At 39.6% G+C, this 202,970-nt stretch overlaps 3 protein-coding genes and 1 non-coding gene across 7 annotated transcripts; 2 read left to right on the top strand and 2 right to left on the bottom strand.

The window, feature by feature from the left end:
• Positions 1–34,281: 34,281 nt before the first annotated feature.
• Positions 34,282–102,325, bottom strand: msrb3 (methionine sulfoxide reductase B3). 4 transcript variants are annotated; one of them, XM_007904944.2, is made up of 7 exons: positions 102,196–102,325; positions 85,120–85,298; positions 70,902–71,010; positions 69,262–69,339; positions 62,943–62,971; positions 37,200–37,297; positions 34,282–35,020 (listed from the first exon to the last, which is right to left on the bottom strand). In XM_007904944.2, the coding sequence occupies exons 2-7, from the start codon at positions 85,229–85,231 to the stop codon at positions 34,865–34,867; spliced, it is 582 nt and encodes a 193-aa protein (XP_007903135.1). In that variant the 5' UTR covers positions 85,232–85,298; positions 102,196–102,325; the 3' UTR covers positions 34,282–34,864. The 4 variants fall into 4 exon arrangements, with proteins under 4 accessions (XP_007903135.1, XP_007903136.1, XP_007903138.1 ...); XM_007904945.2 differs by having other exon boundaries at positions 85,120–85,262; XM_007904947.2 differs by lacking the exon at positions 85,120–85,298 and adding an exon at positions 84,191–84,317.
• trnaa-agc lies at positions 76,247–76,318 on the top strand. Its single transcript has one exon. It is a non-coding gene; the product is annotated as a tRNA-Ala (tRNA).
• Positions 102,326–117,669: 15,344 nt separating the features above from the next.
• Positions 117,670–144,014, bottom strand: lemd3 (LEM domain containing 3). The gene is made up of 13 exons (XM_007904943.2): positions 142,676–144,014; positions 128,779–128,810; positions 128,479–128,542; positions 125,846–125,922; positions 123,928–124,007; positions 123,660–123,805; positions 122,682–122,783; positions 122,416–122,518; positions 122,130–122,308; positions 121,852–121,933; positions 120,371–120,476; positions 120,135–120,213; positions 117,670–119,442 (listed from the first exon to the last, which is right to left on the bottom strand). The coding sequence occupies exons 1-13, from the start codon at positions 143,991–143,993 to the stop codon at positions 119,279–119,281; spliced, it is 2,532 nt and encodes an 843-aa protein (XP_007903134.1). The 5' UTR covers positions 143,994–144,014; the 3' UTR covers positions 117,670–119,278.
• An 18,195-nt stretch (positions 144,015–162,209) lies between these two features.
• On the top strand, positions 162,210–180,056 carry wif1 (wnt inhibitory factor 1). Its single transcript, XM_042335835.1, has 10 exons — positions 162,210–162,405; positions 163,377–163,516; positions 169,444–169,552; positions 171,827–171,967; positions 173,098–173,193; positions 175,008–175,103; positions 176,052–176,147; positions 176,977–177,072; positions 177,864–177,959; positions 178,454–180,056. Exons 1-10 carry the CDS (start codon positions 162,267–162,269, stop codon positions 178,573–178,575), a joined length of 1,131 nt encoding a protein of 376 aa, XP_042191769.1. The 5' UTR covers positions 162,210–162,266; the 3' UTR covers positions 178,576–180,056.
• The last annotated feature ends 22,914 nt before the right edge of the window (positions 180,057–202,970 follow it).

The raw sequence follows: 202,970 nt of genomic DNA, 5'->3' as shown, positions 1-202,970 counted from the left end.
ATTAGCTTGAGCGACATTTTAGGGCAATGTACCAGAGACACTACATTAATAATCCTTGTATTTTATATAGCCGCTTATCATATTCCTGTAGCGTTCCTCCATATTCCTGTGGAGTCCTGTAACTCAGTGGTTAGAGCGCTCGCCTTGCAAGCGAGAGACCTGGGTTCAATTCCCGGCAGGGCAAAACCTTGGGCAAGTTTCCTTACTCCACATGCCTGATAATAATCCCTCAAAAAAATATAATAAATTGGTCACTTCAATCCACGACTGTTTGTGGGACACTGCTGTGCGCAATTGGCTGCCGCGTTTCGCCCACGAATATACAGTCAATTCACTTTACTGTGTATTCTGTGAAGTGCTTTGAGACGTCGAGAAGATGTGAAAAGCGCTAAACTCCTTCGGTTCAACATCTCATCCAAAGGCCAGCACCTCCAACAATGTAGTCCCCTCCCCCCCACCACCACCACCACCACATTACATTGCATTTGAGCGACAGCTTAGACTGTGAGTTCAAAGTCCCAATGAAAGGCTTGAAAGGTCTGGCTGTGCAATACCTGACCTACAAGCATTAATTGTTTTCACTGAATGTAAAGTTGACCAGCATGGACTTGTGCCAGATATTAGGGAGTTCTGTTAAACTGATGATATAACAATAGGCCATTCTTCATTTTAAGCTAATAATGTCACAATTTAAATTACTTATTTTGGTAAATAAGTGGAAGCCAATATAAATAAATGATGCTGCATTTGATGTATTTTGACTGTCACCACATTAGGAATTCTACGAAGATTTGGATGTATATATTACTCATTTGTCTATCAAATCACTTGCATATAAATAACCTTGTATTTCTGTGGCACCTTATGTTGAAACATCTTGAAAGTGTGTTACAGAAACCGTTACAAAGTGTTATGACTGTTTTTGTAGCCTCACGTGCGCAAACAAGCAATCACCCACAAAGATAGACGGAAAAAGAACAATGCACACACATACACAGCAATACTGTAGTACAAATTCCTTCTCAGCTTCTTTAAAATGTTCTGTTGCCCAGCACTGTGCTCATACCCTTTGACAAGCCAAGTAAGAAGATAAACTAAACTAATTTTAGTGTCACATCTTTAAAACACTCAGATGTATAAAGGCAAACTATTGTCAGCTGTAAGAACCAACTAAATCTAAATGCAGAGTGAGAATACTTACATTTCTAATAATCCATGCACAGGGTACTGAATTTACAGCAATATGCCAGATAGTAAATCTATTGTACAGATTCTGTGTGTTATTAGATTTATGATTGAGTGGGTACCAAGTACTGAATGACCCACTATCACTCTGACAATATAACCTTGTAATACTCTACTATTAATAATGTGATTTATTTCACTAAATAAAGCTTGTATGTGCATTCCCCAGTGCCACTCCAGACTGATCTGAGGTAGATCTGAAGGTCAGGAATTTACAACTTCCATAAAAAAAGCCAATAAGTACAATCCCGGGGTTCAGATAACATAAACTGCTTTGATCTCCTACTTTATGATATCATCACGCTCACCAATTGGGCTATAGCCTTGTAACACCCCTACCTATGTATTGTTCTCTACATAAACCTTCTTTTATGAACTGAACAGAGAAAAGTTGAAGTGCATAAGCCTCAACAAAGTGCATTCCTTCAACACGCTCTGCTTAGTGCAGGCTAGGGAGCCAAGTTACTTCTAATCAATTCAATCCAAACTGAATTGAATCCACATACCCTTTGTATATGCATTTGAAGCAGAACGTGTAATGGATGCTGTTTAATGACGGACCAAATCATGCACTGTTGTGTGCTAAAGACCAAGTAATAAGGTGGGGCCAGTTTACGTGTACCGTGCTGCTTCTAACCTCACCAACTCCAGACCTACTTGTGATCTTTTCTGAGAATTATTCTCCGCACCATTTAAAACGTTGCATTGCGACCACATCACTCCCACCCTCGCTCGCCTCCGCTGGCTTCCCATCCCCCAGAGGATCGAATTCAAGATCCTCATCCTCACCTACAAGGCCATTCACGGCCTCGCTCCCTCTTACCTCTCCGACCTACTATCCCCCTACTTACCTGCCCGTACCCTCCGTTCCTCTGGCTCCGGTCTGCTCCACCTCCCCCGCCCCAACCGCCCTACCATCGGTGGCCGGGCCTTCAGCCTCTCAGCCCCTAGGCTCTGGAACTCCATCCCCCAGTGCCTTCGCCTTGCCTCCTCCCTCTCCTCCTTCAAGGCCGGTCTCAAAACCTTTCTCTTTGACCGTGCCTTCAGCTCCCCTCTCGACTCTCTACCCCCTCCTCGCTCCCTCCCTTCCCTCCCCTCACCCTGACCATTTCCCCCCTGCTCGGGTCCTGACCCAACTGTCCAGCGCCTTGGGACGTCCTCCCGACGTGAAAGGCGCTCTATAAATGGAATCTTGTTGTTGTTGTTGATTGCACATTGGAACAATGTTAATTTGAAGTAGATGCCGATTTATGGATAATTAACTTCTAACGTTAGACCAACACTGTATAGATATTAGTTTAATTGTCTTATCTGAACAGATCTTTTCATTAGCTACCCCACTCTATGTACTACTGTCTCTTTTAAATGCTGCATTAATGAGTCAAACAGTAGAAGTAAATGAGGCTAGTTTATATCGCTGCATTCATGTTGAGGTAATGCTTGTTCTGTCCGACCAAATGCCATAGTATATACCACTACATACACTGTTGTACACACTTTAAGGAGATGAGAGTTTTAGGGAAAGAGGTTATCAGGAATGCCTGTTGTAAACTGTGCATGTGTGGATATTAAATAATCACCAATAAAATTGGTTATTTACTTTATGGCTGTTTATGGGTTATTGCTGTGCGAAAAGTGGCTGTTTCCAAATACAGTCACTTCACAATAAAATCCTGTGAAGTCTCAATAATGTATTGAGGCTCTATAAGGCTTTATACCAAATGCAATGAATATGGAAAGATTATTATAATTCTTTAAATTATTAAATCCCAATGCACCCTCTGGGATTTCCAAGCCTTGGATCTTGCCAGCCTAATGCTTTCCAGAGTTGGGTGAGCAGGGCGTGTGCCTCCGGAAGTTACTCCTTATTGCAGGAAACTCTGGAAAAATCGTCACTCCAAAGGAGTGGAGTCCAAGGGAGTGGAGTCCTGTAGCTCAGTGATTAGAGCACTCACCTTGCAAGCGAGACACCCGGGTTCAATTCGAGGCAGCACGAAACCTTGGGCAAGTTTCCTTACTCCACACATCTAATAATAATCCCTCCAATATAAAACAATAATAAATTAGTCATTTTCAATCCACGACTGTTTGTGAGACATTGCTGTGCGCAATTGGCTGTCGCGATTCACCCACAAATATACAGTCAATTCACTTTACAGCATATTCTGTGAAACGCTTTGAGACGTCTAGAAGACGTGAAAAGCATTATATCAAATGCAAGATTATTATTATTAAAAAGGTTCAGCAACAAGTTATCCAGAGTGGCGAGTTAGGCATATGTCCTCCCAGAGCGCTGTGACATGTGCGCCCAACCTCCATCAAGCGTCCACACTAGTCACAGGATATGGTGATGCAAGACATCATCTTATAGGATGGGTTATCCAATGAATTTTACATTGTAAATACTTACAAAAATTTCTAGAATGTGTCTAGTTACCTGTTAAGCGGAATGACAAGTAAAGCAGAGTCCCTTGTTAGTATTTTGCATGGGAAGTGGTCGAGATATTGACAGTGTGGTGACTTAACTGGTAGTGATACGTTAAGCAACGGTTGAGTTATCCGGAGTTTACTGTATAATAATAATTATTGCATTTGATGTTGTGTCTTTCATATTGAGAAGACATTTCAAAGTGCTTCATAGGATTTACGGTAAAGTGTTTTGAAGGTGAACGTGGCAGTCAGTGTGCACGCATAATGTCTCACACAATGTCTGGAAGTTCCTTCCAGAACTTCCGTCTCTTTTTGAATAGTGCCATGAGATCGTTAATGTCCACCTGAACAGGCAGATGGAATCTCAGTTTAAAGGCTCACACACGAAGAATAGGGGCTTAGGCAAAGCTACTCGAGGGTTGTTGGTGTTTGTTAACTACGTTTCACTAAAAGGAAATAAAGTTACACAACAACTACAACAAGATTACATTTGTATAGCGCCTTTCACGTCGGGAGGACGTCCCAAGGCGCTGGACAGATACATACACAACAACAACCTGCATTTATATAGCGCTCCTCATGGAGGGTAGCGTCCCAGAGCGCTTGAAGGAAGGAAGGGCAAAATTGATGCAGTAAGTTAGCTAAAAAAAAATTAAGAATCCAAAAATAAATATAACATTTTATATCTAGTCAGATGCACATACTTCAACATTACTGATCGAAGAGCAAACATTAATTGAAAGGTCAGTTTTTGTTTCTATAAATAAATAAATATCGCTAATAAAGTCCTTTGGGCTGAAAGGTCAAATATTTGCTATTAAATGATATATAGTTACTCTGCAAACACCATACCATGTTTGAAACGAATTCCAACTCGGGCAACACAAGGAATTGTTGTTGCAACACATATTGTTTTAATTATCAGATTCTGTCTGATTAGAATTTAAAATAAATGTTGCCATTTGGACAGCTTTTAAAGGGCCAGCATAGAGGCAACTGGAGGAGCATGCTTGGATCAATTCCCTTTGGATATTCAAAAGACCCATTTAACAGGCATAGAGGATGAAGTCTGGACTGATGTGATTATAATTAGCTTGAACCAGTTCCAACGTTTGTAGTCATTTCCATATTAGCTTGCTACCGTTCATTCAAGACACACACTACAGAAGGTGACTATTGTAGTACATTTAGTGCTCTTCGGTGATGTGCGTTTGGAATACGAAATCCCATTAACTGTGTATCGTGCAAACTGCGTTCAACCACATAGCTCTCTGAGCATCATTCCCCCAGTAACACATTTATGATATGTGACAGAACCATGGGGTATGGGAATTCATTTGGGTTTCATTTACCATTCTATTGGACGTCTCTCATGTTTATAAAAGGGGAAACCCTTTCAGGAAAGAGAGACTTGTTAAGATTCCAAACCTTTGAAAGAAAACTGTACAATCTTAGTCAAATGTTGTGCGTGTATACTCATTAATGTGCAATTAGGATTAAAACAGTTTCAAACAGAGCCAGATGTAGTCATGCTTGTGATTATCCAGCTATCGGAGAAATATGTGAACTCAGAGCAAAGAAATAGTATAATTCTCAGAACAACAGAATTTAGAAACATTAAAAAAATGTGGAAAAGAATCCTGTAAAATATTTGGAGACATGTCTTAGGTGAGAAACCAATATAATACATATTTTTACAAGTAAGGCTGACTATAATCCACTCCTGATCTATCTGGCTAGCCTCACAATGATCATAACCCTGTATTTATCATATCACACTATTGCCTATGACATTCCATTTATAACAATTATGGTATGTTTTCACCTTTAAAAAATGTAAGAAACTAGCTGAGTCATGCAGATCAGAACAGTCTCAGGTTTGTACTTTTGCCTACATGAATTAAATGATCTCAGTTTGGGTGGCATTTGTTTGTCTAGGTGCAGTTACCTATATTAATGGACGTTTGTGTAGTGACAAACAATAATAACTTGCATTTATAGAGTACCCTTCACGGAGGGTGGTGTCTCAGAAGGTTTGATGGCTGATAATGTGTGCATTATAGATCCAGGCCAATTCTCTGTGATCTGTTCCAGAATATTGGTAAAATTGGTCTTACCGGTCTGATTTTCCAGTCAATAATATATTTATTATGTATCCCATGGCAACGCACAGGTTTTTTTTTCTCTCTCTCGGTGGATAGTATTTTTATCTCACATCAGCCCAACACTTGATGCATTTGAATCAGATGAAGCAATGAAAGTTTTAAAGGCAGATTTGCAGCTGGTGACAGTGAGAAACTGATGCATTGAATTTATGACTGGAATAGAGTTTAAATCATCTTTGCTCTGTTGTTCTTCAGTTAAACACACCATTATTTATCAATTTATTAATTAATCCAAACGATGAAAACCATTGAAATGAAAAGTATCAGCAATCGTTGGTATTATTGTATTCATTCCAGCTCACTTGTGCATAGTGTTTAATCAGCTAAAACCACATAGCTTGCCATTGAGAACCCTGTCAGTCAAGCCTCCCACTGCTTGTCCAGCTAAGACCATATTACCATTAGAGCTTTGGCTTGCAGGGTTAGCAAGAGCTGAGTGAGAAGACTGCTCCAGGTGAGTGATCTGCCACTCCATGTCTTGTCGATGAGCAAGCATAACTGGTCTGCCATCAGTACTGCCAACCTGCCTGGCTCAGATGATTGACTTGATTCCCACGTTCCGTTGTCAAGTGCCTCACCTTGGAGCCAGTTCAGATCAAAAGAGATTTTGCTTACCTCCACTCCCCCTCCCATTTAGGAGGATAGGCAGAGATACTTTTGGGGAGGGATGAGGAATGCGAAAAGTGTTTGGGGTTTGCACTTCATGATAACTAATCTGGTGCTGCAATCGGAATCGTCCCTGATCACCCTGAATAAATGGAGTATAAGAATGCTATTATTCTTCTGAGGGGCAATGGTTCTGTTTTACATTACATCGGCTGGCACGTGGTCTCAGTTGCTTCTAAAACCAAATAAATGATTCATTTATTTTTCTTCCAAGTATTGCATTCAGTTAGATAGCTACAAGCCAACTTGCTGAGCAATTGGATGACTTAACATGTGTCATCACTTTGGGTGCTAAGCCAGCAGCAATCCTTTCGCTAAAACAATCACTCTGCTTCTACTCCTCTTCCAACCACCACTCTGTCTCCTCTCATTACTCTAGTTTGGTTATTGACAACTGATGTCTGCACTATCTGAACAAAACATACACATCCTTCACTGATGACACTAGTCATACTGTATTTCCAGCACTTAATAATAACAAGCTCTTAGCTGGGATAATGCTTGAGAGCAACAGATTGCTGACTTTGGGACTTGCATAGGCTCTTGAAATGGGGTGGGGGTGGGGGGGTGGGGGAGGTGTTAGGGGTGAGGTAAGTGGGGTCTCCAGCTAGGGAATGACCAAATAGTGACTAGTCGCCTTGGGATGGGGGGTGGGGGAGGGTGGCGAAGGTAAGCGGGGTCTTCTTGGAGCTGAACTGACTCCGAGGTGACCTGCCTGGCAACGGAATGTCAGAATCGAGCCAGCCCTCTGTGGCGGTCTCGGAAGACCAGTTCCTGATGACAGCACAGCCAACTGGCTCGTTGGCAAGATCTGGAAGGGCAGACCAGTCACTGGGGGCAGGGAATCATCCCACTCAGCTACTGTTAAGCCTGCAAGCCAAAGCCCAAATAGGTAGGGTGGTCCTTGCTGGACAAGCAGTGGTAATACTTGCCTGACAGCAATATCAATGGCAAGCTATTCGGTTTTAGATGGTTAGACTCCAGCAGTACTCCAACACACACTCTAGAGTCTCCAAGCCTTGGCTCTTGCGGACCTGTGCCTAATACTTTCCGGAATTAGGTAAGCAGGATGTGTTCCTCTAGGGAGAGAGTGTGCATTCCATTCCAACAATATCTCTAGGATTTCCATGTGTAAGTGGGATACATGGAATCTCAGTTTGATTTGGATACTCTTAAGCAAGGTGATGGGTTTCTGCATGTGCCAGACACCCGGCTGACCCCCAAAAAAACTTCTTGAAGGAATGTGAATTTTCTGCACTGTTTCCCATATTTATTTTGAAATAAAGCCAAAATAGTGTCAGCCACAGACTGATGGCAGGGGAATGGAGGTGTTAAAACAAATTGCAGTGACATCCCCAGACCTGCTACTACCAGTGGATTTCAGAGTATGACTGTTTGTGGCACACAGCTGTGCGCAATTGGCAGCCACCTTTCGCCCACAAAATATACAGTCAGTTCACTTTATAGTATATTCTATGAAGCGCTTTGAGATGTCTTGAAGACATGATAAGGTGCTTCATCAAATGAAAGATTATTATTATTGTTACTTCAATAATAAGGCAGACAGTATAATAATAATAATAATTCTTGCTTTTGTTAGAGTGCCTTATCATGTCATTGAAGCATCTCAAAGGGCTACACAGGATATATTGTAAAGTGGATTGACTGTATTTTTGGGGTAAAACACAGCAGTTAATTTGCACATAACAATGTCCCACAAAAGTCATGGAGTGAGTGACCAATTTTATTTGGAGGATTTGTTGGCCACGACACCAGAGAAACTCCCTTCTCTTTTCAAATAATGCCATGGGATCAGGACTGAATTTAAAAATCTTCTACAGTTCTTCACAATCTTACATTTTAAGACAAAATAGTAGGGCAGGCTGAGATTAGATGGAATTTCAGGACTCTGATTCTTTTGAGATGCTGATTCTTCCCAGCATTAAAACTAATCCATTACTGGATAAACAGATGAAAGTGAGAATAAGTATCGGAGTTTAACCATGTGCTGGGATGCTTTGTCAGAGAGCTGATTAGATTTTCCATGATCAGATAAAGCAGAGCTAAAATGATTATTCAGTAGGTTTTGCGTGTTCCTTTTGTTGTATGGGCAGCTCTAGAGAGAGCCCACTGGGACAATTTTAGACCATCTTATCACCTAATGCAAAGCTGTTGTTAGCAACAGGCTAACAACTTTAGATGCTGAACACTGATACCCATACTCTGTTCTGCTGCAAATTCACTTTTCTCACTAATTTGCAGCAAATCACAGCAACTGTTGAAGCATAAACAAGTGGAACATTATTTACTCAGATTGGATTTCAAAGTTTTAAAAAAAAGCTCCCAGGTCTCTCATTCCTCCGTTTTGTTTGGGGCTGCCAGGAATACGAGATTCACAACAGGCTAATATAAATGTTTGATGTAAATCTCCTGTGGTTTTAAATGAGAAATTAAAAGTCAGCACATGGATTGGGCAGGTAATTTAATTTAATTGAATACCTCCCAGAATATGAACTGACTATAGCAGCTCTCGCAATAAACCACAGGGAATCACGTTGAGTTTGGGTCATCATGGTTTCATTGTGATCTTAAGGGCATTTGAAGCATGAACAGGGCTTTGCAGGATATGTCAATACCAAATGAGACTCGCACTGAGGTTTAATGCTGGGTTTAGGATTAGGCCATGCCTCCTGTGGCACAAAGAATAATGCTCAGGTGCAGCAGCCAGTTAAGTTCTTAAAAACCTTTGAGTTTGGGTCCACCTGTGTGCAGAATCAGACATGTCAACATTGTTGGTTAAGTGATAGTAGACGCACGTACAAACGTTATTGTGTATATGCAACACAATATGATGTCTACTGTTTTTGTTTACAGGGAAATTTGAAGGATTTTTTACCTGATCTAACGTTACCCTTACCCTATTAACAACAGTGAGAGCTATGCTTGAGTGTCAGGCTGTGAATTTGTCCCAGCCTTTTTTTCACCAGCTTCCGTTAACATCATTATTTAGATAATAGGCCAATTGACTCTTTCAAATTTTTGTGCAAGGATACATGCAGCGAGTACAAGGGTATTGAACATGGGATCTCACATCATTAAACACACATTAGTTATGTTTTAGTGCTCGATAAATTGATTTGAATTACAAAATAGTGTCGACCGACTGCCTTATTTTTGCATGATCCAAGTTCCCTGTTGAAGTTAATAACAATAATAAAAATCCTTCCATTTGGTATAGCGCCTTCCACGTTGAGAGGGCATTTCAAAGAGCTTCACAGGATATACTGTAAAGTAAAGTAACTGTGTTTTGGAGAAAACGTTGTGCTGTACCTAACTCCTTCAGTAGATTTTAACAGAGCAAATACCATGAAGAAGATGATGTTCTTTCTTGCTCACTTTAAAAAATCTGCACACATCTGTGAAAACAGGACAGCAAGAGAGTTACTGTAGGTTCATGGCACCTTGCAGTGTGTCATTATGTTCAATGTGTTGAAGGAAAAAGCCGGTTGTATGAAACAAACCAAATGAAGGATATGCATTAGGCTGCAAACCTAAACAAGGATGTCAAATAGCAGTTTCACGTCTACAAACATATCCATTTAAAAATCGGGATCAATTGTCGAGTTCTCTGAAAGATCTGCGCAACAAGACCCTCTGGAATCTATCTCCCTGTGTGGAGTGACTGCCTAGAGTTTGGAGACTGCCCAGATGCACGCAGTAGGATGCCTGGTTAAGGGCTTGACAAGACAAATTGATGCAATTTTCACAATTGACATGAATATTTTTAGCCCTATTTTGCTGTCGGAGGGATATGGAAGGAGAGGAGGGGGAAGCTGCCTTTACTTAGTGCAATCTCCAGAAATTCCTCCTTTTTTCCACACCTTTATGGGATGTCATTAACATTGAGAACTTGAGGAGTTTCTTGCCTTTGATTCTTAAATAGAAATAAATTTATATAAAATATGAAAGAATCTTTACCCACTTAAGCTTGTATTCCAAATATTGAAAGTCTTTTGAAAGTCAATGATGTGCAGTGATGTTAATGAAAGTTAATCCTTGGATTTTATATAATGCCTGTTAATATCCATAAATCTGATACAGCTTCACAAGCAATTGCTGTCAGGTATGGTGACTGTTTTTTTNGCTGAAAATATGGTAGACCTCATATACAGAAGACAACAACTTGTATTTATATAGCATCCTTCATATGGGATAGCATCTTGGAGACAAAAGGGTATAGAAGCATGTGGGAGAAAGTGAGAAAAAGGTAGAGACTAAGGTGGAGTATATACATCAGCACAGACTGGTTGCTCCAAATGACTTGTTTTGTGCTGTACAGTCTAGGTAAATCTATGTAAATCAAATGAAGTATTAGTAAATTGCACTGCAAATTAGCAAGCGAGAGGACCTGGGTTTGATTCCCGGGCTGCGCAAAATGTTGGGTAAGTTTCCTTACTTCGCAATCCTCTGTTTACTTAGCAGTGAGTAGGAACCCGGTTATCAGTCGTTGGGGATTACTTTTCCGGGGGTAATAATCTCTTTAAAAAAATTTGGTCACTCAATGCACGACTATTTGTGGGACACTGCTGTGCACAATTGGCTACTACGTATCCCCCACAAAATATACAGTCAATATATAGTCCCACGACTGAACCATGATCCATGCTGTTAGCTTACCATAATTACAGAGGTAGAGACACTATAGTTGGACTCAGTAGTTATGGGCTTGGGAAGTAAAAAAAACTAATTCAAGTTTCCTTCTCCTGGACACACAGAGTGACCCCTGTTACCTCCTTTTATAGTTTCTACTGTGTCTGTCAGGAACCCTGGCTGATTTTTCCACTTGTAAACCATTAATGCCAATTTTAACTTCTTTGCTGGTGCTTGATCAGCGTTCACAGCCCCATCTAGGAATTGAACCCGCGACCTTCTTACTCTGTAATGGTTGAATTACACACTGGGCGGTGTACTAAATAATTGAGCCATCGGTTCAGGCCCAAAGGTATAATTGTTTTTAATTTCAAATATTCTACATGAGTGTTTCCAAAAAAAGTTTACAAAACTTTAAGCCTGAAAAAAAGTTAATTCACTCACAGTGGGCTTTTAAAAGGCACAGAATAAGTGGACGTTGAACCTTAATTCTGAAAAATGTTGATCCATTCTGTAGCACCCACTTCATTTTGGATTGGATAATTTATGATGTATGGGGTCTGGGTGATGCAATGAGATACAATGGCTTCCTTTTACTGCTGAGAGTGGAGTTCAAATTCAGCCCAAACAGATGGAACAAAAGGCTTCTCTCTCTGGTGGCTGTTAGGAGTCCTAAGTGAAATGAGCTTGGGCAGTCTCAATCCATTTCGTAGTGGTCGACTCAGCAGCACCAAACTACCCATAATTTGGCACAAATTGACACTAATTTGGCAATCTCATTCAAAGAGGCCGTAAAGATAGATGGTGTTGGAAATAGAAATGTCACACTGGTGCAATATTTTGAGGTCCAGGATCATTGTCAGGCTAATGTAGGAAACACTCTAGATTGTATCTCCTTCATGCTACAAATGACATGGCAGAAATAGGTTGTATCACAAGATAGAAAAAAAACATGTTCAGTTGTATCAATGTCATGTCTTAACTTCTTAAAGAAACCAGTGATAAATAGTGGATAAAGAGTGACTTATATTGCAGCTGATATATTTTACAAAATGAATTGATATGATAATTGATATGATGCTCTATAATGTTAAAAAATAAATGTGATATTTAATATAAAATAATAATCCTTGCATTTGATATAGTGCATTATCATGTCTTCGAGACGTCTCAAAGAGCTTGCCAGTTTATACTGTAAAGTGAATTGACTGTACATTTTGAAGGTCAAACTGTATTTGACAGTTGGTAAAGATCATTCAGGTTTCTTAGATGGTAATAAAGCTTTAAGGACTTTAGAAAGGCTACTTTCATTGAAAGTGGGGCTGCCATCATGCCAAATTAATTACCAAAAGAACAAAAGGGAAGATTCAGAGAATTATTTTTAACACAGAGAGTTGCTAGGACATGGAATGCATTACCTGGAGCCTTGACGGAGACAGAATCCATATTAGTTTTTAAGAGGGAACTAGATAAATATCTGAAAGAAGAAACATTAAAAGGGAGTGGAGAAAAGGCAGGAGAAGTGGACTAAATGGCTCTCTCTTTTAGTGAATCAGCACAGGCACAATGGGCTGAATGAATGGCTCGTGCTGTGGATTACTATTGTGCTACAGTTTTGTGTTGATGAAGGTAGTGAGATAAACAATAACTGTATTTTAAAACTGACTAAGATCATGGCAATACCATATTACTCTGAGCCTCAGACAATCCTTAGGTAATAAAATATTGGCTTTTAAATAGTCAAAAGTCGGCATTTCAATATAAAATTTGTAACTTTTAAACTTAAATAGTAGTGCAATTGAAAACATGATAGCAGATCTGCAGTCCATCCATCATCTTTAGATACTGTTAGTTCAGTGCTTAGATCACTTACCTTGCAACCGAGAGACACGGGTTCAATTCCCGGCAGGGCGAAATTTTGGGCAAATTTTCTTACTCCACACTCTTCTGCTTACCCAGCAGTAAGCAGGAACCCAGTTGTTAGTCAATTGGCCAATCGCTTTTCCAGGGGTAATAATTCCTTAAAGAAAAATGGTCACTCAATCCATGACTGTTTGTGGGACACTGCTGTGCACAATTGGCTGCCGCGTTCGCCCACAAATATACAGTCAATTCACTTTACAGTATATTCTGTGAAGCACTTTGGGACATCTAGAAGACGTGAAAAGCGCTATATCAAATGCAAGGATTATTATTATTATTATTACATTCTGTGAAGCGCTTTGGATGTATCGAAGACGTGATAAGGCGCTGTGTCAAATTCCATGATTATTCTTATTATTTCTGGCTTTCAAAGCAATAATTGCTGACAAACTCTTGCTCCTTTCAAACAAAATGAAAAGACAGTAAGAAATGTTAAGAATGATAGTTATATGGTACAAACAGAATATCAGCAACTATGAAAACTACTGGATCTAATTTCAAGCGTTTTCATGATAAGGAAAACCTTATATAAATCTGGGAAATTCTCGACTTGACAGAATGTTTACTAGCATTAAAGTCTAAGCTGCTCTTAGACAGTGTCCTTGAGGAAACATCAGTTATGCAGCATGAAGGGTTGTAAATTGTTTTCTTGGTGCTACAGAGTAGCCATTTTCAACGGCTGATTGTACAGATAGCACAAGTACTGAATTACCTTGAGTAGGAATCTGCAGGACTGGAAAATACCATTTCAATCTATCAGGAAGATCCCTAAATAAAACACTGTACTCTATCAACACTCAATTAATTTATAATTAATTAATATTTTAATTTCCTTTTAAAAAAATTCAGCCGCTATTTGCCTTGACTACTTTCCTGGATAATCCATTCCACATATCCACCATTCTCTGTTTACGGTCATTCAAAATTGTATGCATCGTTCTCTCTTCTGAACTTGAGTCTGTGCCTCCTTGTGGCAGAGCTTTTTGACCGTGTTATTATAAGATATATTGATGTCTACCCTCCAGGGTACTGGGAGAAACTCCCTTCTCTTTTTGAACAGGGTGATGGGATTTTTATGACAACTTGGATAGGTAGATGGGAATTGATAGAAACATAGGAACAGGAGCAGGCCATTCAGCCCCTCGAGCCGGTTCTGCCATTCTATAAGATTATAGCTGATCTGTACCTCAACTCCAATTACCTGCCCTTGCCCCATATCCCTTAACACCCTTAACTAACAAATATCTGTTGACATCAGTCTTGAAAATGTGAATGGATCCAGCATCCACAGCCTTTTGGGGAGAGCGTTCCAGATTTCCACTACCCTTTAAATGTAAAACTACCTCCTAATTTCACTCCTAAAGGGCCGAGCTCTAATTTTAAGATTATGCCCCCCTTGTTCTGGATTCATTCACCAGAGGAAATAGTTTATCTATATCTACCCTCTCAAATCTCTTTATTATTTTAAAAACCTCAATTAGATCACCCCTCAACCTTCTAAACTCAAGGGAATACAGACCAAGTTTAGGCAGCCTGTCCTCATCATTTAACTCTTCAAGCCCTGGTATCATTCTGGTGAATCTGCACTGCACCCCCTCCAGAGCTGATATATCCTTCTTGAGGTGCAGTGCCCAAAACTGAGCACAGTACTCCAGATGGGGGTCTGACCAAGGCTGTTAACATCTGATCTGGAAATTGGCACATTTGACATTGCAGCAGTCACCCAGCACTGCGTGAGCCTGGATTATAAAATAACGTCATGACATCAGGCTTGAACCCGCAACCTTCTGATCCAGAAGCGAGAGTGTCACCAACTGAGCCAAGCTGACATACTACATTTCTAATCTCATTCAAGTCACAAGAAAGCTGGTGTGAAAAATTGAAATGTCACACTAGTGACGTAGCATGTGTGCTCTTCTGAGGTCAATAACTAAGCCACATTTTTGGGGCAGAGCAATGGGAGATTTACTCTGTATTTGACTGTGTTACACCTAACCCTGGAAATGTTGGATTCTGATGTTGAAAATTGAAAAAAAGTTTCTATTATGCCTATAATGCAGCATTCGCTATTGTTGATAATCCATGCAATAAAAATTGAAATGATTTATGTCTAAAATTGTAAAGACTAGAGAATAGTCATACAGGTAGGTAGAGTACTGTATTTAATCTAAAATTGTATACCTGTTGCATATATAAAAGCCTGTCTATCTGCAGACAACCATAGTAACCAAGTCAAACTATGACTATTTTCACATGTTTATCTTTAATGATTAAAGTTTGCGAAAAAAGATGTAGGACGTGATGAACAGGCAACTGTTTTTGTCATTACAGCTTTAAACATGATGAAATGCCTGATGTGAATGATGTACATAGACTTTGAATTATCTCTGTCTAGAGATATAGTGTTAACAGAACTGAAAGCAACTATAACAGTTTATATTTTTTGGCCACAAGGCAGACTTTACTGGAAGCAGGCATTCAGCACGTATACACAAAATCAAAGTCATTTTCATTATAATTAAAGAAACACAATAAATGTCACGCAAAGATAAAAATGTTTCCAGTTGTTTTCTGGTGAGCTTATGGTATTGAGATGAGCCTAAATATATTTTTATTTCAGCACCATAAGATTTTAACATCACCTGAACCATCAGAACAGGCAGAAGGACCTTGATTTAACAACTTATCTAAAGGCTTTTATAAAACAATTAGGAATTATTTCAAACTAAAGGGTTTAGTGTGAATGTTTTTAAGGTAGAATAATCACATTTTGTTTGCCTTCAATCTATTTTGGGTCGTCTTGGTATTCTGATATGCTCATCCAATCGTCCGTACATCCTAAATAAAATTCTTGAACAAGTTCTGTTTTATTTTGTTACATTTTGTTACCTGCTGATATAAGACAATCTCATCGGCTTTCTTCTCTACTAAGCTGATGCTCCAATGCAATACTGAGGGAATACTGCAATGTATGAGGTGCCATCTTACAGGTAAATCATTACACTAAGTTCTTGTCTGCCTGTTCTTTAAGTGGACTTTAAATATCGTATGGTATCATTTGAAAAGCGAAAGAAGTTCCAACAATCATCTTGATAAATTTGGTCATTCACCTCAAGGCCGTTTGAGGGGATACATTGTATGCAAAATAGCTGTCGCATATGCCCACAAAAACAGTCACTACAATAATTAGTGTAAAACTCATTGAGACATTTCAACTTGATAAGACAAAATAAAAATGAAAGGTCTTTCTCTTGCTCTCATCCTCACTACTTCATCCAATACTTATTAAAATACTTTCAATATGATATTGGTGCTGGGACATGCCAGTGACCATCTTGTGCAGGTTTGTCAAAGACTGCTATTTAATTTCAATTAATCTTAAATCCTCTTCACATCCCACTCACAAAAATATCCAGGACATAACTAGGAAGCAATCATCTCTGTAATAATCCTCACTTCACGAACGTGTTTGAAAACGTTGCTTCCAATCAGCATGAGGCATTATGTATAATAATATCTAGTGAATGGCGGTAAGATTCCTTAGGCTGCATTTGACAAGTACATTTTCAAGATATGACTTGTGGTTTTCAGGATACAAGATATTCCACGATTGCTGTCAGGAGATTACTGTCTCTAGAAAAATGGTAAACATTCAGATAGCCAAACCACATTAAAGGGACAAATAGCTATTTGGCCCGTTCCCAATACTGTAACTCAAACTTACCAAAAATCGAAATTGTAAGATGCAAAGCATGTCTTGTGGTATACTTTGACTTTTAGCAAGAACTAATGAGGTTCTTTGGAACACAATTAAATAAATATTGGGACTGTAATTCAACTATCTCCATGTTTGTTTTCCCTCTTCTCTCAATAAGTGGCTGACTTGTGCTGGTGTATGGTTCAGACACTATATTAAACTCCCTTCAGTCCCCATCCCCCCAATTGGCTATTTTTCACACGTGAACCTTAATGGAGTCTGTGGATTGTGAAAGGTATCACAGCTGAGTCCAATCCTGCCCTTACATGTAGTTTTCTAGCAGGAGTTACCTGGTAGCATTTGGGAGTGAGGACCCTTTACTCGGGCAGAAACATGGAGTATTGTAGTATTGCTACACCTGCCCCCCCCACCCCCACAACCCCCCCACCCCCCCCCCACCCCCGATCCACCCCTATCCGTCCCTTTTGCTGACTGATTTACCCCTTCTTTGCCTTGGGATGTTCCTCAGACCAATTATAATGTGCTTACTCCTTCCCTGGCTGAAATCAGCGAAGTGAACAACAGTGAATGTATGGCTTAGTATCATGCCGGGCTGTGTACTTACTCGCTGAGCTATCAGAAGCTGTGTAACTTTTAAAACATATTTGTCAAATAGGTAACTGAATACTGTACGGTATATGATTATTCGATTATCCACGAGCTAGTTTGAAACCACGTAAATTATGCTTTGTACAATTAAGAATGCTGATGTATCAAAGCTTTCATAAGACCATCTGTAAGCTGTGGGATGTTTAAGTCGGGTAAATGCTTCAAATAGAGTGGAATCGAGCTAGATAGACCAGGAATTTCCCAGATTTTATGCTGGTGAGTTAGTAATTCTCAGCCAGGTGGCATTGAGTGGTACAATTGAGCTCCCCATTCCTTGGTTTGAGGATGGGAAAACAAAGCAGGCAAGGTTCCTGCTCTGAGTTGCCAGCCACTGGCAACATGCTGGGAATCACTAGCAGGTAGATAGATATTAGATTAAAGTCTGCTGTTATGCATTTCCGTCATTCTTTCCTCTGTGATTAGATATTCCCCTGACACTGGACTGACATAGTGAACACTTGAGCAAAGTACAGGAAGAATGCCGGCAGCTATAGAAAAGCACCTTTGCACGTATCGGTGCCTTAAGGAAAAGAGAGGGGAAAGGGGAAAAATAGACATGCACTGGGAATTAGCCATCAATCAGGTGGCAACATTTACCCCAGAAGGAGGCGAGGAAATTAAACGGACCAACATATATTTCAATAGTATCAACTGGTACCGTGATTAGGTGACTATTCTTCAATGTGTGAGCTTCCACAATGAGTTCCAGCAGACAAATTGACTGTGAACACAAGAACATAAGAAATGCGAGACGAAAAAAGACCAAGGTCCATCTAGTTCGCCTTCCACCATCCTGGCGGTCGCATGCACATATGTCCCAAAGGACATCATAGCCGAGCTTGATGAAAGGCATTGTAAGGAGTATGCTATGCTAGGGTACAATCCATGTCCTTCAAAAAAAAACATTTTAATATAGCAGTAATTAATAACCCCGTGCCTGATGTACCTTTCCAGCTGAAGAGTGACCTTGTTTAAGGTACCTTCATTTAGGGTTTGACAAGCCTCTGACATGATATAAAGAATAGCCCAAGTACCAGAGGTCATCGGGTGGATGATAAAGATCCAATGGCACGATTTGAAAAGAGAAGGGAGTTTCTCCCGGTGTTCTGGCCAATATTCCCCCAGATAAAATTGACCATTCACTTTGTGGTTGTTTGTGGGACATTGCTGTGTGCAAATTACCTGCTGCATTCACCTACAAAATACTCAATTATTGCACTTATAGTAAATCCTACGAAGTGCTTTGAGTTATCTTAATGACAAGGTGCTTTATCAAATGCAAAGATTATTATTATTTATTATTATAAATCTATGTAAATTCAACAGCCCAAAGCTTACCAGCAGCCTCTAGTGACAGAGATTAATTACTGCCATGTTAAAATGATTTTCTTTGAAGGACATGGAACGTGTAGGTTCACAGTGCAAATTTAAATTAAATGGAACTCATTGGTCTTTCCTTTCTACTTAGTTGCCGAGCAATAAATGTGGATTATTTAAAACCATTTTGCATCCCAGCAAATGACACTGCACAGAGCCATTTGTTTGAGCCAGTTGCCAGTCAGAGGAAAACAAGTTTATTTTTGTACTTCAATGGCTTTAACTTCACTAATAATAAATAAATGACAAACTCCTTATTTAATGGAACTAATTTCGAGTTTGTTTTGATATGGCAGTGAATAAAAATCATTCATTAAACAAGCCCGTTAATCAATAAGGTTCCATACGAATTAAAGTACAGCTGTACTGTTTCAATGAAATTCCTAAAGCATGTCATCCTGCTTAGACATGACAAAACATACTGTTCTCTGGCCAAGCTTAACAACTTGCCGAGAATAAGTTCCCAGCACCATTTCAAAACCAACATCTTTGCAATTAAAATAAATCAACTTTATTGCAACAGTGCTATTTAAATTAAAAAAATCCCAACATTTCCAAATGCCTTCGTTTCATGTTGACTTCATTTTTTTCTCTTCAGTTATTATTACAAAGAGGGCTGTTCTGTGAATAGGCTAGATGCCCCGGGCAAGATGGCATTAACTGTGACCTCTGCTCTTGCACTGAATTCCTTCCCAGCTGGAAAGCAATGCTTCAGGAAAGGGTTAGTTCACTGATGGCCAGAACCTGCTGGGCCTAGGCCTGTTAACCTGCCAAGGAAGTAAGCAGCTTGAAGGGCCTTTTGCCTTCTGAATTATCTTGGAGTAGCCGGCAGCCCTGGTAAGTTTTACCATCACTTGTGAAGACATGGATTTGATTAATCTTTATGCAGCCTTTGTAGAATAATGTTTGGGATAACTTAGAAAACATAAGGACAGGTCCATTGCTAATTCCTTTTTTTTTCGCGCGTGTTTTTTTTGCAGAGAGGAAGGAGAAGATTAAGAGAAACACCAAAAAAAAGGATGAGGCTGAGCCGTATAGGAAACAAAAATGTTAAGACCCCATATAAATAATTCCTAAGGTTTTTTTTGGACATTTATTTCCTAAGAATATATATTTGTCAGTATGCAATATATTATATTAATAACAGATCTCTGTCCGAAAGGAAACACATAAGTGTTGAAGCCAGAAGCTTTGCATTTGCAGTGACAACTGAATTTTAACTAGTTTGGTTGAAATTTCAGTATAAAGAAAAGATAAACTCTGTGATTCGTGGCTTGCTCTAATAGGTGTAGAGGTAGCTCTCTGCTGATTTCTGTTAGTAGAGGTTGCGAAGATTTACTTTGAAGACTTCTAAGATGAGTATTCAGTAAATTCTCGAAAAGCTGCTTTTCTACAATTATTTATAATTATGCCCAATTGTCGGTGCCCTGAAAACTGCTGCGTGCTGAGTTTCTTCTGCATGTTAACTAAGAGCAGATTCCTTACTTGTGCGATCACTGAGTTTATTTATTCTCACATTAAGGGTTTTATAACCTTCTATTCACATGTCTCTCTTTGCTCCAGATTTGAAAAGTACCTTAATGGCAGAGCTGATTTGATTCTGAAGCCCACACCACAAATGAATGTTGAATCTGAAAGATTATGTGTTTGCTGTATCTTTGGTGTTACATAGAAACTTTGGCATAGGAGGCCATTCAAGCCCATTGTGTTTGTGCCATCATGATTGGTGTCTAGTCATATTCTGCTGTTGAGAATATGGAGGTAAGAAGGATACCACTGAACGTGACAGCTAGGATATTGCTGTGGAGATGTCCTTGCTTTAGAGTGACCTAATTTCTATCCTGTAAACAGAGGACTAGCTTCCTCAGGAAACACCATTCACAAGTGACTGTAATGTGACATCAGACTCACTATTTTGAGGATTTGTGTCTTGAAGATGGAGGAAATAATTGAAAATTGTAAACCTCAAAGACTAGAGACGAACTTTTGAACACTGATTCTTAATCTCGAATGGTAAAACACAGATTGGCAAAGAGGAAATATACAGCATAAATAAATATCATATTCAGTATTGTCCAGCTGAATTTAGATTCAGTCATATAACTAACATGGCAGGACCATTTTCATAAATAGGATAGGGTAATGCTTACCAGAGAATTTGCAACTGCTGGAGTCTTTGTCCCGTGAATGGTTTTGGAACAAATATATAATGAATTCAAAGGAAAGTAAGCTCATACAAATAAAAAATTCCACAGTTTCACTAGGAACCTTGACAATATGGAAAGAAAAGTCAATATTGCATCTTTCATGCCAAATTATCTGGTAGATGCCGCCAAAATGCCATGATTGCTTTTTCAGCTATTTCTCATGTGGACCACAGTACAAATACTGTATGACACCAATGTTTGTGCAGCAAAAATTAGGTCTCGGAGGTTTGAGTGCATTTTCTTTTCCTTCAGAGTTATTCACTTAAATACTAGCCATAAGAGAAATAGAGGAGGTTACATACCCACTCCTTCAGTTTGCTCAGAAAATTGACCTCTGTACAAAATGTTTGTTATCTGAACAAAGCTTCCCAAGGTCCCACTGCATCATGGAGGTGCAGGTTTGTTCTTTCATAGAGGGATTGGTCTATATGGAGTTTCCTTTCAACGAAAAACGAGCTTTATCAGTAGGAATTCATGCGGATAAAGAGACTGTATTAGAACTGCACAGTAAGTCATCACCACTTTAGACCTTTCATGAGGTTAATAAAATATCCCAAGATCTTAAGTGAAGAGCTTGTTTTGCCAACTACTGGTTTGAGAATATGAACCAGGAAATGGCATAGGCTGGGGAACCAATGGAAATAACTTTAAAGTCTTAAAGGAATATATCTGGAAGTCCAATGGACTCACAAAGAGGTATTGGATGTCTAGGTTTACACACTCTGTGAGCATTTAGTTCTCTGTATAGGTGGCCTTACTGCTGTTTATCATTTGAGGCAGTGTACTTGGTAGGATCCTGAGAAATGCTTGCAATATATCTGAGTGCAGGCCAAGATATCCGAAACCACTGCACAGTCTGCTGTGCCTATGACTACTATTGCTCCGACAGAGCTTTTTGAAGCACTGTAAAAATTATTTCATTTATTTGAAGATTTTCTTCTTTAATAATCTTACTAAACAGGAAATCTTGCCTTTAGGAGCGAGTTGACAACTTTGTTTTTCTTTCAGTAAATCTGCTTCTGGATCAGATAACAAGGACACTCGTCTGCCAGAATGATGTGTGCAGAGGGAATCTACCTAGAGTAATGGCAACATCTGATCCTTTGCAGAGTAGTGATTCCTCATCTGTTGAATGTTTTCCATTGGCTGTGGCTGCATGGAAGTAGCCACAGGATGGAAACTATTATGGAATGCAATCCCTCTGGAAATGAGAAATAATGGAATCTGAAAACTAAATGACCCAGTGGCATTTTGTTACATCTTTGGTCTCTGAATTGCTATCCATTTTTAGACAGTACCAATGGGAAATCTAAACAAAATGTTTGGTTAATGTATTCACAAACAACACTGGGGTAGAATACAGTTACACTAAAAACACAGCATCAGTAAGTGTGTGTAATGACCCTTCACATCTCACTTTGAGGGAGGTGATGAGATATTGCATTCTTGTCCATGAAAGGGAGGGAACAGCAGATAACCACATACATGTGAAGCAAAATCAGACAAACAACCTTCAGGTCTGCAGTGGTTCTGGTCAGTGGGTTAAGATGTTGTGGAAGCGCAGGGGAAAAAAAACACTTTAATCACTAAACAAATTGAAAGATCGTCCACAAATTTACAAGTGCCGGTGTAACGTTTGTTAGAAGCAACTTTACCCACACATTAAAAAAAAGATTTTGAACATTACAGAAACAAATGTTTTTTAAGTGCATATTGAAACTCTTTGAACAATTTATTTTTTGAGATTTTATTACTTCCTGTTGTATTAGCATCCACAAGATTTTAGTGTTGCAACTCATTAGTTATGGTTGTAACTAAAGTTTTGTAATTAGTTTTTAGTGTATTTTTCAAATGTATTAATTAATCACATGTATTAATCAAATGTATTTATAATGCAACCAGGGAAATCCTTAGATCAAAGCAAAACATCTCTATTCACAATTCTGTTAACAAACAAAGCAATGGTAATTTGGTGCTCTTAAAATTGCTCTTAAACCTTATTTTACAAATGTAATTGATCAAATTAATTAATGGGCTTTTTATTGAAATGCAAAGAAAGAGGGAGAGATTACACTGAATGTGCTGCTCCGTTAAGATGTAGTGAAGGAGTAAATAACTTGTCGGACTTCATTGACACAAGGAATGCTGTAGCCTTGGTCTCTGTGAGAACACCAGCTGATAGCCACTTGCTCTGGAGACGTGTTTATGCAGAGAGGAGATGTTTGGTGTCAGACAGAGAGCAAGGAGATAAAGCTACAAATAACAGTCTGTCATGGCAGCCTTGTCTACTTCTTGGTTATGGCTGAGTGTTGAGCTTTAAATAAATATTGATGGAAAATATGGCTTTCCCTTTGCAGAGCAGATTGTTTGGAATGCTGTAGTATACAAAGAAGGAATTTTAACGCCTCAGACTCAGGGGCTCTGATATACTGGTAGCAGTGAGGCTTGATAGCCCCCTGCTGAACCCCCATGTTAATTTTGAGCCACCCACAGTGAATGCATTCAAATCCACAAAATAAAAAGCAGCCTACTTGTCACTAAATACTTTTGTTAGTTGTAAAAGCAGTCCGATTATGACAGTGCCCTTTTGGAAACATTCCATGGCACTCTTCATGGGAACTACAACATGACAGAAATTTCTTTTGGCTTTGCAAATGCCTCTCAATGCTCATTAGTTTCTCCTTATCTATCTTGTCACTTGATTGTCGTCGTGTTTATTTTCGCATAAAATAATGAAATCTAACTTCTTTGTAAATGTGTACCGTCGGACACAATGTAGGCACTTGTCAAATGGGTTCAGATTCTCAATACTGAACAACAGTTATCCTTCACTGATTCAGACAGAGGATAATGGGGGAGGGGATCTAATTTGCAGTGTTTCTTGACAAGATTCCTTAATGGAATCCCATTAGAATTCCCGTCGAACCGCACGATTTCTGCTCTGGAAGTACAATGCATTGGAGCATTATATCAGTGTGAATGTACCATCAGTTGCCTTAAGAAACCTCCTTTGCACATTTGGATTATTAGATGCACATTAGATTGAATCCCAGTGTATGAGTTCTGATGCCCGTATGATGCTTTCCCAATGAGTGAACCCAGCCAGATAAAAAGAGAACACCAGTGCAAGTGTCTGATCAGAACCATGACTTGTATTCCCTTATTTTGGCAGCATTCAAATCTCACTAGGGAAGGTGTCCAGGACTATTCAATGTATTAACATTGAACTTGGGTCAACTCAATCTCCTGAACTTGAAATGTGGAAATGTATCATTCTCAGTTTATTTTGAATTTTTGGGTCCTGTGTAAATAATGGCAAAAAAGTACCTGTGAATTTTAAGCAGCATCTCATCCTCACTCAGTGTTCACGCACATGCACTTTCCAGCACGAGTCATTGGTTAGTGATCTGAGCCAGATCTAATTTTCCACCTCTATAACACCGGGATGTTGAGGTGCTGTAGAGTGTTAATTCCTGTCTTGGCTGCGATCAGCTAACTCAGGGCAGACCAAGAATCAAATCTGCAACTTTCTGCAGCATAACAATAAAAATAATCCTTGCACTTGATATAGCACCTTATCACATCTTCGAGACGTCTCAAAGTGCTTCACAGAATATACTGTAAAGTGAATTGACTGTATATTTTGTGGGCGAAAGTATACACCCATAGTTTACAGCTCCTTGGGTAGTAAAACTTTAAGAGCTTTTTCTAAGAAAGGAAAAGGAATTAAATTTCTATTCAGAGAAGTTCTTACTGCAGAGAAATGGAAAGTGATCATGGCACTGACTTATCATGCATCTCAAAGCACTTCACAGGATTTACTGTGAAGTGTAGCGACTGTGTATTTGTAGGTGAAATTGACAGCCAATTTGCACATGGCAGTGTCCACAAACAGCCCTGAAGAGAATGACTGATTTTATCTAGGAGATTATTGGCTAGATTTAATGTGTTCATCACTAAAAAAAAGAAAGATCTTCTGCATAGTTACAAATGTCAGTACACAACTATAAAAGTTGTTGGATGCAACTCTATCCCACATAACTTGCTTCTGCAGATCTGCATTTCTTAATTATTTTGACCACATTTTGAATCAGCAGCAATGGGCAGAATCTTTGCCCCAGTATCCCTTGATAACTTTGCTTTGTACCTCCCGGTGATTTGTCTTTTATTTGGTACCAAGTGATGAATGAAAGGGTAAAAATATCCTAATTACAAAATCCACCGAATAATAGACAAACTACAAGTCAATGATCAATAAGTAAAAGAATGTGGAAGTTTAAGGATTTATCTACATAGCACAAGCTCAGATTTTTAATGGTTGTGCTGTTTCTGCCTGCAGTCTGGCCACCACAGTGTGAGTTTTATGCCTCGGTTGTTTTTATACAAAACTTCACAACCTTTGAAGATCTAACCTCTAAAGTACTATAAATAAAATAAAATTAACGGGCAGTGGGTTTCATTTGTGAATGTTAGTATAATTCCCTTGAACACAAAACAAAAAGCTCCAATATGCATGCACGGAGTTGATGACAAAACCTGGCTTATTTATGATTCTCCTCTCAAGGAGATTATTTGCATTCAGTGGTCCCTGTGCCTAATGCCCTTGAACACTTTTCCATGCATACACACACAATGTTTTACTGCTGCAAACTGCTGTTTCAATGGTTTTCATAAGAGCTGTCAATTCGCAATTATATGTTTTAATGTTCCTTTTTTTGCCTTACTTTATAAAAGAGTCAGGAAATGTTCTCTCAGAGAAAAAGTGCATATGAAATACTTACAAATCAATTTATGAAGTTGTTTTTCGCACATTATGAACTAGACTTACAGAAAACTCATAAAAGGGCTCCTCTGATGGCTCAGTTAATAAAAGCTACTGTCCAGGGTGAAACTGAGTTATGCAAACAGTAAGGTTGATTCCTGGACTGTGCTGACTTAGCAGCAGAGCTCCTATGTTTTCATGGTCCCAGAGTTGGGGAGTTGGGGGGTATGAAAATCACTCGTGGTCTTTTCTTTTGATCACTATCCAGATGAAAATGCACATTGTGCGAAGATAGGATTGGGCTCAGCTTTGGCTTTGAGACTCTCTGGAATCTAATTGCCTTTTATACTTATTGTCCAGTCTCACACAGGAAGAATAACCATTCAGGTGAAGTACCTATAAAGCACTTGAAACCTGTGGACCTGTGCCCAAGATTACATCTGTCAAATTACAATTACAGTGAAACAATAAAAGTTACATTAATATAGAGTAGTTCGTTTCACGTCACGCAGACATCTCAAAGCGCTCGACACTGCTGGCTGGGCACCTGAGCTGGGGTGGGGGAGCCTAAGGGGATGGGAAAGGAAAGATGACTGAAAGCATGGTTTTGACATTGGCTTTGAATGAGGAGAGGGAAGGAACGAGAAGGAGAGACTCTAAGATGGAGTTCCAGAATGAGAGGGCAGAACAGCTGAAAGCTCACCTGCTGCATGTTGGGGCAGATAGACCAAGAGCCAAATTAATCTTCAAGGCAAGATAGCAGAAAATTGGAAGGAGCAAAAGAAGTGTGCGTGTACACATCCACTTCGTGCAAACCAATTTCCAAGTTAGGACTGAATTTAAGAATTTTCCATAATTCTGCATGATTTTGAATTTTAAGACAAAATGATCTTGCGGCCGTGACGAGGCAGAAATTTGAGCTGTGACGTCCACTGCGGTTATGTAGCTTGCTTGCATACTCATTAATAATGGCCAATGGGAAAGATGACCAATAGATGGAAAAAAGAGTCAAAGATCTTCAGAAGAGGAAGTTGCAAAACGAGTAGAAATCAATTATTACTTTATACATGTATTTTAAACACCATTGTTTGTAACTGAGAAATACAACGTATAATTTTGTACAGATTTAAAGATGTTTTACGGCCGTCAGCGTAATGTTATTTACACCGCAGCAGAATGATGATAGATTGGTCTGGGTTCTGTGGCTTTTAAAACCACATAATCAATAATCCATTAGCAACAGAGAGAGGGTAGCCTGGTGGTTTCAGCAGTCAAGTATGGGACTTCTAGGCTGAAAAACCTATGTTTAAATCTCAACTTAACAGATAGTTGAACTTGACAGCCCTCAGTGAGTGATTCCAATGTGTTTGGATGTTTGATCGTCGAAATGCTCCATCTTAGAGGGAAGGAAAATTAGTGTCACCACTGCCTCGCCTCACAGAAGAGCCTCTTTTTCCAGCCAGGGATGCACTACGATTGATTGCAGCCGTGCAGACATCTGCAGTCCCGACCGTCTCAGTCAATGTGGCGGGAGGCGTTTTGTGAGGCAGACAGGCTGGGGTAGAGGAACTCAACGTCTAATTAAATTATACACGGTTAGAAAAATAGATCAGCATCGGTTAAAAAACAGAAAGACTTTCTATATTTGATACGCGTCTAAGCTGGGTTTACGGCAACCATTTTCTACAGTTTATCCTACAGAAATATTTTGAAAGCGAGAAGTTAAGAAGCTCCGGTTACATTATGAATGTGAATATTGTATTAGCAATTTACATTTTGCCATGAGTTTCTTACTGAGGAAGCTGTTCCGTTGACACTGGCAGAATCTGACTTGGTAGCAAAGCAAGATTGTGGAGGCACTCGAATCAGACAAAGGGAATTCTTGAGCCAGCAACCAAGGACATCTAATACAGTGCATGTGTTTCATAGCACATTTTGACTCTAGTTTTGTTTGCAGGGCTAGAAGTTTGGTCAAAAGAACGGCTGATATAGAACAACAATAGGGAGCTGTGGCTTACTTAAAAATCAATGTTGAGAACTAAAAGAACTTAGCCCACAAGTGTGAAGGATTTGTAGGTTACTTAGCTTCCCATGTCACAAGTTTGTTTATTTTTTTTGGAAAACCCACAGCTCATGAACCACATATCTGGTTTGTATCACAGGTTTGTGTGGTTTAAGAACAAAAGTACTGAAAATTATTAAGTTTAAAGTGGCGGCGATACCTCTAGCCCCAAGTGACCTGAGGTCGGGTGATGTCACAGAAATCATTTCCAGGTGGAAAACAAACAACCACAAATAAACTACTGGTACAAAGACCACACAAGGGGTTTAGCATGTACTTTGTTACCAGCCTCCTGTTTTTTTTATCAATGGTTAAACACTCACATTCTCCAAAGAGACATCAATACTGATTACTGACAAATAAATTGCTTATCCAAAACAGGGCAGCAAATGTTAACCTTTTGAAGAACTTGGTTTGTGTCTTAGTTAAGGGGGGGCGGGGGGGGGGGAAGTGTCAAATGTTTTAATTTCCTGGTTCATGCTGCTTTTGTTGATCGAAGCCGGGGAGAAAGTAGAGGCATTGCAGGTAGTTTTAGAAACCCTGTGATGGAGTGGGAGAGGAAATCAGTCAGGGTTTACATTCCTAACCATTAACTAGTGACCCCTACTGGAATATGTCTGCGTGTGCACATGCAAATGACGGGCAAATACAGGATCAGACTCAGTTCTCATAGTCCCACATTCAGCCAATATTTAGTTCCAGGCTTGTATATTAGCAAAAGACTGGGACGGGAGGTAATTTCCTTCAAAACAATTGCACTTGTCACAAGGATTTCAGCATAGATAGGTTGAAAAATGGAAGAGGAAATTGGTTTTAAGTTAAGAAGCTGTCAAATATCTTGCATTTCTGCATGTCCCTCTTTTAAATGTACAATTTTCATTGCTAGAAACACAAAGAAATTAGACGTTGAAAATGCTACATGAAATGCATTGTAGAATTTCAACACTTGCAAGGTTATTCATTCCTGTTTATGCTTTAGATGCGAGTAGTAAAGCTGTAAATTTGTTTAATGTCAGACTCCAGAAGAGGCTTGACGTTAAGCAATACTTAAAAAAACCTCTGTCATTTTCGACACAATATAAGTAACTGGATCTTTAAATAGATTGTTTAGTTACATACTCCTTTGATCTAGAAACCCAGTCACTGTTAACGGCATGACTTTGAAATCTATGTAATCTATCAGTGAAAAGCTTGCTGGACAAGCTATGTAATTTTAGCTGGTTAAACTCCAGCAGTACCCCCAAAACACACTCTGGAATCCCTAAACCTTGCTTCTTTGCAACCTGCGCCTAATACTCTCTGAAATTAGGTAAGCAGGGTGCATCCCTCCTGGGAGAGAGTGCACATTCCATTCCAGCCACAGGGAAATTTCCATGAAGCGATGGCATATATATGTGGAATTTTCAGTTGGATTTGGATACTCTTAAGCATGGTGATAAACTTCCGTGTGTGTCAGATACCACTGTATCAGATAAAAGAATATTTTTACATCATAAAACTTCTTGAAGTTCTTGAAGCGCTTTGCAAAATGTAATTGATTAGAAATGAAATGAAGATTATAATATATAACACTCTTTCAAAGAGCCGGCACAGTCATGATGGACTGAATAGCCTCCTTCTGCGGTGTATAATTCTATGTAGGTAAGGCAGATGGAACCTAAAATTAATAATAATTTGAAAATCTTGACCATCTTGAAATTAAATAGTACGATTGCATGTAACATAGAATGCTGTAATGTAGGCAAACACAGCTTTCGCTGTGAATATTCACTGACCTCAGGAGGTTGAGTATTGAGAAAGGCCAATAACAGTGTATTATCACAGCCAAAGAGCTTTTTCTCAGTTCATATGTTACGTTTTAGATTATGCAGGGAGAGCATATTGCAATTTGAATTAATACAGGTCCTAAAAATGGGATGGAAATGTCCTGAAGTAATTATGCAGCAGCACTGAAGACAAGAAACATTTCAAACTCATGGAAAATACTCTCTTTTGATACTTGAACATAAATATTTTCAGGAGGGCTGGAAGAGGGCATATTTAAACAATTAACAGATTAGCATTTTTTTAAGGGGCCATAAATGGGTTCGACTATGCACTAAATGTATGGATTAGAAATGTATTCACTATTATCAATATCAGGTCAAATTTGCTTCAGTTTAACAAAGCCAGTTTCTACAGATCTTGAAGAAAGGACATTTGGCTCAAGGGAAAACATTCCCTTCACATGGTGAATAGTGGAGGAATAAGCATTTAAGATAAACAGGCAAAATTTGTTTTTGTAGGTAACCTCTTGTTACCATTGAGCATTTTGGCTTTATCAGATGAAGTATTCCACATTTATTTCAAACAAATTGTTTGACAACTGTTATAATGTAAATAGCATTCTTTAGACATTTAAGGTTGTAGGTTCGACCCCCACGTCGACAATAATGTCTAGGTTAACACTCCAATGCAGTACTGGAGGAGCATTGGTTGGTCTGCCTGAATGTTCAGGTGGATGTTAAGATATCCCATAACATTATTTGAAAAGATTAGGGAGTTTCACATGTGTGCTGATCAAGTGATACACAGTCCCTACACTTTACACTAAAATCCTGTGAAGCTCTTTGAGACGTCCTCAAACTCAAACCTCAGTCATCCCCCTTGGTGACATCATTCGCAGACATGGGGTCAACTTCCATACGTATGCGGATGACACCCAATGTATCTTTCTGCCTCCACCCTCAAACTCAAACGCAAACTCAAACCCACCACCTGCTCTCTCGATCCCATCCCACCTCTCTCCTCATCTCCCAGCTCCACCTTCTGGCCACACTCCTATCCGACGTCATCACCGGTTCAGTTCCCACCCCCTAAAAACAGCCGTCATCACCCCCATCGTGAAAATACAGTCCCTGGACCCATCCCTCCTCTCCAGCTACCACTCCACCTCAAACCTCCCATTCCTCTCCAAGGTCCTGGAACGAGTCGTCGCGACCCAGCTCTGCTCCTTTCTCTCTCGCCATTCTCTCTTTTGAACCCCTCCAATCCGGCTTCCGCGCTGCCCACAGCACAGAAACAGCCCTGAGCAAAGTTACTAATGACATTCTGAACATCTGTGATCAGGGCTCCCTCTGCCTCCTTGTCCTCCTCGACCTCTCTGCCGCCTTCGACACTGTCGACCATTCCATCCTCATACACCACCTCTCCGCTTTACTCAATCTTCATGGATCTGCCCTTGCCTGGTTCAATTCCTATCTCTCTCACCATCTCCACTTTGTTGCCTCTAACAGTTTCTCCTCCAGCCCCCACACTGTCACATCTGGCGTCCCCCAGGCCTTTGTCCTTGGCCCTCTCCTCTTTAGTATCTACATGCTCCCCCTTGGTGACATCATCCGCAGACATGGGGTCTACTTCCATATGTATACGGATGACACCCAACTCTATCTTTCTGCAGATGATGTCAGCAAGGGAGAGCATGTAGATACTAAAGAGGAGAGGGCCAAGGACAGAGCCCTGGATGAGGGCATATTTCCTACAGTTGAATGTGAACAAGACTGAGGCCCTCCTGATTGGCTCGTGCCAGCGCCTCTGCACTTCAGGCTCTGGCAGCATCAACCTCCATGGTTGCTCACTACAACTCACCAAGTCAGTCAGGAACCCAGGTGTCTTGTTCGACCCTCAACTGTCTTTTCTTCTTCACATCCAAGCCATGACCCGCTCTGCCTTCCCTCATCTCACTAACATCGCCTGAATCAGCCACTACCTCACCCCTCAGGCCGCTGAGACTCTTGTTCATGCCTTCATTACCTCCAGGCTCGACTATGCAAATGCCCTGCTTGTCGGCCTTCCCAACTCCTCCCTCCACAGGCTGCAGATAATCCAAAACTCTGCAGCCTGTGTCCTCTCCCGCACCAAACTCCGTGACCCCATCTCCCCCATTCTTGCCCAACTCCATTGGCTCACTATCCTTCAGAGGATCCAGTTCAAGATCCTGGTCCTCACCTATAAAGCCCTCCATGGCCTAACTCCACCCTACCTCGGCTACCTCCTAACCCCACCCTACCTCTGCTACCTCCTAACCCCCTACCAACCTGCCGGCTCCGTCCCTTCAGCCGGCTCCAGCCTGCTCCACGTCCCCGACCCACTCACCCTACCATTGGAGGGAGAGCCTTCAGCAACTCTGCCCCCAACCTCTGGAATTCCATCCCCCAGTCACTCCGCTCGCCCCTTCCCTAGCCTCCTTCAAGTCCTGCCTCAAAACCCTCCTCTTCGACCATACTATCGGTCACCCCCCTTCCCCTCCCCTCCCTTCTCCCTCCCTGACCCCAGCTCGGGTCTAAACTGCTGTACACTGTCCAGAGCCTTGGGAAGTCCTTGTTGTTGTTGTCATCGTCCTTCCAACACGAAACGCGCTACATCAAATCCAATGAATATTATTATTCGATATGATACATGCACGTAAAGCAGTGTTATAATATCAACCACATTTTGCCAGATCAATCGGTCATTCGCTGTATGTGTGGGACCTGGCTGTGTGTGAAATGGCTGCCAAAAATGGTCAGTACTACACGTGACTGTAATTACCATAAATCACTTTGAGACTTTCGACATATAAGACACTATAAAAATGCAAGATCTTTTTCTTTCTAATAAAAACAGATGTCTGCACTCTTTCATTCACTTGCTCGGGGCCTATTCATCATTAAAGATAACGAATGGTTATTCCGAATAGCTTCTATGTTTTTTTCTGAATTTATATATACTTTTGATACCCTGGAAGGTTCTTGGGAAATTGGTAGAGAGTATAATGTAAAGATTTGGAAATTACTAACTGTTTGTTTGCTTCTTCAAGTTGTTCAACTTGTTTGTTTGCTTCTTCAAGTGTTAGCAAGACATTCAAAGTCGGTGAAAATCAACCAAATTCTGCTTTCATTGGACAACACAGACATATTCACATATATTCATTCGCCGACAAAATACACAGTTGCTACACTTTACAGTAAAATCCCATGAAGTGTTTTAAGACATCTTTGACAGAACACGGTATATCAAACGCAAGGATTATTATTATTTATTATTATTTGATATGATTCATGCATGTATAGCAGTGGTATAATTTCAACTACAAAATGTAGAAAAAGTTAAACAGGAACAGGAGGAGGCCATTGAACCCATTGAGCCTGTTCAAGCAGTTTATTAAATCTTGGCAGATCTTCTAAACTCAATGCTTTACCCTTTCACCATATCCTTTAATACTACCCGAGTATCTGTCTTTCTTGTTTTTAACATTCCAATTTATTCCACCTCTCTAGCTTTCTGGGACAGAGCATTCCACATCTTCATTACCTTCTCTGTGAAGAAATGCTTCCTGACCTAGTTTTAACCATCTCAGTTCTGAATTTAAGGCTATGTCACTTTGCAGTGGATTAAGTAAGATTTTCATCCACCATGTGTTAAGATCAGGTCTCTTAGAAGACAAAACAGTTTATCATAAATCAGAAGTGATGGATTAAGGGTTGAATGATTCAGGTATTTGCCTAACAAAAATAAATGTGTTTCTTTTCGCTTATCACACTACAAGATACACTCGTGTTGGGAACCAAAGACGTTGGAACATAGAAAGTCTAGGTATGAAAGAGCCATTTCATTCAGTCTCATTACCGGTCTTTTCCTCCATATCCCTTCAAATTACGCCTTTTGATATATCTATCTAGTTGTTTCTTGAAAGCCACTGTATGGATGCTGCCTCAACCACTGCACTAGAAGAGCATTCCACACAAAACCAGCTCTCTATTTAAACATATTCCTCTTAATCTCCCTTTTGCTCCTTTGGTATATTTTCACCATCATCAGCAACAATTCTCCAAGGCCAGGGATATACGATGGCCAAGAGTCATTAATCCTAGTTTGTTACTCACCACCCACCCCACCCTCCAATTTCGATATATTAGGTTTCCTTTTACCCTCATATATACTATTCAAAAGGGGGAGGGTGAATACATGAGAGGTTCTTAAGCATTTGTCCACTGTACATACTCCATCTCCCACATAAATGTACACACAGAAAAATACATTATGTGTATGCATATATATTATACATATTAACATGTATTTAAAGATTGAATATTTTAAAGAGGTGAATGTTGAATCCTCAGTAAATGTTTGCCTCCTCTCGATTAGATTTGGATCCTCTGAGCTATTTTCCCAGGAACTTGTGTATGCAGGGAATCTGAGCATGCTCCACTGCTCTGACCCCCTGCTTCAGGAGACTGCTTGAGATAAAGGCTGAAAGTACTACATACAAAATGCAGACCATCAGCAATGGAAGCAGGTATACTGAGCTGCTCTTGACATACACCAGCTGTGAACCAACTGACCTGTGGTCAGCAAGTGAGATTCACAACAAAGACCTCAGACCCACAAATTAAGCTCGTAGCAGTGAATACTTTCGCATTTTTTTTATTAAAGCAATAATATCTTTTACAAACAAATTGTGAATAAAAGATAAGGGAAAAATATATTTATATAGATCCACTTCAGTAGTTATAATATGATATACAATGCATAGAATTATTTATAACATCCTGCAGCTTTGCAGATTTTCTCTGCTCAGGACACAGTGACCTAAGCTTGAACTTTTCTTTCTCTTGCCACTGCATTTCATGGTCAGACATTCCTGGCAGTCTCCAAATTACATTATGAGGAAACTGCTAATACCTTGCTTATCCTGCTTGCCCTGTGCCATGCTATGCTGCTTTTACAGAGTACAATGGATTTTCTATGCTGCATGGTAGAACTCCCACAGTTTACACACCCAACCACACTGATTCACTCTGTTGCAATCTTATATCCTGCAAGAAAAAAAAGTTTACAAGGATACGCTTTTAAGCAAGTTCAGTGTTTGTGCAGAAGAGTTTTACTTGTGTTTCAATAACTTGTTACTTTATTACTTTAAATACACAAAGATGTTTGTCCCTGGAGCCTGGGCTTGTGAAGTATTAACCCCATCCATCAGTCCTCTGTAGCCTAGAGTTCAGTCTTGCCAGATGGGGCAGGATTGTTGCCTTCATCAGTCGAGCTTTGGCCCGTGGGTATAAAGGATAATGAGGCAGAGTTTATACAATACCGTTTACCAGTTGGACGGGGCCCATCATCAAAGACATGTCCCAGATGTGCACCACACTGAAATAAAATAGCAAAAGTAATTGGTTTCTTGTAACATAAAGGATGTTTTAGATTGCTGTTATATACCCTACATCATTCATCACAAGGTAGTAAACTCCAGATAACATCTAAATATTCCTTCTGATCTAACCTTTCACCCTTTAAGAGTAGCTATTTCTGTACTATGATAAAAAAAAGTAGTCCTTTTAGCGACATGATAAAGGGTTGTAGTTTCAAAAGATATATATCACCTTTGCCACATTAAACTGACATGGCCTCAACCTGACTATTTCACATGATTTTAGCCTAATGAATATTGCACACCTGTGAACATATGCCAACTCTACGGGGATGCCGAGGACAAAAAAACACCCATCGAAATGACAGCATAAGTCTGTCAGTACAAATTAGAAATAATAAAGACTCTTTTTTAAGGCTTTCCACTTTTAACCGTTGCTATTGTACATACATGGATGCCTGTCAAGCTATAACACGAATGCTGCAGGCCGAGATTGGGCTGCATGCTGGTGACAGACAATGATGCTATGTTAAAGAGGAGGGAGCCTGCTTTATGCAACTATGGCCCTGTCACTTGTGTGAACCCTCAGCTGCTTGCCAGGATCGATCTTCCTTTTGCTGCCAGGCAGGCAAAAATAATCCTTATATCCCTCGACACTTTCCCCCCAGAATTTATATTCTGTCCTTGATCAGTTACAATTCAGATTGACGCATTCCAATGCATGTGCAGCTTTAATCAAGGCTTTTAATTGGTTCATTTAGGTTCAGTATTGAATGAATCATTCACTTTCTTGTAGATTTTAACTTATTTTCTTACTTATTGGGGAAGACAAGCTTGTGGGATATGCTCAATGGTTCTTTCACACTCAATTACTGGTGGAGTATATATTGTCCATGGTATGTTGCATTCTAACCACAAGTAATGCTCAGACTAGATTACATCGAACACTTCACAGTTTAAAAAAAAGCAGAATGAGATTTGCTGCTCTGAGTAAAGTAATATAATATTTGTAACAAAAACAGAGATCACTGGAAACACTCAGCAGGTCAGGCAGTATCTATGGAGAAAGTAAAGTGAGTCAATGTTTCAGGATGCTCCGACGAAGAGTTGTGGACTCGAAACGTTGACTCACTTCCATTTCTCCATAGATGCTGCCTGACCTGCTGAGTGTTCCCGGCGACTTCTGTTTTTGTTTCAGATTTCCAGCATCTGCAGTATTTTGCGTTTTGAATATAATATTTGTGCTGCAAAGCTAAGGAATGTTTTCTCTATGTGAAAATTCAGGAAGATTTCAAGCAGAACGAAACCTTTCCTGAAAAAAACAAACTTGTAGCATTCAGATTTTTTTGAAGGGTGTGTGTGGGGGGGGGGGGTGGGGGGGCAACAAAACTCAAGGTAGGAATTTCATCAAAATAATCCTAATGTTAAAGACACTTCAAAGGTCTGTAGCTTTGGGAGGAAAGGGAGTTTATTGCTGATAAACTATTTTAATGAATTATCATTCAAGTAATATTAATCAATATCTAATAGTTACGATCATTTCCATCATTGGAATATTTTTCCGAGGAATGTGGTTTGAAAATAGGGATTCTTCCCAGAAGATTTCTAACAGGCAAAAATCTCTTTTTTCTTAAGAAATCCCTAAACTCCTCCTTTCCTCCCTCCCCCATTTGCTCAATAAGTGGTAGCCCATCTGAGTACGTTTGTGCAAACATAGTAATAGTGCAGCAGGCAAACCCCAATTTAAATTCACATACTCGCCTGCTCCCCGCCCATTCACAGAAGTAGGCTGCATTCTGAGCAATAGCTCTCTGTGAATGCAATGTAGAACTGGGAAATCTGCCAGAATCAGATGGGCTAGGTGGCTTTGCTGTCTGGGATGAAGACTGGTAAGGCAGGAGGAGTGTAAAGGGTGTAAAGAGGACCCGGTTGGCAAAAGAAGAGGGGCATAGCAAGTGTGAGCTCCTCAGGGGGGACAGAGCGACAATGACAAAAGGTAGGTGACTGCCCCTTGCATTGCTCCATTTCACTGGCTCTACCCACTTGGATATCTTTTTAAAAAATCTGTGATTATTGATGGGCTCTTGGAAAGTAGGATGGAATGAAGATTTTCTTGGATTCTCCACGCCCAGGAATATAAACATCGTCCAACAAGATTGTCAGTAAGTGGACACTTACATTGCTGCAGCTAATCTCAATCCTGTGCATGCCATGGGAGAAGTCATCGATGCCGGTTATTGCTTCATGATCTACTATGTCAAAGAAAGATGGCCAACCTGCAGAATAATAAAATAAAAGATTAATGGACAGATTCTTATATCCCAGTTGATTCAATACTTGATAAAGGCTCAATTTATTCAATAATAATAAATAATAATAATTGATTCAATACTTGATAAAGGTTCAATTTATGCTCAACTGTTGTAGCTGAACAATTACATCACAAAGTACTCTATCTAGTAATAATCACGAAGATAGGTTTTACCAAAGAAAGCAACAGTCTGTCTTTTATTTTACTCCTATTTCTCCCCTCCTATCTTCTCTCTTGAAATCAGTCACTCATCCTGGGCTATAGGTGTACTCGCAGTAGCCACTCTCTCACTTTGCCATTGTTCATGCCTGTTCTTTCAAGCAAGTATTGCCATTTGACTAATGAGGTGTATCGCAGCGGAGGCTGATCTTGCCTAACAACCAACAGTGGGACCTATGGCCCATTTCCCTCCTCCTTTGCTTAAGACGTTGAGACCAACTATCCTGTGTGAAGGATACTAATATAAATGCAAATTTGTTGTTGCTGTAATAATAATGCCAAGGAAGCACATGCAACAAATATTCATATTAACAACATAGGTTTCTAAGATTCTTATAAATGAATATACCCACAAAATAAATTAGTGCCCAAGAATATGCATATATGCATATATGATCATTATATAAATAAAATTATATAAATAAAACAATAATAAATTTGAGATGTCTAGAAGACGTGAAAAGTGTTATATCAAATGCAAAGATTATTATTATTATTATCATCATCATCATCAGACTCTTTCACTCCCCAACCTCACCAGTTACAGGGCTGCACAAGCAATGACTGTATAATATACGTATAGAACATCATAAAACTGAAGGAAGAAAATAAGCAGAGAATTTATTTAAAATAAATTTAAAATATTTTTGCATCTCGTTTAATGGGTTTTAAATTATTATAATAGCAAATGTTGATAAAATAATAATCCTTAAACCTTACATGTCACGGACAATGCGACAGACTGAGCAAGAGACAAGAAACGGCTGAGGTTCACTTCAGGTGGCAGTGCCTTTCACGTTAGGATGACGTCTCAAAGTGCTTCACAGCATATACAGTTAAGTGGAGTGACTGTATGTTTGCTGGATCAGTAACTTTATTACAGTAACAATGTATTGCTGTTTAGTGCATTAGAATATGGAGAGGATACTGTACACCAGTCTAAAGTTTGAGATTCACTTGGATGATCATGGCAGTGGAAAGCTTTGCTTGAAGGAGACATTTGGCGTGGGTGCAAGTTCTCTATATCTGGAGGTGGTAAAAAATAGATGGCTTTAAGGAGAGCCACTTGCAAAACCATAGATATAATTGGATCGATTGCACATTGCATAATGATTTAAAGGACTGTAATGCAATCGTTTCTTATTCACAACATTTTCTATAATAAAAATGACACAAATTCAAAATTATGCAAAAGGACATGATTGATTAAAATAAGTAAAAAGAGACTAAACATAACTGAATAATTCTTAGTATAAATGGGCAGGCACATCTGTACTCACAGCTCCCCTTCACAAGCTGCAGATCATCCAAAACTCTGCAGCTCGTGTACTCTCACGCACCAGGCTCCGTGACCTCATCACTCCCACCCTTGCCCGACTCCCCTGGCTCCCCATCCCCCAGAGGATCATATTTAAGATCCTCGTCCTCACCTTCAAGACCATCCATGGCCTTGCCCCCTCCTACCTCTCTGACCTACTGACTCCCTACCAACCTGCCCGCTCCCTCCCTTCATTGGGCTCCGGCCTGCTCCATGCCTCCCGCCTTACCCGCCCTATCATCGGTGGCCGGGCTTTCAGCCTCTCTGCCCCCACACTCTGGAACTCCATCCCACGGTCCCTTCACCTCGCTTCATCCCTTGCCTCCTTCAAGGCCGGTCTCAAGGCCCTTCTCTTCGACCGTGCCTTTGGTCTCCCTCCCACCTCTCTGCCTTCCCCCACCCCTACACCACCCCTCCCCCATGCTCGGGGACCGACACCTGACTGTTCAGCGCTTTGGGACGTCCTCCCGACGTGAAAGGCGCTCTATAAATGTAATTTTGTTGATGTTGTTGAAGGTTGTCTACAGTACTCAAAAATTACTCAACTAATAGCGACGCAATTCCACTCACAAAAACATTGGGCTGAAAGAAAAGCCTCTAAATCAATGAGACATTAGCACACAAGCGATGAACTCAGATGAGAAGTTATTGGATGAGAGATTATCTTAACCCTTACCCTGCTGAGTAAATAGAACATACAACAGCAACAATTTACATTTATATATAGTGCCTTTCATGTTGGGAGCATTTTTCAATGTTCTTCATCAGCTGACTTGGGAGAGGGCAGAAGACAGGTGATCAAAAGTGCAATTAAAAGATAGGTCTTAAGATTGGTTTTAAAAGTGGGGAGGGAAGAAATTAGGTAGAGGGACTCCAGGCTGGAGTTTCGGAGAGCGTGGGCAGGTTGGCTGAAAGCTCGCCCACGGATGGTGCGACAGACTGGGCAGGAGACAAGAAACGGCTGAGGTTCACTAGAGGTGGTAGATTGCAGGAGGTCACAGAGGTAGCTAACAAGACGAAAGCTGTGAGAGTGTTTGAAGGGTTGAACCAGATTTGCCGCAACTGGATCTGTATCTGAAATAAAAATAATCCTTCCATTTGATATAGCGCTTTTCACGTCAGGAGGACATCCCAAAGCGCTTCACAGAACACACTGTAAAGTGAATTGACTGTATATTTGTGGGCGAACGCGGCAGCCAATTGTGCACAGCAATGTCCCACAAACAGTAGATTGAATAAGTAGATTGAAGTAGATAAGTAGATTGAAAATGACCAATTTATTATTTTTTTGGGTTTTTGGAGGGATTATTTATTAGGCGTGTGGAGTAAGGAAACTTGCCTTGTTTAAAAAAAATACACATTATAAACTGTTTCTAAATGTTCTGGAATTGATTGAACTTGGTTGAAAAATTACAACAACAACTTGCATTTATAGAGCACCCTTCATGCTGGATGGCGTCTCGGAGCGCTTAAATTACTTTAATCTGTACTATGGAGATGCATAATTATCATTGTTGGGGGGGTCTCTCCCCCATCAACAGTTTATAGAAACATAGGAATAGGAGTAGGCCATTCAGCCCCTCAAGCCTGTTCCACCATTCAATTAAATCATGGCTAATCTGTATCTCAACTCCAATTATCCACCTTTGCCCCATATCTCTTGAGTCCTCTACAAGCGCGCTTCATGTCTCCTGCCTGATTCTTCGCACTGTCCTCAAATTTCATTGCCATCGCGTTGACTATCCTAGTTCTCGTTACAACAAATTGACATTTATATAGCACCTTTCATGTTAGGAGGACCTCTCAAATTATTATTATATTATTATTATCTCACCAAGGCAGCCAGCCCTTGTGCCTCGTTGGTCCATTTTATAGGACATCATCAGTCAAAATCCTAATGCAACATCAATAACTAGTTTGCCAATTATAATAGTTAGGTGATAACTGCTGTACATTATGATAAAATCTAAATTACAACCACTCATGCAGTCTGTACTACCCACTGAATAAATATAGGTTAACAGATAGCTGGCAGTGACTTACAAAGCTGCAATTGAAATAGAGTCATTCAAATGTTCACGAATGTCAGAGAAAGCCTAGATTGAATTACAGCCTTAAAATCACTACCAGTGATTTGTTATTGTAAAGTATATGTATAGGATTGACTGGATTAGATCAAAAAGAAATCCCTAAACATTGGGATTGGTCATTTTTTGAGATGTACCATAATTCGACACAAACGCATTTTCATAGATAATGAAGATAATTTTTATGAAGACGGAAGTGAAACATTGAGAAAGAAATGAATTAAATGCATCTGGAGTCTTGAAATGATATGTAATGGAGGGACGAGGAGGGAGTTCAAAGCCGAGGAAAAGGAGCCTAATAACGCACACTTGTTCTATGTCAATGTAAATTTGTACTGTATCAAAACCTACTTTTAACACAATCTCCGACCCATGATCAAAGTCTTCGCTGTTTAGCATGAAGTATTTAGTTAGTTAATTCGGTAACCGTGAGTTACTATGGTTACAAATTGTTGCATATTAAACCTCCATAAGGAAAAACAACTTTGAGCTGCTGGGTATTAAAAACTTGGAAATCATGGAAGTTTCTTACTTTCATATTTATGACCATGAAGTTTGCGTACAGTGAAGAATAGTCAGGGTTAATGAAGTAATGGTGCGGTTTATGATTCCATAAAGCTTAGATTTTTTTCCCTCTCTTAGAAGCAGGCAGTCTCCCTTTTAATTCAGTGTAGAACATTATTTATTCAATACACCAGACATAATGGTCACTTTAAGGTTACAGGAAGCAAGTCTGCAAAATATTTCCTCTGAAACATCCCCTGTCAAACCTCTAAGGCCTACCACAGCATTTCTGCACCACATCAATAAATATGACAGGCTTAATGTTTTCAAAGTTTATTCAAATACAGTTCTATTAAATGGTTTCTGAGTTCATATTCTTTATCTATGTCCATCTTTATTGCACTGCTGTTGCCAATTTCATAAAGCATTAGTATAGTTTCCTTAGGCATTTATTTACACTACACTGTTAGCTGCACACACAACGCTCAGCTAATTTACTGTGTTTTATCTCAGATAAGTTGGGCATTTATTACAGCCAGACCTGCAGAAAGTATTTTCTCGTATGAGGCATGTGGACCACTGCAGAAGAAACATGAAGCAATCTTTTTGTTCTTTCCTCTGTCGTCCATCCACCCCCCACCCCCAACACACCACCCTTGAGAAAAACAACAGTGCCAATGCAGTGCAGTTCCTCTTACCCCAGAGAATCTTGTAGACAAGTGTAAATAGAGCGTTTCTGTTTATTTCTCCCTGTTTTTATTTATAATTTTTTCAGTGTATATCTCATTGGATGCAGTTATGTAATTTGCCTCGGGTTTCAGGATGGATCACTAAGAAAGGAAGTCTCAAATTCTACTTGGCTAAAAACTCTTGGAAAGTTTCCACAGGATTCTACTTCTGGAACCCCGTTTATTTTTTTAAAAAGGTTTTCCCTTACAGGACTGCCCTGTTTTAAAGGCTGCCAAACCAGACCGCTTCTAGACTTAGGCTTGCATTACAATACTGTCAACTCCCTTCAGAAACGATGCTGTTTGCATGTATGTTGTGCAGAGGCAAGAGTTAGGCTACAAAGTTAGACTGCATGATAATGGCTAGGCAAAGCTGAACTCAGTGTCATTAAATCCACTCCATATGTTGTACCTGAATGCATGCGTTTGTGACCTGGGAATGCAATGTATGCATAGTGAAATACTAGCTTTTTGTAACACTGAAATTGAATGAAGGTAGCGACATCTCAGTGCAGTGGCCAAAAAGGATATGAATTCCAGATCGCGAGTGCAAATGCAACATGGGTGTGGTTCTAAAATAGGCGCTTTAAGAATGTAGTATAGCAAGCTAAGGTTGGTAAGCTGTTAAAGCAGAATGCAAAATCCACATTTGCACAATTCAACACCTCTTTCCATTCAGCTTAAGAAGCAAATGAAGATAGGACATAGTGGACGATTTCAATGGGGAGTTTGGGCATACAAGCTCTCCGACGATTACTCAATGCTGAAAACATTTCTGGAAAAGCGGCATATTGAAAAAATGAATAGAAAGCAGATTCTTGATGGCTTTGCAAATATGTCATCAGCATGCTTAAATCACATGCCATGTCACAGTTGCCCCACATCTCATCAGGTCAGTGTCTAACAAAGTGATACTTTCATCAAGTCCACAACTGTGGCAGACAAAGATGCTGCTTTTCTGCCTTTTAATTCCTCCAGGCTACTGGCAAAAAAAAATCAAACCTCCAATGGTTAAATATTAGCCTCTGCTGACTCCTCAACTCTGAAGCAATTACAGTACTTACATTAAACTACAACGACCCACATTAATCTAGATTTCTTTTAAATAAAAGATTCTTTTTCACTCATGATCTCATTTGATCCTCTAATTGTACACCATTTGCCTTGTAATATCCTCTAATTCCCCATTGTTCTACAGGTCTCTATTGTTATTTGTTATATGTCGGAGGGTTCTGAACGCATACCATGTAGTCCAGTTATCTAAACAATAATAGCCATAGAAATCCAAACCCTATTTAACTGAGCAACTGTCAAACAACGGAGCCAGCAGTCCCGGTAGTACTGTTGACTCGGACATGTCTTTTTTACATTATATTGGACAGGACACACGAGTTGCTTGTCTGCATACTTCACCTCAGTTTAACCCTTCCCCAAACAAAAAGAAAACAAATGAAATGCAACGCCAGCAAAAAAAAATGAAAGTGCATAAATCAGTTCGTGAAAAATCTGAGTTTACAATCGAGAACAAGTTGTCGATTCCCTGATAGGCAATGGAATTAGATGCCTGTGGCCAGGGTTCAAACCAGTCTTGGTGTACATTATTCAGTCATAATTCACGCACGATTTAATAAAGTCAAATTAACAGCGGAAATATTAATGTATTCTGTGTGCAGTAAAACTTACTTTGCTCGTTTTGCGAAATCCGATCTTGTATTATTGGTAGGTTGAAAACAATGCAACTAATTCAGTTTTTTAAAAAAAGAAATTCACATCACTACTTCCTTTACACCAACCATTGAGGACATCATTCCCTTGAATGTCTCTCATAAGCCAGTTATATCCCACACAGTTTACAAGTTCCACAAATGTTCCCTGCTGTTGCCAAGAAACCATTCTAAAACACTGCCTGTTGTATGAAAACCTCTCACTTTAGCGTAGACTGTACGATTGAATCAATCATATTAATATTGCTATTGCGCTAGAAATCTAATACCTTTCCAACTGAGCACAGTAAATGGAACTGAAGATTAGCTCCACACAAGTAGACCTGAAAAGTGTGCCCATTTTACAACTCATGTAAAATCTACAATGTCAATCCTAAATAATACAAACACAGGAAAGTTTAATTCCTAGATTTTTATCTGCAGAGGCGAAAACAGATTTATAATTCACTGGAATCCTGTCCTGGATTTCAGCGCCACAACCGCAATCAAAACAATCAATAAATCATTCAACGCAGTGACTAGGGATGGCACCAAAGCACAGTGATTTAAAAAGCACATGGTAGTTCATCAAACTCCCAACATATGGGTAAATGAGAATTCCCATCAAAGTGAACTGTGCCGCCCCTAAACCATTCCCTTTCTTGTAAGTGCTTTTCAGTGAGCTTCAGAAACTGCTATGGTGCAATAAGAAAAGAATAATTTAAAGCTACTCAGCAAAGTATCAGGATTTCCTACAAGCTGACATTGGGTTTTTTCGATGCACATTAGTTAACATTTAATAAAAAGAATGACTGAAGAAAATGTAAACTTTTAAGAAAAAATCTGCCAGGGTTCAATTTTAACAGGGATCAGAAAATCTCTGGCATTCCGTTGTAACCCAAATTTCACCCCCAAAAAGATATCCAATAGCATTTTCTTATTAATTGCTAAATGGTCCAATATACCAGTAACTCTATCTCCCTTTCCTCTTCTCTGAGTGAGTGATGAAAACCTGATGGCTTAGGCCTTCAAGCAAACCACCACTGCACTCACAAAGAATCAAAGAAAGAAACACAAACATATCGAGATGTAGACAAATATAGCTTCATTTGCAAATGTTTCACACATCAGGAAAGAGGACTGTAACAATAAAACGAAAAGTGGGAAGCATTCAAAAAAGTGGAATAAATTTACTGTAGTCGGCCCTGAAAGGGATCAATTTTCTTGAAAAACAGGAGTCAATAAGTGACCCAAGCTCCCCAGGCATTACGTGCAGACCACAAGAACATGGTCATTTAGAAGTAACTGCTTCAAGGAACCCAGCTAAAACTACAAAGACATGAAATTCCAGTCAGACACAGGAAATTCTTCGGGGAATAAAAGAATTCTATGACTCAGAAGATGAAAATCCTCATGAATATTTACTAAATTAATCTAATGAAGTATTGTCACCAGGAAAAGTGGTTTGGTGAATTTATGCTCTGTGTAGCAGGGCTTAAACAAAACAGGAAATTGAACGAATCTGAGCCACGTTACATTTTTAGCTGTTCGGGTGCAAACCTAAAGCTGGCTGCTGGGGAATTCTAATGCAAAATCTTCTTAAAATCGTTTTGCACCAACTGAAACCCAACAGTCGTAACTTATTACACACAGGTTTGCTGTACTTGGATGGAGAATCTTGAAAATTGCCCCCGTTACATTACTGGGTTATCAGGGAAGGCTACCTACAGCCAGAAAGTTATTTACTGCAGTACAGGAAAACAAATGCACAAGTACAAGCAAAGTGGGATGCAGCCCACAATTGAAATTTTGCTGAATTGATCATGGTGAGTGGAGAAATGAATGCCAGCACACAAGGAATAAAGCAAGCAAGTAGTTCAGTCGCTGTTGGAAAAATATATACATGGATATGCTGACCTGGTTATTTTGTGGGAAGTCGGACACAAGTAACCTTGCCTGCTGGGTGATCCCAGAAAGTGTATAAGCTGCATTTTATGAGATACAGTGCAGGGCACACAAAAAACGGAGTCTAACAGAACTGTGATTTAGTTTGCTGCAAGGTTTCGGTTTAGTAGGCTTTGTTTGTATCTTCCCCGTTTTGTCCAATTGTGAACTCCACTTAAAATAGTAAATGTTTACATTAAAATACAAGAGAACGTGTGATGTATCTGAACTGTCAAAGTACTGGGAATAGCAGCAGCTGGAAGAGAAGTGTCCAATCCATCCTACAATTATGCAGAGCTCAGGGATTACACTTCCTACAATCAATAACTGAAGCTTAACTTTTGTGTTCAGAAAATAAGCAGATAGTTAAAACATTATGATTAAGCTATCTGGAACAGAAATCAAAGATGGGGAAGCGGATTGGAATGTTCCTTTCACTCACTATCTTTTATGCCCCTACACTGCCCTACAGCGCTCGTCGAAACTTTGCAAGAACTAAAAACATCCATTTCAAATGGTATTCTGCTTACCTATACACTGTACTTACTCTCATCAAGTCCACGATGACAGATATTAATCTTCATAACTCAGTCTGAATGCCAGTATTCAACACGGATGTATATGAGGCAGTACAATATCACCTGTCTTCAAGCTAAACTTACTGCTTTCACTACATAATAATTCTGCGTCTGTACTTCATCCATGCTACTGTGTCAATGGACCACGACTGTCATATATTAAACCCCTTTCTCTTGTAAAATAACTTCAAGCTGTAGCAGTCCCTTTGATTTTAGTCTTCAAGGGCTGCAATTGAAACCATAATCACTGGCATTTTTACCGTTCTGCACTTGCAGCTCTTTGGAATGATGGTGAAGTATTCAAAAGTTTTAATTGTCATTTTCGTTGATTTTGAAAAATGATTAAAGAGGCCAAGGAAGCATTTAGTGCAGCTGGTTGGAGGCAACAAACTGAAGCCTAAACAATGTAAAGAGAGCCACTACACAGTGATCTCACAAACCAGCCTGAGCATTGAAAGAGCTGGGAAGAGACTATGTTAGAAACAAAGCAACTTTGAAACAGTTATTCAAATTCGCTGGAATTGTTATTTTCAGATCACTCGCCACAACATTTTCAACAAGGTTAAAACTAAAATATTGTTTTAGAATAATAAAGTATTTGATAGCATTATCTTTATTTTTTTTAAAAATTCATCAAGTCATTGAGCTGCAAGAGGGAAGCTAATTTAATGGCCAAAAATGTAAAGAATAATGTTTTTTTTCCTCCACAGAATATAGACATAACCTCAGTCATCATTAATAGCAGGAATGACCAATTACAATGAAAATAGATGCTTTTTTTGGAATCTAGACTCCAGTTTCAAATTCGCACAAGAAAACAAGATATTAAATAATGCCTTATGCTTGATGCATCATGCGTAGAATTACATAGAACATTACAGCACGGAAACAGGCCATTCGACCCAACTAGTCCATGCCAGTGTTTATACTCCACATGAGCCTCCACGTCTCCTATGGCTCTCTAATTCCTTCTCCCTCGTTTATGCTTCAAGTTTCTTCTTAAATACATTGAAGCTTTTTGCTACAACTGCAGCTTCTGGCAGAAAGTTCCACACTCTGTCCCTCCACCTTTTGGATCTTTCTAAACTCCATTTTAGGCCTTAGCATGAGCTTTTCCAAGCTCTTAAGGTTCCAGAAGTCTGAAGAGAGGGAGGAAAGAGAGAAAGAGAATCCGACAAACTAAGGCAAGCCAGCAGTCCTTTCTCTGTCTTGTTTTGCTTACAAATACTATGTACAAGATGTATGAGCTTAGTCAATGGAGGGTTCACACACATGAACGGTTTAAGCAGAAGTCATCTGACAGTCATCAAGAGTGGGAACTCTGGTTGATTTCTCTCCCCCCCCCCACCCCCCACCTCCATTTTACTGAAGGACACTGAAGCTTGTTATAGCAATGCTAGGGCTGTCTCAGTGGGACGGCAAGGATAGATTCTCCCGACGTAACCAACAATTTGACTTACTTGATACATAGACGGAGATATCATGATTTCCATATCCTATGCATAAATACCATAAAATGTGTACACACCAATTGCAGACATTTACAAAGGTAGCCAACACTTACAAAGGTAAAGGATCACGCTGGCAAATGGATGAATTTTATACTCGGATGCACAGTATAAAAATGGCTCAGTTCACCTTGTTGAGGATGTTACACATACTGCCATGGACAAAGTACTACTGGTCTCTATATACCACTCCATTAAATATTCGCCATAGATTGAGATCAACAAATGCTATAGAAGGAATACTGTAGTATAAGGAACGCAACGAATGCAATGATGTGTGTTGTAGGCAATGGACAAACAACGTGGTACAAGGAGTATGGGGCAGACATAACATGCTCTACAGGGAAATGTTTGAATGGTGGAATTGGGCTCTTCACAATATCTCTTACATAATGCTGTGTCAGAACTCACAGTGCCCAGTTTAGCCTATCCTACTGATGGTAATTTAATTCCTGTTCACTCCTTGTGGAGCAGAATTAAAATTCAGCCAAGGAAGAATTAAACAAGGTCTTCACTTACTGAGGAATGCAAAGGGTCACAGCTAAATTTGTGCAGTCTCAGCTTACTGAGCAGGGTCAGGATTGTGATTACGTTAAATGTGCTGTCGGCAATAGGAGTACTGGATTCTGTTCAAAACATACATGCGATAACATTCTATCATATTCAGCTAAACACAGTTTATTAAATGAAACTCCAGATACAGTAAATGATTTCTGTCAGTGAACAAACATGCACACGATTAATGTGTTCAGGATCATAGGCCAAAATTTCATGAAAAAAACCCTTCCACTTCCCTTAGTTTGAAGAGAACAGATGCAACAAACAACCTGTTCAGTAGTGTAGTGCACCTGATTTGCTTTTGACGCATGTTCCTGCATTCCGCCAGGCTATTTCACTGACCCTATTGACAGACAAACACGAATGCCCCAAGCCCTTCAGTCAGCTGCTGGGAACAACTCAAAGAGAAATGACGCGGTTTGTCTGAGGTTACTTGACACCCAGACACCTGATGTTTATCGCTGGATAAACATTCCAATGCAGACATGGGTGTATTTTGCTATTGAACAATGCAGCAGCCATTTTAATACAAATACACAAGACAGGCCAATACCTCCCACATCACCAGCAGGAGACTGGAAAAAATAAAACAGTAGCTTAGAAGTTGAGCGTAACCATCAACCTCAAGGTACTAGCAAGGGTGCACTAATTTCTGACTGACTGACTCTCTTCCTTCATCAGCCCACAATTCAGAACGTAAATCTCTCAGTGTCCGTTTAGTGATGCAAAAGTACCTAGAGTAATACTCACCAGACTGAGGGAGGAAGCAACACTGGAGCTGAGGAACTTGTGAACAGTCTTAAGGCTTCCAGTTACAGTCGCGGAAAAGGATTCCATCAGCAGTTCTGCAGCACTGAATTCTACGTTTGTACTCTCTGCTTTTAATGCTGCTTGCTTGGAGTTAACACCACGGCTGAGTAAATTGTACTACAATACTGTTCGGGAGGTGGGGTGGGGATGACACATACTTTTTTACTAAGATGATGGCTCATGATGCATATATACAAATAATGCATAATCACCATCAAAATAACAAAAAGGTCTGCCCCAGGTTTTCCTCTGAACTCAAGACGGTTAGCAATTCTTTCTCAACTCCCTTGCAACGGGGTTTTGAATTGAGGCAAACTAATTATTGCTAATTACTGTTTTAGAGCAAATGCAATGAAATATTTACATTTCCAGTTTTATCAACACACGCGGGGAAATTATATGACCGTGCCTTCAGCTCCTCTCTCGACCCTCTACCGCCTCCTCGCTCCCTCCCTTCCCTCCCCTCACCCTGACCATTACCCCCCAGCTCAGGTCCTAACCTAACTGACCAGCGCCTTGGGACGTTCTCCCGACGTGAAAGGCGCTCTATAAGTGAAATCTTGTTGTTGTTCTTGTATATGAATTCAGTGATATTTGGTCACTCATTCCACAAGAAAAATGAAAGTGTTTCTCTGGGTTTAGACATGGTATGCTACTGCGTTGAAATTAAACAAGTGCAATGAAGTGTGTTGCAGTGTTTTTTTGTTTCTATATCTGTCTTGCAAGAATGCTGCTTTCGTGGCATCTCCGCTTTGTGAAACCCTGCTTAACAAAAATGCTCATCTCCCTTTACAGAAATGTGCATTTTTAAAAGCTTCATGATTATTTATTAGAAATGACCTAACCACTATCTAAAAAGGGAAAGCGATCATGTTATGATCAAGAACATGATCCTTTTTTAGAACTAGGTTGCACCAAATTGATCATTAATTCCTGAGTAATTATGGTGGAAAAAAATGATTGCAGATGTGTTCAGAGCCTATCCCCAGATGTGAGTGAATGTTGTCTCAGTTTCTCCTGCAGTGGATGAGCCCAACTAATGACTTGCTGAGAACAGATAAACTTGAGCTCGCCTATGGCAAAATGAGTGGAGTGGCAGCTTTTCCTGACACTGCAACATTCAGTGACAGAACTATGGACTTCTTAAAGAGCTGGCATTGCAAGACTGCTAGAAATCCTGGTTTCTGGATCAGAAGGTTTGAAATATTCAAGATAACAAAAGAATGGAAGCCAATGTTATTTTTGAAAAAATATATACTATTTTTCACAGATCGGGAAGGTCTTACTCTCAATCTCTGATCTTCCCCCAGGTTATCTCATCTTGGTTAGATTGTTGCTCAGAACACTACAAATGGCCTCGGCATACCTGGCCTAGGGAGTCAGGGATGTTGCATGTTGCTTCCAAATCACTAACCAAACACCCTGCTGATATATATATATACTACATAGACACACACACACACATATGGCATAATAATAATCCTAGTGTTTGATATAACACCTTTGCACGTTATTGAGATGTCACAAAGCACTTCACAGAATATACTGAAGTGAATCAATTGTATATTTTGTGGGCGAAACGAGGCAGCCAATTGTGCACAACAGCATCCCACAAACAAATGTGGAATGAGTGACCAAATTATATTTTTATATGTGACTACTTGAGTGAGATACTGAGAGTTCTTGACACCCCTCCCAAACATGGAACCATATCACTTCAAGAGTCAGTGCCTTCAAGACAAAATCAACAATAAAGGCAGAACATTAGAAAAAATATTCCAGACATGGTTTATTAGTTTCCAATGTTCTTTTGAAGACCCAAACCCATCAATAGACACCAGATGTCTTCTAGGACATTGTCCAACCAGCTGATCAGCATCTCTGAGCCTGGACAGGGAATGTGATCACTGGTGGGTCCGATTCTGTCCATACCCGTAGCCTTGCACAGTGATAAACAGCAGAAACTATAGGCAATATGTTCTCCCGTTTCGTGCAGGGGCTGAGAGCATTTGTAGCATTAGTACTGCTGGAGATCAGCTAACTCAGCACAGGCTGGCAATTGAATCTAGGACCTCATGGGTCTATATAGCTGAGCTCCACATTGCCTTTACCAACTGAGCCCTTTGGGAACTTTTCCGATGAATCACAATGTATATTTCTTGTTTGGGCTTGGAGTATTGATACCTTCCCGGCACCTCCCTCCACAAGCTGCAGGCCATTCAGAACTCTGCAGCTCGTGTACTGTCCCGCACCAGGCTTCGTGACCACATCACTCCCACCCTCGCTCACCTCCACTGACTCCCCATCCCCCAGAGGATCGAATTCAAGATCCTCATCCTCACCTACAAGGCCATTCACGGTCTTGCTCCCTCCTACCTCTCTGACCTACTATCCCCCTACCTACCAGCCCGTACCCTCCATTCCTCTGGCTCCGGTCTGCTCCACTTACCCCGCCCCAACCGCCCTACCATCGGTGGCCGGGTTTCCAGCCTCTCAGCCCCTAGACTCTGGAACTCTATCCCCCAGTGCCTTCGCCTTGCCTCCTCCCTTTCCTCCTTCAAGGCCGGTCTCAAGACCTTTCTCTTTGACCGTGCCTTCAGCTCCCCTCTCGACTCTCTACCCCCTCCTCGCTCCCTCCCTTCCCTCCCCTCACCCTGACCATTTCCCCCCTGCTCGGGTCCTGACCCAACTGTCCAGCGCCTTGGGACGTCCTCCCGACGTGAAAGGCGCTCTATAAATGGAATCTTGTTGTTGTTTATAATCTTATACTCCTGTGCACAATTGGCTGCCGCATTTGCCCATACGGTACACAGACACTCTGCTTCACAGTATATTCTATGAAGTGTTTTGAGACATCCTCCTGACATGAAAGGTGCCGTATCAAATGTAAGGACTATTATTAACTGCAATTATCAATCACATGTTGCTATTTCTTCTGGGGAGGCTACAATACGATTTTGTATCCATACAACAAGGAAGTCTGAAGAATAAATTATGGGAATTTCAGACAGATCTTCAGTATTGTATAGTGTACAATATTGTACAGCTTGCAGTGGACTCACATTCTTCTATCATCAAGGTGATGCCATCACTGTAGTAAATGCATTTAAGGGAGAAAGAAGTTGCATTGTATTACAGCAACATCACTTCATAACAACTCAGGGATTCACATTCAAATACAAGGATTATTATTATCTCAAAGAACTTTGAAGTAGTCACTGTTTTCCGTTGTGAAAGGCCCTATACAAATGCAAATTGTTGTTGTTGTCAAGTGTAGTAACCGTTTTTCTAGGCAAACAGACTGATTATTATGGAACTTTGATCGTTGCACCTCTCAGATTTAGTGTGTATATTCTCTTTTATTAAAGGAGCCTATTTTGTACTTACTTTTTTCCTCTTATCTTAGCTTCATTCACCTGTCCTCCTTTTTCAACTTCCAACTCTACCACGTTCCACTAATCATTTTTTTTTGTACATAAAAAGAACACCCTCTTTCATTCCTCATTACCCATTCCTCGATTGCCCATCTCTTTGTTATTGTCTCACTTACTTCTCTGAATGCTTTTGAAATCCTTGCAATTATTATCCTATTCCTGCAGTCCCGAGAATCCATTAATTTTACAATAGTCTTATATAAATAAACTATAATGAAGAAAAATGTGATAACAGCGAGGGTTCTTTGTAAATACTGCTTATATTAGAGGCAGTTGGCTCCATAACACTGATAATCATATTTTGTGTAGTATATACAGGTTGGCTGGGAGGTCTTTCCTGCAACAATGATAATGATGGAGGAATTTCCTAAACATTCCAAATTCTGGCACATTTCCCTCCATTGACGTTTTAAAGAGCTTTTTTTTAAAACGAACTACAGAATTTGAAGAGAAGCATCAAAAAGATATTTAACAATTATTTTATAAATCAGAAGCTGAATAAGCTGTTATTTGAGATGACTGTGTTGTAATTTCACTCTATTAAAATTTGATGATCTAAAAATAAAATAAATCTCTTCCTAATACTAGCACGCTGGGGTCTTCTGCATCGTCGGCTTGAGAATAACTAATGGGTAGCTGAAGCGAGGGCACTGGACTCAATTAAGAAACAACTAGATGTTGTAGTGGGAGGACGGTAGGGTGGGTATCTGGAAGGGTGAAATCAGAAGAATCGAAGGGCTTTCTTCATCTTACTGTCTCTTGTAATCTTGTGATGTCAGGTGAGACCAGGGGCTGGATTAAAACAGAGATCACAGGCCTCTGTGTGCCAAGCCTGTCATTTTCATTGTTTAAAAAAAAGGTGTATTCAAAGACGAATGTTGGAGAAGACCATTGTTGGGACCTATCCTGTAATAGTCTTTTACCTGCTTGTCAAACAGATCAAATGAATCATCCTCACACCCTTTCTACAAAGCTATTTTAATTGCTACAAAGCAATTCTAATTATTTTTTTTGTAAAACGAGGATCGCAAATTTTAACATAAAGTCAGAATTTTGAAATGTATTAGTCAATTTATATTTTAAAAAAAGCTGAAGTTTAAAATTTCAAGGCAATTTGAGCAGAATCATGCCTTCCCTTCTTCAAATCATGCAACTATTTACTGCCGAGGGCAATTGAATCAATTCGAGTTGCATCATTATCTTATTTTTAGTGAAAACAGGAACAATGCAATTTAAAGGTTCATTCATTGGATTTTTTCCTAACTGTTCCCAATAAAATGTTACTACTGTACTCAGAACTTTCTTTCAGAAATGAATTACTTGGGAAGTTTTTAAATCTCACCGCATTTGGGTCTGTTCATTAAGCTATTGAGATAGGATTTTTACTGACCTATTTCCAGACTATATTGCTTCCCGCAATACAATGATCTTGCATACTGCTGCATTAAACTTCATTCACAGAACATTTCGCCTGGGTTTATTGCTTTGTTCTAACACTGCACTATTTGTTCCGATGAAGGGTCACATCCGAAACATTAACCTTTCCCTTTCAGATGCTGATCGGCCCGCTGTGCATTTCCAGCACTTTCGAGTTCTTTTTCATATTTTCGGCATTCACAACTTTTGTTTTCATTGAAGCTAATTTGTTCCTAGTTTTATTTATAACCATGGAACAAAGGAGAAAACATGTCAGGGACACAACCAAACACACTGTTCATTAAAAGGGAAAGCCAACGTCACAGCAAACTGTATGTACCCTTGTACTTTATTTGGTTAGGTCCGGTCTATTGAAAAATAAAATTTCATCTAAAAACTCTTTTTTTAATTAAATTCAGTTATTTTAAAATGAGAAAAAACTGTAAAATAAAGTTTTTTTTGTTTGGCTTCATTGAAACAAAACCCCCGCTCTGGCCTATTTTATTTGCTCCTTGGCAGTTTATTTTATACTTCCTTTTTATGTGTGATGAGGTCGTATGGTCATGTTATGTGACAATTTGTGCGTTGTGAGTGGGTAATTATCAACCAGAGTATATTTACTGCTGCATATGAGTGAATAGCCATCTGCCACATAAGCCCGTCACTGTGCAGGAATTGGTTTAGGATTACATCATATGGTATAAATCAGGATAAGAAATGTAAATCAGAACAAATGCTGAAATCAAAGCAATAATGAACTCAAATTTTTGCAATGCAAAAGTGATCCTCCTTTCAATCCCTAGTGTAATGTCAAATTTCAGAACTGCACACAGCTCATTTAACAATATATTAATACTGATAGAACACTATTCCTCTGATAAATCAGTAATTATGTCTGTACCAATATGGAATGAAACAAGGGAAGGGATGCACTGAGATTAAGAATAATGAGCAACGGCAGTAAAAGTCTACAATTGATAAACTTATCACAGGAATTTCAGATAATGTTCATTAAAACAATTCTTACCAAATATTTCAAGCCTCCAAAACACATCAATTTGTTCACATTTGCCAGACCTTTTTTTAAAAAACCCCATAATTTTCACAACGGGCAAAGTCCTTCCAAAGGGAGTTGCATTTTTAATTACAGCCACTGTGTCGTATGGGCAAACATGACAGCAACATCTCACATCAGCAATGAGATGAATGCCCATTTAATTAGTTTCAGGTAAAACTGAATTAAATCAATAACAGCAATTTAAGAGAATTGAACTTTAGATTTTCCCAACCGCGCTCCCCAATGCAAATTTTCTCAATTTTCCTTCCATCCCAATGGGAAGCTTGCAGAATGAGCTTACTTTCACAACCAAGTCAGTGTGCTACAAGCCAACAGGAGGCACACATACAGCAGGAGTCAGCTTTCTCCTTCTCTCACTGACCTGGAATGCTTGCTGCTACCAAGCAATTCATCCCACCAGCAAAAAAAAACTGACTAAAAAAAACTAAACCCATCCAAGCTGAAAATCCATCTGAGCTGCAATGACAGGCCTGCACAGACCTCAAACCCACAACCGTCTACAATAATTATAACAGCTTACATTTATACAGTGTCTTGAATGCAAAGGAATGTCTTGAAGCTCTTCACAAAACGAGAATAATTAGAAATGAAGTGAGCATTGTTATGTAGTCAAATGTGACAGCTAATTTGTGCTAGCAACGTACCACAAACAACAATAAGATAACTAGATAATTGATCTGCATTTTTGGGTACTGAATGTGGATGAGAGAGGGATACAAGTCAGGGCAACTGGAGGAAATTTCCCTCTTTTCTTTGACATAGCAGTGAAGTGACTTTTAAAATCCTCCTGAACTACAAAGGAAAACAAATCAGTTCAGAAAAGGATAATGATCTGGAATAAAGAGAGTTATATTTAACACAGTTTACCATGCTAAGTCGTCTTAAAATGTCAAGGTGACTGACAAAAGTTGCATTGAATTGCAAAGAACGTAGTTATATAGCTATATGCAATACAGTTATAAAGCGGTGGTCTGTCCAAAATCTCAGAAACCGTGCTTATAATTAAGTACAAAAAATGGCCAACTTCTGGGGTTGTAAGGTTGTAGGCTGATACCACTTCCTTCATGCTGCAAACATGCAAGCTACAGCCTAGAATGTGCTGCTGATGTTACTTCCTTTGCAAAGCGATATCAGCGATGCTTTCTCCAAGTAGTAATAATAATCCTTGCATTTGATATAGCGCTTTTCATATCTTCTAGACGCCCCAAAGCGCTTCACAGAATATACTGTAAAGTGAATTGACTGTATATTTGTGGGCAAACGCGGCAGCCAATTGCGCACAGCAGTGTCCCACAAACAGTCATGGATTGAAAATGACGAATTTTATTATTGTTTTTTGTTTCTTGGAGGGATTATTATTAGGGGTGTGGAGTAAGGAAACTTGCCCAAGGTTTCGCCCTGCCTGGAATTGAACTCAGGTCACAGTGAGCAGGAATTGATATCAGCAATGCTTCTGCTCATAGCATAAAAGAAATAATGTCACCGGTGACCTGAAGACTCAGACATTGGCCATTTTGTAGAAAGGGTGGTCAGCAGTGGAAGTACTGGGTTCACAATGGACCAAAGCTCTAAGCAAACTCAGGCACAGCTGGAATGCATTCTTATGGGCTTCCCCATATTATATAGCTAGTGTAGCTAGGACTATCATTCCTCATTGTTGAAGGAAATTATGTAGGAGCTATAGGAGGAAAAAAACATGCCGACAGATTGGGTGGCATAAAATCTCACTTAAAAAAGGTACCAACTCTTTTTCATAAATTGTTTTACTTCTCAGTTATGCATGCTATGCAATGCAGTTCTGAATAGTTTACTTCAAGGTCAGACTTGTTAGCGAAGAGATGCTATTGCCACGAGATCTGGTGAAGATCAACAGAACTTTAGACACAGACTGAATATCAATGAGTTCACCTGGGATAAAAAGCACCTTAGAATACATCCATAGTGTTTGTTTGTACCATTTCACAAGCAGACAACTGATGTCATACCTGACATCTGGTATTTATTTTTAGGGGGATTAGAGGCTGGGACTGTAGGAATTCTTCAACTACCATATGTTAAGACTTGCTCTTATCCGGAACTAATAGCAGATAGATTGAACATCATTAAAGTCCAACTTTGCTTGAAAGAAAAATGTGTTTTCTCCCAACACGTGCTGGTATACAGATCCACAACAACAACTTGCATTTACTTCCATCTATATAATGCCCTTCGGGCAGGATAACATTTCGCTATCAGTCCGGAACTGGATGCCTCGGTTATTGAACCCAAGTGACAATTCATGAGTCTGGCCGTGAGTGTTAGTCACAAGGTATGACAATACGGGGTGTTTCAATGCAATGCACAAATGGGCACTTTTCAGCAGGTTGGTTCTGAATAGTGAGCAGGAAACTTTGCTGATTTTTTTGTCTTCCGTAACTCAGGAGGGCAATTTTAGCATTTTATTCCTGCCACAACTGATACCAGCCTTTACACACCCCCAATTAAACCTTCAGCTCTTCTAGTCTCTATGGCTCAGTTACTCAGTGGATAATCTCTCCTGAGCTATCAATGAGTCAGCAATTAAAAAGCATGCACTATGATGACAAAGTTTGTTTTGACAGGTTGGTTAAGGCCCAGATTTTGCACTTTGCTGGCTTGCTGATTTCAGCCATATCTGATATGGTCTTAAATCAGCAAGAAAAAAACCTTGTTCATGTCTGAAACTGGTCTCGCAGCAAACCAAGGATGAATACCTAAAGATAGATTGTTCCCAAACTGCATATTTTTATGCTGAGAAACCCATAAAATCATAATGTAAGACAATAAAAAAATCTTCTAAAGGAAGTGTGCAAGACTTAGAAAGAAGCCGAAAGCCTTAATTTGACATTGTTGGTGGTAGAGTCTGCTAAAGTTACAGTTCTAACAAACTGAGAAATGATTGACATCATCAGGCATTGGGTGACATGATCGATCAGTCCTTAAATCAACAGATATCAGGCTGCCCAAAGTTGCTCTCAGAAGTGTTGGTGGCTTACCTTTTTTTAAAAAAAAATTTCCCTAAAGAATCCAACATGAAGTTCAGCATTAAGCAGAAACAATCAAAAGATTTTCTCACCCTGATCAAGAACAGTTGACCAATGTAACCACAACTGAAACCTCTTGACAAGCAATGGATGACACTCCAGGTATTTGGTACAAGACCTGCCAATCTTTGATCTTCAGATAAATTTTCGATGCCCTCCTGACTTCTCTCAAACATTTCACATTGGGAGAAGTGGTCAATTTCAGATGAAGCTGTTTATTCCTTGTAACTTTTACCAACTTCTCTCATTGTGGCAGTTTCAGTGGAGAGCTAATTAGCTGCTTTTGAATTCATAGACACTTTACCAGCTTGTTTTAATATGGCTGTTAAAGTTGTTTTGCTGGAGAGTTAATGAGTGATTTGATAGATTCATGGGTTGTCAGTCAGGTTTCGATGGTTTGGTTGTTTGTGGAGGATTTTGTAATTAGGAACATCATATGAGGGCATAACATTGCAGTTTGACTTACACATACAAAATAATCACAATGTAGAAATATAATTTTCTAACTGCTGTGGTAGCAAAAGCTTGTTACAAAATGATTTTTTTTGTGGGGGAGAAATCAGTTGAAGACATGGAAGTGTGACAGGGAAATACAGGAGGAAAAATATCTTTTGATCAAGTCTTTTGAGCTGTTCCACTTGTTTCCAACCACAGAGTTTCTGAATTGTTTACCTTGCTGGGATCTTGCCCGTCATCCAAGGAGGCTGGTGATGTAGTCTCCTCACCATGCCCCTTAATGTGAGGATGAGCTCTTGCCCATTAATTCTCTTTAGCCACTCAACTGAGAAGCAACATCATTGTCATCTGTCCTTTGGATGAGACATTAAACCAGAATCCTATCTGCTTGTTCTGGTTGATGTTAAAGATCCTGTGGCATAATTTCAAAGAAGATCGGGGCATTCTCAAGCTGTCATGGAAAATTTTCCACTCTCATCCAAATTCAACACAAAAAACTTAATTTGTCATTCATCATATTGTTACATGCAGGAAGGAGCTGGCACAGATCAGCTGCTGTATTTGCCTGCACGACAGCAGTTTATGGACCTTCATGTTAGGATGGTGGGGGTGGGGAAGACAGGAGATGCCATTGTAAACAATCTCATTAAACCCTGAATATTTCTGCCCTCATGAATAATTATTTTGCATACATTACCAACTTGCCCTATGGTATCCAAATAAGGCTCAATTCCTGCCCGTATGTTGAAGGCATATTTTGGGGGGGGGGGGGGTGGTAATAAGGTGGGGTGGTGGGATTAAGTTGATCTCTGTGACCTGGTGTCGATATGATGGGTGAAATGGTCTCCTTTTGTGATGTAGATTACTAGGTTTCTACTTACACTATTTTGCAGGGCGGGATGCCCTTTCCCCCTCCCCTTTGCTACTTTAATTTATGCATTGAGCATGGCCACAGTTTTGTGGTGAATTTGAGGTTGAGAGGATGTGGTGTCAGCAGCTGTCTGGAGTAGCTGAATGAAGCCCCTTGTGATGTATTTCAGAATTAAAGCAAAGGCTCTTGCCACACACCTCAATAAATTGATTCATATGGAGAAACAATGGTTGATCAGTGGGAGGTATTCCTTTTGTCATGGCCTGTTTGGCATCTGCTATACATTATTCATACTATGCAGGAGTGTGGTGCGACCCCCACAGTCCTTGCGCTAGATATTGAAAAAGTATAATTGTGCATGCTGCACTCATAGAATTCAAAAGAATGATCTACAACTTGCCATTCCTAATTTTAAGTTTGGCTGGAAAGTTAGATAATGTTTTCCAAATGGACGCCAATTACTACATGTCAAGTTGTGATATGCAAGGTCAGTGGAACGTCATCCTTGCAGAATTTGCGCTGTTCTACACAGTCAGCAGTTTTCCACAATTTACACTAATATCAATAAGAGTTAGGGTTTCAAATTAACCACAATTCTGCACCAAAAATTTGGCTCTGACGAGTGAGCACTGCATTCAGAGAAAAAGAGAACTTGCACCCATTTATAACACATATAACCTACAACATATAATAATCCTTGCATTTTGATGTAGCACTTTTCACATCTTCTAGACATTTCAAACCACTTCACACAATGTACTGTAAAGTGAATTGACTGTATATTTGTGGGCAAAATGCGGCAGACAATAGCGCACAGCAGTGTCCCACAAGAGTCTCGGGTTGAAGTGAGCAATTTATTATTGTTTTTTTTCTTGAGGGATTATTATCAGATGTGTGGAGTAAGGAAACTTGCTCAGTTTCACCCTGCCGGGAATCAAACCCAGGTCTCTTGGTTGCAAGGCGAGTGCTCTAACCACTGAGCTATAGGACTTCACCTTATCAAAACATATCAAAACACTTGACAATACAGTAATTAATGTCAAGTATAGCGACTGATTTTGTAGGCAGATGTGGCAAGTATTTTGCTCAAAGCAAAGTTCCACAAACAGCAACATGATGTAAATGACCAATTCATCTGGTGGATAAATGTATCTGATGGATCTGCCCAAGACAGACACCCTGTAAACTCCCTTCTTGTCACTGTACACAAAACACATGCAAAGACTTGTCAGTTCTCCGTGTTGATGTTTTACTGCAACCAGTGAACAGGGAGTTAAAACAGTTACACAAATGTTTGCTGTGCACAAACATTTTAATGTACTGCAGATGCAGTGTTTGCTGTACACATGTGCATATTTAACAGGTTGCAAGGCTCATTTTGTTGAGTCGACTTGAAGAAAACCTTTGTCAACACATTTTGTTGCTCACAACTTTAGAGTGAAAATTTCCCTTATGCTGTGAATGGATTGGATTCTCTCTAACAATCATACAGCTCTGAAATAGTACACGAGACGATGTGCTGAGAAACCTCTAGCCCAGGAGGAAGTGTAGTTGAATTCCATCGATGCGTGTTGATGTCATACAAAGGAGGAAATAATAAAACACAGGGGCCTGCAAGAGGTTGGTCTGTATCAAAAGAACAGTTTGTCTCTTGAAGGTAATGGGATACTGTTCCAGTTGTCTTGCAGCACTACACCCACTCAGGTGGTTTTCATGTTAGTAGCGAAGGCAATGAGCATTACCAGGCCATGCAACAAAGAAGGTGGGGGTGGGGAGAAGAAAAAGAAAAACATCATTGCTGAGCCCAACCCAGTCATCATTTAGAGCTCCACACATACACTTTTCAGCAGAATGCTCTGGGTAACCAGCAGCAAGAACTCTGGCTAAATCTCCCTCTTCCCCCCATCACTAGCTCAGGGAAGATGCAGGTTATATTGATATAGTGTCATTAATGCTGTCATTGGCAGAGACTTAAGGAAATGAAACCCAGGTACTCCTGGTGTGTGTGGCTCACTCTCACATTGGCTAAAGGCTTCATTCAACCAACTGGGCCATTGGCGCAGAGTAATATAAAACAAAAATATTCAACACTGAACATGTGGAATGGGAACGAGCATCTTTGAAATGACTCGACAAGTACTACTATGGGTGTTTGGCTGCACAGTAAGCTGGAATTGAGAAAAGACTGCTTCACTATCAAAGATCTCCCAGCACTGCATTCAAATAGTAGATTTGGAGCCAGCAAGTGGTAAAGATTGCCTCCCTGTACAATTTTAAAATTGGTCCCTTATTGTTTCACGTAAAGATATAAACACATTTTAAACGATTCTGGACATTGAGATAGAGCCCGAGGCACACAAAATACACAAAAATGTGTTTTTTTACAAATCATTTCAGTGTAGCTTCACTGAACAACAACTTTCATTTATACATTGCTTATATAGCACCCTATATGTAGGATGTCTGAGCGATTCACAATGACCATAGGTGTGTTTGAAGAGGAAGATTTTAAGGTGGGCTTAAAGATGGATTGAGAGGAGGCGAGGTGAGAGTTCCAGAGGTTAGGGGTATAGTGACTGAAGGCTCAGCCACTGATGAACCTTACAACAACTTGCATTTACATAGCATCCTTCATGAAGAGCAGCATCTTGGTGCATTTGAAACTTAACTATAAGTAAAGATTAAAATAGGTTGCTTTAAACAAACAGAGTTACTTTTTACAATACTAATACTATTTTTTAAAAAAACATAATACCAGCAGTTTTATTTACAAAGGTTATTGGGCTGTTTCAAACATGCTTGAATATACCAATTTCAAAAAAGGTTACAGCATCCAAAACACTTAAACACCATAAAAACTTATTGTTCATTGGAAAAATTCTGATAAACATCTCAAGTTCAGTAAAAATACACATTTCTTACATTTGTTTCAAAATGTAAATTTGGCTTTGAGTTAATAGACCAACAGAATTAATTAAGACAACAACAGCAAATTACATTTGTGTAGCACCTTTCACATCAGGAGGACTTCTCAAGGCGCTGAACAAACAGGAATTTGGACCTGAGTTGGGGGTTGGGATCAGGAGGGGTGGAGGATGGGAATGTGACCGAAGGCATGGTCGAAGGAGGGTCTTGAGATGGGCCTCGAAGAAGGCAAGAGAGGGAGCGATGCAAAGGAACTGTGGAATGGAGTTCCAAAGGATGGGGGCAGAGAGGCTGCAGGCCCTACCATGGATGGTGGGGCGAATTGTGCAGAGGACATGGAGCAGGCCGGAGCCTGCTGAAAACCTTCACGTTGGGAGGACATCCCAAGGTGCTTCAAAGAATGAAACCTACCTGATCCAGAGTCAAACTTCGATTCAGACCTATAAATACAAAAAAAATTCATTAATAAATCAAATATCTGACAAGTGCACAATAACAACCCTTGCATTTGATATAGCGCTTTTCACGTCTTCTAGACGTCTCAAAGAGCTTCACAGAATATGCTGTAAAGTGAATTGACTGTATATTTATGGGTAAAACATAGGTCTCAACAGGAAAATTTAAAGGAAAATATTTGCACTTTTAGAACAGTGCCTTTTAGAATTATAGAATTCCAGCACCTTGGGACATACTTCCGATGCGAAAGGCATGTAATTTGTTGTTGAATAATACAATGATAATGATCTTTGCATTTGATAGTGCCTTTCACATTAGGAGGACCTCTCAAAGCGCTTCACGGGCTTTATTGTATAGTATAGTGATTGTGTCCTTTGTACGCAACCAAAATCAATGCCCGTCCACTGGTGTTCAGATCTATGTCGTGGGTTCCAATCTGAACAGTTTATATTTGGTGTAATCTTAACATAATGCTCACAAGAGAAGTTCAGAGGCAGAAGGCTCTGCCACCCATTTGATCGCATCCTTCCAGAAAAGTTGTTCTACTAGGCCTCAATCATGCCTTCTGGTTATCTATTCCTGCTATTAGTTACCTTGGTGTTAATACTGTTTTTTGCCCTGCACAACAATAAATTTCATTTATTTAGTGCCTTTCACGTCAATAGGACAAGGCGCTGGACAAAGGGTTTGCACCCAAGCTGGGGGTAGGATTCAGGAGGGATGGCAACCAAGAGGGGTGGAGAGAGGAAGATGACCGAATGTGCAAGGTCTTGAGACGGACCTTGAAGTTGGTAAGGCAAGGGAGTTGTGAAGGAGGAGTTCCAGAGAGTGGAGGCTAAAAACAGTACCTGCGAACTTTGAAGAACTCAAGATTATTAATCATAGGGCATGTTTAGTTGTTTTACACAGGGCTTGGGCAACTTATGTCACTATGATCAAACCTGTACAGATATAGCTCAACTAGAGCATTGTACAGCTTGAGCAGATTTTTGAGGATCTGAACTCAATTGATTTAGCAATGTAGCCCAGCATCCCATTTGCTTCATTTATTGCTGCCTGACGACGGTTTGGATATACTATAACGCAAGTGTGAACCTCGTGTTGAGAATAGGATTGAGGTCATTATAATAACCACAATGCTCAAATAGCCCGCCTTTGATTATCTAAATTGAAAAATGATCACTAACGCAAAGTACTGGAAACTTCCCAGCCTCATACATACATTTGCAATCAGCAGAAGTCAACACTTTCAAGGGATGGGTGGTGGGGTGGGGGGGAGAAAATGTGAACTGGAGGGAACCCAAGCCCCAAGTTCCCTTATTGTTAAGCAGAAGACAGCAAAAAGTCAAGGCTTAAATATTAAACATTTTAAGGGATCTAAAGTTCAAGTACTCCCTTATAATAAAAGGCACTTTAATCAATGGATAGAATAGGCTTTTGAAAGCCATGATCACTGTGCAGAGGTTAGACAGCACACAGTTAGAGCAGCACCTCAGCAGAACAAAGAATAAAATACTTTTCTGAATGTTTTAAACTCTGTACCGTACCACAATCCCAGACACACACACCTTCGTCACCACTATGGTGTAATTACCTGACGAGCAATTTATAAGTTTTGAAAAAGGATAAAAAAAATTTGTCCTTGTGGGAACATTATGTTTCAGATATAGGTTAATACTAGCTGTAAATTCAGGAGCCTTTGAAGCTCTCCGTTCAGCTGTGGGAAAACTGCAGTTGGGTAATTACTCTCAAGATGCTGCTGATGTCCTGTCAAGCAGAATTAACCCTCAGACTAAGCCTATCCATGCAAGCTGCTACAAGACAGCATTGTCTGTATGGGGTTCTCGAACCAATTAGTGAGCATGCTCCGGTCAGATTTATATCACACATTAACGATCAGTTGTATATCTGTCCACAGCTGTCACAGCAAGATACAAGAGCTGGTCAGCAAGAGCCCAGTTAGAGGATGTTACATGTGCATAAAGACCTTTCAATAAAAAAAACATTTAACTACCTGAGAATCTGCTTAAATTTTTTCCCCCCTCTTCCCCTAAGCAACAGAGAACTAAAGTGCATTTGAGGTTACAGTATTTTATGTAATAGTATAAGGTTAACTAACCTGATTCTTAATCATGGCAGAGCATAAGAAATCAGCAGTGTAATTTCAAAGGTTTGTCAATCGGCCCAACATCCAATGTAAAATACACACGCGCTGTATTTTCAACGGTCTTGTAACAAATGTGTTATTCACCAGGATTGAGATAACTAAAATGCTATACAATAGCATGAGGGAACAGTTCTAGTGAGTCATATAGATACTGTATCTAACAGACTTGGACAATGAAGCATAGAACAAGAAAATGCCATTCAGTCCATTAAGTCTGTTCCTTGAGGAACAGCTCTATACTGCTGTTAGAGGTTGATGGGTTGTAGAGCACACTAATTAAACGCTGCCCAGCATTTGCAGGTCTCTTGTTTACAAAAGTGATATAGGTCCTGTTTACAAAAATGGTTATTCTGGAAGTCCAGCATTGGTGCTGTACAAAAGAGAACAAGCCACCAATTTCAAATGTGGAGCATAACTTGGAAGGAAGCCTTTTAATCATTTCATTTTTGAAGCTGCCCATTCACGTTTGGTCAGCTGGGTGTCTGACATATGCAGAAACCTATCACAAGGCTTAAGAGTTCCACAGTATGCACACCACCTACACATGGAAATTGTTGTGCATCTGGCATGGAATCTCCATGGAGGGATGCACCCTTTTTACCCAATTCCCCACTTTGAAAGCAGGTAAGTTCCAAATGGGTCTGTAGTTCTCTGGTAGCTCACCCAAATAGCTGTGTTTCATGTTTGGTGCTCACAACGGACAAAAAAAGCAGTTACCTTGTGGGCATTTTCTTAACAAAACAAACATTGATCTTTCTAGATCAACATATGTATTGGCAATTTTATGAGGAGCATAGGAAAATCAACTGAATGGTATTTTAGATAAACAGTTTTCACAAAATGGACATTGCTTTTCGTTTGTTTTAAAACAGAGTGGATTAATCAAACATTCAACTTAGATGAACAGCCATGGACATTTGAAGGGCTCACAATGACTTTGGTAATGGCATGAAACAATGAATATCTGGGGACAATTAAAAGTCAAGAATCTTATTTGAGGAATTCAGATGACACCATAAAGCATCCAAGTTAAATATGAGTGGTTTATAATAACAATCCTTGCATTTGATACAGTGCCTTATCACGTCTTCGAGATGTCTTACAGCGCTTTACAGAATATACTGTAAAGTGAATTGACTGTATATTTTGTGAGCGAAACACGGCAGCCAATTGCGCACAGCAGTGTCCCACAAACAGTCATGTATTGTAAACATCAATTGAATCTCAAGACAAGATGACTGCCTTCAAATCACATAGGACACTTTTTTTTATAGGATGGGGAGCACATCTTTGCTTCTACTGGCTTTTGGAAACTCCACGTCATTGATTTTAAAAATTGATATATGCAAGGAGGTGGCATTAAGCACTTCACGCAAGCTACTGTAAATGTAATGATTGTATCTGTAGGTGAACATGACAGTCAAATTGCATATAGCAACATCCCACAATAAACCATGGAGTGAGTCTCTAATTTTACCCAGGGGATTATTGGCCAGAACACTGGGAGTAATTCCTTCTCCTTTCAAGTAGTGCCATTGGATCTTTAGTGTTCACCTGAACAGGCAGATGGCACTTTGGTTCAAAGAGTGCTACCAAATGAGCCAGACTGACACTGGTAATATTTTCATTGAAAGATGAATAATTATGAAGAATCACTACAAGTTTACTGAACATTAACAATGTAAATTACTTATTTTTCTTACACCCACAAAATACAGTCATTCCAATTTAGAATACATAATTTGAAGCGCTTTAAGATGTCTCAATAACATGATAAGACGCTTTATCAAATGCAAGGATTATTATCACAGAATTAATAAAAAAGTTTAATTATTAAATTTATGACGCTGGATTTTTATGACAAAGGTTTCAAGAACATCAAAACTATCAATATCACTACACTGTAACTGTATCACTGCTGTAACAACTATTTGTTAGAAACTTCCCGAATACAAGCCTGAGCCCAGTCAGACAGTGTTGGCAGGTCATTTCACTATGGTGCTGGGGCTTCACAGCTAAGTCTTACTGTCAGCCAAGGTCCTCATAATTGCACTATGCAGAAGGTTAACTGTATAGCAACTAACTTCAATAAATGACATTTGTATAACAACAAATTCTATTTGTCCAGCGCCTTGGGATGTCCTCCCGACATGAAAGGTGCCTTTCACATCGGGAGGACATCCCAAGGAGCTGGACAGTTAAAGATTTGCATCTTCAGGCACAATCTAAATATGGGGAAGGAAGGGGGAAAGCGGAAGAGGAAGAGTGTTCCACGGTTTTGGACCGGAATGGCTGAAAGCGCGCCACTGTTGGTGGAATGGAGGGCACGAGGGATATGCAGGAAGGGTGGGCTGACCAAAGGCACGGATGGAGAGGAGGGTCTTGAGACGGGCCTTGAAGAAGTCAAGGGAGGGTCCAAGGTGAAGGGACTGTGGGATGGAGTTCCAAAGGGTGGGGGCAGAAAGCCCGACCATTGATGGTAGGGTTGGCGGGGACATAGAGCAGGCCAGAGTCCGCTGAGCAGAGGTTGCAGACAGGTTGGTACGGAGTGAGACCAGGAGTGGAAACCCTGAGATTTTAACTTCTCCAAGACTAGGGACAACATAGAAATAGAAAGCATTAGAACAAGGCATATTGCAGTGTCTGCACTGATACCTTAGCTGAGATCTGCTAACTCACCAGAATTAATCCTGCGACTTCTTGTATGGCTCAATTCTGTGCAAGCCTGATTTTGCCTTTGAGAGTAGTCTCAATCTAGTGGTCCAGAACACAGTCAAATGCATCTAAAATTGTGTCAGTTTAACTCAGTTATCACCAGTCTCACCCTGTGTCAGAAGGTTGTGGGATCTTGGGCTTATAGTCCAGACTGCCACTCCAGTGAGGTACTTTGGGAGACGTGCGGTGTCTGAGGTGTTGTCCTTCAGATGAGACATTAAACTGAGGCCCTCTGTCTGCATATTAAGATCCCAGGACACTATTCATTAAGAGAAGGGAGGTTTACTTTGGCCAACACTCCTCCAGATTCACGTCTTGGCTGTTTGTGGGACTTTGATCTGTGCAGAATGGCTACTGTGCTTGCCTACAGAAACATAGTTCTACATTTGGCAGCAATTACTTGTGAAATGCTTGACATTTTGATATGTAGGTGCTATCATGCAGGAATAATATTGTATATTAGACATAACAGATATTTCATTAGGCTCCATCTCTTCTCTCCTTAGCTCACCTGTGTCAGGGTCGCCCTGGACAATGTTTTATGTGGTCTAGGACTGTAAGGAGCTCAGCAGAAATAATCAGTTGTGCTGCAGAGAACACCCTGAGGAACTGGCGTGTCTGACTTTCCAATGTATGAAAAGATATTCGACAATAAGGATGCTGACCCTTCAATGTAACTTGCAAATAATAGGAAAATAAAATTATTGGACAGTGAATGTGCATCATTTATTTCAAGTTAGAAATAAATAAAACTACACATAAGGTATTATTTCATTAATGGATTTGGTCAGGAGAACTGCTAAATACTTGTTAAAAAAAAATACATTTAGTGCGGCTACATGCTAACAATAGCCAAGAGGCAACCATACCATAACTGAAAAACATTTAAGGTTTATTAAATCCAGATGACTGCTGCCATCATCAAGGTTGCTGCAGAACCTGAACGTTTACAGGGGTAACGCTGGTAATCTGGACACAGTTTTATGATCAATCCTCAACATTTCTTTCTAACTGCTCAATAAATTTGGTGAATAGAAGGAAGTTTACTATGGTAAACACTACATCCGGTCATCTGTTTTTATTTAGCTTTAAAGTTTTTACACAATTTGGGGGTGTTCTACATTTGGTACCTTCTGCTCCTCCCCCCACCCTGTCTCGTAGATGCCCCAATTATGGTATCCTAAATTGCACAAAGATTGCAGATACCAAAATGTAATGCTAACAATTGTGTGGAACGGAGGAGTGAGTTCAATAAAACTAGAGTTGAAACATTCCTGACAGTTTTTTTAAAAATATTTTCTGCTTAATCACTCAATTCATACTTGTTACAAGATTTTTCAATAACCAATCTGCCAATTAGAGGCATGTCTAGCCATCATTTATTACACTTACTTAAAAAGAGGGGTCTTGCAAACTACACATTGGTAGATCCCGTCATCTTTGTTAAATGTGTACTCTCCTGTAAAAGCACTGGGAGAGAAAATGTATAGAATCAGTACAAGCAAACTGTGAAGCCATATTATGTTAAACAAGTTCAATCAACTTTATATTTCAATAGTACAGATACAGAAGGAATAGGAGACTGTGTTTTTCAATCCTAATCCAAAGCACCAAGACAATCATACCTTCACCGTACCCTGGCTAAAATCAACTAATTTCATATAACTGCACATAGCCAAATGTATTGGATTGCCTTGATAAATAATAGTAATTTGGCTACTCAATCCACGACTGTTTGTGGGACACTGCTGGACGCAATTGTCTTCCTGTTTTGCCCACAAAATATACAGTCAATTCATTATACACTTCTACTACCTTATCACGTCGTTGAGATGTCTCAACGGCATGATAAGGCACTATCAAATGTAAGGATTATAATTTTTTACCCACTAACCCATCAGAACAGTTGACACAACCCATAAAAAATAATATTTGCATTTAATATTGCCCTTTTCATGCGAGAGAATACGTCTCAAAGCAAATTACAGGATTTATTGTAAAGTGTAGCAACTGTGTATTTTGTAGGCGGATGCGGCAAAATATTCTCCTGTCTCCCGTCCCAGAAAAACAATTTTTTTTACATAAATAGGATTGTAAGAATGACTTATAATCTCCAGACATTTGCACTCAGTGAATCATTCTGCTGGTTTTGTGCATCACATAATGTGTTTTGGCTGGAAGCTGAGGGTTAGCGGGTTCAAGTCTGCTGCCAACTCTTTTCTGGTGTTCCTGTGCCAATGACTCACGTTCAGTAAACTCAAACAGTACATTGTGACCGGAAGAAAGTAAAGCCTATTAGCAAAGACCCCATGTGCAAGCCATGAATGGAAGTAAGCAGTTGCATCATTAATAAATTTGGATAAGAGGTAGTCGAGTACTTGTGCCAGAGTCCACTGTATAAGCTCAACAAAATGGTTAGCCTTGGCACAGAAACTCTTGGCTGAAATCAGCTGAGTGACTCTTATTCACTAAATACAGCATTGGAAGCGGAGACTTTTTAAAAAAAAAATGAAACAGCACTGAGGGCCAGCTTCCAAGGACTACAACCATGCAAGGGCCGTTATTGAACATTTTTGGCATTCCAACCGCAAATGAGCCAATAAATACTTTCTCCACATGTGTTCCAAAAAATCCAGCTTAATTACGCTACCTTCTTTTGGCAGCCTAATGTCTGAGCACACAATGACCACCTTCAAACTCTGCTGACTGGCACTGGTCCATTTCCCTCAGTGTTTAGTTTACTCCAGCCTCTACAGAGAGACTCCTAAAGAAATACTCTTGTGCCCAGACTATTACTTTGTTGATTTATGTTATGTACTATAGTAAAATACAAAGAATTCCACAGGATTTTGTTATCAAGGGGATAAAGCAGAGTTATTCCAAGCAAAACATCTTGGGCACCACAGTGGAATAGGCTGTTTGGGTGGAAGGGAAGCAAAGGATTTAAACATACCAGATAGTGAAAGTAAAGGAGGAGGAAGAAGGGTTGCAGATTATACAGTGTACAGCCAAGCCACTTTATCTAGTCCTACCTCTCAGTCCCCTTTTCCTGAGTGACATGGTACTGCTGAGGTGACAACCGCTTCCTCAGTTCCGCCTGTGGAAAGGCCACCTTGCAGCTCTTTTTGTCCCTACATGAACCTGGAAAGAGAGGATATGGTAGAATGAGCCTTTTAAGTTAAATCCTGAATAATTGCTTTGGCTGACAGCCACAGCACAGCTTCTGTGCTCATTTGTCAATCGTCAAACTAGTCCCTAATGCAGTGCTGAGCTCAGCTGAACTGCAGCTGATTATTTCTTTTAATTCCAAGTTAAGAATGTGCAAAAGAGCCAGGTGACTCCATTGAAGCAATAACAACAAGTTGCAGGCAAAGCTTTGATTGTGCACATGTAATCACACTTAACACAGCATAGCCCCAAAAAGATGATTTTGCACTGTTAATTTGATACTGAAATCCAACTGTGGAGTTTACTTGGATTTAAGTTGGTTGTGTTGAAAGACAATGACATGAAACCACTAATACATAAGAGTCTCTTGATCCCTGCACTCATTGTGGTTTTGTGCCAGTCTCTTCAGAGTAGAAAAGATGAGGTGGTACGAAATTGATACAATTGCTATTCTCCCAGGTCTTTTGTAATATCAGTTAAAGTTAAGATGCAAATGCGTTCACATTAAATTCTGCATACCACCTGTTGGCTTCTGCCCATCTCTCCCACAAAGTGGATCAAAACTACATTCTCAGGGCTTTTCTCTGATCATTGCTAAGTTACCAACATGGATAGCTGCCCTGATATGATTATGCAGCTCAGATAATAGCACAGCTGTACCTGTATTTAAGAAAGCACTGAGGCACCTCTTGAGCAGAGGGTCAGGTTTCATCTATTTTTCTGTTCACAAAGAAAGTGATTTTAACTAATGTTTTTCAAATATGTTACTAATCTTGTAAACTCAACAGCTCAAGCATATTACATTTGTACATTCAAGTCAATGGGCAAATTAATCGCTAACAGGACAATGCAGATAGTGTCAGCGACAAATAATTTGAAACACTTCTCACAAAAAATGTAAGCATATCAAAATGCAATCAAAATATACACAGCATGTAAAATGGGGATGTTTTGATTTGTATATTGTGGTAATGTCTGAAAGTTTGCCTTCAACAAGAACTCTTCCCACAGTATAAATTGTCACAAATTGGTTGATATACAGCTTTAATTTATTTTTTTAACAAAAAAGGAATCTGCTACTTTACTCCACATCTCAAACTACATAGCAAGATTTGTATTTCTAATACACCAACAACTGTACCAAAAATCTCATTAACTGTGCTAATGAGCTAATGTACGTAACTTCTCTATGTGGCATAGGAAATGGATTCTTTGCTGCAGTACACACAATAAAATCCAATTCTTTCTAAGAATTAATTTGTCTTGATTATTTAGAACATAACTAGCCAAGCAAAGGGATCCTGCAACACAATGCAGAGCATATTAAAGGAAAACACTTAGCATACATTCACCATGTAGTTAGTTATTTGTTACCATTTTAGCACCGTGGTACTATACATTTAGCCATGTTTGTTCAACATTTTCAGCATTGCAATATTGGCAACTTCACTACTGCTTGTGGGTGGTTGCTGAAAGTTCAGTCATCTTTTAAGCAGACTTATACTTCTGACTTAATCTTCAGTACTACACCAATTAAATCCTGAAAACATCAGTGATATTTAGTTATACTATAGCAGGTAAGAACAGAGCAAAACAGAAGCTACCTAGAAAACATATAGAGGAGAAATTGGATAGACCAGTTCAAAGCGCACCAGGAATCAATTGGGGCTTGAGATTTGTTTATATTGCATCAGAAATGTGATTATCTCATATTTACACAGCATGGATTCAGGTATCCTAAATATACACTAGGGAGAAGCACATTCTCTCACTTTGTTTCCTTTTTGTCAATCACTTGCTTTATCCCACATAGTTTTTTCTGGTTTAGTTTCCAGCCCAATTAGGATATCCCTCCATTTTAACTTTTTAATAATTATCTTCTTTTTCTTCTCCTCCTTCTTGAAGACATCAACTCTTTGCTGGGATATCATTCCTAGGTTACCAGCCACCCTCCAGCTCCTCACCCAACTAACCCAGGCTGGTTCAACCTTTTGGCTGTTGATGGTCGAATGCCCTATTTGAGAAACATCTGCAGGCACATAAGCAATATTTTTGTGTTTGCCCTGCAGAAACATAGCGTTCCATTTACGGGTTATGGAGGGAGCAGGTGAGCCGGATGAAATGCAGGGCGGGTGGAGGTTGAGCCGGATGCAGCCCATGGACCACCAGTTGGACCACCCTGAATTAACTATTATTCATGTACGAGACAAGATGGTGAGTTTTGGCAGGCTATTTGAAGGAGTATCAGAGCCAAAGCCAAACTCACGGCTTGTGCAGTGTCCACACGTGGGCAAATTCCAACAAAGATAAGTAAGTAGGACTATTAACATTGGGTGATTTTTGCCCTCCGTGGCCTAGGGATCACTGAGCAAAACTTTTGTTGCCCAACTGTTGGCTTGAAATCAGCAACCTCAGCAAAGACCTGGAATCAAACATGTAACTTTCTAGTCTGTATAGTTAGACCAAACACTGGGGGATAACTTTTAATCAGTAGGTCAATGGGGTAAGTATCTCTTTACACAGAGGGAAGTCAACATCCAGAACGGGTTAAAGAGAAGTTGAGACCAGGATATTGAACTCATTCAAGAAAAAAATGAGATGTTGTAAAATAATAAATATTATGTTTATATTATAGACAGTTGATTTGATATAATAATCCTTGCATTTGATATAGAATCTTTCACGTAGAGGACATATTAGATGATGAGTTCAAAATGTGTCATTGCACCTTCTTCATTTAAACCTGACTTGTGATTTTGTGATCCTCAAATCATTTCTCCATACAATACACTCCTCTCTTATTTCATCATTTTACACCATCACTTAGTCCACTAAAAATTAATTGTCCAGCTGCTTTAATATTCACACTCTCTGCAGTTCCCAAATATGCCCGCACATATTATTGTTACAAATACTAATTCCTGTGCAGTTGCATCAACATAATCACCATGGGATTTCAAGTGCAATTCCTACAATATCACTACACTGAGATGGGATCAGTTAGTCCACTATCAGTGACACGGTGGTAGTCACCTCACTGTATCTCAGTCAATACTCAGTCAGGATGAAATTTCCCTCCCTTCCTGAGTGAAACTTTCTGCTTACTGATTTTCCATAGATGCCCAGCTGCTAGTGGGAATTCAGTATGCTTGATACAATCCTGTATCGCACTATTCTTTAGTGTAATACAACACTGTTAACATGTAACCTCAAAAAGTAGATATGGTTTAAATAAAGGTTGGGTTTCAACGCTGTGTTCTGGGGGTGGAGGTTGGAGAAAAAACAAAGGAGATTTTGAAGAAAGAATTTAGAAGAGTGAATTGTAATGTAGGTTTATGAATATTAATAATCCTGGTATATAACACCTTATCAAGTCATCGAGATGTCTCAAACACTTCACAAGATTTACTGTAAAGTGTAGGGACTGTGTATTTGTAGGCAAATGGAACAGCCAATTTACACATAACATTGATCTACAAACAGCCATGATGTGAATGATCAATTTTTTGGCTAGGATCTCAGGAGAAATTCCCTTCTCTTTTCAAATAGTGCCATGGGATTTTTAATGTCCTCTTGAACAGCTAGGTGAGACCTGGGTGTGATGACTCATATGAAGGACAGCGCATCTGACAATGTAGAGCTTCTCAAGCGCTGTATTGGAATGTCAACCTAGACTATGATCTCAGTCTTGATGTGGGGCTTTGAACCTACAACCTTCTGACTCAAAGGCAAGCATGCTACTTACTGAGCCAGGCCGACACAAATTACATTAATAAAATACTTGTTAGTTTCAATATGTTAGCATTATTTGGAAAATATTCATTCGAAACTCATGGACAGCAATCAAAGTTAACATTTAATTTTCCAAATGTTTTAACCAAAAAAAGGTTTCCTTTAGACTAGCATTCCTTTCATACTCTAACTTTAGAGCCAGGCACATGCTGTATAGTAGTATAGTTTTACGGTATTTAATTTATTCTTGCCAATTTATTTGTTTTAGGAGAGTATATAATGAAGACTTTGATATAGCTTTGTTCTGCTCCTAATGTGTTTGGAGGGGAGGGGGAGGTCGGTGGAGAGGTAAGCAAGTCTCCATGGAGCTGAACTTTAATCAACTCCACATATATGCAAATCAGATTTTTAAAAGAAACTCCCAGTGAAGCTTAGCTGTTGCCAATGTTTCTCCGTGGTTTCCTAGGTATTTGTTTAAGATAAGTGCAAATTTCAATCTTAAACAAACTAATCCAAAACATTGAAGGAGGCACATACAGTAGTGTGCTGAACACAGTTCAGGCTCTGTCTGGCTATCACTTTAAAATAAGGATTACTTCTGATGTGGGGGGCATCAGATGCAGCTATGATGGTTTTAAGATATGTACTGAATCAAATCCAAACCTCCGAGTGATAATTTGTATTAATTTCAAATGTTTTCCCGATTCCAAAATATAAATCCCGATAAAGATAGGCCTTCAATTGTTAAAACAAACTTAAAATAAAAGGGAACGGAAATGTTACTGGACTAGCAACCATAAGGTTGTGGGTCTGAATCTTGCTACAGCAATTGCATAATTTGAATTTAAAAAAAATGTTGGTAACTTGAGCTAACCAGAAAAATGGAGACAAAACTGCATTGAAACCAACTGGTTCACTAATGTTCTTCAGGGAAGGAAATCCTGGCCTGGACCACATAATAATAATACTTACATTTGGTATAGTGCCTTTCACATCAGGAGAACGTCCCAAAGTGCTACACAGGATATACTGTAAAGTGATGTGACTGTGTGTTTTGTGGGCAAAATTGGCAACCAATTTGCGAACTTAATTTGGTCATCACATAGGACTTCAGGCCCACACTATGTGGTTGTCCCTTAATGCCCTCTGAAATAGCTGAGCAAGCCATTCAGCTGTAAGAATAATACCACAGAAAAGTTCAAGAGAACTTCAGCAATTTAAATAGAAGGCCCATGACTACTTTCTCAGAGTAATCAGGGACGGACAATAAATGCTGGCCCAGCCTACAGTGTTGCCGACATCCTGTGATTTTTTTTAAGAAAGGCTAGAATATGTACATTTTCAGTCATCACAGAAAGTATTTTTTGTTTGGTCAGATGGGTACCTGACACATGCAGAAACCCAGTACCTCCCTTAAAAGTATTCAAACCAGACTGAGTTCCGTATATATGTATGCCATCTATAGTGGACTTAGTGGAGTCCTGTAGCTCAGTGGTTAGAGCATTCGCCTAGCAAGCGAGTCACCTGGGTTTGATTCCCGGCAGGGTGAAACCTTGACCAAGTTTCCTTGCTCCACACGCCGGATAATAATCCCTCAAGAAAAAACAATAATAAATTGGTCGCTTCAATCCATGACTGTTTGTGGGACACAGTTGTGCGCAATTTGCTGCCCCATTTCGCCCACAAATATAGTCAATTCACTTTACAGAATATTCTGTGAAGCACTTTGAGACGTCGAGAAGACATGAAAAGTGTTATATCAAATGCAAGGAATATTATTATTATCTACATATTGTAATTCAATCTGGAGAGTATTAGGCGCAGGTGAGGAGTCCTGTAGCTCAGTGGCTAGACCACTCGCTTTTCAAGCAAGAGACATGGGTTCTATTCCTGGCAGGATAAAATGTTGGTCAAGTTTCCTTACTCCACATGCCTCTGTTTACCTAGGCAGTAAGTAGGAACCTGGTTGTTAGTAGATCGGTGCATCGCTTTTCCAAGGATAATAATCCCTCAAGAAAAAAAGATAATAATTCCGTTACTCAATCCACGACTGTTTGTGGGACACTGCTGTGCGCAATTGGCTGCTGCGTTTCGTCCACAAATATACAGTCAATTCACTTTACAGTATACTCTGTGAAGTGCTTTGAGATGTCGAGAAGACATGAAAAGCACTATGTCAAATGCAAGGATTATTATACTATTATTATAGGTTGGCATTAGCCAAAGCTTGGGGATCCAGAGTGTGTGCTGGTTAGTTTAACGAACTAAAAATGTGTAGCTTGCCATTGAACATATTGCATGGCAAGCTTCCTGCTGCTGGTCCAGCTAGGACCACACAATATTTAGCACTTTAGCTTGCTGAGTTAACAGGAGCAGAGTGGGAAGAATCCGGACTCCCAGTCTGCCCTTTCAAATCCTGTTGATGTCACTTGTTATGGTGCCCTGGAATATTGCAGACCAGGAACTGAACTACCAAAGCTGCGACAGAGGATTGACTCATTTCCGACATTCCCTTGCCAAGCACGTCACCTTGGAGCCAGCAAAGCTCCAAGGAGACCCCACTTATCTTCTACTTGACCCCCCCACCCCCTCCCACACACACACCAGGAGGACAGACACAGAAGGGTGATGGGGAGAAGCTGTATATTGCTGAAGATAAAACAAAACATTCATTTTTTTTATCAGTTGACTCTCAAAGGTCCTGCAGATAAATGCATTGCTCGTTATGGTACCGAGTCAGGCCAGATCTCAGATCTTGTATTTTGCCTGTGCTGAATCAGGAGTAGGCAGTAGGGCTGCTACAATTGGTCTCAGCATCTCTGGACTAGGGAAGTGGCAAAATAAATCAACCAAGGATCCTGCTCAGAATGGCTATCCAGTGACCCCTGCTGAAAGTACACGTGTGTATGTACTTTGAAGATGAAGAGGCACATTTCTACAGTAGAGGGTTGGTATTACAGTAATAAATCTGCTTCTGACATTTGAATAGCTTCACAGCAGGTGAGCTGCAAAAACTGCATTTACAATTTCGGGGGGATTAGGTTGAATTTTAGGACTTTTTTTCTCATTATGTGATGCCCTTAAACGATGTATAATTCTCGACTGAGCACTGCTTGCTAATGAGATTCTTCTACAAGGAAATATATTCTACAGTGTGTAGTTCTCCTGGCATATCGCTGGGCGTATAAAACCAAGTGATGTGGTATTGAGCCACATGGAGCATAAATGTCCCAAGTTACATTGTGGGTTTCTGCTAAGTTTAGACAATATTGGACAGAAGTGAACTACAATATCTTGAGAGAGGTTAGAGAGGGAAGGGGGAGGGGGAAGAAAGCCAGGATTTCTGCTCCTGATTAGTGACCCCTGTTGGAAGTATGTATAAGTAGATGTCAAATGGAATTGGGCTCAGATGTGATGGCCCCTGCAGTTAAATAGCCTGGCAACACTCAATGATAAGGCTCACACATGACGAATAGCTGCCATCCCTGCCTATGGAAATATCCCATCAGCATGAGTCACCATCTTCAGGAGAGGAGGGAAAGTAGAGAAAAAACAGAGGGAAAACTGGAGGGAAGGAAAATGTATTGTATGTTAAGTTTTCCTTTCATTGTACTTTAGTGAATGTTTATACACAACTGCATTACACATAACTTAAACCTAATTAGCCTTTCAAAAAAATACTTGCACCAAAAAAGAATGAAAAATAAACACTTGTGGCAAATAATACTTTTGTTACTAAGAAACGTGTGTTTGTATAAAAAGGCCAATTGTGCACACATACTACAAGGAATGAAGTTGCCCATCTGTATGTCATTTACTGCAAGAGAAGCAACTGCAGGTTTAAATTACATGGTATTGGATTGCAATTTCCTAACATTGAATGCTTTTCTGCTTTTACCTTGAGACATTACTACAAAGTATTCATAAAAACAGCTCCAAACACAGATGCTGGCAACTCATTTAAGGAATGTTGTTTCTTATTAAAAAAAAGTGTTATTTAGCACTGACTAAGTATTTAAGTATTTTTGGGAGGGTACAAATGTTATTTCACTGAGCTTTAACTTTTGGAGTTGTAACTATTAAAACCACTCAAAACAACCCATTAGAAGATGTAAGGGTTTTAATGTATTTTAATTTTGCACAACTTCTTTTGATGTGAACATTCTGAAATACAGATTGTTTTCTTTTTACAGACCAGCTCATTAATTGTGTAGCAGACCTTCATTCTAATAGCAAGCTTTGAAAGAGTACTTCTGTATCCTTTTGTTAGCCTTGGTCTTATTCGGGAGGGGATAAAGATTGCGTTCCAGGTCTCTTTGTTTGTGTTACAAGAACCACTAAATCAATATTCACACAATTTTGCCGGAATGTGCCTCATGTCATACCCTACAAATTATTCTGTTTTGGTACATATAAAGGTCAGTTTCTAATTAGCAACATTTTTTTCCACATCCTGGCGATCCAGCCTTAAATCTAAATATCACTCTCCTTCTCCGTAAAACTGTTTGCAATTTGGACGGTGAAAGAATAAATTGGGCTGTGTAAATAAGCAGAGAGAGAAAAAAATTCCCAACTTGCCTTAAAAAGTGCACTTTTTACTACATCATGCATAATTTTTTAAAAATAAAACAACACAACATCCGAGCAAGCTCCGGCCCAGTCCATATAGAGCAATTGAGTATGGACCAAACATTCCAGAATTCTTGTATCAGTTTCTGGTATGGAATACCCAGCAGTTTCTATTCTGTTCATTTCCCAGTCTCACGGAGAAATTGAAAACCTGTTGGGGGCAGCAAGGGAGAGAGAGAGAGAGAGAGAATAAGAGAGAGAAAAGGAGAGAAAAAACAGGCCATTTGGGGTATATAAAGAAAAACAGACTCTGCCATTCTAACAACACTACTACTTTGGTCACAGTTAAAAGTTTAAAGTGGCCAGAGTTCGACTTAAATGCAACTTTCTGAAAAAAATCATTCTTAATACCACTGTTCAGTTAAGAGGTTCACAAATAGATAAAGGTGGACTGTACTTTTTTTTGCTGATGTTCAAGTATTTTTACATATTTTCATAAATAAGAAGCAGATTACCTTGTCAATCACCTAAAGCCCATTTCCTCTCTATTCATTCCTACAGTACTGGGTCAATAACAAGGTTAACCAAGGTCTTTTTCCCCCACCCTCCAATTTAGTGGCAAAATTTCAATTTATTTGAATACTAAAGTTTTGTTTTTTACAGCGGAATAATTATGTTAAACAATGTTCAACATATTACGGGAAAAGAGATTTTATAAGAACTGGTGAAAATGAGAAAATTAAAATGCATTTACTAATTTGTTAAGTAAATTGAATTCTCCCAATCGAACCTTGTTGTAAGGGAAAAAGTGGAAGGGTAACTTAATCGGTTAAGATTAACAGAGGTTTAGTTAACACTTAAACATAAAAATGAAAACACTGATGTTTTCCCAGTATTGCTACCAAAATACAAAGTTACTGTATTTCTGATGGAGAGTGTTAAACATTCAAATATTTGTTTGAAAGATATTGTTGATCACATCCTTAGTAAAATAAAGTGAGCAAATACCTAGAATTATCTTACATGTTTCCACAATGATTTGTAACTACATCTTGGGATCTGAACTCACTTTCCCTTTGTGGGTGCAACTTTCTGGTACCTGATCTTCTGTGTCAAATGGCTATTTGCAACACAAGTGATCAAAATCTCAAAAACAATAGTTGGTTCCTGAAGCTATCTGGAAAGATTTTCTGACTTGTTTGTTACCAGGCAACACACTTCAGGTTCAGACAAGTATAAACCTAATTTAAAATGTGCGGGTAGTTGTGTGGGTAAAAAAGGACTGTTTTTTTTCTACTTATATAAAAAAACAATCAAAAACCTAGTTGTCTAGGGGGTTGAGGCACTGTATTACTAGGCCATATATGCCTGAAAGTTGGAGTCTTGAATCCTGATCTGCTCCGAGTTAGTTGATTTATGATGGGAAAGCAATTGCAGTGATGCAATTGGACTCACTGTCCCTTGGCTAGAAAGGGCGAAAATCAGGTCAGGTACCTGCATCTAACTGTTGTTCAGGGACTCCTGTTGGAAGCTGCCCATGTGTGGACTTCAGATGAGAATAGGATCGAGCTAGGCTACAATGCCCCCCCCACAATTGAATACCCTGCTAACAGTCACTATCAAGGCTCACACATGAATAATGGCAATCTGACTGAGGCACCAAAGAGCAAACAGCACCCTTGGAACCATATATTTATGAAAGGAGAAACGAGTTAACTGCCTTCAGGAGAGGAGGAGATAAACATCAGGGGAGGAAGGGGGGGGAATGATAGCAGCACTCTTGTACAGAATGAGATAAATGATATTAAATAGACGATCACCGAGGGCGTTTTTGCTGAAAACAAAACTATATTAGAATTATAAATGCAACCAACATATTTAATTATATATGATTAAATAGTTGAAAAAGCACTCAGTGTCGATTCTAACACTTTTAAACATTTCCAAAGGTCATTAAACACTGACAACAACAAGAACAAGCAACAAAATTACATTTGCATAGCGCCTTTCATGTTGGGAGGACGTCCCAAGGCCCTGGACAATCAATGTTTCGGACCTGAGCTGACATACATGCAGCTCATTTCTTTACCATTTTGTTGTGCATTCGACCATTTGCCCATTGGCTTGGGTTTCTGCCCCAATGTTAAAATTGCTAGAACAATCTGAGTTCACAAGAAAATAGATGATTTTGGTAGAGCTCCTGGTCCAAATCTGAAGGATAAATTGATTTTACTCAGGGTTTTGTAAAAAAAGACAGCATTTCTAGTTACATCTCATTTACGTGCTGCAGCAATACAAAATCAATTCAGTGTTTACCCAGTAATACTGATAGCAATAATTGTGTCTGTGCTCTCATAAAGCCAAATCATTATTTATATATTTTGTTAACAATATTCCAAGTCTTTCCCCCCCCACCCACAAAAAAGAAATGATTATGTGATTATGTTAACCTTTTGTTGAACAGTTACATGCAGGAGAGTAAGTGGCTCAAGCAGTGGTGCACATTTCATTAACAAGACATGAATCAGGAACTACTTAAGCAAATAGCTGAAGAAGCAATTATAGTGCAAAACACAAACAAATAATAACTAATTCATGCAGCATTGACACAGGGCATCTGCTGTAGAAAAAACTACAGTAACAATGATCACATCCCTTCATTTAATTCTTTTTTGAGGATTGCATTTCACAATAGCAATGCCTTCCTTCTCTCCCACCCCCTCCTCACCAAACCATGGTCAGTATTTTACATTGACAAAGATTTTTTGTGGACATTTGTGGTTCTTCTTGTTCTGAATGAAGGATTCTTAACTATAATTCTATGTACGAATGTTGCAGTACCGTAGCTGGACTTCTCAAAATAAAATTGAAGGAGGCTTAATCCTTCTATATCATTGAGAGGATATTGAAAATTCTGCTAGCACACTATAAATCTTTTTCTTATGAAATATTCCTGGCAACGGGCTTGAGTTTTGCGCCAAAGTATTTTAGTTACAATGCTCATTCACCTCCCCAGCACGTGATGCGACCCTGAACAACATAACTTGGCACCACCACAAGTCCGATTGAATCTGACGATGGTGGTGAAAGCTACAAACTCATTCAGCAACACTTGAATGGAAAAGGAAGACCATATCAAATCAAGGCAGCCAAGAGTGCACTTTAAATTTATAATTCAATCTTTGCCTTCTCATGATTTTATCAACCATTCATAACTTCTTGCACCAACAGTTCATGATGTCGTTAGCAGTGACTGCCTCCCAGTCAATGTTTACAACTGAAACAGAGAAAAGTATGCAGTCATTAACTCTGTTGATGCATTTCAAAACTAAACTCATGCTTTAATTAGAATTTTAAGCATTACACTCTTCAGCAGTTTTCAATCAGTTGCTCACTTTACTTATTATGTAATATCACACTATTCTAAAATCACTCTGACTATTTAAATGTGCTTAGATATATGTTGTCATCTAAGTCACTCACAGACACCACCTACTGGATTATCTAAATCTGCATTTCAGCCAAACAAAAACTTCCGTGCAAAATTAAGACGAGGGATTTTCTACCAACAATAAAAAAAATTATTCAGTCCTGGCATATACTGATGTATAGTAGTTCATATTTGCTAAATTGGAAGCTCAGGTCATTTTCAATGAATGCAAATGATAACAAAATTAAAACGAATGTGAAACTAAAATTAATTTAATGTAATGTTCGTCATATGAACATCTACTGAACAAAGAACAGATTGAACAGGCAATCTATGTATTGTCATTGTCTGTGGTTGCATGGATGCCAATAAACCTCCCAGCTTTAAATTGTACAGTGTGGGCATGAACTTCAAATAATTAGTCATCAAGATTTCAAAATAGTAATAATTATCTGTGTGATTGGTATTATACAATTGAGCAATTGAAAGTTTTATTTTCACTGGTATAAACATCACATTTGTGGAATTAAACTGCACTATTGTCCACAAAACAAAGTGGTCTTCCAGTACTCTATTATTATTTAGATGCTCATTTCTCTCCTGACAATGTGATTTGCCAGGAGAGAAATGAGCATCTAAATAATAGTAATCCTTAGAATTTGGTATAGACAAAATTTGGCATAGTTTATAGCCTTTGAAATCAAAAGTGCTTCACGGGATATACTATAATGGGTAGTGACTACGTGTTTTATTTGTGGGCAAACTCCCTTCTCTTTTCGAATAGTGCATCGGTAAATTCCCAAAGATTTGGAACTATGAAACTATATTTTAAATCTTTCAGATCATGTATTTGAAAAAATGTATAAAGACAGAGGACTAAGATTGAAAGGACGTCTTGTACAGATAGCTGGCACAGGCACGATGGGTCGAATGGCCTCCATCTGTGCTGAAAGATCCTATAATTATACAAAGTAAAATACTATTATAGCTCTCTGAAAATTTTGTGTGAAATCAAATATCTTTCAGCGCTTCTCAAGCTGAAAATAATAACACTGTCAAGATGCTGTCAAGACACAGAACAGCATCTCAAGTTGCTAAGATGAAAACAGTATTTTTTTTCTACCGAATGCAGGGCTGTGCCTGTGTTTCAGAACAGGAAGATACCATCAAGAGTATGAAAAGTTTATATATAGACAAGGGAAGTTGATAAATGTTACTTCGGCTTTTTAAAATGGGAAAATGTGTACACTCAAAGCAATGATTTATCACTAACTTCCGGCTTCAAAGACAAATTCTGGTAAACTAAGACTAGGCTTAGCATCACTCAGACAATCTGTAGTTTTCCACAGCAGAGTCACCCTCTTTGTTTTGCTTACAACACTCAAAGCTTGCAGGACACACAGCATGCAGCACCCATTCAACCTGAGGGAAGCCCACAAGCACGCAGGGCTACTGGCTGTCTCTTTGTCACCAAATGTAGCAGGTTGAATGCAGACATCACTGGGGAACTTCCACCAAGAAATAAGAGGCAAGAAGCAGGGAACAACCGCTAAGTAGAGAAACAAAGAAAAAGTTACATTAAAATAAACATCATAAACATAATGACGGCATGCATGTTATTACAATTATTTCGGTCAATACTCTAAAAATCTACTGTTTTTTCAATGATATAAACAAATTCAAAGCCACAGAAAACGTCTGCAGCCTTGGATTCTTCGTGGTGATGCCAGTTAGGCATTTACAACTGAAAAAATCAATGTCTATTATTTACGCATGACTTTGACTTTGGAGTCAGCAGATAAAAACAAGTGGTAATACTGAACATGTGCATTCACTGGACGAATGAATCTTCAAAGCAACTTTGCCTCTTGTGTTTTCACAGAGAGCAAGGGCAAGTCTGGAGTCCCACTATCTTCTAAAGAGCAAAAAAAAACAATTATTTACAAAGACAAACATAGTCTGGAGTTGCTCTGAAGTGTCTCAAACAAACTTGCTTGTGCTGACGTGCCTTAACTCTGACACCTCAAAGCTGACTAACTACAAATCCAAAGCATTGTTGTCCTAGTTTTACAAGGAGAAAAAGAGGAAACAGAAAATTGTCACGAGTGTCACATTGAACAGCCCCGAAGAATCATTAAAGTAAACATGTCAACTTCAAAAATGACTGCTGCAAAAAAGAACGGCACTGAAGACACATTGTGCCATGGAGGAGATTATGTATTGCAAATGAACACAAAGTTCAATTAATGGAAATAAAAGTTAAGTAAAAGTACAGCCACAAAATAAAACAGTTCTAATGACTTTCGGAGATCCTGCGGTGAAAATGAAAGTGCTCAGTGATATGTAATTACCTAGAAGAGCTGTAGCCTTACTCAGTCCCCGCAGCTGATCATAAAAGGTCTTCCTATTCTGTATCATCAAATGCTGTACCAGGCAGCCTGTGTGCCTACCAATCGAAGCCATCTGGCTTGTGTCAAGCCTGTGGGTCAGGCAGCTACAGTGCAACAGGAAGAGAGGCGGTGATGTCACTCTGCAGGTCAGGCAAAGAACAAGGATGTATTCTGCAATTAACTGGCAGCGTGCCCCAGTACTGGGGTTCCATCATACTTGAACTGTGTGATTTATGGTTAATACAATCTGCCCACAGTGCTGGTAAAGTGGGTTCCATCTACTGGCGAAAGCATGCATTACAAAATATGATGACGACTGACGTTCAGCCTTGCCTTTGTACTGCAATGCTCCAGGTCACTTTATGAAAAAGCAAAGTGAATTTTTACTCGTTAGATGCTTACTTCCTAGATTATTGCCATTGTTTGCTGGTGTTACTTTGGGTGATAAAAGTGGACCCACGTGAGCAAAACATGTTCATGCAGTGATAAAACAGCCAAATGGGTGAATCAGATGAAGAGGTTCAGTCCCATTTAAAGCAAATTATACCCATCAAAGTGAACGTTGAAATGATGAGTGTTTCAGGAAAATTATGTTTCAAGAAAGAGGAAGGGAAAGTATTCAGTCAAAGAGTATTTTATCCCCACTCGATGTCAACATGCACTCCCTTTCCAGCAGAGGTCACTGGATTGTGATTAGGAGGGGAAACTATGATCGATTGCCCCCTCCCCCCCCAAACAGATCCACAAAGCTCGATCTAGTGCTCATATCATTACTTCAATTGAGGTCTGGTAACTTGGCATAGGCCAAAAATTAAACTGGTGACCTCGCTGGGATTGATTAATCATTTTCAGATGAAGCAGAGTCACCGGGGAATCCTGAAAGTCTCAACATCCCACTCACAACAGTTCTACTTCTACAGTCTAAAATGTTAGGCCTTTCTTTTCAATCCTCATCTTCGTACAGTCAGTAACCATACCTGGGCTACAGTCCATAGGCTAAGAGGGTAATTAACGACTGCAACAGGTTAGTCAGTGGTTGGGGCTAGGACTCTGGACTCATTTAAGGCGCAGCACAATGCTGTGACAGGAGAACGAGAGGGTGGGTGCTCTGGAGGAATGACAATAGCTTATGGAGGAAGTTCCCAATCTCAGCCGAGAGAGAACGAGGCTCGGCGTTTCCTCCCAGTCACAAAGACGACAGCAATAAAATCAAGAGAATAAGTTTAGAACAGTGAGGCCAGCGCAGAGCTTTCACTGTGGGACTAATTATCCAGGGTAATTTGGGGTAGTCATAATCAGACATTCCAGTAGGACTGCTCTGTTTAGCCTATGCAGTTATAGCCAGTTACAAAGCTAATCTCATGCAGAACTGAGTTTGCAATCGCAAGAACAAACATTTATTAAACGAGTCTCATATTCTTGTAAAAGACTTCAGATTGGTTACAGAAGACATCAACTGTGTAATAGAACCAGGCATTTTCTTCCAGCTTCAATCACAACAAAAACAACAAAGTACATTTGTATAGTGCTTTTCGGGAGGACGTCTCAAGGCGCTGGACAGTCAGGGATTTGGAGCTGAGCAGGAAGTTGGGATCAGGATGAGTGGAGGGCAGGGAGGGTAGGGGTAGGACGGTGGCCAACGGCACGGTCAAAGAGGAGGGTCTTGAGACGTACCTTGAAGGAGGCAAGGGAGTTAGCAAGGTGAAGGGATTGTGGGATGGAGTTCCAAAGGGTGGGGGCAGATAGGCTGAAGGCCAGGCAGGGGATGTGGAGCAGGCCAAAGCCTGCTGAGTGGAGGGAGTTGATGTGGGGTCAGCAAGTCACAGAGGTAGGAAGGACATGGACGGCTTGAATGCGAGGACAAGTATTTTGAACTTTATCCTCTGGGGAATGGGGAGTGAAGCCGGGTAAGGGGGGGTGATAGGGTCACGGAGCCTGGTGAGGGAGAGAACATGAGCTGCAGAGTTCTGGATGATCTGCAGTTTCTGGAGGGAAGAGTTGGGAAGGCCAACAAGCAGGGGAGTTGGCATAGTCGAGCCTAGATGTGATAAATGCGTTGATGAGGGTCTCGGCAGCCTGAGGGGAGTGGCAGTGGTGGAGCCGGGCGATGTTGCGGAGATGGGGGAAAGCAGAGCGGGTCATGGCACGGATGTGGGGTAGAAAGGACAGTTGAGGGTCAAACAAAACGCAAAGTTCACCCACTTCAGTAACAAACAGATCCTCAGTTTTAACACCAGTTACAACTCTTCAGTGTAGGTCCAGGAAATAAATTCAGGGATATTTTTCTATATCTGTTTATTTGCATATTTGCATAACTGTACTTTAAGGAGCAAAAACATATTTCAAATTTAAAGAGCCATATTTTTTCCCCAAATTTGTTGGAAAGTAACTAGGTGCATTTAAAAATAGAAACACTTCCAGACCACACACCTAACTGAAATTCAAGAGTCCCACTGGTATTGTAATTGGACAAGATTCCGGTAACGACCATTTTATCATGCTCATAAACTCGTACAAGTTTATATTTTGGGGGGGGGGGGGGAGTTAGCAAATCATCACAAGATATTTTCTCAGCAAGGACCTATACTAAGCTCTAAAAGAACGGTGATGGGTCAGCTCTGGTATGATCAAGGTATTGTTTGATTAGTTCTTTAAATCCAGGTACATTCTTGTTAAAACCTTTTTTTAAAGGTTTTAGGTATTTTGTTTCCCAAATCTGTTCTCCTCTTCAAAAAAATTGGACTCCTTTTTCCATTCACAGCTACTGCTCCATAGTCATTCTCTAATGCCAAGTTGCAATTCATTATTCACATTGAAGCATTGAGAGTGGGTGCAAGTTGGCTATTCAACTGTGGGAGGTATCACACATATATATATAGAAATATTTGTTAAAGCTAGTAAAGTTCAATCACTAAAATATAATCTGAATTATTTTTTGCTTACAAGAACAACAGCAACAAAAAATTACATTTGAGTATTGCCTATCACGTCAGGAGGACGTCCCAAGACTCTGGATAGTCAAGGATTTGCACCCGAGCTGGGGGCTGGGATTAGGAGGGTGGAGGTTAGGGAGGGTAGGAGTACGAGGGTGACCTAAGATGTGGTCGAAGAGGAGGGTCTTGAGATATGCCTTGAAGGCGACAAGAGAGGGGATGAGACAAAGGGACTGGGGTGGAATTTCAAACCATGTGGGGCTGAAGGCCTGAATGCTGATGGTGGGGCAGGCAGGTCGGGGGATATGGAGCAGCACCGAGCCTGCTGAGCGGAGGGACATGAACTTTGCAAACCTAAAAATAGTTCCAAGATATTCAAAACAACCTACGTGCAACTTGGCTCTTCATAGATTTTTTTTCAAAAAAGAATATCTGCAACCGATTCTGCTCTCCAGACCTTGAAGTATTTGGATAAAGAGTGAACTTTGCTATATCACGTTATTCCAATATAATAGAGTTTGGTTTCAAGCAGATATATTGTTCAATCTGCAATCTTTATAAGTCAATTTAAAATGCACACTGCCATGTATCCATGCCGTGAACATAATTAACATGCTAGGTTGCTATGTTCAATTCAACAACAACAACTTGCACTTATATAGCGCTTTTGAGGTGGGATAGCGTCCCAAATTCAGTGATAAAACAGAGTGGTGTACTGGGATTCTTCCTGTTCATTTTATATATTTTCCCCCACATATACATATGGTATATTCTGTGAAGCGCTTTGAGATGCTTCAAAGATGTGATAAGGTGCTATATCAAATGCAAGGATTATTATTATTAATGATCTGGACTCGCAGACCCAGTATAAGATAGTTAATTTTTCAGATGTCGCCAGTTTGGGGGAACTGCAGAATCAGAGGAGGCAGCAAAGACACGAAAAAGAGAGCATGATTGGGTCTCCACATTGACTTATAACTGGCAAATAACAGTTGATACACAAAATGCAAGGTATTATATATAGGAAGTAAGAATTGGAAAAAGCAAGTACTCCATGGAGGGGTTAGAACTTGCCAAGGGGGAAGGGATGTTAGACTCATCACTCACTATGTCAAAACGGTGTTAAGTAGCGATAAACAAAGCAAATAAGATGCTGGGTGATATTGCAAAATCAGCTGAGTTTAGATCTGTGATATCATATACAATCTGGTCAGATTGCACCCAGAGTACGGTATACAATTCTGGTCATAGCAATACAGGAGGTTTTCCCAAGTCCTAGAGGCAACACAGAGGTACAGACAATTCCCGGTTTTAGAGGAATCAGCTATGAGCAATGGTTGAACAAACTAGGCAGAGCTCTTCTGTCTTGAGAGGGGACCTCAGAGAGGTATATAATGTTAAATGGGAAAAGTAAACCTAGAACAATACTTTAGGATGCACGAGACCAATAATAACCAATAATAACCCTAACCCTAAGTATATTTAGAATTGCAAAAGGTAATTTCAAGACATATACCAGAACATTTTTCTTTACTCAGAGGGAAATTAATGACTGGAACTTGTTACCAAGAAGGGTGGTTGAAGCCAGGATACATTTAAAAAGCAGCTTGATGCTGTGATGAGAGCACAGAAGGATAGATCATTCTGGAGGGATGAAATCAGATGGGCTGAAGAGCCTTTTCATCCATTCCAACCTTTCTTCACCTCAATGTGCGCAAAACTGAGGCCCTCCTGATTGGCTCGCGTCAGCGCCTCCGCACCTCAGGCGCTGACAGCATCAGCATCCAAGGCTGCACTCTCCACCTCTCAAAGCCAGTCAGGAACCTCGGGGTTCTGTTCAAGCCTGAGCTGTCCTTTCTTCCTCATATCCGCGCCACAACTGGCACCGCCTTCCATCACCTCCGAAACATCGCCAGACTACGCACTACCTCACCCCTCACGCTGCTGAAACTCTGGTCCACGCCTTTATCACCTCAAGGCTGGACTATGGGAACTCTCTCCTCGCCGGCCTTCCCGGCACCTCCCTCCACAAGCTGCAGGTCATTCAGAACTCTGCAGCTCGTGTACTGTCCCGCACCAGGCTTCGGGACCACATCACTCCCACCCTCACTCACCTCCACTGGCTCCCCATCCCCCAGAGGATCGAATTCAAGATCCTCACCCTCACCTACAAGGCCATTCACGGCCTTGCTCCTTCCTACCTCTCCGACCTACTATTCCCCCACGTACCTGCCCATACCCTCCGTTCCTCTGGCTCCGGTCTGCTCCACATCCCCCGCCCCAACCGCCCTACCATCGGTGGTCGGGCTTTCAGCCTCTCAGCCCCTAGGCTCTGGAACTCCATCCCCCAGTGCCTTTGCCTTGCTTCCTCCTTTTCCTCCTTCAAGGCCGGTCTCAAGACTTTTCTCTTCAACCGTGCCTTCAGCTCCCCTCTCGACTCTCTACCCCCTCCTCGCTCCCTCTCTTCCCTCCCCTCACCCTGACCATTTCCCCCCTGCTCGGGTCCCGACCCAACTGTCCAGTGCCTTGGGATGTCCTCCCGATGTTAAAGGCGCTCTATAAATGCAATCTTGTTGTTGTTGTTGTTGTTGTGATCTTGTGATCATCACCTTGAAAAAAAGAAAATTAAGTGTAGCTTTAAACTGGAACTCTGGGCTACGGAATTGATTTCTGCCTCCCAGAAACACTGCTGACAAAGCCAAGCCAATTTGCGATAATCCAAGATGGAATTAGAGGTATGAACATGTCCTCAATTCTGTGAGACAAAACTCTGAAGGACAAGCCCATGCTGTGCAGTTACCAGGAGCTCAGTTGTCAGATAGACCCAAAATAATATCAAATTTTTCATTTCATCTATCCGAGAAACGATTTGAACCTGGGTCAGAAAATGAAGTGTTGCTGCTCATTTTCCCACCAGTCCTTCATCATTTTCACTTCAATAATTTGTTGCAAATGGTAACTACTCAACTATTTTACCCAGAGAAAGGACAAACGAGAGGTTAACTGCAGTTAAAGTTCCCAGGGAGGCAAAATATTCATATGACCTGAAGCACAGCACATCTTGCGAGTTCAACAAATGACCTCCTCTTCCTCATATGTAACAGAACATTTGCTGATGATACTAAGTGATGTGATAGGCGATTGGCATTAGGAAGTTAAATAGCGTTGAATTAGATTTGGAGCAATTAGGCAAATGGAAAATCAAAGCAGATAGATATTAATCTGGATAAATGAAAGATAACACATATTGAAAGAACAAAGAGCAAACATGTGTGCACAATGAAGCGCTGTCCATTAGCAGAAGGGAGAGAGAGTAGATTTGGCTGTGAACGTTGTTCAGTCACTGAATGATTTACAGTTGAGGTGAAACTGCTGTCCAACAATGCTGATCAAATACTAGGCATCCTGAGGGAACTTTACTATAAGTTTAATAATAACAACCCAATCCACAAATGTTTGTGTGACACTGCTATGCGCAATTAGCTGCCACGTATTACGCACAAAATATTCAGTCAATTCACTTTACAGTATATTCTGTAAAAATCTGAGATTTCTCAAAGATATGATAATGTGCTACATCAAATACAAGTATTATTATTATAAATAACATTAGTCTAACTTTGCTGGTGAGGCAATGTTTGAAATAGTAGGTGCAGCTTTGGGGATTCTGGCTTCAAAAGCGTCATTGAAACATGAAGAGAATTCAGAGAAGAGCAACAAGAGAGAGATTCCAAAAGCAAGAGTGCTACATTGTGAGAAAGGGTTTGATCCTGAATTTTTAAAACAATGGGAGTCACAGATGTGTAGATGTAAAGTGACTTGATTTTAGCCATGAGAGCAGAGGGCAGAGGGTTAAAATCAGAAAGCCTCAAGGAGGCCAATAGATGAAAATATTTTATTCCCCCATTGAGTAGATATGTGGGCAAAAGCAGTCAATTTAATTAGCTTCTTTAGAATGAAAATGCACACTTATCTCCTTCAGAACAATTTTGGAGGACATAGGGATGGCAAATACCAAATACTTTATTGGGACATCCTCCCAACATGAAAGGTGCTATATAAATGTAAATCTGTTCAAGGGATTCACAATTATTTCTGTGTTTCTTCATGGGGGTTGTTGGGGTGGTATGGAGTGGGGGGTGGGAACAAGAAGGTGAGAATATAAATGCTGTCCGTGTAGGCATTCAGGATTCAATACATATGAAATGGGGTGAATTTTATGGTGCTTTGTTGGATTAATTTTAGCATTCAGTAAAAAAAATCTTCTAAATAATCTTGTTTAAGGATTGCTAATCTTAAAATCTCTGACCTCTAGTTGTGCTCCCACATCTAAATCAAAACCCTTTATTATTCTGTAGTGTCTATGCCTCTCTGCATTCGAAAACCTGAACCATTGTGTCTTTCCTCAAACAAAAACAACTTCAGCTCTGTATTTCTCCTCAATCCTCCTCATCCATTTCATCTGATTCTCTCAAAGCACCAATATCCATTTGAAGATAAGATGCTTCAATGTGTACAAAATATTTGAAATACATCTTGAATAACATATTTTGGAACAGAATCAAACATCCTTGTGATGGACATCCTAAGATTTGATTGCATTTGCATTTAACACAGCTACTAGAGAAGTTCAAGGAGAAAACCAAAGAAAAAATGAAGTGCTTCTCATCGACATGATCTGGGCAAGCATTCTGGCAACGCAAAGTAACAGCTTGTGTGGTGCGATTGTTTGACATGCTGCTGACAGGATCCACTCAGGATCCCATTTTAGCTTCTGCCAGGCCAGGAAAAGACTCGCCAAATGGCAGATTGTGAAAGGTGAATTAGATAACGTCTGCTCATCTGAAACCTTTTTGCTGATGATTGCTGCTAAGCGGAGCTAAGGAGAAGAGCAGATTAAGTTAACAATTCTAAACTCCAGGTAGAGTCAAATACAGAAAATGTTACCTTTCTTTTATCTCCGCATTGTCTACGGAACAGGATAAATACAAGAGGGAATGAGGTGTCATGGTGCGCGTTTTCATTTATAATTCAAGACCTGTAAGTCCTAGTGTTACAAAACTTGGTGTAGGAAAAACTGCCGTTGACTTGCCGTTACAGCTATGCGCACTAAACTATAAAACATTCAGAATGGGGAAAAAATGTTCAGTCATGTACAAATCTCCCTTTTTGTAGGTCACTTTGACACAACAAAGAAATCTTGCTGATATACCTGGCAAATGGAGGGAGGGGGTTGGTTACAGAGAACAGCTCTCATTAGGTGAAGACGATGTTGGAAACTCAGGAATGTAGGGAATGTTTGTATACTTACAGGTATCTCTCAAATTTCCTTTGAGAAGTAAACCTGGGAGCAAATGTTTTGAATTCAATCATCTTCTGAATAACACTATGAACTCGGAGTGCTGCCACAGCCCTTGGCCACTAATCACAGTGCAATGGAAATTCATGTAGGTCAGTGAAGGAGTGACTTGACACAACATAACCAAATTCCTAATTTCAGACTTAATTTGAAAGTCAATTTGTTTTAAGAACGTGATAAACTAGCTTCCAAATTAACACTGAATTTTAGAAATTTCCTCAATTCAGTGCAACGTCAAATTTTAAAACAATATAGTCTTGCAAACTAGGAATTGGTGAAATTTCGAGCCATAAATCTGAGAGCCATATAATCCTCATATAGAGCCCATGGCAATGACTAATACATACAAATAATAACCAACCAACCCATGAAGGCCAAAACCGATATGTGATCACTTTACATCTGATTGATGTAAGGCTACATGTGTGCTGCATCAACAGAAACCTAGATGTCATGTACCTAATACAAAATTAGCTGTCCTTTTTAACTAAGAGCTCCATGGTACTTTTAAGTATGTATGAAAATATTTGGTAAAAGCTGCAGACAAGGTTCCAAAGCTTTCAAAGTGCATTCTTGTTGTTGAGCAATAAGCAGAGAACAAGCATTTCAGATCTACCATCTATCCAGGTGCATAACAAACTCTTGAGTTCTACAAAAATTTAGCCCATACTACAGAAAACAAAATATGTAGAATGTTACAACACAGAAACAGGCCATTCGGCCCAACTAGTCTGTGCCTGCATTTATATACCACTTGAGTCTCAACCCTTCCTAATCCATTCTCCTAACTCCCTCTATCCTCTTCCTCATGGATGCATCAAGTTTCCTCTTAAATATGTTGCACTTCTTGAAATTGCAAAAATCATTTATCTTTCTGGCTTGTTCTAGTGAACCACATCATTCCATCATAGTTTGGTTTTATAATAATAATCCTGACATTTGATGTAGCATTTTATCACACTGTCGAGACATCTCAAAGAGCTTCACAGGATAATAATAATAATAATCATCCTTGCATTTAATTGTCGTGCTTTTCACGTCTTCTAGACATCTCAAAGCGCTTCACGGGATATACTGTAAAGTGAATTGACTGTATATTTGTGGGCAAATCGCGGCAGCCAATTGCACACAGAAGGTCCCACAAACAGTTGTGGATTGAGTGACCAAATTATTATTTTTTTCAAGGATTATTATCCCCAGAAAAGCAATACACCAATCGACTAACAACCAGGTTCCTACTTACTGCTAGGTAAACAGAGGCGTGTGGAGTAAGAAAACTTGGCCAACATTTCGCCCTGCTGGGAATCAAACCCAGGTCTCTCACTTGTGAGCCGAGTACTCTAACCACTGAGCTGCAGGACTCCACGATGTACTGTAAAATGGATTGACTGTATTTTGTGGGCGAAAAGTGGCAGCCAATTATGCGCAGCAATGTCCCACAACCAGCTATCAAATGAGCGACCAATTTTATTTTGGGGATTATTGAATATTGGGAGAAACCCCAACTTGGCTTGAGCCCACAACCTTTTGATTCAGAGGCGAGATGCTACCACTGACACAGGCTAACATACGATGCAACTGAGAAACATCTGTAACCAGGTCAGATGAAAAAATTCTGATACCTAGAGAGCACCGACAGGCTTGGAGAAATTGGGATACTTAATTGACATAGGCTATTGCCATGTGTCAAGTGCTGTGCAAGTGATGCTTAATTCTGCATGTGAAACACTATTTCAAATGAGAGAATCTGTACAGTATATAGACAAGAAACATGTGCAAAATTCTAGGCTACGAAGAATTCTCTATTTAGTAATACATTTGCTCCTTATTTGAAAACAAGAATTATAACAAATTCAAAATTCAATTATGACAACTCAATACCTGCCAAAACTATGTTATGAGTAGGTCTCAAGAACAGAAGTTAGTAATGTTAAAATTCCAGCAATTCATTCATTCCACTGCACTAATGTCCACATAAAATAGCTTACAGAGAGGTATGGCACACAATAGGCCTTAATTGACACTGTTTGTGACCTCTAACTGATGTTGTAAGCAGAATTTAAGCACACACACTGTATTCCATTATTTATGCAAACAAATGTCAATATACCCAGGTAGGCTCTGCTAATACACGAATAGACTCAAACTGTGCATTTCCTCCCCCACCCCAACCCCCCTCATATTGCCAAGTGGAGTCAAAGTCAATACATTCTATTTTTAGCTTTTATAACACCAGACAGGTGAATGCTGGCTATACCACCTCTGGGGAAGTGGAACTGAGTCCAATCCTGTCAATTAATGTCCATACACGTAGCTTCTAGCAAGGGTCACTGGAAACTATGCAGGAACATGAGCTCTGGGATGTTTTTTCCTTATTTCATGATGTTCAGGCCAATTGTAACATTCCAATTGCCTCTCTGGTTTATTGGTTAATTCAGCCAAGATCAGGGATCACATCTTCACTCTTCACTCTTCCTGTTCTGAGGTACCGTAGCGAGTACCACTTACCCAATATTCTCAAATCAAAGCTGCTTTTATTTTATGCTCCCATTTTTGGTTTTTATTATATTAAGGCTGTTATCGATGTTATTTTCAAACTGGTAACAAGTTTGCAGCAATTAGGATGGTGAGATTATTAAGAGGATGCTGTCAATGGGGTCTAATATACAGTGGTTAGTAATAATAGTATTCCTTGCATTTGATATAGCGCTTTATCGTGTCTTTAAGATATCTCAAACTGTTTTACAGAATACACTGTAAAGTGAATTGACTGTATATTTTGTGGGCAAAATGCAGCAGCCAATTGCACACAGTGGTGTCCCACAAACAGTCATGGACTGAGTGCCCAAATTATTTTTCTTTATTTTCAAGGAATTATTACCCCCGGAAAAACGATCCGCTTATCAACTAACAACCAGGTTCCTTCTTACTGCTAAGTAAACAGAGGCATGTGGAGTAAAGAAACTTGCCCAACATTTCGCCCTGCTGGGAATCAAACCCAGGTCCTCTCACTTGCAAGGCGAGTGTTCTAACTACTGAGCTACAGGTCTCAACAGTAATGGGAGTAGTGGGAGCAACAATTCCTGCCAGTAACAGGAAGTACTTACATACAGCAAAAACTAGTTTATGAAGCAGCGAACCAATATATACTATTTAAATAGTGTAGTGTTACTTATCTTTTAACGATGGCACTGTCCTCAAGATAATTTATTGCTAATCTTGCAGTTAATAACCCCTTGGTCTGTTTATAATCCCTATAATTATTGCTATCTGTTGATTAATTTCACAAGAGCATAACCATAATACCGCACAAATAATGATGGCTACAAGCTAACTTAGAAAGAATGAAATTAAGGAGAAAAATTGAACAATAATAGTTGAAAAGTAGCTTGCATTTCAATATCATGAAAAAATAAGAGACACATTGATGAAATAGGAGACTACTTAATGAAGGCAATACTGCAAAGGTACATGAGAACAACTTCAAGGCACAGAAGGTAGTCTAGTGATTGAGGTGGAGCAGAAAACACCATCACAATAGGGGACTGAGGAAAGATAAAAGACTGATGGTAAGAGAGACAATATGATAACCACTGGTGATCTTGGGAGGGAAGAGTGGGAGTTATTGGACACACAGTTGAAAAGTTATAAACAAGTAGCATGTATTTCCTTCATTCAATGATTGTGGAGGAAAAAGGACAACACAAAGTGGAGTACTGTAAAAGGGGAACTTATTTCTAAAACAAAGTTTCAACTTCTGGGAAAGGAAGTATCCATGGAATAATGTTCTACATCTGAGAGCAGCAAAGGCAGAGGAAATTAGTAAAAGGCTTTGAGGTAAAAAAAAAGGTAATTTGTGGATTCTGCTGGAGCTGTGGTTCCCCTGGGCTGCCCCATTTTGAATGCTGACAAGAGACCAGCAGGTGTCCACTAGGTCGCAAATTGCAGGATGTCTAAGGCCCTGTAATATTTCTCCTGCACTCCAAATTAGCATGTTATTTGTGGCTCCTGGTCCCAGAAATAAATCAGACATAAGCTCAGTTTGATTCGTAATGATTTGTAAGTTCCTTAAAAGAACAAAAGACGAGTGAGGTAAAGGCTCAACAACATACTCATCAATCCTCTACCCTTTCGGTGTAATCCCATTTTTCGTTTTTTTACAGGAAACACCTATTCAAGTTAACTATTGATTTAAATGAAAGGTAAACACCGAGCATTGCAGTTATGATTAATTCACGAAAGTCTGATGTTTGCTTTTTAACATGACGTAAGTTTCGAAGGATAGGTAGTTCACTGTGGCTGATACATCTAGGAGTGTACTTACAGAGAGGGGATAAATATTTTGAGATGCTTTCTGGGGACCTTGCTGACAACAACTTATGTCATTTTGCTTAATCAAAGCATCATAACAGGAAGCCAGAATGGTCCTTCAAGGTAAAGGCATGTCAAGGGTACAATGAATGGTCAGGTGGTCTGCTCTATTCATAACACACTTAACATTCTTTCCCCTTTGCCCCTTGGAGGCCAGGCCAACTTTCTCTCATGATGCTGTGAACAGAGCAAATCAATGTCTCATAAGTAACTGCTTTCAAGTGCCCAACATCACACTGTGAAGGGACTTAATGCACTTCATTTTTTTTAACAAAATACCTAAGTGTATTTCCATCAACAATTTGGCTTGCAAACTAACATAGAACATTTCATTGCTTCTCTCCCAATGTAAGCAGCATAACATAAATAGGAAAACAGTGCTCCCAACATAGGTTCATACAAATTTACTGCAAAATATTGGCAGGGGTGATGTTACATAGCCAAATGAGATAAATCAGAAATAACGCTATTTATTATCTTACGATTTTAATTTAGTGTTTTTGGTGACCAATATTTTGATTCTACCATCAATATGCTATATATCTTTCATTATTTTTAATTTATAAGTGAAGTGCCATGTCTTTTATTTTGAAATAGGACAAAATAAGGAGGCTGCAGCTGTCCCCACCTTTTCTATTTCAGGCCCTAATGTATTTCATTCCATGTATGGAAGATCATATCGATGCAATGAATGTCTGCTTCTTTAACTACAATTTGTATCACCTGATTCCCGTGGGAAAGACTGCAAATGATGCTTTCCGACCATTACCTCCTGTCAGATGGTTGCCTAGGTTGTAAGATTACATACTATGGTTAAGGTTGTTCACTTCCAATGGTTGACATTGGTTACTTAGATCATGATTAGCTGAAATCCCACTATATAAATGTAAATTGTATCTCATGGTAGACATAGACCCCAAAGCATATCACTCAGTTGGTATTCACACTGAGCATGACCACAGGCCATGGCTGGAGGGTGGGAGAAATGAAAAAATTGGCAATGTTGCTCTTCAGACATTGGAGCTAAACCAAATTGCTGGGTTAAAGTTAATGGAATATTGCTCCACAGCTGGACACACTATATCTGACCTCTTGCTTGAGTAAGCACGGAAACATTTTGTATTTCTCAGCACTTAGTGCTTACACGAAAGAAAAAAATGCTAGCTATTTCACTAAACCACACTTACAAACTCTAATGCTGAGAGACTGTTGGGGAGGGTATAAGGGAGAAAAATCAACACTACCAATGATCTTCTAATTGACACTGACATAATTATCTGCCTTGCTGATTGCTGAAAAGGTACATAGAAGGAAGATATTTGGTGTGTGTATGTGTATGGGAGGTTCCTGTCCTATCTGGAGAGCACAGAGTCATCCTGGAGATAGGTTCCACAGGCACCGGCCATCTATTAGTGCCTCACCCGGATGACTAGTCTTGGGTGACCAAGAAAATCACAAGGTCGGTTTGGATGAAGAAGGCCCTTCAGCCCATCCAATCTCATTCGTCCAGAACACCCTTCTGACACCCTTCACAAAACCCACCCTACTGTACCCCCACCACAACATCAAGCTGGTTTTTAAATGGTAATTAACTATCTAGGCCTCAACCAACCTGAATGAAGGCAAGCTTGGTGTTCCTCCACAAGGATATTAGAGCCAAGCCCAATCTCCTCACCATTCAACAACAACAAGATTACATTTGTATAGTGCCTTTCACATCGGCAGAATATCCCAAGGCGCTGGACAGAGTACAGCATTTCATTTCATTCACGTACAAAATACACTGTCAGTCACCTGACAATATATTGTCTGAAGCTCTTTCAGATAGCATCCTGACATGAAGGGTGCTATACCAAATGTGAGGATTATTTATTTATATTAATATATAATAATAATTCTTGCATTTTGATATAGCGTTTCTAGACATCACAAAGCGCTTCACAGAACATATTGTAAATTGAATTGACTGTATATTTTGTGGACGAAATGCGGCAACCAATTACGCACAGCAGTGCCTCACAAACAGCCGTGGACTGAGTGACCAAATTATTATTTTTTTTCCTGAGGGATTAATATCAGGCTTGTAGAGTAAGGAAACTTGCCCAAGGTTTCGCCCTGCCAGGAATCTAACCCAGGTCTCTCGCTTGCGAGGCGAGTGCTCTAACCACTGAGCTACAAGATTCCTGAGTTACCCAATGTCCACACAAGTACACATTTCAGAAAGTGCCAAAGGCTGGCATTCAGTTGTAGGATTTTTGGCTGACTTTTACTTGCCATACAGCAAGCTTGCTGGGTTCAGCTGCAGTGCCCTCGATGAGTTCAACTACTTAATAATAATAATCCTTGCATTTGATATAGTGCCTTATCACGTCTTTGAGACATTTCAAAGTACTTAGCACTAAATAGGGATCAAAGTTGGAACCTTTTTAGGTCTTTAGGGCTCAGTTTCAATTAGGAAGCGACTTTATTAACTGAGCCATCGGAGGAGCTCTCTAAACAATACATTTTATAAAGTTTTAAGGAAACATACATTTCAAACTCCAAAATAAAATTATGAATTGACCTCAGTAACCTTGGGCTCGGGAGGTCAGGAGGAATTAAAAAAAAATCAGACTTCACAACCACCACAAAGATTTCTGTTCCTGATCATTCTGCAAATAAAAAAAAATCCTCAATAAAATTTGGATGTAGTGTCAATGCCTCTAGAAACAGATCCCTCCCATCACCACCAGGCTTAAAAAAGCTTCAATATAAAATGTCCCTACATATCTCCTTGGTTTCCAGATTCTGGGCAACAATAATTTGGACCTCGCCATGAAGCCCTCTCCCCCCTTAGTTAAACAATATGTTGACATCGAGTGATAAAAACACACATGAAGAAGTCGACATTTGGCCAAGTTACTGGAGGATAGTCAATGCCCAGGAATTTTTTGTGCTTTCCAGAATTCATGATGGTTTTCAGCTTCACCATAACCCCAAATTCACAGTGTCAGATGCAATTTCTTTTAAGATATGTTCTGTTGATGGGAATGCCCGTTTAATGGAGAAAAGTCAATGTATTATGAAAGGAGAAAAAGAGAGAGAAAAACTATTAGAAGTGCAACAATGCTTTTTGATGTCATGACCACTTAAGTCACACAGTGCCACAGTGCAGGCAATTTCATCCTGTGACACTATGCTGAAGTGGCAATCTAAACTGCTTCAGAGAATCACACATATAACATGTATTTATTATTTATATTAAGCTGTTCCAACTTTACAGCTGCGATCACGCGCCTTTAAATGCCATACAAGTCGGGCACTGGGCACGTTCGAGGGAGGAGACCCCACCGAAAGAAGCTGCTGGGACGTCCTCCTGACGTGAAAGGCGCTTTATAAATGGAATCTTGTTGTTGTTGTTGTTGTTGCTGAACGATTTGCTGCAGGAAACCTCGCGTAAGTCGTATCAGTTGGGACCCTACATTTAACACGACCTGTGCAGAGTATGAGTTATGTCAAACTTGCAACGGAACACACACACTCTTGAACGGGACTTGGGCAGATAGATGTACAGCTCAGGCGATTGGAACGATGTACACAGGTACTGTTACAACAAGAAGTCCATCAGCTCTGATCCCAAGTGATCCGTGCCCGGGGGGGGGGGGGGGGGGCTGCCAACTCGGGCAGGACCACCCGAGGGGATGGGGTGGGTTTTGCAAAGGAATTTTCTTTAGCATTTGTACGATTTAGGGCGATAGTCCCCATCCTCTGCAGAATTGTTGCGCTTAAGCCTTGTCCTCTGGGGAGGTCGCAGAGTGGCAGTAAAGCAAGAATATGCATATTTATACACTGTAAGTAAACTAATTCTCTCTCTCTCTCTCTCTCTGTGTGTGTGTGTGTGTGTGTGTGAGAGAGAGAGAGAGAGAGTGAGTGTGTGTGGGTGTCTGAGCCTAAGCGCCATCCCCAATCCCCAGCAAACGCCGGGGAGGGAGCGCAGCGCGAGGCCTGTCCACAGCTCCTCGCAACCCAACCACTCTCGGGTGCACGAACCCCACCCCAGAGAGAGAGAGAGAGAGAGAGAGAGAGAAAAACACACCACACACCCTCAGATGTGTACCGACCGAGTCGACTTCTATTTATTCTTTTTTTTATATAAAAAAAACACTCCCCCAGAAAAGATGGTGAAACTTCCCGTCACTCGGGGCTGCGTTCGCAGTTAAGAGACGACGCGCATTTTTTTTTTGTTGTCCCCCACACCCCTCAGCGTTAAGTGCGCACCTTCCTGCCCTCTCCCCTCACTCCCTCTCTCCCTCACTCCCTCCCACCACTGAGTCGCTTTGGCTTCTTGTTTTCCAAGTGGGGCTTTGACCTGGAGCGAGAGCCCTGTGTCCTTACCTGGCGCCTGCGGTGCAAAAACAAGGTCAAAAGGAGGCAAAACAACCGATAGTTGGGGGCAGGCGCTCGGCAGCGCTCCGGCTCACCAGGACTTGGCGGCTGTGGCCAACTGCTCAGACACCACAGCCACACAGCCACAGCCTCGGGCACTGTGGGAAATTCCTCTCCTTCCCCCAACACCAAATATGATCATTGCACAGAGCGAGAGAGAGAGAGAGAGAGGAGAGAGGAGAGAGAGAGGGATGAAGAGGGAGAGGGAGAGGGAGAAAAAGAGAGAGAGAAGAGGGAGAGGGAGGAAGAGGGAGAGAGAAGAGGGAGGGAGAAAGAGAGAGAGAAGATGGAGAGGGAGAAAGAGAGAGAAAAGAAGGAGAAAGAGAGAGAAGAGGGAGAAAGAGAGAGAGAAGATGGAGAGGGAGAAAGAGAGAGAGAAGAGGGAGAGAGAGAGAGAGAAGAGGGAGAAAGAGAAGAGGGAGAGAGAGAGAGAGAGAGAGAGATTCGCTGCCTTGCCCCTGTGCGTTTTTGCCAAAGTGTTTTGTGAAGCAAAAGGCTGCAGTGTGAGTGACTCTCTTTGCTCATCCCTCTAACTGCTCGATTTGCCTTGTGGCAAATTCAGAGGTTATACGATTCACTTCCCTCTCCCCCCCCACCACCATCCCCACCACCCACCCTCAGTGCAGCCCCAGAAATCCAGCTCAGCTGTGGCTGAAGGAAAAAGCATCCAGTGGATTTATTTTTTCTAAAAAAAAGAGGAAACTTAGATGCATACGTGAGAAAAAAAAGGGAATAGAGGGGATTAGGTTGGGTGGGAGTATAAATATTCCCCATGTGGAATATAAAGACGGGCAAAGATAAGATGGGCCAAATGGAGCGTTTCCCGTGCCTTCTCGGTCCATGTAATTCTATTGTAGAGTTCAAATTCATCATTCCCTCATTCACCAAGACTTGATTATTCCAACATCCCGCTCAACAGATACCCCCAGTTCCTCCCTACACGACCTGGACACCATCCAAAACTCTGCAACCCTTGTCCTCTCCAAACCAGGCTCTGTTAGCCCATCACCCCCATCATCACTGGGCTCCACTGGTTCCATGTTTCCCAGTGGATCAAGTTCCTCACATTCAAATCTTTCCACTGCCTCATCCCACCTGAATGACCCCCTGAAACTAGCAACCCAGACGCCAAACACCAGACTACTTCATATTTTCTATTTGACCGACCCCACCATCATCAGGAGGGCTTTCAGCCATTCTGTCTCCACTCTCTGTAACTCCATTTCAGAGTCCCTCTTTTTTGCCCCCTCCTTAAAACCTAGTTTAAGAGGTTTTGACTGCTCTTTCGGTCATCTTTTTCTCTGTACCCTACTCAGGCTTGAGTGACAGCCAGCTGTGTGAAGTGCTTTGAGTCACCATCCGGACATGGATGGTACTATGTGAATGTAAATTGCTTTGTATCATGCAATCTATCATCTCTGTTAATAATAATAATTTTTTTCAAATAACTGCACCTGAACATGTGGTCTTACAAAGTCAAAGAAGTGAATTAAGCAGATTTCTTCTCTTCCCCCACTCTTGTTTAAAGAAATGTTTTGGGCGGAGGGGTGGGGGAGCTATTTCAAGTGCAGTTTGTTACTTTCAAATATAGTATGCTCTGAGATTTAAATTTTTGGATGAAAGGTTCCATTTGCATGCTGGAAAAAATACAGTACAAATATAGTCAGTAGATGATATATTAGCTCTTGTGCAAAGGATTACAAATAGCTACAAAAGAATTTAGCAAGAGGAGAAGCTGATTTGGTGTATCAAACCCGCTTGATCACAGACCGTTCTTTGGTCCTATGCACTACTAAATCTCCTATTCCCATTTCCCATTTCCCTATCATCTTGCCATATCCTTCTAACAAATGGTTGGCAAAATTTTGCTGTGCGTTTTGTTACCCTTCACTCCGCACTTCACATCACCCATTCCATTTCAGTCAAACAGCCTGCCGATGCTCGCTCTGTCGGCTCACATGCAAAGATTGGCTATGAGGTACTGGAGAAGGGCTGTGGGGACCTCTGCCCCAGTAAGAGTCAGTGACTTCAGGACAGAAGAAAGAAAATTTGAGGGAAGGCAGGCAAAAATACACTTAGAAAAAAAAATTCTATATACGTTTTCTAACTCTCCCTTCTCCACCAACACCCAGATTCAACACTCACATGTTAACACATGGTGAATGCCTTTTCTCAGACAACAAAAAAAACTTTAAAGTATAAAACTTGGACAATGTTTTGTTTTCTTTGACCCGTAAAATACATATTAAAATAATTCCCCTGTGCACACAAATCTTTCTTTGCCTTGGCTCTTACAATGCACACTGTACACTGAAATGTAAGAACACATTGTAATACAGCAAACCCATTGAACTGCAGCAAAGAAATAAGAACTGGCTTCTACAGTTCTCTGTCTATAAAGGACATTAATTAGGTCACATGAACAGTATCAAATAGTACATATTGCTTTCTCTGCCTTATGACAGCTGCTGCTTAGGAACTAATAGGAGACTTGTCATCTGTTAAGACACTTTAGACCAGTGTAAGCACATGCTTACCACTGAACAGCATGAATGGTATTTTGCACATTCACTCACTGTCAACAATAAGTTAAATGAAATGTATAGAATTAGTCATTCTAACAAAGGTAAATTATCAGTCAACCTGTGTTGCTGAGTGTTGCTTTTGGGTAACATGTGGAAAATTGCATTCCAAGCAGGAATTCCATGAGATGAATAGGCACATGTTGGCCCAACATTTCAGTTGGAAAAAATAATTTCCTCTTGAAATAAATGAGCCTTTTCCTTAAGGCAATCATACTGTGTACAGAACCACGGGACCAGTCCCTTCAGTACCTTTGCCAAAGTGTTTATACTTTGTATGTGGGCCTAAACAGTGAGTGTTGTGCATGCTTTTCGAATGTGAAGAGAATCATAGTCAAACCCAACTCTGTTCTCATTCTATAATGACACATTCATTTTCCATGAATGCATTTGTATAGCGCTCTTTATGCGGGGTAGCATCTCAGAGCACTTAACAGCGGTGGAGCTTGAACCAAGCTGCGGAGACCGCTGCAAACTGGACCTCTAGTTATTTTGGACTCTCCCTGGGCTGGTGTAATGAGGCCTAATGTTGCTCATGAGCGCAGTTCTGGTTGAGATCAACTAACCCATCAATGACTAGAGATTGAACTTGGAACCTTCAGGTACCTTTGACTCATTTGGTACATTTACCCATTTCAGCCTTCAGATGAGGCCTAGTAATTTATATAAAAGAGATAAAATAGGATTCCCCCAGCAATATTCCAGCATCATGTGTGTGTTGAAAGACCTAGGATAAGATAAAGTAACCTAAAAGTAAACAAAGTGCTCTACATTACCATGGAAGCTGCAGAATCTAAAAAATGCCTGGCTGACCTTCCATGGGTGACAGTAAATGGGTATTTACAGTGTTTTTAAAGAGTAAATAGGCTTTAAAAGAAACCAAGATGTGTCACATGTTCCTCACCTCAGGCTTACAGTCTGGCAGGGTTAACTTATTCCCTTACAATATAACATTGTATCATCAACTGTATAGAAATATTAGCCTCATAAAAATATATGAAATAGTAAAACAGGGGGAGAGGAGTTGTGATTGGACCAGTTGGTTCAGGTGGTAATACTGTGGCCTCTGGGTCAGAAGGTTATGAATTCAGGTCCTTTGATTGGACTTTGAGCTCATGCTCTAGTCTAGTCTAGTTGCTGGTCCAAACCAGCACTCCAGTTTGGTTCACAAGCCTTCATAAGTCAATTTATTTACAGCATTTGCTCTGCCATTGAAGTCTGGGCTGCTAACAACTGAATCGCTGTAACCTAAAGACAACATTTCACAGCTTCCAGTTCAGAACCAGGAAACCACATCAATCACAACGGAAGCTACAAAAAAAAGGAACATTTTCTACTGAATCCAAGACTGGTGACCGGTAATACAGTGAAACCAGATGTAAAAGGTATGCATCTGAAATTAACACCTCATCACTCAGGAATGTTAATGCACAATGGGAGACTCTAAAATGGCAATATTGAACCGAATACTTTCTAAAAACCCAATCAAAAATTAGGGAAAACTCAAACCTGACTCAACCCTTCCTGGAAAATTTTCCATACGTCACTGAAGATAGGATTAGATGGAAGAACTAAAGGCATTCTATATAAAATAAATATATTTGTTATACCCTTAGACTTTAAGTGTTACAGATGGCTGGATGAAGAACCATCATATTTCACTGTTCCCACTAATACTGTCAGCTGGCTGTGAGCTTACAGTGAGCAATAGGCTGTGCTTCTCACAGAAGTCACAAAGCACAAACGTTCCTATTTGTTAAAGAAATATATCGCAGTGTAAAGATCAAAGTTGGTTATTTTCCTAACTGGCTGAGGTATAGATGGGAAAAGGTTAGAAATAGAAAGAAAGCCCTCAGTTAGACGGGAACAATAGGAGATCTTGTTGAATTATGGAATAGCAAATAATTAATAGTTCTTGTATTTGATTATAGCAACGTAATACATCAATTTTTCTGGGGGGTGGTGGGGGGGGGGGGTCAGCCGGGTGTCTGACAACACATGAAAACCCATCATTATGCTTAAGAGGATCCAAACCAAACTGAGAATACTATGCACCTCCACATGGAAGTTCTAGAGGTAGATTGTTGGAATGGAATGCACACTCTTCCCTCGAGGGATGCATCCTGCTTACCTAGTTTCAGAAAATATTAGGTGCAGGTTGGCTTGGGGACTCCAATGTGTGCGTCAGGGCACTACTGGAGTCCAACCAGCTAAAACCGCAAACTTGCCATTGATATCGCTGTGCGGCAAGCCTTCCTCCTGCTTGTCCAGCCAGGACAACCCTACTGGTTAGAGCTTTGGCTTGTAGGAACACAACAAAATGTTTCACAGTGTCCCACATAATGAGTTTATTTGATAAAAGTGGCAGCTAATCTTTTATTTGAGAAACTTGGCGGATAAACTCACCACTAAAGATCTTTAACAGTGGAGCTCTGTAGACTTTTATTAGGAAAATCTTCAATGGCATGCCAGCCTATGGAAATGTATTTGCCTTCAGGAGCGGAGGGAAAGAAAGAGAAAATTGGAGGCAATTTTTTTTTCCATTTCTCAAAATGTTAAACTTTTATTTTCAAATCCTTGCAAGAGCGTATTTGTAATTTGAACAATAATAAGAGTTGCATTATATGAATCAAGGTATGCTCTTCAGTCCTGGATGTATAAATAATTGAAATAATCTCACTTCTTGGATAAGGAATGTCCTGACAGTAATTTCTTTGTGACTGTAGACCACATTGTTCCCTATTGAGTAGAAAAGACTCTTATGTAAATGGAGCCCAGCACATAAGTGTATTGAGCTTCACTTGTCAAAGGGTTTTATAGTGAGAATGAGTATACACAACTCAGTCACACCTAAATCAAATGATTTGGCAAATTCTGACAAATACTGACCGAATGAATCACTCCTTCACAAGAAGGATGACTAATCTTAAACACAAGATGACTAATGATGTCCACCTTCTCTATTATATGTACCATAATTTTGATTTAAAATAGTAACAAGTGGGGACAATAATTCTGGAGGTAAGCAACTGGGCAACATTGTTTACCAGGTTTGGAGTGTTCAAAACATTAAGACTTTGTTTGTCATCAAAGTTTACGGTGTTATTATTTTCCGGAAAGGAAACACTTCTGGTGAATAACAGGGCTAATATATAGGTTATTGGCATATAAGTGGTATAATGATTCTTATTGCTATTGCATAGGGATATTAAACATCAGTATGTGGACAGCTATTAATAGTCCAAATGACCTGATGACCAAGCACACATTTATGCGTGGAAATAACCCAGTCAGTATTCAGTCTCTCATGAAGATGTCAGATGGTGATGGAGGTAGGAATCACTGCTGAATAGAAAAGCAGGATAACAATAATGATCTCGGCAACAATTGGAAGCCATAAAAGGGATGGAATCAGGAATAATAAATATATTATTTTCAGAATAAGAGAGATGTGTAAACAGTAGAAACAAAATACCAGATTTAAGGGTAATGATTTTGCATACATTTCCCCCACACAAGGTAATAAATGTGAATGGTTCAGGTTATTTCCAAAAATAGGAAACTACTGACCCAATACAATGGGTGTGTAGAAGTGTCCAGTATAAGAAGATAAGTTCTGAAGAGTCAGTACAAACGGTTTAACAATGTTGACAGCAGCATTCACTGGATTATGACTCTTGTCTAGGTTGAGGATTCCTATGAATAAGTACAAAACTTATGTTCAGCATCTGTGTCCCCTCCATCCACACCTTTAAATCCCACCATAAGACCTTTCTTTTTGACTGCATTTTTGGTCACTTTTTCCCACCCCAATCACATTTCCCTCCACCACACCCCCCACCATCCTTCCTGAGTTTCCCAACCTCCAGCTTGGATTTCCAGGAAGCTTTTTAAAGTGCTTTGAGGCGTCCTCCTGACATGAACAATGCTATATAAATGTAAAATTATTGTTGTATCATTCATACGGTTTGAGAAAGTTTTCTGAAAATTTAATGAAAAATTCTTTTTATAAGTAATGGCCGTCTAAAACGTGGCTGTCAGTTAACCATTACCATGCTGAATAAACAGGAATTTCAAAAGGCTAGCAGAACTAATATTGATTTGTGACTAAGATTCAGCTTCAGGCAGTTTAAAGCTATACCAGATGGGCTAATATATGACCACTATAATGTTATTATTCAGATATGTCAGTTAGAAAGATTGGTGTATCTTTTAAAATACATCCTGTGTTTGAAAGTTCCAACAGAAAACTTGAAGTAAACTTTACAACACCCTTTTGTTATCTTTCCTAGGCTGTATTTATATGAATGATTAAAGTAAAACATGTTTAGGTTCACAACACAAAATATGTTATGGTTATCAACAAAGTTCACAACACAAAATATGTTGTTATCAATTAAGGTCTCTGTGATTTATTTTTGCATTCACTTGAAAATATATTGTTCTTTCCCATTTATTTTTTAGTTATGAAATGCAGTACTTACAATGCAAAAAAAAGGAGAGAAAACTAGCTGAGGTGCCTCTTTGCCAACAAAAAAGAAGCTGACCGGCAAGCAAGATTTTCCTGTGAATTGGAGGGAGGTTAGGTTTGCACAAGATCATCAAAAAATAAATTCCCATTGCAACAAAAGGTGCAGTCAAACATTGGTTCAGTTTCTCTATTGGACTACATCCCAGAACTGGCTGTAAATGAAAGCAGCAAACCTAATAAAGAGCAACTGAAATCTTAAACTACACAGAATTGATTTTGAAAATAAATGAGCAACTTAGGCATTTCTATCCAAACAAAGGATCCTAATGAAAGATCATATAATTCCCTCTGCATACACACGTTTACACATGATTAACCCAACCTACAAAGTAGACCCCAGTGTTATTCATATTGGTTACCAAGACTGTATTTCAAAATGATCAAAAGACAACATTACTTAATATATTTAGTTAAACGCCTGGAACTCTTTTTGAAAAATTGTGTAACACTTAAAGCATTTAAACCCTTTACAGTAAGTAAAATAACAGCAGATTTATGAAATGTTTTTTCTCAAGTGGGTTGAGTGATAGTAATAGGTATGATTGAACGTGACTATTTTGTGGTTTGGATTGACATGGTTTAGAAATCCAGTACAAAATCTTGCTTAGTCAGTTGTGATGACCTTTGTGAAAAAAAATCAAGTGGTACATCTGCTTGACTAGCAAACACGGATATGTTGCAATTTTCCTCCCACAGCCCTGTAAAGCCTGTTTCTTCAAAGAATGAAGTAAGCAATTAGCAAAAGGCAACACAAAACACTGAATGGATTTTATGAACAGTTTGCAATATCGGTAGTGTATATAATAAACAGAATATGCTTGCATAAACAGAATATGTTTGCATTTAAGAGGAAACTTATTGTATACAATTGTATACAAGGGTGAAGGAACAGAGGGTGAAAGGAGAAGGGATTAGAAGGGATGAAGGCTCATGTGGAGTATAAACACCAGCATGGACTAGTTGGGCTGAATGGCCCATTTCCTTGCTGTAACATTCTGTGTAGAATGTGTCCAGACAGAAGGAAAATATTATAATAAAGGTGAATTTTACAGCACTTGAATGCTCTTTTTTTCTTACTTTTATTGAATGATTCTATCTTTTTATTCAATTTATTTGATGTTACATTTTTGCCATTAGTGTTTTTGTTTTGTAAACAATTTTTGATCCCAATAGATGATGTCTGACCCATAGATCTTTAAACACCAACCTAAAATTGGGGTCCTCACAGATCTTACAGACAAATATGCATTCATTGGAATGAATAAACTACAGAATTACATACAGTCTAAAAATAAGCATATGGCTGTAGTATAATACTGTACTGCTATATTTACATATTGAAGAAAATTAAATGAATTAGTTTATCGTTTTTTACCTCCCTTTCATCTCTCTCTCTCTCTCCCCCCGGATAATGCAATATTGGTTACAATTGAAGCACATGCCATTTCATACAAATTCTCTGTACACTTTGCCAACTCTGTACACAGTTTATAGTCTTCACTCATAATTCGGATCAGGATTAAACACCCTATGTTTGGAAAGATTGAGCAAAAGTAGAAAATGTAGATTCCAATGGGATTATTGGCTTCCAAATTAGTTAAGTGCCTTCAATGCAGGGTGTTCAGAATTCGCTCTCTGTCATCCATGACACTGGTGGATAATTAACAACCAACCAATCTAGGCATCATTGTGGACACTTCTAGCTTTATGTTCATTATATTTGTTTAACTATTTGTATCGAGTTTGTGCTTATTTAAGTTTTTTTTGTAATTTTTACATTATAGGAAAATACTGGATGCTTTTACAGCCATTTGAAAGAAATTTGCCTACAAAATAAAGTCGCTATATTTTACAATAAATCCTATGAAATGCTTTGAGATGTCTTCCCAATGTGAATGGTGCTATAACAAATGTAAGTATTATTATTACATAAATTGGCAGGGTTGAATGAATTGCAATTTAATGCCAAGCTGAAATGGTTTATTTTTCCAGATTCTATTCAGCAATATTGATGTTCATGTTCAAACACTATGTTTGGAGGCTTTTAAGTAAATGAGATTTATGTTAAAGATGCATTGCTGGGTTTTGTTTATGTAACATGCTGTGACCTTATTTAACGAGTGCATGCAAACTTCATTTTTGTGTGTCACTAAAGCTTTCATGTAGAGACAGCAAAATGGAAAAGCACTGAGATTATTACAAATGACCCTTGCACTTAGAGATCATGAACCAGTAGAATTAACCTTTGCAAACAAGTAGCTGTTGAAATTTAGATTCAATTAAAATTTATTGCTGCATAAGCAAACTTTTTACTGGTCATTTTAAATAAAACATTTATTGTTGACATTTTTATTTGTTGACTTACTATCTGTTCATTTGTGTGCATCATTAAAAAAGTCTTTAACCATAAAACTGACTCCTTTAAGAATGTTTATACTCTACTTTTAAGCTTAGTTTTAAACACCAGCTTGCAATATGCGTCTGTGTCACAAATGTCACTGTAAGATGTGAGCAAATGAGAAACAAAATGAAAAGCGGAATTCAAAATAATCATCTCCTTGTGCACTGCACAGTGCCACCTAGTGCGTGTGCAGCTGAGCAAGGTTAGCGTGTTAAATTCATTCATCTCCTGTGATAAGAAATATTGAGTAAGAAAACAGAATAATAGTAACATTACATAACTTCAGAACTATTTATTTATTAGAAGCATCATAGCACTGATCCTTATCGTATTCATAGCATAGAGCAGCAGGAGGGTGGAAAGTGGTGCCTTCCTGCTTATATTATTTTCACAACTGTTTTATTTCAAAAACAGAAATAAATAAAATAAAAATTTGGTCACTCAATCCATGAGTGTGTGCGCAATACATAGTCAATTCACTTTTTGAGGGTTTTGAGATGTCTCAACGATGTGATAAGGCGCTATATCAAATGTAAGGATTATTATTATCATTATTATTATTTTGTCCAAGATGAAGGGGGGTGGGGGGCAGGGATGGAGTAGAAACGTATTTGCAGTTGCCACATTGCACTCATTTTTTTTCCACCAAGTCCCCTGGCCCACACTGCCATCACAAGACAGCGAGTATTTAGTGCCTTCAATATTGTTTTGTGAATCTGGCTGCTAACAATACCATAATGTTAGATAAATACTCTTAAAAGTTTATTTATTTACATCAACTTCTCTTGCTCAAAATGTTGTGGGAGAATGACAGCAACAGATCTGGATGTTTATGGATCCAGTGCTGCTATATTTCACATGTTTAAGTATGTATGGTAATTGTCTTCAGTAAAGCATCTTTCCTTTATAATCAGTAAACACACCATAAAATCGCCAGGTTGCATAGTGAGGCAAAGTTGTACTTTCTTAAGAGAGAGACAGAGGGAGATATCCATTTGGTTTGTTTAGAGACTTCACTAGCACAGCTTTTAAATTCATCCCTTATAACAATTTGCATTTATTTGCCTTTCATGTAAAAGTAAATGTCTCAAAGCGCTTTACAAAATACATTACATTAAAATGAAGTGAATGTTATGAAGGCAATCTGGGCCAGCAATATCCCAGAAGTAACAATGAGAGTTGCCAAATAATTTGAATTTGGGGGTAAATTTGGATTTGGAGGGGAATTAAAAACCGGAATAACTGGCAGAAAAACTTCACAATTTTTCCACAATAATGGAGGAAGATCCTTTTACATCCACCTGAATTACAAGCCAATAATTTACTAAAATCGACAACAATCAAAAACAAAGTAAAATGCAAAATGGGCCAAAGCATCATTATGGCACTTACATTTGAAATGGGTTTAAATTCCTGTGGAATTTGGTTTGAAAAAAAAGTGCATCTGCGTATGCATTTTCATTAAAACCTAATGCAATGCAACAATATTGCATTATTTTTTCTTTATTAGACAGTGATGTCCATACATCAGAAAGTCAACGTATTCATTTTAAGTTCACCGTTTGGTTTGTACAAATGCTAACATCCACACTTACAATCATGATAGTGCTTAACTAAGGGATCAATGAGCCACTGGTATCCTTGGAGCTGCCTTTGATGTTAACAATGCAAATATGATTTTTTCTGCTATTACTGTTTATCATATGCAGAGAAATCTCAGGTTCAGGTTATGCTGATTTACACAACATAATCATTTGGCACAGAGGTCAACATAAGTAATTTCCCAAGGTGAATGACTGTTTATTTAATTGCAAATAAAATCAGAATTTGTTTTGCAATAAATGCCCCAAATGGGAATGAAGTATACTCTGGAACTCCCTTCCTCACTCCCTTCTCCTCGCTCCCTCTCTTCCTATTTTCAGGTCTCTGCTGAAGACCTTTCTTTTCGACCGCGCCTTTGGTCACCTTCCTCCCCATCCCCCTGGCTCGGCGCCGGGATCCGTTACTGAGACACCGTTTGGCGTGGAGGGCGCGATATAAATCCAAGTTGTTGTTGTTGCACTAAAATATACTTCCACTTTTTTGCATGCAAGAAATTATTGAATTCCTACATTCCTTGTGAAATATAAGCAATATGAAGTAATTTCATATTTAGAACCAATTACAGGTCTTGTGTTACCTGATGTGAACAGAATCAATAGTTCTGGTGGCATTATAAGAATTTCACTCATAATCAAAGGCTGCAACAGACCAGCAATGCATTTTGAGACACCATTCCCCACCATTGAGGGCTGTGCTGCAATGATTGTGGATGAAAAAATAGGAACACATTTCACCAACTTTATTGAACGTTCTTGGAAGCAGTGTGGCAAGTGCTGCCAATTGTCAGTAAAATCAAGCTGTTTTGTAGCTGGTCAATGAAATCAATAAAACAGTAAAATGTATTGGCTGATCTCGCTCAATTCTCCTTTGCTCTTCGAATCTCACACTGGGATTTAAAATAAAATCCAGCGTAACTGAACTCATGCTCCACATTTCAGCCCTAAAGCCTCAGTCTGTCTTCTCCATCCGATCCCCATAAAATTCACGGTGGCCCAATCTCAGTAAAATACGTGCCCATCTGTTCTCCCCGAACCCCATATAATTTGCTGCAGGCTGCCCTGGTAATGTAAGTAACTGCTAATAGGTGAGAACGAGCAGGATTTTGAGGGTGCGGTGGTGTTTGAAATTCGCGTTTGAATGAATGAATGAATGAATGAATGATCAAATGCAAGAAAAACAATCGCATAAAATACCAGGCAGAAATATCAGATAGGAAATCAACCAAAATGAGATGTAACACACAAAAGAAATACTGCACTAAAACAGCGAAAAGAAACTAAGAAATCCAAGAACAAACACATAATGTTCCAGAATATTTTAAGAACGTGATCAGTTCCTGAAGATTTGTGCTGAAATTGCTGTTTTCAACTGGACAGCGGTGTAAATGGCCTCATCATCCCTGGAGGGGGAATGGTGGGAAGCGAAGAGAAAAATTAACCAGTTTCCCAACCCATCACAATTCGGCGACCCATGCTTACAGACTGCATGTATGGTTAAGGTCAAGCTTGATTGCCAAGTTTCTTCTCGTCTCCCCCCCCCCCCCACCATAGCCTGCCTGCAAATGAATTTTAAAAAGTCCATTGGGATTAGTTCTAGGAGGGCTTCTAGGCATCCATCCAACCAACACCAGTATCCGGAAAACAGGATGGAAGATTATTTGTTTTCAAGGGGCGGGTGGTGGGGGGTGGATAGAGATAATAGCAGAGAAAGAAATCAGTCGTTTCTCTTCCCTCTTCCGGTAGGGAAATATACTGCCTGCAACCCCCCACACTGCATTGGAGCATCAGCCTAGACTGAGTAACTCCAAAGTCCTGATATAGAGCTTGAACATACAATCTTCTGACTCAGACAAGAATGCTACCAACTGAGCCAGACTGACACCTAATATCCCATCACTATACTCTGTGCAGTGCAAGGCATTGGTGCACAACACTGCTCATCATCACGGCCTCAACAAAATGTTGCCAATATTAAAGGAGCTTGTAAATTAAGTACAATAATTTAAGATTGAAAGAGATTATCAAAACGTCTCCATGCAGCACATACAAGTTCTATAAATTATCTGGTCTATTAACATTTATTCAGATTCCCTGAAGTATGAGGAACAAACAAGTTTGTAAGGTTGAGAACACTGCACATGGTAAAATGATGGCAGACTTGGTTGGGTGCCATCTCCACTTTTGTTAGCAATATTGCAGGGACACAACAAGGGCCTAACTTTGTGAATATCTGTCAACAGGAATTTCTTGCTTGCAAAAAGGAAATTCCTGGAGACACTGGGGCTTTCACTCAGAATGCTGCTTTTAAAGCAATATACATACTTTTCAGCAAATTATTTTCTACACATTTCAAATGTTTACAATTAAGAAAATGCAGAGAATTACTGTATTTTATTCACAGTACTCTACACAAAGAAAAAAAACTTTATATTTTGATGCAGAAATATTATAGTGGTCTTATTTCTATATTTATGCCAGACTGAATTAGAAATAGATGCTCAAAGAGTTTGATTAAATAATATCAGTCTCATTGAACAGAGAGCTTTATCGCCCCGTAGGGACATGGCTTGCAATTGCAACAGCCTAGATTCCCTAAGACTGATCATTCGGTTCTATTTTACTGTTTGATACCTTTCATCAACTAATTCTACAAAGCTTCAGAACATCAAATATAAATGGCAAGAAAGGCCTGCACTAGGGCTTAAAGTAAAATAAGATTCTGACTTGTATTGTAAACAAAAATGTTTGACATTTTGAACCATTGGCAGATCATTTAATTTGTTGGCATCTGAGCTAGTTATATTCCACTTAAGGAGCTTGAGAGCTTGGTCTACCTTTTCACTATTCATATGCATTGCAGAAGTTAAAGTGAAATGACTGTATATTTTGTGGGTGAAACGAGGCAGCCAATTGGACACAGCAGGGTTAGACTATGAAGGTGAGATTTGGGCAGGGGCATCAGAAAATGGCTTCCTACTAACGTGCTAGGGTCAGAAACTATCTGCAACTCATAAATGTTACGCTCAGGTATAAAGACTGAACCCAATTTTTAAACATATAATTGCAGTATAGGAAGCTAGCACAGCAGGATGAGCAGTCAAGCATTCTTATCTGTCCAAGTTTAGCGCTACGTGCAAACAGTCCTTAATTCTAGTGGCATATGACACTAAACAAGTTTGTTTGAAGAACAGAAATACAAGCTTGAGCTCAGTGCAGACTCATATCAGCATACTAACCTGAGAGATGAAGGCATTATTTCTAAAGACAATTGATGGCCAAGTTTTAGTAACAGTACTCAGTTATTAAAAGCGTAGCTCTTAAAAAAAGGCAGAATTATAAGAGGGGCGGGAGAGTGTGTGGGTGGGGGGAGAGGAAAGACTACCCACAGCTGTCAGAACAAAGACATTCCACACTTTGTACAGACAGGTAATGGCATAAAAGTGGCAATAGATTGAACACTTTAGATGAAACCTTTTTTGGCTAGGCTTACCACTTCGACATGATGGAACACAGATTGTGAATTGTGACTGATATGGACAGGAGAAAATGCATCAAAAACAGAAAGGGTTGGTTTTACAGGCACAGTAAAGATCACAAGCTTGTGGCTTGCAATGCAAAAAAAAGTGATTCACTTCAGCAGGAAAAATAAGTAACAATCTATAGTCTAGATGGGAGGAACCTAGTAGAGGAGCAGAGATCTGAGAATTTAGATCCACAAATCTCTAAAAGTAACCACAGCCAATTGGGTCATATGCATTACATCTAGAGGGACAGAATATAAAATTGAGGTGATTTTGAATTTATACAAAATCTTGATTGGACCTCTGTATCAATTCTGGTCTCCGCACTATAGGATGGATATAGCAGCAGTGGAAAAAGTACAGCATAAGTTTTCAAGGATATCAAGGCCAGCAGGTTACTGTTCTAGGATAGATAACCTACATATATATTTGGAATTCTCTATCACTAGAGAAATAAACTGTCCACCCATCTATCCAATTTCTAACATATACTATACCTGCTTCCATGGACAACTTCAAACAAAAAGTATCTCAAAACTCACTTATTCTCATTGATCTGTACAATATCAAAAGCTCCCAAGTCCCTGGGAGGTTACTATTATTTTTTTTCATACACATCCCACTGTCAAGATTAGATTTTTAAAACGTGAACTGCACTACCTACCAAATTTGGAATGCTTTTACTTGGATGACACCATTTGTGCCAGAGGCAAGATATGGAATCACTATAATCCTGTTAGCCGGAATGTAAAGAATCTTATTCTCAACATAAACAAGTACTAGCATGTTTAAAAACCCCTAGTAAACCTTTAATTAGAGTTGTTTTTACAAGACAAATGACAAATTACATTAAACATCTGAACTTCTCAAACTTCTGGATATTATACACCTTCCCATCTGTCTTGCAGGTAGGGATATTGTCAATATTAACAGTTATAAGCAAAATAAGCTGCATAATAGTACATATTACAATATATAAATGTACAGTGTTTACATAAAATGAAATACATCATAGAAGCTGGAAAATTCAAAGATGCATCTGCATCAAGCGGTGCCCTTTTGTTTGAAAAGCCACTCCACTTTTACATTCACTCTTACAACAGGTCAATGGTCAGGCACACCAAAGGTTGGCCCAAAAACATGTACAATATCAACATCATCTCACAATGCACACAATGTACAGCAAGATTCCTTGCTAATTTTTATTTGTATTACAACTTAACCCAAGTGCAACAAAAAGCTGTACAGAACAAACTGAATTAGTTCTTTTTAATTGGAACATTTTAAAACTGGGAGTTAAACTACATTCCTGTTCAGTACAGTGCCTGTATCAAGCACACAAAGTTAAGGCACAGTAAGGCTCTCTGCTGCAGGCAGTGTGCATCATGTTTACTCTAAGTAAATTGTGCATTAGTGCAATTCCATGCTGAAAAATAACTTTTTAACTGCATTAAATGACCTAAAAAGTGAATAACCAGCAAATTAAAAGCAGGATTAGAGAACTGTGAAACTACGCAATTAGTCCCACCATTCCGGATGCTTGTAATACTGGTTACTGAAGTACAGATCATATTCGTAATCAAAATACGTTAGTAAATATTTTTCTGTGCTGTTTCAGAGTAACTAGTAATTATCCTCCTGCAAACGAACTTCACAATGCTGCTGGCTGCCTCCTCCCTGCAATATGATGCATCCGTAATGCATACATAATCCAGGCATGTTTAGCGCACTGTAAAATCAGATTTCATTTTTAATGCAGACAACTTTACTATAAAGCTGCCATAACTGATGTTCCAAGTTCATTTACAACAGCTGTCAAATTGTGCCCAACATTTGTTTGTGTGCTCGTTCTGTGTTGTCACTTCTCACAATGCCATCTGTAGGTATCAAACCGTCAACGTCAATTGCTTATATAAATTTACGTTCAACCATTGAAAATCAGTCCAGAAAATATAAAAGTTCTAAGCAATCAAATGAGACTTGTCGATATTCTGCCTATACTTGTTGTCAAATACTGACTAGACTGTAGTGTACATGATTAAATGTCTAATATACATAAGTAATGCCAGCATTCGAAGTTGCAAACAAGCACATCCATCCTAGCCCAGTCCATAAGCTGCACATGGTGTTTTTGTACTGGATATACAAAGAAATAATGGTACTTCATATGAAAATCATATATGGTTTAATTCCATGCATGACTTTTTACCCCCAGTACACCATTGCTACAGATAGCTTCTTTGGAAATTTTCTCCAGCTTCCTGGCCATTCTGACACAAAAGAGCACTCTTTATAATACAAAAATTGTACATATAAAAGCAATAAAAAGGAAGACGGAGCGTTCAAGCAGGACATCTCCTGCTGCAGTACAACAGCACCGGCAAGGGTAGGAGATCTCAGGAGGTTCCCTGTGAGTTAGCTGTGTTGGTCAGATGACGCAGGTGCGACATTGAGTTCATATGCCTATTTGATGGCTTTAGAGGAGTGTTGCTGTGGATTGCCTGGGGAAAACGATAATGGTAACGATCTAGCCTCAGGTATTTTACAGTCACTAGCTTTCCTGCAAAAAAAAGGAAAAAAAAATTGTTCAAAGCTTGCGTTTTTATTCAAAACAATCCTTTCAACTGTTTATTATTTTTAATCCATGACATTTAGACGTTAAGTGTATTCTAGTAAAGTATACATTATCCTGTAGACCCTCCAAGATGCAAGCATCTCATATGGTGGTGACTAGAGGAAGCTTTGTAGGCTGTGGTGCTTTTGTTCCGATTATTCTTTACTTCTATGGACTGCTGCCACCCACAAAAGTTGCCCCAATGCACCCTCTCAAAGATTTGGCTCCATACTCTTCCCACCCCCAGTGAAAGTACAGATTTACACTACATTTTCCAAACCATACTCAAGTGGCCATTCTTTATAGGAAACCATAGAAAGCTATTCTAATACAGGCTTCATGGTCATCCCCAATCTGGTCTTCACGTTATATTCACTTTCCATAAAGTCATTCGTTAGCTATAAAAACCCCAGCTGACTTTCACCACCCAGCAGTGATCCCTAGGCTGGTGAGTGAAAATATCAGACAGGGATATCGCTCTTGATCACTATCCAATGGCCATAGCCGAAAATATTTGCATTGTGGGCTTACAAAGGCAGTAAGATCAGAAGTCTTTTTAATTCTATGTTCATAAGCCACACTTTTTTTTAAATAAAAGAAAACTAAACTTGGCAAACTTTATTTTGTGAATGTCTTACCATCAAACCAAGAGCCATGAAGTGCCTTGAAAGCCTTGCCAGCATACTCTGGAGAGAGACACTTTACATACACACAGCCCTGCAACAGAAACAGCAAGGGGAAATTACATGAACAAGAATCAAGGAAACCACATCAATTACATGAAACATTCTCAGACTTTTAAGTAAACCAAGTCACCAGACATCAAGATGATTGACCACAAAAATATCTACATATAAGAGGTAGGACTCCCAACCTCACGCGAGTTCTTGTCCACTGCAATATGAACAATTCCCTCGTTGTCACTGCATTTTTCTAGGATTGCTTCCTGAATTGCAACATGCCAGTCATCACCAATTTCCCTGTAAGATACAGCAATAATTACTTCAGCTTTTTAAAAAAATGTTTTACACACAAATTCATGTAACAGTTCTGCAGCAAAGCTGAGGAATTTGGCTGCTGTTATTATTGAAAAGGCTCAAACAATATCTGAATGTTATCTGAATCTTGAACAAGTTTATAACCCACTCCCTCCATTCAGCGGGCTCCGGCCTGCTTCACATCCCCCGCCCTGTTCGCCCCATCATTGGCAGGCGGGCCTTCAGCCACTCTGCCGCCACCCTCTGGAACTCCATCCCGCAGTCCCTCCGCCTTGTCTCCTCCCTTGCCTCCTTCAAGACCCATCTCAAGAACCTCCTCGTCGACCGTGCCTTCTCTGCCTGCCCTCACATGGCCCGATCCCAACCCCCAGCTCGGGTCCAAAAGACTGACTGTCCAGTGCTTTGGGACATCCTCCCAATGTCATTGTGTTGTTGTCCACCACTTTGGATACAATAATTCAAAAGTAGTTTAAAAGCTTACACTTGAATCCTACACAATTAAATTATGTTATAGTCAATTGTGTTGTGTAGGTAGAAGAGTCCTAGTTTTAGAAATACATTTTATCTTCATTTACTCCTGAGCCATCCTTTTTTATTTAAAACTAATTAGTATTTAGAACCACGTTGACCAGTATTTCAGAAACAGTCTACATGCACATTAAAATTGTACCTCTCCATCCTCCTAACCCCGTACCATCCTGTTCGCTCCCTCTGCTCAGCGGGCTCCGGCCTGCTTCACGTCCCCTGCCTTGCTCGCCCCACTATTGGCGGGCGGACCTTCCGCCACTCTGCGCCCAATCTCTAGAACTCCATCCTGCAGTCCCGCCGTCTCGCCCCCTCACTTGCCACCTTCAAGGCCCATCTCAAGACCCTCCTCTTCGGCCATGTTTTCAATCTTCCTGCTTCCTCCCCTGCCCTCCACCCTTCCGAACCCCGACCCCCAGCTCGGATCCATAACTCTGTCTATCCAGCGCCTTGGGACGTCCTCCTGACGTGAAAGGCGCTATACAAATGTAATTTTGTTGTTGTTGTAGTGATCAAAACATGCTTACAGTATATTAGTGTAGATACAAACTTACAATACAATTCTATCTTTGAACATACTACATAATTTGAGCATGTAAAATATTGCAAAAGATGTAGATGTACAAGCTTCAAACACAATTGTTGACAACACAACAATTGTTTCAATTTGTTCAAATAATTAGTCAAATTACAGAACTAAAGTTTCTGAAAACACAACTCTAAAATTATTCTGCTACAACATATGGAACTTTGTCAGGTTGATACATGTATGAAGTAGCAACATTGTGCTATAAAAATCCCACATAATTATTACAAACAGTCAGGTACTTACATGACTGGGTCAAACATGTTGCGAATCTTTAAACATGGTGTCAAACTATTAGGTGGAGAATTTCTTCTGTCAAGATGGAAGGCTGTATAAGAGGAATTAAAATAATCTAAGTCAGTTTCTTTAAAAAAAGACAATACCATGTTCCAATACACAGATCTCACTGGACTCCCCTCATCCACTGAATCCAACTGTATGAATAAATTCAAATGAACACAACCCCGGCATTTTGGAATAAACTTCCAATTGCCCAAAATGCAACAAACATCAACACATCCTACCTTTTCCTTGCCATACTTTGGATGGTACAACTGTTATTTTATCACAACTTGAAGATGGTTGAGTCCACCGCCAAACTAAGAAATCCGCTCCTCCTATTATTTGGGTTTCTTTCCGAATACGTGACTCGTTTGTATCAAGAAACTCAACAGCTCTCTCCCAGACCTGTTTCATTTTTTTCCTGGAAAACCCAAACAAAGAACTGCTTACGACAAAATAATTACAATGTTAACATTTTTTGGATTATTGAATTAACTAGCAATATTTGTTTGACTCATAACTTCTTACCTAGTCTGAGGTGGCATCAGAGAATCACGAACATGGGGAATGGGTAGATACGGCTGTAAATCCTTGTTTTCTTGGCAGGCTTCATTATGGCTTCTTAAAACATCTAAGCAAAAGTGCAGTGCCTTAGACACAATTTCATTTGTACCCACTTCATATATTCCAACAGTAAATAGGAACATCTAATAGCAGTTGGCAAGTTGTCAATCTATATTGATAAGAAACATCACTAGCCTTCAAGTACAATTTAAAGAACATGTGCTAAATACCTATGATTTTTTCCACCATATCATACATCTGTCTGTTCTCAGTCTCTTCTTTCCTCCATCGATATTTCATGTAACGAAGAACTCCCCATACAATTCCTACACCTGTAAATTACAAATTAATGATGCAAGATAAAATTAAACTAATAAAACATCTTGTTTAACTTTCAACACCCGAAACGTTTACTATAGTATCATATACTGTTGAAAATAAATACATCTCAGAGATTTGATGTGTTACATAACGATGAGTTATTTACAAACACTGGGAACTTCAAAGATAGCTAGAAATAACATGTAAACATCAAGGACTGCATAGCAATGTAATCAAGCACACATCAGCCCTGCCTTTGTTTCCTACAGTAACTTCCTCTGTTTACCGCAAATTCTTCCCACTGCTTGATCCTAGATTTCACAACTGAGCCAGAGGAAACCTCTCCACAACACTCAGTAGCTCAGAACCATAAAGGAGAACTGCTTGGATGCCCGTTCTTATATGTACCCACCCCCAAACTTGGCAGGTGGTGGGTGGGTGGTGGGGCGTATAAACATGGCAGCCAATTGTGCATAACAATGTCCCACAAACCATTATGTATTGAGTGACCAATTATTTATTTTTTGGTGGAGAGATTAATACTCCTGGAAAGCGATCCTTTCTAGAGACCCTTTTTCAAAAAATATTTCTAAAGCCCTTTCTCGGCCACCTATGCCTACCTCCCCTCATCTCCCACAGCTTTGGCTCCTGCTTAGAGATTGTAAAGTGCTTTGAGACATTCTTCCTACGTGAAAGAAGGTGCTGTATATTGTTCTTCTCATGCAAATAGTTTTCCTGGTTTAGGTACAATTTTTCCAGTCATAATATATATATTGTGTGTGTGTATATTATATATATATATGCACACACATCAATAAGTCATTCAGTGACATTGGGAACCATACGATAAAATAACAATTCCAGAGTACATAAACTGTGAAACTCACCTACTAGGAAAATAAACATTCTGTGAAGGACTGTTAAAAATGCTCGACGAAAACGGCAGATGAATGACATTTGAGGATGAGTAGACTCCAGGTATCTTACTTCAGTCACATTAGTTACTTTCATTTCTGTGTTACCACCAATCAACCTGTGCACCAAAGACAAGATATGGTTTTCATTAGGTTTGCTGCACTGAAATAGGTCTATTTCTTGTAGCTAAAAATGGGGTTTGGGTTCAGCATCTTTCTCAAAATGAACAGACTCACTCACTTTATACCAAGGTCATCTGTACTCTGTAAAATCCATTGGAGTGAACGGTTAAATCTCTCATCATGATTGGGATCAAGGACCTGTACAAATCAAGATTATAAATCCATTTTAATTACATAAAACATGCATTTAAAATCTGAAGATCCAGCACACCGAGGTAGCACTTTAACCTGTATTATATGAACATGGACCAATTAAAACTACAACCATAAAATAATATAATTTCTCAATGAATGTGGGTTTTAAGAAGAAATCTCCAAAGCCCTGTCTTATTTTCCCTCATCTAAATATTATTAAACTTAATGGTCTTTTGTTTAAAATAGGTGACCATCATTTTCTTCAATCACATCTAATAAAACACACAACCGTGCAACAATTTTAGTTTCCAAAGTATTCAAGGACCACTCCCAACACTTCTGCACCAATCAGTTTCCTTCCTTTGTGCAAATAAACTGAGGAATTATCGGCATTCAGTGACTTAAAAAGGTATATAGGTTATTTAGTTTCAATTTTAAAAGCTTTGGCTCAGAAAAGTATCTGATATCACACTGCCATTATATTCCATATTCAGTACAAGGCCTTTACTTGTTCCTTTAAAAAAAACTTCAAACGTATTCTTATTTTGCCATGAAATTTGTATGGGACATCAAAGAAAAACAAAATACAAGGATTCAAATTAGCAGCACAAGTACGTCCTGCTATTTGTTGGACACTCAGGTTTCATCTCAAAGTTGCATTATTAAATACATATCATTGCCAACATCTTGGACTAAGCTCCTCCATAGATGCTGACATTTTCTGCGCAGAGGGTGGGCATTTGGCCCATTGGCTCTGCATCACTGCTTTTTCTAAACCACCCATTTTTAATTAATCCATTTCCAGCTCTTCCCCCAGAAGCCTCATTGATAAAACTTTTAAAAAGTTAAATCAGCAGAGACCCAAAGACATAGATTAAAATAGCAGCAAACCAATGAGAATTGTGACTAAATTAGTGGTTAATTGTGGGCGGTCACTGTACTAGAATGGGTTACTTGTCAGGAAGGGAAATTGGCAAATACAAATATCAGGTTATGCAAATTTTTACTTTTTTTAAATATATAAAAAAAACTTTGGGAAGAAATGTTCTCCTTTCCTCTCCTCTTTAAATAGGTGTCTCGATGGACTCAGGGTATCTTAAACTCCTTCTAAGGATATCCTTACTTGATTGTGGAGATCATTACAATACAACCCAAAACTCACCAACTTTCACATTCCAGCTAGTGTCACAGGATAGCAATTGGGAATGTAAATCCTGGCTAATTTCACTTTCTTAGCAAAGAATATCTAAATGTAATTGTAGCATTCTAACCTTTGTCCTGACTTTGATCAATCTGATCAATCAGAATTTTGAATCTGGAGTCTAATGGCCTGCAAGATGTTACGGACTTGTACCTACTAAGCTATTGAGGGAGGGGATGAAGAGATCTCCGGCATAAATTCACAATACAAGTGGCAAGTGTTAATCTGATTCAAACATTTATAACTCACTTCTCGGCTTTTACCTGGTGACATACTAGAAATTACATTTCTTTCTGTGTAAAACTGCAAACTTTGCTTGCAAGTTCTCAATGTAGGATTTCAAGGATGCTGCTCACACTACTGAATCAAGTGATCCTGCTACAACCTCGTTGCATATAAATGAATATTACAATCATGAATTATGATACTCAAGTGGAAATAAAAATTCATACAATGGAATCTAACAGTCAGCAGGCACTTGGGATTTTTCTCCCTCAAATACTAAATGTAATGGACTAATTGGTATGCAGATTTGTTGATTTTACCTTCAAATATGAAAAATACAATAGTGGAGAATCAGTTCAAACATTAGAAGATAAGTCACTGAATAAGGAGAAATATAAAACCTTATATTACTTACAGTTACATACTCAGCAGCATCTTGGACAGAGAGACTCCTGTTTTTGTAATGGACATGATCTCCACAATCATAGTCTCCTGGGATAAGAAAAACAGCAGCAATGCAATAAGCTTTTTTAGAGAGTGCATGAATTAGTAGAATGAGATTCAGTGTGAGACAGAAAAATACTATATTTGACAATTGCAGGATATAACGCTACTTATAATGCAACACAATTCTGGTAATGTAATCGTCAAGTTTCCTAGTCTTCACCTTAATTACATCAAAAGCTATGCAACAAAACGTTAAAGGCTAAATTCTGTGAGCATTTTTATTACAACTTCATATTTGAAGCACCAATGAATAATATCCTTTAGATTACTCTCCCTACAATTCTCAGTACCTCTACTTTCATATTTTTCATTTTCTGTTTATTTCTTCTATTATGAAAATATTTCTCTTGCAATCATTCTACTCAATTTCTTTCTCTGAATTTCCTTGAAATAAAAGGGTGTCCTTTATAAATGATACTATAAAATAACACCTCAAATTGTCTCTCCTGGCTATAATCTATTCTGTTATCACAGCTTCTGACCCCAAATCCCCAATGACAGATAAAAATAATCAATTGTAGGCCTAAAGGAAGATATTTTCTATCAATTTCTCTTTCTCCCCATCTCCACCCAAAAAATACAATCACATTTGGACAAATAAAATTCCCATGTACTTTTTTGATTAACACAATGACTGCATCTGATTAACTTTTAATAAAGGCCAACCTATTAAAGACAGTCCTTCGGCCACTTAAACATATGGAGGTACTCTTTAGGGCTGCAAAGAATCAAATTGAAGAGAAGAAATTCCCTCCATTAAGTATGACGTAATGCAAAAATATTCAAAAGTTGAGATTGGTATGAAGTTGATTGGTTATGAAAATTGAAGCAGCATACATATTCGATTTAAAATAAAAATGAGGAAATGGGAAGCCAAGATGAGTAAAAAACCAAAGAAGCTACCATAAGAATCAGGTGCACATCACTGAGCAGAATTTCAAACATTATTTGGATGACAAAAATAGAATTAATATAAACTAACCCATCTCTAGCCCAACCTAGCCAGAAGAAAATTTGAAACATGTTGTGACTACCAAGTAAATTTAAATAAAGTTAACTTCACAAGGATTTCTTCCTCAATGAACTACATCATTTTGAAATAAGACTGATGGTTAAAAGGTTAAATTTAGCATTTGGTGAACATGGCATCTGAATATTTACTGAAAACCATAAGTGGAATTTATAGCGCGACAACAAGAACTCAGGAAATCGTAATTGGCAGACTGAAAGGCAAAACTCAAAAAGTGTTAAGTTTAACTATATGCATAAACCTCCACTCAAATTTAGACTTTCCTTGTGCTTTATTCAAAAACAATTCCAATATTTTTGCTGCAGCTTGAATCAGAGGTTTCAGTGGCATTGGCTAATATAAACAATAACTCATTCTTCCAAAACAAAAATCGGTCAATACTTGAAAAAGAAAAAAAAAGTAGTTGCCAGTTACTATGTGAGAACAATGAAGGCAACTATAGTTTTGTCTATCCAAGCATTAGCTGAAGACTATGTGCTTTTTAATTAGTAAAGCATAATACATGGAGAATGGTCTGCAATGTAATTTTGGCTTGATTGTCTAATGCACACACAAATATTTTGGGTGTAACCCATTGATAATTAAAAAGTGGGCTAGAGAAGAGCCTTTATATGATAGTGGATAAAAACATGAAAACAAATGCAGGGCTTAGTTTTTGCCGCCTGCTACACAAAAGAACGCGCACAACAGAGGCACTGTTTGGAGATTGTTCTTTGTACAGTCTCTGCTTTTTAAAATAAATTATGGATTTGGTTAGGCATCTTACGCAATATAAGACGTCTAGAGTCAACAATGGTGTCTACAGTCAAAAATGCAAGACATTTTAAAAATAAACCATTTGAATTTACCAAGGCTGCTATGATGCCCTTTTATAATCATTAAAATGCAGACAAATTAGTGTGGTCTTCAAAATCCTAATATCTGCACTTTGCTCGATTACAGAATCTATAAGCATTGCAAAAAAAGGAAGCAGAAAACGGGTCAATTACCAAATCAACAACAGAAACTCATCAGAATCCTGTAAGAAACGTAAGCATTCTTAAAAATGTTAGAATCACTAGTACTCCCAATTTGCACGTTTCAACCAATTCATGCTGCAGTTTATAAATATGAATATTGGACATAATCCTTGCATTTGATATTGGACCTTATCACATTGTCGAGATGACTCAACGTGCTTCACAAGATTTTACTGTGAAGAGCAGTAAATATTTGTAGGCAAACACAGCAACCAATTGGCACACAACAATTTCCACGAACAGCCATGAAGTGAATACCATTGTTTCATCTGAAGGATTGCTGGCAAGGACACCGGAAGAAACTCCATGGAATCTTTAACATCCACCTGAACAGGCAGACAGGATCTTGATTTTAAGTATCATCTAAAGGACAACACTTTCAACATGATTCCATGCATTCTGTATACTGTTGGTGCCTTTACAAACCTAAAAAATAACTGTTTGGATATAAGGCAAAAATTAAATAACAGTTAAGTAAACTTGAAGTCTTACCTGCTATTTTTGCAAGGTGATCATGCAGTCTATGGAGAATGATCAAAATTACTCTTTCTTCAATCTAGGTTGAAAAATTCAATATTAGGCCTCAATCATTTTCAGAATAAATATAAGTTTCTCCACAATATTACTGTGTTACTTAAATACTACTCACAAAAATGAGATTTTTTACTGTCCAGAATGTAGCTATGAAATACTTGTTTATAACAATAAACAGGGAACCTTGAAGTTTTTTTAAAAAAATACCACAATGCTATTTAATTGAAAGAAAGGTAATGAAACATGAACAACACTTACCTTATCATCTACATCACAGGGGTGAGGTTTTACTGAAAAAGAGATATTACAGTAAATGACAATGAAAATGTAAATAAATGGCTGATTCCTTAAAGGCTTTATGAAAGGATATATTCTTCTAAAATAATTAGCACAACTCCTAATCAGTCTAGCTAATATTTAGATCTTTAAAATTGTAGACTAGTGCTTTGATTAAACCAATATGTTACACTATTAGTTTAAAAAAAGGAACTCCACTGTAAAATGCACTGTTAATTTACTGCAAAATACATTATTTCATTTTAATAAAGTTGCCAAATAAATGCTTGAGCAGATAATTAGAAAGACTGACATCTTCAAACACTGGCCAGTGATAGGAGTTACAGGTTCTCCAGAGTAAAAACTATAAACCTTTTCAAATGGCACTTTTGGTTAGAGTGCAGTGTTTCATTGTCTGGAACAGAAGAGTTAGTGAACAAGCATACTGAAACATTAAAAACAAGCTTGACTTTGGGTATCTATTACTGCAAGCAAGTTCAGGATAAGTAGGCAGGAATTTACCGAAATATCTTTTCAATTTTAAGTAAAGGAATTATTGAGACAATAATCCCACTACATGAAGCGAGTGCTCCAAACCTCATTATTAAATTGTTTCAATAACATTACAAAGTAATTCATTAAAAGATGATACGCTTTCACTATATGATTAAATATACTTTAACAAAATATTTAGAGGACTTTTCTGGTAAAATCCCTCCCACTTCAAAGTGCATTCAAACAATAATTAGAGATGAGGTGAACGGTATTATGTAGGCAAACAACAGCTAATTTGCCTCAGCATCATCCCACAAAAAAACAGAACAGTAGCCATTTTTGGGGGAGGGGGGCGTTCGGATGAAGGAAGGATATTAGCCAGAACAACAGAGGAAATGCCCTATCCTCTCTTCAAAATAGTGGTACGGAATCGTATCACAATAAGACAAACTTGTTTCAACAGCTCAATTTCAAAAAGTGAAGATAATAATCAAAATGTCTTTAAATGATTAATAAAATTGTAGTACATTTTATGCAGACAAAAAGTGACTCCATTGTCCCACCAACAATGAGAAGACCTGGAATCCAATGGAAGGATGGTGGAAGCACATTCAATAGTAGCTTTCAAAAGAGAATTGGATAGGTACTTGAAAAGGAAACATTGCAGGGGTTTGGGGTAAGAGCAGTAAGTGGTATTTTTTGGATAGCTATGTGGACGTGGAGTCTTGTAGCTCAGTGGTTAGAGCAATCCCCTCGCAAATGAGAGACCTGGGTTGAATTCCCAGCAGGGCAAAATGTTGGGCAAGTTTCCTTATTCCACACGCCTGTTTACCTAGCGGTAAGTAGGAACTCGGTTGTTAGTCGATTGGCAGATTGCTTTTCCGGGAGTAATAGTTCCTTCAACAAAAATAGTAAATTGATCACTTCAATTCACGACCGTTTGTGGGACACTTATGTGCGCAATTGACTGCTGTGTTTTGCCCACAAAAATATATAGCCAATTCACTTACAGTATATTCTGTGAAACGCTTTGAGATATCTTGAAGAGGTGATAAGGCTCTATCAAATGCAAGGATTATAGCACTTTCAAACAGTATTATAATCACAGGCACAATGGCTGAATGGCATCCTTCTGTGCTGCAAGAATCTATGATTCTAAAAATGTTGCAGGATAGAAAACCGTTAACCATTTGTTTTCATACAGTAAGTTAAACATAAAAGCTCCCTAGGCTGACAACTAGCTATCTAACTACCCTTGGTATGGTGAGAGAACTTTACATCTTGTGACAAGCACCTTGCTGTTTTAAAGGCCCCAAGTGCAATGTCGTACATCGGGCTTACTTAATAAGCATCATTGATGGCAGGGATTCTTGCCACTCAGCTCCTGCTAATTCTGCAAGGGGTCCTAGCTGGACAAGCAGTGAGAAACTTATCAGTGTTCTCCATGGCAAGCTACACTATCTTAGCTAGTTAAAAATCCAGAGGTTCCCCAGACACTTTCTGGGGTTCACAAGCTTTGCCTCTTGCCAACCTATGCATAATACTCTCTGGAATTGGGCAAGCAGGATGTTTCATTTCGGGGAGTGTGCATTCCATTCCTATTGATTTCTGCGTGGAGGTGGTGGTCATGGAAATCTCAGTCTGGTTTATGGTCTTACTCACTCTTATGCATGGTGATGTATAAGACACCCAGACGACTTAAAAATAAATCACCTTGTTGATTCTTGCTGTGCATGAAATGACTGTTGCATTTGCCTACAAAGTCACTGCACTGGTCAAGACTTATTGAAAAGCACTTCAAGACATTTCAGTGCATTATAAAAAGACGGATTTATAGATTCTTTCCTAAAGGAGCTTAAGGTCCAATGCACTTCCAACTCTTAATATCTACCTGGAGAACAATGACCAGGTACAAGGCTAGATCAAAATAGGTTTAGCAGCTTGCACAGGACTCATTAACAATATCTCCAAGGCTTTTTCTTCCCAAATATTATATTTTCAATTAATTGAGAAAGAAATAGTGAATGTGAATCATCCTTTCTACTTTTTGATGCCAAGTAGAAAACGCACCAATGTCTCACAAGTTCATATTCTAATGTAGGAGCGGATTTAACCCTCTGGATTCTGCGACCTGCTCCAGCTGTGATCAACTAATAGCAAAACAGATTCAAACTTGTGAATTTAACTAAAATCATTTACAAGCCTCTACTGTATCTGAATTCTGTGAAGGATGTCAAAATCTTCCCTTCTTAAGTACAACATCTCTGCTGCAAAATAATGGGGTGGGTGGGGGGAAGAGGGGCAGAGGATGGAGAAAGGATGATCTAGAAACGTCCTCAAATACTACTTTGCAGCAGGGATATCCTGACAGTGATCAGGAGTAGGAACAGTGACCGATTTATTTTTCCCCTTGGGTCAGGGTATTGAGGCCAAATCTAACACCACGCTGAATTCATAAGAACATAAGAATTAGGATAGGAGTAGGCCATTCTGCCCCTCGAGCCTGCCGGGCCATTCGATAAGATCATGGCTGATCTTCTGACCTAACTCTAATTACCTGCCCTATCCCCATATCCCCTAATCCCTCTATTTTTAAAAAATCTATCAGTCTCAGCCTTGAAGATGTTCAAGGACTGAGCATCCACAGCCTTCTGGGGTGGTGAATTCCATAAATTCACTACCCTCTGAGTGAAGAAATGTTTGCTCAACTCTGCTCTAAAAGGCTGACCCTTAATTTTAAGACTGTGACCCCTGGTTATAGATTCTCCTACCAGAGGAAACAGTTCCTCAGTGTCTACTTTATTCAGCCCTTTAAGAATCTTATATGTTTCAATAAGATCTCCCCTAATTCTTCTGTACTCTAGAGAATACAGCCCTAGTTTATTCAACCTATCCTCATAGGTCAGTCCCCTCATCCCAGGAACTAATCTAGTGAATCTACGCTGCACCCCCTCTAGGGCAAGTATGTCCTTTTTTAAATAAGGAGACCAAAACTGCACACAATACTCTAGGTGCGGTCTCACCAAGGTCCTATACAGTTGCAGCAAGAATTCAGAATTCACCTGCAGAATTCAGGTGAGATCAACAAAGACCAATGATGAAACATAGAACCTATGTCTCGGCTTTGCACTGGCAGTGATTTTACCAGCTGAACTATTAAAAAGCTTGACCAATGATTATTCTTAGCCGAATTAACAAGCAGATTTGGCAGAGAGGTAGCACAAATGCTTACATTAAGGAGCAAGTTCAACAAAATCCATAATTGATTTTGTAATGGGTATTGTAAAATCAACAGTAATAAAAGATTTGGAACCCTAAATCTAAAATTCACTGCCATAACTTACTCACACTGTAACCTTACCACTTCAAATAAATCTGATTGCAGATCTCTTTTCCATGAGTACATAAATTCATCTAATCCCTTCCGTCTTGCTCAGCATTGAGAAACACTGAAGCAATATCCTATATCAAAGGTGCAATATTAATATAAGTAATTGTTGCAGTAAAGTGGAATAACTTCAAGTCTCAAGAATATCCTTGGAACTGTCATGATATTTAAACAGAATCTCTCAATTTCCAAAATTAAATCAAAATGTTATCAGTTAGGGACTGCAAAAGATGACATTGATATAGTAAGTAGGTAACCCTCAGACAAATGTTACTAAAAGTAGAATAGATGAGGTAACCACTGAGGTATGACACGTAAAAATTGAAACTAAAAACACACTGGTGGTAGGGGTAAATGAAAGGGCAAAACTAGAGAACATGTGGATGTTATCATTGCTACCTCCTGTTCAAATTTAAAATAGACTGACTACATATCAATAACAGGCTGATAAAAAGCAACCACGAAGGGAACAAACTACAGAAAATATGCAATGCTGTACCTCTGCATTCTTCAATTGGTTGAACTGCTCTCGTTCTAACAAAAAGGTGAAAGATATAATAACATTTCTCAACCCACATGTTATGTGCTTAGGAAAACAGAACATTTAAATGTGTTCTTTTGAATGCATTACATTCGGGTGATGGATTTTAACACTGGGGGATAAACGTTTCCCATATCAAATCAAGCTCAGTCATTGTACAGTTTGAAACTGAGCTCAATCTCTGAAGTACGCCTGGGATAATAATATTTTCAAATACAGATACCAGTTGTTCTTGTGATCCTTCCTGCCATTTAGTACCAAACTTGCTCATGTACCTCACTCAAAACTGAACTGGGAATCACAAACTCAATTCCTATACAATCAGAATATGAATACCAGATTTTCATCTTGTATGGCTTAATTGAAACCTAGATGGCAGAGGTGAAAGATGTGCTACCTCTCTACACCAATCAGAGTGTCGGTTTCCAATATGATATATGATTAATTCCAATATGATTTCCTCAGTCGCCCCTTTCCAGTTTTTGTCACAATTTCAAGAGTTTCCATCTTTATTCATTGTCACTGCACTACGTTGTAATCAATAGCTTCACATTGGTTTAAAACAAATTTGTCCATAAGGTTTTGCAAGTTTAATTGCCTTAAGACACCTATCAGTAGAATATCACTGCCAAGCACTTAGCATTTACAAATGCAATAGTGATGTATTGTATTTTAATTTTTTCTCATTGATCTTGTTCCTGTATTAAATAATCACAGAATAATACAGTAAAAGTGAAACAGTGGCGTCTAAACGCATGATATTTAACTAACTTTGTGTAAATTGAACTTCTATTCCAGGAAATAGTAGCTTCCTTACCACTTGACTTTTTTTAAAAAATCTGGTTAATTGGTTGCTTTGCAAACTATTGTTATTATTTCCTATAGTTAAAGAGTGAAACATTATAGCAAGCAAAAGGCAAGATTTCAACTCATTCCCAGGAATTTAATTGAAAATGCTAAATTTATTATACTCTTACAGATCAGTTCCAGTGTTGGCGATTTTCAAGAGTTTCCATATTTATGAATTGACACTACACTCCTTTGTGATGTACCATAGCTTCACATAAGTTTAATTATATTTGAATTCAATATATTGGAACCAGAGGCTGTTTAGCCATAGCTATTAAGAGTCGGTGCAGACTGGTGTCTGATATGGCAATTATAAGAATACGATTCCACTCCCTTCATTCTATTCTACAATTGGCATCATTGCTCTTGGTAAGAATGAAAAAATGTAAGCAGGGTTTTTAATAATAATAACCCTTGCATTTGATATAATGCCTTATCACATAGTTGAGATGTCTCAAAGCACGTCACAGAATATACTATAAAGTGAATTGATTGTATATTTTGTGGGCAAAATGCGGCAGCCAATTGCCCACAACAGCGTCCCACAAAGAACCGTGGGTTGAGTGACCAAATTATTATTTAAAACATTTTTTTGAAGGGATTATTATCCCTGGAAAATTATCTGCCAATCGACTAGCAACTGGATTCCTACTTACTGCTAGGCTAACAGAGGTGTGTGGAGTAAGGAAACTTGCCTAAGGTTTCACCCTGCCAGGAAACGAACCCGGGTCGTCTCAATTGCGAGATACAGGGACACAATCATGCAAAGATACAGACAGACATATATACACACACAGACCAAGAGAGAGAGACATACACGCTCAGACAGGCAGAGGTACACACAAATAGAGAGATACAGACATACTCCCAGACAGACACACGCACAATCATTACCCAATCGTCTACCTTGGAAAGTGCACAAATATGGAGGTCAGAAAAGAGCAGGATCAAGTTCAACATGCCCAACCAACCCCACCCCCTCAACCAAACAAAATTAGGGTTATAGCCTGCATATAGATAACCTCTAGACTTAGACATGATAAATGACCATTTGGGTAAAGCTTACAAAGACTTAAAGAATGTAAAGCATGGAAGCAAGCCCAATTCGTCCATGTCAGATTTATACTCGACAAGTCTCCATGCATTCCTTACTCCTTCTTACTGCCCTCTCTCTTATGTGAAGGTCTAACTGAAATTGCAAACCTAGATGTCCCCCCAAATAAGGGCCATTGCCTTCAGGACAGCAGGAAAGAAAAAGTCAAGTAACAAATCGGAGACTACTGGATAGAATCCAAGATCTTTTTGTTACTGCTTATATTAGTCAATTGGTACACTTAAACCAGAATTATAGTTGATCATTCACATCAAGTACATATTAGCCATACTTCCAGTCAACCATAAATCATGATCCCTTGATAACACTCACCCTGAACTTCCATTCAGACATCAATGAGCACAATGACGCTGAAGAGATCAAACTGAATCCTGAATGATGACAATTGCGGCTTCACAAGGAAGGAAAATGTGATGATATAATTTCCTTAGACCATTGTAATCTGCCTCAAAACAATTAAGGCCCCCATAGCAACCTAGAAACTGATGAGTTATTTTAGATTCATGAAATGTGAATGCATAATAGAATATAATTTTGTCAGTACAACAGAAGGGTTCTCTTCAAGGGAAAAAGGAAGCAGGTAGGAGACTGACGAGTGAGCAATTCTCTATGTGTGGTTTTGAAGGAAACTTTTGTCTAGACACATGGGCCGTGGTGGTGGTTAAGAAAGTGAGAGAGGAAATATTTGAATAAGAAGCTAAATCAGTACAGAGCACGCACAAGCTGCAATTGAGGTTAGTGTTGTTACAAACGTTTTACCTTATCCAACCATAAGGAGTTAAATAACGTTACCTATCAATGCAACCGAAAATGTAAAAATACATTTTAAATTGTATACTATAAAATGATATATTGGCTGGGAAATATATGAATGAGCAGCTCTCAAAGCCTTAAAAGTTGCTCATTCAGAGTAGAAAGTATATTGAAAGCTCATTGTTTAACAAAAATATTTGAATTATAGCAAACCAGGCACTGATTCCTGGTAAAGTCATACCACAATTCAAATGTACAATGTTATTCAGAAGATTTAAAAATTGAATTACAGCCTAGTTATAACTTGGTGGTTGGGACCCATAAACCCCACCTTATAACAGAGTATGATATCTGGTCTGTGCTTACACATTGAATGCCCAGATCTTCCACCGTGCTAGTTGGCTTCAGAGTCATCATGATGCCAGCAGCAGGAAGACAGCTATCATTTAGCACCTGGAATGCTGGCCAGCTTTTGAATGCAAGCCAGCCTCTGCCCACATAAAAATCAGAGTCCAAACCGCATTTTCATTATAAGTAGGGCTTCTGATTTTTGGTTTTAACTAAAAATCTGTGATAAAACAAAAAATGGAATCTGTGTTTATCCTATTAACCCCAGAAAGCACCATAAATGGTTACAAATCCTGACGCCAACTGCTCCTGCACCCTCTTCCTGATTTTTTAAGAACTCAAAAATGACTAAAAAAAAACCCCCATGAAAATTTTAAACCCAAAAAATCAGAAGCCCTAATTCTAATCAAACCCACGTTACAAAGAACGCATATTACAATAGGATTCCACTATAGTATGAAATATCAGTCTTGATTGAAGGGATATCAGGGATAAGCATTTTAAGATAAAGTTCCCATCAGAAATGAGACAAACGGACACTAAAATTTGTATAGGCATAGTGTTCCAAACTACCACATTGAACATTAACCTTCACTGTTCATGGTTACTTTGTAAAGTAACTGGAACAAAGTTTCATAATTCACTCATAAGGGAAATATCTGCAACAAAAATCTACCTATCAGGACAAGATAATACTCTTATTATCTCATTCAATAGCAAACACATGGTTTCCCCCTTAAAATGGTTTGAAATTTCAATCCTAAATACCCAAGATGCTGCAGGACCTTTTCAATTACCACTTCAACTTCTTTATAGCTTGGTAATTGTAGAAATACTGTGTGCTTATTTTAGGAGCAATTAATACAAAAATAGATATCAGCCTTCATTCACCACACTTACTACCAGATATTTTATTTTTCCTGGAAATTTTTTTTCTTATGAAACATGCAATCATTCTCAATTAATGAGAAACAAACACTTTTTCAAAGCTATACATACCATAGCTAAATATACAGAATGCCAATACAGTAATGCATGTCACGTCAATGCCTCCAAAAAAATCAAATGGAATCTATTCTGGTTGGTGAAGAACCAAACCAATACTTAAATATACAAAGAATAACCCTGCAATGATTAAAAGGCAGTAATCCAATTGATGAATTAAAATGATGCCAGAATCCATGAAGGTTTTATGCATCACCTGAATACCAAGGCTACACCACAGCCTTGAAACTGCTCCAAAGTGCCCACTACATTTCCCTCAATATATGATGTGAAGGCAGTTTACCTCTTTTTGCCAGAATGAAGCATCATAATCAACAGCAAAGTGCTCCATATACCCGACTTGACTATACCAAGAGACCAAGTTTAAAAATTATGCAATAATTAACTTGCTTACCAGGAAATAGTTGATTATAAGGAAATTAATGTTTGGCAATGAGATGCAAGACAGAGTTCTGATGACACCCAAAACTAAAAGATGCCCAAGTTGTGTTTAATGTCAATGAGGAATGGGATTTTTGAAACAAAAAAATACAGCAAATGAGTATTATATAATGGATACAATAATAACAGATATAATAAATTCAAGCTTTTTGTAGTGGAATTAGTTCACTTTGGAAAACAAGTGGTTACCGAGCTCGCCTCGCATGCGATAGGACCCAGGTTCGATTCCTGGGCAGAGTGAAACGTTAGGCAAGTTTCAGTACTCCACGCACCTCTGTTTACCAAGCAGTAAATAAGAACCCAGTTGTTAGTCGATTGGCGGATCATTTTACGGAGGTAATAATTCCCTCCCCACCGGCACCCCCCAAAATTTGGGTCACTCGATCCATGATTGTTTGTGGGACATTAGCTGCCACGTTTTGCCCACAAAATATACAATTGCTTTCAGATGTCGCTGAAGCCCGCCAGAGAGCAGATGAGGAAACTTGTTCATACATCCAGCACCTGGAATCCACCTTGATTGGCTTGCAGAGGCAACCTGCTACTGTTTAAACACCACATCTCCAATTGGTGGAGCCATCGCTCAATGGGAAGGGACATGTGCCCAAGCTGCAAGACAGGGAGAAAATGGCAAAGCTCTGGCGCATTTCATGCTGAGATGTCTTAACAACCGGGAAGCTCGCAGGGAGCTCTATCTCCATCCCCACCAACTAATGAGGGCTACTATACCATCCAACTAATGAGGACTCAAATCCACGCTTGTGGGATGTGAAACGACCAACAAGTGACTATCCTCCTTGGGGCGGTGGGAGGGGGAAGAGAGAGAAAGTGAGAGAAGCTGGGTCTCCTTGGAGCTGAACTGGCTCCAATGTGACATGCTTGCTAACAGAATGTCGGAATCGAGCCCTCAGCAGTCTCAGTAGTCCGGTACCTAAGCCAGGCAGGTCCACAGTATTCTAGGGCACTGCTATGACAGCCAGCCAGCCTTGCTCATCGGCAGGACTTGGAAGGGCAGACCAGTCACTGGGGGTAGGGAGTCATACCAGTCAACTCCTTTTAATAACCCTGTAAGCCAAAGCCCTTAAAGGGTAGGGTAGACCCAGCTGGACAAGCTTGCCAGACAGCAATATCAATGGCAAGCTACGTGGCTTCAGTTGGTTAGACTCCAGCAGTACCCCAACTCACACTCTGGAGTCCCCAATGCGCACTCTGGGGCGCCCAGCCCAACCTGCGCCCAGCCCAACCTGCGCCCAGCCCAACCTGCGCCCAGCCCAACCTGCGCCCAGCCCAACCTGCGCCCAGCCCAACCTGCGCCCAGCCCAACCTGCGTCCAGCTGCTTACGGAGTTAGGTAAGCAGGATGCATCACTCCAAGGAAAGAGTGCACATTCCATTTCAACAATCTATCTCCGGAATTTCCTTGTTTGGTTTGGATACTCTTAAGCAGGGTGATGGGTTTCCACGTGTCAGACACCCGGTTGACCAAAAAACATCAACGACGTGAGCACGACTCCGAGCTGGTGGGTGGTGATCATAAGCACGGTCAGAGAGAATGGCCTTCAAATGCAATCTGAAGTAGGGGAAGGAAGGAGCAAGGCGGAGGCATAGAGTAAGAGTGTTCCAGAGTTTCAGGGCGTAGTGGCTCAAAGCACAGCCATCAATAGTGGACTGGAGGGCACGAGGGACATGTGCTGGAGCCAGTCGAGTGGAGGCAGCAGATAGTGGGTTGGGGAGTAAGCAGGTCGGAGGTAGGGAGGTGCCAAGGCATTGAAGAGATTTGAAAAAGAATGTGAGGATCTTGAAATCAATCCGTTTGGCGATAGGAAGACAGCTAGAACTCGTGTGATGAGGAAATGGAGTTCAGTGTGGGTGAGCATGAAGGCAGCAGAGTTTTGGATCAGCTGGATCCTGTGCATGGTGGAGCTGGGAGATCGGCAAAGAAGACATTTGAAAAGTCATGTTGGGAGGTGACAAACCCATGGACGAGTGTTTCGGCTGCATCTGGGGTAAGATACGGTCAGAGGTAGGCAATGTGGCGGAGGTGGAGGAAGGCGTCCCTGGTCAGGGACCGGATGTGGGAAATGAAGGACAGTTGTGGATCGAACCTGATGCCTAGGTTTACCATGAGCCAGGCTGAACAAATTCTGTCACTTATAGGTATAGATATCTCAGCATTGAGATGAAACAATAGTTGGTGATCATATACGAGTCCTGGGATTTACTTGTGATGGGAGGGTCAGGAAAAAATATTAAAAGAGAGTGATATCCATTCATCAAGTCGGGTCGAAAAAAAACTAGCAATTTGGGAAGGAGCTTTTTTTGAACAACAACAAAATAACATTTGTATAGCGCCTTTCATATCAAGAGGACGTCCCAAGGCGCTGGACAATCAGTGTTTTGGACCCAAGGTGGGGGTCGGGGAGGGCAGGGAAGAAGGAGGGTTATTGAATGCATGGACGAAGAGGAGGGTCTTTGAAGGAAGCGAGGGAGGTTGCGAGACCGAGAGACTGTGGGTTTAAGTTCCAGAGGGTGGGGGCAGATTTGCTGAAGGTGGAATGGAGGGTACGAGGGACGTGCCAGAGCTAGTCGAGCAGAGGTAGCAGATAGTGAGTTGGGGAGTAAGCAGGTCGGAGATGTAGGGAGGTACTAGGGCATGAAGGGATTTGAAAAATCAATCCGTTCGTCGATAGGGAGACAGCAGAGCCTGTCTAGAACTGGTCTGACGGGGATACGAAGTTCAGTGCGGGTGACATCTGAAAAGTCGAGTCGGGAGGTGACGAACCCATGGACGAGTGTTTTGGCTGCGTCTGGGGTAAGGTATGGTCGGAGGCAGGCGATGTGGTGGAAGTGGAGGAACTCGGTCCTGGTCAGGGACTGGATGTGAGGAAGGAAGGACAGTTATGGAACGGAGGGCACAAGGGACATGGGTTGGGGAGTAAGCAGGTCAGAGAGGTAGGGAGGTAAAGCAGGCCGGAGCCTGCTGAGTGGAGGGAGTGGGCAGGTTGGTTGGGAGTTAGGAGGTTGCAGAGGTAGGGGGGAGCAAGGCCATGCAGGGCTTTGAATGTGAGGACCAGGATCTTCTGTGTGATGGGAAGCAAGTGGAGTCGGGTGAGGATGGGGGCGATAGGGTCACGGAGCCTAGTGCGGGAGAGGACACGGGCTGTAGAATTCTGAGTGATCTGCAGCTTATCGAAGAAGGATTTGGAAGGCCAACAAGCAGGGAGTTTGCATAGTCAAGCCTGGATGTTATGAATGTGTGTATGAGGGTTTTGGCAACCTGCGGTGTGAGACAGCGGCGGAGCCAGGTGATTTTGTGGAGGCAGGGGAAGGCAGAGCGGGTAATGGCAAGGATGTGGGGTAGAAAGGATAGTTGAGGGTCAAACAAGATGCCAAGGTTCTGGACTGGCTCAGTGAGGTGGAGTTGCATCCTTGGATGGTGATGTTGTCAGCACTTGAGGTGTGGAGCCAATCAGGAAGGCCTCGGTCTTGTTGATATTCAATTGTAGAAAGTTAGTTCTCATCCAGAACTTGATGTCTGGCAGACATTCTGTTAGGACAGCAGTGATCTTGGAGTCGAGGGTGGAGTCAGAATTTGAAAATACAAAGTCTGAAAAAGCAATCACTACTGAACCCACCTCTGCAAATACATATAGTATAATAAAAATGACGCATCACTGGGAACTTCATTAATGAATATAGTTAATTGTGCAGAAAGCTTACATTTGATGTAGAACTTCATCACTTTGAGACGTCTCGAAGCACTTCACAGGATATATTGTAGTGTGACCATGTGTATTTTGTGGGAGAAGACTTTCATAAAACTATGCAAGTTTTAAATAAATAATAGTGGAAGAAGCTAGATTCTTATTCACAAGATAACATATCTCAAATAAAAACAGGAATCTTGCAACAATTTGAGCCTGTGAAGATGGGTACTTATCTCTTCCATCCAAACTGGTGTTTGGGCCCAAGGGCATCTCCTGAGGCTGAAATATCAGCTTCATAAACCATCATAAGACAAGATGTCAAAACCATATTCTTGCTTGTTCCTGGGATACACACATCCCATTTACATTACTCATTTGAAATTAAACCACAAAGACAATTATGCTTCAATGATTTCATGATGGTACCAAACTGTAGTGCTTTGTCATTATTGCCTCATTTACCTTGCAGTCCTTCCACAGATAGCATCAAATGAGACCTCCTATGGCAGGCAAGTGGACAATGCAAAATTGCTGCTTCTGAAGATATGAAATGCCATATCTGGCAGAATATTTTTCCTACTTGCAGGCAACCTGGATTCAGTCTTCCAGAGAACAAGGTTACACACTGCAAACCTCCACAAACTGTCCCAAATAGGAAAGGGCTGACAAAAATACAAGAATTCCATACTGTATTAAATGAGCTGACACACTTATTTGCTGCCGATTCTATAAAATTCCTCCCACCAAATAAAGAGTTTTCATAAGACAGCAACTGAGGGCAATAAAGAACCATCTCTGATTGAAGCACCTATACAATGAACACATTACTATATATACTGCTCAGTTTCATTAATAGCATGAGACGAATTCAGTTTTCTGCATCACCGCACCCATGTCTGTACAAATGAGGTAATGGACCTCGCCAGACACTTAACCACGACATTTTTCCTGGAAATGTATGCCTGTTCTCGCCAATAAGACATGGTTTAGTCTTAACCCCAGTTATTAAATTATGATTCACGATTACAATCGTATGAAGACTAGTGGTGGCTCACCGTGTCCCGGTTCCCTGCGATGCATTGAACACTGAACCAGACATACCTTGTGGACGATCGAACATTTCTGAATTAAAATATTTAACAAGTCTGGCTCATTGAAACACTGATCAACGGCCTATTTTTTTAAAAAAAAAACGGGGGAAGAGAGCGTGAAAAAAAGAGAAGAGGTTATAACACTTACTGTTAGAAATTCCTGGATCTGTGCCTCCTGAACCCCTCATCCTTATGTAAGTCAGTCCCAATATGAGGAAAAACAAACAAGCAGCAGTCAATAGAAACATGGACAGGTAGTGTGCACTGAAGCCGCCGGTAGCCGACACCTCCTCCCTTTTAAACTGCTGCAGCAGCTCCTCCTCGGGCTCTCGCAAGTTCTTGCGGGTGTAAGTACTACAGTACGTGTGGTTGGAGACGGGGGTGTTGTGGTTCGAGTGATTGGCCTTGACCAGGAGGGATGGCGAGGGGTTGCCGCCGCCGCCTCTGCCGCCCACGGCGTTGCTGTTGTGCATTAGGCCGACGTGGTTGTTGTTCCTGGCGCCTGCGAGGTGCTGGAGGCTCAGCCTCTCGGCGGCTCCCTTCCTGCTGGACGAGTTGCGGGAGCGCAGGGACATGGCGGGCTCCACGGCGCCGTCCATCTCTCCTTCTTCCTCTTCCTCCTCTTCCTCTGGCTCCAGCTCGTCTCCCAGCGGCTCCAGCCAGTAAGGGCCGCCGACTAGGTCGTGGTTCAAACCGCAGCCTCCTCCTCCCCCCCTCCTGCCAGGGCCGCTCTCCCTCTGCTCCCCTCCTCCAGCCGCCGCCGCCGCCGCCGCCGGGCTCTTGTTGTTCGCGTGGCCCGACACGGACGCCGCCTTCCTGGGCTGACTCCTCCTGGAGCTCGGCCTCCGGCCCCGCTCCTCCCGCTCGTCCTCCGAGTCCGAGTAGCCACCGTCCACGCCGAGCAGAAACATCCTACCGCCGCCGCCGCCGCCGTGCTCGCACCTGACCGGCTCCCCTTCCTCCTCCTCCTCCTCATCATCATCATCCGGCCGCCGCATCCCGCCGCTCGCCTTCGTCCTCCACCACGGCCCCGAGCGGCTCTTAGCGCCGCTGTTGTTATTCACCGCCTTGGAGTGAGGAGGCGGCGGCGGCGGCGGCGTGTTCCTGCCTTTGCTGAGCCGCGGCCTCGGGCACTCGCCGGAGCCTCTCCCCGCTCTGTTCGCCCTCCTGATAGCCTCGCTCCTCCCGTTGGCCTCGGCGTCCGACTCGTCCGAGCTGAAGCCCAGCAATTTGCTGGGAGGAGGAGCGCCGAGGCCCGGGCCTAGGCTCGCACCTCCCCCCCCCGCCGCCGCTGTTACTACTGCTGCTGCTGCGCCGCCGCTCCTGGGCCTGGCGCCTCGCTCCTCCCGCAGTTTCTTGAGCTTTTTGAGGTAGACGGGCCGGGTGTTCTCGGTGACGGGGCCCGGGACAAGGCCCAGGCTCCTGAGCTCCGTGAATAGCTCCGCGTCCGTTAGCGGCGCCGCCATCTTACCGCGCGAGACACACACACACACACACACGGAGGTGGGGGGGGACTGACGTCAGCAGATCCTCTCACCCCCCCCCACACACACACTAACACATACACACTCAAACACTGACACACACACACTCAATCACACACACACTAACACATACACACTCAAACACTGACACACACACACATACACACACACACTCAATCACACACACACTAACACATATACACCCTCAATCACACACACACCCTCAATCACACACACACCCTCAATCACACACACACACACACATACACACCCTCAATCACACACACACACCCTCAATCTCACACACACACCCTCAATCACACACACCCTCAATCTCACACACATACACACCCTCAATCACACACACACACATACACACCCTCAATCACACACACATACACACCCTCAATCACACACACACACCCTCAATCACACACACACACATACACACCCTCAATCACACACACACACACCCTCAATCACACACACACACCCTCAATCTCACACACATACACACCCTCAATCACACACACACACCCTCAATCTCACACACATACACACCCTCAATCACACACACACATACACACCCTCAATCACACACACACACATACACACCCTCAATCACACACACACACACACATACACACCCTCAATCACACACACACACATACACACCCTCAATCACACACACACACACACCCTCAATCACACACACACACCCTCAATCTCACACACATACACACCCTCAATCACACACACACACCCTCAATCTCACACACATACACACCCTCAATCACACACACACATACACACCCTCAATCACACACACACACACACCCTCAATCTCACACACATACACACACTCAATCACACACACATACACACCCTCAATCACACACACACACATACAATTACTCAATCACTCACTCACTCACTCTCTGGTACATGTACAATCACACACACACACCAACACTCACACACACACACACACACACTCTCACTGCCCCCAGGTCACCCCTTTTGTGAATACAACTCCCAGTTTGATTTGGATACCTCTTAAAAGTATGTTGATGAGTTTCCACATGGTGTCAGACACCCAGCTGACCCCCCCACGCAAAAAAGTAATTTTGTTACCTCTATTTAATCTCAAATTTTTGGATGAAGTGCCTTGCTTTGGATGAGGTGTTAATAATAATAATAATAATCCTTGCATTTGATATAGTGCCTTATTACATTTTCGAAATGTCTCAAAAGCTTCCCAGAATATAGTGTATTGACCGTATATTTTGTGGGCGAAACGCGGCAACACACCAGTATCCCACAAAGAGTCCTGAATTGAGTGACCATATTTTTTTGAAGGGATTATTCCCCCGTAAAAGCGATCCACCAATCGACAAATGGCCAGGTTCCTACTTAGTGCGAGGGAAACAGAGGCTTGTGGAGTAAAGAAACTTGCCTAACGTTTCGCCCTGCCAGGGAATCGAACCCAGGTCCTCTTGCTTGTAAGGCGAGTGCGTTAACCAATATGCTATGGGACTCAACAACAACAACTTGCACTTATATAGCATCCTGCATGCAGGGTAGCATCTCAGAACGCTTAACAGTGGCGGGGCCTGACTCCGAGCCGGGAGGGTGGTGGGGGTTTGAGGTAGCCACAAGCACGGTCGAAGAGGAAGGTTTTCAGGCGCGACTTGAAAAAGGGGAGAGAGGCGGCAAGTCGGAGGGATTGAGGGAGTGAGGGGCAAGGTGGAGGGATTGAGGGAGTGAGGGGCAAGGTGGAGGGATTGAGGGAGTGAGGGGCATGGTGGAGGGATTGAGGGAGTGAGGGGCATGGTGGAGGGATTGAGGGAGAGAGGCAGCAAGGCGAAGGGATTGAGGGAGTGAGGGGGCAAGGTGGAGAGATTGAGGGAGAGTGTTCCAGAGATTCAAGGCGTAGTGACGCAACCTCCGGTGGTAGGGCGGAGGATGCAAGGGACGAGCAGGAATCCGGTGCCAGTCGAGCAGAGACGCCAGGTGGTGGAATGGGGAGTGAGGAGGTCGGAGAAGTAGGGAGATGCCAGAGATTGAAGGGATTACAAACTCAAACACTCGCACACTCCATAAATGTTAAATCAAGGTCCCATCTATCTGATCCGCTGGACCTTCAGGAAAGAAGTTTCACTTCTTGGGTGTTCGTGGGACCTTGCTTTGGTAAATTGTCTTGCACTACCAATTAAATATTTTAAAACTTAATTTTACTAGGTTAAAATAGCTACTAGATACAATGCAATAATTGTGCTAATATTGAGTCAGTACTTGTATCACCAGCAGCTATATTAATAAAAATAATAATTCTTGCACTTGATGCAAAGCCTTATCATGTTGCTGGAATATTTCAAAACACTTCCCAGGATTTTACTGTGTAGTGTATTTGCAGGCGAACTTGGCAATCAGTTCGTGCATAGCAATATCCCACAAACAGCCAAGAAGTTAATGACCAATTTTATTTGGAGGATTGTGGCCAGGAGAACTGGAGAAATTCCCTTCTCTTTTCAAATTGTGCCATGAGTTTGTTAATGTCCACTTGACAACAACAACTTGCATTTATATAGCACCCTTTACGGGAGCAGTGTCTCAGAGCGCTTAAACAGGCACAGATGGAACCTTGGTTTAATATCTCATCTGAAGGATGGCACCTCCAGCAATGCAGTATTCCCCTAGCACTAAATTAGAGCGTCAGACAAGTATGGAGTATAAGTCCCAATGTGCAATATGGAGCTTGAACCCAAAACATTCTACCTAAGAGGTGAAATTACCACCAACTGAGCCAGACTGTAGTTGGCTGGCCACATCACTATTGTGAAACAAGTACATTATAGCAGATAAGAGAATACTATACTGCATTGCTGAATACAGCATCAGCATTTGTCTCATGTGGGTGGCCTGTTAGACAATACAGCCACTGTCTGCAAGATCTTATCTGGGACAGATTCAACCTTGATAATGTCACCTTGTTACTGATCAACTACAGCAGTTGAAAACTGGCTAAAAATAGTCAAATGTTCTAGTTCTGGATTCCAGCTTTGATAGGGAAAAAAGCGGAAAAAATCTCCATTTTTGATACAGAAACATTCTGAACTTGGCAGTATTCTGGTGTTATAAATCAGTATTCTTCTCCCGTTGGAGGCAGCTTTTGCATAATGTCCCGCTGTAGTTGCTTCGAGATGGGGCTGCAAGCTTTTAAATCATAAACACATTGGAGAAATTGCACTGTCAGTCAGTCTGCAATAAGATGTGCACCTTGCGCAATCCAGGCTCAGACTGACTCTATCTGTTCCAGGTAACAGTTTAGATCCTTCCTGAAGGAACAAGTAAGGTTGTGAAAAAGATTGGAAATCCTGGGGCATCTTCAGCGAGTTCTCAATGTTACTACCTGTACAGTAGTAGAAAAAATACTTGACATTCTGTGTATGTGCAGACAGCTCTCGCAGGATACCACTGTAGTTCTTGGGAATTTCAGATACATTGAGATTGAAGAATGTATATAATTTAAAAGTTTGTAACTTGGAAGTGTCACTGTATGTAGATATTGACGTTCTAGAAAGCAATGTTAGTTTGCTAAAACAGCATTCTCCCAATTACAGAAAAGGTCTAAAGTTATAAAACAAAACCAAATATGTACAGAATGAAAACCTGGGAAACACTGTCATTTTCAAAAAAAATGGTGGAACTGCACTGTGAGTGATGACTGTATACTGTCTTATATTGCATAGTAGTAACAACACACATAGTCCTAGTCTGACACTCTATCAGAGAGAGATATTATCCAAAATAATTGGTTGCTAATTGACTTTTAATGACCGCTGGCTGCAATTTTTCTCCTTTTGTGTTGACGGCTTGTTTAATGGAGTACTGAGCAGCCCATGTTATCTTTTGATGCGCAGTCACATCCAGGAGACTCGCACCTTACGTTTTTCCTTTCAAGTGATAATGACCTGCTCAGCATTGCCAGCATCTTCTGCTTTTCACTAACAGTCTCTTTTGAAAAGCGATTAGTATATTTGACTACTTCAGAAGTTCAACATTTTAAAATTGACAGTTATTCAAAGCATAAACATTGACACTTTTCTAATGCTGGGTTTACCTCAACTGAGCACAGACAAGACGCAGTGAGCTAAAGAGTCTCTTTCTGTGCTGAAAACATTCTATGATTCTTTGAACAGTGCTGCACACGGGAGCCGAAGTCACCAACTGTAGTTGCTGGTCATTGACAGCACTTTTGTAAACTGAATGAGGTGGAGAACATGCCACATGAGGTGGAGAACATGCCATACGTGCCTTCAGCTCCCCTCTTGACTCTCTACCCCCTCCTCGCTCCCTCCCTTCCCTCCCCCTGACTATTTCCCCCTTGCTCAGGTCCTGACCCAACTGTACAGCGCCTTGGGACGTCCTCCCGACGTGAAAGGCGCTCAATAAATGGAATCTTGTTTGTTGTTGTTGTTGTATCACTGTGAGGCAGAGGCAATTAGAAGCATGTACATACAGGTCGCTAAAATCATGCAACCAATAGCAATATCATCATGTAAATATAAAATTATGCCACTTCCACAGTGAGCATTGTGCCAAACCGAGCTGCTGGTTCAAATCTACGATATTTTAGCTGATCTCAGCCTAGGCAGCTCTTAATTCCCCACAATACTCCAGGTTAGGGGAGAGACAAATCAACCACAATTACACCCTATAGTGTCTCCTGCTGGAAAGTAGTGGTGTGTGGATTTTAAGTAAGATTAGGCTCAGGGTTAGGAGGGTTCATTTGCACACACAATCAAAATAAGTACTGTATGTATAGCCATATTGCTCCGTAACTGCTGTTAATGCCTGTTATAATGCCATGAGGTACTTCACTCTTCCAGTGGGTGAACATGATAACAAGTTTAACATTTTAATACACAGTCAGCACAGATTCAGGAAGAGTGGGCTAAACTCACCTCCTGGCATGATTTTGAAGATATGATTAACACAATGGAAAAGTATAATAGGCAAACATAGGAACGATTGAAACAGGAACATGCATAAAAAATAGGAGGAGGCAATTGCACCTATCAAGGCTGTTTCACCAGTTTATTATATTTGGCATGTCTTTAAGTCCCAATGCCCTGTTTATTTACAATACTCCGTAATATCTGTTATAATAATAATCCTTGCATTTGAGATAGTGCCTTATCACATCATCAAGGTGTCTCTAAGCACTTACATGATATACTGTAAAGTGGATTGACTGTATTTTGTGGGCGAAATACAGCAGCCGGTTTGCGCACAACAATGTCCCACAAACTGCCATGGAGTGAGTCACTAATTTTATTAGTTTGCAAGTTTCCAAAGTTTGCATTGCATTGCCGGAGGTGCCAAATAATAATAGTAATAATAATCTTTCCATTTGTGTAGTTGTTGTCACCATCACAGGAAAGATATTCATTGAAAGGATACTGTCAAAAGCAATCCAAATGATTCCACTCAGGAATCTAAATTATGAGGAAAGGTTAAGGAGAAATGCTTGATTTCCTTGGAAATGAGGAGATATTGTGCTGACCTGATTGAAGGTTTCAAGATAAAGAAGGAGATTGATAAAATCAATCCGGACAAATTATTAACTATGATGAAAGATTCAAATACCAAAGAACACAATATAAAAATTAGAAAGCTTTCAGAGTAAGTTAAGAAATAAGATAATAATAATGATCAAAATGCAAAATACTGCCGATGAAAACCAAAAAACAGAATTCGCTGGGAACGCTCAGCAGCATCTATGGAGAAAGGAAAGTGAGTCAACGTTTCGGGTCCACGAGACTTCATCAGAACTGCCTAACCTGCCAAGATAATAATGATCCTTACATTTGATACAGCACTCTCTTTGCAGAAAGAGTAATAGGCTGGTGGCCAGGAAAGGACACGATAATGAATAATATAAAATATGTTGGGAGTCCAGACCTCCAGTGTTGCAATTTAAGTATGGTTCAAAGATCAAAGCTGTGGCATTTATGTTTTAGACTGTCAGTAATCTAGTGCTCCACTATTACAGTATCAGACTTTTCAGAAATCCAATTCTCTAGTACAGAAGTGCCAGACGTATTAAGCATCCAGTGCTCTGGTGTTGCAGTATCAGACTTGTCAGAAGTCCAACACTCCAGTCTTCTAGTACCAGGCTACTTGGAAGATAAATGCTTTCGTGTTGAACTACCAGACTTGTCAGGAATCGAAAGTTCCAGTATCGCAGCACTAGACTTGTCAGACATCCAGTTCCCTAGTATTGAAGTACCAGACTTGTCAGGCATCCAAATTCTCTAGCATTGAAATACCAGACTTGTCAGGAGTCTATTCCTCCAGTGTTACACTATCAACCTAGTTGGAAAACTAACTGTGCTGTGTAGCAGGATGACAAAACAAAGTTACTGATAAAAACTTTGTTGAATTTAATGGGAAATGACTATTCTGTTTATCTGAATTAATAATGTGCAAATTGGAATTATTGTTTTAATTCAGATTAAACCTTATGGTAATTAGAAATATGTCAATATTACCTGTTGCAAACATATAAATTTAATCTAGAACCCTTGACATTTAATCCAATCTAATCTACAAAATTGGAATGTTCTATTGCACTCCCTAAAGAACTGTTTATTATTAATAACATTAATAATCTTTACATTTGATGTAATTCCTTTCTCACTGCAAGGTTGTGTCAAAGCACTTAACAGGATTTCACTGTATTTCAGGTGATTGGTTACTGAATCCCTTGCTCAGGAGGCTGAGGATTTACCCACCAAAACTCCACCAGACGGATTGGGAAAAAAAGTATAGTTTATGACATTATCACCGCCAATTGAATGTCATCATTGGCTGCATTGGTACTTTTCCATTCATAAAGTTAATTCATCTTCAAAACAGTCTAAACCCATTAGGCGGCAACTGGTCCTGACATTTAAAATAGACCTCAAAAGTTCATTCTAACTCCTATGTATTTTTAAATAAACATAATGAATCAGTAATTGACACAGCATGAATCATATGGCAAATTTTATTTTCACCATATTTTCGCTTTTATTTTGCATAACTTTATGTAATTTATTAATATAATTTTTTTACGATGCTGTGTAACCGATTTCTTGGCAGAACAGGAGTTTCCTTTCTCAAAAGACTTGGGAAAATTAAAACTAGTTTGGCTGACACCTCGCTGTCCTTTGCATGCTCCAGTGCTTGAGATAACACTTTTATACTGCCAAGAATGTTGCTATGCAGCATATAAATGATTCATACATAATTTATCATTTTGCTGATTACATAATACGCCTTTCTGAACCAGCTCTTCCGATTTCTAAACTTTTGTCAGGTTACAAGTAATTGAACACATTTATTAACATAATTATTTTTAAAATAAGAACGTAGGAGAAGAATGAAAATAGTTTTCAAATGTGAAAAAAAAGTTTTCCCCCCCCCAGAATCAAGAAATTAGAAGGTTTGTGTGTGACACAGCAGCAAATGTAAACACGGTCAGCAGGAAAACTTCCTACCTCTTTTTACAGCAAATAAATGAAGTACTGGAAAATTCCTCATGCCAACTCACCAGGGATGACTACAACTTTGGCGAGCTAAAAAGCAAAACAACTCACCTTCTTTGAGAGGAATGCTTCTATTCCCCCTCCTTCACTTGTTCCCTCCCTTGCTCCCTCCTTCCCTCCCTCCCTCTCCTCAATTTTCACAATTTTACCATTTTTTTTCCTTTTCTCACTTCCTTTCGCACTCACTATCTGGACCAAGAATACAAGTAATTTCACTTTCTTTCATTGCAATTTTAATTAAATAACTTGTTGATTTTTACAATGAAAAACATCCTTCAGCAGCTCTTGATTTAAAAAAATACACTTTTTCCCAGTACAAGCTTCAAGCAATAAAAATGAATGCGATATCACAGAAACAGTGTATCTTGTGTCCATGATTCAATCTGAAAAAAGCTCAACTGATAGTTTTAGTTTTAATGGGACGTGAAGCTGGCAAGAAGGGTGAAAATGAAATCAACCACAAATGGAGAGTGGTTCCTCTCAAGCTTTCAGGACTATCTGGATACATTCCACATGGATACATGCTACACATTATTGGCCTTAAAACAATCAGAATCTATCTTGGAAACAGATGAAAGTTAAACTAAGTAAAGCCATCCCTCTTGATTTAGTTCCATATATAAAATTATTCACAATGGAGAGCAATGGATTAGGAAGTTTATTTCACAAATGAGTAGAACCTTGTAATCCATGATTAGGAAAGTTATGACTTGAATGAACTCAATAACCCAACATTCATCATAGGAAATTATTTTAATGTGTCATTCACTATCTTTAGCAAATTTTACATCCCATGCTTGTGTTGAGGTTACTGTGAAATTTGCTACAACTAGCAAACAACATATTTGTCACGCCATCCACTCCATCAATATTGTATGATGTTACTGTGATACTGTATTATTTTGCTTCAAAAAGTTATTTTTAATTATGTGGAAGCAGATATAGTAAAGGCAGTAACTTTTCATCGTGTCAATAGGAAAATGCAATATCAGCAGGGATATTATTATGACATCTTTATAAAAGTGTTGTTCAACAGATGTTATTCATCTGCAGTAAAATACAACACTGGTATTCTGATATTATTCCAATGGTGCAGTACAACCACTGTGCAAAATTGTTCGAATGTTATTTTATAAACATTCTTATACACAATCAGGAATTATAGTATATTATCTGGGATTACCAGCCTTTGTATTTTATTTCTTTCTAGTAATTTTTTATTATGATAAAATATTGATATGAATTATAATAATAATAATCCTTGCATTTGATATAGCGCTTTTCACGTCTTCTAGACGTCCCAAAGCGCTTCACAGAATATACTGTAAAGTGAATTGACTGTATATTTATGGGCGAACGCGGCAGCCAATTGCGCAAAGCAGTATCCCACAAACAGTCATGGATTGAAAATGACCAATTTATTATTGTTTTGTTTTTTTGGAGGGATTATTAGGCGTGTGGAGTAAGGAAACTTGCCCAAGGTTTCGCCCTGCCTGGAAGTGAACTCAGGTCTCTCACTTGCAAAGCGAGTGCTCTAACCACGGAGCTACAGAATTGGCAATATCATTCATGATTATAGAATAATACAATGTATTAAATATAACCAAATGTTGCTGGCAACAGCACTATGATTAGCCATAACACCTCACGGTGTGAGAACACAAAAATCAGCCTGCTCCTAATTATGATAAGTGCTAGAAAGACCTTGTGTATGGATTCGCAGAACAGGATTGGACTCTGGTGTGATGTCTTTCATGGTTGAATAGCCTGTCAACACTCACTGTCTTGGCTCACACATGAAGAATGGTCACTTGGGCAATGCGTCAGAGTGTCTGGCGCCTGTGGAATAGTACCCAGTTAAGAGTTGGTGCTTCAGGAGAGAAGGGGAGAAAAAATAGCCAAGAAAAAATAAAAGTATTCTGTAGTTTTACTTTGGAGACTTCTTGCTTCCAATATTTTTCATGTACGTTTTAACAATCAAATATTTATGTCGAATGAAACCTTCTCATGTCACCTTTATTCTGTTACTTGAAGAATTCCTTTTACAGGAACTAGTCTAAATATAATGTCTGGTAATTTTTGAGTCTTGATCTGTTGAGAATTTCTGTTGGGAATGCATCTCACAACACATGTAAAACATCTGTTCTGCTGAAAATTGCCTTAATTTGAGGCAGATGGTATCCTTTGATAACAATAAAACTAGCTAGCTGCAAAAGTTGAATTTTACAAATGATAATCAATATTTCATTTAGTTGCAATGAGAGGCAGGCATAACAAATGTGAGCTAAACACATACTTCAAAGTAAGAATATCAGAGGATGATACCACTGGCAGTTAAAAGTACTGAAAACTGCAGCATTGGACGTATGAAGCATCAAAGAAATCTGACTTTTGTTATATTGTTTGAATTGAATATTCAGTAATTGAAAGGCTTCTTTCTGATTGATTAAGGTTAAATGCAAAATTATGGACGAGTGTAAGAGGTCTTTATTACATATAATATATGTTAACTCATGATCATTTGTGTGCAGTCTAGCTTCTAATGACCCCTGAGAAATTCTAACCGCTCACAATGAACCCGTATTTACAGGTTCTAATGATAATGTTATTAACTGTTATAGGTTTTCACTGGACAACTCCTCACCTTTCTGTACTATTTAGAGGTATCTCGCTTTAAGAGTGGAACCCCAGAACATTTATATCTTATAATCATAGGGATTATGAGTTAACTAACTTGCCAATCAAGTGCTTGAAGCAGTTTACAGCAAGCTGTTCAAAGTAGCCATGCTGGAGAAACCCAATAATTGGTCAATTCAGTTGTTTGGCAATTGTATTTTAAAATACATTTGAAACCCTAATTTCACTGGTTATATTTTTCAAAATGGGTCCACAACTCAAGCTGGGCAAAGCATTTACACTTGTGAATCCATTACTATATTTTAAAAACAGCTAATACAGCCCTATTAATTATCCAACATCCAACTGGCCTGTTTATTCTCAGTCACATATGAATGAAAGACCATCTTTCAGTACTGATGACATTAAATGAAACACAGCCACGCAAAAGGTCTTATAAAACAGTCAAGAAATCAGCTGCTTTCTTTATGTATTAACGATCTTCCAGATGGCATCATGGGGTAGCTGGAATTCAGCTTTTGCATACGACTCCTTTTCCATATGTTCAATCCACCAGACTGACAAAGCAACTATTAAAATCTTTATTGCTTATAGCTCCTTCGATCGCGTAGTGGATAAAGCCATTGCCAGATACAGGACTAAACCAATACATACCTGAAGCTATATAGGTCGAAGGTGGGTAGTTGGAGTTGTACAATATTAATAATAATAATAATCCTTGCATTTGATATAGCGCCTTATCGTGTCTTCCAGACCTTTCAAAGTACTTTGCAAAATATACTGTAAAGTGAATTGACTATATGTTTTGTGGGCGAAACGCAGCAGCCAATTGCACACAGACGTGTCCCACAAATAGTCGTGGATTGATTGACCATTTTTTTTAAGGGATTATTACCCCCGGAAATGCAATTTGCCAATCGACTAACAACTGGGTTTCTACTTACTGCTAGGTAAACAGAGGCTTGTGGAGTAAGGAAACTTGCCCAACGTTTCAACCTGTCCGTGAATCAAACTCAGGTCCTCTCACTTGCGAGGCAAGTACTCTAACTACTAAGCTACAGAACTCTTCAATTAGCCACAGCCCCTCTTGCTCGAGGAAGGGAAAATCAGCCAGGATTCTCATTCCTGAGTGTTGTTCGAAAGACTGTTACTGGAATATGTGAACATCTAGTGAGGATAGGATCAGACTTGGCTATGATACCACCCTGTTGATGCTCGTGCATAAATTAAACTCATTTAAAAATTAAAAGGTGAAAGATAACAATTATACTATTTTTATTAATCGTACACTGTTACCATTGTGATAAACATTCATATAAATAGTCACATTTCTCTTCCCCCACTCCAATTTTCTCCTCTCATTATATTCAGGCACAATCTATTGGTTGTCATTTCTCACCATAATCAGATTAAATGTAACTAAGAAACCTAGTAACAAAGAAAGAACATCCATCATAAATTTCCCCAGTCCTTTCCTGGCAAACTAATTAACTGGTAATTCACAATAACTAAATGCAAACAGCACTGTTTATAACAGCAATAGTGGATGGCGAATCCTGTACAAGTGGTAATCTTCTTTACAACAACAACAACTTGCATTTATATAGCCCCTCCATGCAGGGTGGCATGTCAGAGCACTTAAACGCTCTTTACAGGAAACTAAATAGTGTATGGAACTTAATTTCTTTTTTCCTGTCCTTTTTTGCACAATGCGTAACAGTCTAAACTAAATAAAAATGGATTTAATCCTAACATTTGGTATGGCGCCTTTCACATTGGGAGGATGTCTCAAAGCCCTTCACAGGATATACTGTAAAATGAATTGATTGTGTTTTGAGGGTCAACAAGACAAAGTTGTGGTACAGGAAACTAAATGATGCATGGAACTTTATTTTTTCATGTCATTTTTACACAATGTGTAATAATCTTGTGGATTAATTCAATAAAAATTAGTCTTTGCATTTCATATCATACCTTATCACATCAAAATGCCTCAAAACACTTTACAGGTAATTGCTGCCTTTTTTTTTTGTAGGCAAATGTAAGAACCTGTTCATATTATGGCTATTTGTTAGACCTCATTGGCACAAGATCCCACAAATAGCTGAAAGATGAACAAGCAATTGTGATGATTGCTGGCCAGTATATAGGGAGAAATTCCCTTCTCTTTTTGAATACTATCATGGGATCTTTAACATCTATTTTAACAGAAAGGAACTTGGATTTAACATCTCATCCAGAGAACAACTTTGCCAACAATTCAGGTCGTTTATAGCATTACACTGAAAGCAGACAACAAATGATCTTAAGATGGAATTTGTAAATTTCTGGAGAGAGGATATTAAGCAATAAAATATGAACATATGAGGTAACGTTGCGATATTTAAAGAATTGTGCTTCTTGGATCTAATGGCTTGTTTTCCCAAGAAGGCAGCTTACTATACCTTACTAATATGTCCTTCCTGCCAATGCAGGTATTGACAGGAGATATGATTCAAGCACAGCAAGTCAAACAATGTCAGCTGTTCCTGTCCTGGACTCCTGAAGTGCTTCACATCCATGTGGTGTTCTTGAGCAATCTAAGCCAAAGGTTGATGAAGTCCTGTCAACTGAGACAAGTCTGACTGCCGGCCAACTCTGGAACTCAAACTTGTGACTGTATGTTTTGGAATCAAGTGTTGATGTACATGCTTGAGCTACTAGGATGATGTTTCAACAAGAAGGATTATGAATATCTTAGCTTCTTGAGGATAATGAAAGAAAATATTGTCCTGTGTTTTCAACCGCTATTCTCTGAAAATACTGGTGACCTGCAGAGGGCTCTCTCAGATTAGAAGAAGTGCTTTCAGTCGGTACTGTTCTTTGTCATTGCCACTGTAGCTTTTCTTTATTTTGTTGTCATGTGAAACAAATAACTTGTTTTTTAAATTGTGAAGCATAAGTGAAATGTCAAGGACCTTTGAGCTAGGCATCAAAGAGATTGATAACAATTGAGAAAATAAGGTACATTAACAAGCGGTGATTAGGTGACACGAAGCTTGGGTTGTAAAAGTCTTTCGATTGACGATGGGGAGATGAACTGAGAGATTCCATAGTTTTTGGCAAAATTATTTAGATAAAATGATAATACATTGGCCACAAAACACGCTATCACTACATTTTACAGCAAATCTTGTGAAATACTTTGGGACATCCTCCCGACGGAAAGACGCTATACTGAATGTAAGGATTATTATTTTTATAATATTCCTTGAATTTGATTTAGTCCCTTTCACATCAGGAGGATGTCTCAAAGTAATTCACAGGATTTACGGTAAAATGTAGTGACTGAGTATTTTATAGGCAGTGTCTATTTTAGGCAATGCAATGAATTAAATGTAAGGGAGGAAAAAAAGCGGACAGTGTAGCACCTTTAGCGTTCAAGAGAAATGAGAGGAAAACTCAGAGGAACAATGATCATTGTAATTTTGATACACTATAGAAAGAACATAAGAATTTGCTAGACGAAAGAAGACCCAAGGTCCATCTAGTTTGCCTTCCACCATCCTAGTAGTTGCTTGGCATGTCGTGTCCCAAACTATACCCCGTAATAGATATATAGAAGAGAGAAAGAGAGGTTGAAGAGATGAGAAAATGACCATCTATCATTTCTTGTTTAATCTTGCATTGGATAAATACACTTTTATTAGAATGTAGCATCCAGCTTTAGCAGAAATACCCACATGTCTTCAGTTTCTTCTGAAATTAGTGATTTTAAAATGAATTTATGATTTTATCATCTGTATTAGTTCAAACAAACATGGAAACAAACTATTCAAGAATTTGGATTTTTATAATGTCTTCTCACATAATATAACTATTAAACCTTGCACTTGACATAGCACCTTATCACGTCTTCGAGACGTCTCAAAGCGCTTCACAGAATATACTGTAAAGTGAATTGACTGTACATTTGTGGGAGAAACGTGGCAGCCAATTGCGCACAGCAGTGTCCCACAAACAGACGTAGATTGAAGTGACCTTTTTATTATTGTTTTTTTTTCTTGAGGGATTATAATCAGGCGTATGGAGTAAGGAAACTTGCTCAAGGTCAAAACGTACAAAATAATTCACAGATAATTATTGTCAAGGTAGTGAATATTTCTGTATGTAGATGATTAGGATGGGTTGAGGCTCACATAGACACTGGCCCAGACTAGTTGGGTCAAATGGCTTATATTTGTGCTGTAACATTCTATGTAATTCTATGCAACATGTGAACCATTAGTGCCAATGAAGTCCAACAAATAGCCATAATACGAATGACCAGTTGATCTGAGGATTATTGCCTACCACACAAGGAGAAACTCCCTTCTGTTTACAAATAGTCCTATAGTGGAGTCCTGTAGCTCAGTGGTTAGAGCACTCGCCTTGCAAGCGAGACACCTGGGTGCAATTCTAGCCAGGGCGAAACCTTGGGCAAGTTTCCTAACTCCACAAGACTGATAATAATCCGCCAAAAATAAAAAATAAATTGGTCATTTTCAATCCACGACTGTTTGTGGGACACTGCTGTGCGCAATTGGCTGCCGCATTTCGGCCACAAATATACAGTGAATTCACTTTACAGTATATTTTGTGAAGCACTTTGAGACTTCGAGAAGACATGAAAAGCGATATAACAAATGCAAGAATTATTATTATATTATTATAATAAATAGTGTGTTAACCTGGCTCAATGGTAGCACTCTCATTTCTGTGGAAATCCAGAGGTGAAATGAGAAGAAATGGGAAATCCAGAGGAGAAACAAGAAGAAATAGGAAATCCAGAGGAGAAATTAGAAGAAATGGGTAATCCATAGGAGAAACGAGGAGAGATTGGGAAAGTCCAGAGGAGAAACGAGGAGAGATTGGGAAAGTCCAGAGGAGAAACGAGGAGAGATTGGGAAAGTCCAGAGGAGAAACGAGGAGAAATTGGGAAACCCAGAGGAAAAATATGAAGAAATGGGAAATCCAGAGGAGAAACGAGAAGAAATGGGAAATCCAGAGGATAAACGAGTAGAAATGGGAAATCCAGAGGAGAAACGAGAGGAATTGGGAATCCAGATGAAAAATATGAAGAAATGGGAAATCCAGAGGAGGAACGAGGAGAAATTGGGAAATCCAGAGGAGAAACTAGGAGAAACTGGGAAATCCGGAGGAGAAACGGGAAGAAATGGGAAATCCAGAGGTGAAACAAGAATGGGAAATCCAGAGGAGAAACTAGAAGAAATGGGAAATCCAGAGGAGAAACTAGAAGAAATGGGAAATCCAGAGGAGAAACAAGAACAAATGGGAAATCCAGAGGAGAAACGAGGAGAAATTGGGAAATCCAGAGGAGAAACAAGGAGAAATTGGGAAATCTAGAGGAAAAATAAGGAGGAATGTGAAAACCAGAGTAGATGCGAGAACAAATGGGAAATCCAAAGGAGAAATATAAAGAAATGGGAAATCCAGAGGAGAAACGAGAAAAAATGGGAAATCCAGAGGAGAAACAAGGAGAAATTGGGAAATCCAGAAGAGAGACGAGAAGAAATGGGAAATCCAGAGGATTTTTTCCTTGTTTCTCCTCTGGATTTCCTAATTTCTTCTCGTTTCTCTTCTGGATTTCCAATTTCTTTTCGTTTCTCCTCTGGATTTCCTATTTCTTCATATGTTTCCTCTGGATTTCCCAATTTCTCCTTGTTTCTCCTCTGGATTTCCTAATTTCTTCTAGTTTCTCTTCTGGATTTCCCATTTCTTTTAGTTTCTCCTCTGGATTTCCCATTTCTAGTTTCTCGTCTCGATTTGCCATTTCTCCTCGTTTCTCCTCTGGATTTCCCATTTGTTCTCGTTTCTCCTCTGGATTTCCCATTTCTTCATATTTTTCACCTGGATTCCCATTTCTTCTCGTTTCTCCTCTGGATTTCCCATTTCTTCTCATTTCTCCTCTGGATTTCCCATTTCTTCTCATTTCTCCTCTGGATTTCCCATTTCTTCATATTTTTCCTCTGGATTTCCCATTTCTAGTTTCTCGTCTCGATTTGCCATTTCTCCTCGTTTCTTCTCTGGATTTCCCATTTCTTCTCGATTCTCTTCTGGGTTTCCCATTTCTTCATATTTTTCATCTGGATTCCCATTTCTTCTCATTTCTCCTCTGGATTTCCCATTTCTTCTCGTTTCTCCTCTGGATTTCCCATTTTTTCTCGTTTCTCCTCTGGATTTCCCATTTCTTCTCGTTTCTCCTCGGGATTTCCCATTTCTTGTTTCTCTCGTTTCTCCTCTGGATTTCCCATTTCTTTATATTTTTCCTCTATCAGAAGGTTGTGGGTTCAAGCCTCACATCAGAACTCGGAATCATACTCACTAAGCTGATACTCCAATGCAGTACTAGGTTTGTTGTACATTGTTGGAGGTGCCATCCTTCAGATGGGATGTTAAACCAAGGTTCTGTCTGCCTCTTCAGGTGGACATGAAAGATCCCATAGTGCTGTTTGCAAAGAGAACAAAGTTTCTCTCAGTGTCCTGGCCAACAAATCCCCCAAATAAAATTGTTCACTCATTCCATGACTGTCTGTGAAACCTTACTGTATACAAACTGGCTGCCCACATCAATCGATTTAACAGTATATTATGTGAAATGCTTTGAGGCATCTCAACTACCTGATAAGGTGCTATATCAAATGCAAGGATTATTAATATTATTATCAACTAAGTTAGTAGAGTTGCAGGATGATAATAAATTGTATTCAATGTATTTTTGCACACCAATAAATGTGAAAGTTATGGCTCTAAATGCTTTGACCTGAACCAACCTAATATAGAGTAGTTGTAACAAACTTCAACTTTAGTTAACACACATTCAGATATTAGGTGCTACAATTGCAGTTTAGGTACGTTATTAAGCTACTTTTATATTATTAAGCGGTAAAATTGCTAAATTTTCCATTATTTCAAGGTTCCTGAAAATATATAACAAAGTAATGCTAAATATTTTAGCACCAAATACAGATTCACAGTCACTAGACTTCAGATATAACTCAGCGAAGTGCGTTGAGATGTTGGGATGTGCTACGGCATGAAACCCCAGGCCAGAATTATTCTTATTATTCTTATAAATTGGTCCCAAATTAAGTGAAAAAGTGAGATCCAGCAAACTTGTAATCCCTGACACTTGCCATACCCTTTGCAATTGCCTTATTTATTTTGCAAATAAGGTGAATAGACAAATTGTCCATTTATGTTCTTCTTATATATGCATTCTGGAACTTTAAGCTTCCAAACTTTAGCTTTGAAGAACTAATACATGGGGGGTTACTATAATTACATAATAAACCTTGCATTTGATATAGTGCTTTACCATATTGGGGGGGGAGTGGGGGACTTATCCAAAGTGCTTCCCAGAATTGTCTGTCAAGCATTGCTTCGGTTGCGTTTGGTGTGCAAACCGGGCGGCTATTTTTGCAGAACAGGTGGATAGTCATGAAGTGAATGATGACTTTTATAACCGGTGGTGGTGGTGGTGGGGGTTGAGGAGTGTGTGTGTGTGTGTAAAAAAAAATCTTAACGCAATCCTGACCCGAGGAGGAGACGAGACAGGTTGTTTTGCAGCCTTGGCTGTCTGACAGCACGGGACGCGGGACGCTGCTCGCAGGGGCTGTACACGGTGGTTCAGTGCGTGTGCAAACGACCCCTGGCGGCTGGTCCTCGGCAGCGTATTGAGCGGAGAGGCGAGGCGAGCGCTCCCGAACCTTCCTCTCAGTTCACGTCTGCTCCGCCGACGGGGGTGAGGCTCCTCCAGCACAGCATCGCGCATCCAGAGGGGAGGAATCCGGGAAGGGGACGAGGAAGGACGGCGCGTCGTTCAGCGCACAGCGAAGACCGAGGGAAGGAAGGCACGAGGGGCAGCAGAGGAAGAAGAAGAAGAAGAAGAAGTGTGTGTGTGTGTGGGGGTAGTGGTGCTGGTGGTGCTGGTGCTGGTGCTGGTGGGAGGGGGGGGTGGGGGGCAGCGACGATTGATTGCACGATGCTCTGCTCCACACCACTGCTGCGCGCTGTGAACCTCTGCTTTTCGGTGAAGCTCCTGGTTTTATTGACTGAAGCCGGACAGCCCGAAGGCAGTCTGAACATGTGGATAGATGCTCACCAAGCCAGAGTTTTGATAGGTGAGAGCAAACGTTACAATGCCTTTTAAATAACGATGTGCAACAGTAACATTACATCCCCCCCCCCCCCCCCACACACACACACACACCATCACCAACCTCCCTCCCTCCCTCCCTCCCTTTTAAAATAAAGACCATTACAGTCTATCGATGGAAGATCCACGTTTATTTGACGACAAAAAAAAAGTGATTTTTTTTTCTATCGACCCCCCCCCACCCCCCACCCCCCCCCCCAAAAAAAAAACGGTAGACGCGATCCTCACGATTGAAGATCACCGGCTGTGATCGGGGTATCTTTTGCAATGCAGCGTTCGCTGTGCACTGAGTAAAAGAAGGTCCAACAAAAACCTGTTGGGTTCGCGGAGAAGCCAGGATTGGAGATGGAAAAAAAAGCTATATTGCTGTCTGAGCAAAATCTTTCCCATGTGCATAGCCCCATCCAATCTAAAACCATCGTGTCTTGACGACTTTGCTGGCGATTCCGGCTTCCTACACCCCCCCCACCCCAAAAAAAAAAAACCCCACACACACAGCACACTCACATTGAGAGCATCCAAGATGTAACCTGCACTGCAGTAAGATCCGAATGGATCCGTTGCAAACTTCCAACAGGATCTGCTGTGTGGATGCAAGTGTCTCAATGCAAAGCAACACACACGTGTGGCAGTTCCAGACTGGCTCTTGAATAGTTTGTGGATATCATTTAGGAAATCGGATTCGTTTTTAAACGTGAAATCCTATTTTGGTGTGTGTGTGTGTTGTGTGTGTGTGTTTGTGTGTGTGTTGTTAAGGACAAGTGAGCAGTGCTGTTTCAATGGCTTAAAAGGATGTTCCACTCAATACCTGCATCGCTGTTCCTAACTCGCCTCTATTCTGGGGATAGAGATGAAACCACAGCGTCAGGCAAACAGCAGATCCCTAAAAAAAACACAAAAAGCCTAACTAACCTTCGTCAAACTTTTGCCTTATAGGTTTCGAGGAAGATATTCTTATCGTGTCTGATGGGAAAATGGCACCATTCACCCACGATTTCAGGAAAGCTCAGCAGAGGATGCCAGCTATCCCGGTCAACATCCAAGCCATTAACTTCACCTGGCAATCCACGGGGCAGGTAAATCAATGCACGAAGCCGCAGTGAATTAATAATAATAATAATACTCCTTGCATTTGATATAGCGCTTTTCACGTCGGGAGGACGTCCCAAAGCGCTTCACAGAACACACTGTAAAGTGAATTGACTGTATATTTGTGGGCGAACGCGGCAGCCAATTGCGCACAGCAATGTCCCACAAACAGTCATATCGATTGAAATTGACCAATTTATTATTGTTTTCGTTTTTGGAGGGATTATTATTAGGCGTGTGGAGTAAGGAAACTTGCCCAAGGTTTCGCCCTCTGCCTGGAATTGAACTCAGGTCTCTCACTTGCAAAGCGAGTGCTCTAACCACGGAGCTACAGGACTCCACTCCACGAATTCACTAGCAAAGCAAATGATTGGCTTATAACAGCCTTGTATCTCCACGGATTTCCCTTTAGTTCACAAACCCTGCATATTAGAAAATGATGTTCGTTGAAAACATTTGATCATAACGAATGGCAGTAAACAATACAGTGGTACAGTGTGTTGGGGGGTGGGGGGCACACACACACACAACTGATTCGATTGACACAATTGCAATAATTGTTGCAGCTCCTCTATTTTTTTAATCTTACCCCCTGCTACAAACAGGGGAATACATAAAGGATGTGGGTGGGTGGATGTGCTTTCTAAGAATACCCCCTCCCTTCCCCCCCACCCATTGCATCTTTTGAAATATTCAGCAGGTTAAAACCCAATCGTTAATGACCGCTTTTGTACAAAAAAAAACAGGGCACTATATAATTGGATATCAGTGACACACTCACGACAGATATCATCGAAACATAGGCGAAAATGTTTTAAGAATTTCTTTTTTTTAACAAGAGGATTAACTTTGAAAGTGAAACACTTGGCCCTGAAAAGGGGAAGGTGTTCAGATACTATCAATAACTATTTCAAAGTCACAATTTTCCCAATAGTGAGAGATTTGTTACTTTAAAAAAATATACCCCCGATGCTTAGTGGGTAAAGAAAGATCACCACTCGGCTGAGCTTTAGGTCATACAAAATCAGAAGGTTGTAGATTCCAATGCAGGACTGTGTTGAGTTAGTTGAGTTTAACGGGGCAGCATTTGTGAGACTCCATTTGGCACCTACGACCTTGGGTTGGGGAGGGGAATGTAGATCAGGATATTCTTTTCTGATCATTATCCAGAGCGTTGTGCTGGAAGATGCCCGTGTGTGATGTTGGAATGTCCACAGGATTAAGCTTGACTACAATAATAATAATCCTTGCATTTGATATAGTGCCTTATCACGTCTTCTAGACGTCTAAAAGCGCTTCACAGAATATACTGTGAAGTGAATTGACTGTATATTTTTGTGGTCGAGAAGCCCAAGTAAGGTTCAAGTGGTCTGCCAGTCAAAGCTGTGTCCAGCAAACTCAATGTCAATTGAAGAATGGACAATTGAGTGTGGTGCCTGGAAGGTGATGATGAGTCAAAAGTGCTCATGAAACTGTACCCCAAGTAGGAAGAAGAGTAAAATGCTTCCAAGAGAAGCGGGGAAAATAATAGTCTTGGTTTCCATTGTCAACACAACACCTGTATATAAATAATGAATTACCAAATGGCATCAATTTGAATATCGAAGTTATTAAGATATGGATAGGTTTATTAACTATTTATATTGCCCATACATTATACATATCCCTCCAGTACTACTGTGGTATATCATTGTGTGTCTTTGTTCCATAGTATCTTGTCTGTCAGCTATAATGTCACCAAACAGAAAAAATACCTTGGTTTTATGACCTATATCCACCACAGCTTGAACGTCAATGTGAATTTTGCCTGTAGCTTGTAAGCTTTGTTTTACAGAAAGTGGCTCTTGTTGAAAATGAACTCCTTTGAAGTCTTAATATTTTTATCATGTTCCACTGTGGTATTTTGCATCCCAGTGTTGTGCATGCCAACCAAGATTAAAGCAACCGGCCCAGGAGATACCACTTTATTCAGTGCAATATGCATGTGCTAGCCATCTGTTCTGTCTACTAACAGAAAATAACAGTGATAAACTTCTCAGACTTCTGCCAAACCCAGACTTTATTGCCTACAGGAGAAGGTTTGATAGTTATCTTGTGATCTACATCTGGTTTCACTGGAACTGTACATCACACAAATACAAACTTCATGTTTATGTGGCAAACATCATAGCTGGACTTGTTGGGTATCAAAATCAGAAAATGTCCACTCTCTCTAGCAGAAAAAGAAAATTTCATACACTAGTTTATTTTTATGGTAGTAGATTAGCCAGGAAATTGTCTCCCTGAAAAACAGTCAGGATTATTTTGGATCAAGTTTTAAAGGGAATATTAAAATAATAAATCACTCGACAAACTAGATTCACTGGTTACATCAATTATTAATGCTTTGATAGCACTGGGAACATTGGCATTTACCGTGATAGTCACGGTAAATTGGCAAAAAAGAGATTGAATACAAAATGAAACAAGCCCCACGATCTTTATAATATATCATTTAAATAATAGATACCTTGAAATGGGCTTCAAGGCTGCAATCTCTTGTGATTCATACAAAGGTTACAAAGCACTCAAAAGTTCAGTTTCTGATGTCATCTCATCGAATCTCCCAATGAGCTTTCTGCCTTGCAGTCCCTCACAAGCACTCCTACCATCAGTGCAAAGGTAAAACTTCTGCCACCGTCTCTACTACCTATCCAAGACTGTTCAATATTTTCAAAGAAAGGTAAATTGATAGTGATTTGCAAGATATTCTTCACAATATTGTTACTATCTGGATAGAAGCTAGCATAGATTTACCAAATACAATACGAGTGAAAATAAGCAGTCAAAATCAGAATTTAAATTGTATATCAAACAACACAATTATTGGTACTTGTCTAAAAAATTTTTTTTATTGTAAACATCAATCCTTAGGGAAATATAACCAGAGTTTTAGGTTTTGGTTTGTGCAAAAAATCATTCTTGGCACTTTATCTTTGTAGACATGATGTAAAGAAAAGCTTATTTTCCTTCAGTTTCAAAACCAAAACCTCAATCAATCTACAAAGAGAAATGCCGTCTCTTTAATTAAGTGCGGAGTTAATTTGCATACCTGTTTGAGGTAACCTACTGATGTTAGATAAATCCTACCCACCCCATATCGTTCTTTTTGACTGGGTTTGGGGATTTCATGTCACGGCTCAACAAATGCTAAAAGAACAAGGTGTCCAGGATCATTAATTTCACCAGAGAGGAAGTAACCCATGGTTTTACCTTTGATCAGATGTATGCTTTGGTGTATAAGCGAGTACTTTAGGATTAGAGGTAGGCTAACAACTTCGACTGGGAGCTTGAATGCCTTAACATCATCATCGGATCAAACTGTATTTTTCAATTGAAGGCTGCCTTTGATAGAAGATTCCTAGGGTAGTTACTAACATGTTAAATTGCATTGTGTCAGTAGGCTATTGGTAGCTGAAAATGTATTGGAGAAGTCTTTTTTCTTATGGCCAAAAACGTGCAAGCTCATTGTTCCATATGATCATAATCTTAACAAAAATAACAGCCTATGGGTAATGGCATATTAGGAGGATTTCATCTCAAACTTCAAAGCTATCTTCAGAGACTTAAGAACAAAGACTTTGAGGCATGAAGCGTGGCCTACTTCAGTCTGTATGACTTATCCATGATGATTACTATTCAACAGTTGGATTAACCTTTCCGCTTGCTGTGAACTTTCTCTCATCACAGACTCATGTGGTTCATTAGCACTAAAAAATAACTGAATTTGATTGTTTTAAGTACCAATTTCACACAAATTTGCTGCACAGATTCAGATATTACAATAGTAAAGATATGGATCAAGTTTCCAATCAGCGTTTATGCCAACATACGGTAACAATTAACATTTCCCAAATACTTAATATACATAAACAAAATCATATAAACATGGCTTAAAGACAGTGTTCAGCTCCTGAGTATTTTTCCATAGCCCAAAATAAAAAACACAGTTTCTCTGCTGGATGTAGCTCTAGGCCTAGAGCCATGGAAATGTACAACATAGCAGGGGGGCAATTTGAGCTATTGTTTCATGTAGATATTTGTTCCTCCAAGAAGTTACCATCCTTATCCCAAATCCATACCCTTCCGTTGTACCATCTAGTAAACTTCCCCTGCATGTGCTTGTCCAATTCATTTTTAAATGCCCCCAATCAACTCTTCTCCAATAGCCAACTTGCAAATCATTCTATACCCTGATAACCCTCTGAGAGAAGTTCATTACTTCATGAAATCAAGCAGACAAACAATCTTGACCACGCTGAAACCATGGAGCAAGTTATTTAAATTCTAAGGACAAAATGCCAATTGTTTACAACTATTTCATTCATATTTCTATAAATAAAAATGAGTCCTTTATTGAAGAGATCTACATTAAAGTTTCCTGAGCAAATGCTCTTTCTGATTATTCTTTTTCATTTATTCCCTGACCCAGACTTTCTCTCCTTATACTAGTGTCTGATCATAACCCCAAACTTGTATTCTTATGCTCTTCATCCCTTTATCGGTTTGTCTTACACTTACTCGAAGCTTATATAAATTACCCTTCCAATGAGAACTAAATCTTTAGCTCTATGTTGGGGAGTTAGCTGTGTCACAGAAACACTGTACAAAGTTTGTGTCATCGAAAATAATGGATACACAAAAAATATCTTAGTGCAATGGTCAAGTGTTTAGAATTATTATCTAAATCACTTGCTGAGATTAGATAGCTGTCCATTGCTTTCTAAATAACAAACATCTTCAATATTATTTCCTATTGGTTAACACAGATAACCTCTTGATAAAATTGCAGGGGTAATCCCATAATTGTCAATCTTTGAGTGTGCTTTGGCTATGGGGAGCACTTTTATTATCTACGTGTACTCTGATTGCTTGGGCCAGAAAATTACTGATCCAAATTGAATTAAACGCCTTCGGGATACACGGTTGCTTACAAATACACTTTAACAAATACTTGTGTTACAAATACTCACTTACAAATACACAGTCACAACACTATAGTAAAATCCTGTGAAGCTCTTTAAGATGTTTTGATGACCTGATAAGGCATAGTATCAAATGCATGCATTATGATATACTGTATTATCAAAATTAACAGATAACCAAGCTGGTATTGACAATTCACGTTTATGATGCCCTTCAAACTCTGAGTTAAGTTTATTAGCTTGTAAACACTTCTAGGTGTTCATTACTCTCAATTTAATTATTTTAGTTAAATCAGTTAAACTAGAAAACAGTCAATAATTCAATTTAGCCAAGGAAATGTAGAATAATAGATACTATAGAAAACTGTACAAACTCATGGTGTCAAATGGTAGCAACAACTAATGACATAAAGTGTTTCTCTCTTAGGTACTTCAATCTTTGACAAAATCGACATGTTCCGTATTACAGTACAAAACAAATATTTCGGATTCTATCTATCAAAAGTCATGCACAGCTTCTGTTTCAAACAGAGCAATCAATAATTTTTTAGATTTCTTGTTTTGGTTTGTCCACTCATTAAGTAAGAGAATGATTTACCCTGATTCAGAAACTGGTTAACCATGATACACTTTTCTATACTTTTAAAAAATGAATGGTTAAAAATTCCTTTCAAAGTTTTCCCGCATCGCCTTCGGGCACGCTTTGCCAAAAGGACTGTAATTATTGCTGAACAGAATTTCTGTTTGTGATTATGGGATTGGAGGGATGGGGTAAAAAGAGGTCTTGTCTCTCTTATTGGTAAATCTACCAATCTTGGCGTGGTAAACTTATAATGAAATTCTCCCCATTATAGACCACAGCCAGGTCAGTAACTATATTTGACAAGTGGGCTACCTTGCGTTTTGTTTTTTGGCATCTGTAAATGATAGTTTTTGAACATGGATTACAGGGTCTGTATTTTTATGAATTCCAATCACTCCGGTCACTGGATAAAGATGTTATGGGAGATCCAACTGTGAACATTCCATTACGAGCCACAGTCTCAAACAGGCCCACAGGTCAGTACATTTTATGTGTTCCTTACTTCCTGCTCTGTGTTAGATACACTTTTTTCAGTGTCTGTGCTTTGAATTACCACCTGCCTGCTCTATTGATAGTCAATAAACCACAGGAAAGTTTTTTTCAGAGCTCTGTTTCCCGAAACTGAAGTCGTTTTCAGTTGTCAAATGAAATTTACAAAGATACAAGCATTGAGCTTAAAATGATTACAGCAGGGTCAAAAGCATTGATGATACTCAAATAAACATGGAATTATTTCATCTTACCATTTTCTAAAAAAAACACAATCAAAACTTTCTGGTGAATTTAAATACTGTTTATGTTTGATGATAAACATTTGAACAGTACAGCGAAAAGTTTCATCCTTTACATTGATTTTATTTGGAGGGTGAGGCTGCCTTTCTTAAGATATCTTCCTCCTTTCCTTAATTTAATGTCCTCCAGCCACACACTAACCTCAACATGGAAATAAACTCATTGATCTGCTCTCTAATTCCTGTAAGTGATGCATCAGAACTGGCTACTAGGAGTCAAGCAGGAGTGACAGCATTGAATGGATGACTGCACTTTTTCACTGTTGATGGTAAAGCACATAGGCTCCACTGTGCCTCTGTCCAGAACACTAGAGCTGCTATTGGGAACTCAGTCGGTGTGAAGCTAATGTCGCAATGCTCTAGATCTGTCCCTGGTGTTCTTCCCTTTCATTGTCAATGTTTGATGAAAGGAGGCAACATCCTGGCATTTAAAATTAATAGGATCCACCGCCATTGCCTTTAGGTTGACTACTAATCTATAACCGAGAATGCAATTTTATATTATTTACACATGTCCAAGTTACGATCTATAGGTAATCATACACAAAACTACTTCTTACACTTTTAGAAGTAATGTAAATTTAAATACTGTAGTAGTATTTTTGTCTTGCTTTCCAACCTTCTGGCCCTCCAACTCCATTTTTTTACCCAACTCCTCTCTCCTGAAGTCAGTGACTCATCCCAATGTGCAGTTCCGCAGGTCTAGGCAGCCTTTCAGGATTGTGCCAAAGTGGTCAGCCAGCCTGGTCTGAGCCTTGACAATGAGGGATGGTTGCTATATGACTGTACATGGGACCAAACCAAAGGCTGATCCTTCATTCAGCCAGTTGTGCATTCGTCCATGAAACACACAGCCACTGCATTTTATCATATATCCTCTGAAACCCTTTGGGACTCCCTCCTGATAGGCATTATAAAAATGTAAGGACTATTTATTATCTATTAATTATTTATCATCCAGGCACACACACTTTCCAGGAGCATTCACTGTTACGAACGAAAAAAAGAGTGGAATGAGTAACTTCCATTGGGAACGCCAAGCCACCCCTTCCGCAGTCATTTGATCTTGAGTTATACGCAGTAATTTCATTTACTGTAAATGAAAGTTGATCAAGCTGTGTAGATTTGGAACGCATTACAATCGGCATTTTAAATTCTAACAACCTCCCACTTTTTGAGTTCATTTCACTCCCCTTTATAAAATAATTTGAATCTTTGCACATGACTCTACAAGATTTTATTTAAAAATCCTGAACAAAAACATAAACAGAACAGAAACTGTGAAGAGAAGGCTTGTTATTTTTTGTAGAAAATGTAACATTGATGGATGAAACTCTTCAGGACTGCTGCTGTTTGTGCATGTTTTCTTTGAGTTTGTTGATGCATATAAATCTCAAGTGGTTCTGTGGTGTATATGAAAGCTTGCTGCAATCCTTTTAAGATGATCTCTGATAAAATGATTTCTCTCACAACACCAATCTGTTTTAATTCGAGACTGCCACTATTCCATTGCTTAATAATATAAATTTCCTATGAAGATCACAGTTTAGTGGGCAACAATTTAGGAGATCTTGTATAGTCGGCACTCAAGAACAATACTTGTTGAAAGACGAGAGTTACACGGAAATTTGCAAAAGCCTTGTATTTACTCTTGTGTGCTGGAAACATTTCAAATAAATCAAAGGTACACAGTCTGAAAAAAACATTCAAAAAGGAAGTTGAGTGTATACTAGAACTAAAGACATTAAGATCCAGCATAAAGCGGTGTAGAAATGCATGTTTTTTTTAGGCTAGTTATGTAATAAAGTCAAGATTTTGAGTCTCAACCATCTTCAGTACAGAGAGGCTTAAGATTTGGATGTTTTCAAATCTTTTACTGTACATTATGTGAAAATGTAAATCATGAAAAGCAATGGTTTTATAGTTTTCAGTGTTAACATAAGTTTGTCCTTTCTTTAGTTGTACAGATTGGATTTCCTTGCCTTGGCAGTCGGGATGGTGTAGCAGCTTTTGAGGTGACTGTACTCATTATGGACGTTGAAGGGAATGTTATTCTTCGAACACCTCACAATGCAATTTTCTTCAAAACCTGCCAGAGAGGTATATATATAAAAACATTATTTTTCATTACCTTTTGTGTTGTGGATAATAATTTAAAAAGAGAACATTTTTAATGATCAAATTAAAAGGAATTTCCCGTATTAGATTAATAATAATCTTTTTCGAAATCAGAATATTTGAAAAAGTGAGAAAGAAAATAATCCTTACATTTGATATAGCACCTTTCACGTCAGAAGTACGTCACCAAACATTTCAAGGATATATTATAAAGTGGAGAGTCTGTGTATGTTGTAGGTGATTTGAACAATGTAAAAAGGAGTCTCAGAAATGACTCATTAACATGGTCATCTTGATGCTCATTTATAAGTATGTGTATACTTAGAACTTGATTTTAATCTGGACATAACTCATCTTGAATTGGCGTATCGCAATGCAAAGAAGTGAGATCAATATTTCTATAAGACTGGTGAGGGTTTGGATTTAGGGAATCATTCATTCCATGGATTCAGGCAATATTACAGAACTCCCAGTGCTTGTCTCCACCCTTTGAATTGAAATTGGGAATGTGGCAGGGGTATTGCCTGTCATCGCTTCTCTGCTGTTTGCACTTGATCCACTAACTGCTCGTCTTGGTTTATCCAGGCATCAAAGGGATACAGATTAGGAACAGATATCAGAATTCACTGTATGCTGGTAAAATATGCACATTCTTGGCAGAACTGAGCATGCACCTGGTGAAACATTTACTAGGGCTTTATGAGGATTTAGCATGTAGAGGAACAGAGTACTTGAATATCATGGTCCAATTTAATTTAGGGAACTTTGGATCTCAACTTCTCCCCACTGCTGTGTAAAGAAAAGCAGATGGATTGAGTCACTTTTACCCTCCCGTCCCATTGGATGGACTTGTATCAAAACGAATTGAATCCCTTGTGTTAATTGTCCTCTCAATATTCTTCTCAACAATCCTACTAAATATATTCACAAAAAATAGGCTAATGAAACCTCGGATTCATCCAAAGGATGTCATCTCCGCTTCACCAGTTTTGGACTGGTATGTCAACCTAGACTATGCATCAATGGATGCACTTTCTGATTCAGAGGCAAAAGTGCAGGTTTGGCACACATGTGGGTTAACATTTACAGATATTTCCTTTTTTTGTACAAAGCAAAATGCCCCGGTGGATGTCGTAATGGAGGTTATTGCACAGAGAGGCAGGTCTGCGAGTGTCCCGATGGATTCTACGGTCCACATTGTGAGAAAGGTAATATTTAAAACAAAGTTCCACAGACCGCAATTTAACCTCTTTTTGTTCTGCCCCTCTCCTCCGTATTTTTNCTGAAAAGCTTGGATCAAACAACAACAACAACAACAACAAGATTCCATTTATAGAGCGCCTTTCATGTCGGGAGAACCAAAATAAAAGTGGTCAGTCAGATGAACACAGTTTTATGAAAGCAACATTGGATGATAAATTCGTAATTGATGCAGTACACTGTGTTCAATGAGGGCAGTCAATTAAATCCCTCCCCCAGGCTGTGTTGCAAAGGTGCTGAGTAAATGCTTGGAGCTTCCCCACATGAAGGGGAAGGAAAATTGGCAGGTGAATCACCTTGGCAGCTCCTAAACATCAACCAGCAACCAGGCACAGAGAAACATTGTTTGCCTGCCTGGTGGGGAAGTAGAGAAGAGAAAGAAATTAAAATAAAAACTGGAGGATGAAAATTAATGTTACTGATGAATGAATAAGTTAAACAACTTCAGCTATCCAATTATACACTGCTAGTGGAGGAAAAGATTTAAAATAATACTAATAAATAATCCATGCATTTGATATAGCACCTTATCATGTTGTTGAGACACCTCAAAGTGCTTCACGGGATGCACAGTGATCACATTTTTTTTCTTTTGGAGGGATTATTACCTCCGGAAAGCGATCCGCTCGTCAACTAACAACTGGGTTCCTACTTACTGCAAGGTGAAACAGATTTGTTTTAGGAGCTTGGTTAGCATGGATTTGTTTCAAGTCCTCGGTATCCTATTTCAGAAAAAAAAATTCATTTTTATTACTGTAAGTACATGGTGCACTTCTCAGGAACACCACTGCACATTTGGCCTGAAGAATATCTATTCACATGTATTTATTGAGGCATGTATCGAATAATGGTATAGTTTGCCAGAGATCACTTTAGCTGCTATATTTATGTATCTATATGCATATGAAAGAGGTAGATTTTTATGCTTAATTTAAAGCCAGAGAAGGGCAAGATGGAGAGGTGGAGAGGTAACAAGAGAGTTCCAAAGGTAAGCTGTGTAGTTGCTGAGGGCTCCGCCACCAATACTGGTTCAAAAGGAGCAGGGGTAATGCAGTAGACCCAAGTTACCTGAGTAGAGGGGAAGAGCAGAAGAAGAGTGGGGTAGGAGAAGATCAGAAGCATAGGCAAGTGTTAGGGCATGAAGGGATTTATAGATGCGGGTGAGGATGATCTTGAAGTCAATACATGGAAGATGCTAGCAAATTCTAGGGTAATAGGCATGCAGAGTTTGGTGCAGGTGAGGATGCGGGTGGCGGAGCTTTGTAACAGTTGGAGCTTAATGATGATAGCACCAGGGAGACTGGCGAGCGGGGCGTTTGAGAAGTCGAGTAGGGAAGTAACAAAGGTGTGAATGAATCAAGATTTTGGCAGCATATGGCGTGAGATAGGGGCTGAAGCAGGCAATGTGGCAAAGCTAAAGACATAGTAAGATGTTGCTTTGTATTTATCATTCCTTGCATGGCAAGTGCCTGATCCCTGCTGTGTGCAATCAGTATGAGGCCCAGAATGAAGCAGGAAAGGAAAAACAGTATAAGTCATTTCAGGCACACATCCAAGATCCATCGCTAGAAGCCTGCTAGCAGCCCGTCTGTTTGCTGTCTCGGGGAGCCAGGGAAAAGAGGGGCGGAAAAAATTATACATTTCAAAAATATCTAGTGAAACGGACACTTCATTTGTGAAATATTTGTACAATGTCATATCATGTGACTCAGTGTATTTAATATTCATTTCAGAAAATGCTTACATTCTTTTATTTTGGTAGCTCTTTGTGCTCCGAGATGTCTGAATGGAGGACTCTGTGTCAGTCCAGGCTTGTGCATCTGCCCTCCTGGATACTTTGGCATCAACTGTGACAAAGGTAAGCATCAAGAAAAAAACTGTCGGTCAACCCAATAATCCTTTAAGTCATATGTTATGTTGAATGTTTGTGCTGAACAAGGTGCCGGATCTTTGCACTTCACAACGTATAACACCTGGCAAAATGTCCACATTGACTATTTCCAGATCAGATACAGAAATCAGATGCAGATAAATCCCTCTCTATTGTGGGCCAATAATATTCTTTAATACCAGTCTCAGAAGGGAACCTCTACTCCATGAATGAAACTTTCCACATAAGCTATCCAATGGTCTCGTTGACAGTGCCACAATCTAGCTCTGATTATAGGTAGCTTTGTATTGTGATTTACATGCACTTGGTTGAGACTGCTCAAACTGTAGGATTATTATGCATGGCTTGCACGGAAGACTTTCAACTATCAACCTGGGCTGTATTCAAACCCTGACCCCAAAGGTAAAATAACAGTGCACTAGCCATTGAAACCATGTTTAATCATTCATCTTTCCAATATGTTCATTTATCCTGGAAGTACATTCATTGCAGCTATATATTCATCCACTATACAATTTACATTTACAGCTAAAAAGTCACTGCAGCAAACGTAGATGTTGTTATTTGTGTATGTGTCATAAATTATAATGTTACACTATAATAATAATCTTTGCATTTTGTATATCACCTTATCAGCAATGTCCTACAAACAGACATGATTTTATATACTAAAGTAAGTGAGGGGAAATCCAATACCGGCTGATAAAATAAAAAAATTGATTTTCTCCTCATGAATAATAAATATTTAGTGGACGTTGACTTAGTCTATGATGCATAAATGTGTTAAATTGAGGTAAGAAAGTCCATCAAATCTGAATTATTATTGAAACAATTTTTGTACTGGCAGTTTATATGATGTAAACTCTTGATAGGAAATTGTCTAGTATTTTATTCTGCCATTTACTCTCATTTCAGCAAACTGCAGCACAACATGTTTCAATGGTGGAACATGTTTCCATCCTGCCAAGTGCATCTGTTCACCAGGATACGAGGGAGATCAATGTGAATACAGTCAGTATCAAACTTCTACTCTTGTTATGATCAGTTTGTTCCTGGCTTGTTACTTGTAATTTCAGTAAAACATGTGACAATGCAATCCTTGTGATGGTGACCAAGCAGTTTTAACTTTTGCTCTTGGATCGGGAGCTAAATGGTACAAGTATATTGCTTTTGTTTGCAAATAGTGGTTGCCTGGTAAACTTTGCTGCCTACTGACAACTGCTTAAAGGGACCAGAGCTATTCACAGGATGATCGAAGTGAGGTCTAAAACTGACTAAACAAATTACTTCAAAACTTTGCGTTTTAACTACTGCACATTTAAAACCAAAGTGGTAAATGTACACATTTAAAAAAGACTTCAATGCTAGAGTACTAATGAAATTAGCAAACTAACAGTCCATGTGATCTTAGAATCAAATGTTACATTGAGGACCACTGAATGTCTTTGAAGTTCATGCGTCTGTGCCGTTTACATTATCAACATGGTAAATATCTTGCGCTGAAGCCAGAAATTTATTTATTTATATTTATTTTAAAACTAAGAGTTGTAGTTCACTTTTATTAAGTCATTCATTCCCTACAGAATAACCAAACATTACATTTTCACTATTTACATGAAGTCCTTTCAGTGAATTTGCTCATCAGCAAGGAAATTATTATTTGTTTAAAATCCTTGAATTTTCCAATGCATTGCCTGGAAGAAGCCATTTATTTCACTGTTTTCTTAACAAACTCTAAACAAACACAATTAAGTAAACGTAGCTTTAGAATCTATTGGTCAAGAATGGTTGCCCTCCTGTGTCAAAAAAGTTAAAGCTCTATGGTCTTCCTCTCATGTAGGTAAATGCCGCCAACCATGCAGAAACGGAGGGAAATGCACTGGGAAAAACAAATGCAAGTGCCTTAAAGGTTACCAGGGTGATCTGTGCTCTAAACGTAAGTATCATCAGTGAAAACTACGTTGCATCCTCTTTGCACCCTTTCCTCTTTGGCTATGAATTCTGTTCCTTTCTTTGATCAATAAGTGGACATTCCAGTGGAATTGCACAATATGTTTTGGGTTTCTGGAGTTGACGTTAAACTCACAGCAGATACAGTGATGTTTGCAAAACTGAAAGAAACCGAGTCTTTGAGAAAAGGGGGTGTGGCAAGAATGATTAACAAGTATTTATGGGATAGGGGGAATTTCCCCGTTTTTTAAAAAAGAATGCCTTTGAGCCTGGAAAGGACTCTTATCCTTATTAATGCTTCAGCTTATTTTTTTAAACTAAGAAAATAGAAATCCTGCAATTTGGCCATTACTTAGTGCCTACTACCAGCAGGCTTCCCAGTTATTATTATTAGCGACAATGAGCTGCTATTTATGATTCTTGCTGAGAACAGCCTCTTTTTGGACCCCATTAAATCCCACAGTAAATCCCATGAAGCGCTTTGAGACATCCTTTGGACGTGATAAGGCGCTATATCATACCATACTAATGCAAGGATTATTATTGATTATTATTTGCGCCTTGGGATGTCCTCCCGACGTGAAAGGTGCTATACAAATGTAATTGTGTTGTACTGTGTTAGTAACATTAACACTGATTGTGCAGCAAATGGATAGCAAAAGCTACTGATAGTTTTTACTATTAAACTAATTGTAAATGGGGTGGTGGGGGGGTGGTCGTGGGGGGTGGGGGGGGCTTTGTTAGAAAGATTAAACCTCTATGCTTTACTTTCTGCAGCTGTTTGTGAACCTGGCTGTGGATCTCACGGATCCTGTATTGAGCCGAACAAATGCGAGTGTAGAGAAGGCTGGCATGGAAGACACTGTAACAAGAGTAAGTGGGAACAGAAGTGTATGCAGCCACCCTGATCTATTTCACAGTCTTTTTGCCAAGTATAACATGTGATCTCAAGAATGGATTTACTCCCAGTTAAATTCGATATCTTTTTACTAATTACTGCAGTTCTTTGATTGCATTTAGTATTTTTAAAATCATTAAATTACCTCCAAAACAAAAATGGAATTTTTTCCCTCTGCGAAATGTAGCACACAAGATCATAAAACAATTGTTGAATGCTAAACTCAACTAGTTACTGTGGCTAATCAAAACTATAAGTGGATTTGAGAGCACTGGGTTACAGAGCACATCTTTGAAATTCTACCACTTGAGCATAGCTTTATTGACATATTTCTGCCGCTTCCTCTAACGAGTTATCTTTCACCAGATTCTCTGTTGAAAGTATTTCACATTTACATGAATATCACAGATGTTGTAGATGTATCAGCTGGTTGTTTTTAGCTTGTGTTTCTGTTCTTTTTTTACTAAAGGATATGGACCCAGCCTAATGAACACCCTGAGGTCAGCGGACTTTAAGCACAGACAGCATACGCCTTTACCTAAGGAGAACGTTAACAGTCACATACCACCAGAATCTAATTACATTTGGTAAAACAAAACATCTGAAACTTGTTACTGTATGTACAGTTTACTACTTCACTAACCCCACTTAGTACTAAAATTTAAGTTTGTTTGGGAAAAAAAACAACTTCTCTGTTGCCATATTATTTTTAAAATGTCATGTACGTTATGGCAAGGATATCTATCTATATACCACAGCTAGAGCAACCAGTAAGCCATAAACTGGGTTTCTCTATTTATCACAGCCCTGGACTCTTTCTGTAACATTTAATAATAATAATAATCCTTGCATTTGATATAGCGCTTTTCACGTTTTCTGGACATCTCAAAGCGCTTCACAGAATATGCTGTAAAGTGAATTGACCGTATATTTGTGGGCGAAACGCAGCAGCCAATTGTGCACAGCAGTGTCCCACAAACAGTCGTGGATTGAAAATGACCATTTTATTATTGTTTTGTTTTTACATTAATACATTAATACATTATTGCAATGTTGCCCACAAAATACACAAGTTAATCTATTTAACAGTGTATCCTGTGAAGGGCTTTGACATATCTCAATGATGTAATAAGGCCCTATATCAAACGCAAGGATTAAACTACAGCCAGGGTATCCAGCTACATTATAACATTATTTCCAATTTTTACATCTCAGCAAAACTATTGAATTTAGAATAAATAGCTGGCCAATAGCTATGCTAACAAAACATTGCGACTACAAACAACAAAAGTGATGTGGTTGCCTTCTATACAGCATCTGTTATTTGTTGAAGCCAGGATGGATGGCTGGCAAACCAGTTGGAAGGAGGGGGGAAGGGGTCGTGCCAAGTTTTATATTTTTATACACACAAACACATTTATTGAACAAATCAGTATTCAGAAAATGTTTGTGATTTATGCATCAGCATTGCTACTACATACAAATAAACAAACAAGCCACATCAAACCAATTGCCGAGAGAATTTTGTCCAGTTCTTGCTCACAAGCCTTCTGATTGAAAGCAGATTTTCTTTTTTGAAAAACAATGTTTCAGTTTATTCTACAGCTTATCTTCAGCTTTAGTGCAAACAATGTAACCTGTTGTCTAAGCTCTTAGTATTTCTAAAATGAAATCATGCATCTCCACATTGTGGAATCCTTTGTTGATGAAGGTTGACTGTAATACATTATTGCATTGAAACACTTGTTGAATTTTGGTAATGTCAATTTATGGTAGAAATAACACTCACAACATTGAAACGGCCTTTCAGACCATTTAACCTATTACAGAAATACATCTGTAATTTTTCATATTCCACCACCCCCAGAGTATAGGTACTAGCAGTCCATATTAATCTAAATATGTTTCTTTCTCAAATATTTCATATCATTGTGTATAATGTTTTTTTAAAAATGCTTAAATAATAAAACATAACGTTTAATTATTATGTATAATTTACAAGGCAAATTAAGAAACTGCTGTATATGTATCTGTACAAATATGAACTAAATAAAGGTTTCATAATTCAGAAAGCAGCATTGCAAATTGTTTTACCGGAGACATAGATTTAAGTAAAATGGCGTTAGGTTATCTTTGTGTTTTTTTTTTGCTGTGGTGTTGCCACTTTGTGTCTTTCTTTAATCAGTGGGAACAGTTGATACTGTAACTGACAGAGCAAAGTGAAAATCTCTCGGTTACAGTACTACTATAGTTAATTCACAATGCTGGAAGTTCCTAAAGGATTTTGACCTGCCACTGAAGGAACTACTTCAGTAAATCCTGTGAAACACTTTTGGATGTTTTGACAACATGATAAAATGCTACATTAAATGAAAGTGTTATATATTTATGTACTATATCATTTTTATTTTTGTTTTTATTATTAAATCAGCAGACTTTGTCCAATTTGCAACCTTTAACTATTGAACTATACTTGAAAGTTCAAGTGGGCATGTTTGACCTGGTCTGTAGACTTAGTGAATAAAGTGTGTGGTGGGGTGGGGGCACAAAACAAAGTACAGTACTGACAGCTTATATTGCTTAATATTTCAACAGTGCTAACCTTATCTTGATAAATATATGTAGGAGATATATTACATTATAATTGTTTTACACATATATTGAACAAAATGATGTTACTGGAGACTTGATAATTTATTGTTGATGAATAAACAAATAGAAGCGATTACAGATCTATGTATAACAATCTTTGCATTTGATTTAACACCTTTTATGTCAAGAGGATGGCTTAAAGTGCTTCACATGGTTCACTGTAAAGTGTGACTGCATTGTTTTAGGAAAATGCAGCAGCCAATTTGCCTAAGAGGCTATGTCCCACAAACAGCCATGAAGTGAATAAAAATATAATCTAGGGTATTATTGGCTAGGGACACCGAGAGTTTTACAAAAATAATATAAAGTTAAGAAAAGAAAATATACAACAAACTTAAATAATGCAACATAATTTAAGTTAAAATAATAAAGCATAAGAGTAACAATTGGAAGACAAGAGAACATGTCAAGAAGGGGGTGGTGAACATGGAAGGACCGTTGGTTGGTTAAGTTGGCAACTTGGTCTTATAAAGCCCGAAATTCCACCTTGTCTTAGTCTCTCAAACCATTTTATGATTTAAGATATAATTTAAGCTGTTGCGTTTTAAGAGCTTCCAAAATCCAGCTTCTAAATGAAAACTGAATTGAAGAAGTTTCCACAGTCTGCTCCATTCGCGGATTAAGACAAAATGATCTTACAGGCACAGTGCGACTAAATGGAATTTTGAGCCTCGAATGGAAAAATTCCACACACATTAATTAGCTTTCATTGTAAATCCATCTTAAGTGTTTGTCGTTAAATGATGCAATCAAGCCTTTTGAGCATATAGTCCCCTGTTCCACTTTCTAAGATGTTTCTAACTAGTCTCTCCCAAGACCGCACTGCAGTTTAACGTCTAGGTGAGTGGCCAATTTCCAGATCACCTCTAAAGCTGCTCATCACCAGGAGGTATTGAAGAGCGACCCAGTGAAGATTACCATCCGATCATCTGGTTCTCTCCCCCCCCACACACCTTCTCTTAAGCACTCAAGCACGTGTCTGTCTTTTCTGGACACCTCTCCACTGCAGTGTGAACGAGTTCAGGAATTCAGTCAACTGAGGGCTGGGGGCAGTATATAAAGAATGTGATCCCACACAACCGGCATTGATGCTCTGACACACATTCTAAAAGTGTCTCATTTCCTTTGATACTGAACCCTGTGAGAACACATTAGAATCACATAGGCTATGTTCTATTAACGTGGGAATAAAATAAAAGTAAAAATGCAAAACCTGGCGAGTGTGGCACAGCAGCTGTGGTCTCTGCAATAAATGGAAGATAATTGCGGATTAGAAAAGCTGCACTGTAATCCTTTTGATTTGCCATAACATATAGACACATGAATGATCCAACATCAGAGGGTGAAATGCAAGAACATATGTGCAGACACGATTCATGAGCTCACTCCTCAGCTGCCATTCTGTCGTAGTGAGCTTTTTTTCCCCTCTCAATGCTGTTTCTCTTTCAATTCATTGGGGTGTAAAAGCCACTTAAATCTTGGCGGCCCTTCAGCTTTTCACTTTGTTTTCATGGCACAAAACTGTCACAGCAAGTGCTAACGTCAATTCTTCGGAATGAAATGAATGGGTGAGGAGTTCTCAGGCGAAGCTGTTCTCCTAATAGTCCCGCCAGTATGCCAGAGGGTATGACTCAAGAGAAGCTCAGTTACTACTTTATGCAACAAGTCAGATCTGTAGTATTGCACTTACTTTCACAGAATCCTTTTGGCGCTTGACTTAAGAGCTCACTGGTGAAACTTTGAATTGTGTCACTTTAACACCATATCAGGTTTTATACTCGCACATTGCAGCCTGCATATAGGGATGTGCTGCTGGCCTATCCTTCCCCCAGGAAACTTGATTCCTAGCTCACTCTATATATTTTTCGTGAAACACATGCATTGCAAATGTTCTCTTCCCAATTTGACAGCTAAAGAAACAGAGGAACAGTACACTCTTGGGCTTTCAATTCACCAATTGGATTAATGTTTCTGTCTCAGTAACTGAACACTTCCTCAAAACCTTTACAAAAATGTAAAACCGTGTTGAATGACATTAAATAATATCTACAGCAGTTTTTTCCCACAAATAAACAGGAGTAATTCCTTTGATTTACATGTCATGCGAAAGGTGATGAGGTGTTGAAGCAAGGAGATGCTTTAATATGTTGTACCATTCATTGGTTGGATATGGGCTCATGCTGTTTGTTATTCACCACATGGCGAGCTCTGAATTGCAACTGCGCCATCAACAAACTCGGCCTTTCCCCACACACAGCCAGGGAAAAAAACTAGGAGGGCAAGTAACCTGAGATCCACTCTTACTCACCTCCTAAAGCTGTCTTAAAAGAGACTTGTTGACAAGCCTGGGAGCAGCCTTGGACTCAGGACAATGCATCGCACTGACACCTGAAGGTGGAAAGCAAATGGAATAATCCAATAATGGAAACAAAAAGAGCTCACGTGAATTAAGACAAACGATTTCATTACTCTTAATTAAGTTGTATTTCTACCAGAGGCAATGTGTCAAAATCTGAATTTCTAAATCGGAGATTCTGAATGCTATTACGTTGGAGATATTTACTATGAATGCCATTATATTGGAAGTTTTTACAATAAATATCATATGGATATCTTTACTATAAATGCATTAAAAATGTTGACAATTGTCTCAGTGTATATTTATCCGATAATTGCTATGTTTAATGTAACCTAGTGAAGGCATTTTATTATTGAAGATTTTTAAATCCACATTATTCTGCAGACAGATACACTATAGACGAAGCTATGAGCAAGAAAAAAAACAAGGCCTTTCAGCCTTCGAACCAATAATGCCAGGCTTCATTGCAATGTTTGCTTAAAGAACATTGGCTGTGAACGTATTGCTATTGCAAGCATGACCTGGCTTTCTGTTAATTAAAGTTTGGGAAGACAAATAGTCCTGATGGGATGTGAATAGTAACCTTGGAGTACACTGAAGAGACGTGCTGTTTAATTAAACTCCTCCATACAAGCACTCTCTTCATTCAATGAAATCAGAGCTTGTTATCATAGCGCTGGAGATGAAAAGCATATTATTGCTAAATTGTTTAGCTTCAGCCTTAGAAGTGAAGAAAGCAAATACTGTGGGGATTAGCACATCCAAAGTCAAAAAACAACCATATGCTAGTCATCAACAGAGTGAGTAAGCACAGGCTAACTTATTTGAAAAAGACTGAAGCAAAGTTTGTGTAAAACGTTTTGGCACAAAGCAACCATCATAGTTAGGATTTGTATAGGGTGCGGAGGGAGGAAAGAATAACAACTAACCAAGAGGGCCTCGGTCTTGTTGAAATTCAACTGTAGAATGTTAGCTCTCATCCAGGACTTGATGTCTGCCAGACATTCTGTCAGGACAGCAGTGGTCCTGGAGTTGAGGGTGGGGGCAGAGAGATAGAGTTGGATGTCATCCGCACTCATGTGGAAGTTCACCCCATGTCTGTGGGTAATGTCACCAAGAAGGAGCATGTAAACGTTGAAGAGGAGAGGACCAAGGACAAAGTTCTGAGGAACACCACACAAGATGGTCTGGAGGAGAAGCCTTTTATGAAGACAAAGTGGTCTGGAGGAGACGCCTTTTATGAAGACAAAGTGGAGACGGTGTGGAAGGTAGGATCTGATCCAGTAAAGGACAGAACCATGATGACTGAGGTGAGAGGAGATGCGATGGAGGAAGATAGAGTGGTCAACAATAAAACCTTAATTTAAAGATTGTCTACTACTGAACTCAACAATGAAACAATTTTGTGCCCAAGGCTTTTAATTGTCAAGCAGTACAATATTGTTTACAATGTACAATATACAGCATTAATGGTATGCAATGTAAAATGTAACTTCCAGTGTCATGGAAGCCTCACTTGTGTTAAAAAAATGAATGTTTGACTGATCAGTGAATGAAATATTACATGAAGTTTATGGTGAATAAAATATTAATTTTCATAATGCGTTATTTATTTGTTGATAATGCTAACAAGTGTCAAGGAAAGGTTATTAATATGATCAAATGATCATTTTTCACAAAATCCCTCACTCCTAATTTCAGTGATTTCATGGTTTCACAATTTTACTGAACATTTCGGGGATTTTGCGAACGGACAAGAGGTGAATTCTCTTCCGCAATCCCAACACCCATCACCTTACAGTGAAATAGCATGCTGACCCTCATTGTCAATGCTCACACTGGATGACCAATTGGCTGAGGAACCGGAGGCCCCATCTGGCATCCATGTAGCCAAACCCCAGTAAAATAATAAAAGATGTCTTCAGGAGAAAAAGGGAGGAAAATAAATTAGAATTGCTTATGTTGAAAACATTGACACTGAAGAGAATCAAACTCACTATGCTGCCACCCATCAAAGTTTCTTATAACCTGCTTATAGTATTTCCATAACTAACTTTCCATAATCTTGAAAATGAAATAGTATTATCCTTTGAAAAGAAAAATAAATATATGAGCATTTTACAACCAGGACTTTAAATCATTGTTACTTGCGACTAGTTTTGTCAAAAGTCAGTGATGCCAATAAAATATTTGACTGAGTCACAGAGAAAGCAAAGAGTTTGGAAATTCACTGGAGAGTTTGTTTGGTAAGACAATGCCAGTTGCCCTGTGGTACCCACCAATCTGCCTTATCAGTTTGACATACTGTAAGCTTGGCTCCCGGTTAATTTGTGGAAAGGACACTGGTGTGTCTGTCTGAGAAGAAACTTAAAATCCAAGCACAGGAGATTAGTTACTCACCAATTCCTCTTTGCTATGAAAACTGATTATCAGGTGATAGTGCTTTCTGACTCTGAACTCTCTGCCATTTAAACATTCGGGAGTTGGAATTGCTTAGATGTTTGAATTTGCTGGAACTACTTCAAACAACAAGAGATTAAAGAGCTCTGCTGAAAGATATTAGCCATGTGGGGGATGCAGAGCCTGCTCCAGGATAGCATGGATAGGATGACAAACAAGTAGTTTCAAGTTTGTGCTCTTCAAGTCACTGAACCTTACACAAACAGGTCTGTGTGATGATGGGCAAAGGATAAAGTCAAGAAGTTCTTTAGCACAGGATTCGCTTCACAATAGTATTTGATGAATTGTTGGCTTCACACTAAATTGTTTTTCAGCTTTCTGCACAAAAGTTTGTTTTTTAGCCAAAAGACAATTCAAAATGAACCAGTTCCACACATGATTAATGTTTAAAAAACCTTTATATTTATTTGTGGAATGGGCACAGCTTCAAAGAAAACCCAGCGGTTGTTTGCACCAGCAAATCAAAATGTGATTATACCTTAATAATTTTCTGTGGAATAGACAAGATTTCATATAAGTGGGATCTGCTTTCCAAGTTGTAGTGGCTCGAGTGCCAGAGTGTTAGTAATAGGTTCTCAGTGTAGTTTTCCAGAGATCTTTATTGGAGTTGGGCACTGGGCTGTTCAGAAGTAGAACACTTTAAAAAAACAGAAAACTTCAAAAAGTGAACCCTTCAAAGATGACCCTTTCACCAAAATAAAGCTCCCAGCTTCCAGCTGCAGTGTTCAGATGTAATTAGTGACTCCTGAGTTTGTACTGAGTACAGGTATGCATTCAATTCATCAAGGTTTTAGTCATCCTATGGCCTGAAATTCCACCTCATCTTAGCGTGCAAGACTGATTTGTTGTAAAATTTATGACCATACAGAATTGTATAAAATTCCTTAATTCAGTCTTAATCTGGAAGGCAGATCATTTTAACAACTGCCAAAAAAAACTTTAAAATTAATAATAAATAATGCTTATATTTGATATAGCATGTTTCACATCAGGAGTACATAGTAAATACAATCCAATTTACATTGGCTGGTCTGTATGAGACTGTTCTGTGTTAGTGACAGTGTGAGGTTGGGGTGTGTTAATGGTGTTCATGGCAGTGTATAGGCTGATGTGTGTTAATCTATCCTCCTGGGGTGAGGGTGGTGGAGGGGAGGCGGTAAGTGGGGTCTCCTTGGAGTTGAACTGGCTCCAAGGTGACATGCCTGGCAACGGAATGTTAGAAGTGAGCCAGCCCTCTATGGTGGTCTCGGTAGTCAGTGTCCCGAGCCAGGCGGGTCCATTCCAGGGCACTGCTGATGACAGTTCAGTCATCTGCAGTACCTAAAGGAGCAGACCAGTAACTGGGGTCAGGGAGTCATCTCATCCAGTTCCTGTTAACCCTGTAAGCCAAAGCCCTAACAGATAGGGTGGTCCTAGTAGCAAAAAAGTAGACAGCAATATAATTGGTAAGCTATGCAGTTTTAGCTGGTTAGACTCCGGTAGTACCCAATGCATGCTCTGGGATCCCTAAGCCTTGGCTCTTGCCATCCTCCACCTAATGGAGTCCTGTAGCTCAGAGGTTACAGCACTCGCCTTGCAAGCAAGAGACCTGAGTTCTATTCCCGGCAGGGCGAAATGTTGGGCAAGTTTCCTTACTCCACAGGCCTCTATTTACATAGCAGTAAGTAGGAACCCGGTTGTTAGTCGATAGGCAAATCGCTTTTCCGGGGCTAATAATGCCTCAAAAAAACAATATTAATTTGGTCACTCAATCCACGACTGTTTGTGGGACACTGCTGTGCGCAATTGGCTGCCGTGTTTTGCTCACAAATAGACAGTCAATTCACTTTATAGTATATTCTGTGAAGTGCTTTGAGGAGTCTAGAAGACATGAAACCCGCTTTATCAAATGCAAGGATTATTATTATTAATAATACTTTCCGGAATTAGGTAAGCAGGATGTGTCCCTCCCGGGAGAGAGTGTGTATTCCATTCCAACAACCTATCTCTGGGATTTCCATGTGTAGGTGGGATGCATGGAATTCTCAGCTTGGTTTGGATACTCTTAAGCATGGTGATAGGTTTCTGCATGTGTCAGATACCCGGCTGACCATAAAAAAAAGTGTGTGTTAATGGCTGGATTGTGTTAATGGCAGTTTAGAGGCTGGAGTGTGTTAACGGCAGTGCAAGGCTACAGTATCTGTGTTGTAGCCTTGAGGGAATGAAGTGTGAAATTGGAGTGCATATTAGTAGCAGGGTGTAGTTGGAATGTCTGTTTTAATGACAGGGAGTGTCTTTATTAATGACAATATTAGCTTGGAATGTCTGCTAGATATTTATGGGCATAAATTTACAACTAACTATTTATGTGGTACGATAGATGACACCGATACTTCACATAACTGGTTTGTTCGGGTCTGGATGTGCAAAATGATATTAATATTTTACAAATGATTCCTTCAGAATTTGGCATCTCTAGTTACAAATACAATAGCTGTGTTGTAATAACTTTCCTTCAAAAACATTGCCAGACACAGCATGATATGAGTATTGACGTCTTACATAGCTAAAGACCCTTATTGACGATATGATTGACTTCATCCTGAACCGTGCCCTTCGAGCTCCAGCCTGCAGGAAGAACTTATCCAATCCAAACATGAAGTGTCTGCAATCCATTACCACAAAGTTATTAACAGGATGAAATTTGCTGTGTTTCATAATGTTTTTGATGTAATGGTTATCATTATTGAATGCACATTGGAGTAGTCTTTTTTAAAAACATTAAAAACTCTTTGTTTTCTGGCCACCAGCTGGAGTTCAATTTGAGGTGCTGCTGGACATAGTTTTTCTTGGGCATTGCTCCACAAAATACCACCTGAATTAATAATTATAATAATCCTTATATTTGATATAGCTCCTTATCATGTCGTTGAAACGTCTCAAAATGCTTCACAGAATATATTGTAAAGTAGATTGACTGTGTATTTTGTGGGGCAATAAAGTCAGTATCTTTATTTGAGTTGCACTGAAGAGCTGATCTACATGATCAGCGCACCAGTGTGGAAAAATCCTCAGTGCAACCAATTTGCTGAGGCCTTGCATGGTGGTGTTGGGGGGTGGTGGGGGGGAGGATGGAAACAACTCATCATAGGTGTGATCAGGAATGTGTCACATAGGAAATTGAGCAGGAATGGGGTTGGGAGGTGGGAAGAGGTGGTACCTGCGTATAACATCGCATCACATAGTCTGGAACTTCTCTGTTTAACCATTCTATTGAAGTTGTTGCATTTTAGATAAAATTACATAAATATCACAAGTCAGGCCAATTCGTGTCATTCATACTGCCAAAAGGCAATCAACCTTATTGACGAGTTTACCAAGTAGTTGAATTTTGTTGATCTCCATGCATGCAAGAAGGTTCTAACTTCTACAGTATTTGCAAATCTGTGGTTTGTTTGTGCACATAGGCAATACTAATTCAATAATAAAAATAATAATCCTTGTGTTTGATACAGTGCCTTATCATGTCAGCGAGGTGTCTCAAAGCGGCTTCACAGGATTTACTGTAAAGTGGTATTACTCTGTGTGTTTGTGGGCGAATGCAGCAGCCAATTTGCGCACAGCAATGTCCCACAAACAGCCATGAAGGGAATAACTGATTTTATTTGGGGGATTCTTTTCCAGGACACGGGGAAAAACTCCCTTCTCTTTTTGAATAGTGCATGTGATGTTTAGCATTCACCTGGACATGCAGACAGACTTTGGATTGACGTGTTACCTGAAGGATGATTTATACAACAAGGAAGGTTTACCTCTGGCGTCCAATTTCCCCATTAACCAGGGATATGCAAGCTGCACAGATCGAAAGCATTGGGCAACATTTTTATTTTTCATTACTGTTTTTGTGAAGGAGAAGGAAAATAAATAGACTCTTGTTTATGTCAACCACTAATCTATCTGTAAACTTTGGTATACAATATAACATGTTTTTTTTAAAGTGAACAATTGAGAGAACAGGCTCTACCTCTGGAGACACCTCTATTTGACAGAAGCAATAAAATCCATTTTAATAAGTAAACCACCTAAACGTGCACATGACGAAAATACCATAACCATGAGGTCAAGAGAAGTATTTCTGTCCCCAGATATGTGTAATTCGGGCTCCAGAGGACACATTTTGTCCTTAATGTTTTCAGACCAGTAATGATGAGGTGAAAATTGCGATGTGATGTTTAGTATCGGTTAACGTATCATGTTGCAATTTTACCCAAGTATGTCACTGTCAGATCTAGAGATTTGACAGAACCTTAAGAGCAACAAACCAATATGCCAAAGAAAGCTTGAGAAACTGAATACTTTCTCATTTTAGACATCTAGTATCAGCATAAAGCACTAGTGAACTAAACATAGCAAATTTTGATATTATCTCATCCTTATGTCAACAACATATCACCGAAGAGGTCTCCACATTGCTTTTCCACTTCCCAAATGAGTTGTCCTCTGGCCAAATTAGCACCAAATTAAAGTCAGTTTTGGTTGTGAGCCTAAATCCCATTAGGAATTGAGTTGAGGCTGCCTGAACTAATTTTATATATGACCATTATAGTAAACAGACAGATGGAACTTTCATCCCCTCTGCCAATCTGGACTCGATTCAAACCCATGTCCCAGAAGTGAAAGGTTTGACCACGTTCTGGCTTTTTGTAATGAAGTATAACGCACTTTTTACTCAAGAAGTATCAAGGAGACAAATTTGGGTCATTACATTGTAATCAGAGTGGTATATCTGGTTGTTAGCAATTAAACTTTTAGTTCAGCCTGAATTTCATAATGAAAGAAGGTAGACCTACTCCATATTCTTATAAACATACTTCATCCTTTAAATAAGTACACAGATATTCAAACTGTGGAAAGCAGATTGTCTATAGCACAGAACTGATGCTCAAGTCAGCATTTGTAATTTATTATTATTCATGCATACATAAACTGCTGAAATATGACAGGTACTATCACATATTCTAGTGTATTATATACTGTGCATTAAAGTTTCTGAACAATCCCCTGTAGATTATGGCACAATAATCCTGTGACTTTAAATCGGAGAATGCTTTAATCCTGGGCTACAAAAATTGGAGTCTTGCCATGCCCTGCTCACTGATATGTGTGAACCTTGTACTCTGTGCTTATAGGAGGAAGATTCATTCTTCGTGGGTCTAGATTTACTCTATTTGTATTTTAGAGCATCCAGAATTTGGCAAATTCTTGAATGCAAATTAAATTTTCTAGGTCAACGTTTGAGAACTACAGAAAACTAACTTCAAAGTTAAAACTCAATTTATCGAATTTGTCAAATTCTGGAATTCATAAATAAGAGTAAATTAGACCAAGGTGCAATTTTTCCATCATATTGGGATTGAAACGTTTGCTCGTGTTAATCAACAGGATGTATTGGATTCGGTATTCACAATGTAACACATCCACAGCTAGAATCTGCTCAGACAGTATCATAAGCCTTGCAGTGGATACGGATCCTTGTATTTCATAAACTCCTTTCGTCCTGAAAAGAGGATGTCTCAAACAATCTCACAAGATGTACTGTAAAATAATAATAATAATCCTTACATTTGATATAGCGCCTTATCACGTCATTGAGACAACTCAAAACGTTTCACAGGATATACTGTAAAGTGAATTGACTGTATTTTGTGGGGGAAAAGCTGCAGACAATTGCGCACAGCAGTGTCCAGCTGGAACCAAACAGTCATGGATTGAGTGACCACATTATTATTTTTTAAAAAAGTGATTATTATTATACCTTTAGAGCCAATCACAACCCAAACCGCAAACCTCTTACACTGTAAGATACTGAGGGAGATATAGCAGCTTTCATTTTGCAAAAATCAACAGTGTATGTCCAGGAAAACATTCATTTCTGTTATTGCGTTAAGGAGAGGACGAGAGAGAGAAAAAAGGGAGAAAGAGAGAGACAGAAGAAGAGAACCATAATATAATCTTTGCATTTGATACAGCGCCTTATCAGTGATTGAGACATCTCAAAGTGCTTCACAGAATATACTGCAAAGTGAATTGACCGTATATTTTCGGGTGAAACGTGGCAGCCGTTTGCGAACAGCAGTGTCCAGCTGGGACCACTCTACCTGTTAGGGCTTTGGCTTGCAGGGTTAACAGAAGCTGAGTGGGATGATTCTCTGCCCCCAGTGTCTGGTCTGCCCTTCCAAGTCCTACTGATGAGCCAGGCTGGGCTGTGTTATGCTGTAGTGTAGTGACTGTGTATTTTGTAGGCAAATTACTACCAATTGGATGATCAACCCCATCCCCCATGATATAACTGTACACAGAAAATTAAAGTACATTTATCAGAAAATCATTTCACGTTTTATTCTAAATGCTATTTCTGAATCACAGTAGCAAGACTGTTGTGGTTTATAATCTATCCCTGCAACTAAGTTATGTTTGTAATCATTCACAATCACTAGCATTTCTGCAGTTAAAACTTTCTATGCAGTATGTAGTCTACCATGGAATTGCCTGCATATGAAAAGGCCTTTGAGGGTTGGACAGGAAAAGAACTATTTAAAAATAATTTTCAATAAAGACTTTGTCCTGTATGTATTCTCCCTCTCATGTGCAAGATTTTTTTTAAAAGTTGATGTATTGAGTGTGATTGAAACATCTCTGTTGAAGAAAAATGAAGTGTAAAAACACATAGTTTAAGGTGGACAGTGACAAATTTCACGCAGTTGGAATAATTTATCAGAAAAGTAATGAACTAAGCAGTGACAATTTTAAGTTAAGTACCAGTGAGCAGCAACACTTCCATTCTCTTGGGTCAATTGAGTTATGTAGCTAATATCTATAGATCAAGCCAAATCAAGCTGAAGCCTGACATTTGGCTCCTTGGCTCATAGCACATTAAATTGTGTAAATCATAAAAAGTGGATACATGGAGTCACGAAAAGAGAAACACACAGTTCGATTGCATTTGAATGTGCATGCAAGGCTCACACGTTGGACCGAATGGACCTACATTAAATATCCCCATGAGGACTAACATTGTAAATGTAAAGAGTATTTGGAAGCAAAACATTAAGGTTGTTCTTTTACAATCTTGTGTTATGTATTTCAAATTGGGAGACGTCCTACTCAGGCAAGGTAATAATAATGCTTGCATTTGATACAATGTCTTATAATGAAAAATCTCCAAGTGATTTTCAGAGTTTTCTGCAGATTGTGTACTTGCAGCCAAACACAGCAGCCAATTTAGATGCACTAACTTTAATTTTGAATAGTGCTATGGGATCTTTAATATCCAACAGAACAGACAGACCAGACCTTGGTTTAATGTCTCAATCGAAGGGCAGCACCTCCGATTGCAGTCAGCACTTCTCTAACCCTGCACTGGATTGTCAGCTTAGACTTGTTACACTGTAGGGTTTGAACAGTTTAACCTCCTATCAATCTGTCTGCTCCCTCTGTTCAGGAGGCTCCGGCCTGCTCCAAGTCTCACCCCTGACCAGCCCTATCATCGGCGGCCGGGCTTTCAGCCTCTCTGCCCCCACTCTTTGGAACCCCATCCCACAATCCCTTGGCCTTGCTTCCTCCCTTGCCTCCTTCAAGTTAAAGCTCAAGACCCTTCTTTTTGACCGTGCCTTCAGCCGCCCTTCCACCTCTCTGCCCTCCCTCATCCTAACCCTGCCCCCACGTTCGGGTCCTAATCCCTGACTGTTCAGTGCCTTGGGACGTCCTATCGACGTGAAAGGCGCTTCACAAATGTAATTTTGTTATTGTTGTTGTTGAATCCACAACTTTCCTGAGTCCTACTAGCTGAGCCAGGATGATGCTCTGAACACCTATAATTTGTTTTGCAACAGCCTATACTCCTTCACACACTTGGCTACTTGATATAGAGATCCCAATAAAAATAGCTTGAAATCTGTGGCATGAGGTGGTCTGTATAACTTCCAATATTTGCCATAAACTCTCCCTATAATTACAGAATGAAAGTAACACCACAAATCATAGTCAGATCCACCTTCGCTCCATTGTTGGCGGCATGTATTTGGTCCTGTGCTGTATATTTGATGTAAATGCAACTCATCCACACGTTCTCATTTAGCACAGGATGTGGTCCACGGGCAATGGCAAAATGAATGTCCAGATGAGTCCATGTATTGTCGCAGCTTTTCTCCATTTATGAGTTACATTAGAATTATTTTTTTCCATCATGCACAATGTACAGATACGGATTGCTGAATGGTTTTCTTTATCCCTTTCAAATCTCTGATTAGCCTGTGATAGTGCTCACAGTTGTTCAGATTGACACGTGACAAACAGGCACTTGAGTGAGTTACCAGAGATTTGTCGGGACCTGTGGAATCAGACCCTGAATTGAATTACTGCAGTCATAAAAGGGAGGAAAAGAAAAACTGAAATTTTAATATATCTATATATATACACACTATATATCTGCCATTTATTATACCTGTATCTTGTTTAAATACGCTTTGCAAATGTATAAAGATGGAATATTTATGCACACTGGTACAATTTTGTTCAATACTTAAACGGCAATGTTTCTGTTTTTAATTGCAAAATTTGCATGAAATTACACAAGTGTTTCAGAAACAGGGAGTGTTAAAATTTTGTTTAAAAAATCTGATTGAGTGGATTGCACTCTGCCATGAAGGACTGCAGTAAAGTTATTTGTTAAGAGCTATTTTCCATAACACATCTGTTAGCTGTTTTCAAGCTTAAATATTTGCTACAATTGTTTCAACACTGAGACTTCAAGCAAAGTGATTTACAATTTGGCAGACATTTAAATGCCTCATTTAATACATGGCTACAAATGCTGCTAGGACACACACAATAACGAGAATAACAAATGGTTACAGACATTAAAACTATGTGTGAAGTCTTCAGCACATTGTTCCGGGCAGCTTTCGACGCGCTTTCTAGTTTCTGGCTCTTCTGCCTATAGCTTTCAATGTTAACAAGACAAGCCCATTCCTTCACTTGTTTGATTAAAGGTGTGTGTTTACAAGCACCCTTTGAAAGCCTAGAGCCGGCGGAGAGATTTCTATCAGCAGGTAAGGCTATTTCCTCTGAAGGGCATAGAACGCGAAGCAAGCCCACAGTGGTCAAGGCAACAGCAAAAGAATGTGATCTTTTCAGAAGGCAGATGATGCTGTCCAACTTTAGTCAATGACAAATCTTTGCAATACATTGAAAGGCCTTCCTGCTATCAGGAGCTGCCACTTGGCAGGTGACTAAAGCCACCTGCCCTTGTCTCCACCTACTGTATAAACAAGTAAGAGGATCTGAGAGGGGAAATTCACCAAGATCAAAGCTTGGGATAATCCATCTGGAATTTCTCAAAGCTGGCAGAGATTTATAAAACTCCACTGGAATTTTAAAAGGAATTTTAGGTCTCTTCCAGCTGAGATAGGCTTCATTGAAGCTTTTTACTCACAGTTGGTACTTTTATTGAGTGTGAGCTTATTGTTCAGAAGAGGGACTTCAAAAACGTTAACATAAGGCCAACAAGTAAAGGGAACATTCACAAACTTCTTTCTCTTTACACGGTGCACATCCGCTTGCCAAGAAAAGCAAAATGATGTCATTTTTTACCTTTAATTTCTGTCCAACCTATCTTGTTTTAAGCAGTTCCCCTTGAAACTCTCGCTTCCCAAATAAAAGTCTGGCAGCTACAATCTGATCAAGGATTTAAAGAGATCAAGCAACGCACTGACCCTTTGAATAAGGCTATGGGTAAGAGTCGTTAAAAGAAATTCCGCAGAGGTAGCACGATTGCATTACTACAATTGCAAGACAGCAATTATGGCTGTGCCATCATGTACATACTGTTCTGGTGATCACACATACAAGTATGTGACAGTTTTTCTGCTATTGATGCTATTCCACATGGTAATTTAAAACCCTTCTGACTGGTGTTACTGCATGAATACAATACACATTTGCATTTTGTCTGAGATTGCACAAAAATGCAGTCGTAATATACGTGAAAGAGTATTTTGTCTTTTGTTTTTTAAAACAGTGAAACTCAAATAGTAGGCTGGGTGGGTGGGGTTGGGGTGGGGGGCGGTTGGGGGGAGAGGGAATTTGGTTTTATTTCAGTACTATGAGGCCTGAAGAGAGCATTGCTTGTCATGCCAGAAACAAGAAAGCCCGTCGAAAGCTGCCCAAAAGAAAATCTATTCTCCGGACTCTAAAATGACACATGAGGAAAAGATTTTTTAAAGCTTGCTGGGTGCACTCCAGAGCAGATCACGAGCACATCTAGAGCACAACAACAACAACAACAGGATGATTAATTTGCATAGCGCTTTTCCTTACTCCACATGCTTGATAATAATCCCTCAAGAAACAAAAGTAATAATAAATTGGTCACTTCAATCCACGGCTGTTTGTGGGACACTTCTGTGCACAATTGGCTGCCACGTTTCGCCCACAAAATTTGCAGTCAATTCACATTTGCAGTACATTCTGTGAAGCGCTTTGAGATGTCTCGAAGAGGTGATAAGGTGCTATATCAAATGCAAGGATAATTATTATTATGGGTGTGGGCAAAAGCAATGTTACACTCTTCGATATCTTATAACCTTATGGTCAAGCTCCTGTCCTCCTGACCTGGCTCTGCATTGCCTGCTGGAGCCTTCCCTACTTCCTTAGCCATTTCTGTTGAAGCATCATGGGCACGGAAATATGGTGTTATCTGTGTGCTGCTCCAACCAATGCAACAGCAACCTGGTCTAGACTTGAACTTTAGCTGTAAAACATGCCTTTGTGGCAATGTGTGAGAATAAACCAATTGTACCAAAATCTCTGTCCACTAATTCCTGACTCAGATAGGAGTGTGTCTGCCATGGCAGGCCCATGGTTTTGATCATTCCTTCATACGAAGTTCACAGCAGTTAGAAAGGACAAGTATTTATAAATTAAACATTCTTCCCCAGAAATAGCAGCGGATACTTTGAACATATTTGTTTCTTGGTCTTAAAATCCACTGGTGGTCCTGTCCGCTGGTACACAGTGGATGCGGGCCCCAATTACTGGATCTGTTTATAACCAAACAGTTCCATTTAGTCTGAAAATTCAGCATCTGGACATTTTTATCCTCTTTGTTGCTTTCAATGCAGCTGTTTGTTGTGTAACAGACCTGATTAATGTTCTCTCTCTCATCTGGTTGGCGTTCCCTGAGTAAGTCTCTGAATGAATACAACATACATAGAGCTAGAGGACACAGGATTGAATTGTCAAGGATTGATTTAAGGCAAACAGCAGATTGGATGTGGTCCCTCCCACCCTTATAGTATATAAAGTGCTGTAGACTCTTATTACAGATGATTAAGAGACTTTAATTCACCAACAAATATACTGTCAATTCATTTTACAGTATATTCTGTGAAATGCTTTGAGATGTCTCAATGATGTGGTAAGGTGCTATATCAAATGTAAGTATTATTATTATATTATTAGAATGTAATGTTGGGACCATGGAAATGTTCTTGAAAGCCAACCGAAGAGATAGTGTCCCACCTTGGGGGTTTGAACAGGCTTTGAAGACACATTCTGGTAAAATGAAACAGGCGTGCAATAATCCAACGCAAGATGGAGCTCACGCCCAACTACGTATTTAATTATTTCCATGTATGTATCAATTTTATTTTCCACATCAAAATGTGCATGAAAATAAAGTATTCGAAACAACACAGAACAATGTACAGCATTTTACACTTTCTAAAATGGTTTTTAGTTTTTTCCAAGTACTGTAATTAGAATATATTACCATAGGTTTTATATTGCAGCCCGGTTGAATTGGTAGTACTCTTACTTCTCAGTCAGAAGGTTATGGGTTCAAACCCCAAGTCATGATTTTGAGTTTACAGTTGAGGTTAACACTCTTGTGCAATGCTGTGGAATGCTCCATTGTCAAGGTGCCAATTGAGATTTAGAATCGAAATCTCATTTCCTGCTCGGGTGGACGGTCAAACTTCTGTGGCACTATTCAAAACATAAGGGAGTTTGCCACATTGCCTTTCACAGTCACTACACCTTACAATACATCCTGGGAAGAAGTGCTTTGAGACATTCCGATGACGTTATAAAATGCTATGCCAAGTGGAAGGATCACTTTTATACCTTGAAAGTGCAATTATATATTTGCTTTTATATTTTGTTGTCCAATATGCAGTTCAATAAAGCCTGGATTGAGACATGGGATACTGTGCCTATCTATACTGATAATATACTTGGATCTCTGAACTTCATCAGAAATGTGCGCAGTTACAACAGCAGAATACATTTTTTGCAGATAAATACTGTAGTTCCTTATTTTCCAGTTACAGAGAGATGAATTTAACAGAGCAGAGGACAGGTACGCCCCCTGCTGGATGGTAGCACTGTTGACAATAAAAGCATATTTTCAAAAGCAATATAAATAACTATACAGACCTGTATTTTCAGACTCAGAATTCCAAAATAGTGATCTATTTGCTATTCTAGAGGTGAAGTAGGAATATAATGTGTTGGTTACTATTATGAATGAAGAATGCATTACATCTTTTTGATTCTCTTCTGTATGAATGCTAAATTGCACCTGTGAATTGATAGATTACTCGATAGATTAACCCATTTCTAATATTTTGTTCCAATTTGTTGCTCTCTTGAAGACACTGACCTTGCCAAGATACAGTTCCATGGGTGCCAGCAGCTCTCTGCTATCTCACCCAAGTGGCCATTCATTATATGTCATCTTATTGAAACATAGAGATCACCTCAACCGAGCCCAGTCCCATCTGCACCTGTTATCCAGGAAATTGCATTACAGAACAGTGATTAGTAATGGCAACCCTGGCTGATTTTCCCCCTCCCTAGCCTAGAGGTACTGAGGCCAAAGTTAGGGTGAAAGAGGAAACTAACTTAGCAATAAAAAGGGAATGTGATCATAAATGGAAACATTTCTCAGTGAGGGGCAATGGCCAGCATTGTTTTCTAGAAGTCTGTTCTGGGTTTTCTGCTGCTCAAACCATTCGAAAACAATGTGGAGGAGCATGACCAGTTATTTCATGATAATTTGTGATGCCATCAAGTAATGTAGCCAAGTGACTATAATAATAATAATACTACTACTAATAATAAACCTTGCAGTTGATGTAATGCCTTTCAGTTCAGGAAGACGTCTCAAAGCCCTTCACAAGATTTACTGTAAAGTGCGATTATTTGTTTTTTGTAGACGAATGCCTACAAAAATATTGATTTTACTTAAAGGGATCTAAAAAATCAAACAGCTGGATGAAGAATGTCAGATGTAATATAATGCGGAGAATTCTAAAACCATGGACATTGATTGGTGATGTTCATTTACAAAGGTCTAAGGAGAAATGTTAGATTGCAAATATTGTCTATTCACTGATAGTATATAGTCAATGGAAAACTGTTGTGAGTAGGGTGAACTATATGCTGGGATTGTGAAGGACATAATATTCCAAGTTGAAATTTTTTTTAACCTGTAAAACTCACATTCAGAAATAGTGTTTAATTTTAGAATCATGGAGGGTTATTTTTTGCAATCCCAATCTTGCTGTACATTTCCCAAACTTGCTGTACACAGTTGTCATAGAATTTCCATCAAATATCTGTAAATCTACTGATAAGTGCATAATAATAATAATCCTTGCATTTGATATAGTGCCTTATCACGTCTTTGAGATGTCTCAAAGCGCTTGATCGTCATAAAGCACATTGCTGTACTGAAGAAGTTGTACAAAACTGTGACAAGGATGATTCCAGGACCCACATTTGGCTGATAGAACCTGAGTTTTGCTCATGTGATGAAATAAGATCGAGGCAGGATGAAATCCAGGCATTCAATAACGCTGGAAGGAATGGATAATGTGGATGGAAGTCATTTACTTCTCTTTATCTTGAGCTGTTATCACAGCTTGATGGATTTGAGTACACTTCTGGCATCCTCAAACAAATCAGGGGTTGTACAAGCTTGTAGTAACTTGTAGTAAACATGTGGAATAGAGTCTTCTGACAAAGGAGTTGAATGAGTACCTGTTAATGAAAGGAATTAAAGATTACTGGGAAATATGCAGACATAGATGATCACATACTCACTGGAACATTATGGCTCCAGTCGAGCTGGGACTGCCATACTGGAATGGAATCAGTCGGGGCTGAACAAGTGGATACACTGGTATCCAGTGGAGGTCAAGGAGTGTCCATCTGGCCTTTCTTCTTTCCATCCACTCACATCTTGTGTGTTTGTGTGTGAGCCAGAATTGCACTGCTGAATGGAGACACACCCACAGTAGTGGTGTGGTAGTAATTTTTTTCCAGGCCATGTTAAACCTTACGCCAGACATTTCTCTCTCTCTAACCTGGAGAGTGACAAAAAGGGGCAAATAGCAAACAGAATGAAGACAGCGAGAAATTTTGAAGCCTGGGAACAATCCAGCAAAGAATGGAAAACACCAGAGAGAGTCAGAGACGGGGATGGAGAGTAAATGGAATATTAAAGCCACAGCATTACTATAGGCACTTCTGCATAATTTAACTGTATTGCATCAAACATACATCGTGCAGGGGCTTTGGTTTCTACATTGAAATCTAATGAGTAATATACCTTGGCTACAAACAAGGAAAAGATTTGATCTTCATCCACCTGAAGGAAACTTGACATCAAATGTTCAAGTCAGCCCCTCAGATTCTCTCACAGCAGCAGTGAGTGAGGAGGTAACGTGCAGCCTCTTCAACACTGTTGCATAGACCGACACAGCATGATGACCAACAACAACAACAAGATTACATTTGTATAGCGCCTTTCCCATCGGGAGGGGAAGACTGAGGTGACCTGACCTTTGATTTTCCCTTTGAGCCTCCTACCAAAGGCCTGGCAATTCCTTGAAGAACTTGGGGGCATGCCCTGGCGTCTACAATCTGTGGCACAGACACTGGCATGTAATTAATGGGACTTTATATTAATGTGCAATTGTCGCTTGAAATTATGTTTGTGTTGCACATGGAAAACAGCCCACTGCGGTTGTAACATTCTTCTTATTGTTGTTTGTGGGACACTGCTGGCATAGATTAGCTGTCACAGCGTAGTTACTGCGCTTGAAAAGTGGCCCATTGGGTGAAGCACTTTGAAACATTTTAAAGTGATAAGATGCTATATCAAGTGCAGATATTTTATTATTCCAACTCACGGTCTTCATTGACTGTAGTTTTATGAAGAGGAAATATCATCAAGTTTTTTTTTCTGGTAACGGCAAAGCTAATAGAGTACCATAATTAGTAATAAATATACTGTAGTTGTCCAAAGTGGAGCTGGCTGTTTGTGGTGGATATGGTTGACTGCCAAATCTATCCAGACAACATGGAGCCAACAACAGCGCCACCTAAAGAAAGAAATGACAAAAGACACATTGCATTGTAACAATTGAGTTTGCTCAGATCCTGCTCCATATTAATGGGGCATTGAACTGATTTTCTGGTTGTTAAATGCACCGGATTTGGCAATGTGTGCCCATAAATCTCATTATAAGCCTACGCCACCACATCCGGAGGAATAAAAACACCCCAAAATGTTTATACCTGTTCTGTAAATATGTGAAGACAGCTATAAGTATAAGCTTCCACTGGAACTATGAAAAGCTCATTATTATTACTACATGCTGTTAATTCACGTAAGTCTTGACTCTCTTATAAAATATTCCCTGCCCTTCACTTTTGTGATCTTTAGTTTTATAGAATGATCAAAAGCATCACAGACATTAAAAGGTTATGGGGCTCAGTATAAACTGCTAAGCAAGCCTTCATAAGGAAGGCTAATATCTGGTTCAGAGCTAATGAAAATTACAACCTTACATTGTACTAATATCGGTCTTGGAGTTAATGAAAATTACACCCTTACATTTGTTGCCATGAGATTTCTATTGCTTCACATTATTTTGAATTAATGATCATTGCATTTGATATGGCTCCTTAATCAAGGGGGCTCGATTAAGGAACCATATCAAAGAGGATCATCACCATCATGAGAAGAGAAGAGGATAGAAAAGGCCTAAATGGGTCAAAAATAAAGCAGTCTGCAAGTTTAAGTGTTGGAAAAGTCAGTGTAGATGACAATTGCCTGGAGGTGGTGCTATAGTGCAAGAATTGTGCTTCAACCGAAAGAGAGTTTATGGGAGGGACATAATAGGTTTGAAGCATTTCTATGTATTTTTTCAATAATAATTATCCTTGCATTTGATATAGCGCTTTTCACGTCTTCTAGAGGTCTCAAAGCGCTTCACACAATATACTGTCAAGTGAATTGACTGTCTATTTGTGGGCGAAATGTGGCAGCCAATTGTGCACAGCAGTGTCCCACAAATAGTCGTGGATTGAAGTGACCAATTTATTACTGGTAACAAAAACAGAAGTTGCTGGAACACTTAGCAGGTCAGGCAGCATCTATGGGGAAAGGAAAGTGAGTCAACATTTCAGGTCCACAATTTCCAGCATCTGCGTTTAATCTTTTATTGTTTTTTTCTTCTTGAGGGATTATTATCAGGCGTGTGGAGTAAGGAAACTTGCCCAAGGTTTCAAGCTGTCGGGAATGCGCTATATCAAATGCAAGGATTATTATAAGTAAAGACAACATAAGCAAATAGGAAGTGTGGCAGAATTATTTGTGTGTCAACTACCACTTTGTTTGTGTATGTGTAGAGGGGGGAAGGAAAGGGGTATTCCCTCCCCAGCAAAATGTGCAGATCAGTGCTGGGCAGCTCTCAGTTATACTGTCATCAGCAGGGACAGACTGTCTAAATGGGAAACCAGGAATTTCCTGGATGCCTCTGTGAATGGCTCCCTATGCCACCCCCAGAGCATTATATCTAGGTGAGTGACAGCCCAGACCAGGCAATCATCACCTAGAACCTATCCTTCCTGATGAGTGACAGCTACCTTAGCCAAATACCACCCTGGTCCTGCCCTCCTGTTTAAGTCTTGACAAAGGTTTTAAAGAAGGTTTTATGCCAAGTTGGTGCCCCCATTTTATCTGAAAATCCTGAGCCCTTTTAATCCATCACTGTTCATCAAGCTATTGGGAACATCAACTCAAAACTTAATCCTACAACAAGCAAGTCCGATCAAGTTCTCGTCAGACATCCACACATCACATCATCACATGCCAGCAGGAATCTTAACAAAAACAACAAAAAATGCAATCTGTAGTTCTTGAAAGGACATTCTATGTGACCTGTTTATGAAAGAAAGGATAGGACTAGTTAGTCAGCATCACCATCCAGGGATGCACACTCCACCTCACCAAGCCAATCAGGAACCTAGGCGTCTTGTTCGACCCTCAACTGCCATGCCATGGCCTGTTCTACCATCCCCCATCTCCACAACATTGCCTGACTCCGCCACTGCTGAAAACCTGTTACATGCATTTGTAACCTCAAGGCTCGACTACGGAAATTCCTTGCTTGTTGGTCTTTTC

Source organism: Callorhinchus milii, unplaced genomic scaffold (genome assembly GCF_018977255.1).
Source record: "Callorhinchus milii isolate IMCB2004 unplaced genomic scaffold, IMCB_Cmil_1.0 Scaffold5, whole genome shotgun sequence".
In the NCBI taxonomy this organism is placed as follows: domain Eukaryota; kingdom Metazoa; phylum Chordata; class Chondrichthyes; order Chimaeriformes; family Callorhinchidae; genus Callorhinchus; species Callorhinchus milii.
The sequence above is the reverse complement of the archived record's forward strand: the minus strand, read 5'-3'. Positions and strand labels throughout refer to the sequence as shown.

Bases quoted from the DNA above. Each gene is read 5' to 3' on its own strand.
- msrb3 (XM_007904944.2), bottom strand. From the start codon at position 85,231: ATGGCTTCGATTGGTAGGCACACAGGCTGCCTGGTACAGCATTTGATG. The intron at 62,972-69,261 runs GTAAGTGTAATA...TTGTATTTATAG, and splicing joins TGCAAGACCCCTCTTTTTAA to GTCTGAATCGAAGTTTGACT. The intron at 37,298-62,942 runs GTAGGTTTCATT...ATTATTCTGCAG, and splicing joins GAAGTTTGACTCTGGATCAG to GTTGGCCATCTTTCTTTGAC.
- lemd3 (XM_007904943.2), bottom strand. From the start codon at position 143,993: ATGGCGGCGCCGCTAACGGACGCGGAGCTATTCACGGAGCTCAGGAGC. The intron at 123,806-123,927 runs GTGAGTGAGTCT...TTTGGTGCACAG, and splicing joins ACAGATGACCTTGGTATAAA to GTTGATTGGTGGTAACACAG. The intron at 122,519-122,681 runs GTATTTAGCACA...ACTTTTGCTTAG, and splicing joins TATGGTGGAAAAAATCATAG to ATGTTTTAAGAAGCCATAAT.
- wif1 (XM_042335835.1), top strand. From the start codon at position 162,267: ATGCTCTGCTCCACACCACTGCTGCGCGCTGTGAACCTCTGCTTTTCG. The intron at 171,968-173,097 runs GTATATATATAA...TTTTGTACAAAG, and splicing joins CTTCAAAACCTGCCAGAGAG to CAAAATGCCCCGGTGGATGT. The intron at 176,148-176,976 runs GTCAGTATCAAA...CCTCTCATGTAG, and splicing joins GGGAGATCAATGTGAATACA to GTAAATGCCGCCAACCATGC.